This window comes from Microcaecilia unicolor, chromosome 11 (assembly GCF_901765095.1).
Source record: "Microcaecilia unicolor chromosome 11, aMicUni1.1, whole genome shotgun sequence".
NCBI classification, from domain to species: domain Eukaryota; kingdom Metazoa; phylum Chordata; class Amphibia; order Gymnophiona; family Siphonopidae; genus Microcaecilia; species Microcaecilia unicolor.
In genome coordinates, this window is record NC_044041.1 from 139,348,037 (window position 1) to 139,636,394 (window position 288,358).

A 288,358-nucleotide genomic window follows, 5' to 3' on the forward strand; every position below is an offset into this window, starting at 1 on the left:
AGCAATGTCAGACATGCAGGATAAAATTTCTGAGGATAGACCAGGATTGGGATCGATATCCCCAGCAGAGAGCAGAAGGAGCACGAGAGTACGGAGAACAGTAGGAGAGGCATGACGACAACAATGAAGGCAAGATGCACTCAGATAAAATGGAGATGGTTGAATGGAAGGAAGGAAATGTTGAAGGTTGAGAGCTGAGAAGGAGAAGACAAAAGAGATGGTGAGATGATGAAAGCAGAAGGTGGGCAATGTATTCCTGCAGTATACAGTGGTTTCAGATGGAGAAAGAGATTGGGAAGGGACAGTACCAAGAAGACAAAGTGTACTGGAGCCATAAGAAGTAACTGGGAGAAAATACAAAGTGTACAGAGAAAATGCTTCGCTCACCATCAGGTGCGTGGCGCCTGGAACGAAGGCCCTGGGAGGATCGGGGTAGCCCTGGGAGTCACCCCGAAGAAGGCTGTGAGGATATACAGATGGGCTACAAGCCCTCCAAAGCACCTGGAAGGCAGTGTGGGAGCGCTGGGCACCTGGAGCGAAGGCCCTGGAAGGATCAGGGTGGACCTGGGAGTCACCTCAGAAAAGGCTGTGAGGATATGCAGATGGGCTGCAAGTCCTCCACAGCACCTGGAAGGCTGCTGGTGGGAGCACTGGGCACCTTTACCACGCAACTTCCAGCCAAGAAAAGTCTTGCCAGGGGTTAGGCTGAAGCTAGCATTCCTCCCCATGAGGTCACCTGATCTTAGCAATGCCTTCCAGGCAATCCCACAGCGTTGCTATGATCCAAGAAACCAGTTATAGAACTGGTTGTTGTATTTGTGCAAGATAAACAAGTATCAGAAACTGTGAAACACAGCTAGAGCCACTGATGGCACATAGATGGGCAACACACCTGTGGAATTATAAAATCCTGACTGGTGCAGAATGGGAAGTGAATTGATTTTAAAAAAGTACAAAGACCAGGGGATACTCAATGAAGTTACATGGAAATACTGTTAAAACAAATAGGAATGGCTACTGTTGGAAACAGGATGCTGGGCTAGATGGATCATTGGTCTAACCCAGTATAGTTATTCTTATTTTCTTAACTACTAAAAAAGCCATGCATGTGAACTGTAGTTGAGTGCCATGTGTTAATGGAGAGCAGAGATTGCATGGGTCCTGCAAACTTTTCATGTATTCAGAATGAGAAATATCTGAAAGAGTCACTGCAAGAGAGGACACAACTTGAGATGTTGAGGAGAATACAGAGCAAGTACATTCCTCTGAAAATAAATCTATATGTCCTACCTTACAGTATAGGCTAGAAACATAACTGCAAGTTCAGCTTAGAAAACAAGTGGTCTGGCTCAGGGAAGTACCAATCACAATGGAAAACATGCTGCTTGAAAAAGGCTAGAATAGCCTTTCACTCAGCTGTGCATTTTTTTTTAAGGCGAGTCTCTAAATAGGAACAAGAGATAAAGACACCGTTGTAGCTGTCAAGTGAAGTTAGTAGCAGTAAACGATACTGTTTGGGGAAAGAAAGAAATCAAATTCAGATGCTTAAAACTCCAGGGCTGTTCTGAACCGCGTCAGAAAAATACTGCCAGATCTGTACAGCAAAGGAACTCCCTAATGTTTAATGCTGAGGTGTAAATTTAGGTGCGCTCATGGCATTGAGCAGTAGGGACTTCTGCAGGGTGATAATACCTCATGCATGCGTTCGAGTTCTGCGTTAAGCACAGCTCTTGAGCATATGCCCAGTCAAACTGAGGAGAAAGAACCTTCATGGAAGAGTGGAGGCCGGCAGGGAGGACAGCATTCCAGGCTAGGATGCAGGTGACTATTCCAGCAGGCAAGACCATGGCTGCTGAATAAGGGAGCACTTAAAGGTCCAATGGACCATTTTACTAAGGACCATAATTCTTCTGAGGATATATGGTGGCTGACTGAACCATCTGCTGTGGAATTCTCCTCCAGGAGTAGCCACAAAGGAATAGTCCAGATTGGTGCTCAGAGAAGCTTATGAAAACTCAGGCAACACTCCACTGTCCTGCTTCCAATTTCATCAGACAAAAGAGTGCTTGTCCTAAGAGAGAGAAAAGTTGGTTTCTTCAGAAGGAAAAGGAACTAGGGAGAAAGCGAGTCTCCTGCCTTTGAGTTCTACTACTACTACTACTACTTAACATTTCTAGAGCGCTACTAGGGTTACGCAGCGCTGTACAATTTAACAAAGAGAGACGGTCCCTGCTCAAAGAGCTTACAATCTAATAGACAAGTGAACGGTCGGTCCGATAGGGGCAGTCAAATTGGGGCATTCTGGATTCACTGAACGGTAAGGGTTAGGTGCCGAACGCAGCATTGAAGAGGTGGGCTTTAAGCAAAGACTTGAAGACGGGCAGGGAGGGGGCTTGGCGTAAGGGTTCAGGAAGGTTGTTCCAAGCATAGGGTGAGGCGAGGCAGAATGAGCGGAGCCTGGAGTTGGCGGTGGTGGAGAAGGGTACTGAGAGGAGGGATTTATCCTGTGAACGGAGGTTACGGGCGGGAACGTAAGGGGAGATGAGGGTAGAGAGGTAGTGAGGGGCAGCAGACTGAGTGCATTTGTAGGTAAGAAGGAGAAGCTTGAATTGAATGCGGTATCTGATCGGAAGCCAGTGAAGTGACCTGAGGAGAGGGGTGATATGAGTATATCGGTTCTGGCGGAATATGAGACGTGCAGCAGAGTTCTGAACAGACTGAAGGGGGGATAGATGGCTAAGTGGGAGGCCGGTGAGGAGTAAGTTGCAGTAGTCCAGGCGAGAGGTAATGAGAGCGTGGACGAGAGTTCGGGTGGTGTGTTCAGAGAGGAAAGGGCGAATTTTGCTGATGTTAAAGAGGAAGAAACGACAGGTCTTGGCTATCTGCTGGATATGCGCAGAGAAGGAGAGAGAGGAGTCAAAGATGACTCCGAGGTTGCGGGCAGATGAGACGGGGAGGATGAGGGTGTTATCAACTGAGATAGAAAGTGGAGGAAGAGGAGAAGTGGGTTTTGGTGGAAAGACGATAAGCTCGGTCTTGGACATGTTCAGTTTCAGGTGGCGGTTGGACATCCAGGCAGCAATGTCGGATAAGCAGGCCGATACCTTTGCCTGGGTCTCCGCGGTGATGTCTGGTGTGGAGAGATACAGTTGGGTGTCATCAGCATAGAGATGATACTGGAAACCATGAGATGAGATCAGGGAGCCCAGGGAAGAGGTGTAGATTGAGAAGAGAAGGGGTCCAAGGACCGATCCCTGGGGAACACCAACAGATAAGGGGATGGGGGTGGAGGAAGATCCATGAGAGTGAACTTTGAAGGTGCGGTGGGAGAGATAGGAGGAGAACCAGGAGAGGACAGAGCCCTGGAACCCAAATGAGGACAGTGTGGCAAGAAGTAAGTCATGATTGACAGTGTCAAAAGCGGCGGATAGATCCAGGAGGATGAGGATGGAGTAGTGGCCTCTGGATTTGGCAAGGAACAGGTCATTACAGACTTTAGAAAGTGCTGTTTCTGTCGAGTGAAGAGGGCGAAAACCGGATTGAAGTGGATCAAGGATGGCATGAGAGGAGAGAAAATCAAGGCAGCGGCTGTGGACTGCGCGCTCAAGTGTCTTGGAGAGGAAGGGTAGGAGGGAGATGGGGCGGTAGTTGGAGGGACAGGTAGGGTCTAGTGATGGTTTTTTGAGGAGGGGCGTGACTACAGCATGCTTGAAGGTGTCGGGGACAGTTGCAGTGGAGAGAGAGAGGTTGAGGATATGACAGATGGAGGGGGTGATAGTAGGAGAGATGGTGTTAAGTAAGTTGGTAGGGATGGGATCAGAGGAACAAGTGGTGCATTTTGAGGAGGAAAGAAGGCGGGCGGTTTCCTCCTCGGAGATATCAGGAAAGGAGGAGAAGGAGGTCTGGGTTGGTTGGTTGAGGGAGAGGGTTGAAGGGTGAAGTTCTTGCAATGAATGCCTGCTCCAAGCTGGTATTATTTCTGCAGTGATAAGGCAGCTTGGTTTTTGTGCACTGTTCTTCTGAGCATTGAGGAGGGAATAGGTAAATTCTTTACCTGACACTGGGCTCAGCCTGCAGTTTGTTGTACTGCTGCAAAGAGCAGTTCCTCTCCTCTCTAAACATTTAGCCCCCTGACAAAAACTGAACTAGAGAGACTAAGAATTAAGGTTACTTTAGCAAAAGGATCAAAGTGGCAGGAAATAGTGTGGAAGAGCAGAGGATGAAACCGACCGAGATCAAACTCAGCTTTAAAACGCTGGGGAGAAACGACAGGGAAAATGACCCACAATAAAAATAAATGATCCTTCTCAGTTAGGGAAATACTGAGTCTTGATAAAGAAAACATTATGGAGTGACCGGCAGCACAGATTTCCCACCCTCTGCGTAACGACTGACTTCAGTCCTATGTGCAGATTTGGTTTACAGACGGCTGCAAAAAGGCAAATGTAAAGGGATACAGCAGAAATGCTTCTCTTTTTTGTTTGCTTGTTTTGAGCCAGTGAATAAACTTTTTTTGTTGTTGTTGCCAGAGTCTGTACCAGAGAAAAGAGAGCTCAGGTTTGAGGATTGATGCTGCGCCTACTAGATGTGGGACGAGGAAGCATGCAGCGCCCTAATAGCATACTTAGGTGAGGTTAACCAGTAAAAAGTGTGCCAATATAAAGGAGCCCTTCAGCTGAAAGCTCCCTGTGGCAAGATCATGCCTGCCCTATTACAGACAGCTGCTGTCAAGTTTAAAATTTTTTAAATTAGCAAACAGCTGTGCAGACTAAGACTGAGTCCTACTAACAAACACTGAGGACTCTAAAACTTTGAAGACATTTCTCTTCAACAAAGCCTACAAACATAATCCTTGATGAATCAAACTACAAACCTTTGAAGACACTTCCCCTCAACATAGCCTACAAAACAATCCTGATGAATCATACTACTCCGTACATCACCCAAACGCTCAAACACTTCGACATGACCTTACCCATTACCTTCTAATTAATTCCTCTTTTACTACAATTCACTACCAACTGTACCCAACTCTATGTAACGATCATACCAAATTCACATCCTGTAAGCCACATTGAGCCTGCAAAAAGGTGGGATACAAATGCAATAAATAATAATAATAATAATAAATAAAAGCAAGAGAAACAAAACCAAGAGTCCCAGAAGGTTTAGCTGAATGAAAAAGGCTCAATACAGAGAAAGAAAACAAATTTAACTCTCAAAAACAAAGCACTTTCCCCTGATGTGTGACAAATGATATTGCTCTGTTTCAAAGCCTTATGCAAATAAAGGCATTGAAAGCTGTGAAGTGGCATGAAAGGGCACCAAGGCCCTGATGCACAAACTAACAAGCCAGCAACAGCGTGTTTCTGCGAGTTCTTTCCCCATCACTGTAGCAGCTAATGAAAATCATATGCAAAGGTATAATAAGCTAATTGCTACAGAAATGTGCATGCAAAGCAATGCATAGCCATTTTCCAACTGATGCACACAAGCAGCCCCTACCTTTACTGTGGAAATTTTAATGGGAGGTCTGGAGCTGTTGGTCTTGACAGTTCTTCATAGCAAGTACTCTACAGCCGCCTCCCTCTGTCACTCCTGCAAGAGAAGGACCTGCTGGAGAGCTCCTGGCTGGGCAATGTCCTCCAGCGGCAGGGCTGAGGCTCCCCTTGCCAGAAGCTCTGATAAAGTATCAGTAATATGAATTCTGGAGGGAGACTGAGATGAAGAAGAGCTGCAGTAGGAATTCTTGTGCTGCCGCTGCCCTGTCCTGCCCCCTGGCAAGGAAGCGGGGGCGGCAGAGACTAAAGAACCTCAGAGCATAAGCGAGAAGCTGGGGGTGGGGAGATGCTCTTCCTGAGGATGCAGAAGTTTCAGCTGTCCCTTCTGCCTTTTGAGCTGAAGAGAGTGCTTTTCTGAGCAGATTGCTTTCCGCGCTCCAGTCTTGAGAGAATCAAGTTTTTTCATTTGTTCTTTTTAGAGAGTTTCGGGATCAGCCACCGCCCCCTCCCCAGGCAGGAGATTAAAGGCTCCAGTGGACCGCGGTAGTTTTGAAAATAAAACAAACAAAAAAAGCTATGCTGGCTTTCATACATGCAGCTTGTCTGCATGAGAGCCGTCTGTAGCATGCACAGAGCAGCCACACTTAGTGACTGGCTGTTCTCCACATGCTCAGCTCCCTGACTAGCTTCCCCTATATCACATGCAAATGAGCTGGGTCATAAAAGCAACAAGCAACTCATTTGCATGCGATTCTCTTTGGTAATCCCTCTTTATTTCCAAATTGGTAATTTTTAACCATATTCTTAACGGGGACAGACGGAGGCACTGACACCCAGATGCACAAAACCTAATGAGCCAGCAACATTGTTTTTAAACTGGTTCTAGCCAGTTTAGCAAGCAAGTACAGCGAGACATGCACAAAAGGGTTCTCTGAGCTCTTTTCCTGTCACGTGTAGCAGCTAATGAAAACAGAACGCAAAGCTATTATAATGAACTAATTACTATACAAATGTGAATGCAAAGCGATGCATAACCTTTTACAAACAATTCATAGAAGCAGCCCTACCTTTATTGTGAAAAATTTTATGGGTTGTCAGGAGCTGTCGGTACTGCAAAAATGAAGTAGAGGAAAAAAATTCTGGGGTGGAGGACAGAATCACAGACTGTCAGAACAAGTTCCAACAATGCAAATAAATATCAAAGTTGGCACAGTCTGAAAGCAAACCCCTGGGGCCCCAACAGAAAAAAAAAGCCAGCTTTCTTAACATGCAACTTTGCTGAAAGTAGTGTACAAGCGCTGCTGAAACACAGTGGAGGAAAGAATTTCCGGGGCGGAGGGATGAATCACAGCCTTGTGGGAGAACTTTTTTTTTTTTTTTTTTTTAAAGAAGCCATCCTCTCCTGACTTCTGCCCTGGATACCTGCAGTAGGGATCACAGGCTGATCACAACAGATCTGTGTGCAGAATGAAAGAACTGCTGATAATTAGGGGAGAAGGCAAGGGAGTGTCAGATTTCATAAGAACCTATGGCAGTGGTTCCCAAACCTTGTCCTGGAGGCACCCAAGCCAGTCAGGTTTTCAGGATATCCAAAATGAACATTCATGAGAGAGATTTGCATGCACTGCCTTCACATCTCTCCCATGAATATTCATTGTGGATACCCTGAAAACCTGACTGGCGGGGGTGCCTCCAGGACCAGATTTGGGAACCACTGGCCTATGGAAACCCAAGCCAAGCTTAACACAAAATCTGCTCCTTCTTTGGTGTTGTATCCAGCCTACTCCTTCTGCTTGCAGGGGGCTGAAGGTAAGATCCAGCAGAAAACAAACAAAAAAAGGTTACAAACTTTTCTTTCATACATGCAGCTTGTCTGTGTTTATGAAAGACGTCTGAAGCATGCGACTGGCTGCTCTGCACATGCTCAGCTGACTGGCTTCCCCCTATTGCATGTAAATGAGCTCTGTTCGCAAAAGCAGCGAGCAGCTCATTTGCATGTGATTCGCTTCGGGAATCCCTCTGTATTTCCGAATCAGTAATTTTTACCAATTTGGAAATACAGATGGACTCTTAATTAAATTAATTAATTAATTATTTCATTTGTACCCCAGTTTCCCAACAATGTCAGGCTCAATGTGGCTTACAATACACCAAAGAGGCAAGTGCCAATGTAGCAAAATTAAACGAATACTGCAAATCTACAAGTGATAATGGGGAAGAATAGGAATGGATGGGGATAGAGGGCAAGCTGGTAGGGAAGGGAATATGTCCAAATGTCTTTAGTTTGGTGTGTATCCAGCAGTGTCCAGCAGTCGCTGGGAGAGCCAGCAGGGTAGGCATTTCTGAATAACATGGTCTTCAGTGATTTCTGGAATGTTGGATGATCTGCAATGGTTCTGATGGACCTTGGTAAAGAGTTCCAAAACTGAGTCCCAAGGAAAGAGAAGGAGGTAGCGTACGCAGTTTTGTATTTGACTCCAGTGCAGTTCGGATAGTGGAGGGTAAGATACAAGCGGGCAAGACGGGATGCATTCCGGAGCAGTAAGGAGATGAGATCTATCATGTAGCTAGGTACTTCGCCGTAAAGTATTTGGTGTACTAGAGAGCAAAGTTTGAAGGTGATACGTTCTGTGACAGGGAGCCAATGTAACTTTTTTCGAAGGGGCGTGGCAGGTTCGAAATTAGAAGTACCACAAACCAATCTTGCCACTGTGTTTTGGGCAGTCTGCAGCGTCTTAAGCAGTTGCCGTTTGCATCCGGCATAAACTCCGTTACAGTAGTCCAGGTGGCATAGTACGATGGATTGTATGAGGCTTCTAAAGACTTCTCGAGGGAAAAACGGTTTTATTCTTTTTAGTTTCCACAGCAAGAAAAACATCTTCTTTGTGATGGCGTGAACGTGTTGCTCGAGTGACAGTGAGCGGTCCAGGGTGACTCTTAAAATTTTAAGGCTATCTAAAATGTGGAGTCATAAGGTGGAGGTAATTAATATGGGAGGCCTATACTTGTTGTGCTGAGAAGTTAATAGTAGGCAGTGGATTTTGTCAGTATTCAGTTTGAGCTTGAAAGAGGATGCCCAAAAGTACATTGTAGTTAAACAGCGGTCCACTTCTCTTGAGATCTCCGACAAGTTGTTTTTGAAGGGAATGTAAATAGCAATGTTATCAGCATAAATATGCAGGTTAAATCTGAGGTTGCTTAAGGTCTTGGCCAGTGGAATCATCATAATATTGAAGAGAGTAGGCGACAGCAGAGAGCCTTGACGGACTCCCACAAGAAGCTTTCCATGATTTTGAGAAAACTGAGTTGGCGATTACCTGGTAGGTTCTGGAAGAAAGAAAGCCCTTGATCCAGTTATGAACATGTCCATAAATTCCTAAGCTATCGAGGAGGTTCAGCAGTATGTCATGATCAACCATGTCAAAAGCACTTGACATATCGAACTGTAATAACAGAAGACTTTTTCCGCGAGCTATCTCTTGCCGAAAGCTGTTGAGTAAAGTAATGAGCACGGTTTCGGTGCTGTGGTGTGAACGAAACCCAGACTGAGATTCATGGAAAATGGAAAACTGGACAAGGAAGTCTGTGAGTTGTTTCGTTACCATGCTTTCCATTATTTTTACAAAAAGAGGTATTGAGGCAATAGGGCGATAATTAGTAAGATCACCACTCTTTTTCTTGGGGTCCTTTGGGGACTGAAATGAGTAATATATTGCCATGCGCTACAGGGAATAGACCACGCTCCAGCAAAAAGTTAAGATAGGTTGTAAGGTCCTCAAGAAAGCATGAAGGTGCAGACTTGAGCAGGTAGTTAGGACAGGGGTGGAGCCGACAATATTTCTTTGAAAATTTGTGAAACCCTTTGGTGACATCCTCCAAGGTGAGTGGGGCAAAGGTAGACAAGAAACGGTCCGCTGGATGCTCTCCGGGGATAGGCGTGAGACACTGGAGAAAGAAATCAATGTCAGCATTTGTCTGTGGGATTGTTTTGTGTAGATTAGCAATTTTTTCTTGGAAGTATGTTGCAAGATCGTCAGCAGGTGGTATAGTTGAACAAGTGGTGGTTAATGAGTTACAATCTGTTAATTTATTGACAAAGTAAAATAGTTTCCATAAGTCTCTGAAGGCTGGACCTAGTTTAGTTTTGTAATACTGTCGTTTGGTTTGTCAGCTTGAATACTTATACTTTCGCTGTGCTAATTTCCACGTGTGAAGAGTATGCTCAGTTTTGTTTCCTCTCCAGGCCCACTCCGCATGTCGAGTAAGTATTTTGAGAGATCGGAGATCTTCATTATACCAGGGTGTCAAGTTCTGCCGGTGTGTAGTATGAGCGCGGACTGGGGCTAAAACATCTAGGACGGTACTGCACCTAGTATCCCAATCGAAGTGGAAGGAGTTTGAATCCGTATTAGCTGTCCAGTGGGTGTCATAAACCATTCTCCAAAAGTCCCTAGGGTCAATCTTGTCTCTAAAGCTGTAAGGTATACGTCCTGATGAGCGTCGGGGACCCTTTTTTCGCCCAAAGAGGGTTATGTTTAGCTTGTAATGATCGGACCATGGGGTTTCTGTCCACTTGGATTTCTTAAGGCAAAAATTTTTATCAAAGGCCAGCCGGTATGAATAAAAAGATTGAGGGAGTGCCCTTTGGTATGAGTCACCTCTAGGGGTGGTAAAGAAAAGTCCCATGAAAGAAGGAAATCGATGCAATCTTGCACACTGGACGATGCAGTATCTTCAAGGTGGAGGTTGATGTCACCTACAATAATAATGCTGGAACCTTTATGCATCTGGGCCTTAAACAGCCTGCCAAAAATATTAATGGCAGAAGAAACCGACACCTTGACTAACCTGAGACAGCGCTGTGCACAGCTGAAAACTAGAAGGGAAAGGGAAATGGGACTTGATATACCGCCTTTCTGAGGTTTTCTGCAACTACATTCAAAGCGGTTTACATATTATATTCAGGTACTATTTGTACCAGGGACAATGGAGGGTTAAGTGACTTGCCCAGAGTCACAAGGAGCTGTAGTGGGAATCGAACTCAGTTCCCCATGATCAAAGTCCACTGCACTAACCACTAGGCTACTCCTCCACTCAAGAAACCATTGTTGGCGCCTCCCCCCCTTTTTGTGGGGGAGTTGCCTGGAAACCATGAAAAGGTCAGGCAGCAAGAAAAATAAAAACAGCTTAATGTTTAATTGGTACTTGATATACCGCCTTTCCTAAGAATGTCACAAGTGATTTCCAAATTAAAATATAAAACACAGTAGGAAAAGAACTCCATTTTATGAGAAAGGCATTCAACAATAATCTCAATCATACTTTATAAAACAAAATAATACATGCCATCTAAACAAGCTAAACCTACACTGTTTCAAAGAGAATATCAAATATGCTCAATCCGAAGGATCATTAAAGGCTAAGTTGAAAAAGTGAAGGTAGAAGGAAGCAACAGATACATTCCCCACCTAAGAACACCCCGGAAGAAATCCTGTTTTATGCAACTTCCATACCACCAGGTGTCACCCTAGCTGGCAGATGAGGGACCAAGCACCACTGGGTGTCATCCTAAAGAAAACCAAAACCTGGCTACCAGCACTCCCCTTGCTCAACTCACCCAGACGAGTTAGGACAGGAGCCAGCCAGCAAGCACCAAGAGGAGTTGCACGATTCGTCCACCATCCACAGCAGTGTTGCCAGATGGCAAAATATTTTCAAACCCAAAAGTAGCCCAAAATTAATATGAATATTAATACTATAATCATCATAATCATAAGAAGCAGCATAATTGGCACAATCAGTACCATCATAATTAGCACAATCAGCACTATAATCAAAATAATCAGCACCAGTCCATCAGCAGCATAATCAGCGTCATAATTTATCCATCCACCCACAAAACAAAAGGCGCAAGTTCCCATAAACCATCTCTCTCTTTTGATCTAGGCACAGGAAAATTTTTTTTTTACATGCTCCCAGGGTTCAACCTAAATAATGATTAACGTGGGATATAAATGTTTAAAAAAGTAAATTAGTAGATAGCAAATCTGAATGTTGAGCACTTGATTCTCATAACATGATGTCTGTTTTAGTGGCCTTTTACCAGGAGAAATAAATCTCTCCATGAACATAAAGAGAAGATAATTACCTGTAGCAGGTATTCTCCGAGGACAGCAGGCTGGTTATTCTCACACGTGGGTTGACTTCCGCATCGGCCCGGGAATCGGCATTTTGCAAAAGCAAAAAAACAAAAAAGTTTTGCCAGAATCTTCTGATGCACGTGCAGTGTGCACTGCGCATGCATGGACTAACTTCCCGTCCGCAACGCGAGCGAATACCTCAGTTAAATTAAAGAGCATAACAATTACAACTCCAAAGGGGAGGTGGGAGGGATTGTGAGAATAATCAGCCTGCTGTCCTCGGAGAATACCTGCTACAGTTAAGTATCTTCGCTTTCTCCGAGGACAAGCAGGCTGCTTATTCTCACATGTGGGGTATCCCTAGCATTCAGGCTCACTCAAAACAATAAACATTGGTCAATTGGGCCTCGCATAGAATAACCTGAAACTATATACAGCCAGCTGAGAGTGCAGCCTGGAACAGAATAAAAGAGGCCTAGGGGGTGGAATTGGATTCTAAACCCCAAACAGATTCTGCAGCACTGACTGTCCAAACTGATTGTCGCGTCGGGTATCCTGCTGAAAGCAGTAGTGAGATGTGAATGCGTGGACTGATGACCACATTTCAGCCTTGCAAATCTCTTCAATGGAGGCGGACTAAGTGAGCCACCGACGCAGCCATGGCTCTAACATTATGAGCCGTGACATGACCCTCCAAAGTCAGTCCAGTTTGGGCATAAGTGAAGGATATGCAATCTGCTAGCCAATTGGAGATTGTGCATTTTCCGATGGCGACTCCCCTCCTGTTGGGATCAAAAGAAAAACAACTGGGCAAACTGTCTGAAGGGCTTTGTCCGCTCCACGTAAAAGGCCAATGTTCTCTTGCAGTCCAAGGTGTGCAAGCTGCTCTTGCCAGGGTGGGCATGAGGTCGGGGAAAAATGTTGGCAAGACAACTGGCTGGTTCAGATGAAACTCCGACACCACCTTCAGTAGGAACTTAGGGTGCATGCGGAGGACTACTCTGTTGTGATGAAACTTAGTATAAGGTGCATCCATTACTAAGGCCTGAAGCTCACTAACCCTATCAGCTGAAGCAACAGCCACCAAGAAAGTTACCTTCCAGGTCAAGTACTTCAGATGGCAGGAATTCAGTGGCTCAAAAGGAGCTTTCATCAGCTGGGTGAGAACGACGTTGAGATCCAATGACACTGGTGGAGGTTTGACAGGGGGCTTTGACAAAAGCAAACCTCTCGTGAAGCAAACAACTAAAGGCTGTCCAGAGATAGGCTTACCCTCTACACGCCATTGATAAGCGCTAATTGCACTGAGGTGAACCCTTACGGAGTTGGTCTTGAGACCAGACTCTGACAAGTGTAGAAGGTATTCAAGCAGGGTCTGTGTAGGACAAGAGAGGATCTAGGCCCTTGCTGTCACACCAGATGGCAAACTTCCTCCATTTGAAAGAGTAACACCTCTTCGTGGAATCTTTCCTGGAAGCAAGCAAGACTCGGGAGACACCCTCTGAAAGACCCAAGGAGGCAAATTCTAAGGTCTCAACACCTAGGCCGTGAGAGCCAGTGACTGCAGGTTGGGATGTAGAAGTGACCCCTCGTCCTGAGTGATGAAGTTTGGAAAACACTCCAATCTCCACGGTTCTTCGGAGGACAACTCCAGAAGAGGAGGGAACCAAATCTGACACGGCCAGAAGGGTGCAATCAGGATCATGGTTCCCTGGTCTTGCTTGAGTTTCAGCAAAATCTTCCCTACTAAAGGTATGGGAGGACACATATACAGAAGGCCTGTTCCCCAATGTAGGAGAAAGGCATCTGACACTAGTCTGTCATGGGCCTGAAGCCTGGAACAGAACTGAGGGACCTTGTGATGGATCTGAGTGGCAAAAAGATCCACCGAGGGGGTGCCCCACACTCGGAAGATCTTGCGGGCTACGCCCATGTTCAGTGACCACTTGTGAGGTTGCATTAACCTGCTCAGCCTGTCGGCCAGACTGTTGTTTACACCTGCCAGATAAGTGCCCTGGAGAAAACCACATCTGAACAGCTTCCTGACACAGAGGGCAAGATCCGGTGCCCCCCCCCCCTGCTTGTTGGTGTAATACATCGCAACCTGATTGTGTTTGAATCAAGATGGTTTGGTTGAACAGCCGATCTCGGAAAGCCTTTATAGTGTTCCAGATCGCTCGTAACTCTAGGAGGTTGATCTGAAGACCTGTTTCCCGGAAGGACCAGGCTCCTTGAGTGTGAAGCCCATCCACATGAGCTTCCCACCCTAGGAGGGGTGCATCCGTCGTCAGCACTTATTGTGGCTGGAATGGTTGTCCCATGGTCAAATTGAACCGGATTGTCCACCACTGAAGAGAATTTCGAAAATCGGTGGACAGTTGGATCACATCCTCCAGATCCCCCGCAGCTTGATACCACTGGGAAGCTAGGGTCCATTGAGCTGATCTCATATGTAGACGTGCCATGGGAGTTACATGAACTGTAGAGGCCATGTGGCCCAGAAGCCTCAACATCTGCCGAGCTGTGATCTGCTGAGAACTGTGGATACCAGGAACAGGAGGTTGTCTGCCCTTGTCTTGGGAAGATAGGTCCGATCTGTCTTCATCTTCAGCAGAGTTCCGATGAATTTCAATTTTTGGACAGGAGATGAGACTTGGAGTAATTTATTATGAACCCCAGTAGCTCTACCACCTGAATAGTCATTCGTATGGACTCCGGAGCACCTTCCTCCGAGGTGCTCTTCACCAGTCAATCGTCGAGATAAGGAAACACATGCACTCCTAGTCTGCGTAACGACGCTGTGACTACAGCTAGACACTTTGTAAACACTCTGGGCGCAGACGCCAGGCCAAAGGGCAGTACACGGTACTGAAAGTGCTGTGTTCCCAGCCGAAACCGAAGATACTTCCTATGAGCTGGAAGTATTGGGATGTGAGTGTAAGCATCCTTTAAGTCCAGAGAGCATAGAAAAATCATTCTCCAGAATCATGGGAAGAAGGGTGCCTAGGGAAACCATCCTGAACTTTTCTCGGACTAGGAATTTGTTCAGGGCCCTTAGGTCTAGGATGGGACGTATACCTCCTGTTTTCTTTTCTAAAAGGAAGTACCTGGAATAGAATCCCAGTCCTTCCCCTGGTGGAATGGGTTTGACCGCATGGGCCTTTAAAAGGGCAGAGTTCCTCTGCAAGTACCTGCTTGTGCTGGGAGCTCTAAGAATGAGCTCCCGGTGGGCAATTTGGAGTTTGGATTCCAGATTGAGTGTGTATCCTAACCGGACCTATTTGAAGAACCCACTGGTCAGAGGTTTTAAGAGGCCACCTTTGGTGAAAAAACACTAACCTCCCCCCAACCGGCAAGTCGTCTGGCACGGACACTTTTACCGCGGCTATGCACAACTGGAGCCAGTCAAAAGCCCATCCCTTGCTTTTGCTGGGGAGCCGCAGGGGCCTTAGGCGCATGCTGTTGTTGAGAACGAGCAAGCTCAGGCTGAGCCTGACTAGGCTGCCGAGAAGCCGGAGTGTACCTACTTCTAGCATAGGAATAGGGAGCACTCCTCTACCTCCCAAAAACCTCCTAGATGAGGAGGTTGTAGCAGAAGGCGCCCGGCGGGAGAGAGAATCCATACCATCATTATGCTTCTTGATCTGGTCAACAAGATCCTCTACTTTTTCACCAAAAAGGTTGCACCCCGGCAAGGTACATCCGCCATCCGCTGCTGGACCGAATGATCCAGGTCAGAGACACGCGGCCATGAGAGTCTGCGCATCACTATACCTTGAGCAGCGATTCTGGATGCCACATCAAAAGAGACGTAAGCGCCCCTGGCCAGGAATTTACGACATGCCTTCTGCTGCCTGACCACCTGGCGAAAAGGCTTGGCCTGCTCCGGAGGGAGTGCATCAACCAAGCTACACTGCTGCCTCACTGAGTTCCACAAGTGGACGCTTGTGAAGAGCTGTTAAGACTAGATTTCGGCGGCGAACATAGCAGCCTGATACGTCTTCCTCCCAAAAGAATCCAAGGTCCTAGCTTCTCTGCCTGGGGGTGCCGAGGCATAGTCTCTAGTACTCTTGGCTCTTTTGAGGGCGGAGTCCACCACCATGGAATTGTGGGGTAACTGAGACCTCATCAATCCAGGTTCACCATGCATCCTATACTAGGAATCAGCTTTCTTCGGGATCACAGGGCCAGACAGAGGGAACGACCAGATACGAATAAGGACTTCCTTGAGTAACTTATGTAGAGTAGCCGTCACAGCCTTCTTAGGTGGAGAAGGATAGTCCAAGACCTCGAGCATCTCAGCCCTGGGCTCATCCTCAACCTCCATAGGGAATGGAATAGCCGTAGCCATTTCCCAAATGAAGTAAAGGACAGGACTTTCTGGAGGAGATAGTCTCCTTTCAGGTGGAGGGGAAGGTTCAGAGGGAATCCCATATGACTCATCAGAAGAAAAGTATCTGGGATCTCCCTGACTCCCGTGAACACTCCTCCTCAGTATCAGATAATACTTCTCAGGGAACTCCGAGACTGACCCTGCCTCGACACCGAAGATTGATGTCCTTGATGGCGATGTTGAAGAGGCCGACACCCGCATGCAATGCGGCGAAACTTCTCCACTGACATCGAAGGGGAGTCGACCTGGGTGGCAGCCAACACTGGTACCGCTTGACGGGGAGCTCACCACAAGTGAAGGGCCAGACGCCGTTGCAGCAGACAGTACGGAAGGCGCAAGCACCTCCAACACTGCAGCAGACTGACGCAGCAGTCCTTCCAGAAGCTCTGGAAGCAGGGCCGGATGCGCTCATCGAGAGCTTCCATCAGAGAAGGCTGCGGGTTTGGTGGAACAGCTGGTGGCAGAATCTACTGAGGTTCAGGAGCAGGTACCGAGCTGCTAGGAGACAGATGCATCGGCACCTCCTGTATAGAGGGGGAGTGGTCCTCTTGGCGCCGACGCTTCTTGGGTGCCGAATCTCTCGATGCCACAAAGCTCCCGGCACTGCGTGTAGAAGATCGATGACAGTGCTTCTTCGCCTTCGCTTGATGCCCATCATTGAGACTCCTCACCGATGATGACGTGGAATCCTCACGTCTCCTCGGGGTCGGATCAGACGATGGTCGGTCCTGGGGGGCCTGCAAAGCAGGAGGCCTCGAGACAGGTGGAAACCCACTCGATGCCTCACTGCTCCCAGCCATTACCTCTGCTCCTGACGTCAATGCCTCCCTTGATGTTGCCGCCGACCTCGGTACCGATGTCGAAGGACCGGACTGAGCCCCAAAAAGTTTCTCTCGCTGGGCTTCTCGAGCTATTTGGGTCCACTTCTTCATACGAAGACACAGACTACAAGCAGCTGGGCTGTGGTGGGGCCCAAGGCACTGGATACACCAGAAATGGGTATCAGTACCTGAGATGGTTCGGTTGCACCGAGTACAATGTTTGAAGCTGCTGGGTGTCTTCGCGACATGGAAGGGAAAATCGCACCGGCAAAATCAAACGACTCGATTGTGCCAAAATAGGGCACAAAAAGGGGAAGAAAAAGCCGATTGCATCGAAAAAACAAAGAAAACAAATTAGGGAAAAAAATTCTAAAGGGAACTAAGGGATAAGTGTTTTTTTTTTTTAAACAAAGAGACGCTGAAAGCGAAACAAGCAAAAAAGAAGACTCCTTTTCCCAGGCCTCACAACGGAGCACAGGAGGTATCTGCCACACCTCGTTGTGGAAAAAGAAAAACTGAGTGGAGTTGAATGGGTAGATGTGAAGCGTCTGTTCATGCTTTCCAAAAATACTAGGACTACGGGGCATGCGATGAAGCTACAATGTAGTACACATTTAAAACGAATCAGAGAAAAATTTTCTTCAATCAACGTGCAATTAACTCTGGAATTCGTTGTCAGAGAATGTGGTAAAGGCGGTTAGCTTAGCGGAGTTTAAAAAAGGGTTGGACGGCTTCCTAAAGAAAAAGTCCATAGACCGTTATTAAATGGACTTGGGGAAAATCCACTATTTCTGGGATAAGCAGTATAAAATGTTTTGTACATTTTGGGGATCTTGCCAGGTATTTGTGACCTGGATTGGCCACTGTTGGAAACAGGATGCTGGGATTGATGGACCTTTGGTCTTTCCCAGTATGGCAATACTTATATACTTATGAGGTACTCGCTTGCATGCCAAGCAAAATGTCTGCGCTACATGTGCGCCATAAGACTCTGGCAAAACTTTTTTATTTTTTTTGCTTTTTGCAAAATGCCGATTCCCAGGCCAATGTGTACATCGGCCCACATGTGAGAATAAGCAGCCTACTTGTCCTTGGAGAACACGTGCTAGTGTCCCTAATACCAGCCCCTCCAAATGACACACTCATTACAATTTATAACAAACTAGTAAAAAAGCCCCGTTTCTGATGCAAATGAAACGGGGGCTAGCAAGGTTTTCTTCTGTGTGCATGTAGGAGTGTGTGTGTTCCTGCCCTCTCTCCCCTCCCCCCTCTGAGTCCTTCATTGTTACAGAGAGAGCGATTTGATTTCCTGCTTTGCTGTTTTCCTTCACTGTTTGTGTTAGAGAGAGAGCGAGGGCGGGGCAGACACTCATGGGGAAACCGGATATCTCTCCCCCTTCACACTTCCGGTTGGAGGCTTCATAGAACGTTGGTGTTGCCTTTTATATATAGAGATTACAACTCTACCTATGAAAAGTTACTCCGTTATTATACTTTCTCTGTGTGTATCCGTATGCTGCACAAGCTGCCATGTTTGAAAATGTGTGATTAAATAAAAATGCTACCAACAATAAAGCACGACAACGTGGATGCAGCAGCTCATATCCAGACTCCCTCCCCTTCTACTCTGACCCCCTCCCCCTTCTCCCAACCTCACTGCACTGTCTTCTGCCTCCTCCTCTCTGGTGGTGGCCGCGGCTCCCCTTCTCCTGATGATCTGCTGAGAGCAGGTCAGGAGGGGACTCACCACGGGAGCCAACACCGTTTGTGACCAATGTCTTGTCTCCTGCCTTGGGCCTTTGCTGTCGCCTCTGGTCGAAATGTGAGGCTGCAGTGGGCCACGTCAGAGAGTTCTGAATCTGGAGAGACAAAGAGAGAGAGGCGCTTGCGGGCAGCATTTTAAAGAGGGCCTGATCTCGCATTAGGACCAATAGGAAGGAGAGCAGTTAAGAGCAGCCAACCCGCGGCAATGAAAAATCACCCAACCCACGGAGGCTGCACGATACCTTTAAGGGGTGAATTACTTGGAACTATTTTCTCTGTCTCCTTCCGCTGGTGGATAGACACAACCCATTAGTCTGGACTGGTCTGGTATAGATAACAAGGAATATGGTATTTCTGTTACATACAATAGCAATTAGTTTCTAATTACAAAATGCACACCAGAACAGTTCTATTTTTTGGTTGCATTATTTATTGGATGTTTAGTTGTAACCCACCTAGAATTGTAGGATAGGCAGGATATACATTTTTAAAACTAACTAAATGAAAACCTCAACAAGGGCTGTATCATTTTAATCATTTTTAGTAATCATGAAATACAGAGGGGCATAATCGAAAGGGGCGCCCAAGTTTTCTTGAGGACATCCTCGCAGGACGTCCCCGCGAAGAGGCGGGGAAACCCGTATTATCGAAAAAAGATGGGCATTCATAGTGCACTGGTCCCCCTGACATGCCAGGACACCAACCGGGCACCCTAGGGGGCACTGCAGTGGACTTCATAAATTGCTCCCAGGTACACAGCTCCCTTACCTTGTGTGCTGAGCCCCCCCAAACCCACTACCCACAACTGTACACCACTACCACAGCCTTTACAGGTGATGGGGGGCACCTAGATGTGGGTACAGTGGGTTTTGAAGGGCTCACATTTACCATCACAAGTGTAACAGGTAAGGGGGAAATGGGCCTGGATTCGCCTGCCTGAAGTGCACTGCACCCACTAAAACTGCTCCAGGGACCTGCATACTGCTGTCATGGAGCTGGGTATAATATTTGAGGCTGGCAAAAAATATTAAAAACTGTTTTTTTTTTTAGGGTGGGAGGGGGTTACTGACCACTGGGGGAGTAAGGGGAGGTCATCCTCGATTCCCTCCGGTGGTCATCTGGTCAGTTCTGGTACCATGGCTTGGTCGTAAGAAAAAAAGGACCAAGTAAAGTCGTCCAAGTGCTCTTCAGGGACGCCCCACTTTTTTTCCATGTGTTAGGCACGCCCAAGACCCACCTTCGCTATGCTTCCGACATGCCCCTGGGAACTTTGGTCGTCCCCGCGATGGAAAGCAGTTGGGGACGCCCAAAATCGGCTTTCGATTATGCCAATTTGGGCGACCCTGAGAGAAGGACGGCCATCTCCCGATTTGTTGAAAGATGGGCGTCCTTCTCTTTCGAAAATAAGCCTGACAGTGTCATGACTTCTTTAATCAATCACAATTATGATCAGCTTCTCAAGAAATTTTTTTTAGCCTTATAATAAAGCAGCCAGTAGAATACTTAAGTTATGATAGGATCTGTCAGATACATGTACCCACCTCCTCTTTGGCTAAATAATTTTAATCCTCATTAATCCTAGTTTATGATATTCAGTAACAGTCCATATTTTATTCTCAACATTTTCTCAACATTTTTTCTCAGAACATTTTTCTTTTATATAAAACAAGTTCAAATAATTTCTTTCTATCTAGCATTTGTCACTTTGCATATCTCTGAAATCAAAGGAATACTTAGCTTTAGCTTAGTTTCTCCATACTCAGATCAAGAAATAGACGGTGGAGACCAGTTGTCACCGATATAATGACGGCTTCCACCCAGTGGCGTACCAAGGGGGGGGGGGGGGGGGGGTGGGGGCGGCCCCGCCCCGGGTGTCGGCGGGTGGGGGGGGTGCTCCGTCATCTCCTGCTACCATCCTGCATTTTTAAAAAAAAATCCATTCAGCGAGTGACGCAGGCAGCGCCTCGTGTCTGCCCTGCTGTGTGCTGTCAAAAAAGAAAATCGCTTTGCCGGCATCGGGCCTTCTCTCGCTATGTCCCGCCCTCGAGGAAATAGGAAGTTACCTCAAAAGTGGGCGGGACATAGCGAGAGAAGGCCCGATGCCGGCAAAGCGATTTTCTTTTTTGACAGCACACAGCAGGGCAGACACGAGGCGCTGCCTGCGCTGCTGCATGGATTAAAAAAAAAAACGCAGGATGGTGGCAGGAGAAGAGGGCTCTGTCGCTCTCCACGGAGGGGGGGGGGGCTCAGATGGGAGAAGGAGGTGGGGGAGCTCAGAGGGGAGAAGGGAATTGGGAGGGGTGAGGGGAGCTCAGAGGGGTTCGCAGAAGGGAGAAGGGAACTGGGGAGGGGTGGGGGAGCTCAGAGGGGTTCGCAGAATGGAGAAGGGAATTGGGGAGGGGTGGGGGGAACTCAGAGGGGTTTGCAGAAGGGAAAAGGGAACTGGGGAGGGGTGGGGGAGCTCAGAGGGGTTCGCAGAGGGGACAAGGGAACTGGGGAGGGGTGGGGGAGCTCAGAGGGGTTCTCAGGGGAGAAGGGAACTGGGGAAGGGTGGGGGTGCTCAGAGGGGAGAAGGGGTCTGAAGCTGGAACTGGGGTCCGACAAGGGGGCAGGAGGGAGAATGGGTCCATGCCTGGGGCAGGTGGGAGAATGGGTCTGGGGCTGAAAAGGAGGGTATTTGGGATAAGGGGGCTAGTGCTAGAACTGTGGGCTGAAACGGGGCAGGGGCTGAAACTGTGGGCTTTAAAGGGACAGGGAGAACTGGCTGGGGCTGAAGCTCAGGACTGGTGAGAGAAAAGGGCTGGGGTTGAAACTAGGGGCTGAAAAGGGGACAGGGAGAAGTGGCTGGGGGCTGAAGCTCAGGACTGATGGGAGAAAAGGGCTGGGGACTGGTGGGATAGTGGGGCTGAAAAGGGGGGCCGGTGGGAGATGTGGACTGGGGCTGGAACTAGGGGCAGGTGGAACTGGGGGCTGAAAAGGGGGGGCAGAGAGAGAGGGGACAACAGACCCTGGAAGAGTGGGGAGCATGAGGGAGGGCAGACCCTGGATGGATGGGAGAGGGAGGGCAGATGGATTGAAGGGGCAGAGAGAAAGGTCAGATGATGGGTGGAAGGGGGAGAGAGAAAGAGGGCAGACTGGGGCAAATGGTGAATGGAAGGGAGAGAGAGGGCAGACAGTGGATGGAAGGGGCAGAGAGAGAGAGGGCAGATAGTGGATGGAAGGGGCAGAGAGAGAGGGCAGACAGTGGATGGAAGGGACATTAGAGAGGGCAGACACTGGATGGCAGAGAGAGAGCAAAGACAGATCCTGGATGGAAGGAAGACAGTGAAAAGAAGATGAGGAAAGCAGAAACCAGAGACAACAAACTGTAAATATATATTTTTATTATTTTGCTTTAGGATATAGTATTGTAGCTGTGTTGTTTATAAATAGAACATGTAAATAAGGTAATCTTTTTACTGGACTAATTTTAATACATTTTGACTTAACTTTCAGAGAACAAAACTCCTTTCCTCAGGTCAGGATAAGATACTGTAACAGCACTATACTGTACTGACCTGAGGAAGGAGATTTTGGCCTCTGGAAGCTAATGTATTAGTCCAGTAAAATGGTATTATTTTATTTTCTGTATTTGTTTTATTTCTATTTGTTAATTTGTAAAGTGGTGATTGGTATTTGTTAGTTTTTTCAAATTTACATCTGCTGTCTTTATATTTAGCACAGTACTAGGGGACATTTTCTGTTTCTGTGGTGTTGCATTGTATGCAGAGTCTGGCATCGGGGGTTCAGTTTAATTTTTGTCTAAATAGAAAGTTTATGATTACTTATTCTATAGTGGATTAGGGTGTTTCTGTGTTTGTGAAAAAGACATGGCTTTCGGTTGGCATTGACTGTGCAGGATCGACGATCTGTACTAATCTGTCTGTTTTCATTTTACAATAGGTGAATTGATGTTCTAGTGCTCACTGTAGTGTTTAAGATGCTTTCCTTTTCCTTGTGTTACTCGTAGAAATGACTGCTTATGGTATGGTAGAATTGCTCTATAGGTCCTGATGTTTGTATTCTCGGTATGCCTAGTACTGGATTTGGGGGGGGGGGGGTGTTAAAAAATGACCGGCCCCGGGTGTCAACTACCCTAGGTACGCCACTGCTTCCACCGTCTATTTCTTGATCTGAGTATGGAGAAACTAAGCTAAAGCTAAGTATTTCTTTGATTTGAGAGATATGCTAAGTGACAAATTTCTTGAGAAGCTGAGCATAATTGTGATTGATGCAACTGTTAGCTTCCTCCAGTAGTTAGATATTGATGGTGCACTGTTAAGTATTGTGAGTAACTTCTTTAATGGCATGTAGGCAGAGGTTCTTCTGGACAGATGAATGTAAACTCTAGATTACAGCCCTGAAATGCAACTGTAGTAAACAGCAATCTGGAATTGTAGTAAACAGCACAGTCTATTCTTCTAAATAAATTTGTTCCAAAAACCATCTTATTTACCAGTAGTTTATAACCTGAACCACCACTAAATAAAATGGCTGTCATCTTGGACCAGGCCACATATGGATTCTGACTTACCAGCTATTGGTAATTATAGCATCCAGGGAGCCATCCTCTGAGAACTCCTAGGGGACAATATTCAGCCTGCGGAAGGCAGCTCACAAGTGTTGTGATTGGCGCTGACCCTGGATATTCCATGCTGGACCGTTTCTGGTAACTGGCATTGAATATACGGGTTTATTTTGGCCGCTAAAATATTAACCGACTATGCAGCTAGTCAGCTGTAACTGGTTAGCTTTTTAGCGGACTATTTTAACTGCTCAACATAGCCGGTTCGGCGCTGAATATCCGCACTTAACTGGCTATTTCGCGTGGCTAGCTGCTAATCGGGATATTCAGCGGGACATAACTGGTTATTTCCCGTTGAATATCTCTGGTTAGGCGCTCAAACTCTAACTGTCCAGGAGCCAGGCCTGGATGGTTAGTTTTGAATATCAGGGGGCTACAATATTTTCATACTGGTCAGGGATGCCTGTAGAGTGAAATAAATTATAATTTATTTTCATGAGCACAAATTAACACTATCCCTTCTGAAAGCAGTTTTAAATGTACTAAAATCTAACAGAACAAATGAAGGCTAAATGATACCCCTTTGAGGAACAAAAAGTATTTTGACAAGTAACAGCTTAGTCAGATTGTTGACAGTATACATTAACAGGACATTTTGCTTACCTAAAATGGGATACAGGTGCTCAGGCCAGGCCCCATATAAATACTTGTTTACAAGAGCTATATATTAATTTTATGCATTAAACCCACATCACCAATCTCAACAATTTTAGACAAGCAGCTTTAAGAATACCTTCCTTTTATACACTACAAAATCAGTCACTTCATATATATATATATATATATATATATATATATATATATATATATATATATATATATATATATATATATATATATATATATACACACACACACACACTGCTGTACAAATGAGCATGGCAAATAGGAACGTCATCTTTCACAGGAAACAGACAGTCAAAAAATGTAGTAGTAGCTTCCTGGTTTTCTCCCTCAAATTTGTTTGGGTGATCCTCAATATTTCGCTGGAAATGAGACAGATTGGCAACACATTTTCAGATTCTTCAGCGCATTCATGGCCATAGGAAATACCATTTTGTTCCTTGGTAGATAAATCCTCACATCACATTTCATCATCCAGTCCATAGTTTTCTTCAGGGAAAATGCCAAGTGTGACAAACTGTGGCTTAACAAAAAGCCCCATATTTAGGCAGACACTGAAAATAACGCTTTCCATTCACACTGGGAGAGGAAAACAGATTAGGAAAAGTTAATACAGTCCTAACCAGATAATCAAAACATTTTTGAGCAGCCAAATCACAACTTTAAAGATGGTGAATCTCAGAAACTTCACTGTCCTGTTCTAAGAGTAGCTGTGTTGTGGCTTAACAAAAGGTGATCAAGTAAATCACGCTACGCTAAAAAAAATAAAATCACACAGAAAATAAACCACGCTGCTTATGTATGACTTCCTCTCCCTATGCACCTAAGCCTCCTTCTGGCTTTTTGCCACTGTCTTTTCTACCTGTTTGACCAGCCTTAAAGTCAATTAGAATAGAACATTTTAAACTTCCAGGACCCTCTGGCCTTAAGGTTTCCATAAGGAACTTTAAAGGGACACACTAGGGTGAAACTGCTGAATTAGAACTAATCAAAAGGTTTGATACCATAGGTCTGAATAGAGACAATGGATTCATGGCACACTACAGATGTGAATGGATTTCACCAGTCTGGGATCATCCTGTCTTTGTTCTCTGTCATTCACCACAGTTGTCAGTTAACTCAACTAGCCACACTCTTTGTATCCCTCTCTTTCTTTCCAATGCATCTTCCTGTGTATGCACCCATGACTTCAACTCCACTTTTTCAGATGCATGAAGTGAACTCTGTTCCTTGAAAGCTCATGCCTCAATAAATTGGTTAGTCTGTAAGGTGCCATCTGCCTCTGTCAATTTATGCAACTATCACACTTGTGCATCTGAAAAAAAATGTACACTTGCCCTTAAAAATTTATGTATCTTTGACAAATTGGTTAGTCTATAAAGGTGTCATCTGCTTCTTGTGTAGTTTATTTAAAATATGATATACTGCTATTAGACAAAGGCCAAAATAGTGGTTTACATAATATATATTCAAATGAAATAAAAATAGAATAGAAAGAAAATAAACTTATAACTAAGACAAAGGAAAATTACAGACATTTAAAAAGCTAAATTGTGTAACTCATGCCATTGCTCCCTGTGAGCTCTCACCTTACTCCATCTTCTCAGAATTTAAGTCAAAGGCACCTTGGAATAGGAATGCCTTTAATTTCTTTTGAAATAGTGTATATGAAGTTTCTAAATGCAAAACGTGTAAGTGGTTCGTAAGTGGTTCCAAAGAAAGAGCGTCACGGATAGTTTGTAAATGTATTTATGTAAATGATGATATATCCAATAGGTTTTGATCTGAAGAACGTGATGATCTTGTGCTGAATAAGATATCAAGAAAGAGAATCAGGTAGTTTGTAATGATAGATTTTTATAAACTAGGGTCACAATTTAAATGAGATTTGATTTGCAACTGGAAATCAATGTTCTTCTGTTAATAATGTTATATGATCTAATTTTCTTGATCTTTAGAAGTCTCAAGGCAGTATGTGCAATAGTTGTAAACTGTGCATTTCTGTATGTAGAATTCCTTTCATAAGGAATTACATAATCACCATTGATACAATTATCACTCTTAAAGCTTCTTGAGAGAAAAGTGATCTCACTAAGTGAATCATGTGCATTTTGAAAAATCTTTGGGAATATAAGACATATATTTTTAAATGACAGTTTATCTATGATGACATCTAGAATATTTGTAGACGTGACCCAGTGTATTGGGGCACCCGACATTCAAACAGCAGATGATAATGTATCTGATCCTTTTTTGTTAAACCAAGAAAAAACAAAGGGTAAGTTATTTAACTTCATCTTATGTTCCATTTGCAGTTGTGCAATCTTATCAATAGATTAATTTCAGTAGTATAAGAACAGTCAAGGGCTGTCAATATCTGAAAGTCATCGGTTGAAAAAAATGATGTCAAATCAAATGACTGGATGAGGCCAAGCAACAGGTCATGATTACCCCCTCAAGTTCTATAAAAATTGTGCACGCAAATTTGGGCTTTTGCGCATGCAATTTAGTGACATAATGAGCCAATTAGTGCAATCCCACCCCGTCTCCAACAAACTTGCCACCTCATGACAGACAGATGGGACACTTTAACCCAATGACAAAGGAGAGTCTTGACAAAATTCCTAAGAGACCTTCAACCAACTACCTGCTCTCCTCAACCCTGACCATCAAAGATAGTGCAGCAGGCAAGCATGGGCCTCACATGAAGGAGCCACAAAAATTGTGAACGCCTCTCTTTCTAATGAGCAACTACCAACAGCATTAAAAAGAGCAATGGTTCACCATTTGCTAAAGAAAAACAATCTTGACCAGGACAAACTTGAAAGTTACTGGCCAGTATCCAACATCTCACTTCTAGGATAACTTATAGAACAGTCTGTGTTCAAGCGTATGATTGACTAGAAAAAACTGGCTAGATCCAAGTCAATCTGGATTCAGACCCAGTTATGGAACAGAACGGTTCTTGTATCCCTACTAGATGATCTTCACAGAAACCGAGACAGCGGATTCGCCTCAGTGTTAGTACTGCTAGGTTTCTCAGCAGCTTTTGACACTGTGGATCATGATATCTTGCTAGAATGACTGACAGAAACAGGTATCAATGGAACAGTACTTGCCTAGTTCAGATCCTATCAGCAGGCAACAATCCATAATGTTTAGAAGCAACTCATCGCCATCATGGGCACTACCTGTGGGGGTACCACAAGGATCAATACTGTCACCTATTCTGTGCAGTATCTATCTCAAGCCTCTAGATGTGCTGATTCAGTCAATGGACATTCAGTTCTACATCTACGCGGATGATGTGTAGCTGCTCATACCCATTGAACCTACCTACAGCCATGAATAAACTTATTAACTGTCTAACATCAATTCAAGAATGGGCTTAACACAACCAACTTTGCATTAACCCAAGTAAACCGAGCTTCTCTGTGTCCCTAACACAAGTGGATACATACCTGACATCAAAATCTCTTTTGGGAAGTACAAACTCCCCCTCAAATCACAAGTCAGGAACCTTGGAATACAGTTAGATTCAACACTTTACTCTGATTTCCCAAATTCAAGCAACCTTGAAGAGCTGCTTCTACTATTTGCAACAGCTATGCTTCCTCTCTCCTTATATCGAAAACGTAAATCTTATCCCAGATGTGCATGCCATGGTAACATCAAGACTGGGTTACTGCAATGCACTATATAACGATCTAACTACAAAGGGCCTGCACCAATTCCAATTGATTCAGAATGCTGCAGCAAGACTCATAGAAGGTTGCAAGTGACGTGACCACATTACACCATTTTTGCAAAAACTTCATTGGCTACCAGTACAATACAGGGTTAAATTTAGAACTCTATGTCTGATCTTCAAGGCCCTTAAAGGAAATGGCCCCAAGTACTTGACGAACAGGATGACCCTCTAAACACCTCCAAGAAAACTAAGGTCCTCCCCAAGGGGTATCTCTAACCACACCCTCTCCAAAAGACATTACACGATGTGATGCCCGCAAGCGAGCCTTCTCTGGAGTAGCCCTCACACTCTGGAATGCACTCCACAAAAGGCTCCGCTTCACACCAGAATCTACTTCAGGAAGTAGGTGAAAGCTTGGCTCTTCAACCAGGACTTTAATGGAAGAAGTAACTAACTTTAGTCTCACAAACACAAGGAGTGACACAGACTGCACATACAGCAGCAGGATATGTTTATCCACTCCTACCCTAGCTAACCTTTAATCATCTCTCTGACCTCATGTGCAACTTTCTTTAAATGAGTTATCTTATTTTCTAACTCTCTTGCCTATCCATTTGTTCCATCTTTGCTTATAACCTATGCTGTCTATTAAAATTTTCTATTATGTATTGTGTTGACACTGTAAATAGTATACTATGCCATACTTTATATTATTTGAATATTTTTCCTGCTGTAATTGACTATTGCTTATGTTTGATTTATTCTTACTGTATACCACCTTGAGTGAATTCTTTCAAAAAGGTGGTAAATAAATCCTAAAATATAAAAAAAAATAAAGCTAATAAGGCCAGAAAAACAGGACAAATAAGGGATAAGGTAAAATTATGTATCATACCTGATAATTTTCTTTCCATTAATCATAGCTGATCAATCCATAGACTGGTGAGTTGTGTCCATCTACCAGCAGGTGGAGATAGAGAGCAATCCTTTTGCCTCCCTATATGTGGTCATGTGCTGCCGGAAACTCAAAGCTCCATCCGCAGGACTCAGCACTTAGAGAATTACACCCACAAAGGGACACTCTGCCCAGCTCACCACCGCCGAAACGGGGGAGGGGAATTAACCCAGCTCATCCCCACACAAGTGGGGGAGGGGAATCCGTCCAGCTCATCCCCGCGGAGGGGGATCTGGTTTATCCTGCAACCGCAACCGCGGGAGGAGCTGACTGATCCTAACACCACCGAAGCGGGAGGGGTACAAAGCTGCCCTACAGCCGCACGAAGCGGGAGGGAGCGCCGGCAGAAATTAGGTCTCAATCCAGCCCCGTAAAACGGAGGGGAGAGGAATGCAGCAGCTCACTGTAACACAAAATCGTCTCAACTCCTGAAGAATCCAATGAAAAAACTTGAACACAAGTCCTCCTGAACAGGAACTGAAGACTAACTTGAACCTGAAATGCAACCAGAATAAAAACAGTACAGATATCTGGGAGGGGCTATGGATTGATCAGCTATGATTAATGGAAAGAAAATTATCAGGTATGATACATAATTTTACCTTCCGTATCATCATGCCGATCAATCCATAGACTGGTGGGATGTACCGAAGCAGTACTCACCCAGGGCGGGACATAGAAATCCCTGACTGCAACACTGAAGCTCCAAACCGGGCCTCCGCCCGAGCAGCCACAGTCAAGCGGTAATGCCTGGAGAAGGTATGAGCCGATGCCCAAGTTGCCGCCTTGCAAATCTCTTCCAAGGAGACGGACCCGGCCTCCGCCATCGAGGCCGCCTGAGCTCTAGTGGAGTGAGCCTTCAGCTGGATAGGCGGCATCTTCCCCGCGGCCACATAAGCCGCTGCAATGGCTTCCTTGACCCATCTTGCCACTGTAGGCTTAGCAGCCTGCAGACCCTTACGAGGACCTGCAAACAGGACAAACAGATGATCCGACTTCCGGAAATCATTGGTCACTTCCAAGTATCTGATGATGACTCGTCTCACATCTAGATATTTGAGAGCAGAGTACTCCTCTGGGTAGTCCTCCCTACGAAAGGATGGGAGACAGAGCTGCTGATTCACTTGGAAGCGAGAAACAATCTTGGGCAGGAAGGAAGGCACTGTGCGAATAGACACTCCTGCCTCAGTGAACTGTAGAAAGGGCTCTCGACATGATAGCGCCTGGAGCTCTGAAAGTCTTCTGGCTGAAGTGATAGCCACCAAAAAGACTGCTTTCAACGTCAGGTCTTTCAGAGATGCCCTCGACAAGGGTTCAAAAGGCGGCTTCTGCAAGGCTCTTAGCACTAGATTGAGATTCCACACAGGTACCACTGAGTGCAGAGGAGGGCGCAGGTGATTAACTCCCTTGAGAAAGCGCACCACATCTGGCTGCGAAGCCAGGGAAGCACCCTTCAGGCGGCCCCTGAAGGAAGCCAGAGCCGCTACCTGGACTTTAAGGGAACTGAGTGACAGGCCTTTCTCCAGACCTTCTTGCAGGAACGCCAACACTGAAGAAATTGGAGCAGTGAAGGGAGAAAGGGAGCCTGCCTCATACCACAATGCAAATGTACACCAAACTCTGGCGTAAGCAGTAGAAGTAAAGCGCTTCCTCGCTCTCAGCATAGTGGCGATGACCTTGTCTGAGAAGCCTTTCTTCCTCAGACGCTGCCGCTCAATAGCCAGGCTGTAAGACCAAAGGGGGAGGGATCCTCCATCACCACGGGACCCTGATGCAACAGGCCCTGCTCCGCTGGCAGTCGCAGAGGTCCGTCCACTGAGAGCCTGATCAAGTCCGCATACCAGGGACGTCTAGGCCAGTCCGGACCCACCAGGATTAACCCAGCCGGATTGCTTTGCCACCCGGTCTAGTACCCTGCCCAACATGGGCCAGGGCGGGAACACATAGAGAAGCTCCTGTGTCGGCCACTGTTTGGAGAAGAGCATCTACTCCCAGAGATCGAGGTCCCTCCTCTGCTGAAAAAGCGCGGCACTTGGCAATTGGCCGATGACGCCATCAGGTCTAGGCTCGGCTGGCCCCAGCGCTTCGTGAGTCCAAGAACGCCTGAGCCGATAGCTGCCACTCTCCGGGATCCAAGGTATGGCGACTGAGAAAGTTCGCCCTTGACATTCATGACTCCAGCAATGTGGGCCGCCGACAGCTGTTCCAGGTTCGCTTCCGCCCACTGGCATAGATTCATGGCCTCCGGGCTAGAGGGGCGCTCTTGGTACCCCCCTGGCGATTGACATGGGCCACAGCCGTGGCATTGTCCGACAGGACCCGTACTGGCTTCACCGCCAGTACCGGGAGAAACTCCAAAAGCGCCAACCGAATGGCTCTGAGTTCCAGGAGGTTGATAGACCACTTTGCCTCTGCAGGAGACCAGAGCCCCTGTGCTGTCTTCCCAAGCAATGGGCTCCCCAGCCCATCAAAGAGGCATCCGTCGTGATGACAACCCACTCCGGGGTCAAAAGAGGCATCCCTGCGGACAACTTGTCTGTCCTCAGCCACCAGCTCAGCGCCTTGCGCACCGCTAGGTCCAAGGGAAGGCGTACAGCGTAATCCTCCGACACTGGAGTCCAGCGCTGCAGCAGAGAGAGTTGTAGTGGTCTCATATGAGCCCTGGCCCAGGGCACTACTTCCATCGTGGCTGTCATAGAGCCCAACAGCTGCACATAGTCCCAAGCCCGAAGAGGAGAGGCTACTAGGAACTGGTCCACCTGAGCCTGAAGCTTGACAATTCGATTGTCCGGCAGGAACACTCTGCCCACTTGGGTGTCGAAACGAACTCCCAGATACTCCAGGGACTGAGTCGGGTGCAGCTGGCTTTTCTCCCAGTTGATGATCCACCCCAGGGAGCTCAGAAGAGCAATCACCCGGTCTACAGCTCTGCCACACTCTGCATAAGAGGGGGCTCGGATCAACCAGTCGTCCAGATAAGGATGGACTTGTACTCCTTCCTTTCGTAGGAAGGCCGCGATGACCACCATTACTTTGGAGAAGGTCCGCGGAGCAGTAGCCAACCCAAACGGGAGGGCTCTGAACTGGAAGTGTCGGCCCCAGGACTGCAAAACGCAGAAAGCATTGATGAGGAGGCCAGATGGGAATATGCAGGTAAGCTTCCTTGATGTCCAAGGATGCCAGGAACTCCCCTGCCTTCACTGCCGCTATAACAGAGCGGAGAGTCTCCATTCGGAAGTGCCGAACTTTCAAGGCCCGATTGACCCCTTTGAGGTCGAGGACAGCCCGTACAGAACCTCCTTTCTTTGGTACCACAAAGTAAATGGAGTAACGTCCCCTTGCCAAGCTGATCTTCTGGCACCGGAACGACCGCACCCAGGCGGATCAGATAGTCCAAAGTCTGCTGCACTGCCACAGCTTTGACCGGAGACTTGCAGGGAGAGTGTACAAACCCGTCTCTTAAGGGTCGGCAGAACTCTAGCTTGTAGCCGTCTCTGATGACTTCCAGCACCCAAGCGTCTGAAGTTACCCTAGTCCACTCGCCCAGAAACGAGGACAGGCGTCCTCCAATCTGCACTGGGCCATGGACCAGGGCCCCGTCATTGGGTACGAGACCCTGGGGGAGGACCGGAGGAAGCACCTTCGGGACGGCGGTCTCTGCGAAAGGAATGCTGCTTGGGGGAGAAGTTCCTCTTGAAGAAAGAGGGGGCAGAGGAGCCCGACGGGCTTCCTGAAACCGTCCTTTGGAGTTACCGGGGCGAGCACCACTGGCCCGAGCCCTGACCTCTGGTAACCTCTTGCCCTAGACGTGCCGAGATCGGTCACAATTTTGTCCAGCTCGACCCCAAAAGCAGCTGCCTTTAAAAGGCAACTTAGCCAGGCGAGACTTAGAGGCGTGGTCCGGAGACCAATGCTTCAGCCAAAGCCACCGCCTCGCAGAGACTGTCTGAGCCATACCTTTAGCTGAGGCTCTCAAGACACCATACAGCAAGTCTGCCAAATAAGCCAAGCCCAATTCCAGGGCCGGCCAATCAGCCCTCAAGGAAGGATCCAAGGGGGAAGCCCGCTGCACAATCGTCAGGCACGCCCTGGCCACATAGGAGCCGAAAACTGAGGCCTGCAAACAAGGCAGCCGCCTCGAAGGACGACCTTAAGGCTGCCTCCAATCTTCTGTCTTGGGCGTCCTTTAGGGCCGTGCCACCTTCCACCGGCAACGCCGTTTTCTTAGTCACCGCAGTGATTAAAGAATCCACGGTAGGCCACAGAAAGGCCTCACGTTCACTTTCAGTCAAAGGATAGAGGCGGGACATAGCCCTAGCCACTTTGAGGCTCGCTTCTGAGCCGAAATCAAGGTGCGCATGGCCTCATGCACGTGGAAGGTTCTAGGCGGGCGCTTCATCCCCAGCATAATGGCGGAGCCAACAGAGGCTGAGGGAGAGACGTCCTCCGGAGAGGAAATCTTGAAAATGCTCATGGCCTCCACTAACAGGTTGGGCTAATCCTCCGAGCGAAAGATCCGCGCTGCAGAGGGGTCATCCGCTCCATCCGAGCGGGAATCCGTCTCCTCCAAGAATCCCCAAAGGAACCGTTGGGAGAACTCAGATACGCTGCCCTCATCTACATCAGAGGAGACAGTCCTCTAGGGCCTGGAAATCCACCCGAGGGCGTTTGGTTCCGGAGGCCTCAACCCCTTTATCAGACAGGGGGGCAGGGCAGCGTTTTTGCATAAGAAAGCCTGATGCAGCAGCAAAATGAACTCAGGGGAGAATCTCCCCGAACAGTGCACTTCTGCAGCTTGGGCCACGGCCCTAGCCGCACCCTCAAACCGGCGCTCGCAAGAGCGGGGGAGAAACATGCTGCGCATCCAAAATGGCGTCCGGCGCGAAACTCCGAGGAGCCGCGCGGGAAGAACGGCGCTTAACTTTGGCCGCTTTCTTACCGTCGCCCGAATCAAGGGCGACCATAGTATTAACGTCTCCCAGCTCGAGGGCGGCCCAAGCAGAAGCCGTCCGAGTAGAGTGGCCGGCCAACATGGAGTGGGCGAGCAGCGGGGGATGGGCGCTTATGGCGTGAAATACCGCCGCACCGGAGGAAGAACCGGGACACTGACCGGCCTCCAAACTGATGCTTAACAAAGGCAATTCAGGTTTTGAAATCCCGCATCCCCACTAGACGCACCCACGCGGTCCGGGGAGCGAATCCTCGCGCCCTCGCCCTCCAACGCCATAAGCCACGTGGAGACCGAACGGGGAACCCCCTGCCCGCTATAAAAAGGTAAAATTACCTGCTTCTCGCTCTGAGCTGTAATGAACTGGTGTCCCAGTGAGCAGCTGCAATAAACTTTGAAATAAATGTTGAAATAAACGCCCTTAAAGACGTCCAAAAATTTTTTTTTTTAACGGAGCCAGCGGGAGGGGGGAGAAAAGGAGGGACCTGGCACCACCAGGTTTGCACTTGCTCAAGAAGAGCCCTCAACCCAAGGTACTCAACAAAACCTAAAAATTAGGCTTGGAGACCTAGCCAGAGCTGCTGCTGTGTGTGACCACCACCTGCTGAGATAGAGAACATACTGGGGAGTTTCCGGCAGCACATGACCACATATAGGGAGGCAAAAGGATTGCTCTCTATCTCCACCTGCTGGTAGATGGACACAACCCACCAGTCTATGGATTGATCAGCATGATGATATGGAAGGGAATTACTAAGGTGGGAATGATAAAACATACATGGGTACTGTACAAGTGAATGGGGGTTAGGAGTTAAAAACAGAATCAAAAAGTGGGCTTTTAGTCTAGATTTGAAGACGGCCAGAGATGGAGTTGACGTACTGGCTCAGAAGTCTATTCCAGGCATATGGTGCAACAAGATAAAAGAACAAGAGTCTGGAGTTGGCAGTGGAGGAGAAGGGTACAAATAAGGGAGATTAGGAGGAGTATAGGGAGAGATAAGACTGGAGAGAGGTACTAAGCAACTGCAGAGAGAAACCCCGCCCCCCCCCCCCCCCCATCTAGAATCTCCCCTTTTTCTCTCAACACCTCTCATATACCTTCGTTGGCCTTCTAAATGTCTCCAGCAGTGGTGGTGATTCACAATCACTGCCATACCGCCAGCACTAATCTTTTCTATACTGCATCCCGCTCCTAAGGAAACAGGAAGTTACATCAGAGAAGGGAGGGCGCAGTACAGAGAAAACTCCAGGGCTGGCAGTAAGGCAGTGTATGAGAATTGTCACTGCCTCTGGGATCTCTAGAAGGCAAATGAAGATATACCGGTGAGGCGGGGGGGTGGAGGGGGGGGGGGGAATGGAAGGAGAGAAGCTGGGAGGTGGGAAAATGGAAGGAGAGCTGGTAGACTAGGGGTAGCAGAGAGATTGAAGGAGAGCTGGCAGCTGCGGGTGGGGGCAGAGAGATGGGCATGCTCCAAGGCAGTCAGGGAAATAAGCAATCAGAGGACAGCAGGCAGGCAAAGAGAGAGCTAGAAGCAACAAGGGAAACAAAGTGATGCATGTTCAACAAGTGTTGCTTCTAGCTTCTGCTCTCCGCTCATTCATATAGCTCTTATATAAATACATAAGTATTGCCATAATGGACAGACTGAAAATCCATCAAGCCCAGCATCCTGTTTCCAACAGCAGCCAATCCAGGTCACAAGTACCTGGCAAGATCACAAACAGTACCAATACATTTATGCTGTTTATTCTAGATATAAGCAGTGGATTTTCCCCAGGGTCCATTTAAAAATGGTCTATGGACTTTTTCCTTTAGGAAGCCACCCAAACTTTTTTTAAAACTCCCTAGCTAACCGCTTTACTACATTCTCTGGAAAGAATTCAGGAATTTAAGTATTTTATTTTTATACACACCTTTTTTCTCCAATTCGTTTTAAATTTACTATCTTGTTACTCATTGTGTGCCCCCTAGTCTTAGTATTTTTGGAAAGAGTAAACAAGCGATTCACATGTACCCGTTCCCACTCCACTCATTATTATACAGACCTCTATCATATCTCCCCTCATCCCATCTTTTCTCCAAGATGAAAAGCCCTAGCCACTTCAGCCTTTCCTCATAGGGAAGTCGTCCCATTCCCCTTTATTATTTTCATCACCCTTCTCTGTACCTTTTCTAATTCCACAATATCTTTTTTGCGATGCAGTGACCAGAATTGAATTCCACTATATCTTTTTGCGATGCAGTGACCAGAATTGAAACACAATATTCGAGGTTCGGTCGCACCATGGAGTATACAAAAGCATTATAACATACTCATTTTTATTTTCCATTCCTTTGCTAATAATGCATAACATTCTACTTGCTTTCTTAGCCACCACCGCACACTGAGCAGAGGGTTTCAAAGTATCATCAACAACGACGACGCCTAGATCTGTTTCCTGGTGGGTGACTCTCAATGTGGAACCTTGCATTACGTAACTATAATTCGGGTTTCTCTTTCCCACATGCATCACTTTGCACTTGCTCACATTAAATGTCATCTACCATTTAGATGCCCAGTCTCCCAAGGTCCTCTTGTAATTTTTCACAATCCTCTTGCGATTTAACAACTTGCAAATGTAATTACCTCACTAGTTACTCTCATCTCTAGATCATTTATAAATATGTTAAAAAACAGCGGTCCCAGCACAGACCCCTGGGGAACCTCAATATTTACCCTTCTCTATTGAGAATACTTACTGACCATTTAATCCTACTCTGTTTTCTATCCTTTAACCAGTTTTTAATCCACAACAGGATACTACCTCCTATCCCATGACTTTCACATTTCCTCTGGAGTCTTTCATGAGGTACTTTGTCAAACGCGATATGGATCACCTTAAAAAGAGAGAACCTCTGTCCACATGGGTGTTGTCTACAGACCTCCGACACAATTGGAGGAACTAGATAATGATCTGATCACAGATATTCAAAAGTTGGGAAAAAAAAAGAGAGAGGTGCTGTTGCTGGAGATTTCAATCTGCCGGATGTAGATTGGAAGGTTCCATCTACGGAATCGGAAAGAAGTAGAGAGATCGTGGATGCTTTTCAAAGTGCTCTGCTCAGACAAATGGTGACGGAACCCACGAGGGAGGGAGGGAGCGACGCTGGCAGGGCAGCCGAGGGGGGGGGGGGGGGTAGGGGGGACAAAATTCCCCAGGCCTGAGCCTCCAAGGGGGGCCCGGCGCCGCAGTCCCCTCCACCCGCCCCCCTCCGTCCACCACCGGGCCGGGCCCCCCTGAATTCAAATCATAGCGCCTTACCTCGACCTTGCTCCGTGTGAAAGAAGCGCAGCAGTGGCAGTCTGCAGATCGCCTCCCTTCGGGCCTTCCCTCCCTGTGTCCTGCCCTCGTCTGACGTAACTTGCGCGAGGGCGGGACACAGGGAGGGACGGCTCGAAGGGAGGCAATCTGCAGACTGTCACTGCTGAGCTTCTTTCACACACAGTGAGGTTGAGGTGAGGTGCTATGATTTGAATTCAGGGGGGGGCCCTGCCCGGTGGTGGATGGAGGGGGGCGGCGGTGGCGGGGCCCTGGGGGCACCTTTGCCCCGGCCCAGTCTCTCTGCGGCCCTGGACGCTGGATCTGGTGCTCAAAAATGGGGATAGTGTGTGAAATGTCCGAGTGGATGCCCACCTGGGCAACAGTGACCATCAAACAGTTTGGTTTGATATGACAGCTGAAGTGGAGGGCGGCCACTCAAAACTCAAAGTGCGGGATTTCAAGCATGCTGACTTTAGTAAAATGGGGGAATACCTGAGGAAGGTGCAGATGGGCTGGGAGGACGAACGAGAAGTGAAAGGACAATGGTTTACACTGAAGGAAGCTATAAATATGGCCACAACCTTTATGTAAGGAGAGTAAATAAAAGCAAGAAAAAAGGAAACCAATATGGTTCTCCAAGCAAGTGGCTGCTAAAGAGTTGACATTCCTGAAATACAGAAAAACTCAAGAAAGGGAAAGGGAAGTGGGACTTGATATACCGCCTTTCTGAGGTTTTTGCAACTACATTCAAAGCAGTTTACATATATTCAGGTACTTATTTTGTACCAGGGGCAATGGAGGGTTAAGTAACTTGCCCAGAGTCACAAGGAGCTGCAGTGGGAATCTAACTCACTTCCCCAGGATCAAAGTCCACTACACTAACCACTAGGCTACTCCTCTGGATGAAACTGAAAGAAGCCAAAAGAGAGATACATCTGGCAAAAGCGCAAGTGGAAGAACAAATGGCTAGAAGGTAAGGATGGATGACAAAACTTTCTTCAGGTATATTAGTGAAAGGAGGAAGCCTAAAAAGGGAATTGTGAGACTGAAAGAGTGGCCTAGTGGTTAGGATGGTGGACTTTGGTCCTGGGGAACTGGGTTCAATTCCCACTTCAGGCACAGGCAGCTCCTTGTGACTCTGGGCAAGTCACTTAACCCTCCATTGCCCCATGTAAGCCGCATTGAGCCTGCCATGAGCGGGAAAGCGTGGGGTACAAATGTAACAAAAAAAAAAAAAAGATGCTGCGAACCGCTATGTAGATAATGATGAAGAAAAAGCAAATTTGCTAAATAGATACTATTGTTCTGTTTTCACAGAAGAAAATCCTGGAGAAGGACCGCGATTGACTGGCAAAAGTACATATGAGAATGGAGTGGATATAGCACCGTTCACGGAAGAGAGTGTGTATGAACAACTTGAAAATCTAAAGGTGGAGAAAGCCAAGGGACCCGGACGGGATCCACCCCAGGATATTGAGGGAGCTCAAAGAGGTTCTGGCGGGTCCTCTTAAAGATTTGTTTAATAAATCCTTGGAGACGGGAGAGGTTCTGTAGGATTGGAGAACAGCGGATGTGGCCCCTCTTCACAAAAGTGGTGATAGGAAGAAGCTGGAAACTACAGGCCGGTAAGCTTCACTTCGGTTATTGGAAAAGTAATGGAAGTGATGCTGAAGGAAAGGATAGTGAATTTCCTGGAAGCCAATAAGTTACAAGATCCGAGAACATGGTTTTACCAAAGGTAAATCGTGCCAAATGAATCTCATTGAATTCTTTGACTGGGTGACAGGAGAGTTGAATCATGGATGTGCTATAGACGTAATCTACTTAGATTTCAGCAAAGCTTTTGACACGGTCATAGGCGCCTGGTATAAGAGGCTTGGGGAGGCTAAGCCTCCCCAGCTGCAAACCCCAAGCGTCTCTCTCTCTCTCTCATCCCCCCACCCCCCGATGCAGCGTCTATCCCTCTTACTCCCTCCCTGAGTCTAATTTGATTTAGATCGCTGCCGGTGGCGGCACGCCAACATTGTACTAAAACAGCTCGCTTCGGGGCTTCGGCCTGACGGCATTACTTGTGACGTGTCTCGCCTCCTCTGACCAAACTTCCTGCTTCCACGAGGGCAGGACTCATCATAAGGAAGGCTGTGAGTATGAAGCCCCGAAGCGAACTGTTAGTTAGTATGCTGCCGTCCGTGCTACCAGCGGCAATCTAATCAAATTAGAGGGACTGCAGGGAGGGAGCAAGAGGGATAAATGCTGCATTCGGGGAGGGGGGGGAACGAGGGAGAGGGATAGACACTGCATTCGGGAGGGAAACAGGGAGAGGGATAGATACTGGAATTGGGTTGAGAAACAAGGGAGAGGGATGCTGTAATGGGGGGAGGGGAAGAAAAAAGGAAAGGGATAGATGCTGCAATGGAGAGGAGAAAAACAAGGGAGAAGGATAGATGCTGCAACGGGGGGGGGGGGGGGGGGGGGAGAAGAGGGAATGAGGGAGCAGGATAGGCGCTGCAATGGACCTGGGGGTGGGAGCAGACAGAAAGAGGTGCTGGATACAGGAGGCGGAGAGAGAGATACTGGGCCAGAAAGAGGCAAGAGAGACTGCTGGACTGGAGGAGGGGAAGACACTGGAATGGGGAGGGGGTAAGAAAAGAGGAGACACACTGGATCTGCAGGCATGGGCGTAGTTTGGGGGGCAAGGGGGCATTGGCCCCCCCCCCCAAACGCAGGATCGGCGCAACACAGCAGGCAGCTCTCAGACGGTCCCTCCTTCCTGCCCTCAGCTCCCTGACTGACAGCCCTCCTCTCTGTTCCTTCCCCCCCCCCCCCACACGTTTAACCCTTTTACTTTCAGTCGCAGCAACGCAGAGGACAACACAGCGGGCTCGCATCCAGCTTTGGTAGATTTGGATTTATTTTATAGGAGTTACATTTCAACAATTTGGTGTGCGCGTACGGGAAAGGCTCTCTCTGCTATCCATGGGCGTAGTGCCCCCCTAAACGAGCTGCCACCCCATACTCCAATTCCTGCCGCTGGCAGCCTCTGCGAGAAAGCAGCACACATGCTGCTTTAGACCTGCCCCTGGAAGCATTTCTTTCTCCTTCAAATTCCTGTTCCCGTGCAGGCGGGAAGCTGTAGGAGAGAGAAAGGCCTCCAGGGCAGGTCTAAAGCAGTGTGCGTGCTGTTTTTTGCCGAGGCTGCCGGCGGCTTGGAGGATTGAAAGATGGGGAGGGTGTACCGGGGCACCACTGGAAGACTCCAGTGCTGTGGTGGTGGCGGGGGGGAGAGACACACCCCACCCTTTGGCCCCCCGAAATGAAACTGTCAAACTACGCCCATGCTGCCAACGGAAAGACCAGATTAACTAGAAGTGAGACTGCTTTTTATCTTAATCCTGTTACATACAAAAGGTTTATCCCCTCAGTGCTCTCTTTCTGATTTGTAGACATGCATTTCAAAAAACTAAAGTTAATTATCACTGCAAATGGTCAGGGAATTGCTTTTAGACTTGCATAATGTCATGAGATCCACAGTGTGTCTTGTTAATTTCTGTTGTCTTGTCTTTGTTTTTGCTGGCTTATAGCTATGTCTCTGAGTTCTGTTTCATCTTTAATGGTGAACTGTTACCAACTGAATTACGCTAATGAACTGCCAATGGTATTGAACGGCTGCATTATTTAAAAGACTGAAATGTACATTTAAAAGACTGAAATGTACCAGGTTATGGTTCTTATACAGAGGCTAATTTACTGTCATGGGAAACAGACATATGAGGAAAAAAAAATTTGTTAATTGATAGGGCATATATTTAAATCTGCAAAGTGGCTAATTGAGATTGCTTAGGGCCTGAGATGTCCAGGAAGGGACATTCGAGTAGCCTGCGGGGTTAGGCGAATCTGGCTAAGAGCCAGATTTCAGATTTTAAGAGAAGATCTGACGAACAAAACAGGGTTTTGTCTGACCGAATCTCCATAGATTTGAGGTGCTGGAAGGTTTCCTAGAAGGGGGAAACCATTTGGCCAGGATTCTTGAGGCTCCACTTAGAGTATGTCAGACTTGTGAGTTCTTGTACCAAGTAGAGTGCTGCTGAGCCCAGTACTCGGACCAGGTTCCGCTTGGCGGTCGGACAACCCCGGGTTTCACTTGCGCTGACCGCCGTTCCCCAGAGGTTGAGCCCCTAGGTGCGGGCGGCCTGCAGGACTTACGAGATGGAGCAGGGAACGGGGTGGTGAACGTAACGGCCAGACAGGCAGCAGGCAAGAGAGTGATCCAGGTACAGGCAAAGTCAGCAACGAGGGACAAAGTAGAGAAGAAGCACACTACTGAGCAAGTAACCAAAGTAGAAGCCGAAGCATGGAGTCCAGGAAGAGCTCAGCTGATAAAGTGCTGGCATCTGACATCAGCAGGGGCCAGCAGGGAGAAGGAGCACAGCCATAGGACAAGAGCAGGGGAAGGAGGAACCAGAAGACCAATAGGAGAGAAGCAAGGGAAGCCAGGCAGAGAGAGAGCAAACTCAGGTGCGTGGAAGCAAAGCAATCAAGGAGCCTGGAAGCCAGGCAGAGAGAGAGCAGACCCAGGTGCATGGAAGCAAAGCAATCAAGGAGCCTGCAGCCAGAGAAGAACTACACACACATGGCTCAGGGCTGTGCCAGTCAAGTGTGCGTGTCAACGGGACCCCGCGCAGCCAGAGGATGCCGCTTGCGTTGAGGGAGGGGACATGACAATGTATAATCTTATTTTGTGCTTCGCATATGACAGAAAATTTAAAAATTTGGCAATGCCGTTTTACTTTACTAAATACAGTGCACTCCATTTAAGTGCACATCGGATAGCACATGCTCTGTTTAACTGCATGCCGTAACTTCGGTCCCGTTTTGGTGCCATCAATTCTATAGGGACAAACTTCGGTTTAGCGCACCACTGATAAGTGCAAGATTCGCTTACATGCATGGTTTAAGACCGCTCCTCTGCAGGGAAGACTCCGCATAAGTGCGCGCATGGAATATGGAAGCTGATTGGCGTGTGACAACCAACAATATTTCAAATTTACCGCCCCTTTAGCTGCCACAGGCAGAATAAGCGAAAGAATGTTGTTAGAGTGTACACTGGGGTCGTCGTCGCAGTGGAATTGTAAGACTTTAACACTGGCTGAACCAATAGAGTGGGGAGTTTGACTGCAGCGGTACACCTGTCAAACTGTAACGCAGGTGTCCTAAGGTGAGCTCAGGGAGGACAGAAACCTCCCGTGGAGCAGAAGGGCAAAAGCTCGCTTGATCTTGATTTTCAATATGAATACAGACCATGAAAGCAGGGCCTCATGATCCTTCTGACTTTTTGGGTTTTAAGCAGGTGTCAGAAAAGTTATCACAGGGATAACTGGCTTGTGGCAGCCAAGCGTTCATAGCGACGTTGCTTTTTCATCCTTCGACGTCGGCTCTTCCTATCATTGTCAAGCAGAATTCACCAAGCTTTGGATTGTTCACCCACTAATAGGGAACGTGTGAGCTGGGTTTAGACCGTCGTGAGAGAGGTTAGTTTTACCCTACTGATGAGGCGTTGTTGCGATAGTAATCCTACTCAGTACGAGAGGAACCGCAGGTTCAGACATTTGGTGTATGTGCTTGGCTGAGGAGCAAATGGGGCAAAGCTACCATCTGTGGGATTATGACTGAACACCTCTAAGTCAGAATCCCCCCTAAACGGAACAATACTGCAGCACCAAGGAGCCTCGGTTAGCCAGGGATAGCTGGCCACTCGGCTGGCGAGGAGAGCCGCATGCCTTGGCACCGGAGCGCAGAGAGAAGGGGGCCTCCTCTCTTCCATAGCGCACCGCACGTTCGTACGTAGCAGAGCAGCTACCTCGCTGTGATCTATTGAAAGTCATCCCTTGAGCCAAGCTTGCCCGGGCTCAAGGGATGGCCCGAGCGGTGACCGGATATGGGCCCAAGAGCCCAGGTGGCCGAAGGAGAAGTAGCCTAGTGGTTAGTGCAGTGGACTTTGATCCTGGGGAACTGAGTTCGATTCCCACTGCAGCTCCTTGTGCCTCTGGGCAAGTCACTTAACCCCCTGGCACAAAATAAGTACCTGAATATATGTAAACCGCTTTGAATGTAGTTGCAAAAAAACCTCAGAAAGGCGGTATATCAAGTCCCACTTCCCTTACCTTCTGAGGCCAGGGGACCAGACGGCCCTTCAGAGGCCCGGAGGACCAGATAGCCGAAGACCCCGCAGGGCTGAGCTGGCTGAATTCAGCGGTGACGGGGTGGCTTAATAGTCGGACCGATGCAGGCCCATTGGCTAGAGCTTAATAATAGGGGCTGTGGAGCTCACTCACTCAGCCCTTCTCATGGAAGCGTGAGATGGGCAGGATAGGGTGGGAGATAGGGCCCAGAGTCACCCACTCCACGGTGCACTGCACTGACCGTTATACTACTCCAGGGAGGGAACCTGCATGCTGCTCTAACATCTAAAGCTTGTCATAGAGGTTGCTAAATTATATTTGTACAGTGCACTCCATTTAAGTGTACATCGGATAAGTGCATGCTCTGTTTAACTGCATGCCATACTTTGGTCCCCTTTTTGTGCCATCAGTTTCTATGGGGACAAACTTTGGTTTAGCGCACCACTGATAAGTGCAAGATTCGCTTACATGCATGGTTTAAGACTGCTCCTCTGCAGGGAAGACTCCGCCTAAGTGCACGCATGGAATATGGAAGCTGATTGGCACGTGACAACCAACGAGATTTCAAATTTACCGCCCCTTTAGCTTCCACAGGCAGAATAAGCAAAATAATGTTGTTAGAGTGTACACTGGGGTCGTCGTTGTCACAGCGGAACTGTAAGACTTTAACACTGGCTGAACGAATAGAAGTTCTTAAAAGTTCTTTAAAAATTAGAAAACAAAGTCAAGCATCTAATGCTAAAGAATATGGTGTCAATCCCAATCAAATTTCACGTGTCTTGAAGCAGAAAGACCGACTGGCAAAACAATACAAATCCACAACAGAAACGAAAACGGGCAGGAAAAGCTGAGGAGGTAGAAGATGCTCTTCTTCGGTGGTTTTCTCAAGTCAGGAGTACACAGTTTCCTGTCAGTGGTCCACTGCTTATGGAGAAAGCTAACCAACTAGTTGAATGTCTTGGATTAACTGAATTCAAAGCCACTATTGGATGGTTGGAAAGATGGAAGGAGAGGAACAACAAAAAATTCAAGAAACAGCATGGTGTGAAACAAGAAGACGCTGATGACTTTGGTGCTGAAAATTGGGTTGTTTCAGTTCTTCCTACCATCTTGAACGAGTTTGCACCTCGTGACATTTTCAACGCTGACGAAAACGGTCTCTTACTGACGAGCGATTCCTGATGGAACACTTGCATTCAAGCATGCCGAAATTACAGGAGGTAAAACGTCGAAGGACCGACTGACGATCCTCCTTGGCTGCAATATGGATGGGAGTGAGAAGTTGGAACCCTTCGTCATTGGAAAGAACAAACAGCCCCGTTGCTTCAAGAAAGTTAAACGACTTCCTGTGTCACATGAGGCTAACGCAAATTCATGGATGACTGGGAAAATTTGGAAGCAGTGGCTAAAGAAGTTACACACTAGAATGCGGGCACAAAAGCGTCAGATTTTGTTGCTTTGTGATAATTGTGCTGCACACAGGGATGATGTCAGGCTAACGTCAGGGTAGGCTTCTTGTCACCAAACACTACCTCTCTGATCCAACCTATGGATCAGGGCATAATAGCCAATTTCAAACAACATTATCGGGCTCTTGTGCTACGTCGTATGATGAGCGTTATGGATGACCAGACTGGCAAGGATAAATTTGCTGGCTTGTAATCTATCACTGTTGGATTCCCTACATATGCAGAAAGAAGCCTGGAATCATGTTACACAGGCAAGCATTGTGAACTGCTACAAGCGGGCAAGCTTTGTTAAGGATGTGGAGAGGGACAAAACAGATGCAGCTGTTGCAAATGCGTCAGATGAACAGGTTACTGAAATCCCAGCCGGTGCAAAGTGAAGCACTTAGGGAGTAGAAATCCAAGAGAGGCGTATGTGTTAGGCGGTGAGAGTCTGCTAGGTACGGATGGGGAGAGGGATCTTAGGGTGATATGATACAGACGTTCAAATATTTGAACGGTATTAATCCACAAACAAACCTTTTCCGGAGATGGGAAGGCGGTAGAACGAGAGGGCATGAAATGAGATTGAAGGGGGGGCAGACTCAAGAAGAATGTCAGGAAGTATTTTTTCACGGAGAGGGTGGTGGATGCTTGGAATGCCCTCCCGTGGAAGGTGGTGGAGATGAAAACGGTAACGGAATTCAAACATGTGTGGGATAAACATAAAGGAATCCTGTGCAGAAGGAAGGGATCCTCAGGAGCTTAGCCTAGAATGGGTGGCAGACCTGGTGGTTGGGAGGCGGGGCTAGTGCTGGGCAGACTTATACGGTCTGTGCCGGGGCTGGTGGTTGGGAGGCTGGACTAGTGCTGGGCAGATTTATACGGTCTGTGCCGGGGCTGGTGGTTGGGCGGCGGGGATAGTGCTGGGCAGATTTATACGGTCTGTGCCAGAGCCAGTGGTGGGAGGCAGGGATAGTGCTGAGCAGACTTATACGGTCTGTGCCAGAGCTGGTGGTGGGAGGCGGGATTGGTAGTTGGGAGGCAGGGATAGTGCTGGGCAGACTTATACGGTCTGTGCCAGAGCTGGTGGTGGGAGGCAGGGATAGTGCTGGGCAGACATACGGTCTGTGCCAGAGCTGGGGGTGGGAGGCGGGACTGGTAGTTGGGAGGCGGGGATAGTGCTGGGCAGACTTATACGGTCTGTGCCCTGAAGAGGACAGTACAAATAAAAAAGTAGCACATAGGAATTTATCTTCTTGGGCAGACTGGATGGACCGTGCAGGTCTTTTTCTGCTGTCATCTACTATGTTACTATGTTACATAAGTAATGCCACACTGGGAAAAGACCAAGGGTCCATCAAGCCCAGCATCCTGTCCACGACAGCAGCCAATCCAGGCAAGGGCACCTGGCAACCTTCCCAAACGTACAAACATTCTATACATGTTATTCCTGGAATTGTGGATTTTTCCCAAGTCCATTTAGTAGCGGTTTATGGACTAGTCCTTTAGGAAACCATCTAACCCCTTTTTAACTCTGCTAAGCTAACCGCCTTCACCACGTTCTCTGGCAACGAATTTCAGAGTTTAATTACTCGTTGGGTGAAGAAAAATGTTCTCCGATTTGTTTTAAATTTACTACACTGTAGTTTCATCACATGTCCCCTAGTCCTAGTATTTTTGGAAAGCGTGAACAGATGCTTCACATCCACCTGTTCCACTCCACTCATTATTTTATATACCTCTATCATGTCTCCCCTCAGCAGTCTCTTCTCCAAGCTGAAAAGCTCTAGCCTCCTTAGTCTTTCTTCATAGGGAAGTCGTCCCATCCACGCTATCATTTTAGACCCCTTCGCTGCACCTTTTTCAATTCTACTATATCTTTCTTGAGATGCCGGTGTTACTGAAGAGGAGTTTCATCGCTATGTAGCTGTTGATTACGATCTACAAACAGCTGAAGACAGCACTGATGTTGAAATATGTGCCTACACGCAGGCAACAACGGCTGATGATGGAACAGATGATGAAATGGGCAGCAAGGCACATGCTGACGAAATTCAACAACCTCCTCCTGTCACTTTTGCAAGAGCGCTGGAGAGACTCAACACCGTGCGGGCCCTATCTGGAGGCCACTGGATGTCAGTGCTATGACAGTTTTTACCGTCTGGCAGACGTAGTGTAAGGAACTCACAGACCCAATAGTGTACAGAGGACTATAACTGATTACTTCAAGTAAACCTAACGCCAGTTAATGGAGACTATATACTGTACGTATAATAATAAACAGTACTGTACATATGTTTATCAGATGTCAAGCTTCTTTGGGTCACAACGGTTAAGTGCACACTCCAGTTACTGCATGCATTTCTTTGGTCCCAGACCCTTGCACTTAAGCGGATTGCACTGTATTCCTTTGCACTAATATGTTGAAAAGATATATTTGTATTAGTTTTTTAGATGCAGGTAGTTTCTGTGTAAATTAGGTATGAGTATTTTATATTGAGATCAATCAATTAGCACTATTTCGTAAATGACCTCATTGCATAGCTATTTTAATCACAGAGGAAAACACTTGCAATGGTAAAAGCGAATGCTACATACCTGTAGAAGGTATTCTCCGAGGACAGCAGGCTGATTGTTCTCACAAATGGGTGATGTCCACGGCAGGCCCTCCGATCGGAGATCTTCCTAGCAACAAAGTTTGCTAGTTCTCGCGCGCGCCCCCGCGATATGCGGCCGTCTTCCCGCCCGAAATCGCTCGTGTTTGCTAGTCCCGTACCAAGCAAAAACAAGACAAGGGAAGACACAACTCCAAAGGAGAGGTGGGCGGGTAGGTGAGAACAATCAGCCTGCTGTCCTCGGAGAATATCTTCTACAGGTATGTAGCATTTGCTTTCTCTGAGGACAAGCAGGCTGCTTGTTCTCACAAATGGGGTATCCCTAGCCCCCAGGCTCACTCAAAACAACAAACATGGTCAATTGGGCCTCGCAACGGCGAGGACATAACTGAGATTGACCTAAACTTTTCCAACTAACTGAGAGTGCAGCCTGGAACAGAATAAAAATGGGCCTAGGGGGGTGGAGTTGGATTCTAAACCCCAAACAGATTCTGCAGCACCGACTGCCCGAACCGACTGTCGCGTCGGGAATCCTGCTGAAGGCAGTAGTGAGATGTGAATGTGTGGACAGATGACCACATCGCAGCCTTGCAAATCTCATCAATAGTGGCTGACTTTAAGTGGGCCACTGACGCCGCCATGGCTCAAACACTATGAGCCGTGACATGACCCTCAAGAGTCAGCCCAGCCTGGGCGTAAGTGAAGGAAATGCAATCTGCTAGCCAATTGGATATGGTGCGTTTCCCCACAGCCACTCCCCTCCTGTTGGGATCAAAAGAAACAAAAAGTTGGGCGGACTGTCTGTGTGGGCTTGTCCGCTCCAGGTAGAAGGCCAATGCTCGCTTGCAGTCCAATGTGTGCAGTTGACGTTCAGCAGGGCGGGTATGAGGACGGGGGAAGAATGTTGGCAAGACAATTGACTGGTTCAGATGGAACTCCGACACCACCTTCGGCAAGAACTTAGGGTGAGTGCGGAGGACTACTCTGTTATGATGAAATTTGGTATAAGGAGCATGAGCTACCAAGGCTTGCAGCTCACTGACTCTGCGAGCTGAAGTAACTGCCACCAAGAAAATGACCTTCCAGGTCAAGTACTTCAGATGACAGGAATCCAGTGGCTCAAAAGGAGGTTTCATCAGCTGGGTGAGAACGACATTGAGATCCCATGACACTGTAGGAGGTTTGACTGGGGGCTTCGACAAAAGCAAACCTCTCATGAAGCGAACAACTAAAGTCTGTCCCGAGATCGGCTTACCTTCCACATGGTAATGGTATGCACTAATCGCACTAAGATGAACCCTTACAGAGTTGGTTTTAAGACCAGACTCCGATAAATGTAGAAGGTATTCAAGCAGGGTCTGTATAGGACAAGAACGAGGATCTAAGGCCTTGCCATCACACCACACAGCAAACCGTCGCCAGAGGAAAAAATAACTCCTCTTGGTAGAATCTTTCCTGGAAGCAAGACTCGGGAGACACCCTCTGACAGACCCAAGGAGGCGAAGTCTACGCTCTCAACATCCAGGCTGTGAGGGCCAGAGACCGAAGGTTGTGATGGAGGAGCGCCCCCTCGTTCTGCGTGATGAGGGTTGGAAAGCAGTCCAATCTCCATGGTTCTTCGGAAGACAACTCCAGAAGAAGAGGGAACCAGATCTGACGAGGCCAAAAAGGAGCAATCAAAATCATGGTTCCCCTGTCTTGCTTGAGTTTCAGCAAAGTCCTCCCTATCAAAGGAATGGGAGGATATGCGTACAGGAGACCTTCCCCCCAAAACAGAAGGAAAGCATCCGACGCTAGTCTGCCGTGGGCCTGCAGCCTGGAACAGAACTGAGGGACCTTGTGATTGGTCTGAGTGGCAAAGAGGTCCACCAAGGGGGTGCCCCACACTTGGAAGATCTCGCGAACCACTCTGGAACCGAGCGACCACTCGTGCGGTTGCATGATCCTGCTCAATCTGTCGGCCAGACTGTTTACGCCTGCCAGATACGTGGCCTGGAGCCACATGCCGAACCGGTGTGCCCAGTGCCACAAGCTGACGGCTTCCCGACACAGGGGGCGAGATCCGGTGCCCCCTGCTTGTTGATGTAATACATAGCAACCTGGTTGTCTGTCTGAATTTGGATAATTTGATGGGACAGCCGATCTCTGAAAGCCTTCAGAGCGTTCCATACCGCTCGCAACTCCAGGAGGTTGATCTGTAGACCTTGTTCCTGGACGGACCAAGTCCCCTGGGTGTGGAGCCCATCGACATGCGCTCCCCACCCCAGGAGTGACGCGTCCGTGGTCAGCACCTTTTGTGGCTGAGGAATCTGGAAGGGACGTCCCAGGGTCAAATTGGATCGAATTGTCCACCAATGAAGGGAGAGGAGAAACCTCGTGGACAGACGGACCACATCCTCCGGGCTCCCAGCAGCTTGGCACCACTGGGAGGCTAGGGTCCATTGAGCAGATCTCATAAAAAGGCGGGCCACGGGAGTCACGTGAACCGTGGAGGCCATGTGGCCGAGCAATCTCAACATCTGCCGAGCTGTGATCTGCTGCGACGCCCGCACCGAGGAGACAAGGGTCAGCAGATTGTCGGCCCTGGTCTCTGGGAGGTAGGCACGGGCCGTCTGGGAATCCAGCAGAGCTCCTATGAATTCGAGTTTCTGAACTGGAAGAAGGTGGGACTTTGGATAATTTATCACAAACCCTAGCAGCTCCAGGAGTCGAATAGTCACCTGCATGGACTGCTGAGCTCCTGCCTCGGAGGTGTTCTTTACCAGACAATCATCGAGGTAAGGGAACACATGCACTCCCAGCCTGCGCAGAGAAGCCGCTACTACGGCTAGGCATTTGGTGAATACCCTGGGCGCAGAGGCGAGCCCAAAGGGTAGCACACAGTACTGAAAATGCCGTGTTCCCAGACGAAATCGAAGATTGTAAGCTCTTTGAGCAGGGACTGTCTTTCTTCTATGTTTGTGCAGCGCTGCGTATGCCTTGTAGCGCTATAGAAATGCTAAATAGTAGTAGTAGTAGTAATACTGCCTGTGAGCTGGCAGAATCAGGATGTGCGTATAGGCATCCTTTAAGTCCAGAGAGCATAGCCAATCGCCCTGTTGAATCATGGGAAGAAGGGTGCCCAGGGAAAGCATCCTGACCTTTTCCTTGACCAGATATTTGTTCAGGGCCCTTAGGTCTAGGATGGGACGCATCCCCCCTGTTTTCTTTTCCACAAGGAAGTACCTGGAATAGAATCCCAGCCCCTCTTGCCCCGGTGGCACGAGCTCGACCGCATTGGCGCTGAGAAGGGCGGAGAGTTCCTCTGCAAGTACCTGCCTGTGCTGGAAGCTGAAGGATTGAGCTCCCGGTGGGCAATTTGGGGGCATTGAGGTCAAATTCAGAGAGTATCCTAGCCGGACTATTTTGAGAACCCACTGATCGGAGGTTACAAGAGGCCACCTTTGGTGAAAAAATGTTAACCTCCCCCCGACCGGTAGGCCGTCCGGCACAGACACTGGAATGTCGGCTAGGCTCTGCAGGAGCCAATCAAAAGCCCGCCCCTGACTTTTGCTGGGGAGCCGCAGGGGCCTGAGGCGCGCGCTGCTGACAAGAGTGAGCGCGCTGGGGTTTAGCCTGAGCAGCAGGCTGGCGGGAAGGAGGATTGAACCTACGCTTACTGGAAGAATAGGGAACCGTCCTCCTTCCCCCATAAAAATGTCTACCCGATGAGGTAGAGGCTGAAGGCGGCCGGTGGGAGAGCTTGTCGAAAGCGGTATCCCGCTGGTGGAGCTGTTCAACCACCTGTTCGACCTTGTCCCCAAAAACATTGTCCCCCCCGGCAAGGGGCATCCACAATCCGCTGCTGGATTCGATTTTCCAGGTTGGAGGCGCGCAGCCATGAGAGCCTGCGCATCACCACATCCTGCGCAGTGGCCCTGGATGCAACATCAAAAGAGTCAAAGACCCCCCTGGAATTTCCTACACACCTTCAGCTGCCTGACCACCTGCTGAAAAGGCTTGGCCTGCTCAGAAGGGAGCTTGTCGACCAAGTCCGCCAACTGTCGCACATTGTTCCGCATATGTATGCTCGTGTAGAGCTGGTAGGACTGGATCTTGGCGATGAGCATTGCAGAATGGTAGGCCTTCCGCCCAAAAGAGTCCAAGGTTCTAGAGTCTTTGCCCGGGGGCGCCGAAGCATACTCTCTAGAGCTCTTGGCCTTCTTGAGGGCCAGATCCACCACACCAGTCGTGTGGCAACTGAGTCCGCATCAACTCCGGGTCCCCATGGATCCGATATTGAGATTCGATCTTCTTGGGGATGTGGGGCGTAGTTAGTTTCGCCCAGTTCGCCAGCAACGTCTTTTTGAAGACATGATGCATGGGTACTGTGGACGATTCTTTAGGTGGCGAAGGATAGTCCAAGAGCTCCAGCATCTCAGCTCTCGGCTCATCCTCCGTGACCATGGGAAAGGGAATTGCCGTAGACATTTCCCGGACAAAGGCCGCGAAAGAGAGACTCTCCGGAGGAGAAAGCTGTCTTTCAGGCGAGGGAGTAGGATCAGAAGAAAGACCGTCAGACTCCTCGTCAGAGAAATATCTGACGTCTTCCTCTGCTTCCCACGAGGCCTCCTCATCAGTGTCAGACACCAGCTGGTGGACTTCGGTCCGAAGCTGCGCTCGCCTCGACTCCGTGGAAACACAGCCACGGTGGGAGTGTCGAGAAGAGGACTCCCGTGGCGGGGGCGATGGAGCTCCTCCATCGACGTCGTCGGGGAGCCCTCCTGGAAGGCGGCCGGCACCGGCACCGCAAGCGGTACTGGGGCGGGCGTCCTCACCGCAGACGAGGTCCCAGCCGTCGCCTCACTCGACGGCACCGGCGGCGCAAGCACCCCCGGTACAGGAGGAGAAGGGCGAAACAGCTCCTCCAGGATCCTCGGAAGGACGGCCCTGTGGCTCTCGTTCAGAGAGGCTGTGGAGAAAGGTGGTGGGGCCGGTACTGGCGTCGAGCTGCGAACCTGTTCCGGGGATGGAGGCGGTACCGGGCTGTCCACAGGGGAACACATCAACACCTCCTGAATGGAGGGTGAGCGGTCCTCCCGATGTCGACGCTTGGGTGCCGGTGGTACCGGCGACACAGAGCTCTCGGTACCACGCTTGGAGGGTGACCAATGCCGGTGCTTCTTTGCCTTCGCACGACATTGGTACCTCCCGGTACCGAAGAGGAAGACGTTGAATCCAAACGCTTCCTCGGGTCCGGGTCCGAAGAGGGTCGATCCCGGGGGGGGGGGGGGGGGGGGGGCTGTACCGCGGGAGCCCTCGAGGCAGGCGGAGACCTGCTCATGGGCTCACCGCCACCAGCAGGGGAATGGACAGCCCTCACCTGCACTCCAGACATCGAAGCACCCTCCGACGACATCCTCAGGAGGAACGATCCCGGTCTCGCAGCTGCACCAGACGATGACCTCGATACCGAAGGCCTCGATGTCGATACCGATGAACGCGGTACCGAAGTCGATGATGGGCGCGGTACCGAAGGCTCCGATGCCGAGGACCGCGGGACTGAGGATGTCGACGCGCCGGATGAAGCCCCGAACAAACTGTCCACTGGGCTAATCTCGCCGCCTGAGTTCTCCTCTTCAGAAGAAGACAGAGATTACAGGCCTGAGGACGGTGCCCAGCCCCCAGACACTGAAGGCAAGAAGCGTGCCTATCAGTGAGAGAGATTATCCGGCCGCACTGGGTGCACGGTTTGAAGCCAAGGGGTGCGGAGCGACCTAAAAAAACCAGCCGTCCCGAGCCCTGGGGAAAAAAAGGAGACTAGCGAACACGAGCGATTTCGGGCGGTAAGACGGCCGCGCATGCGCGCATTGCGGGCGCGTGCGAGAACTAGCAAACTTTGTTGCTAGGAAGATCTCCGATCGGAGGGGCTGCCGTGGACGTAACCCATTTGTGAGAACAAGCAGCCTGCTTGTCCTCGGATAATGAACTTTATATAAAAAGGTTGTGGTTGTTGAAGAACCCAAGCCTTTTGCAAGTGAAAACAAGAGAGTACCCTTTTGTGCACTAAAAGTTTATTTTTTTTTTTTAAGTTAATCTGGGGAGAGAAAAGCCATTTCTTTTTTTAACTTTTTTTTTTTTTTTTTTTTAAACAGCTGCTTCACAGCAAGGTTTCTGTGTGAACAGAAAACGAGACACATCACCTCTAATTACAAAGTGAAAACAGAAACATTTTCTTCTGAATTGCTTGCTTATTAGTGCCGTAAGAGGATCCCGGGCTCAAGAAAGTGTTATACCGAATGCAAAGAACATTTGCTATAGCTTGTCGTTCTCCTTTTTACTAGCTGCCGTTCGAGAACAACTGTCTATTGTCGACTTTTGTTATAACAGCTGAAAATACTGTAGCTGTCATTTCGGTTATACCAAACACTTTCCTTTTGTGCTGTGAAAATTCATTTGGCTCTAAAATGTCCAGCAGTGAACTTCCTATAAGAGTGCCCTAATACATGCTCAGACTTCCCCCACACTTGTTTTATGGAGTTATCATGATTGCTGCTGTGGCAGCTCAGTTTTAAACCCTAGCCTGATTTTTTAGAGCTGTCCCTACTAATGATGATTTAACTAAATTTCAATTAAATAAAAACAAAGCTTTTCATTAAAGAATTTTTTTTATTTTTATTTTATTGCATTTGTATCCCACATTTTCCCACCTATTTGCGGGCTCAGTGTGGCTTACAATACATTGTAAATAATGGAAATACAATTTGTTACAAATCAGTTATGGATTACATTGTGAGAAGTTAAGCGAAGAGAAAGTCAAAGTATCGTTAGGGAATAGGACAAGGAAAAGAACAATGGAGCAGTGGAAAGAAACAACGGGAAATTGATAGGGTAATAGAACATTAGCAAAAGAACATTCGGTATAACATTTTCTGTGAGTAAAGGTATAAATGTGATAAAATTACGGGGATGAGAGTTCAGAAGAGAATGTATTGGTGTATTTCTTTAACAGTGAGTGTGGGCTTCATGTGTATTGATCCTTACAATAAATTTTATCAAAGAGATGAGTCTTCAGTAGTTTGCGGAAGTTGGTTAGTTCGTGGATCGTTTTCAAGTTGCGTGGTAGTATATTCCAGAATTGCGTGCTTATGTAAGAAAAGGTTGATGCGTGCAGTGCCTTGTATTTTATGCCTTTGCAATTAGGGAAGTGGAGGTTAAGGAAAGTTCGAGATGATCTTTTAGCGTTTCTGGGTGGTAGGTCTATTAAGTCCGACATGTAGGCTGGAGCTTCACCGTGAATAATTTTGTGAACTAATGTGTATACTTTAAAAGTAATACGTTCCTTAAGTGGGAGCCAGTGTAGCTTCTCTCGTAAGGGTTTTGCACTTTCGTATTTTGGTTTTCCGAAGATGAGTCTGGCTGCTGTGTTCTGGGCTGTTTGACGTTTCCTCAGTATTTGCTCTTTACAACCTGCGTATAGTGAATTGCAGTAATCCAGATGGCTGAGTACGAGGGATTGCACTAGGTTGTGAAAGACGGATCTTGGGAAGAATGGTCTTATTCTTTTCAGTTTCCACATGCAGTAGAACATCTTTTTGGTTGTGTTGTTTGCATGGGTTTCGAGTGTTAGATGGCAATCAATAGTGACTCCGAGGATTTTTAAAGTTTCTGAGATTGGAAGGTTTAGTTTTGGTGTGTTTAAGGCGGTAAATTCATTCGTGTTGTATTGGAAGGTGAGTATTAGGCATTGAGTTTTTTCGGCGTTTAGTTTCAATCGAAATGCATCTGCCCAGGTGTTCATGATGTGTAGACTTTGGTTGATTTCATTGGATATTTCTTTGATGTATATTGTTAAATCGTCTGCGTATATGTATGGGTTGAGGTTATGATTTGATAGGAGTTTTGCCAATGGGATCATCATTATGTTGAAAATGGTTGGTGAGAGGGGTGATCCTTGCGGTACTCCACATTCAGGTGTCCATGAAGCGGACGTAGTTGAGTTTGAAGTGACTTGATATGAACGCAGGGTTAGGAACCCTTTAACCAGTTTAGGACATTTCCTCCGATGCTGAAATATTCAAGTATGTGCAACAGAATTCTGTGATCAACCATATCAAAGGCACTTGACATGTCGAATTGTAGGAGTATATTGTTGCCGGTTGCGATCATTTGTTTGAATTTAGTCATTAGGGTGATTAGTAATGTTTCTGTGCTGTGGTTCGATCGGAATCCTGATTGGGCATCATGCAGTATTGAGAACTTGTTTAAATAGTTTGTGAGTTGTTTTGTTACCATCCCTTCGGTTATTTTGGTTATTAGTGGTATGGATGCTACTGGTCTGTAATTGGTTATTTCGCTTGCGCTTTTCTTTGTATCTTTGGGTATTGGGGTAAGTAAGATTTTTCCTTTGGGAAGAGTCCGTTTTGTAGCATTAAGTTTACATGGTTCGTTAGGTCTATTACAAATTGTTGGGCTGATTTCATGAGGTTGTTTGGGCATATGTCTAGTTTGCAGTAGGATTTAGCAAATCTTTTGAGTGTTTCAGAGATAAGGTCTTCTGATAGTAATTCGAATTCGGTCCAGGTTCTGTCTGCTGGGTATATTCTGTCTTCTGGGTCTAGACAGTCTAGAAGTGTGGCGTATTCAATAGTGCTGGCGGGTATTTTGAGTCGTAGTTGTATAATTTTCTCCTTAAAGTATTTCGTAAGGTTGTCGACATCTGGTATGTCTTTGCTGTTTGTAACTGGTGAGGTGTCTAGCAATTTATTCTCAAGGTAGAAGAGTTTGTGTATGTCTTTGTAGTTGGGTCCTATCATTGTTTTGTAATGTAGTCTTTTAGTCTGTTTTATGGTATATTTGTATTTCCTCCGAAGTAGTTTCCAGGCACTTAGTGTTTGTTCATCTTTCTTTTTGTTCCATGCACGTTCTAATTTCCTGACTTGTGTTTTAAGTTTTTTCAGCTCTTCGGTGAACCATGGATTTGATTTTTTCCTATGTGATGTTCTGGTTTGGATTGGGGCGATCCTGTCTAATATTATTGTGCATATATCGTCCCATTCTTGGAGGAATTGGATGGTGTCAGCATTTGTTGACCATTCGTTCTGGTAGATCTGTTGCCAGAATGTTGTGGGGTCTATTTTTCCTCTCGTGGTGTATGTTGTTCGTTCATGTTTGTTGATTGCGTTTATGTGTTTTTCGCCAGTTGAGGGAAACATATGCTTTATGGTGGTCTGACCATAGTGTAGGTGTCCATCTTGTGTCAGTAAGTAGGATATTTGAGTCTGGGTCAAATTTGTGTGTAATGATGTCTAGTGTATGTCCTTTTGTGTGTGTTGGTTGCGTGTTAGGTGCGTGCAGATCCCAAAGTTTTAGGAATTCTTTGCATTCTCGTGTGCCTGTAGAGGTGTCGTCTTCGAGGTGTAGGTTGATGTCTCCTATTATAAGGATGTTTGAGGCAGAGACACATGTGTTCGAGATGAAGTCCATAAGTTACATTTGGGAGTCTTGCCATTTTCCTGGTGGCCTGTAAAATAGGATTGCGTTCAGGTGTCCTAGTAGGTTTGGGTGAGTGATTCTTGTCGAGGCAATTTCAAGTTGTGGAGAGGTGGATTCACCCGTGGTTGTGATGGTGAATTCGGGTTTGTAAATTATGGCTATTCCGCCCCCTCTTTTTCCATTTCTTGTCCAGTGGGTGATTTTGTATTCTGGTGGGCATGTCTCTAATATGGCGGGGTCTGTATGGCTGTGGAACCAGGTTTCTGTGATGAAAAGAAGGTCTAGATTATCTGTGGTAATCCAGTCTAGTATATCTACTGAGTTGCTTACTGCTGATCTTGCGTTGATGTATCCTAGTTGGATTAAGCGGTGTGGTTCTGGGGGAGGGTTCGATGTGTTTATTTTTATTAGTTGTCTGTTTCTTCGGTGGTTGGATTTGTTATTGTTGTTGTTTTTCTCTTTTTGTTGGTGGTGTTCGTATGCGTAGATTTTTTTTTTTTTGGTTGGTTATTAAGTCTTTGGTCTGGTAAGTTGTTCATAGGTTGTGCGTGAAGTTGGTGTATTGCGGTTGGGTTGTTATGGATGTTCTTCAGGGTGGGCATTGTGTGAGTGTGAGTGCTGTCCAATTTGTGAGTTATGGGGTTATTGTTGTCTGGGTCGTGGGTAGTGTTTGCTTGAAAGAATAGGGTGATGCAGTAGATGGTTAGGAGTGTTTTACTGGTATTCATCTCAGTGTTTAAGGCGCTGTAACAATCAATCAGCTAGTTTATATTCAAAGCGAAGCAAAGCCTGCAGTTGCATTTAAGCTTAGCAACATTTCATGCTGATAATGCTTGGTTAATAATCAGAGCAAAGCAAAGCCTGCATTTACAATTAAAGCATGACAGTGAGCGTTATATGTTGATCCAATTATCTCACTGTGCAAGGTGGCTCATTTGTCTGGAGGTCAAAGCAAGCAGAGTGAGATAATTACATCTAGGTTAAAGCTGTAGTGGTGCAAATTGCAATTTTCTTTGTTTTGCAATTGAACAAAGCTGTTCACTTACCTTGTATTTAAAGCAAGGCAAGGCAATTGCATTTAAATCATTACAGAGAATAGTGTTATTTGGCTAAGCAGCTTATTTGCCTTCTGTGTATAATATTTAAGATATTTAAAGCATCTGCATTAAATCATTACAGAAAATGGTGCTATTTTGGCATAGCAGCTCTTTTACCTTCTATTTAATGCTAGCAAAGCAAAGTATAAAGCTGTAAATCCTAGCTGAAAGCGGTGCATGCAGTTAAGGCAAAGCAAGCAGTTATTTTTAGTAGTTTTTTGGCCTTCACCACGTGGTCCTGGATTCACATGTGGTTCGTTTACGGTGAGAAGCAGTTCGCGAGCAATGCGGTTTCATGTTTATATGCTGGGGAGATTCAGTGCTTGCTTTCGTTGAAAAGCCACATACCAGTCAGCATTCCGGGTTACAGTTGCGTGGTTAATTCTGGATTGTAGATCGTGCTGCAATCGGTTCGCTCGGTTTCTGTTTTCACCTGAGTCTCCGTAAATGTCTCCGATCAGGCAATCATCCGCTGTAGCATTCCCCAGCCGGTTCTACAGGATCTGCAGCGTGAGCCAGCAGCGCTCGGCGTGCGAGGGGGCAGGCGCACCTCACGCCGCTTCAGAAATCCGCGAGTACCCCGGTCGGGGCGATCGTCCACGGCAGCGTTCCCCGGTCCACCCAGGCGCCAGCAGTGTGCACCTACTGCGCGCAAGGGGCAGGCGCACGGCCGTGCCGCCTCAGGAATCTGCGCCACCGCCCTCCCTCGGGCTCGACACCCGGGTCACTCTCAGTCAGCCCAGACCCAATCGGATGGGGCACTCTCCTGCACTCGACAGCTCCTCGACAGGCCCACGACCTTTCCGCAACCCAGGCCTCCGAGGTAGGTTCCGGCCTTGGTTTCGTGCGTTTCTCTTTGACTCAAAGAATGGCTCTTTGACTCAGCCAGGAGGGAGGGGTACATTAGTAGGGGCACATTTATTGTGCAATACAATGTAATGTAATGTAATTATGTTATATGTTTCTGTATATTAGTAGGTTTTAACTACCGTATTTTTCGGACTATAAGACGCACCGGACCATAAGACGCACCTAGGTTTTAGAGGAGGGAAATAGGAAAAAAAAATTTTCCTCTTTCCCTCCTCTAAAACCTAGGTGCTCCGGTGCGTCTTGTCCGGGTTTTGGACCTCCGTCCCGTACTTACAGGATTCCATGTTCCCTGGTGGTCTAGTGACGTCGGGGCAGGAAAGAGCCCCCTCTTTCCTGCCCATCGCGCTGCTCTCCGTGCTTCTCAATGCTTTCTGATGGTCTCGGCGAGATTCAAAATGGCCGCCGAGAATCTCGGCGGCCATTTTGAATATCGCCGAGACCATCAGAAAGCATTGAGAAGCACGGAGAGCAGCGCGATGGGCAGGAAAGAGGGGGCTCTTTCCTGCCCCGACGTCACTAGACCACCAGGGAACATGGAATCCTGTAAGTACGGAACGGAGGTCCAAAAACGCTACCTTCGGACTATAAGACGCACCCCCCATTTTCCTCCCAAATTTTGGGGGAAAAAAGTGCGTCTTATAGTCCGAAAAATACGGTACTTAGTTTTACTGGCCAAGGGGGAGAGTATTTAATTTGTGAGTAGCTGTATGCTAACTCTGAGTTGTGCATAATGTTATTACTGTCTCATTAGCTGGTATTCTTGGGCTTTTATTCATATATGAATTTGTGTTATTTGAAACAATGGGCAATGGTGGTAAATTCAAATAAAAACAAATAACTGTTTTCTGAGCTTAACACCATTACAAATGTTGAATTGTAAATGGGTTAAGTACTATTGTTTTAAAGGCAGAACTTCTTTATGTTGTTTAAGAAATATATACCAAAACTCACCCCACTTGCTAGACTCTTTTGCATAATCCACACTGAATTCCTGGTGGATGGCTCTTGTCTTAGAGACAGCCGGGGTAACTACGGGCTGGATATGCTGTTTGTACCCTTTCAGATTTAGTTGACAGTGTTTGTTGCCAGATGCTCATAGTATCTAAATTGCTGAACTTGTCTTAATTTATATTTGTGAAATTGTTATTGATAGGCCTGTTATCAAATATACTGATAGTTATGCATATGGAGTTCTCAGGACTTTGTGGAAAATTGGATAAATAGGGTTTTTTAAAAAACATTTTCAGGGACATTGTTAGAGCGGTTGCTTTAAGGGGGAACGCCATACTCTACTTTCTCTGTACCTAGTGATGCCATCTCCTTTGCCTCCCTTACAGATTATTATCTTAAGCTCAAGCGGAGGTGTCACAATTGGAATTTGATTCTTGGAAACAGGCTGGATGCATTTTGTATTCTCATGGGTTTTAAATGACCCACACTGGCCATATGGCTCTTTCTGATGCCCTGCTCCCATATTTTGCCTTTCAGGCATATTGTCAAAGCAGTTAGCCTTCCAAAGTTCCATAGAAACCTATGGAACTTTGGAAGGCTAACTGCTTTGAAAATATGCCTACTAGTGTACCATGACCAGGTACAAGGCGTCAGAGGTGGGATGGTTCATGGATTTTATTCAGCTGTCCATATGACGGGGATTTATTTGTGTTTTGATTAATCAAACATATAAACGGCGAGTGACCGACTCACTCGCAAATGCGCAGTAGAGACTTCCCTCTCTGTCCCGCCCCAGCGTTAATACGTGATGACGAGGGCGGGACAGAGAGGAAAACTGCGCCCCCGAGGTTGATACCGCTCCCCCCGCCTGAGATCGCCGCTACCGTTCCTCCCCCCCACCCGGCCCGGGCCCTCTCTCCGCTACTAAACTTACACATCCATTCGCCGGAACGCAGCATGCACATCAGCTGAGCTGCCGTCGGCCTTCCTTCCCTGCCTGTGTCCCGCCCTCGCTGACGTTACGTCACAGGAGGGCGGGACACAGGCAGAGAAGGAAGGGCTGATGGCAGCTCAGCTGATGTGCGTGCTGCGTTCCGGCGAATGAATGTGTAAGTTTAGTAGCGGAGAGAAGGCCCAGGCTGGGTGGAGGGATGGCGGCAACTCCGGGGGTGGTGGGGGGGGGGGGGGGGGACGGTAGTGGTGGCGACCTCGCGGGGAGGGAGGGGGAAGGAAAACCCCAATACCAGCCCGTTTTTACGGGCTCAACGGCTAGTAAGTTATATATTTTCAGGATGAGTAGTGAAAAAGAAAAGTTAATGTAACACTTTATCCTTTCTCAAGGAGTCATGATATAACTTCAGATTTAAGGGCTTTTTTTTTTTAACAGTTCAACAGGAAGTCAAAGTTTTGTACAATGCCAGTTTCACACTTTTTATTACAACTCAGAGAAACAGAAGGAACGTTGAAGACTTAAGACAAAGATTACAGGAGTACAGGAAACTGGAATAGATTGGGTTCAAAGCCTGCAATTAGCTCTCCTGAGTCTAAGAAGTATGTCTTTCCTTTCCTGCCTAGCTCTGATAGAAGAGAGGCTTTTCAAACTGCATTGTGGTTATAGAATTGCTTTTGTTATTGGGAATATTTAGATTTATTTACAAAAGGAAAGTTATATTCCAGGGGAATTTGAAAGTTTAATCTTGAACTGAAAATTCCTTGATCAGACTTGCTAGAGAACTTTCATTGAGGCCCTCATGATCAAAAGCAAACTCTGGCGCTAGAGGCTGTTAAAGCCATACTAGCGCCAGAGTTTGCAGCCGACCCATGATCAGAGCCCTCGAGCGCCTGAAACAGCGCACTTGAGGGCTCTCAGCGCAAGTAGCATGCAAATGCATGCTAAACAGGGCTTCTAGCGCAATTAGCTTGCAAATGCATGCTAATTGGCGCTTAACGCATTCATCCCCAATGATCAGCGACCAGCGCGCCAAAGATTGGGTCGCTGGCTGCAGCAAAATCAACGCCAGCTCCGAGCTGGCGTTAGATTTTGCGGATCATTGGGGAGGAATGGTGAGCCCTGTCCAGCATGCAGTTGCATGCTGGCAGGCCCCCCTTCCCCCCCAAGGCAAACGCGAACGGGGGGGCTGGAGGTCCGGTGGACCTCCGGTCCCCCCGACGATCCCCCCCCATGTTTACGGAGGGCTGGAGATCCGGTGGGTCTCCAGCTCCCCCGAACCCACGCCGCCTCCCGAAAAACGCTATCCTACCCTCCCACCCACCGACGGGGGGAGGGGGGCTGGAGGATCGGTGGGTTTCCAGCCCCCGAAACCCCCAGAAATCGTTGATTGGCCGCCTCCGGCCAAAGGATAAGTACATAAGTACATAAGTAGTGCCATACTGGGAAAGACCAAAGGTCCATCTAGCCCAGCATCCTGTCACCGACAGTGGCCAATCCAGGTCAAGGGCACCTGGCACGCTCCCCAAACGTAAAAACATTCCAGACAAGTTATACCTAAAAATGCGGAATTTTTCCAAGTCCATTTAATAGCGGTCTATGGACTTGTCCTTTAGGAATCTATCTAACCCCTTTTTAAACTCCGTCAAGCTAACCGCCCGTACCACGTTCTCCGGCAACGAATTCCAGAGTCTAATTCTTCACGTTGGGTGAAGAAAAATTTTCTCTGATTCGTTTTAAATTTACCACACTGTAGCTTCAACTCATGCCCTCTAGTCCTAGTATTTTTGGATAGCGTGAACAGTCGCTTCACATCCACCCGATCCATTCCACTCATTATTTTATACACTTCTATCATATCTCCCCTCAGCCGTCTCTTCTCCAAGCTCAAAAGCCCTAGCCTTCTCAGCCTCTCTTCATAGGAAAGTCGTCCCATCCCCACTATCATTTTCGTCGCCCTTCGCTGTACCTTTTCCAATTCTACTATATCTTTTTTGAGATACGGAGACCAGTACTGAACACAATACTCCAGGTGCGGTCGCACCATGGAGCGATACAACGGCATTATAACATCCGCACACCTGGACTCCATACCCTTCCTAATAACACCCAACATTCTATTCGCTTTCCTAGCCGCAGCAGCACACTGAGCAGAAGGTTTCAGCGTATCAGACGACGACACCCAGATCCCTTTCTTGATCCGTAACTCCTAACGCGGAACCTTGCAAGACGTAGCTATAATTCGGGTTCCTCTTACCCACATGCATCACTTTGCACTTGTCAACATTGAACTTCATCTGCCACTTGCACGCCCATTCTCCCAGTCTCGCAAGGTCCTCCTGTAATCGTTCACATTCCTCCTGCGACTTGACGACCCTGAATAATTTTGTGTCATCGGCGAATTTAATTACCTCACTAGTTATTCCCATCTCTAGGTCATTTATAAATACATTAAAAAGCAACGGACCCAGCACAGACCCCTGCGGGACCCCACTAACTACCCTCCTCCACTGAGAATACTGGCCACGCAATCCTACTCTCTGCTTCCTATCTTTCAACCAGTTCTTAATCCATAATAATACCCTACCTCCGATTCCATGACTCTGCAATTTCTTCAGGAGTCTTTCGTGCGGCACTTTGTCAAACGCCTTCTGAAAATCCAGATATACAATATCAACCGGCTCCCCATTGTCCACATGTTTGCTTACCCCCTCAAAAAAATGCATTAGATTGGTGAGGCAAGACTTCCCTTCACTAAATCCGTGCTGACTTTGTCTCATCAGTCCATGTTTTTGTATATGCTCTGCAATTTTATTCTTAATAATAGCCTCCACCATCTTGCCCGGCACCGACGTCAGACTCACCGGTCTATAATTTCCCGGATCTCCTCTGGAACCCTTCTTAAAAATCGGAGTAACATTGGCTACCCTCCAGTCTTCCGGTACTACACTCGATTTTAGGGACAGATTGCATATTTCTAACAGTAGCTCCGCAAGTTCATTTTTTAGTTCTATTAATACTCTGGGATGAATACCATCAGGTCCCGGTGATTTACTACTCTTCAGCTTGCTGAACTGACCCATTACATCCTCCAAGGTTACAGAGAATTTGTTTAGTTTCTCCGACTCCCCCGCTTCAAATATTCTTTCCGGCACCGGTGTCCCCCCCAAATCCTCCTCGGTGAAGACCGAAGCAAAGAATTCATTTAATTTCTCCGCTACGGCTTTGTCCTCCTTGATCGCCCCTTTAACACCATTTTCGTCCAGCGGCCCAACCGACTCTTTGGCCGGTTTCCTGCTTTTAATGTATCTAAAAAAATTTTTACTATGTATTTTTGCTTCCAATGCTAATTTCTTCTCAAAGTCCTTTTTTGCCCTCCTTATCTCCGCTTTGCATTTGGCTTGGCATTCCTTATGATCTATCCTGTTACTTTCAGTTGGTTCTCTTCTCCACTTTCTGAAGGATTGTTTTTTGGCTCTAATGATTTCCTTTATCTTACTGTTTAGCCACGCCGGCTGACGTTTAGTCTTTTTTCCCTTTTTTCTAATACGTGGAATATATTTGTCCTGAACCTCCAGGATGGTGTTTTTAAACAGCATCCACGCCTGATGCAAGTTTTTTACTCTGCGAGCTGCTCCTTTCAGTCTTTTTTTCACCATTTTTCTCATTTTGTCGTAATCACCTTTTCTATAGTTAAACGCTAGCGTACTTGATTTCCTAGTTTCACTTCCTTCAATGCCAATATCAAAACCGATCATATTATGATCACTGTTATCAAGCGGCCCTCGTATCGTTACCCCCTGCACTAGATCATGAGCACCACTAAGGACTAAGTCTAGTATTTTTCCTTCTCTTGTCGGCTCCTGAACTAGCTGTTCCATGAAGCTGTCCTTGATTTCATCAAGAAATCTTATGTCCCTTGCGTGTACAGATGTTACATTAACCCAGTCTATATGCGGGTAATTGAAATCCCCCATTATTATTGTGTTGCCCAGTTTGTTTGCGTCCCTGATTTCCTTTAACATTTCCGCATCCGTCTGTTCGTCCTGGCCAGGCGGACGGTAGTACACTCCTATCACTATCCTTTTCCCCTTTGCACATGGAATTTCAATCCACAGTGATTCCAAGGAGTGTTTTGTTTCCTGCAGAATTTTCAATCTATTTGATTCAAGGCTCTCGTTAATATACAATGCTACCCCTCCACCAATCCGATTCACCCTATCACTACGATATAATTTGTACCCCGGTATGACAGTGTCCCACTGGTTATCCTCCTTCCACCAGGTCTCAGAGATGCCTATTATATCTAATTTTTCATTTAGTGCAATATATTCCAACTCCCCCATCTTATTTCTTAGGCTCCTGGCATTCGCATATAGACATTTCAAACTATGTTTGTTGTTCCCAAGTACATCATGCTTAGTACTTGACAGTATTAATTGGCAATCTTTTGTCTGATTTTTATTGTTATTTAAAGATACCCGATCTACTACAATCTCTTTTGCAACCTCACTATCAGGATACTCTATCTTCCCTGTTATGGTGATATCTTTGAAAGATACCTTATCCCGAACCATGCTCTTTTGAGCGACTGTCGGCCTTCCCCCCATTTCTAGTTTAAAAGCTGCTCTATCTCCTTCTTAAACGCCGATGCCAGCAGCCTGGTCCCACTCTGGTTAAGATGGAGCCCATCCTTTCGGAATAGGCTCCCCCTTCCCCAGAATGTTGCCCAGTTCCTAACAAATCTCCCACTGTGATCCATCGACAAGGGGGGGGGGGGGGATCCTGTAGCCCCGCCCAGCGCATCCCAGGATGCAATGGGCAGGGCTGGGCGCCGCCATTTTGGGCGTCGACTGACTGGAAGAGGAGGGAGGCAGGCAGGCTGGGTCCCTCCTCCAACAAAAGGTAGGGGGGGCCGGGAGGGGGGGTGTCACAACACCACAGCACACCACGGACCACCAGGGAATCTAAGGACAACGCTGGGGGGAGGATTTGGGTGGACCTCCAGCCTCCAGCCCCCACCCCCCCCCCCCATCGATGGATCACAGTGGGAGATCCTTTGGCCGGAGGCGGCCAATCAACAATTTCTGGGGGTTTCGGGGGCTGGAGAACCACCGATCCCCCAGCCCCCCCCCCCCCCGTCAGTGGGAGGGAGGGAGGGTAAGACAGCGTTTTTCGGGAGGCGGCCACTTAAGGATTGGGTTTGGGGGGGGGGGATGCTGGAGACCCACCGGACCTCCAGCCCCCCCCCCCCCCGTCGCTAGGCGGGAGGGTGGGAGACGGTTTGCGCGGCGGCGGCGGCCTCGTTGTTCGGCATGCTGTTTGACAGGTTTGGGCGTTTCACAGCCCAGACCTGTCAAACAAGTGCGGGAGGATTGTGCTGAGCGCATGCGCGGCACAATTCTCCTGCACTTTAAACATGATAATCAAAGATAATAGCGCTGCTTAGATTTGCATGCATTATCTTTGATCATCGATGCAGAAAAGCCCTGCGCTGTCCCGGTGCTATTTTTAGGGCGCTGTTTCAAACAGTGCAGGGCTTTTGATCATCTGGGCCTGATACAGCAACTAGCTGACTCAAGGGCAGGAAATCACTGCACAGCAGGAGGTGGGCTGGGCTCTGAAAGAGAGACAGAAACCATTTGCTTTTAGCATTCCATGTGCTGGACCTGAACTAAATTACTGCTAAGTAAATTCTGATTTTTTTTTTTAGTCTAAATTGTCAACTTTTGGCTAGAGGTTTTGATACCTGATATTTTCAACTTTTGGCTAGAGGTTTAGATACCTGACATTTACTTTAATTTTATGCTTATTTAATTTATTGCTTACTGCTTAATTAATTTGTTTTGTGAACCCTCTTTCCTTTCCTGCCTAGCTCTGATAGAAGACAGGCTTTTCAAACTGCATTGTGGTTATAAAATTGCTTTTGTTATTGGGAATATTTAGATTTATTTACAAAAGGAAAGTTATATTCCAGGGGAATTTGAAAGTTTAATCTTGAACTGAAAATTCCTTGATCAGACTTGCTAGAGAACTTTCATTGATACAGCAACTAGCTGACTCACTGGCACTTACACTCTCACCCACCCTCCCCACATCCCACCCACTCCAGGGTTTTCCATTCATTTATAGACAAGCCAAAACTCATTAACTTTACTCATCAGTCATACACAAGCAATCTTACAGACTGTTCACCCCAACATAGTACACCTATTCATACCCATTTTAACCAACCAGGATGACTTTTATTCTCTGTAATAATTGTGGTGCTTTTGTTTCAAGGCCAATCATCTGGAGACTTAAGGCTTGTCCTATCTGTCTTCAGCTATCTAGTTTAAAACAGGAGCTCAGTAAAGTAAAGCAGGAACTGAATGCACTTAAAGCAACTTCTAAGACTGCACAGAATCATACCATCTTCTCACCACTGCCTCAAAGAATAAAACTACCTAAGAATAGATGGTTCACAGTAGGATCAGGCAGACTTCGTTATGTGACATAAAAACATCCGCCCTCACAAGTGTTGCCCCTACAGAATTCTTTTGCTCCATTACAGCATGGTGATGATCCTGAAAATAGAACTGAGGCAGAAGAGAAAGAAATGAAGTTGGAACAAAAGGATATGAAGGGACCCAAAGAGAAAAGACAACCCCAAATCACTAATGTTGAAGCACATACCAGGAAATGTACAAGGAAAGCGATGGCCACAAATGCTCGCAGTCTAAGCAATAAAGTTCATGACCTTCAAGCCCTGATGTTGGAAACAGACTTAGACGTTGTTGCAATCACGGAGACGTGGCTTAATGATTCTCATGAATGGGATGCAAACATACCAGGCTATAATCTATTTAGGAAGGATAGAGAGGGTCGTAAAGGTGGAGGAATAGCTCTATATGTGAGAAATGATATCACGGTGACCGAAGTGACAGGGACCTGGGGAAAGGAAGAAGCGATATGGATCACCTTAAAAAGAGATGATAGAACCTCTGTACACGTAGGTGTTGTCTACAGACCTCCGACACAATTGGAGGAATTAGATAAAGACCTGATTACAGATATTCAAAGGTTGGGAAACAAGAGAGAGGTGCTGTTGCTGGGAGATTTCAATCTGCCGGATGTAGATTGGAAGGTTCCGTCTGCGGAATCGGAAAGAAGTAGAGAGATCGTGGATGCTTTCCAAAGTGTTTTGCTCAGACAAATGGTGACGGAACCCACGAGGGAGGGACCGACGCTGGATCTAGTGCTCACAAATGGGGATAGCGTGTCAAATATCCGAGTGGGAGCCCACCTGGGCGGCAGTGACCAAACAGTTTGGTTTGATATAACAGCTAAAGTGGAGAGCGGACACTCAAAACTCAAAGTCCTGGACTTCAAGCGTGCTGACTTTAGTAAAATGGGGAAATACCTGAGGAAGGAGCTGATGGGCTGGGAGGAAATACGAGAAGTGGAAGGACAGTGGTCCAGGCTGAAAGAAGCTATAAATAGGGCCACAAACCTTTATGTAAGGAAAGTAAATAAAAGCAAGAGAAAAAGGAAACCGATATGGTTCTCCAAGCAAGTGGCTGAGAAAATAAAGGCTAAAGAGTTGGCGTTCCAGAAACACAAAAAAACTCAAGAAAAGGCACACAAGGAGGAATACCGGATGAAACAAAGAAGCCAAGACAGAGATATGTCTGGCGAAAGCGCAAGAACAAATGGCTAGAAAGGTAAGGAGGGGTGACAAAAATTTCTTCAGGTATATTAGTGAAAGGAGGAAGGGAATTGTGAGACTGAAAGATGCTGCAAACTGCTATGTAGATAATGATGAAGAAAAAGCAAATTTGCTAAATAGATACTTCTGTTCTGTTTTCACAGAAGAAAATCCTGGAGAAGGACCGCGATGGACTGCAAAAAGTACAAATGAGATTGAAGTGGATAGAGCACCGTTCACGGAAGAGAGTGTGTATGAACAACTTGAAAAGCTAAGGGTGGCCAAAGCCATGGGACCGGATGGGATCCACCCCAGGATATTGAGGGAGCTCAGAGAGGTTCTGGCGGGTCCTCTTAAAGATTTGTTTAATATATCCTTGCAGACGGGAGAGGTTCTGAGGGATTGGAGAATGGCGGATGTGGTCCCTCTTCACAAAAGTGGTGATAGGGAAGAAGCTGGAAACTACAGGCCGGTAAGCCTCACTTCGGTTATTGGAAAAGTAATGGAAGCGATGCTGAAGGAAAGGATAGTGAATTTCCTGGAAGCCAATAAGTTGCAAAATCCGAGACAACATGGTTTTACCAAAGGGAAATTGTGCCAAACAAATCTCATTGAATTCTTTGATTGGGTGATAGGAGAATTGAATCAGGGATGAGCTATAGACGTAATCTACTTAGATTTCAGCAAAGCTTTTGACACAGTTCCCCACAGGAGGCTCTTAAATAAACTGGATGGGCTGAAAATAGGACCCGAAGTGGTGAACTGGATTAGGAACTGGTTGACGGACAGACGCCAGAGGGTGGTGGTGAATGGAATTCGCTCTGAGGAGGGAAAGGTGAGTAGTGGAGTGCCTCAGGGATCGGTGCTGGGGCCGATTCTGTTCAATATATTTGTAAGTGACATTGCCGAAGGGTTAGAAGGTAAAGTTTGCCTATTTGCGGATGATACTAAGATCTGTAACAGAGTGGACACCCGGGAGGGAGTGGAAAACATGAAAAAGGATCTGAGGACGCTAGAAGAATGGTCTAAGGTTTGGCAATTAAAATTCAATGCGAAGAAATGCAAAGTGATGCACTTAGGGAATAGAAATCCACGGGAGACGTATGTGTTAGGTGGGGAGAGTCTGATAGGTACGGACGGGGAGAGGGATCTTGGGGTTAGTATCTGAGGATTTGAAGGCGACGAAATAGTGTGACAAGGCGGTGGCCGTAGCTAGAAGGTTGTTAGGCTGTATAGAGAGAGGTGTGACCAGCAGAATAAAGGGGGTGTTGATGCCCCTGTATAAATCGTTGGTGAGGCCCCACCTAGAGTATTGTGTTCAGTTTTGGAGGCCGTATCTTGTTAAGAATGTAAAAAGAATTGAAGCGGTGCAAAGAAAAGCTATGAGAATGGTATGGGATTTGCGTTACAAGACGTATGAGGAGAGACTTGCAGACCTGAACATGTATACTCTGGAGGAAAGGAGAATCAGGGGTGATATGATACAGATGTTCAAATATTTGAAAGGTATTAATCCACAAACGAACCTTTTCCGGAGATGGGAAGGCGGTAGAACGAGAGGACATGAAATGAGATTGAAGGGGGGCAGACTCAAGAAAACTGTCAGGAAGTATTTTTTCACGGAGAGAGTAGTGGATGCTTGGAATGCCCTCCCGCGGGAGGTGGTGGAAATGAAAACGGTAACGGAATTCAAACATGCGTGGGATAAACATAAAAGAATCCTGTTCAGAAGAAATGGATCCTAAGGAGCTTAGCTGAGATTGGGTGGCAGAGCTGGTGGTGGGAGGCGGGGATGGTGCTGGGCTGACTTATACGGTCTGTGCCAGAGCCGGTAGTGGGAGGCAGGACTGGTGGTTGGGAGGCGGGGATAGTGCTGGGCAGACTTATACGGTCTGTGCCCTGAAAAGGACAGGTACAAATCAAGGTAAGGTATACACAAAAAGTATTACATATGAGTTTATCTTGTTGGGCAGACTGGATGGATTGTGCAGGTCTTTTTCTGCCATCATCTACTATGTTACTATGTCTAGTAGAAGGACAGAATTAACATTAAATGAGATAATTACTGAAAGGCTTATGAAAGCATTTTCTTTTGTGTATGCATGCCGCAAACTAAGAGTAATGCATTTTTGTGACAAGAAGGAAATCTAATCTCTGTGATACAGTTTTATTTACAGGTGGTTGCAGCGCTTCCAGACAAAGCCGAGGGATCATATCATCATCAGCTGTAGCTTGAAATTGGGCTTCATCCAAAGTGTTCCAGAGAAATAACGGCTCAAAGCCAAAGTGGAAAGGTCCCTATCCGGTGTCAGTTATATAGCGATGAAGTGTGAAGGGATACCTTCCAGGCTCCACACTCCTTGTTGCCAGAAGACATCACTTTAACCACTACTAAAAGGTGACACTTGCTGAAACATTGAGGAAATACCATCTACCTGAAGATTATCATAAGAGATGGGTGAAATTCTGATGGACTCTTGCAATAAAAGACTGGAAGGGATTGATTCTCTTCTGCAATTTATAGTGACATTAGGAGGCACTGACTTAATTTGTTTTTGTGTTATACCTAAATATTCACTGGTTGATTGATGGTCAGATTCCCGACTGGTTGTAATTAACTTGAGTCATGAAATATTTCACTACATTTCTTAGACTTCTGTCTGTGTCAAATATAGTCGTAGAAAGAAATTTTTGTTATGAGATTCTATGGTAATCAGCTAAATGTTAAACCCTGAATGTCTCATTGCTAGTAGTAGAGTATTTTGTTTTGCTAATATTGTTAGTGAAAGGAGACTTTTGTCCAGTGAAATCAGAACCCCTGGTTTTAGGTAAAGCGAATGCTACATACCTGTAGAAGGTATTCTCCGAGGACAGCAGGCTGATTGTTCTCACTGACTGATGGGTGACGTCCTCGGCAGCCCCTCCAATCGGAATCTTCCTAGCAAAGTCCTTTGCTAGCTCTCGCGCGCCCACGCGCACCGCGCATGCGCGGCCGTCTTCCCGCCCGAAACCGGCTCGAGCCGGCCAGTCCAGTATGTAGCAAGACAATACACTTCAAGGGAAGACACAACTCCAAAGGGGAGGCGGGCGGGTTTGTGAGAACAATCAGCCTGCTGTCCTCGGAGAATACCTTCTACAGGTATGTAGCATTCGCTTTCTCCGAGGACAAGCAGGCTGCTTGTTCTCACTGATGGGGTATCCCTAGCCCCCAGGGTCACTCAAAACAACAACCATGGTCAATTGGACCTCGCAACGGCGAGGGCATAACTGAGATTGACCTAAAAAATTTACCAACTAACTGAGAGTGCAGCCTGGAACAGAACAAACAGGGCCCTCGGGGGGTGGAGTTGGATCCTAAAGCCCAAACAGGTTCTGAAGAACTGACTGCCCGAACAGACTGTCGCGTCGGGTATCCTGCTGCAGGCAGTAATGAGATGTGAATGTGTGGACAGATGACCACATCGCAGCTTTGCAAATTTCTTCAATGGAGGCTGACTTCAAGTGGGCTACCGACGCAGCCATGGCTCTAACATTATGAGCCGTGACATGACCCTCAAGAGCCAGCCCCGCCTGGGCGTAAGTGAAGGAAATGCAATCTGCTAGCCAATTGGATATGGTGCGTTTCCCTACAGCCACTCCCCTCCTATTGGGATCAAAAGAAACAAACAATTGGGCGGACTGTCTGTGGGGCTGTGTCCGCTCCAGGTAGAAGGCCAATGCTCTCTTGCAGTCCAATGTGTGCAGCTGACGTTCAGCAGGGCAGGAATGAGGACGGGGAAAGAATGTTGGCAAGACAATTGACTGGTTCAGATGGAACTCCGACACAACCTTTGGCAAGAACTTAGGGTGAGTGCGGAGGACTACTCTGTTGTGATGAAATTTGGTGTAAGGGGCCTGGGCTACCAGGGCCTGAAGCTCACTGACTCTACGAGCTGAAGTAACTGCCACCAAGAAAATGACCTTCCAGGTCAAGTACTTCAGATGGCAGGAGTTCAGTGGCTCAAAAGGAGGTTTCATCAGCTGGGTGAGAACGACATTGAGATCCCATGACACTGTAGGAGGCTTGACAGGGGGCTTTGACAAAAGCAAACCTCTCATGAAGCGAACAACTAAAGGCTGTCCTGAGATCGGCTTACCTTCCACATGGTAATGGTAAGCACTGATTGCACTAAGGTGAACCCTTACAGAGTTGGTCTTGAGACCAGACTCAGACAAGTGCAGAAGGTATTCAAGCAGGGTCTGCGTAGGACAAGAGCAAGGAGCTAGGGCCTTGCTGTCACACCAGACGGCAAACCTCCTCCACAGAAAGAAGTAACTCCTCTTAGTGGAATCTTTCCTGGAAGCAAGCAAGACGCGGGAGACACCCTCTGACAGACCCAAAGAGGCAAAGTCTACGCTCTCAACATCCAGGCCGTGAGAGCCAGGGACCGGAGGCTGGGATGCAGAAGAGCCCCTTCGTTCTGCGTGATGAGGGTCGGAAAACACTCCAATCTCCACGGTTCTTCGGAGGATAACTCCAGAAGAAGAGGGAACCAGATCTGACGCGGCCAAAAAGGAGCAATCAGAATCATGGTGCCTCGGTCTTGTTTGAGTTTCAACAAAGTCTTCCCCACCAGAGGAATGGGAGGATAAGCATACAGCAGGCCTTCCCCCCAATCCAGGAGGAAGGCATCCGATGCCAGTCTGCCGTTGGCCTGAAGCCTGGAACAGAACTGAGGGACCTTGTGGTTCACTCGAGATGCGAAGAGATCCACCAAGGGGGTGCCCCACGCTTGGAAGATCTGGCGCACCACTCGGGAGTTGAGCGACCACTCGTGAGGTTGCATAATCCTGCTCAACCTGTCGGCCAGACTGTTGTTTACGCCTGCTAGATATGTGGCTTGGAGCACCATGCCTTGACGGCGAGCCCAGAGCCACATGCTGACGGCTTCCTGACCCAGGGGGCGAGATCCGGTGCCCCCCTGCTTGTTGACATAGAACATGGCAACCTGGTTGTCTGTCTGAATTTGGATAATTTGGTGGGACAGCCGATCTCTGAAAGCCTTCAGAGCGTTCCAGATCGCTCGCAACTCCAGGAGATTGATCTGTAGACCGCGTTCCTGGAGGGACCAGCTTCCTTGGGTGTGAAGCCCATCGACATGAGCTCCCCATCCCAGGAGAGACGCATCCGTTGTCAGCACTTTTTGTGGCTGAGGAATTTGGAAAGGACGTCCCAGAGTCAAATTGGACCAGATTGTCCACCAATAGAGGGATTCGAGAAAACTCGTGGACAGGTGGATCACGTCTTCTAGACCCCCAGCAGCCTGATACCACTGGGAGGCTAGGGTCCATTGAGCAGATCTCATGTGAAGACGGGCCATGGGAGTCACATGAACTGTGGAGGCCATGTGGCCCAGCAATCTCAACATCTGCCGAGCTGTGATCTGCTGGGACGCTCGCACCCGCGAGACGAGGGACAACAAGTTGTTGGCCCTCGCCTCTGGGAGATAGGCGCGAGCCGTCCGAGAATCCAGCAGAGCTCCTATGAATTCGAGTTTCTGCACTGGGAGAAGATGGGACTTTGGATAATTTATCACAAACCCCAGTAGCTCCAGGAGGCGAATAGTCATCTGCATGGACTGCAGGGCTCCTGCCTCGGATGTGTTCTTCACCAGCCAATCGTCGAGATATGGGAACACATGCACCCCCAGCCTGCGAAGTGCCGCTGCTACTACAGCTAGGCACTTTGTGAACACCCTGGGCGCAGAGGCGAGCCCAAAGGGTAGCACACAGTACTGGAAGTGGCGTGTGCCCAACTGAAATCGCAGATACTGTCTGTGAGCTGGCAGTATCGGGATGTGTGTGTAGGCATCCTTCAAGTCCAGAGAGCATAGCCAATCGTTTTGCTGAATCATGGGGAGAAGGGTGCCCAGGGAAAGCATCCTGAACTTTTCTTTTACGAGATATTTGTTCAGGGCCCTTAGGTCTAGGATGGGACGCATCCCCCCTGTTTTCTTTTCCACAAGGAAGTACCTGGAATAGAATCCCAGCCCTTCTTGCCCGGATGGCACGGGCTCGACCGCATTGGCGCTGAGAAGGGCGGAGAGTTCCTCTGCAAGTACCTGCTTGTGCTGGAAGCTGTAAGACTGAGCTCCCGGTGGACAATTTGGAGGTTTGGAGGCCAAATTGAGGGTGTATCCTTGCCGGACTATTTGCAGAACCCACTGATCGGAGGTTATGAGAGGCCACCTTTGGTGAAAAGCTTTCAACCTCCCTCCGACTGGCAGGTCGCCCGACACTGACACTTGGATGTCGGCTATGCTCTGCTGGAGCCAGTCAAAAGCTCGCCCCTTGCTTTTGCTGGGGAGCCGCGGGGCCTTGCTGAGGCGCACGCTGCTGACGAGAGCGAGCGCGCTGGGGCTTAGCCTGGGCCGCAGGCTGTCGGGAAGGAGGATTGTACCTACGCTTACCAGAAGTATAGGGAACAGTCTTCCTTCCCCCGAAAAAACGTCTACCTGTAGAGGTAGAAGCTGAAGGCTGCCGGCGGGAGAACTTGTCGAATGCGATGTCCCGCTGGTGGAGAGACTCTACCACCTGCTCGACTTTTTCTCCAAAAATGTTGTCCGCACGGCAAGGCGAGTCCGCAATCCGCTGCTGGATTCTATTCTCCAGGTCGGCGGCACGCAGCCATGAGAGCCTGCGCATCACCACACCTTGAGCAGCGGCCCTGGACGCAACATCAAAAGTGTCATAAACTCCTCTGGCCAGGAATTTTCTGCACGCCTTCAGCTGCCTGACCACCTCCTGAAAAGGCTTGGCTTGCTCAGGGGGAAGAGCATCAACCAAGCCCGCCAACTGTCGCACATTATTCCGCATGTGTATGCTCGTGTAGAGCTGGTAAGACTGAATTTTGGCCACGAGCATAGAGGAATGGTAGGCCTTCCTCCCAAAGGAGTCTAAGGTTCTAGAGTCTTTGCCCGGGGGCGCCGAAGCATGCTCCCTAGAACTCTTAGCCTTCTTTAGGGCCAGATCCACAACTCCAGAGTCGTGAGGCAACTGAGTGCGCATCAGCTCTGGGTCCCCATGGATCCGGTACTGGGACTCGATCTTCTTGGGGATGTGGGGATTAGTTAAAGGCTTGGTCCAGTTCGCCAGCAATGTCTTTTTGAGGACATGGTGCAGGGGAACAGTGGACGCTTCCTTAGGTGGAGAAGGATAGTCCAGGAGCTCAAACATTTCAGCCCTGGGCTCGTCCTCCACAACCACCGGGAAGGGGATGGCCGTAGACATCTCCCGGACAAAGGAAGCAAAAGACAGACTCTCGGGAGGAGAAAGCTGTCTTTCAGGAGAGGGAGTGGGATCAGAAGGTAGACCCTCAGACTCCTCGTCAGAGAAATATCTGGGGTCTTCCTCTTCCTCCCACGAGGCCTCACCCTCGGTGTCAGACACAAGTTCACGGACCTGCGTCTGCAACCGTGCCCGGCTCGACTCCGCGGAGCCACGTCCACGATGGGGGCGTCGAGAGGTAGACTCCCTCGCCCGCATCGGCGAAGCTCCCTCCGCCGACGTAGTCGGGGAGCCCTCCTGGGAGGTGGCCGCAGTCGGCACCGCACGTGGTACCGACGTCGGGGACCTCACCCCGGGCGACGGGCCAGCCGACGCCACGCTCGACGGTACCGGAGGCGCAATCACCGCCGGTACCGGAGGGGTAGGGCGCAACAGCTCTCCCAGAATCTCTGGGAGAACGGCCCGGAGGCTCTCGTTCAGAGCGGCTGCAGAGAAAGGCATGGAGGTCGATGCAGGCGTCGACGTCAGAACCTGTTCCGGGCGTGGAGGCTGTTCCGGGCTGTCCAGAGTGGAGCGCATCGACACCTCCTGAACAGAGGGTGAGCGGTCCTCTCGGTGCCGATGCCTGCTGGGTGCCGACTCCCTCGGCGACCCAGAGCTCTCGGTGCCGACGCGGGGAGGGGACCGGTGTCGATGCTTCTTCGACTTCTTCCGAAGCATGTCACCGGAGCTCCCCGGCACCGACGAGGAGGACATAGAATCCAGCCGTCGCTTCCTCGGGGCCGAGGCCGAAGGAGGTCGGTCTCGGGGGGGCTGTACCGCAGGAGCCCTCAGGGTAGGAGGAGACCCACCCGAGGGCTCACCGCCACCAGCAGGGGAATGGACAGCCCTCACCTGCACTCCACTCGATGCACCACCGTCCGACGACATCAGGAGACGAGGTCCCGGTACCACCGACGTCGATGCAGCTATCCGATGTCCCGGCGCCGATGCAGAGGGCCGATGCCTCGATGCACTCGATGCACTGGCAGCCAAGGAAGAAGGTCTGGACGCTGATGACGTCGATGCACACGATGACCCCGGTGCCGATGCCGACGAAGAGCCCGAGAACAAAACGTTCCACTGGGCCAATCTCGCTACTTGAGTCCGCCTTTGTAAAAGGGAACACAGACTACAGTTCTGGGGACGGTGCTCGGCCCCCAGACACTGAAGACACGAAGAGTGCCTATCAGTGAGCGAGATTACCCGGGCGCACTGGGTGCACTTCTTGAAGCCGCTGGAAGGCTTCGATGTCATGGGCGGAAAAATCACGCCGGCGAAGTCAAAATCCGAAATGACGAATTCGGAGCACCAAAACTTTAAGGGAGAAAAATCTCGACCGAGGCCGAAAAGAGGCCTACCCCGACAACGAAAGAAAACTTACCGGGGCAAAAACTGTTGATACGGGAAGGGGCAAACGAAACCCAAGGGGGTTTCCGGAGCACTTTCCGAATGAAAAGAAACTTTTCCTAAGCAAAAACACGTCGATTAAACACCGGACGCGCGAGGTCGACTCTCTGGGGCTCAACACGGCAAAAAACACAGCCGTACCGAGTGCGGACGAAAGAAGACTGGCCGGCTCGAGCCGGTTTCGGGCGGGAAGACGGCCGCGTGGGCGCGCGAGAGCTAGCAAAGGACTTTGCTAGGAAGATTCCGATTGGAGGGGCTGCTGAGGACGTCACCCATCAGTCAGTGAGAACAAGCAGCCTGCTTGTCCTCGGAGAAAGTATTTAATGTATCCAGTAATTAGACTTACGTTAAGATGCTTTTTGATAGAAGCATGTGTGTCATGTACCCTGGATAAATGAGATTCCAGAGAAATTGCTCTCTAGGAAAAGTGTACCTTGATGAGTATTTAGATTGCGAGTTGTTAGTATCTACCATGTCGCCTTGACTGGAATGGCTTTGTGCTGCTCCAGAAAAGAAAAAAAGAGAGAAAAAGTGCCTATGCCCTAATTTGTTTACAAATGTCCTCTCTTTAATCAAATAGGAGATAGGTTATTAGATCTCCCATGCTAGGACCATTATCTGAGTGATAAGCTTCCTTGTAGAAAGAGACACTGCTGCTATTTAGCTGAATTTATTGTTATATATCAATTTAATTTGATGGCGTTTTTCTCTCCCTAACATAGGGAGAGTCGCTTGACCCTTAAGTGTTTCAGAAACAAGATGGATGCCTGTAAATAACATGCAAACCATTTAGATCATAATTGTACAAAGGTGGAATATTAAAATTCATACCCCTTTCTGCTTCCTTTATGAGACCTGTATTGCATAAATAGGGAAATTATGCATATAACCGATTACTTGGTGCCCTAATATTATTTGTTATGCAGACATCTTTTTATGAATATATTTCCTTTGTGTAAGAGTAGGTTATTGGAATAGTTCTGAGATAAGAGAGAATTTTTGCAAGATATACTCTAATAATATTTTACTGGATATTTTGTTATATTCAGATTTGGTGAACACTAATTATGACATATCTCCCTTGAATTTTAGGATTTATTTTTGAATACTCCACTACAATGGAGTGTTGAATGAATGAACTAAGTTGGAAAATGATCTTGTAGCAAATTAATTATTTTAGCTCTTTGTATATAGAAGTGAATCAGAAAATTTTATAACAGGTTATAACTCCTGCAGAATACCATGGTAACCTTGGAGAAGAGACAGCTGAGGGGAGACATGATAGAGGTCTATAAAATAATGAGTGGAATGACAACTGGTAGATGTGAATCGCTTGTTTACTCTTTCCAAAAATACCAGGACTAGGGGGCATACAATGAGGCTACAAAGTAGTAAATTTAAAACGAATTGGAGAAAATATTTCTACACTCAACATGTAATTAAACTCTGCAATTCATTGCCAGAGAATGTAGTAAAAGCAGTTAGATTAGCAGGGTTTAAAAAAAGGTTTGGATAGCTTCTTAAAAGAAAAGTCCATAAGCCATTATTAAAATGACTTGGGGAAAATCCACTGCTTATTTCTAGGATAAGCAGCATACAACGTATTGTACTGTTTTGGGATCTTGCCAGGTGCTTGTGACCTGGATTGGCCACTGTTAGAAACAGGATGCTGGGCTTGATGGACCTTCAGTCTGACCAGTATGGCAATACTTATGTAATTAAGGTATCTCCTACCAATGCGAGAAGGGTCTGTAGCTAATTTAACATGCTATCTCAGGAGTAAAAGCCGAACCATTTACCTCACCCTGAGACGGAAGTTTCTGGATTAGGGAAGGTAAAATTATGCCTTACCTACTGATAATTTTCTTTCCTTTAGTAGCAGCAGATGAATCCAAGAACTGGTGGGTTGTGTCCATCTACCAGCAGGTGGAGATAGAGATTACAAAGCTGAAGGCAGTGATACCAGATGGCCAGCTCCTCCTTCACCTACATGTTTCATCACCAAGCAGAATCAGACAAGACACCAGGAAGCCTTCCTCACCAATCATACAAAACTTGTCAGTCTGACTTAAGAGAAACCATGACTGCGATGGAGTCCTCTTCAGTGGTTTCTGTTCTCTTTCCTCTTCTTTTTTTTTTTTTTTTTTTAAAGACCAGGACAAGAACAGATAGGCAAAACAAGCGCGGCTGACAAAGGGCGGGATCCTGGATTCATCTGCTGCTACTACAGGAAAGAAAATTATCAGCAGGTAAGGCATAATTTTACCTTCCTTAGCGTATGCAGCAGACGAATCCAAGAACTGGTGCATGTACCAAAGCAATTCCTAAGTAGGGTGGGAAGTCGCCGCTCCCTAAAACAGAACCGCCACTGCAAAGGCAGCATCTGAATAGTGAAAGCACACCCATTCCACCCAAGAAGTAGATAGCAAACTCGTGAAACGAGCCTGGAATGCCACCAGCGGGACGCAACCTTTCCAAAAAATCCACAAAGTATCTGTAATCCAACGAGAAAAAAATCAGATCAGACGAGAGGCTGTTGTCCCACAGCAAGAACCAGCGACAAAGACAAAGAGAAGATCAGAACACTGAAAAACATGCAACATCTGCAAATACCGGAGAGCCCTCTGAACATCCAGAAGACAAAGTGCCTGGATTCTCGCACCTCATCACAAGAGGTGTTAATTAATCTAAGGATAAAGACACTGCGTTATTCCAAACCTGTAGCTGTTCTGGTAGTTGTGTCTCTACTTTTAGTTCTCCCCCCACTTTCTGCCAAAAAAGTTCTGCATCAATTTTTCCCCAGCTAAGACACGTATTAATCTTAGACCTGGACTGAAAGCTCTTAAATGGTCTTAGAAAAAAATTCATTAAAAAATGATCTGTCCAAGGAACTGCATCCCACTTCTGATGTCCTGTGAGTGCCTCTGAGTCATTCCTTTTGGTGAAAGCCGTAAAAAAAAAAAAAAAAATCAAACGTATGACCATCTTTGTGTGTCACTTGATCAGCATCAATCCTAAGATCCAACTCAACAAAAAAATCTAAAAGCCTGTACTGAAACAGAGAAAAACAGGAAGCAGGCAGGATGGCAGAAATAAGACAATGATATCACAAGGGGTGGAGCTTCACACCACGCTGTTGGAAAACGAGCAGGAAATGGTCTCTAGATTATGCTGTAGACCCTGCTCTTCAGAGGAGTCCAGGAAGCAGGCAGGATGGTAGAAGTGACTCAGCATGCTGATAAGGTTCCTCCGTGTGAGCATGAAGATGCTGATGATGTCACAAAGGGGCATGGCTTCACGCCATGCTGTTGGAAAATGAGCAGGATTCTAGTTGAAAGAAGACTATGCTGCAAACCTTGCTCTTCAGAGGAGCACAGGAAGCAGGCAGGATGGTAGAAGTAGGTAACATATGACTCAACAAATGTAAAGTTCACTCTGCAGATATCTAGAACTTCAGAATAAAAACGATAAAGTGATAAGACGGAAAAAAGATTGTTCAAATACTGGTGATCATAACTGGAATTATCATTTTTGTGTTTTGTGCCAATGTTCTCTAACCTTATATGTAAATGCAAGGCAATAGCAAAAGCTTTTTTTTTCTATATACCAGTCCAGTTAAGCAATATGGTGTTAGGTTAGCAACCTTGGGTTGTTCATAGTGCTCTTTATAGAGATCACATGTGTAGGAATATGTGAAAAAGACAAGTGCTGCATGCATTAACTGTCAACAATTCTATGAGCTATGATGTCATTGGATATAGTGTAATGTCTTGTGGGTGTGTCCGAGTCACTCTAGTTGCTCTGAGAGTGAATCAGTCTGTGTCAGCATAAGATGGTGTTAGCAATCTCTCTTCAAGCTGTATGATAACCAACTGACAGAATTTTTGTATTCAGTAGTTTTATCATGTCTACTGCAAGTATGATGTAAATAGTTATCTGAAGAAACTGTAAGTAAACATCATTTTTGTTTGGAAGTTAAAGAAGAGAGAGTAATTGAATCTTTTATTCAAGAGTCTGTGTGAAAGAGAGAGAGAGAGAAAAAAAAATGGGAGTTAACACTTCTAAAGCTCTGCTGCGTATGGGCTAAATCTGCTGAAGTAAAAGTCTATTTTTCATTTCTCCCCATCATATTGGGTTATGGGCCCAGACCACTAAAATAAAAAAAAAAAAAGAAAACATTAAGAAATTTTTTTTTATCTCTTCACACAAAAGACAAGATGGCAGCTGCACCATTACTATGTTCTCTCAAAGTGCCCCAACTGAATGAATATAACTATATTCAGTGGGAGATGAGATTTAAATGTATTATTGAAGCAAAGAAGCTAAATATATGTTTGGATCAAGTAAGAAATGCTGACAATTTTGAAGAATGGAATACTGCAGACTGTTATGTCAGAAGTATGATATATGAAGCTCTGACAGAGAAACAGGCAATATTGATTGATGGAACAGACACCTCAAAAGAAATATTGCAAAAATTGAAAACCATGTATGGTACTTCATATACAAAACAACAGCCTATATGGTTATCAGAAATAATTCAATTGAAGTTGAATGACAAGAAAAAATGTAATGATCATATAACACATTTAATGTCATTATTTAAGAAGCTAGAATTATCGGGTATACCTATCTGCGATGCTTTAAAGAGAGCTTTTATGTTTACATCTCTGTCTAAAAGTTTTGAAGTATTCAGGACAGTGAATGAAGCAATTGAAGGACAATCTTTTGAACAGGCTGTCTCTAAGCTTAGACAAGAATGTATTATAACAGAGGAGATCTGTTCACCAAGAGAGATTAACCAGAATGAAACATTTTTCTCAGCGATGCATAGTAGGAGGCGGAGCTATAATGAAAAAAGCCTGCCCAGAAACAAGCTGATTTGCTATTCATGTGGTAAAGAGGGACATGTATCAAAATACTGTAACAAGAAAAACCACACCCCTTCTAGCTCATTTAAGCCAATGAAGAATAAGCATGGTCAAAGAAAAAATTATGACCATGACAACAGTAAGAATAAGAGCTGTATAATGACAGAAAAATCTTTTAATATAATGAAGAACACTTCAGATAAAAATAGTTGGATATTAGATTCTGGCAGCACAAAACATATAACCAATAATAAAGAATTTTTCACAGATATGAGACCAGAAGATGGTAGTCTTCACACAGCAAATGCTGGCTCAACAATGATCAAAGGAAAAGGAAATGGACATTTAAAATGCATAGTATCAGATGGAGTAAAAAAAACTCTTGTAAAAGATGTCTTATATGTTCCACGAGCAGTTTGTAATATGCTCAGTGTATCAGCATTAGACAAGAAAGGTTTTTCAATTCATTTTGAAAATAGTAAATGTACAATTTCTGATGGTAATGAAATTTATGCTGAAGGTTATATGAATAACAATGTCTATAAGTTAAACATTACAGGTAAATCATCACATCTTATAAAAACAAAGAAGAATACAGAATGTAATCTTGAGACCTGGCATCGTCGAATGGGACACAGAGATCCAAAGGTGATCTTGGAGCTGCAAAGTAAGCAACTTGCAACAGGCATAAAAATAAGTGCCAGTAATGGTAAGATGGAAAAATGCATAGATTGTATTACTCAAAAGGGGGTAAGACCCTCATTTCCATCATATAAAGGAAAAAGAAGTAGTAAAATACTGGACTTGATACATAGTGACTTATGTGGACCATTTAATATTCCATCACTAGGGAATAACAAATATGCATTAATATTTATGGATGATTTCTCTAGATACTGTATGGCCTATCTATTAAAAGAAAAGAATCAAGTTGCTGATATGTTAAAGACGTTTGTAGCCTTGGTAAGCAATAAATTTGATAAAAAACCAAAGATTCTACAGACTGACAACGGTGGTGAGTTTACTTCACAAACCATACAAACATTTCTAGAACAAGAAGGTATTCAGCACATAAAGACAGTTGCATATACACCAGAACAAAATTCTGTAGCTGAAAGAAAGTTCAGATCGCTTGTAGAAATGACAAGATGTATGCTATCTGATAGTAATCTTCCAAAGAGATTATGGGGAGAAGCAATTCTCACAGCAGTATACCTACAGAACAGACTACCTACAAAAGGGACTGATTGCACCCCACATGAAATGTGGCATAGTAAAAAGCCAAATCTGTCACATATAAGAATATTTGGAAGTACAGCATATGCTCATGTGCCGAAACAGAAGAGACATAAGCTGGATTCCACAACAGAAAAAGGAATTCTAGTGGGCTATGATTCAGGTCACAAAGGTTATAGAATTCTAAATCTAAACACTGGATTTGTTGGTGTAAAACACATCACATATTTTGATGAAAATAAAAAAATTGATAAAGACTGGAAAATTCCAAATGAACCTTATCATCCAGAATATGAAAAGAAACCAATAATCAATATCCCGGTGATTATAAACACTAACACACCAGAATTGTCTGATAATAATTTTTCTGATTCTAATGAGGAACAGGAAAATGAAATAGATACAGAAAGTGTTTATACTGAAGACAGTACCACTGATGAAGGGGAAATGATTGGAGATAGAATCTCGATCTCAGATGACACGGAGAGGTCAGACCAACAAAATGTCAGACGCTCATCCAGAGAAAATCGAGGTAATCCACCCCAAAGACTATCTTATTTAACAACTTCTGATGATGCACAAGAACCTTTAACTTGGGATGAAATTGATCAAATGTCTGAAAAAGAAGCAGAAGAATGGAAAAAAGCTGCACAAGATGAAATCGACGCGTTGCATAAAAACAAAACATGGAACTTAACTGAATTACCCCATGGCAAAAAGGCCATAGGATGCAAGTGGGTATTTAAGTTGAAAAGAAATGCACAAGGACAAGTAGAAAGATATAAAGCCAGACTGGTAGCAAAAGGTTATCTTCAAAAATATGGTGAAGATTATGATGAAGTATTTGCACCAGTAGTGAAAACACAACAATCAGAACTCTCCTAAGCATAGCTGCATCAAAGAAAATGCAAGTGAAACACATAGATGTTAAAACAGCATTTCTTCATGGAGATATATCTGAAGACTTGTATATGAAACAACCAGAAGGTTTCATAGATACAAATAACAGTCTTTAGTGTGTAAACTGAACAAAGGTTTATATGGTTTAAAGCAAAGTGCAAAATGCTGAAATGAGAAAATGCATGAAATGTTAACTGATTTAGATTTTAAGCAAGGAGAAGCAGATAATTGCTTGTATACTAGACAAAAGGAAGGTCATTGTGTGTACATTTTAGCATTTGTAGATGATTTGCTTATAGCAAGTGAAAGTGAAAAAGAGTATAAAGACATTGTAAAGTGTTTAAATCAGAATGTTGAAATAACTGAACTTGGAAATGTGTCATACTATTTAGGTATGAATATTGAAAAACAGAAAGATGGTTCTTATTTAATAAGTCAGAAACAAAAGATTAATGATCTTATTGAAAGTATGGGTATGCAGGAAGCACACTCAGTAGGTTCACCTATGACCACAGATTTTCAGAGGGATGAAACTGAAAGGGAACCATTACCAGATAATATTCTATACAGATCTGTAATAGGAAAACTTTTGTATCTAACTACCACTTACAGAGTTGATATAGCGAATGCTGTAGGAATTTAAGTAGAAGAGTGAACAAGCCTACTAAGACTGACTGGACTGCTGTAAAAAGAGTGGTAAGATATTTGAAAGGTACAATTGACTGTAAATTGGTGATTCCGGTAAATAGTAATCAGAAATTGATTTGTTACTGTGATTCTGATTGGGCTGGAGATCATTCAGATTACAAATCCACAAGTGGGTATGTGTTTATGTATGGAAAAACATCTATTTCATGGGTAAGTCATAAACAAACCATTGTAAGTTTATCATCCACAGAAGCAGAATATGTTGCTGTGTCTGAAGCATGTCGTGAACTAATGTGGATAGAAAAACTGTGTACAGATTTTGGTATAGAACAGCAGAGACCGATACAGATTTCTGAAGACAATCAAAGCTGTATAAGGTTGTCAATAAATGACAGGGTACAGTCTAGAACAAAACATATTGCAACAAAATTCCATAATGTCAGAGAATTGTCAAGGCAAGGAGTAATAAGTTTGCAATATAAACAAACTGACCAAATGATTGCTGATATCTTGACGAAACCGCTAGCTGTAAGAAATTTTGAAAATCTACGAGAAAAGCTAGGACTGTATGTATATAAATAAATATATAAAAATTGAATTGTTGGACAATAATGCATGTGAAGGGGTATGTAGGAATATGTGAAAGACAAGTGCTGCATGCATTAACTGTCAACAATTCTATGAGCTATGATGTCATTGGATATAGTGTAATGTCTTGTGGGTGTGTCCGAGTCACTCTAGTTGCTCTGAGAGTGAGTCAGTCTGTGTCAGCATAAGATGGTGTTAGCAATCTCTCTTCAAGCTGTATGATAACCAACTGACAGAATTTTTGTATTCAGTAGTTTTACCATGTCTACTGCAAGTATGATGTAAATAGTTATCTGAAGAAACTGTAAGTAAACATCATTTTTGTTTGGAAGTTAAAGAAGAGAGAGTAATTGAATCTTTTATTCACGGGTCTGTGTGAAAGAGAGAGAGAGAGAGAAAAAAAAAAAAGGGAGCTAACACTTCTAAAGCTCTGCTGCGTATGGGCTAAATCTGCTGAAGTAAAAGTCTATTTTTCATTTCTCCCCATCAACATGAACAAGCGTAGGGAATTGTGGTAGTGGTTAACCTAAAGGTTCATTTCTTTTCTGAAAAACAGCAAAAAGTGTTGCTATATTATATGAGACCAACTTGTTCTCTCAGTCTCAGGAAGGGCCAATTTATGTGTATTGAAGATGCTAAACAAATAGCTAAAGGTAAGTTAGCTGTTGAGGAATGCTTTCTTCTTAGGCTCCAAAGTGATTTGTTTATAGTTAAGAAAACATGTTGTAGTCCTGGAATTGGACATCTGTGTATTCTGTCTAACCCCTGATCTTTCTATTTTGTTATCCATTAACAGAATGGATACATTACATCATCTGTGCATTATTAGGCTATAAAAATGTATCCATTTTGGATTTTAGTTAGGAGAACCTACCATGACAGCAACGGCCCTGTTGGGGTTTCCTCCCTGTTAACAGGCTATTTATGCAATTCTAAAATAGAAGACTGGTTTCACTGACCTTTGGTAGATTTGAATTTATTTTATAGGAGTTACATTTCAACAGTCCCTTTCACCTCCACCGGGAAACTGCTCCGTGCATCCACCACCCTTCCTGTAAAGTATATTCTTAGATTACTCCCCCTCATTCTAGAGCTTTCTTTCAGGTTTTTTTTTTTTTTTTTGCCATGGATATATTTAAATGTCTATCATATTCTCCCCACTCTTTTCCAAAGTATACTGAGCTATTTAAATCTGTCCCGTATGCTTTATAATGAAGACAAGTGACGTCTAACTTGAATACCTTTACTTCAGGAACCAGATAAAAGTCTGGCTATTTTCCCAAGCCTTTAATACTAATGCAGAACACAGCAGCTAAGTTGATTAATAGAGCAAATAACTTTGAACAGCAACATTCTTGCAGAGAGGTTTGCACTGGCTGCCAGTAGGCATCAGATCTGAATTTAAAGTGGAATGTTTTATTTTTAAAGCTTTACATGGTCTCTGTTCATTTTCCATAATTCAGCTTTTATCAGTTCTTTTATTTAGATTGTCTTCATGTTTTTGCTCAATTTTGAGTTTATGTTCTCCAACATTTAAAGGTGTTGTGCTGAAACAAACTCATTTTGTTATCAATCGAGCAAGATCTGGAATTTGTTACCTTTGTTTATTCGAAAAGTGTTATGTAGGAAATTATTAAAGGCACATTTCTTTGATAAATACTATCATAAGGAAAATAGCGCTTTTTCTTTTTATTGACTCATTTTTGTTCAAGCTAGTTTTTGGATTGTCTTGTCTCCTAATTGATGGAATTTTGAAAAGGAGCTGGGAAATCTTTTTGTTAACCTGCCTTTTTTTTGTGAGAAAATTATATTCAACTGAAATAAGTTATAACGGGTTTGTTATTATTTGTTAGATTTGTACCCCACATTTCCCTCCTATTTGCAGGCTCAATGTGGCTTATATAGTACTGTGATTGTGACTCCGAGTATTTTTAGACTGTTGATTATTGAAGGACTATCGAAGGACTAATCTTTTTCAAAAAGTGTGACTTGTATTGCTCATCAGCTTTGATTTTTTTTTGAAAGTTCTTAGTTTTGTGTATTTTTAGATTTATATCCATTTATGTATGTTTTGTAGGAGCAAGTATATTGATTAATGATTTTACTGATTTATTGAATTATGCTTTGGAAAATGTTTTGAATAAAGATTTTTGTAAGTGAAATAGTTGCTTAATATATTGGATGTATAACTTGTGACTATATTGGAATTGCTATCCAGTTGTGTTTTATTGTTAAGCAATAGAAAAGAGATATCAGGAAAGACAGAACGAAATAATGATGGGTGATTTGGGGGCAGGGACTACACCTAGCTTGGTTAGAGACTATGGCTTTTGTCACAAGAGGCAAAAATCATTCTAAGGTTCACTTTTGGAGAGGTAAATTTGGTTCTGGAGTATAGACTTCAGCTAAATGTAACAATATTCAGTCACATACTGTTTTCTTGGTATCTTTTTACTACACATGTTTATGCTATCTACATTTAGAGACTACCAATATTGTGAGTTTTGTGTTAGTAACTGTGATGTCAGAAAAAAATAAAATTAATGTGCCTTTTGAATCAGCTGCCCAATTACATGGCCCCTGAAAATATGCAGCCAAACATAATTTTTGCAAAACTTTGCTACACAGCATAATCAGCCTGCTATCATTTCTCTGTGCCTTATGTTCCTTTTGTCGCCAACATCTGTCATGCCCTATGCTCCTGAATCTTAATGTCACCTTGCTCTATAGTGGAAGCAATTTACAACCGTTACTAATCACTGGCCCTAGAGCCTTCCCTCTGCCAGGTCCCACCCCTACCAGAAACAGGATGAATACAAAGATAAGATTAAAGAGTTCAAAAGGGGTGGGGGAAGGGGTGGGGAGATGCTGGACCATGGGAGGCCGAGAAGGCAGAAGGATTGGATGTTGGAATGTGGGGGAAGGGTAGTAGTTTTGATACCAGTGAAAACGTAACGTAACGAATAACGAGGCACAGAATCTCATTACTTTTACAGCTGAAAATTAATTTGATCATTTTGTTTCATTACAGATTGCAGTTGTAACTCATTTTGTTAGGTTACCAAAATTTGTAATCAAACAAAATAAAACATGGAAAAGAAAATAAGATACCACCTTTTTTAGTGGATAGGTGAGGGGAGGGTGATCAACAGAGAAATACAGCTTTATGGTTTATAATGGGCTAGGAACCCCCGATCCTTGTTAAGTCCTTTCTGTTGGGTGTTAAAATATTCAATCATATTGAATATCCCACCCCTGTTGGTCAGCATTTTACAGGACCAGGACACTGTACCAGTGACTTCACAGTGAGAATCCTGAAAGGTAACTTTAAAACCATACAAGAACGTAAGACCTTTGAAGTCAGAATGATTGAATATTTTAACACCCAACAGAAAGAATCTGGGGTTCCTAGACCATTATAAACCATAAAGCTGTATTTCTCTGTTGATCACCCTCCCCTCACCTATCCTGTTAGAATATCAATGATATGCTTTGATGTCCCCATGCATACCTCCTACCCACCCCCATCCTCCCACCCTGTCAGACTGTCATAGTAATGCTTGAATGTTTTCACTTATATACACTGTCAGCTAGCACATGGTAAAATTATGTATCATACCTGATAATTTTCTTTCCATTAATCATAGCTGATCAATCCATAGACTGGTGGGTTGTGTCCATCTACCAGCAGGTGGAGATAGAGAGCAAACTTTTGCCTCCCTATATGTGGTCATGTGCTGCCGGAAACTCCTCAGTATGTCGATATCAAAGCTCCATCCACAGGACTCAGCACTTAGAGAATTACACCCACGAAGGGACACTCTGCCCAGCTCACCACCGCCGAAACGGGGGAGGGGAATTAACCCAGCTCATCCCCACACAAGTGGGGGAGGGGAATCCGTCCAGCTCATCCCCGCGGAGCGGGGGAGGGACACCACACCCGCCGATGCGGGGGGATCTGGCTTATCCTGCAACCGCAACCGCGGGAGGAGCTGACTGACCCTAACACCGCCGAAGCGGGAGGGGTACAAAGCTGCCCTACAGCCGCACGAAGCGGGAGGGAGTGCCGGCAGAATTTAAATCTCAATCCAGCCCCGTAAAACGGAGGGGAGAGGAATGCAGCAGCTCACTGTAACACAAACTCGTCTCAACTCTTGAAGAATCCAAGTGAAAGAAGAACTTGAACACGAAGTCCTCCTGAAGTAACTGAAGGCTAAACTTGAACCTAAAATTCAACCAGAATATAAACAGTACAGATATCTGGGAGGGGCTATGGATTGATCAGCTATGATTAATGGAAAGAAAATTATCAGGTATGATACATAATTTTACCTTCCATATCATCAAGCTGATCAATCCATAGACTGGTGGGATGTACCGAAGCAGTACTCACCCAGGGCGGGACATAGAAATCCCTGACCGCAACACTGAAGCTCCAAACCGGGCCTCCGCCCGAGCAGCCACAGTCAAGCGGTAATGCCTGGCAAAGGTATGGGCCTTCCCCGCGGCCACCTAAGCCGCTGCAATGGCTTCCTTGCCCATCTTGCCACTGTAGGCTTAGAAGCCTGCAGACCCTTACGAGGACCTGTAAACAGGACAAACAGATGATCCGATTTCCGGAAATCATTGGACACTTCCAAGTATCTCATGATGACTCGTCTCACATCCAGAAAATCGAGAGCAGAGTATTCCTCTGGGTAGTCCTCCCTACGAAAGGAAGGGAGACAGAGCTGCTGATTCACATGGAAGCGAGAAACAATCTTGGGCAGGAAGGAAGGCACTGTGCGAATAGTCACTCCTGCCTCAGTGAACTGCAGAAAAAGCTCTCGACATGAGAGTGCCTGGAGCTCGGAAACTCTTCTGGCTGAAGTGATAGCCACCAAAAAGACTGCTTTCAACGTCAGGTCTTTCAGAGATGCCCTCGACAAGGGTTCAAAAGGCGGCTTCTGCAATGCTCTTAGCACCAGGTTGAGATTCCACGCAGGCACCACTGAGTGCAGAGGAGGGCGCAGGTGATTAACTCCCTTGAGAAAGCGCACCACATCTGGCTGCGAAGCCAGGGAAGCACCCTTCAGGCGGCCTCTGAAGCAAGCCAGAGCCGCTACCTGAACTTTCAGGGAACTGAGCGACAGGCCTTTGTCCAGACCTTCTTGCAGGAACCCCAACACTGAAGAAATTGGAGCAGTGAAGGGAGAAAGTGAGCCTGCTTCACACCACGCTGCAAAGATACGCCAAAGCCTGGCGTAAGCAGTAGAAGTAGAGCGCTTCCTTGCTCTCAGCATAGTGGCGATGACCTTGTCTGAGAAGCCCTTCTTTCTCAGACGCTGCCGCTCAATAGCCAGGCCGGAAGACCAAAGGGGGAGGGATCCTCCATCACCACGGGACCCTGATGTAACAGGCCCTGCTCCACTGGCAGCCGCAGAGGATCGCCGACTGAGAGCCTGATCAAGTCCGCATACCAGGGACGTCTGGGCCAATCCGGACCCACCAGGATTACCCTGCCGGGATGCTTTGCCACCCGGTCTAGCACCCTGCCCAACATGGGCCAGGGCGGGAACACAGAGAAGCTCTTGTGTCGGCCACTGTTGGAGAAGAGCATCTACTCCCAGGGATCGAGGGTCCCGTCCTCTGCTGAAAAAGCACGGCACTTGGCAATTGGCCGATGACGCCATCAGATCTAGGCTCGGCTGGCCCCAGCGCTTCGTGATGCCCAAGAACGCCTGAGCAGATATCTGCCACTCTCCGGGCTCCAAGGTATGGCGACTGAGAAAATCCGCCTTGACATTCATGACTCCGGCAATGTGGGCCGCTGACAGCTGTACCAGGTTCGCTTCCGCCCACTGGCATAGATTCATGGCCTCCTTGGCTAGAGGGGCGCTCTTGGTACCTCCCTGGCGGTTGACATAGGCCACAGCCGTGGCATTGTCCGACAGGACCCGTACAGGCTTCAACACCAGTACCGGGATGAACTCCAACAACACCAACCGAATGGCTCTGAGTTCCAGGAGGTTGATAGACCACTTGCCTCTGCAGGAGACCAGAGCCCCTGCGCTGTCCTTCCCAAGCAGTGGGCTCCCCAGCCCATCAAAGAGGCGTCTGTCGTGACGACAATCCACTCCGGGGTCACCAGAGGCATTCCTGCAGACAACTTGTCTGTCTGCGTCCACCAGCTCAGCGCCTTGCGCACTGCTGGGTCCAAGGGAAGGCGCACAGCAGAATCCTCCGACATCGGAGTCCAGCGCAGCAGCAGAGATTGCTGTAGTGGTCTCATATGAGCCCTGGACCAGGGCACTACTTCTATCGTGGCCGTCATAGAGCCCAACAGCTGCACGTAGTCCCAAGCCCGAATAGCAGAGGCTACTAGGAACTAGTCCACCTGAGCCTGAAGCTTAACAATCCGATTGTCTGGCAGGAACACTCTGCCCACTTGGGTGTCGAATCGAACTCCCAGATACTCCAGGGACTGAGTCGGGCGCAGCTGGCTTTACTCCCAGTTGATGATCCACCCCAGGGAGCTCAAAAGAGCAACCACCTGGTTCACAGCTTTGCCGCACTCTGCATAAGAGGGGGCTTGGATCAACCAGTCGTCCAGAAAAGGATGGACTTGAACTTCTTCCTTCCTCAGGAAGGCCGCGATGACCACCATTACTTTGGAGAAGGTCCGCGGAGCAGTAGCCAACCCAAACGGGAGGGCTCTGAACTGGAAGTGTCGGCCCAGTACTGCAAAACGCAGAAAGCGTTGATGAGGAGGCCAGATGGGAATATGCAAGTACGCTTCCTTGAAGACCAAGGATGCCAGGAACTCTCCTGCCTTCACTGCCGCTATAACAGAGCGGAGGGTCTCCATGCGAAAGTACCGAACTTTCAAGGCCCAATTGACCCCTTTGAGGTCGAGGATAGGCCGTACAGAACCTCCTTTTTTTGGTATCACAAAGAAAAAGGAGTAACATCCCTTGCCCAGCTGATTTTCTGGCACCGGAACGACCGCCCCCAGGCGGATCAGATTGTTCAAGGTCTGCTGCACTACCACAGCTGGACCGGAGACTTGCAGGGAGAGAGTACAAACCCGTCTTTTAAGGGTCGGCAGAACTCTAGCTTGTAGCCGTCTCTGATGACTTCCAGCACCCAAGCGTCTGAAGTTATTGTGGTCCACTCGCCCATAAACGAGGAAAGCCGTCCTCCAATCTGCACTGGGGCGTGGACCAAGGCCCCGTCATTGGGTACGAGACCCTGGGGGAGGACCGGAGGGGACACCTCCGGGACGGCGGTCTCTGCGAAAGGAATGCTGCTTGGGGGAGAAGTTCCTCTTGAAGGAAGAGGGGGCAGAGGAGCCCGACCTGCCCGGGCGGTACCGACGGGCTTCCTGAAACCGTCCTCTGGAGGTACCAGGGCAAGTACTAGCCCGAGCCCTGACCTCTGGTAACTTCTTGCCCTTAGACATGCCGAGATCGGTCACGATTTTGTCCAGCTCGACCCCAAAGAGCAGCTTGCCTTTAAAAGGCAATCTAGTCAGACGGGATTTAGAGGCGTGGTCAGCAGACCAATGTTTCAGCCAAAGCCACCGCCGCGCAGAGATTGTCTGAGCCATGCCTTTCGCTGAGGCCCTCAAGACATCATACAGCAAGTCTGCCAAATAGGCTAAGCCCGATTCCAGGGCCGGCCAATCAGCCCTCAAGGAAAGATCCGAGGGGGAAGCCCGCTGCACCATAGTCAGGCACGCCCTGGCCACATAGGAGCCGCAAATTGAGGCCTGCAAACTTAAAGCAGCTGCCTCAAAGGACGACCTTAAGGCCGCCTCCAATCTTCTGTCTTGGGCGTCCTTTAGGGCCGTGCCACCTTCCACCGGCAACGCCGTTTTCTTAGTCACCGCAGTGATTAAAGAATCCACGGTAGGCCACAGATAGGCCTCACGTTCACTTTCAGTCAAAGGATAGAGGCGGGACATAGCCCTAGCCACTTTAAGGCTCGCTTCCGGGACATCCCATTGAGCCGCAATTAAGGTGTGCATGGCATCATGCACGTGGAAGGTTCTAGGCGGGCGCTTCGTCCCCAGCATAATGGCAGAGCCAACAGGGGCTGAGGGAGAGACGTCCTCCGGAGAGGAAATCTAAAGTGTCCATGGCCTGTACCAACAGGTTGGACAAATCCTCTGAGCTAAAAAGCCGCGCTGCAGAGGGGTCATCCGCTCCATCCGAGCGGGGATCCGTCTCCTCCAAGGAATCCGCAAAGGACCGTTGGGAGACCTCAGATACGCTGCCCTCATCTACATCGGAGGAGACAAAGTCCTCCAAGGCCTGGGAATCAACCCGAGGGCGTTTACCTCTGGGAACCTCAACCTCTTACCAGACGAGGGAGCCGGGGCAGCGTATTGCATAAGGAAGGCCTGATGCAGCAGCAAAACAAACTCGGGGGAGAAACCCCCCAGACTGTGTACTTCCGCAGCCTGGGCAACAGCCCTAGACGCACCCTCAACCGGCGCTCGCAAGAGCGGGGGAGAGACATGCTGCGCATCCAAAATGGCGTCCGGCGCGACACTCCGCGAAGGAGCCGCGCGGGAAGAACGGCGCTTAACTTTAGCCGCTTTTGTGCCGTCGCCCAAATTAAGGGCGTTCATGGCATTAATGTCTCCAACCTCAAGGGCGGCCCAAGAAGAAGCCGTCCGAGCCGCGTGGCCGGCCAAGATGGCGGAGGCGAGGAGCGGGGGATGGGCGTTTATGGCGGGAAAAATCGCCACGCCGGAGGAAGGACCGGGACATTCATCGGTCACGAAACTGTCACCCAACAAGGGCGAATCAGGCTTTAAGACCCCCGCATCCCCTCTAGAAGCGCCCAAGCGATCCGGGGAGCGACTCTTTACGCCCTCCGACGCCATATGCCACGTGGAGATAAATCGGGGAACCCCCTGCCCACTATAAAAAGGTAAAAATTACCTGCTGTCCGCTCCGAGCTGTAACGACCTGGTGTCCCAGTGAGTAGCTGCAATAAACGTTTAAATAAACGTCGAAATAAACGCCTTTAAGGACGTTCAAAATTTTTTTTTTTTTTTAACGGAGCCAGCGGGAGGGGGGGAGAAAAGGAGGGACCTGGCACCACCAGGTTTGCACTTGCTCAAAAAAGCCCTCAACCCCAGGCACTCAACAAAACCTAAAAATTAGGCTTGGAGGCCTAGCCAGAGCTGCTGCTGTGTGTGACCACCACCTGCTGAGATAGAGAACATACAGAGGAGTTTCCGGCAGCACATGACCACATATAGGGAGGCAAAAGTTTGCTCTCTATCTCCACCTGCTGGTAGATGGACACAACCCACCAGTCTATGGATTGATCAGCTTGATGATATGGAATTGCTTATTTCCGATCTGACGAAGGGCAACCGTCAAAAGCTAATCAAGAAATGTATTAAGTTATGTCCAATAAAAAAGGTATCATCTTATTTTCTTTTCCATGTTTTATTTTGTTTGATTTCTATTGATAACCTTAAGAGTGGACTAACACGGCTACCACATTCCTCTACTCAAAATTTGTAACAAATTACTTAACACTGTATTTAGCTTTATAAGCAGTATTGTACTGAAACCCATAGCAGCTCTCAAGCAACTAAAAAAGTAGCCTGTTTTCCTGCAGCTGCCCACATCTCCAGACCGACACTACATAGAAACAACAAAAAAAAACTAATTGGTAGATCTGACCAAGCGCATAACTTCAAGAGACAAATCCAACATCTTTTTACCTTCCATCATTCTTCCCCAAAGGTTCATCGTATCTGACTCCAACCCAATAGCCTGGCTTGAAGTCTGTAAGACCTGAAAACAGGAAAGCACACAAAAAAAAAATTTGTTCATTCTGGAAGTTGGTAAAAATGATTTTACCTGTTCTTTTCAATATCTAGTTGCAATCTTTTCTACATCAGTTGGCTCATCAAAATTGAGCTGCAATGTATTTTAGGGCTACAGAACATTAAAAATTTTAATTGTGATTTTTGTGCTGGGAGTACCCCTTCTTTGCAATATGGGGCCTGCGGGATACTAGACAATACCCTCTCTCATGCACTCTGGGAATGCTCGACTATACGGGATTACTGGCACCAGGTACTTTCGTATATAAAAACACTGTTCCCTTTGCCCTCAGACTTTGCCCCCCTCCCCAGTTTTTTGTTAGGGCCATTGATGTTTTCTCTATAAAGCATGTGTGGTGGGTGTGAAGTGTATCTTGCAGACACGGTGCATGAGAGATACTCCTAATCAGTGGCATTGGCATAATGTGATTCAGTTATTAACCTGGAAAGCCCGCTCTGTCTGTCTCGCAGCAAAGCAAAAGAAATGGTTTTGGATGGTCTGGGAGCCCTTTGTCCAAAACCTCTCTCCTCGAGCGCGCAGCCTACTTCTTAATACTCTACCTTTATAGATCTTACTGTGGAAGTCCACTTTTGGTTTCTCAGTCTCTGTTTTATTCTCGTTCATCTTTGGGTGGGGAAGGGGGGGATGGATTATAGGGATTTAAGGGATGAGTTAGGGGGAAATTGATTTAGAATTTTTACTTTCTTTTTCATTTGTCAAGAGGGGAGAGTCAGAACTCTCCCATGCTTGGTATACCTGATTTGCATTATTTGGAGGAGCTTTATAGGTGATTGTTATTGATTATGTTATCTTGCAAATGCACATGGGGGTGGAGAGGGTGGAGATGGGAGGGGGAAAATTGAGGAAAATCTTTGATGACGAGCTGAACGGTATTGTACCACAATTACTTGTCTATGTATTCACACATTGTATTTCTTGACAATTGTTGTTAATACCTAGTCATCAATAAAAAGTATTCAAACTAAAAATTCTAATTGTGATTAATTGTAACCGTACAAACAATATTAATCTCAATTAACATATAAGCTATTTTTGGACATTAGCTATTGAAAACCCCCACATTTTTAAAGAAAATGTCACACAAACACTTTTAAACCACTGGATTACAGTATTTAGCAGATGTGATTTCAGAAATATTTACAGAAAATCCAGTAAGATTTATATTTACCAAATTCTAGAGCTTATTACCTCCTTCTCTCGCCCCATCATCCAGTATCACCCCATACCCCCCACACACCAACATCATCCTGTATCACCCCACCTATCTGTCACTCCCACACAGCCATCATTCCATCTCCACTCCTCATCACCATCCAACATTGCCCCATCTCTCCCCCAAACCGCACCATCATCATCCAAGCATGGCCCTGTCTCTCCCCGTACCCCAACCATCCTGTATAGCACCATCTCTACACCCCTCTTCTCACCACCACGGACCCATCTCTCGCCCCCATTCCTCACCACCACTAACATCCAAGCATGTCTATGTCCGTTTCCCTTTCCTCCCCATCCCTCCTTGTTTATTTATACAGCCAGGCTGTTGCTTCTTCCGGTTTGCACAGTCACAGGACAGCAGCAACAACAGAAGGAAAACAGACTTGGGGAGACTGCATTGTATATGCTGCTGCTTACGTCCTGTTTCTGAGACTGGCAGCATTTACAAGGTAATTTCCCCGAATCTGCCTGCCTTCTGTTGTTGCTGCGGCTGTCCTGCAGCCATGCAAACAAACAAGGAGGGGTGGGGAGGAAAGGGAGACAGATGTGGCCATGCTGAGATGTTGCTGGTGACTGGGAATGACAGGGCCATGCTGAATTATCGGGGGAGGCGTGTTGGGGAAGACAAACAGGTAATGCACATTGATCACGCTATTAACACAAATCTGAAGATCTAGTTTATTTGGAAAATTACACTGTTTAGATCAGAATACAGGCACTGCAAAATCCTCAAAGTAACATATCCAATTACTCTCTCCCCCTCCACTGACTGCCCCATTCCAATCATAAACAAGTGGTGCTCTCCTCTACTATTCCCTGTCTCATTGTCATCAGTATTTGTCTTCCACCACCCACTGCCTCCCCGGCCACCTAAAACATAGCAGACAAGCCAGATCTACTGACAAGAATCTAAAGCAGTGAGGATAATCAGGCAGATATGCTGACTATTCCCAATTTGTTTCAAGAGTAGAAAGTTGTGCAGTATTTGTAAAAACAGTATTCCCTTCCACTACATGCCTAGTTGTTTCTTACCAGCAACAGTAAATTCTACAGAAATTAGACAATTTGTAACCATTTTGGTTTTATATACCACTTTATGAAATACAGTGCATATTTAAGTATATATAGTAATGGCCAATGCAAGTGCTCCAAAATCATCCAACTTAATTAGTACACAACGTGGTATGACTTACCAGCATACATGACAGTTCCTCGTTTTGTTGACTGTCCAGTTATATGGACCTCACATCGCGTACCCACTGTGATGGCTGTTATCAAATCTCTCTCCTCTGCCAACTTCTGCTCCTGGTCAGCCTCCCTACTTGCCATGTCTTCTTCGTTGAACTTCCCCATTTTATTCCGTCTCAGGAAAGCACGGACAGAATCTTAAAGCAAAGCAAAGGGGCATAAAGTGAACTTTTTCAGACTAAGCTAAATGATTGCTATTTCAATTTCAAAAGAAATTGCTAGCAAAGCTATCCTATCCCATTTGACAAAAATTTGAATTTCCTCTTTACAATAGCTAATATCTGACATCTAGACACTTTTGCACGTTTGTAATCTGCTGTTTTTTTCTTTTAATTACAGATTTATATGAACTGAATTATCAAAAGTTATTTGGAACCATTAGGGAAACCCACAACTGCTCATTCTCCAACTGCTTTCATCTATTCCTAACAGGAATATCAAATAAATGAAATGTAAGGATTAGATATAAAAACTTTATCAAGATACACCACTTTAATAAATAGAATAGGAAAGAAGAAATTATGTGTTACTGGAAATTTTTATTTTCTTTAGTCACCACACCGTTCTGCACAAATGGGTGTTATCCTTTCCTGCCAGCAGGTGGAGGTAAAGAAAACAGAATTCTACCAGTGACATCACCGATATAAGCTGTGGTGCTCCCTGGAACAATCCAGTATACATCTGCCAAAGCAGTAGAAGGCCCCTTTTGTAATGCACCCATGCCCCATCAACTACTGCAGCCGCAATGACAGTCAAGTGAGCAAAACACCACAGAGTGGCACTCGCTACCCTTCATATACCAGATCATAGGAAACATACATAGCTGCCAATCACAATAGGAAACTGGCTTTTTTTTCTTTTTTTAAGAACTGAAAAGGAAGCACAGAGAACCTGGGCTGAGGTCTTCCAAGGGTGGAACTGCAGAACTATATCACTGACTAAAGAAAATTATCTGGTAAGACAACTTCTCCTTTCTTAGTGTCTGCTCCATCGTTCTGCATAAATGGGATGTACTGAAACAGATCTATTGGGCAGGGGAAGACTAGGCCCCCCGAATGACCTGTCAATGTCCAAGCGGATTCTGGCCAACAAGTCCAATCTGTAGTTCTGAGCAAAGGAATGGAATGAGGACCAAGTCGCCACCCTATAAATCTCCTTAGGGGAAACTACCCAGGCCTCCGCTGAGGAAGCAACCTGAGCCCTTGTAGAGTGGGTCTTCAGCTGGCTGGTTCCTGCAAATGTAGGTAAGCTCAATAGCTGCTTTGCTCCACATCAGAATAGAGGCTGCTTGTCCTGATTGAGGTGCAAATCCAAGAAAGAGGAACAAAGAATTATTTTTCTCTTAAATTCGTTATCTCCACATGGTCTGAATGCTTCTTTAGAATTGATACATTTTTTATGAAAATTGGTTTTCTTTGTCTCGTTTGGCGAATAGTATCAGCATTTGCTCATTTGTCAACACTTTTATCCTGGTTTATTAATACATATAATTTTTTTGACAATTTTTTTTATAAATTCACTTAACATTTTTTTTCCTAAAATATTTTTCCTTCATATTTTTGTATTAAGAACAATTATTAATGATTATTATTATATATTTATCGATTGTTTTTACTCATTTTTTAAATGATTTTAATTATTCTGTGTGTCAACATTACTTTTAAAGATATACAACATTGCTGCTGTTTATTTTTTTTTTTGAGTGGACAATACTGGTTTCACTATTGGTGCAACGCCGTCATTCTTATTTCTGCTTGAGCCTAGGTAGATAATTTACATACTCAACGAGGAGTTCATACATATGCATGACTAGTTTAAATAACTGCCATTTCCTGGCATTCTGTTTCCTGTCATGAGGTGTTGCTTGCTGATCGGTTGGCTGTTTCTTTGTTCTCTCTGGTAAGTTTGTTTGTTCAGGATTGTTTTGTGGTTTTCATTTCTCTTATCTCTTTTGGAGTATTTTTTTCTTGCTTCATTTTTTATTGATTTAGGTTTGACTCAGAGTATGTTCTGTCTTTCAATCATTTGCTGGTCACATTTTTTGTCTTTGGTGCAATGGGTTTGTTGTAGTTTTCCTCTGTATATCTATCCATTCGGTATGTTTATATATATTTTTTCTTCAGGGAAGGCATTTTATTTATACTACACAATGATTCCTTCAGTTATTTGATTTATAATGCTATATTTTTTGGTACGGTGGGTGCAGTACAGCTCTCTCGTTCCCTTTACATCTTGATGGTAATGTGAGCTAGTGTTTAATAGGTGATATATACCCTTTATCCCTCTATTTTGGAATGTTTCATGTGAATAACACACATTCAACATTTTTAGGTATTACAGTGCACGATACATTCTATTAGTTTACTTAGGCATTTGCCTGATTAGACATAAATACATGTTTTACACTTTTGTTTTTGTACAAAGATGATGATCTATATATAGAATGGTCCATTTTAACTGATTTACATTTTTATGAAATAACAGGAATTTTATCGTTTTGTAGTATCTTAAAATTTTTTTTTATCCCTTTACAGTGGATTAACTTGTTTTTATAACCATGTGTATACATAAAGGATTTATTCAAGCCAATCAACTTCTTCTCAGAGGTTTGACTTTATTTCATTGAATTATTTTTATAATTAATACGCAAATTCGTTGCTGGAGAACGTGGTGAAGGCGGTTAGCTTGGAAGAGTTTAAAAAGGGGTTAGACGATTTCCTAAAGGACAAGTCCATAAACCACTACTAAATGGACTTGGGAAGCTTGCCAGGTGCCCTTGGCCTGGATTGGCTGCTGTCGTGGACAGGATGCTGGGCTCGATGGACCCTTGGTCTTTTCCCAGTGTGGCATTACTTATGTACTAAATATAATGTAGTTTTAAATAGTGTCGGATCATGATGTTTTAAAATATTTTATTTATTCAAGTTCTATAAATGTATTTTTTCACCATAAGATCAGAATATATATGTAGATATGTCAGTGTTTCATCAGCCTGACCTATGTCTTTCGCTTATCAGCCATTATTTGATAGTTATTACTTTTTATTTGTTTGGTGTTTCTCTGTCCATAATATCTGCCTACATATTTATAATATATTATGAATTAAAAAAAAATTTTCATATAATTTATCGTTATAAAATCTACAGATGTGCAATACTTTTTATGAATGTCCATATATGTTTGGCTATATATTTCATAAAGGCAGATATATTATTTGATATCTCTTTAATATTATGTTAAAATTTTTTTTTAATTTGTCCTGTTTTTTGTAGAAATTTGTTTGTGACCCCTGAGGCAGGCACTTTGGCGCCAAAACACGGACCGTGTCGGGTCCTTGATATGAGTATTCTGAATAAACTGTTTCTTGATATTATCTCCCTATTGGTTTGCACATTTGCCAGCCTCTACTTTTGCTGTTTTGCTTTGTCCTGATTGAAGGCCATGAAACAGTACAAAGAGGTGGTAAGAGACAAAATTCTTTTGTCTCCTGAAAATACTGGAGCAACATCCTCTGGACAACTTAAGTTTGTGGAGCCTCCAGGCTGTAGAAGTCAAACCTTGCACCCCAAAGGAGGGCAGGAAGACCTCCTGAATCACAAGATACCACTTTCAGCAGAAAGATGTGAACAATATGCAAGGACACAATCATCTGAGAAGGAAAGGTAAGGGTCCCATCATGGAAGGGCCTGCAGCTCCAAACCCTTTGAGCAGAGGTGATAGCCACCAGAAACACTATCTTGAGAGTAAGATCTTTAATGGAAGCTGATCGCAGGGTATCAAATGGAGCCCCGGACAGCACCAAATTTAGTTCCCATGGAGGAAGGGTAGGATGAAGCGGAGGCCACAGATGCGCTAGCCCTTTCCCTGGAAATTGCCACCACCTGGACCCTCAAGGAGCTCAGAGCACAAAGCACTGATCCAGGCCTTGCTGCAGGAACCCCAAGATATCAGGGACCTGAGTCCTTCAAGGGGAGAGAAATTGTTCCCTGCACCTGGCTTCAAAAACACACCAGACCAGGGATGTAGACGCCTTCCTGGAGTGGAGCAGCGTAGAGAACACCACGATGGAGACACCATAGTAACATACATAGTAGATGACGGCAGAAAAAGACCTGCACGGTCCATCTAGTCTGCCCAACAAGATAAACTCATATGTGCAACTTCTTGTGCATACCTTACCTTGATTTTGTATCTGCCATTTTCAGGACACAGATCGTAGAAGTCCTGCCCAGAACTAGCCCCATCACCCAAACACCAGCCCCGCCTCCCAATCTCGGCTAAGCTTCTGAGGATCCATTCCTTCTGCACAGGATTCCTTTATGTTTATCCCACGCATGCTTGAATTCCGTTACCGTTTTCATCTCCACCACCTCCCGCGGGAGGGCATTCCAAGTATCTACCACTCTCTCCGTGAAAAAATACTTCCTGACATTTTTCTTGAGTCTGCCCCCCTTCACTCTCATATCATGTCCTCTCGTTCTACCGCCCTCCCATCTCCGGAAAAGGTTTGTTTGCGGATTAATATCTTTCAAATATTTGAACGTCTATATCATATCACCTCTGTTTCTCCTTTCCTCCAGGGTATACATGGTCAGGTCCGCAAGTCTCTCCTCATACGTCTTGTAACGCAAATCCCATACCATTCTCGTAGCTTTTCTTTGCACCGCTTCCATTTTTTTTACATCCTTAGCAAGGTACGGCCTCCAGAACTGAACACAATACTCCAGGTGGGGCCTCACCAACGACTTATACAGGGGCATCAACACCTCTTTTCTTCTGCTGGTCACACCTCTCTCTATACAGTCTAGCAACCTTCTGGCTATGGCCACCGCCTTGTCACACTGTTTCGTCGCCTTCAGATCCTCAGATACTATCATCCCAAGATCCCTCTCCCCGTCCGTAACTATCAGACTCTCCCCGCCTAACACATACTTCTCCCGTGGATTTCTACTTCCTAAGTGCATCACTTTGCATTTCTTCGCATTGAATTTTAATTGCCAAACCTTAGAACATTCTTCTAGTTTCCGCAGATCCTCTCTCAAGTTTTCCACTCCCTCCCCGGTGTCCACTCTGTTACAAATCTTAGTATCGTCCGCAAAAAGGCAAACTTTACCTTCTAACCCTTCGGCAATGTCACTCACAAATATATTGAACAGAATCGATCCCAGCACCGATCCCTGAGGCACTCACCTTCCCCTCCGAGCGAATTCCATTTACCACCACCCTCTGGTTTCTGTCCGTCAACCAGTTCCTAATCCAGTTCACCACTTCAGGTCCTATCTTCAGCCTGTCCAGTTTATTCAAGAGCCTCCTGTGGAGAACCGTGCCAAAAGCTTTGCTGAAATCTAAGTAGATTACATCCATAGCACATCCTTGATTCAATTCTCCAGTCACCCAGTCAAAGAATTCAATGAGATTCGTTTGACACGATTTCCCTTTGGTAAAGCCATGTTGTTTCGGATCTTGCAACTTATTGGCTTCCAGAAAATTCACTATCCTGTCCTTTAGCATCGCTTCCATTACTGTCCTTTAGCACATTTCTCTAACTGCCTCCTCTCAATGACCAGACCATAAGCCAGAAGGGATCCAGATCCTCCATTTCTACTGGCTCCTGCCAGAGCAGACCTTCGCCCTTTAGCACCGGAAGAGACTCCTCCACCAGAAGGCACCAGAAATCTGCATACCAGCTGTGATGCAAGTCCAGAGCCACCTGCAAGACCAGATAAGGATGACTTGCAGTCCTTTGCAACTATCGACCTATCAAAGACTCCTCCCCCAGCCAAGGTAGAATCAGGGCAACGATTCCCTCAGAGGCCAGGTCCCTTTGATTACAGAAGCAGTGCTCCACCTTTGTACTGACTCTGGATGCCATCAGGTCAAACTGTGTGGGCCCCCACTGGTCCAAAATGAACTGAAAGGCCTGAGGCCCCAGCTCCCATTCTCCTGGATCTAGGAGAGAGCGGCTAAGGAAGTCCGCCTGCACAGTGTCCTTGCCCACAATGTGGACTACTGAGAAGGCCTGGAAGATGGGTACCCACTCCCACAGACTCGCTGCCTCCAGGGTCACCACATGACTCCTGATCCCGCCCTGTTGATGTAAGCTGACATCACTCTGACCACTTTCCCCTTGAGAAGCAGCTGAAGTTCCTGCAGAGCTATTCGAACCGCCCAAGTCTCCAAAGGATTGATGGACCAGGCCACCTCCCAGTACGACCAGGATCCTTGGGTCACCTGACTAAGGCAGTGCACTCCCCAGCCATGGAGACTCACATCCACACTGTGCACAACCCACTGAAGGGGATCCAGAAGAACTCCTCTCATCAAGTACACTAGACTGTACCACCAAGTCAGACTATCAATTTGAATGGGAGAGGCAGAAGATGGGGATGGGACTTCATTTACCACTTTTCTGTGGTTATAATTTTACATATTATATTTAAACGATTTTTATTGATATTTCAGCATGTTAAACCATAACAATACATTTCACTTAAATTTCACAAGCAAATCATGCTGTATAAATGCAACACATTACTGAACAACATCCAAAGCTTTTTAACTTTTTCTCCCTTATTCCCTAACTTCTCCTTCTACCCCCTTTGTGTCCAACAATTTTATATTTCAAAGATTTTATTGATAAACCGTCATAATTTACAAGACATGTCAATCAAAAATAAGTCACCATGCATCTACTCATGTGATTCTAACAAAACCAACGTCTTGTCATCACTTTTACTGATTTCTTCCCCCCCCCTCCCCCCATCCCGCACAGCCGAGTGGATTAGCAATTCAAAATATAACTTCTCCCCTTCGGAGGGAGAGTCATCCAAAAGGCTTCCCATCTAGCTCTAAACCTGACTCCAGGAACACTGTCCATTTGTTTAACCTCACATCTGTCCAGCCTCATCTGCTGAATTATTTGGTACCTCCACCATTGCAGAGAGGGGCCCAAAGGGGAAATCCAGAACTTCAAAACTGTGTTTATCCCATAAAACACAGCTATCCCCAAAAAAACCCTTAAAACCCACCAGGGGAGTTGATGTGAACTTATATCGGTTGAAGAGAAGCAGTGGGTCCTACACCAGTGAACAGCCCCATATATCTTCTACCCTCCTAAGTAGACCCCTCCAAAACCGCTCCGTATAAGGGTAGGACCAAAACATTATGTCCCAATGTCGCCGGCCTTCCTCCACATTTCAAACAAGATCCGCTCTCTGATATTTTCGCCAGATAGGCTCTGCGCGGAGACATATAGAACCTTAGGAGGAACCGATAAAGTTTTTCACGCTGAAAAATTGATAGTCATTGCGAATATAAATTCTTAATGCACGCTTTGCACAGTTCCACCGAGATCTTGCTCCCGAGATCATTTGACCAACTTTTTGCCAGCTTGGCATAATCCAGTTCAGCCATGGTGTCTTTCAACTGCTGCTGATGAAACCGTAACGGTACCAACTGCTGCGAGCCCAATGAATAGGCATCTGATAGTATATCAGAAATGTCTTCCGTTAAATCTGTCCACATCAAGGAGGAAATATAATACCGTAACTGGAAGTAAGCAAAGTAGTGCCCTGGGGAGATCCCATACTGGTGAATCAGCGCTGCAAATGATTTAATGTGTCGCTCCTCATCCAAACTTTGGGCAAGATAAATGATACACTTTTTGGACCAAAGACCGAACACGCCAGACCCCCAGCCCGGGGGGAACGCAAGGTTATTACAGATTGAGAGTAAGGGGGAAGACCTAGACGATAAGTGGTGTCTCCAGCATAACCACCGCCACGTAGCCCTCATTGCAGCCAGTAATGGGTGGCGAAGGAAAGCCTGCCTAGGCAAACCACCCCCCGAATGTAGCAAATGACTAAAGTGAACCTCGGGGAACAATGAAGTTTCCATGGGAGTTAGAGAGAACTCTGTAGTGCCTCTAAACCAGTCATTTATGTGTTGCATTGTGCATGCCACTGTAAGAGACCGAATACTCAACAGACCCATTCATCCGCTCTCACGTGGTTTAACCAGTACACCCAGGGGAAGTCTAGGGCATTTCCCATTCCATACATAAGGCTGAATTAGTCGGCCCAACACTCTCTCATCCTTCCGCAACAAAAATAGCGGCAGTTGCTGGAACACATATAGCCACTTGGGTAACACAATCCTATTAAACAGAGCGATCCGGCCCCATAACGACAAGGGCAGAGCCTGCCATACTGCTAGCTTCTGTTTAGTCATTTCAAGCAATGGAATTACATTGGCCTTATATAAAGAAGTCAGGTCCCTAGTGAGAAATACTCTCAAATACTTCAGGGCCCTGTTTTCCCACCGCAGAGGGAACGCACCCTTCCAGGAATGCTGCAAGTCAGCCTCAAGAGCCAGAGCACACGATTTTTGCAGGTTCAAAGAGAACCCTGACAGAGCTCCAAATTTATCTATAAGTGTCAGAGCCGAGTTGAGAGAGCTCTCCGGGACGGAAAGAAGCAGCATAATATCATCCGCATATGCCAGAGCAGCTATCTCCTCAGTTCCCACCAACACTTCCCGAATTCCCTACGCGCTGTTTAATCTGCGAATCAAAGGCTCCAGGGAAATGTCGAAGAGAAAGAGCGATAAAGGGCATCCTTGTCGAGTCCCCCTCCCCACACCAAACCGGATTGACCAGCTCCCATTAACCATTATCTGTGCTCCCATCCCATCATAAAGCACCCTTAATGCTCGAAGGAACCCCTCAGGCAATCCTACCCATTCCAGCACCTGAAAAAGGTAGTCCCAATTTACCTGGTCAAAGGCCTTCACTGCGTCTAGACTCACCAATATTGCCGGATCGCCCCTAAATCTACTCTGTGCCATCGAAAGGAGAATTCGCCGTACATGGCAAACTGAGTGTCGCTTGGGGATAAACCCCACCTGAGCAGGGCAGATCAGATCAGTTATGTAAGGTAGCAACCTGTTTGCTAAGACCTTAGCCAGTATTTTGATGTCCACGTTAATCAAGGATATTGGTCGATATGACTCAGGGTCTTCCGACGGTTTGCCTGGTTTAAGCAGGAGTGATATCAATGCAGTATTCTCATACTCGGGGAACTTACCCTCTTGAATTACTGATTGATGATAATCAAACAGGCCCCCCCCCCCCCAAAGAAGCCTGCAGAATCTTGTAGAATTCCCCACAGAACCCATCCACACCTGGTGCCGAAAAAGGCCTCAACCCTTTCATCACCTGCTGCAATTCTTTAAATTGTAAGGGAGACTCAAGTACACTCACCGCCCCTTCCGCCAGCTTTGGCATCCCTGCCCGGGTCAGAAATTCACTCACCTGCAACCGAGGAGGCGGATCTTCCCATTTATATAAGTTTTCAAAGTGATCCCGCAAAATCTGCCACACTCGATCAGGTTGATTTGTTATCTTACCCTGTCTATCTCGCAGCGCTGCTATTGTATGATTGCCACCGCTGGTCTTCACCAGCCACGCCAGAAGGCCCGCCAGACGATTCCAAAATCTATGAAAATGATATTTTTGATACACTGTCTGGCGCTGTGCCTGTTCATGCAATAATGAATTAATCGCTGCTTGTAATGTCACAAATTCCTCCCCCTTATCTTTTGTCGGAGGGTTTAAAAAAGCCTGCTTTGCCCTCTGCAGCCTCCTCTGTAAGTTCATTCGCGATCCTCTTGCGTTTGGCTACCACATAGGAAATAATTTCTCCGCGCAATACTGCTTTACCTGCGCACCAAAAAAAGCTGCAGATTGGAATGGTGTTGTTCATTGTGAAGTGCATAGGATTCCAATTTATTCCGCAAGAAGCCCTGGAAATCCTGATCCTTAGCCAAGTAATTAGGAAACCTCCAACCCCCTTCAGCGCTAAACCCACTCGGGGCCTCTAACTTTATCCATGCCGGGGCATGGTCCGACACCATGGAAAAAGATAAGTTGACACAAAAATATAATCCAGTCTCACCCAGGTCTCATGAACTCGCGACCTATGTGAATAGTCCCGTTCCCCCGGGTGCAAATTCCTCCAGGCATCAACCACCGAGAGGGAGGTAGTAAAAGAATGTAATACACCCTGCCTGGTCTTCCTCGAAACCCACTGCTTCTATTCCCTGTACAGTCCTCCCCCGGGTCCAATAGAATATTCATGTCACCTGCAATAACAAGGTTGGCACCTTCATAGGGCAGGAGTTCCCTTAGCAATTTTGCGAAAAATGTTTTATCATACGGTGTGGGAGCATATACAGAGAGAAAATAAATTTCCCGCCCCTGCAACCACATTTTAAGTAGCAGATAACGTCCTAGGCGGTCCCGCAATACCACTTCCGAGATACAAGCTAACCTTTTATGAAGCAAGATTGCCACCCCTCCCCTTCGGGCCCCCGAAGAGGCCGAGTGGACCTCACCCACCCATGACCGCTTCAATTTGCTATGTTCTAGGTCAGACAGTCTAGTTTCCTGGAGACATACTATATCTGCTTTTAACCTCCCTAAATGGGAGAGAATCTTTTTACGCTTGATAGGGGAGGAAATTCCTCCCACGTTCCAGGACACTAGCTTACAGTACGACAGTGTCCACAGAGATTTAAAAGCCACAGCAATACCAGTAACCTAGTTCCGGGGTTCCATACCTTCCCTTTGAACTTTACATTATTTCTATGATTTAGTTCCAACTCAGGAAAAACTACCCATCCAATGTTCTTCGCCCTAGCCACACTCCACTCATTCCCAGTGCCCTTAATACTTTCCTCTCCCCCTCCCCCCCACCTCCCACTCCCTCCCCTGTTCACATTCACCTTGTCCTAGCACTTCAAACTGCCCCACCCTTCCCTCCTCAAACCCTTGTGACTCTCCTGCCCACCCCCCTTGTCCCCCCCACAGAAAATCCTTAAGCCTCGAGGATACAATCATCATCGAGGTAAGATCACAGACATGCTGAGGTCCCCCCCCCCCCCCCCCCCCCGCATTAACATATTCTCTCGGAATTTCCAAGACCTCCTCTGTTCAAAGTCCCAGCAAGTAGACAGAACACCAAACATACCAAAGATCCATTCGCACCATCTCCCACTGAAAGTAAGGAGCCAGGCTTCTGAGTCAGGTTGGAGAACAGGGTCCCTTCACCTCGCGGTTAAGAAAGAGGACCACTTTCCTCCATAATGTACCTTCAGGATAGCTGGATGCAGTAGCATGAAGCGCACTTTCTTCTCTACCAATGTAGTGCAGATTGGATGAAGTTTCCGCCGCTTTTCCTGAACGCTAGCCGAGTAGTCCTGAAAAATTCTAATCTGTGCCCCTTCATAGATCAGAGAGTCACGCTTCGCCCGGTAACCTTGCAATATCTCCTCCATGTGAATATAGATGTGTACTTTAATAATTACCACTCTCGGGTGATGGTTATTTTGCTGATGCCTCCCGATTCTGTGCGCTCTCTCAATGCAGAACGGTCCTCTGCTATCCGAGAGCGCAAACTCTTTTGCTAGCCACTGCTCCAGGAGAGAGCCCAAGTTTTTATCCAGAATCGTTTCAGGGAGCCCCACAAGCCTCAGATTGCTTCGCCTGGCCCTATTCTCGAGCTCATTCAACTTCTCCTCCTGAATAAGAAGCTTTGTTTTCAGGCTAGCCATCTCCGGTTCACTTTTGTCTTCCAGATTGGACAATCTTTTCTCCACCTCCGCGGTCCGACCAGCAATCTCAGCCAGCACTCCATCTAACTTCCCAAGTTGTCCTTCTAGTGAGGTGAACCGCGGTTTATTTTTATTACATTTGTACCCCGCGCTTTCCCACTCATGGCAGGCTCAATGCGGCTTACATGGGGCAATGGCGGGTTAAGTGACTTGCCCAGAGTCACAAGGAGCTGCCTGTGCCTGAAGTGGGAATCAAACTCAGTTCCTCAGTTCCCCAGGACCAAAGTCCACCACCCTAACCACTAAGTCACTCCTCCACTCCAAGCGCGGTTCCCACTGCCGGCGCTAATTGAGACAGTTGCTTCTCTGTAAATTCGGCCATGCCTCCCGAAGTGAAGGCCGCCATCTTGGAGTCCCCGCAGAGTGAACTCCCCTTCTCCTTCTCCGTTTTTGACCCCTTCTTTGCAGCACCGGTCAGCACTGGCACCAGGAATGGGCCCATGCATTTTTCCCAGAGCAAATTTTCTCCGATGGAGGATCTGATGAGGAAGTCAGAGGGTGAAAAAGCAAGCGGGGACCTTGGAGCAGTATTGAAGCGCTGCTACTGCTCCCAACGCATCACGTGATCCCTCCAATTTTACATATTATACACAAGTACTCATTTTGTACATCGGGCAATGGAGGGTTAAGTGACTTGCCCAGAGTCACAAGGAGCTACAGTGGGAATCGAGCCCAGTTCCTGGTTTTCAGGCTACTGCACTAATCATTAGGATGAAACTCCTGCAAGGCTGGAGCCTATTGCAACAATAGGGCCTGCTGCAAACAGCCATGTCAAGCAGACCACAAGATACTCCAAGGACCGAGTTGGAACCAGGGGGCTCTTGAGCCGGTTCACCACCCAGCCCTGATTTTCCAGGAGGGAAATAACTTGAGAAATGACCAACCTGGCCTCCATGGCCAAACTGGTACAAATGAGCCAGTCATCCAGATACAGATGAACCTGGACTCCTTGGCACCGGGAAGTGCACAGTCACCACCACAATTACCTTTGAAAATGTGCGGGGCACCATAACCAGGCCAAAGGGCAAAGCCCAAAACTGAAACTGCTGCCCCAATACACAGAAGCACAGATACCTCTACTGGTGAGCTGCTATAGGGATGTGGAGATGATCTTCCTGGGCCTAACGGAAGCTTAAGAACTTTCCTGGCTGCACTGACATGATAATGGAGCAGAGAGAGTCTGCATACAAAAAGTGCTGGACCATCAGACAAGTATTCCCGCCCTTGAAGCCCAGAATGGGGCAAAAAGAACCTTCTTTGGGACTACAAAATAGATGGAATACCTTCCCAGGCCATGTTCCTCCTGCGGAACAGGCTCTACTGCCCCCAGATCACACAGATGCTGCAGCATCAGCATGACTGCCTGTCACTTTAGGTCTGAGTCACAGGGAGAGACTATGAAGGTAGCCAGACTGGACATGTGAACTCCAGGAGTACAACGTACGTACATAAGCATTGCCATGCTGGGACAGACCAAGGGTCCATCGAGCCCAGCACCCTGCCACCGACAGCGGCCAAAAGAACAAGCAATTTGTCCCACCCATCCTAGAAATACTGTATTATTCTCTCATCCATTCAATAACATTCTATGGCCTTTTCCTACAGGAAGCCATCCAACCCTTTTTTGAAGTCCGCTAAGTTAACCGCCTTAACCACTTTTTCGGGCAGCAAATTCCAGAGTTTAACTACGCGTTGAGTGAAGAAAAATTTACTCCGATTCGTTTTAAATTTACCACACTGCAGCTTCATCGCATGCCCCCGTATCCTAGTATTTTTGGAAAGCGTAAACACTCCACATCGACCCGTTCCATTCCACTCATTATCTTATAGACCTCTATCATAGGAGATCACGTGGTGCAATGAGCTGAGCAGACGTGTTTTGCTGCAGCTCGAGGGCCCTCACCCCGAAATTACAATTACATAGCTTCATTAGCGCCTACAAATCAACAGCTGGCCACAGCGAGACTATATGGACAAATATATAAATAAAACCCCAGTCGGAATGGCGCTACGCACCGGGAAAAGGAGAAAGAGAAGAACAACGTGCCTACCCCGGAGTTCAAAATGGCGGGCGAACCGCTGCAGACTGACCGGGTTTTCTCAGCATCGCAACTCGAACAACTGACAACTGCGGTAGCGAAGGCCTGGCAGCCTAAGTGGGACGCTCTAGAGAATAAGATAGACGCCTACCACACCAAACTGGAAGGATTGGAGACTCACATGGAGGATCTTGCAACAAGGGTCTCGACCCTAGAAGATGATTCACATGGTTACAGCGCAGATATTCGTGAAATAAAGCAACAACTCCGGGAACACACAGATAAACTAGAAGACCTGGAAAATCGTTCCCGGAGAAACAACATACGAATTGTGGGTATCTCGGAGAATATTCCAGATAGAAATTTAGTGACATGGCTCACGGACTGGTTAACCAAGGAACTGGCACTGTCAGACTCTCTGGGGCCTTTGGTACTTGAGCGCGCGCACCGCGTGGGACGTAAAAATGATACCCAGACGAGGCCACGATTGATAGTGGCACGGATACTCAATTATCGCCACAAATTGGAAGTTTTGAACGGATTTAAGATCCGCAGAGGGGATCTAAAACACGAGGGGCGACCAGTCCTCATGTTTCAGGATTACTCCGCCGGGGTCCAGGAGCAACGGAAAAAATTTCATCAACTATGCGCAGCATTAGCGCAGAAGCAAACTCGCTTCATATTCCAATACCCAGCATTGTTGAAAGTCTCACTGCAAGGACAATGGCGCATGTTTAAAACTCCGGAGGAGGCTAAAGTTGGATTGCGGGAACATGGCATCTCTGAGGAGGACTGAGGGCAAGTTTAGCACCTGCTGTGAGACAGCGTATTAATATAATATAATTACAGTAAGTAAGGAATTACATGTTAAATGGGGGAGAGGACTCCCTGCTAATCAGGTGATCTCCAGCCGAAACCAGGCTTTGGCCCGGCAGATGGCTAAGGGTTGGATAGAGAGGGGGGAGATTAGGGGGGGGGGGGGGGAAGACTAGAGAACGGGTTAAATAAGGAAGTTAGAGGTACCAAAAGTTTGGGCAGGAGGCAAGTCGGGGTCACAAGGGTTTACAACAGGGCCAATATTAAAGGGGATAGATGGAGTGAGCGAACCTGGAGCTGGGGGGACCATGAAAAACTTTGGAGAGGGAGTAGAACCATAAAAATGAGGGGCAAAATTGATGAGGATAGCGAAATTGGACAAAATGACCACTAGAATAATATCCTGGAATGTTGGTGGTATAAGCTCCCCGATTAAAAGATCTAAGATCCTAACCACGCTAAAAAGATATAAAGCTGACATACCGTGCTTACAAGAAACACGCCTGACAGACAAAGAACACCTTAAATTACAAAATTATGGGTTAGTGAAGTGTTTGCGGCCCCTCCTCAGGGTAGGAAAGGGGAGTCGCTGTATTATTTCGAAAATGACTGCCGTATAAAGTCACAGTACTAGATAAAGGAGTCAAAGGAGATTTTATTCTATTAAGAGTATGGTTGTCAGGGAGGGATTTGTTGTTATTGGTCCTTTATGGGCCTAATAACTTTGATGCCGCGTTCTTCAAAGCTTTAACTGAGAAATGCTTGCAGAGTGGGGGAGGAGATCTGATAGTAGCGGGAGACTTTAATGCAGTAATAGACCCCCATCAGGACTGTTCCAACAATATAGCTTCTCAGTACCGAGGGACGCGGGCTCGAGAATTCCAAACTTTTAACAGAACCCTTGATCTGGTAGATCCGTGGAGGATATTACACCCCGGAGAGAGCGATTATACGCACAGATCAAGGGCTCACGGCACGTCTGTCAGGATTGATTATATCATGTTAGCCCGCTCTCTTTTTCATCTAGTCGACACAGCAGTCATTGGCCCAGAAGTAATATCCGACCGTGCTATAGTGTGGGTAGACCTCAGACTCACGCCAGACCCAGGAGGGGGGATAGGGTGGAGATACCCAGCTCATTTACACTTTGACCCCTATTTGCGGGAGCATATACAGAAAAGCTGGGGACAGTATTTAGAGCATAATAAAATCCATGTAGATACCCAACCTGAATTGTTCTGGTCAGCTTCCAAGGCTGTTTTACGAGGTGCTATAATAGCCTACTGTAGTGTCAAAAATAAAAGGAAAGCAGCCAGCATCCTGCTACTGGAGAGGCAGTTGCAAAGGGCCAAAAGAGGACATTTGCGACACCCCACGCCTGCCACCCTAGAAAAATTGAAAGCCACCCAGATAGCATTAAATAGCTTGCTGCATCAGAGGGAAATGAAATCAGCTTTGTTTTATAAGTATAAGCTGCAGAGGTTTGGAAACCGGGCAGGTAGAATGCTGGGACGTTTAATAAAAAATGCAGGTGCACCAAGGGCGGTGACCTCACTTAAAGATCCCAAGGGTAACCTCATCACAGACAGCAAAAAGATAGGGCAAGCATTTACAGAGTACTTTACAGACCTTTATCAGGCAAATTCGCCCCCCAATGAACAAAAAATACGAGAATATTTACAGCAGATAGGCCTTCCCAAGCTGACGGAGGAACAATTAGAGATCTTAAACAAACCCCTAGCTATGTCTGAGCTACAACAAGGGATTAAAACTCTAAAATTGTGGTCAGCGCCAGGCCCGGATGGGCTATCCGGGGAATACTATAAAATCTTACCAGGGGAAGCACTGGCGGCACTCCTAGAGTACTATCAGGAGGTCATTGAGGAGGGAAGTTTCCCGAGATACGCTAACACAGCGCTGATAACATTAATCCCCAAGCCAGGGAAGCCCCTCGACAAAGTAGAATCTTATAGACCAATATCCCTGTTAAATGTTGATATAAAGATACTGGCAAAAATGATGGCGGAGCGTCTGGCGCAATGCTTGCCATCGTTGATAGGCCCAGAGCAGGTGGGGTTTGTGAGAGGCCGCCAGTCAGCTCACAATGTCAGGAAAACCTTGCTGGCTATAGCGTCTAGCCAGCAAGCTGAGGTGCCCACCTTGATCTTGAGCCCAGATGCTGAAAAGGCCTTTGATCGGGTCGGGTGGGACTTCATGTTTCAAACATTAACGGTAATGGGCCTGGAGGGATGATTTATGCAAGCTGTAAGAACACTTTATGATCAACCCCGAGCGGGAGTGCTAATGAATGGCATTAGAGAATCAGAGTTCCAGATAGGTCGGGGTACAAGACAGGGCTGTCCCCTGTCCCCATTGCTGTTCCTCCTGTCCCTAGAACCCCTGATACGGACGGTCCTCGCAGCTCCAGATCTTCAGGGGATTACTTTGGCGGGTCATACCATAAAGACTTTAGCTTATGCAGATGACCTGTTGGTGGTAGTGAGGGAGCCCTCCAGAACTTTGGGGAAATTGTTAGAGATCATTGAGCACTATGGGGGATATTCAGGCTTTCGACTAAACCTGCACAAGTCTACAGCCCTCCCAGTGTTCCCGGAGGTGCGCACAACATGGCCTGGGATCTTCCCTCTGCAGTGGGCACAGACCTCTCTGAAATACCTGGGAGTGTTTATCCCCATGGACCTGTCCAAGCTCTACGAACAGAATGTGTTGCAGTTATTATGGGACACCAGCAAGCAGTTGCTAGCTTGGGGACCACTACCGCTTTCCTTGATGGGACGGATTGCTCTGGTCAACATGGTCATAGTCCCCAGGTGGCTATACACATTTCAAACTCTCCCGCTATACCTAAAGAGGACAGACGAGCGGAAGCTGATAAAAATAATGCAGACTTTTATATGGAAAAAGAAAAAGCCTCGCCTCCCTTACTCCACGCTGTGTATACCGAAAGAATATGGCGGTCTGGGACTTCTGAACATTAAGCACATGACTGTGGCCAGTGGTATGCGCCATATACAGTGGTGGAAATAAGTATTTGATCCCTTGCTGATTTTGTAAGTTTGCCCACTGACAAAGACATGAGCAGCCCATAATTGAAGGGTAGGTTATTGGTAACAGTGAGAGATAGCACATCACAAATTAAATCCGGAAAATCACATTGTGGAAAGTATATGAATTTATTTGCATTCTGCAGAGGGAAATAAGTATTTGATCCCCCACCAACCAGTAAGAGATCTGGCCCCTACAGACCAGGTAGATGCTCCAAATCAACTCGTTACCTGCATGACAGACAGCTGTCGGCAATGGTCACCTGTATGAAAGACACCTGTCCACAGACTCAGTGAATCAGTCAGACTCTAACCTCTACAAATGGCCAAGAGCAAGGAGCTGTCTAAGGATGTCAGGGACAAGATCATCCACCTGCACAAGGCTGGAATGGGCTACAAAACCATCAGTAAGACGCTGGGCGAGAAGGAGACAACTGTTGGTGCCATAGTAAGAAAATGGAAGAAGTACAAAATGACTGTCAATCGACAAAGATCTGGGGCTCACGCAAAATCTCACCTCGTGGGGTATCCTTGATCATGAGGAAGGTTAGAAATCAGCTACAACTACAAGGGGGGAACTTGTCAATGATCTCAAGGCAGCTGGGACCACTGTCACCACGAAAACCATGGTAACACATTACGACATAACGGATTGCAATCCTGCAGTGGCCCGCAAGGTCCCCCTGCTCCGGAAGGCACATGTGACGGCCCGTCTGAAGTTTGCCAGTGAACACCTGGATGATGCCGAGAGTGATTGGGAGAGAAGGTGCTGTGGTCAGATGAGACAAAAATTGAGCTCTTTGGCATGAACTCAACTCGCCGTGTTTGGAGGAAGAGAAATGCTGCCTATGACCCAAAGAACACCGTCCCCACTGTCAAGCATGGAGGTGAACTGTATGTTTTGGGGGGTGTTTCTCTGCTAAGGGCACAGGACTACTTCACCGCATCAATGGGAGAATGGATGGGGCCATGTACCGTACAATTCTGAGTGACAACCTCCTTCCCTCCGCCAGGGCCTTAAAAATGGGTCGTGGCTGGGTCTTCCAGCACGACAATGACCCAAAACATACAGCCAAGGCAACAAAGGAGTGGCTCAGGAAGAAGCACATTAGGGTCATGGAGTGGCCTAGCCAGTCACCAGACCTTAATCCCATTGAAAACTTATGGAGGGAGCTGAAGCTGCGAGTTGCCAAGCGACAGCCCAGAACTCTTAATGATTTAGAGATGATCTGCAAAGAGGAGTGGACCAAAATTCCTCCTGACATGTGTGCAAACCTCATCATCAACTACAGAAGACGTCTGACCGCTGTGCTTGCCAACAAGGGTTTTGCCATCAAGTATTAGGTCTTGTTTGCCAGAGGGATTAAATACTTATTTCCCTCTGCAGAATGCAAATAAATTCATATACTTTCCACATGTGATTTGTGATGTGCTATCTCTCACTGTTACCAATAACCTACCCTTCAATTATGGGCTGCTCATGTCTTTGTCAGTGGGCAAACTTACAAAATCAGCAAGGGATCAAATACTTATTTCCACCACTGTAAATGATTGGTTTAGAGGCACCCAAGACTACACGAACACGTCCATGGAGCTGCAGATATATCCTGAAATTCATTTCAGCAGTTACCTGCACACAAAGGGTCCCCCGATACCTTACATATTGAAAAGAACCGGAATAATGGGATCAGCAAAAACAGTATGGAAATGGATTTGCAAGCTTCATAATTTCTCGGCAAAAACCACTCCGTACCTATCAATATGTGGAAACCCAGATTTCAAGCCTGGCCTTCTTTACCCAGCGTTTCAGCGATGGAGGCGGAAAGGGATGGTGTATTATCACATGTCATCACCTTTGAGGGAAGGCTCAGGTCGTTTCAAGATCTACAGAAGGAATTTGCATTACTTCCTACAGATAAATTCCACTACCTCCAGCTGAGACACTATGTACAGTCCCTGCCATGGGAGGACCTGGCAGAGGATGTTCAGGAGGAGCTGGCTTCGGCCTTCTCTCTGGCGGCACAACAAAGGGTCCCACTTAAATTTCACTACAGACATATCAGAGACACTGCTGAAGAACTAGATTATGCTAAACTGTTGGGTATGTGGCAGCAGGACATTTCAATAGATCTGACGGTCTCTCAGTTTAAAAAACACACATCCTAACGATATGCAAACAGTCTACTTTAACCTAGCATTGGGAAACACAATATAAAGTGGCGCTCCGTTTATACATTTCCCCGAGAGGGGCCTTCCACATGGGACTCTCCTCCTGGGGGGAGTGCCCTAAGTGTGGAGGAGCTGGAGCCACACTGGGACATATGCTCTGGACTTGTGGGGGCTTAGTTCGTTTTTGGACAAACTTGATTCATTGCATTTCAAAAACCTGGAAGGCAGAGTGGAAATATGATTCTGCGCTACTACTGGGGCGCCCGAAACTTATACATCCAGTACCGGCGGGTTTTACGGCCTTTGTCCATAAGTCTATCATAGTTGCTAAACAAGTGATATTAGCAGAATGGGTGTCCCGACAAGATCCCACTTACTCCCAGTGGCGGACACGTATGATAACACTGTTGCGGTTTGAAAGATTGGGAATAGCAGACTTCAAATCCAAGGCTGGACTACAATTCCAAAACATCTGGAGCCCGTTCCTTAATACAATGTCCCCGACTGCCAGGAGTAGACTTGTAAATTATTAATGGTACCCTAGCGGTTGAGCAAGTAGAGTGGGAGGGATATGGGGGGGGGGAGGGGGGTATAGAGATAAGATGGAGGGATAGGAAGGGAAGGGAAAGGGGAGGGCGTTGGTTGGGGGGGATGTTGATAAAATCAAGTTTGTGATAATTGCGTTATTGTAATGTCATATTTCTTTATGCAATAAAAATGATTAAACATAGACCTCTATCATATCTCCCCTCAGCCGCCTTTTCTCCAGGCTGAAGAGCCCCAGCCTCTTCAGCCTCTCCTGATAGGGAAGTCGTCCCATCCCCTGCATCATCTTTGTCACCCTTCTCTGCACCTTTTCCAATTCCATTATGTCTTTTTTGAGGTGCGGCGACCAGAATTGAACATAATACTCGATACTCGAGGTGCGGTCGCACCACGGAGCGATACAATGGCAGAATAATATCCTTATTTTTGTTTTCATTCCCTTTCCTAATGATACCCAACATTCTATTTGCTTTCCTAGCTGCAGCAGCACATTGAGCAGAAGTTGTCAACGTATCATCTACGATGACACCTAGATCCCTTTCTCGGTCAGTGCATGACGTAGTTATAGTTTGGGTTCCTCTTTCCTACGCTAATCACTTTGCACTTGTTCACATTAAACGTCATCTGCCATTTAGATGCCTAGTCTACCAGTCTTGTAAGGTTCTCTTGTAGTTTTTCACAATCTTCCCACGATTTGACTACTTTGAATAACTTTGTGTCATCAGCAAATTTGATTACCTCACTAGTTATCCCCATTTCTAGGTCATTTATGAACATGTTAAAAAGCAGAGGTCCCAGCACCGATCCCTGAGGGACCCCGCTAACTATCCTTTTCCACTGCGAATATTGACCACCTCTAGAATCCATTGGTCTGAGGTGATGCGGGCCCATATCCTAGAAAACAGTCTGCCTCCCCATTGGGATCAAGGGTCCTGCCAGAGGGACCGAAGGATCCAGCTCTCTTGAAGGAATCCTGCTTGAAAGGTCGACCCTGACCCCCTCTGGGCCAAAGGGCTTAAAATGGCCTACTCCTTTGCAGCACCCCCTAGAAGCAGAGGATCTCTGCGTATCCTTCTACCTCAACTCAGCAAGGCGGAGAGGACTTGCCTTTTTCATTTCCTTCACCATATTTTCCAGGTCCTCTCCAAATAGCAAGTGCCCCCCTAAAGGGCAACTAAATCAAAAGCTTCTTGGAGGACACATCCGTGGCCCCAATGGCACTCCCCACAGCAGAAGGCAGTGAACGGAAAGCAAGGAACCAGATAGCAGAGAATATCTGTTAAAAAAGCTGTCCCGGACTCCAGGTGAGCGACCTCCACAGACTCCAGAAGCTACTGCAACCGACGCAGCATAACTCTAACCATATAACCACAGCAAATGGCAGCCTGAATGCTGGATGCCCATACCGAGAAAGCCAGGCGGAGCTGCCGCTCCACCTTATCATGAAGTTCCTTGAGGGCCAAGTCTCCTGGACGGGGCCAGCAGTCACCTTTGTGACCACTATCACCAGTGCGTCCACCTTAGGGAACACCCAATATCTCTCAACCACGTCAGGAGAGAAAGCATTCAGGTGATCGAGAACCCTGGCTCCCCAAAGGGGACCATCTGCCATCATCATATGGAAGAGGGACTTATGAAGAGGGAAATGCTTGGGGGGTGGGTGCAAGCCCTTCTAACAGTGGAACCCCCACCTCAGCATCTCTTGCCGTAGGAGACAGCTGGCAAGGCAGTCCCTCTCTACTAGAAAGGCGGATCACATGGGACCACTCCTCCTCAGAATATCCAAAGCAAAGGGCCCTTAAAATCCAAATCTGCATGGACTAGGTGTCTGAAAGGACCGCAGAGTCCTCCTCTACTTCCTCTCTCATATCAGCTCTGTGCTGCTTGGCTCCCTGTCAGTCCCCCCAGGCCCTGCTGAAGGGGGGACCAACTGTCCACCTGCAGGGCCTGCTTGACAAACTGGGTCAAGCTCTGGCACCAGAAACTACAAGGAGCTCCCAGGGGCCCCATCGGGACCCCCCCCCCAGTCAAATCCAAAGGGGGGGGAGGGGGAAGAACCCCTTACCCCACCCAATCATCAAGGGGGATGGAGAACTCTCCTGCTACTGAAAGCTAGCAGCAGGAAAAAAAAATCTGCTACCAGTCCCAATGCTTCGGCAGAGGGGGAAGAAAGGTCAGACCTCTCCTTCACCCACTGAACCATTTTCAAAGTCAGAAAAAGCCCATTGCACTGGGGACTGACAGAGCTGGAAGCTGTACTCAACTGCTGGCTCTTGTGAAACCCACAGCATCTGCCAGTCAGCATGCCCATCTTTATAGCAGGCAAGTGGGGGCTTGCCCTCTGTCTCGGCCTGCCTCGGCCCAGGGTCCTGGCACCTCCACCATTCCCCAGTTCTCTACGAGTGCTGAAGCAGGGAAATCCCTTATATGAGAGTAAAAGAGATTTCCCTGTCTTTTTTTTTTTTTTATCTACCCTGAGTTCTTAAAGCTGCAGTAGCAGCTTAAATAGACTTATTCCATTAAACAGGGACTAAGGCTAGCCAGGCCAAATTTTTTTTTGCACCTGGGGGCTGCAGGGGAGCCCAGGGGAACTACATACAAACAGGGTATACTGGCAAAGGAGTGGAGGGATGGGTACCTACACCTCTCAGGCAAAGTCCCATGGGACCAAGCCAAAGCTTCAACTGGAGGCACTAAGAAGTATGACCAGGGGGCTGCGACGCTAAGCTCCATGCTCAACCAGGTATGGTCCGGAGACCATGACCTGGAAGTGGAGTTAGGCTCAATCTCGCTGCACTGCCCAAGGAGGATTAATTCACAGGAGCGACGGCAGGAGCACAAATGTCCCATTAAATGACCTGAAACAGTAGGCGGAGCTTGTTCACCATACAAGTAATGTATTTGAGTGTATGAAGATAGCGGCGGCTGCATAGGGAAGAAATTAAACCTTCTTGGGTACAGATGGCTTCAGCCTTGTCATGTGACGCTATCAATTAAACCTCCTTGGTGCGGCTGCAGCCAGCAGAGCTAGGCCAGGAACAGGAGCTACCACCTGCTGAAGATAGAGAAAATACCTGGAATGTTCAAGGGTTCACCACAGCTTATACCAGTGATGCCACTGGTAGAATTCAGTTTTCTCTACCTCCACTTGCTGGCAGGAAAGATAACACACATTTGGGCAGAACAGTGCAGCTGACAGTAAGAAAAATTAGTTCATTGAAAATCTCAACACAAAAAAGACCAATAGGCAACAGGTACAATATCGTTTGTTTATTTTAATTGATACACTGTTTCTCTTGTAACCAAACCAAAACAGTTTACAGCATGCAAATAAAATAATTAGAACATAAAAACAAAGGAACACCATTATTCAATAGTAAAGATCAGGCACTCAAGACCAGTCATCATCAGCACAAACATTCACCGGACTCAAACCAGAGTGGCAAAAGTGAACGTATACAGACTGCACAATGGCAAGAAAACCCAACAGAACAGTACCCAGTGAACCAACTTCCATGGTTTAAGTGTTTTACAAGAAGCCCCACCCTGTGTGTGGATGACACCAGTGCAATGTTCTATTGTGGATTAAAAACTGGTTAAAAGATAGAAAACAGAGTAGGGTTAAATGGTCAGTATTTTCAATGGAGAAGGGTAGGTAGCGGAATTCCCCAGGGGTCTGTGCTGGGACTGTTGATTTTTAACATATTTATAAATGATCTAGATATGGGAGTGACTAGTGAGGTAATTAAATTTGCTGATGACACAAACCTGCTTATTTTCGAAGGAGAAGGCTGGCCATCTTCCGACACAAATCGGGAGATGGGCGGCCTTCTCCTAATGCTGGCCAAATCGGTATAATCGAAAGCAGATTTTGGCCGTTTCAACTGCTTTCCATTGCGGAGCCAGCCAAAGTTAAAGGGGGCGTTTCGGCAGGGTACGGAAGGTGGGACGGGGGCGTGGTTACAAGATGGCCGGCTTCGGCCGATAATGGAAAAAAGAAGGCCGGCTCTGATGAGCACTTGGCCGGCTTCACTTGGTCCATATATTTTTAGGACCAAGCCTCAAAAAAGTGCCCCAACTGACCAGATGACCACCGGAGGGAATCGAGGATCACCTCCCCTTACTCCCCCAGTGATCACTAACCCTCTCCCACCGAAAAAAAATATTTTAAAATTTTGTGCCAGCTTCTATGCCAGCCTCAAATGTCATACCCAGCTCCATCACAGCAGTATGCAGGTCCCTGGAGCAGTTTTTAGTGGGTACTGCAGTGGACTTCAGGCAGGCGGACCCAGGCCCATCCCCCCCTACCTGTTACACTTGTGGTGATAAATGTGAGCCCTCCAAAACCCACCCGAAACCCACTGTACCCCATGTAGGTGCCCCCCTTCACCCATAAGGGCTATGGTAGTGTTGTACAGTTGTGGGTATTGGGTTTGGGTTTTTTTGGGGGGGGCTCAGCACACAAGGTAAGGGAGCTATGCACCTGGAAGCAATTTGTGAAGTCCACTGCAGTGCCCCCTTGGGTGCCCGGTTGGTGTCCTGGCATGTGAGGGGGACCACTGCATTATAAATGCTGGCTCCTCCCACGACCAAATGGCTTGGATTTGGCTGGGTTTTAGACGGCCGCCATTAGTTTCCATCATCGACGGGAAACCACTGATGGCGATCTCTAACGCCGGCCCAAATGTTGAGATTTGGCCGGCCCTGACCGTATTATCGAAACAAAAGATGGCCGGCCATCTTGTTTCAATAATATGGTCAGGTATGCCGCTTTATGGGGCCGGCCTTAGAGATGGCCGGCCCCGTTCGATTATGCCCCTCAAAGTTATTCAAAGTCGTTAAATCGCAGGAGGATTGTGAAAAATTACAAGAGGACCATACGAGACTGGGCATCCAAATAGCAGATGACGTTTAAGTATAGGCAAGTGCAAAGTGATGCATGTGGGAAACAGGAACCCAAACAAAACTACGTGATACAAGGTTCCACATCACTGAAGGGATCTGAAACCCTCTGCTCAGTGTGCGGTGGTGGCTAAGAAAGCAAACAGAATATTATATTAGATATTATTAGGAAAGGAATGGAAAACAAAAATGAGGACGTTATAATGCCTTTGTATTGCTCCATGGTGTGACCGCACCTTGAATACTGTATGCAATTCTGGTCACCGCATCTCAAAAAAAGGTATAGTGGAATTAGAAAAGGTACAGAAGAGGGTGACGAAAATGTTAATGGGGATGGGACAACTTCCCTATCAGGAAAGGCTGAAGCGACTACAGCACTTCAGGAGGTCTTTTACTAACAATTAGCTCGAGTTATCTCCAACAGCAGGGCCCATAGGAATAAAATGGGCCCTGCTGCAGATAACTCAAGCTAACCTTTAGTGCAAGACCCCCCTTAGTTTGTAGAAAAGATGGCAGAGGGGAGATATGATGGAGTGGAACAGGTATATGTGAATCGCTTGTTTAGTCTTTCCAAAAATATTAGGACTAGGGGGCACGCAATGAAGCTACAAAGTAGTAAATTTTAAATGAATCGGAGAACATTTTTCTTCACTCAATGTGTAAATAAAGTCTGGAATTCGTTGCCAGAGTATATAGTAAAAGCAGTTAGCTTAGCGGGGTTTAAAAAAAAAAAAAAAGTAGGTCTGTATAGCTTCCATAAGCTATTATTAAAATGGACTTGGGGAAAAATCCACTGCTATATTTCTAGGATAAGCAGCATAAAATGTATTGTACTGTTTTGGGATCTTGCTGGGTACTTGTAACCTGGATTGGCCACTGTTGGAAACAGGATGCTCGGCTTGATGGACCTTCGGTCTGTCCCAGTATGGCAACACTTATGTACTTTTGAAGTCTAGAACCTTCAATCTTGAATAAGCCCTCTCATCCTCTGCCGTAATACTGAACTACACCATTCGGTGATCACCCATTGAAATGTCCGAAACACTCTCCGCATTTTTAAGTGCCAGGTTCAGAATAGCTCCATCCCACATGGGCTCCATTACCAACTGCTGCACAGTTCTTCCTGTTTAGAATCCAAAATCCCCTTGCTTCTAGATGACCCCACAATGGGGATGTCTCTATCAAAGTCCGGCATATTAAAATCACCTATCTAGGACTTCCGGTTGGGTCATGGAGGAGTGAGGTAGTGTGGGATCACTGCTCCTGATTAACCGTTATAATCTGCTATAGAAAGCCCCCCCCCCCCCCCCAGAACTGAGAAAGAAAAGCTGCCGGGATAGAGTGGGTTCTACCAGGGCGATTATTGTGCCAGGTCAGAAATGCGGATGGCGTCCAAGGTCGCGAGGAGAGACTGAGAAAAGTTATGTGCATGAGACAAAGATGGCGGATATAGGCATGCCGCCTTCCCTGACGCCAAGCTTACAATGGACAGCTCAGATTACAGCAGAGGTGAAAGCGTCTGTGGAACAAACACTTGGCTGGAAGTTACAATTAATTTTGGATAAGCTGGACGGCATGGAAGAGTGTTACACAACTTTGACGGCAGAGCTTCAAACGGTTCAGCAGCGGGTGGGGAATATCGAAGACACCATGCAAAAGGCGGCGGCACAAAAGGCGGCGGCGCAACAGCCGCGGCTCATAGCACAAATTATGGATTTGGAATTGAAAGTAGAGGACCTAGAGAACAGGCCCCGCTGCAACAACCTCCGCTTAGATGGATTGCTAGACACGCTACCTGAGAGGGACCTTCACAAGTTCCTGGAATCATGGCTCCCACAAGTGTTAACGCTAACAGACCAGGCAGGCAACCTTTGGGTGGAGAAAGCCCATAGATTGGGGCAACGGAAAGAGGGAGCTGACAGACCCCGTGGTAATCTTTAAACTGTTAAATTATGTACATACAATGGAGATATTGCAGGCCTTGCGGGCGGGAGCGCAATTGGAGTACCAAAGTGCACGAGTATTGTGTTTTCAAGATTACTCCACCAAAGTATTGGTTGCACGCAAAGCATTTGCTCCGCTGTGTTCTAAGTTGTTTGGCATAAAAATTTGTTTAAGTCTTCTCTACCTAGCGAAGCTTAAGATAGTGGACAATGGGCAAGTTCACCTGTTTGCTACAGTAGCTAAAGCACAACCATATGCGGATGGGTTACAAGCAGCATGAGAGAAGTTTTGGATCTCAGTTGCCTAATAAGGAATCCAAGGGGCACTCCGCATAGTTCTGTATAGTTCTCTGGATATGGCTGGCTTAATTCTATGTTCTTAATAAGTGGACAGGATCATTTGGAGTATCGAGATACAACAGACGGCGGTACCAATGCTGTCTGAGTGGATGAAGCAGAATTCTGTTTTTTTTTTGGCCATGGACTACTTGTCTTCATGACCTTTATAAGTGGAGGAGTGAGTGGATGAACAGGATTGTTCAGAGTATGGAGATGCAACAGACGGTAGGGGCTTTGGAGCCTCGAAGAGATGCTGAAGATTATTTTATTTATTTTTGTATTTTCTTTCTTTCTATGTGTTCTTCCCGAAATGGCAATAGAATGGGCTGAGGGACACTTGATATTGTTTTATATGCTCCATTGCTGGGGGCCCAGGGGCCCCCGGTGGACTTGTTAGAAGAATAATCGTTCCTAGCCTGGCAGGACAGAAGCATGTGGGACCTCAGTTGGGAGGAGGTGGAGGTTAAAAGGGATTTTTTTTTTTTCTTCAACTGTATTATTTACATGAAGACTGTTGAATGAAGAGCATAAAAGAGCTCACTTAAGTGTGTTTGGAGGGGGTTACTCTGGACATCCACCACAGTACCTTAAGAGATTGAAAGCAGATGTGGCGCTACTGCAGGAGACCCACTTGAATAGGACAGAGCATATGAAATTGCGGAAGGATTGGGTGGGGGAAGTATATTACGCATCATATAGCGACCGCCAGAGGGGAGTGGTTGTGCTAATAAACAAAGCTTTAGCATTTATCTTACATGAAGTCATACAAGATCCAGAGGGCAGATGGATGATAGTTACGGGTAATATACAGGGGGTTAAAACAGCATTATGCAGTTTGTATACCCCGAACATATATTCACACAAGTTTTTCACTAACTTACACTCTAATTAACAATATTGGATGACTACCCACTAATAGTGGGAGGTGATTTTAATATTATCAGCGATCCCTTTATTGATTGCCAACTCCCAAGGCCACCATTAAAAGACCACCATGCAAAGGGAGTCAACTATTTGAGCTCGGAATTGGCATTGGTAGATATATGGCGCTTGCTCCATGAGGAGGAGCGGGACTTTACCTTTTTTTCACATCCACGTAAGACCCACGCCCGCCTAGATTATATATTAGTAACAAGCAACCTATTAAATAAGACACAAGCAGCAAAAATCGGCGAAGCTGAAATATCGGATCATGTGCCAACATGGGTAGATATTAACTGGTTAGGTAAAACTAGTCCGGTACGGTGGAGTATGAATCCAGCTCTGTACCAGAGTGCAGACTTCAAAAAATATTTACAAGCAGCCTGGCTAGACTATGTAGCTGAGAATAAGGTGTAAGATGTAGGAGCCCGAATATACTGGGAGGCAGCAAAAGCGGTCCGCAGAGGGAAAATAATAGCATACACAACAGCTATTCGGAAAAAAAGGAACCAAGCTGTAATATCAGCAGGGCAGCGGTTAGGAGAAGTTCGCCGCAGATATATATCACAACGAACAGAAGAGAATAGGCACCTGTATATGGAAAGCCGGAAAGAAATGCAGACCCTGCTCAACGAGTGAGCTCTGTATAGTATTAAATTTTATAAGTATGGGCTCCATAGATGGGGGAATAGGACGGGGAAACTGTTGGCTTCCCTAGTATGGCAAAGACCAGGGAAAAACTATATAGCAAAATTGAAAGGGGCCAGGGGGGAAAACATTATTTCACAAAAGCATATACGAGAGGAATTCTCGCAGTTCTATGCATCGCTGAATGAGTCTGGCGTATTTTGCCAGCAGAGCTGTGAAGAATTTTTCCGACATGTGCAGTTGCCGCGCTTCTCAATAGAACACATGGCACAGATTAGTGCTCCAATAACCGGGAAGGAGGTACAGACGGTGATCAAAAAGCTAAAAAATGCTAAAGCTCCTGGGCCGGATGGGCTGGGGCCGGAATTTTATAAAAATACTACAAGCACACTGTATACCTTCCTTTATAGACATGTGCACGGCGCACCCCCCCCTCCCGAAACGCACCCTACCTTTCAGCGGGGGGGGGGGGGGGGCAAGCGGGAGGGCCGATCCGCCCCAGGTGCACGCGCTGGGGAGGGTGTCTGCTCGCTGCTTCCCTGCTTTCTCTGCCCCGGAACAGGAAGTAACCTATTCCGGAGCAGAAAGAGCAGGGAACCAGCGAGCCGACACCCTCCCCAGCGCGTGCACCCGGGGCGGACCGCCCCCTCCTTCCTACGCCACTGCGCTGACAACAAGTAAACATAAAATCTACAAGGACCTTTGGGAATCATACATAAGAGTGTGTGGGCAGGGTAACGAACACCCCATTAGCCATCCTGAGAATCTCTAAACCAAGAAGAAGTGCCTGGAGAAGGGAAGGAAGGGAGGGAGGGATAGGGGGGGAGGGAGGAGAGGAGGGAAAGGGCTGGAGGGGAGAACTATACTTGGAAAAAGGGGAAAAACCAGAAAGAGCAGAATGTAATCTTTTTTCTTGTAGATCTTGTACTTGTATGCTATATGGTTTGCTGCTGTAAGAAGTTATATTTAACTCTATTTCCATATTACAAAGCCATATAGAAACATTACAGAAATCGTAGAAATATTTCAATCAAATAGAATCACAAAATAACAAAGAAATTATACTCTCATTCTCCACCCACAATATCGGATTCAAGATCAAGGAACTATAAAGTCTAATATCATAACATACATTATATAATTAAATCAAGAGCAGAAGTTCCTTCAGCGGTAACAATCAGGCAGCAGTTCTAGATTGGGAAGCTACACCAACAGGGCCTTTCATCTATTCCCTACTAACCACAAATTCTTGCAATTTCTTGGGGTCAGAGAAAATGTAATTATTAGATTCAAAGGAAATACAACATCTGCTAGAAAACTTTATGAAGAAGGTAGCCCCTAGGGCTAATACCCTTGACCGGAATGTCAAGAGCTCCTTCCTTCTCAATTAAGTCTCCTTAGCCAAGTCTGGAAAAATACTAATTTTCTCCCCCATGAAAAAGTCATTTATATGATGAAAATATAACCGCAACACATTTATCTTGTCTAATTCAAGAACAAAAGAAACCAGTAAAGTTGCACGTTCTTTCTCAATAGATGTTTCCAAAAATTCTGTGAGATTCACATCCTCTTGAGGTGGCTGATCAGTATTTCTTACTTTTCTTTTTATATAATAAGTTTTTGTCACTGGTGGGTGATTTTCTACTGCTAACCCTAAAATATCCTGGAAATATTTCTTTAATAGTTCTGATGGAGACATAAAAGGTGAAACGGGAAAATTCAAAAATCTCAAATTTTTCCTGCTGTAAGAAGTTAAATGTAAAGGAATGTTATTTTCTGGTGCCAATAAAATATTAAAAAAAAAAAAAAAAAAAGAAAAAGAGGAGATTCAGTTTCTAGTGCTTCCCCAGGCCATTCATCCTGTTATTTTGGGCCTACCCTGGTTATGACAACACGCACCAAGTATTAACTGGACTACTGGTGATATCGGCAGTTGGGGTTCTCAATGTTTCGCTACATGTCTCACGCCGGTGGTGCCATCGCCAAGGACTATTGCTGCCTCCCCGGGGGGTCTTGTGCCCATGTGATGCTTCTCTCCCCAATGAATACCGTGATTTCCAAGACGTCTTTAATGCTCAGGAGGCGGACTCCCTTCCTCCACATCGCCCTTTTGACTGCCCAATTGAGCTATTCCCAGGCAAAATGCCCCCTCGGGGCTGGCTCTATACCTTCTCTCGGGAGGAATCTAAAACCATGCGGGAATATATTCAAGAAAACCTCCGTAAGGGCTTCATCAGACCCTCTTCATCCCCGGCGGGGGCAGGGTTCTTTACCAAGAAAGATGGCTCGCTGCAACCCTGCATTGACCACCGAGGTCTGAACGAAATAACCATCAAAAATCGGTATCCGCTTCCCCGCATTCCAGAACTTTTTGACCGTCTGAAAGGGGCATCTATCTTTACCAAATTAGATCTCGAAGGCCCATACAACCTAGTCTGAATTCAACATGGGGACGAATGGAAGACCGCTTTTAACACCCATGAGAGACATTTTGAGTATTTAGTTATGCCGCTTGGCCTTTGCAATGCACCTGCAATGTTTCAGGAATTCATCAATTTTATTTTTCAAGATCTTCTGTACTCCTCGGTCATAGTTTAGTTGGATGACATCCTGGTTTTCTCTACTTCTGTTAAGGATCATGTTCATCATGTGTGTACGGTCCTTCAGCGCCTCCGGAGCCACCACCTATTCGCCAAGCTGGAGAAGTGCTCGTTTCATCAACGGTTTATCCCATTCTTGGGATATATCGTGTCCTCGAATGGCCTCCAAATGGACCCCGCTAAACTCCGAGCCATCCGAGATTGGCCAGTGCCCCAGGGTCTCTGGGCCTTGCAACGATTTTTGGGCTTTGCTAACTACTTCCAGCAGTTCATCCATCGATATTCCATCATCACTGCCCCTCTCACCGCGCTGACCAAGAAGGGGGCAGATGTGAAGAACTGGACACCAGAAGCCCAAACGCCTTCACCACCCTTAAACATGCCTTTCTGTCCGCTCCTGTACTTCGAAGTTCTGATGTCAAGAAATCGTTCGTTATGGAGGTTGATGCCTCTTCCCTCGGGGCAGGGGCTTTTCTTTCTCAAGCTTCAGAGTCTGGCAAATGTCACCCCTGTTTTTTCTTCTCGAAAACTTTTCTCCGGCCGAACGAAATTATACCATCAGAGACCGGAAATTGTTGGCCCTTAAATTGGCCTTTCAAGAATGGCGCTACCTCCTGGAAGGGGTCCTGCACCCCATCACGGTAATCACAGATCACAAGATTCTCCTATACACCTTCAGGAAGCCAAGAGCTTGAAACCGTGGCAGGCATGCTGGTCATTATTCTTTGCCCGTTTTAACTTCCGATTGGTGTTCCGACCGGCCGAGAAAAATACGCAAACTGATGCCCCATCCAGGGCCTTCAACCCTTCTGAAGAACCCTAGTGCTACCCCATGCTCAATCCTGCCTGCATTGCCTCCATGACCTTGGTCTCGCCCAAATCTACGAGAACTTCTGTGCCACCTCAATCCAGGAAAAAGGTCCTCAAATGGGGACACTCCTGCACTTTTGCTGGTCACCCCGGTTTCCGTAAGACTTTTCATTTAATATCTCAATATTATTGGTGGCCTCGCATGGCTCAAAGTATCTTACATTTTGTTTCTACTTGTCCCACTTGTGCCCAGAACAAGTTCCCGCCTGGCAAGCCGTGGGGACTCCTGCAGCCTTTACCAGTTCCACAACTCCCATGGCAGGAAATATCAATGGATTTTGTTACTGAGCTCCCTGAATCCCAAAGGCACACAGTCATCTGGGTAGTGGTGGACCGATTTTCCCGGATGGCCCATTTTATCCCCATGAAGGCCCTTCCTTATGCTGCCGCCCTTCCCACAGCCTTTATCCAACACATTTTCCGTTTACATGGTCTCCCTTTGCGGATCATTAGTGATCGGGTCTCTCAATTCACTTCAAGGTTCTGGAGAGCACTGTGCTCTACCTTTAAGATTACCACTCACTTCTTGTCTGCCTATCACCCACAGACCAATGGCCTCATGGAGCGAGTCAATCAAACTGTCAAGGCCTACCTACGGTTGTACACTAACAGCCGACAGGATGACTGGTCCGCATTGCTCCCCTGGGCAGAATTTGCCTATAACAACAGTTTTCATACCAACTCTCATACCTCGCCATTTTTTATAGTGTATGGACGCCATCCTCATCTGCCACTTCCAATCCCTCAGACACAAGCCTCGCCTCTTCTCCACCAGACTCTCACTGACATTCAGGAGGTCTGGGCCAAAGTCCAGCAACATCTCCAGCAAGCCTTGGCTAAGTACAAGCTCTACGCGGATCGGAAGAGACGAACTGCACCAATTTTCCAACCTGGGCAGAAGGTCTGGCTCAGCACCAAATACTTGAGACTTCGCTTATCCTCCTTCAAATTCGCTCCCCAATTTATAGATTGCATTTCCAGTGCTATCTCGGGTGGGGGCTGTCACTTATCGTCTCCAGTTACCGGCTAATCTCAAGGTTCACAACGCCTTCCATGTAGCCCTGCTTAAACCACTTTTAACTTCCAGATGGCATCCGGAACCCAAGAAGATCATCATAACTGATTCTGAGCCTGATCCTGAATTCGAGGTGGAGGAGATTCTAGACTCCAGGCGTCAGAGAGGACTATTTTATCTGCTGTCGTGGAAACATTTTAGCCTGGAGGACAATTCCTGGGAGCCCGCTGCTAACATCCATGCTCCTGACCTGAATCGAGATTTCCATGACCGTTTCCCACTGAAACCTGGACCTAGGCAGAGGGGGGTCCTTTAAGGAGGGGGTACTGTCATGTCACCCTACCTCAACGCAAGCGGCGTCCTCGGGCTGTGCGGGGTTCCACTGACACGCACAGGGCCGGTCTTAGCAAGTGCGGGGCCCTATGCAGACCAATTTGGTGGGGCCCCGCCCCAGCTCCGCCCCCACCCTAGCTCCACCCCATTGATAAGATTATTCCATTTTTAGAAAATTATGATTAAGGTTCATTCCTATCTTGGTACATACAAAACAAATCCATTTGGATACATTACCCCAACAAGGAATTTGAAAGTTGAGTTATTTTAAGTGTGACTGATGAAGTGACAGGGGAATCCCAAGTAAATGCTCTACCTCTACTAAGTGCTTCAAGAAGTAATTTACAGTAACATATAAAAGGCGCAAACTGTATGCCATCAAACAGAAGACTGTGAAGCATCAAAACACAGTTACAATTGCATATAATCCTTTCTAGACGCCAAGAAATGGAGCAGCACTTGTCACATTAAGCTAAAAAACCATCATGCACAAGCTTTGATCTTCTAATAGATTCCTTACAACTAATACTGGGAAAAGCACTGCACGGCAGCATTGCATAGTTCTGTTACAGAGAAAGGTGTAGAGCACATGATGCAAACTTTGTGCCCAAAAATCTGGGTATGTAGTCATTACAAGGCAATTGAGGGTGATTAGCAAGCAATTATTGGCACTAATTAGATTTAATTGGGGATTACATGCATTAATACCACGCCTAAAATTTACGCTTGGCCCAAAAAGGGGGCATGGAACTGGGAGGGTCATGGGTGTTTCGGGGCAGATCAAGGGTGGTTTTGAGTTACATGCATAATTATAGAATAACAGTGCTCTGCGTGTAAATTTAAGCATGGACATTTGCACTATGTTTTTGTTGGTGCAAATGGTGGTGCCTAAATCTATGCATGATCTGTCCGCTTAAGCATTTATTCTATAAACCGCGCCAAACTTTAGGCACGGCATATAGAAAACTGCTGAAGTGGGGGGGGGGGGGGGTTGGCGCTGATTTTTTAGGTGCTATAAATAGAATCTAGCCCTCAGTGTATACCATCACATAAATTGATTTTTTAATCTTAATTAGCACCAATAAATTATCTACCCCAATATGCCAGGGCACTAGAATTTGCAGTATTTTTATTGGAAAAAATGTTAAAATTAAAATAAAAAATTCTGATAAATTTAGGAATGAGAGGGTCTATATATTGAGAGAGAAGTACCAACCAGAATAAACACCAAGGAAAAATATTAAGCAGGGAAGAAGGAGAAGGATGGTAAAGGAGAAGAAAAGGCAATCTGTGGGGCAAAGTCCAGGGAATTGAAAGGTCCGAGGCCCACCCTAGCCAACCAGACCTTCCTAAAACTACAAAAATGGAAACAGAGGCAGCAAGAAGGAAGGGATGAGTCCTGAGGATGAGTATATTTATGTGAAGAAAGCCAGAGCATAGCCAAGACTCGGCAGCCAAGGATCTCAATATAAAAATGAGGACAAGAAGACTGAATATGTGCAATTGTGCATAGAGATACAGCATGCAGGGAATGGAAGGGAGCATGGGTTTCAACCAGAGGCATCAAGAGTGCAGTAGGGGAACTGAAGATCTGAGCCTGTAGGGTAGTGGCAAAGTTAATCGTTTGTCCTACCTGATGAAGCAAGCAAGCAGCAGCAGTCAGCAGAAATCAACTTTATTTTTTTTAAATCGCAGCGTCTGGCAGCACCGTCTTGGCTTGGCTCACCGTCCTCCGACCATGCTGCAGCTCTCCTTTTCCCTTCCCGCTCAATGACTCCCGCCTGCCCTGAAACAGGAAATACCTCTTCAGAAGGAGGCGGGACATTAAGCGGGAAGGCGGAAGGGAAAAGCTGGGGTGAGCTGCCCATCGTCGTCGTCATGCCTGCCAACTGTCTTTCGGGCCGTGCTGCAGTCGTTGTCCTGTCCTGGAGGCTGGGAGTGGGACTGGGAGGCGCCGGGAGCTGACGGGCGGGCTCAGCGGGGGGTGGGGCGAGGCGAGCGATCATGATGGCACGGTCCGGAGCGAGCGCGGCGGCGGATGATCATGATGCGACGGTCCGAGGCGCGAATGGGGTCGGTTGCCGGAGAGGCAGAGTTGAGGCGCGCCGCGCGGGGCCCTCTTAAGCGCGGGGCCCTATGTGGCCGCCTCGGTCGCCTCTGCCTAAGACCAGCCCTGGACACGCACACTTGACTGGCACAGCCCTGAGCTATGCGTGTGTAGTTCTTCTCTGGGTTGGTTCAGAGAGACTGTGGTTGCAGGCTCCTTGATTGCTTTGCTTACGTGCACCTGTGTCTGCTCTCTCTCTGCCTGGCTTCCCTTTCCCTATCAGCTATGTGGTCGGTGACTCCTAATGTGGAACCTCGCATTGTGTAGCTATAATTCGGGTTCCTCTTTCCCACATACATCACTTTGCACTTGCGCACATTAAATGTCATATGCCATTCAGATTCCCAGTCTCCCATGCGTTATCAATGAAAACCTTTACCAAACTGTTACACAATCTTAAATAATCTAGTAGAGCATTCCTAATTTGTGGACCAGCAATTGAAAAAGATGCTGCTAGCGTTCCAGCATTTACAGCGCATACCTCACCTTGTTCAATTTATCATTTGCAAGTAACAGATTTTTCTGATCGCATAGCCCTGTTTGGGCGGTATACATTGATGACCTGCTTGAAATACCATGGGATAGTCATCAAGTACAACACATAGTGAATCAATCATCTCCACCTCCAGCGGTAGGGTATTCCAGGTATCTACCACCCTCTCCGTGAAAAAGTACTTTCCTGACATTAGTCCTGACTCGGCCCCCCTGAAACCTCAATTCATATACAATTCCACCACCTTCCCTTCTCTGGAAAAGGTTTGTTTGTAAATGAATACCTTTCAAATATTTGAACATCTGTATCATATCACCCTTCTCTTTCTTCCAGGGCATACATATTCAGGTCCTCAAGTCTTCAAGTCTCTCCTCATATTTCTTCTGACGCAAACCTCATATCATTTTCGTAGCTATTCTCTGAACTGCTTTAAGTCTTTTTACATCCTTAGCAAGATAAGGCCTCCATAACTGAATATAATACCCCAAGTAGGGCCTCACCAACAACTTTCTTCTGCTGGTTATACCTCTATCTGCAGCCTAGCATCCTTCTGGCCATGGCCACCGCCTTGATCCATTGTTTCGTCACCTTGAAATCCTCAGACACCAGTACTCCAAGGTCCCTCTCTTGTGCTGTGCTTATCATTCTCTCTTCCTATCTGGTACATCTCCTTTGGATTTCTGCACCCCAAGTGCATCACTCTGCACTCCTTGGCATTACATTTAAGCTGAATACTTTATTTAAGAAACCATTGTCCTATATGTATGTTTTCTATTTTTATTATTTTTTTTTATGCTGTGACTTCTGTGTATTTCATTAATTTGTGTAGCTTATTATTTGTGAGTGCTCAGTAAAATCTGTTGCTGAGGCTGGACTCTTTGAAAGCAACATATCATGCAAACATTATTGCACTCAACGCCCTCCCTTCCTTCTTCAAAGCTATTGGGGCTAATGTGCTGTGGTTTACATCGAGTTCTTAAAAACTACTAAGCATTACCCATGCTAATACACAAAACCTCCAAACACTTAGCTTTGGGCTTGATCTTTTCTTTTTTGTTGTTCCGTTCAGCCTCAGTCAGCAGTCTGTGCTCCTGTGATCCCCCAGGTTGAAATCCCCCAGCAACAGTAAATCCCCCTTCATCCCAAACCTTTGGATATCTATGATCAAACATTTGTCCAACTTCTCTGTGCTGAAGATCTGTAGACAACACCCATGTGGATGGATGTTCCATCTTCCCTTTCTAAGACAATCCATATTGCTTCTTCCTCTCCCCAGGTCCCTTGCATTTCAGCTTAATATTGTTTTTCACATATAAAGCATGTCACGTTTGTGACCGTTTCCTTGTCTGTGCTCACCTCGCCCTCTGGTGGCCAGACCTGGTGGCTGCAATGGACTGTCTGTTTACTGTCACCTGTTCCAGACTTCAGCCCAGCCCAGTTCAGTCCAGATCTTCCGGGCTGCCAGAATTGCTTTCCCTGTTTGTACCTGAACAGCACCTGTAGTTGCCTTGTGATTGCTGCAGCTGAGCTTTAGCAGCTGATGGGCTTTATTAATCACCTAGAAACGTCTATGTTTGCCTTTGCATCGTCTAAGGTCCCTGGTATGTGGGTGTGCTCTGTGCACTTCTGCCTAGTCCAGTTTTATTCTGAGTTCTTGCCTGGTTCTTGTTTGTGTGTAGTTAGCTTTGGTGTATTGTTTAGTTCCTAGTCTTGTTTCTGGTCTGCACTTCCTTGTCTTGTGCTAAATGCTAAATAGTAGTAGTAGTTGTGTCTGTGTTCTTTATTAGTGGCTGCTTGGCAGCTTTTGGTCCTGACTCCCTCCTGTCTGTGTTTCTGTCTTAGTGGCTGCCTGGCAGCTTGTAGTCTTGACTCTGTTGTGTGTTTCCTGCTGGTATCCAGTTCCTGCCCAGTCCGGTAAGTCCTGCCAGCCGCCTGCACCCAGGGGCTCAACTCCTGGAGAAGAGTGGTCAAGTGCAGGTGAAGCCTTGCTCCAGTCCAAGTGTTCTTGTCCAGTGTGTTCCTTGCTTTGATTATCCCTGTCTGCAGTCCCTGCTTTGTGTGTGTGTTAGCCCCGTGCTGGTTGGGGTGGTTTTGCCTGCCACTGCCGCTCCTTGGCAGCGGCCCAAGGGCTCACAAACCTAGTTGCTGCTTTGAGACCTGACAAAGCCTACCCCCCCACCACCTTTCTGACCATCCCTATCTTTCCTAAATAGGGTACAGCCCGGTATGTTTGCAGAAAGGGAGTCACTAAATCATGTCACCCTGTTATGAAAATACTGTGGCATGCTTGTCCTTGGAGACATGTTACTACTTTTGCTCAGCACAAGAGAAGTGAGGCAAAAAAAGACTAAGTCAATATAGGACCTTTAATATGTGCAGCACATCCAACAGACTAAGGAACCAACACGGCCGTGTTTCAGCGTGTGAGCCTGCTTCAGGGGTCAAAGAACTTGTAATGTATGTTGGTGCAGTATGGGCCAGTATGTACATAGGATATATGAATTTACATGCAGAACGCTGCAGGTTTTTCCTGCAGTGAGAATGCTAAGTATCTTAACCTTGTTTGCTGTTGAATATTTATTTATTTATAGTACATTTCTACCCCACATTTTCCCACACATGCAGGCACAATGTGGCTTACATAGGATTAATAAAAATTACAATACAGTACAGAAGAGGTGTGGTAAGAGACAGGAAGCATGGAAAGGGCATATCATTCGGTAAGACTATGGGGGGAGTAGATCGATTTGTATCTGATGCCTTTACAACTTGGGAAGTGCAGGTTGAGATAAGAATGCGAGGTAGCTACTGCGTTTCTGGGCGGGAGGTCAATAAGACCAAGCATATACTCTGGAGCTTGCCCGTAAATGATTTTATGAGTTAAGGAGCAGATTTTAAAAGAGATTCGTTCCTTCACGGTTATTATCTTCATATATCCTATGATATATGTTGGTGCAGTATGGTCATGTATATACATATATGACCATACTGCACCAACATATGTTACAGGTTCTTTGACCCCTGAAACAGGCTCACACGCCAAAACAAGGCCGTGTCAGGTCCTTAATGTATTGGATTTGCTGTACATATTAAAGTTCCTATATTGACTTCTTTGAAATCCTCGTCTTTTTTGCCTCACTTGTCTTGTACTGTTCTACACAATCATGAAGACTGGATCTTCTTTTTTGATTTACCACTTTTGTTCAACCATTTAAATGTACATTATTTTTGATATTCTATTCTACCTAATTTCTACACTCTTAAGTGGTTCAATAAAGCGAATGCTACATACCTGTAGAAGGTATTCTCCGAGGACAGCAGGCTGATTGTTCTCACTGATGGGTGACGTCCACGGCAGCCCCTCCAATCGGAATCTTCACTAGCAAAGTCCTTTGCTAGCCCTCGCGCGCCCGCATGCGCGGCCGTCTTCCCGCCCGAAACCGGCTCGAGCCGGCCAGTCCAGTATGTAGCAAGACAATACTCTTAAGGGAAGACACAACTCCAAAGGGGAGGCGGGCGGGTTTGTGAGAACAATCAGCCTGCTGTCCTCGGAGAATACCTTCTACAGGTATGTAGCATTCGCTTTCTCCGAGGACAAGCAGGCTGCTTGTTCTCACTGATGGGGTATCCCTAGCCCCCAGGCTCACTCAAAACAACAACCATGGTCAATTGGGCCTCGCAACGGCGAGGACATAACAGAAATTGACCTAAAAAAATTTACCAACTAACTGAGAGTGTAGCCTGGAACAGAACAAACAGGGCCCTCGGGGGGTGGAGTTGGATCCTAAAGCCCAAACAGGTTCTGAAGAACTGACTGCCCGAACCGACTGTCGCGTCGGGTATCCTGCTGCAGGCAGTAATGGGATGTGAATGTGTGGACAGAAGCCCACGTCGCAGCTTTGCAAATTTCTTCAATGGAGGCTGACTTCAAGTGGGCTACCGACGCAGCCATGGCTCTAACATTATGAGCCGTGACATGACCCTCAAGAGCCAGCCCCGCCTGGGCGTAAGTGAAGGAAATGCAATCTGCTAGCCAATTGGATATGGTGCGTTTCCCTACAGCCACTCCCCTCCTATTGGGGTCAAAAGAAACAAACAATTGGGCGGACTGTCTGTGGGGCTGTGTCCGCTCCAAGTAGAAGGCCAATGCTCTCTTGCAGTCCAATGTGTGCAGCTAACGTTCAGCAGGGCAGGAATGAGGACGGGGAAAGAATGTTGGCAAGACAATTGACTGGTTCAGATGGAACTCCGACATGACCTTTGGCAGAAACCTAGGGTGAGTACGGAGGACTACTCTGTTGTGATGAAATTTGGTGTAAGGGGCCTGGGCTACCAGGGCCTGAAGCTCACTGACTCTACGAGCTGAAGTAACTGCCACCAAGAAAATGACCTTCCAGGTCAAGTACTTCGGATGGCAGGAATTCAGTGGCTCAAAAGGAGGTTTCATCAGCTGGGTGAGAACGACATTGAGATCCCATGACACTGTAGGAGGCTTGACAGGGGGCTTTGACAAAAGCAAACCTCTCATGAAGCGAACAACTAAAGGCTGTCCTGAGATCGGCTTACCTTCCACATGGTAATGGTATGCACTGATTGCACTAAGATGAACCCTTATGGAGTTGGTCTTAAGACCAGACTCAGACAAGTGCAGAAGGTATTCAAGCAGGGTCTGTGTAGGACAAGAGCGAGGATCTAGGGCCTTGCTGTCACACCAGACGGCAAACCTCCTCCAATGAAAGAAGTAACTTCTCTTAGTGGAGTCTTTCCTGGAAGCAAGCAAGATGCGGGAGACACCCTCTGGCAGACCCAAAGAGGCAAAGTCTACGCCCTCAACATCCAGGCCGTGAGAGCCAGGGACCGGAGGTTGGGATGCAGAAGAGCCCCTTCGTCCTGCATGATGAGGGTCGGAAAACACTCCAATCTCCACGGTTCTTCGGAGGATAACTCCAGAAGAAGAGGGAACCAGATCTGACGCGGCCAAAAAGGAGCAATCAGGATCATGGTGCCTCGGTCTTGCTTGAGTTTCAACAAAGTCTTCCCCACCAGAGGAATGGGAGGATAAGCATACAGCAGGCCCTCCCCCCAATCGAGGAGGAAGGCATCCGATGCCAGTCTGCCGGTGGCCTGAAGCCTGGAACAGAACTGAGGGACTTTGTGGTTTGCTCGAGATGCGAAGAGATCCACCAAGGGGGTGCCCCACGCTTGGAAGATCTGGCGCACCACTCGGGAGTTGAGCGACCACTCGTGAGGTTGCATAATCCTGCTCAACCTGTCGGCCAGACTGTTGTTTACGCCTGCTAGATATGTGGCTTGGAGCACCATGCCGTTCCGGCGAGCCCAGGTCCACATGCTGACGGCTTCCTGACACAGGGGGCGAGATCCGGTGCCCCCCTGCTTGTTTACATAGTACATGGCAACCTGGTTGTCTGTCTGAATTTGAATAATTTGGTGGGACAGCCGATCTCTGAAAGCCTTCAGAGCGTTCCAGATCGCTCGTAACTCCAGAAGATTGATCTGTAGATCGCGTTCTTGGAGGGACCAGCTTCCTTGGGTGTGAAGCCCATCGACATGAGCTCCCCATCCCAGGAGAGACGCATCCGTGGTCAGCACTTTTTGTGGCTGAGGAATTTGGAAGGGACGTCCCAGAGTCAAATTGGTCCAAATCGTCCACCAATACAGGGATTCGAGAAAACTCGTGGACAGGTGGATCACGTCCTCTAGACCCCCCGCGGCCTGATACCACTGGGAGGCTAGGGTCCATTGAGCAGATCTCATGTGAAGGCGGGCCATGGGAGTCACATGAACTGTGGAGGCCATATGGCCCAGCAATCTCAACATCTGCCGAGCTGTGATCTGCTGGGACGCCCGCACCCGGGAGACGAGGGACAACAAGGTGTTGGCTCTCGTCTCTGGGAGATAGGCGCGAGCCGTCCGAGAATCCAGCAGGGCTCCTATGAATTCGAGGTTCTGCACTGGAAGAAGATGGGACTTTGGGTAATTTATCACAAACCCCAGTAGCTCCAGAAGGCGAATAGTCATCTGCATGGACTGCAGGGCTCCTGCCTTGGACGTGTTCTTCACCAGCCAATCGTCGAGATATGGGAACACGTGTACTCCCAGCCTGCGAAGTGCCGCTGCTACCACAGCTAGACACTTTGTGAACACCCTGGGCGCAGAGGCGAGCCCAAAGGGTAGCACACAGTACTGGAAGTGGCGTGTGCCCAACTGAAATCGCAGATACTGTCTGTGAGCTGGCAGTATCGGGATATGTGTGTAGGCATCCTTCAAGTCCAGAGAGCATAGCCAATCGTTTTGCTGAATCATGGGGAGAAGGGTGCCCAGGGAAAGCATCCTGAACTTTTCTTTTACGAGATATTTGTTCAGGGCCCTTAGGTCTAGGATGGGACGCATCCCCCCTGTTTTCTTTTCCACAAGGAAGTACCTGGAATAGAATCCCAGCCCTTCTTGCCCGGATGGCACGGGCTCGACCGCATTGGCGCTGAGAAGGGCGGAGAGTTCCTCTGCAAGTACCCTCTTGTGCTGGAAGCTGTAAGACTGAGCTCCCGGTGGACAATTTGGAGGTTTTGAAGCCAAATTGAGGGTGTATCCCTGCCGGACTATTTGCAGAACCCACTGATCGGAGGTTATGAGAGGCCACCTTTGGTGAAAAGCTTTCAACCTCCCTCCGACTGGCAGGTCGCCCGGCACGGACACTTGGATGTCGGCTATGCTCTGCTGGAGCCAGTCAAAAGCTCGCCCCTTGCTTTTGCTGGGGAGCCGCGGGGCCTTGCTGAGTCGCACGCTGCTGACGAGAGCGAGCGCGCTGGGGCTTAGCCTGGGCCGCAGGCTGTCGGGAAGGAGGATTGTACCTACGCTTGCCAGAAGAGTAGGGAACAGTCTTCCTTCCCCCGAAAAATCGTCTACCTGTAGAGGTAGAAGCTGAAGGCTGCCGGCGGGTGAATTTGTCGAATGCGGTGTCCCGCTGGTGGAGAGACTCTACCACCTGTTCGACTTTTTCGCCAAAAATGTTGTCCGCACGACAAGGCGAGTCCGCAATCCGCTGCTGGATTCTATTCTCCAGGTCGGCGGCACGCAGCCATGAGAGCCTGCGCATCACCACACCTTGAGCAGCGGCCCTGGACGCAACATCAAAAGTGTCATAAACTCCTCTGGCCAGGAATTTTCTGCACGCCTTCAGCTGCCTGACCACCTCCTGAAAAGGCTTGGCTTGCTCAGGGGGAAGAGCATCAACCAAGCCCGCCAACTGCCGCACATTGTTCCGCATGTGTATGCTCGTGTAGAGCTGGTAAGACTGGATCTTGGACACGAGCATAGAGGAATGGTAGGCCTTCCTCCCAAAGGAGTCTAAGGTTCTAGCGTCCTTGCCCGGGGGCGCCGAAGCATGTTCCCTAGAACTCTTAGCCTTCTTTAGGGCCAAATCCACAACTCCAGAGTCGTGAGGCAACTGAGTGCGCATCAGCTCTGGGTCCCCATGGATCCGGTACTGGGACTCGATCTTCTTGGGAATGTGGGGATTAGTTAAGGGTTTCGTCCAGTTCGCAAGCAATGTCTTTTTTAGGACATGGTGCAAGGGAACGGTGGACGCTTCCTTAGGTGGAGAAGGATAGTCCAGGAGCTCAAACATTTCAGCCCTGGGCTCGTCCTCCACAACCACCGGGAAGGGGATGGCCGTAGACATCTCCCGGACAAAGGAAGCAAAAGACAGACTCTCGGGAGGAGAAAGCTGTCTTTCAGGAGAGGGAGTGGGATCAGAAGGAAGACCCTCAGACTCCTCGTCAGAGAAATATCTAGGATCTTCCTCTTCCTCCCACGAGGCCTCACCCTCGGTGTCAGACACAAGTTCACGAACCTGTGTCTGCAACCTCGCCCTGCTCGACTCAGTGGAGCCACGTCCACGATGGGGGCGTCGAGAGGTAGACTCCCTCGCCCGCATCGGCGAAGCTCCCTCCGCCGACGTAGTTGGGGAGCCTTCCTGGGAGGTGGCCGCGGTCGGTACCGCACGCGGTACCGACGTCGGGGACCTCAACCTGGGCGATGGGCCAGCCGGCGCCACGCTCGACGGTACCGGAGGCGCAAGCACCGCCGGTACCGGAGGGGTAGGGCGCAACAGCTCTCCCAGAATCTCTGGGAGAACGGCCTGGAGGCTCTCGTTTAGAGCGGCTGCAGAGAAAGGCTGTGAGGTCGATGCAGGCGTCGACGTCAGGACCTGTTCCGGGCGAGGAGGCTGTTCCGGGCTGTCCAGAGTGGAGCGCATCGACACCTCTTGGACAGAGGGTGAGCGGTCCTCTCGGTGCCGATGCCTGCTGGGTGCCGAATCCCTCGGCGACCCAGAGCTCTCGGTGCCGACGCGGGGAGGAGACCGGTGTCGATGCTTCTTCGACTTCTTCCGAAGCATGTCACCGGAGCTCCCCGGCACCGACGAGGAGGACGTAGAATCCATCCGTCGCTTCCTCGGGGCCGAGGCCGAAGAAGGTCGGTCTCGGGGGGGCTGTACCGCAGGAGCCCTCAGGGTGGGAGGAGACCCACTCGAAGGCTCACCGTCACCAGCAGGGGAATGGACAGCCCTCACCTGCACTCCTGACGATGCACCACCGTCCGACGACATCAGCAGACAAGGTCCCGGTACCACCGACGTCGATGCAGCTATCCGATGTCTCGGCGCCGATGCAGGGGCCCGATGCCTCGATGCACTCGATGCAAGGGCGGCCGAGGAAGATGGTCCGGACGCTGACGACGTCGATGCACTCGAAGATCCCGAGAACAAAACGTTCCACTGGGCTAGTCTCGCTACCTGAGTCCGCCTTTGAAGCAGGGAACACAGACTACAGTTCTGAGGGCGGTGCTCGGCCCCCAGACACTGAAGACACGACGAGTGTCGATCAGTGAGCGAGATAACCCGGGCGCACTGGGTGCACTTCTTGAAGCCGCTGGAAGGCTTCGATGTCATGGGCGGAAAAATCACGCTGGCGAAATCAAAGTCCGAAATGACGGAAAAAGAGCACCAAAACTGTAGAGGGAGAAAAATCTCGACCGAGGCCGAAAAGAGGCCTACCCCGACGACGAAAGAAAACTTATCGGGGCCAAAAGCTGGAAATACGGGGAGGATTGAAACGAAACCCGGTGGAGGGGTTCCGGAGCACTTCCCGAGTACAGGAAAAACTTTTCCGAAGAAAAAACACGTTCAACAATATGGACGCGGGAGGTCGACTCTCCGGGGCTCGACACGGCGAAAAATACGACCGTACCGAGTGCAGACAAAAGAAGACTGGCCGGCTCGAGCCGGTTTCGGGCGGGAAGACGGCCGCGCATGCGCGGTGCGCGCGGGCGCGCGAGGGCTAGCAAAGGACTTTGCTAGTGAAGATTCCGATTGGAGGGGCTGCCGTGGACGTCACCCATCAGTGAGAACAAGCAGCCTGCTTGTCCTCGGAGAAAGATATTTAAATAAACAACTCACTGTCGTGGATGTGGTAAAAGTACTTAATCTACCCTGTGTTTAAAAAAAAGTTTGAACAAACTCATCATCACTAAGTTCATAAACTATTATTAAGATAGATGCAAGGAAAGCTAGTGCCCATCCCTGGGGTTAAATAGCAAGGATCTTTCCATTTCTGGGATTCTGCCAATACTTGTGATCTGGATTTGCCCATTAGGAACAGGATACTAGGCTCACCCAGTATGGCAAGTCTTATTTCTAAGACCATGAACTACTAGCCACGTACACTTGGGAAAGCCACCACTTACCTTTGGATTTGAGCAACAAGGAATAATCTATTCTTTGGGATACTGCTGGGTACTTGTGACCTGGATCAGCCACACAGGAGACAGGATGCTGAACTCAATGGACCTTCCAAATCAACCAGTATGGTTTATTTTACCAGGACCTACAAAGTATATATAATTGTCCAACTTTTGCAGTGATACTAGACAATATTTAGCAGATCTGTGTTACCTGTTCTTTTATCATAAACATCATCCGATAGCTCATACTTCTCCACTCTGGACAGATCCTCAAATACTCCAGTTCTAGTTCCACTTTTGTCAATAACCTACAGATAAAAAAAACAAAAAGCAAAACATAGCTGCCATGTAGTTTTTGCAGCTTATAAATAATTGAGTATGTAACAAACCATACTGCCGAAGAAAACCTTAGATGTCCCAATGTATTAATGCAAAGATTAATTCATTTATGAATATTCAATCAAGGCAGTGTGCAACAGTATATCTTGACAAACAAGTTAATACTATGTTAACAGAGTAACAGTAAAATGGCCAAATGTAAGCATAAAATGCAATCAATAAGGTAAACCTGGAGATAAGCAAATTAAATGCTAGTTATTGTTCTGTTGTGTACACATTCAAACTGCCATACTGACCGAGGGGTAAAAGGGGCGATCAAGGAAGACAAAGACGTAGCGGAGAGACTGAATGAATTCTTTGCTTCGGTCTTCACCGAGGAAGATTTGGGTGGTATACCGGTGTCGGAAATGGTATTTCAAGCGGACGAGTCGGAGAAACTTACTGACTTCACAGTAAACCTGGAGGACGTAATGGGGCAGTTCAGCAAACTGAAGAGTAGCAAATCTCCTGGACCGGATGGTATTCATCCTAGAGTACTGATAGAACTGAAAAATGAGCTTGCGGAGCTACTGCTAGTGATATGCAACTTATCCTTAAAATCGAGCGTGGTACCGGAAGATTGGAGGGTGGCCAATGTAACGCCCATTTTTAAAAAAGGCTCCAGGGAAGATCCGGGAAATTATAGACCGGTGAGTCTGACGTCAGTGCCGGGGAAAATGGTAGATGCTATTATTAAAAACAAAATTACAGAGCACATCCGAGGACATGGATTATTGAGACCAAGTCAGCACGGCTTTTGTGTGGGGAAATCTTGCCTGACCAATTTACTTCTATTCTTTGAAGGAGTAAACAAACATGTGGACAAAGGGGAACCGGTTGATATTGTGTATCTGGATTTTCAAAAGGCATTTGACAAGGTACCTCATGAAAGGCTACAGAGGAAATTGGAGGGTCATGGGATAGGAGGAAATGTCCTATTGTGGATTAAAAACTGGTTGAAGGATAGGAAACAGAGAGTGGGGTTAAATGGGCAGTATTCACAATGGAGAAGGGTAGTTAGTGGGGTTCCTCAGGGGTCTGTGCTAGGACCGCTGCTTTTTAATATATTTATAAATGATTTAGAGATGGGAGTAACTAGCGAGGTAATTAAATTTGCTGATGACACAAAGTTATTCAAAGTTGTTAAATCGCAACAGGATTGTGAAAAATTACAAGAGGACCTTACAAGACTGGGAGACTGGGCGGCTAAATGGCAGATGACGTTTAATGTGAGCAAGTGCAAGGTGATGCATGTGGGAAAAAAGAATCCGAATTATAGCTACGTCATGCAAGGTTCCACGTTAGGAGTTACGGACCAAGAAAGGGATCTGGGTGTCATCGTCGATAATACGCTGAAACCTTCTGCTCAGTGTGCTGCTGCGACTAAGAAAGCAAATAAAATGTTGGGTATTATTAGGAAAGGTATGAAAACAGGTGTGAGGATGTTATAATGCCGTTATATCGCTCCATGGTGCGACCGTACCTTGAGTATTGTGTTCAGTTCTGGTCGCCGCATCTCAAGAAAGATATAGTGGAATTGGAAAAGGTGCAGCGAAGGGCGACTAAAATGATAGCGGGGATGGGATGACTTCCCTATGAAGAAAGATTAAGGAGGCTAGGGCTATTCAGCTTGGAGAAGAGACGGCTGAGGGGAGACATGATAGAGGTATATAAAATAATGAGTGGAGTGGAACAGGTGGATGTGAAGCATCTGTTCACGCTTTCCAAAAATACTAGGACTAGGGGGGCATGCGATGAAACTACAGTGTAGTAAATTTAAAACAAATCCGAGAAAATGTTCCTTCACCCAACGTATAATTAAACTCTGGAATTCGTTGCCGGAGAAAGTGGTGAAGGCAGTTAGCTTAGCAGAGTTTAAAAAGGGGTTGGACGGTTTCCTAAAGGACAAGTCCATAAACCGCTACTAAATGGACTTGGGAAACATCCACAATTCCAGGAATAACATGTATAGAATGTTTGTACGTTTGGGAAGCTTGCCAGGTGCCCTTGGCCTGGATTGGCCGCTGTCGTGGACAGAATGCTGGGCTCGATGGACCCTTGGTCTTTTCCCAGTATGGCATTACTTATGTACTCATGTACTGACAGCCTTAAGCTAATGCCGGCTGCTTCCTGCTTTGCTCCTGTAATCTCTGCACCTAAAGGTTAAATGTTGCATGTGACACCTCCAGTTTCCCTGAGACCTGCTTTGGCGCCATCTTAGCCAGGTACAAATTCTGACCCTAATGGTCGTCCAGAGCCCCTAAGCCTTTTAGGTATTGTTCTGTATTGCTACTCTAGGGAGAAAACGTCCATCTTGACAACTCCTTGTATGGCAAACAAGGTCACACAAAGCTAAATTACTTACTTGTAGCAGGTGTTCTCTCAGAACAGCAGGCATATATTCTCATATTTGGACGATGTCATCCAAGGAGCCTGGTGTGACACTGCCACAGTGCACTGTCACTTTAAAAGTTTGACGCAGTGCCCCCACCACACATGCATGGGTGCCTTCCTGCCTGATGCTTGAGTGCAGGACCAGCAGTACAGTACTAAAAGCTAAGAAGACAACTCCAAAGGGAGGTGGGAGGGATATGAGAATATATGCCTGCTGTCCTCAGAGAACACCTGCTACAGTACCTTAGCTTTCTCCAAGGACAAGCAGACATAATATTTTCACATGTGGGACTCCCTAGCTACCAGGCTCACAATAACCAAATTTTGCAACTAAGTAGATAGTGAGCCCTGTGGAAAAAAAAGATCTCATAGATGCCTTGCAAGTTTCTTCAATGGAGGCAGAGCAGAAATGGGCTACTGAAGCTGCTATGGCTCTTACGTTGTGAGGAGTGACCCGGCCGTGAAGGGTTAGCCCAGCCCTAGTATATGTGTAGGAGATACAGTCAGCCAGCCAAGTAGACGTGGAGGGGCATAATCAAACGCGAATGCCTATCTCCTTGGGCGTCTATGTCCGAAAACGGGTATGTGAAGAGGCGGGACAGACCGTATTTTCGAAAAAATGGACGTTTTCAGCTGGGCGTTTGTTTTTTTTTTTTTTTTTAGCTATAATGGAAACTAAAAACGCCCAGCTCAAAAACGTCCTAATCCGAGCCATTTGGTCGTGGGAGGGGCCACGATTCGTACACTCGCCTCCCTGACATGCCAGGACACCAACTGGGCACCCTAGAGGACAGTGCGGTGGACTTCAGACAACGCTCCCAAATGCATAGCTCCCTTACCACGGGTGCTGAGCACCCAACCCCCCTCCCCTAAAACCCACTAACCACAAATGTACAACACTACCATAGCTCTTAGGGGTGAAGGGGGCACCTACATGTGTGTACAGTGGGTTTTGGAGGCCTCCCATTTACCAGCACAAGTGTTACAGGTAGGGAGGGATGGGCCTGGGTCCACCTGGCTGAAGTGCACTGCGGTACCCACTAAATGTGCTCCAGGGACCTGCATACACGCAGGCCTCTAGGACTTGTTGCTGCTATATAACTTTGGCACACCAGTTGACACCTGAAGACTAATCTCTCAGAAAACGTCCTTTATTGGAATAACCACGCTTACTCACAGTTAACTGCAGATCAGAGGTTGTGCAACACTGGCAACGAATCTCCCTGGTACTGAGATTAGCAGTAGGTCAGAGCTGGCAGAATTTTTTATTTTATTTATTTTTGTTACATATGTACCCCACGCTTTCCCACTCATGGCAGGCTCAATGCGGCAGGCAATGGAGGGTCAAGTGACTTGCCCAGAGTCACAAGGAGCTGCCTGTGCCGGGAATCGAACTCAGTTCCTCAGGACCAAAGTCCACCACCCTAACCACTAGGCCACTCCTCTTTCAGCCACATTCAAGGTAAGAACTAAGTTCTATAACCTGGCTAACATGTGAAAGGGATCTAAAACTGGCTTACAAAAATGGCCACTACCTCATGGACTACCGGAAACAAAACAGGGCACACTCTGACCCAGTAAGCAGGGGGAAAAGCACCATGGGAGTAGAGCCTACCAACTACCAACATCGTGAGCATTTGCCACAAGCTAGTGGAATCACGGAGCCCAATACCCTACACCCACCACAATGCATTGCTGATGTGACTCTGCAGTGCGCATAACAGAAAGGGTGTCACACTCACCCGAGAGCCACATCAGAACCAGGGAAAGGCTGTCACAGGATAGAACACATTCTGCTGTCATGAAGGTGGGTACGGCATTTGAGGCTGGCATAGAGGCTGGAAGAAAAGTTTTTAAAGTGGGGTTTTTTTGGTGGGAGGGGGTTAGTGACCACTGGGGGAGTCCGGGGAGGTCATCCCCGATTCCCTCTGGTGGTCATCTGGTCAGTTGGGGCACTTTTTTGGGACCTGTTCGTGAAAAAAAAAAAAGGTCCAAAAAAAGTGACCCAAAATCGCGGTAAACGCCTTTTTTTTTTTTTTTTTGATTATCAGCTAAAGACGCCCATCTCTCCTCGGCTGATAACCACGCCCCAGTTCCGCCTCCAACACGCCCGTCAACTTTACCCGTTTCCGCGATGGATTGCAGTTGGAAACGGCCAAAATCGGCATTCGATTATACCGATTTGGGCGCCCACAGGAGAAAGACGCCCATCTCCCGATTTGGGTTGCAATATAGGCGTTTTTCTCTTTCGATTATAAGCAGGATAGTACGTATGGTGATGGAAATCCTTATCTGTTAGGGTTGAAGGACGCAAAAAGCTGGGGAGGACTTCCTATGAGATTTTGTACACTCCAGATAATACACTAGAGCATGCTTGAAGTCTAAAGAATGCAGTGCTGCTTCTCCAGAAAGAGTGTGGCATAAGGAAGAAGACAGGTAGTACAATGGGCTGATTCCCACTTTAGGGAAGAATTTGGGGTGGGTTCTGTGTATAATCTTGTCATGGTAGAACCTGGTATAAGGTGGGTCTGCCACAAGGACTTGAAGTTTGCTTATTCTTCTGGCAGAAGCAAGAGCTATTAAGAACACTACTTTATATGTGAGGAACTTCAGAAAACAGGAATGAAGTGATTCATAAGGAAGTTTCATGAGCACTGTAAGGATGACATTGAGATTCCACACCACAGGAGGTGGTTTGTTAGGAGATTTGGTATGAAATAAACCTTTCATGAATCTTACTATGAAGGGATAAACAGAAACTGGTTTATTATCAACTATGAAGTAAAACTCGCTAATGACACTCAACTGTACTTGAGTTTTGAGGTCAGAATACAAAAGATGGAGGAGGTAATCCGTAAGGGTGGTCAAAAGAGCTCCTAGCAGGGTCCAGTGCTCTGGCAGCACACCAGATGGAAAAATCTTTTCCACTTTAAACGGTAACATTTCTGTATAGAAGGTTTTGCAGAGGCTAGGAGTATTCTAGGGACTCCATCAGGAAGGTTTAAGGAACACAAATTCATGTCACCAGGAACCCAGCCATCAGGGCTAAAAAAGAGCAAGAGTCTTGATGGAAGAGGGACCCTCATTCTGTGTTATTAGGGTTGGAAAAGAATCTAACCTCAATAGTTCTCTTGTTGATAACTCTAGGAGAGGGAACCAGATTTGATGTGGCCAGTAGGGAGCTATTAGAATCATGAGAAGAGTTTTCCCTATGAAAGGAAGTGGAGGAAAGGCGTACAGAAGGTCCACTCCGCAGTGGAGCAAAAAGGCATCTGGGGCTGTACAGTTTGGAGCACATATCCTGGAACAAAAGCAAGGAAGCTTATGGTTCTGAGGAGATTGTGAAGAGGTCTATCACTGCTACAATATTCAATGAACTACAGAGATGATGAGGGACCATTCATGAGGTTGAAGGACTCTGCTCAATTTGTCTGACGCAGCATTCTGTTTACCGGCTACGCATATAGCTCTAATAGAAATGTTTCGAGAAACTACGTAACTCTACACCTGGATTGCTTTACGACAGAGGTTGTAGGAATCTGTTTCTCCTTGTTTGTTCAGACCCTCACATCATGTGACAAGCAAATGTCGTCTCTGCATAGGCACCCCGTATAAGAGGCTTGGGGAGGCTAAGCCTCCCCAGCCCAGCTGTGACTTTCCCCGCCTGCTTTCTCCTGCGACTTTAAAATAACAGGTTTTAAATGCAGGGCGGCTGCAAGAGGAACGGAATGTGGGCTCTCGGGGAGCTGAGGACAGGCAGGTGGGGCTGGGGGAGGGAGACGGTGCTAAAAGTTCACTGACCCGCCCTAGTCAGGTTTAGTTTCTCTTTCAGTGGCCACGGCAAGATGAGAAGAGCTGAACCAGTATTGCTGGTCTTTCTGCAGCTTTTCGTGCTGCCGGAGGCTGCCAGAATCCTCTGCCTGCCCTTTGTGGGTGAGTGAGGGGAGACCACTGTGCAGGCAGGTTCGGGGTAAGTTTTGCATGCCACGTGCAGGGAGGGAAGCAGAGTGTCAGTTACCTGCGGGGTGAGGGCTTCAATTTCGCTTGATGACTAAATTAAGCACTTTGGGGAATCTTAATGCTTGCTGGGGTAGTTCGGCCAGAGATCTGGATCTGCCCGCGGTGCCCCAGAGCTGAAATACAGGGCAAGCATTGGTTAACTTTACTTGAGAGTTCAGATTGGCACATCTCTCTCTTCCACCAATTCCTCACCAAATATTACTAACTTTATTAAACTTTTGGTTAAATGTTAAGCAAGATCTGAGAACTAGGAAGAGAAACTGCACGCTTCTATAAATCAAATGCTTTAAAAAGTTTCATCTCAGCTTGAAAACAAAATTTTCCACCTTTTTTGTTTAGCACTTCTTTCTCCTTTTATCTTACTATTCTAATTTTGTCGTCTTACCTTTTAGCTGCCTTTTTTTTTTCCATCATCTTCTTTACATTTGTCTGTCCATTTATGCAGACAAGATGCACGAAGCCTTTAGCCTTTCTGAGTCAGAACTCAAATTATTAGGGTTGGGGTTCATATGTTCTGGACAGACACATACACAGCATTGGCTATGATTTGAGAGCCTCTGTAGTTGAGCACTTTGGTGTGGTTTGGGTTTTAAATACTGGATTTGTGTAGGCACACCATACCTCCTTTGCATTTTTATTGTGCAGCAGCACCTTCAGTATGTCTTCTGTGGAGAATAGAAAAACGAAATGCTCAGACAACAAAGGTAGAAAAAAGTATTTTATTCAGAATTTATTAATTGGAATATGTCAGCTTTTGGAAATGTGCATCTGTGATATTTTGCATGTAAGTTTCAATTTCTTTAGTATTGCTGCATGCCGAGTCTGACTTCTTGAGGTAACTTTCCAGTTCAATATTTTGAGCCTTCATATCTTTTGATTTCTAGTTCCTTTTGTCATATCTGTTGTCATGTGTTTTTCATGTGTGATCAAGGTGCAGTATTCTGCTAGCGTGTACTAGCCCTTTTGGGTTTTTTTTTCACTAGGTAGTGTATTGGTGTTTTAGAGCCTGGTGTAAATACAGTGCTGCCTTTCCATGCATAAGATTGTAGCTTGTCCTGTCCTTGGAATTAGTGCTGTTATGGTTTGGTAAGGTTCTGAGTGTGTTTTTGCACAAGATTGTGTATAGTGTTTTGCAGTGGAGAGATTGTGTGTTGGCCATACTAAGGTGACATCAACACTTTAAATTAATTTTAGTTTGTCATAACATCAAACATGGTTTTATAATATTTTGGAGGATCTGATGTTGAATTGTTAAAGGTATTAATTGTGACTATTTTACTTTTATTTTAATTTTTTTCTGTGTGTTGTCAGACAATTATGGATGTAAGCCCTGCCCCTGGCACCACCCCTAACCCTGCCCCTTTAGCCTCCCCAAACAGTTGGGCCACCGACCGCCTATGCGTCTCTGGGTGCAAAAGTGACTATAAAAATCAGTTTACCAGTGGTAGTCTGCGCTGTGGCGACAAGCACCAAGGAGCGTGCTCCTTGAGGTGAACTCCGAGGAGCATATGATTCTTTCAGTAAAGCCTTTCCTTTCTCTTGTTTTCCAGGGGGCTCCCCCAACTTGTATAGTAGTTGTCTTAGTTGCTTTACTCTCAATATCTATGGCTTTCTCTAACCCCATTATACCATTGTGGGGGCATTGACCTTTGAAATACGCTGAGCTACAACAGGCTAGAACCAAAGTATTCTTGTTCCTTGCTTGGGCATTACTCCCCCTTCCCCTCAAGCAAGCTCCACACTGTCTTCTGGTCTTCTTAATTGTAGATCATTAAGGAACAAATCTGTACCATTTAGAGATCTGTTTATTGGATTATCTCTTAACATCCTCTAACAGAAACGGCTCCATCCAGGTGAGGATTAATTCCTTTTTCAATGTCTTCCTAATGGCTATTCTATTGTCTCTGTCTTGTCTTTCAAATGAGGAGATGGCTTTTAGCCATAATCTTCTCCTCCACTCTTGATATTAAAGAAAATCACTTCTCATAAATTTCCCTACCCCGAGTTACTGATGGTTGAGATGACTAAACATCTCCCTATTGCTCTGCTACTTTCACACTGCCCCCCAATCCCTTTGTTCATCAGAATGGGAACTTCTTTATCAAACAATTGCCAATATCAATATTAAGTATTCATCCTTACTGCTTCGGGTGGGGGTGGAAGGGGGGGGAAACTTCAACCTTCATGTTGATATCCCCAACCATCCTAAGTCTGTTCCTTTTCTTAAATTTCTAGATGACCTTGACCTTATTCAGTATATGAATTTTCCTACTCATTCGGGTAATCGTACTCTTGACTTGGTGATCTCATGTCCTCTTTGAAACTGTCTAAATTCTCTTCATTATTCTTAAAGTGGACAGACGATCGTATTTTCTCATTCCAGCTATCACTTCCATCCACCCGACAGATTCCCAGATCCAGACCATTGAATCAACTTGATCTTTCCACTTTCAAGCTCATTTTCAAAAGAGAAGGACATCCATCTTTCAACATAAATCGGAAGATGGACGTCCTTCTCACAGAGTCGTCCAAATCGGTATAATCGAAACTTGATTTTGGAAGTCTCCAACTGCAGTTCGTCACAAGGACGTCCAAATTTCAAGGGGGAGTGTTGGAGGCGTAGTGAAGGCGAGACTTCGGCATGCCTAACACTTGGATGTCTTTGACCCATAATCGAGAAAAATAAGGACGTCCCTGATGAACACTTGGACATTTTCACCCGGACGTGTTTTTTTTTTTATGAATAAGACACAAAAAGGTGCCTGAAATGACCAGGTGACCACCAGAGGGAATCGGGGATGACCTCCCGTTACTCCCTCAGTGGTCACTAACCCCCTCCCACCCTCAAAAAACATCTTTAAAAATATTTCGTGCCAGCCTCAGATGTCATACTCCGGTCCACAACAGCGCATGCAGGTCCCTGGAGCAGTTTTAGTGGGTACTGCAGTGCACTTCAGACAGGCGGACCCAGGCCCATACCTCCCCTACCTCTTATGGAGGAAACAGTGAGCTCTCCAAAACCCACCACAAACCCACTGTACCCACATCTAGGTGTCCCCCTTCACCTGTAAGAGCTATGGTAATGATGTACAGTTGTGGATAGTGGGTTTGGGGTTTTTTTGGGGGGCTCAGCACACAAGGTAAGGGAACTCTGTTCCTGGGAGCATTTTATGAAGTCCACTGCAGTGCCCCCTAGGGTGCGTGCTCCTAGGGTGCCCGGTTGGTGTCCTGGCATGTCAGGGGGACAGTGAACTACAAAATGCTGGCTCCTCCCACGTCCAAATGGCTTGCATTTGGACGTTTTTGACATGGACGTCTTTGGTTTCGAAAATCGCCGAAAGTCAAAGACGTCCATCTCTAGGGATGTCCAAATCCAAGGATGTCCTTGGTATTTTCGAAACGAAAGATGGACGTCCATCTTTTTTCGAAAATACGGTTTTCCCCTGGATTTGGACGTTTTACAAAGACGTCCAAATCCCAACTTGGACGTTTCTTTCAAAAATGCCCCTCTGTCTTCTGCTGACTTTTCTCTTCTGGATAATTTTGCTAAGTTGCATCTTGAGGAACAGGAGGCCTGCTGGAAGTCTTCACTTGAACAATCGATGGATCATATAGCTCCCTTGAATTTTGTGTTTCCATCTTCTCATCTCGCTAAGGTAAAACTATGCCTTACCAGATAATTTTCTTTCCTTTAGTCATAGCAGATGAATCCAAAAATTGGTGGGCTTTACTGTCTACAGCAGGTGGAGATAGAGAACACTGAACTGAAGGCAGTGATACCAGACGGCCAGTCAGTTAGCATATGTCTCATCACTGAAACCCTTCCTCACAAACCCAGAATCGCAGTCCAACAGTAAGAAACAGAACTGAAGTGATACAATGTCACAATGTGATGTTCATATGTTTTTTTCTTTCCTTTTTTTTTTTTTTTTTAAACAACTGCACCTGTAAAGAACCAAAGACTTCAAAGAACCTGGCTACACACTGAGCAGAAATAAAAAATGTGGCTGAAAAAAACAAAACAAAACAGGGAGGGATCCTGGATTAATCTGCTACGACTAAAAGAAAGAAAATTATCAGGTAAAAGGCATACCTTCCATAGCCTCTGCAGCAGATAAATCCAAAAACTTATGGAATATACCAAAGCAATCCCTAAACAAGGTGGGAAGCCGCCACTCCCTGAGACAAAAACTGCTTTTCAAAATGAGCATCCACCCTTGCAGCCACATCCACTCTATAAAGTGTAGCTGGGTCCCCCTTAGCTTCCTTCTTCACCTGACTGTTGCCTCGCTCCACACCACCTTGGCCTGTTCTGGGAACTCAGAACCAGATCCCCTGAGAGCTTGCCGGACTTCCTCCTCTCTCTATTGTTTCCACAGAGGCTCAATCAAGGCAAAACGTTTATATAAAAAAAATTTTCTTGCTTCCATTCAGCATAGACACAAAAGGAAAACACCTTACTCCCAGGTTGTTAAGGTTTGCTGCCAAAGTCTCATTCAGGGTTTAAACAGTCCATATAACTTCACTTTAGCCAAAATTACTTCTTTTAGGGAACAGTACATTATCAGAAAGAAAACACAATAGCTTGGTAGGTTGCAGGCCCAGACCTTTTCAGTATGAAACAGTTTACACAGTCTTTCTTACAGCACAGCTACACAGCTTTGGTCCCACCTGGTTCAGACTGGGGGTTTCAATTGTGCCCAGCCCTCTTTCTCTCCCAGGGGCTGCACCTGTTTCCTCTTTAGTAGAGATCTCCCCCAGCGCCTCAGTCTCTCTCCTCTGGTCTTCCACCAGTTCTCCAAGGCACAGCTAGCCACCCTCTTACAGCAGCTTTTCGGGTTTGAGCCAGAGCTCCAATCTCCATCTGTTCCTCCTCTAGTCCTTCAGTAACCTCCATTTTATCCTCCACTTCAACTTCCCCCGTCCCCAACCTCTCCAGCTGGCCCTCATCACCTTCCTCAGAGACCATGTCCCAATCTTCTCTCCTCCCCTAACTCTTGCACAGCCGGGTGGGGAAGAGAGGGATTCTGGGACTGGTAGTTCCTCCTCTTCTTCCTTAACCCAGCCAACCTCTCTGCCTCCGGTAGCGCAGCTTTCTGAATGTGGGTGTTGTGCACATGAAGTCTGCCCCGTTGGGGTTCCCCGGCTGCCTGCACCCCCCTTCTGCGTGCTTTCCCGGATCCCCTTTCACCTACCCTCTCACAAAAGCAAAAGGACAGAACCATATGCAAAGTCACTCCAGACTCTGAAAACTAAAGAGAAGGATTCCAACACGACAATGATTGGATCTCCGAGACTCGCCGAGCCATAGCCACCAAAAATACCATTTTCAGGGTAAGAGCAAGGTTCCATGTTAGGAGTCAAGGACCAAGAAAGGGATCTAGGTGTCGTCGTTGATGATACGTTGAAACCTTCTGCTCAGTGTGCTGCTGCGGCTAAAAAAGCAAATAGACTGTTAGGTATTATTAGGAAAGGAATGGAAAACAAAAATGAGGATGTTATAATGCCTTTGTATTGCTCCATGGTGCAACCGCACCTCGAATATTGTGTTCAATTCTGGTCGCCGTATCTCAAAAAAGATATAGTGGAATTAGAAAAGGTGCAGAGAAGGGTGACAAAAATGATAAAGGGGATGGGACGAATTCCCTATGAGGAAAGGCTAAAGCAGCTAGGGCTCTTCAGCGTGGAGAAAAGGCGGCTGAGGGGAGATATGATAGGGGTCTATAAAATAATGAGTGGAGTTGAACGGGTAGATGTGAAGCGTCTGTTCACGCTTTCCAAAAATACTAGGACTAGGGGGCATGCAATGAAGCTACAATGTAATAAATTTGAAACGAGCGAGCTCCTGCCTACTAACTGCTGAAACTTGATTTAATTACCTGTTTTAGAGAAATGCCGCATACTAAACGTAAGGGGACGATTCGGGGGGCTCCCCTTCACCCCGCGACGTCCACACCGGCAAGTGGAGGTTTGGAACGCTTCTTCCCCGCATTGTCCCGAAGAAGCGGATAGAGTCCTTAGCGGGAGGGACCGGTGAAGCGATCCCCCCGCAGGAAACAGAAATATCTCTCTCCCTGCCTTTCTCTACGACGCCTCCTTGCCCTGCAACTGCCTTGAGCGGGACGGGGTTTCTTTCGGAACCCGGAAAGAGTAATACCGAGGAGCCCAGAGGGGAGTCCAACTCTGTAAGGATAGCTGCAGCTGCAGGAGAGACGGAGGTGAGCCTGGGTAAGATCTGGCTGAAGTTACTGGAAATAGAAAAAACCCTGAGACAATCTTCGGACGAGGTAAAGACTCTGAGTTTGAATGTGCAGGAAGTGAAAAACTCCTTAGACATGGCAAAACAAGATTTTTCTTCTCAGATTGATGCCTTACAGAGAGAGACAAAGCAAACTGATGATTTTAAAATGGCTGTGATAAAAGATAACATGGAAATCAGAAGAAAATTGGAACAAGTAGAGAACTTTAATAGGAGATTAAATCTCCGAATATTGAATTTTCCTAGAATATTGGGAGAATCTCCAAAAGACATGTTCCAGAGATACTTAAAAGAAAACTTAAATTTTCCCCAAGAAGTATTTCCTCCTTTGAATAAGATTTATTACATACCAAGCACGATGAAAAAAGTTGGGACAGAGAATTCAATAGATTTACAAAATGTCACAGCCATTTTGGAGCAAACAATTGAAGAACCATCTGAAAGGGGGACGTTGATAATTTCCTTTGTATTTCAGCAGGATTTGAATGCAGTAATGAGTCTTTACTTTAAATCAACTAACCGTGTGTTTGCTGGCCAAAAGATCTGGCTTTATCCGGATGTGACTAAGTTTACACAAGAAAAACGTAAAAAGTTTCTCTCTATGAGGTCAAAAGTTTTGGAACTGGGAGGTTCTTTCCTCCTGGCCTATCCCTGTAAATGTGTCATCAGGTTAAATCAAGTTAAATATATATATTATATGCCTGATCAGCTTCAGACCTTCCTAGACAATAAACAACGATAGAGTTGAGATATATATGGGACTGACGGAACCATATAAAAAATTTTTTATTTATATATTATGATTGTGTTATCTTCACTAATTCCTACCCCCCTATTATTGAGGTCTAAGGAAGCCAAACTTTGTCTTTATTAGGACATTTTGCTTAATTATAATTTTCTCGTCCTATTACTTAATGGCTGTATTACACTTTTGCAGTATGGATAATTTCTGTAACAGTATATAAATTAATAAAAATTCTGAAACAAATTTAAACGAATCGGAGAAACTTTCTCTTCACTCAACGTGTAATTAAACTCTGGAATGCGTTGCCAGAGAATGTGGTAAAGGCGGTTAGCTTAGCAGAGTTTTAAAAAGGTTTGGACAGCTTCCTAAAGAAAAAGTCCATACACCATTATTAAATGGACTTGGGGAAAATCCACTACTTCTGGGATAAGCTGTATAAAATGTTTTATACTTTTTTGGGATCTTGCCAGGTATTTGTGATCTCGATTGGCCACTGTTGGAAACAGGATGCTGGGATTGATGGACCTTTGGTCTTTCCCAGTAAGGCAATACTTATGTACTTTATCAGAATTCTGGTGCAAAAGCTCGAAAGGTGCTTTCTGCATAGCCCTAAGTACCAGATTAGGATTCCAGGCCAAGCATGGATGGCGAAGCGGAGGATTTAGGTGAAGAACCCTCTGCAAAAAACGCATCACATCCAGATGAGTCGCCAGGGAAGAACCCCATATATGCCCCCTGTAACAGGCCAGAGCCACCACTTATGCCTGGAATGAGCTATAGGCCAGACCCTTCTGCAACCCATCCTGCAGAATATCTGGTACACTGATCATACACTACACCTCATAGGTACACCACACCCGAGCATTATGCCATTGTAATAAACTGCTTCCTAGTCCAAAGCAAAGAAGATATCACCATGTCCAAATAGCCATTTCCCCCCCCCCCCCCCCCAAATCTCAACCTCTCAAGAACCAAGCCGTAAGACCAAAGCGGGAAGGATCCCCCAACTGAACCGGACCCCAATACAGCAGAGAAATACTGGAAGCCGAAAAGGTGCTTCCATCAGAAGCCGGAACAAGTCCGCATACCAAGGATGGCGCAGCCTATCCGGAGCCACTAGAATGACTGACCCCCACTGACACCCGATCCTGTAGAGAACAAGCCTGATTAGGGCCACTGAGGACGTAAAGTAGTGCCATCTCCGGCCAGGGCTGCAGCAGGGCATCCAACCCTGTGGACACGAGCCCTTTTCTTCAGTTGAAGGATCTGGTAACCTTTGCATTCACCCGAGTAGCCATCAGGTCTATCTCCAGCGTTCCCCACCTCTGGCAGATCTGAAGAAACACCTCCATCGACAGCTCCCATTCTGCTGAATCCAGATGACAACTGACAAAGTCTGCCTGTACATTGCACTGGCCCAAAATGTGCACCGACAGGCGCAGAACATCTCTCCACCCACTCCAGGAGACTGCGTGCCTCCATGACCAGCATCATGCTCTGTGCACCACCCTGCCAATTGATGTATGCCACCGCCGTCATGTTGTCCGACAGAACGCATACCACTTGGCCCTCCGGCAAATCCTGAAAGGCCAGCAAGGCGTTCACCACCACCCACAGTTCCAGCCAATTGATGGGCCAAGCTACCTCCACAGTCCAACGTCCCGGGCATATTGGTGATAAGCCCCCTACCCCAACAGGCTGGCATCCATTTACCACCACGACCCATTGTAGAGAGGCCAACTGCACCCCCCACGCTACATGTTGGTCGCAAAGCCACCAGCTCATGCTGTGCTTCATCCGATGCAACCACAGAAGCTGTCGCTCCTGGAACATCAGCGAGCACCTGCTCACCAGCAAGTGTGCAGAGGATGCATGTGAGTTCTTGCCCACGGCACCACCTTCAGAGTAGCCGCAATAGAGCCCAACACCTGAAAGTAGTCCCAGGCTTGGGTGCTCGTTAATCGCAACAGACTGCGCACCTGAGAAAGGAGCTTGAACCTCCTGCCCTCCAGCAAGAATGCTTGGCTCTGCACCACATCAAATCAGACACCCAGATAGTCCAAAGTCCGAGACAGAACCAGGCGACTTTTCGGAAAGTTGATCACCCAAGACAGAGATTGTAACAGTACTAGGACCTGGTTGGTGGCCAGGTGACTTTCCTGCTCAGACACTGCATGGATCAACCAGTTGTCGAGATATCTGGGTGCACCCTACCTTCCTTCTGCAAGACTGCCGGCCACCACCATGACCTTGGAAAATGTGAGTTGTAGCAAGGCCAAAATGAAGGGCCCGATACTGAAAATGGTGCCCCCGGACTGCAAAACCAAGATACCACTGATGCACAGGCCAAATAGGGATATGCAAATAAGCTTCCTTGAGGTCTGGAGTGGTAAGTAACTCTCCCGGCTGTACTGCTGCTAGCACGGACTGCGAGGTTTCCATGCAAAAATGCTGGATCTTCAGGAACTAGTTCACCTTCCTGAGATTGAGGACAGGATGGAAGAGCCCCCTTTTCTAGGCACCACAAGATACACAGAATACCGACCCATGTGAGCCTTAAGTGGGAGCACTGGAACCACCATGTCCAACAGCTTTCAATGCCACCCATTTGGACAAAGTGGCACACTGACACAAGAGTAGAATTCTAATCTGTAACTGTTTCTGTTAATATCAAGAACCCACTGCTCCGAAGTGATCTTGGCCCACTATTCATAGGACAGTCAGTTGACCCCCTATCTAAAACACTGAAGAGAGAGAACTGGTGCCTCATCACTGGGAAATGTGGCCCGCTGTGAAGCTGCACTTGAGGTCCTTTTATCACTTCAAGAGTGCTGCTGGAATCTGGGGCGTTGAAATGCCGTAGATACCTGGAGCTCACCCTCCTCCACCTCCTCTAGTCTAGAAGGTCACAAAGACTCCCCAGAAAATGCTGCGAGGAGGGGGAAATTGGGCCCAATGACCCCCACCTCAGACATGGAGGCCATCCACCTCCGCTTCTGTGTGAGATCCTGAGCTGGCTGTGACTGTAGAAGGGCCCACTTTAACAAACAGACCTGGTACAACAGCAGCACAAAGTCTGGAGAAAAAGTCTCCAGAGAGCCCAGCTCTAGAATGGCCCCAAGGATGTAAGGGAAACCCCCACCAAAGCCACATGCTGCATATGAGTGCTCCGAATTCGCCAGCTGAAGCAAGGCTTGGCCTGCCATCTGTGGGAGCAGGCAAAATGGTGCATGAATAAAACCAACATGTTGGGGGGAGAGGGAAGTGCCACCCCTACAAAGCACTCTACACATCCCGCCCTACAAAGTCTCGCTGCCGATCGTCTCTTCCCGCAGCAGGAGGAACAGTATTCACCGTCTCTGCTGCCATACGCAACACAGCTAAAAGCCCCGACTGAGCAGAAAGCAGAAAAAGCCCACTCACCACAGGAGACAAGCAATAGTGCAAATCTCCGGCAGCAGCGGAGTCTCCCTGGAGGAAGCCCACCACTCACTGGCTCACCAGCCTAACAAGAAGAAACTCTTCTCAGGCACAGGGTTTCCATATGTCTGTCTTTTTTTTTTTTTAAGATTGAAAACTGGCAAAAACTCTTTTTTTTTTATTGGGTTTTTTTTTTTTTTGTGAGGAAGGCTACAGCACTGCTAGGCAAGCCAAGGCAGAAAACTCTGGGAGAAGGGGAATTTCGGGGTGAGGCAGTGACCCGGACCACCAAGTATGCCTGCAAGGATGGCTCCTTTGGCCACACAGCCCATGGCTCAACTGACTAGGCCTAGCCCAGGAGCACCCCCCAAAGCCACAGAATCCAGAAGCTAGAGAGAAGCCATCCACCACCTGCTGACTGAATTAGGGGCTAGCCGTCCGAGACTGCGGACCAATTTTGTAGCTGCCCTCTGACCGACTCCATCCTATTTATATCCTTCCATAGGTGCGGCCTCCTAGAGGGCCCATAACCGAACGGGGCTAGTCATCTATAAGGGCGGCCATCTCTAACGCAGGCCCCGTAAAGCGGCGTACCCGACTGTATTATCGAAACAAGATGACCAGCCATCTTTCGTTTCGACAATACGGTCGGGGCCAGCCAAATCTCTTAGAGATCGCCGGCGTTAGAGATGGCCGCCATTGGTTTTCGCCGATAATGGAAACTAATGGCGGCCATCTCAAACCCGGCCAAATCCAAGGCATTTGGTCGTGAGAGGAAACAGCATTTGTAGTGCACTGGTCCCTCTGACATGCCAGGACACCAACCGGGCACCCCAGGGGGCACTGCAGTGGACATTTGAGACTGACATAGAAGCTGGCAAAAAAATGTTTTTATTTTTTGGGTGGGAGGGGGTTGGTGACCACTGGGGGAGTAAGGGGAGGTTGTCCCCCATTTCCTCCGGTGGTCATCTGGTCTTTTGGGGCACCTTTTTAAGGCTGGTTGTGAAGAAAAGGGACCAAGTAAAGTCGGCCAAATGCTCGTCAGGGCCAGCTTTTTTTTTCCATTATCGGCCGAAGCTGGCCATCTCTAACCACGCCCCGCCCCGCCTTCACTACCCTGCCGACACGCCCCCTTGAACTTTGGCCGGCCCTGTGATGGAAGCAGATGAAGCCGCCAAAATCGGCTTTCAATTATACCGATTTGGCTGGCTTTAGGTTCTCCCAATTTGTGTCAGAAGATGGCCGGCCTTCTCGTTCGAAAATAAGCAGGATAGTAACATAGTAGATGACGGCAGATAAAGACCTATACGGTCCATCCAGTCTGCCCAACAAGATATACATATAAAGTAGCACATATAAGTTTACCTGACCTTGATTTATCCTTGCCATTTTCAGGGCATAGACCATAGAATTCTTCCCAGTACTTGCCTCGCCTCCCAACCACCGGTGCTGCCACCCATTCTCCGCTAAGCTTCTGAGGATCCATTCCTTCCGAACAGGATTCCTTTATGCTTATCCCATGCATTTTTAAAATTCCGTTACCGTTTTCATCTCCACCACTCCCCGCGGGAGGGCATTCAAAGTATCCACCACTCTCTCCGTAAAAAAATACTTCCTGACATTTTTCTTGAGTTTGCCCCCCTTCAACCTCATTTCATGTCCTCTAGTTCTACTGCCTTCCCATCTCTGGAAAAGATTTGTTTGCGGATTAATACCTTTCAAATATTTGAAAGTCTGTATCTTATCACCCTTGTTTCTCCTTTCTTCCAGGGTATACATGTTCAGGTCAGCAAGTCTCTCCTCATACGTCTTGTAATGCAAATCCCATACCATTTTTGTAGATTTCTTTGCACCACCTCAATTCTTTTTCATCCTTAGCAAGATACGGCCTCCAAAAATGAACACAATACTCCAAGTGGGGCCTCACCAACGACTTGTACAGGGGCATCAACACTTCCTTTCTTCTGCTGGTCACACCTCTCTCTATACAGCCTAGCATCCTTCTGGCTACAGCCACAGCCTTGTCACACTTTCATCACCTTCAGATCCTCAGATAATATCACCCCAAGATTCCTCTCCCTGCCTGTGCATATCAGACTCTCACCACCTAACACATACATCTCCTGTGTATTTCTAGGTGCATCACTTTGCATTTCTTCACACTGAATTTTAATTGCCAACCCTCAGACCATTCTACTAGCTTCTGCAGATCCTTTTTCATGTTTTTCATTCCCTCCTGGGTGTCCACTCTGTTACAAATCTTGGTAGCAACCAAAAAAGCGAAACTTTACCTTCTAACCCTTCGGCAATGTCACTCACAAATATATTGAACAGAATCGGCCCCAGAACCGATCCCTGAGGCACGCCACTACTCACCTTTCCCTCATCCGAGCGAATTCCATTAACCATCACCCTCTGGTTTCTGTCCGTCAACCAGTTCCTAATCCAGTTCACCACTTCAGGTCCTATCTTCAGCCTGTCACGTTTATTCAAGAGCCTCCTGTGACAAACTGTGTCAAAGGATTTGCTAAAATCTAAGTAAATTACATCTATTGCACGTCTTTGATTCAAATCCCTGGTCACCCAGTCAAAGATTCATTTTCGGTAGGCTCAGGCAGACTATGTTATGAGGCACAGAAGCTTCCGCTCTCACAAGTGTTGCCCCTACAGAATTCTTTTGCTCCATTACAGCACTGTGATGTCCCTGAAAATAGAACTGAGGCGGAAGAAAAAGCAATGAAGGTGGAACAAAAGGATATAAAGGTGCCCAGAGAGAAAAGACATCCCCCAAATCACTAATGTTGAAACTCATACCAGGAAACTGTTGCTACTAAGGGATTCCATTATCAGAGGCATTAACTTTGAAACACAGTTCAAGGAGCCATGCAAAGTGAAATGCCTTCCAGGCTCTTCAGCCACCAGGAGTACCAGGCAAATTTCTATAATCAAAGAAGAAACTAAGGAGTCAAACACTGATGTTGTTATTCACCTGGGAACAAATGACTTGTCCAGTAATACCCCACTTGCAGTGCAGAGAGTTTTTCAGGAGCTGGGAGAGGGGTTAAAACCTTTGATACAAACAATAGCTTTCTCTGAAGTACTACCTACCTTTGGAAAGGGAGAGAAAATTTTGCAAAGTACAGAGAATTTAAATAGCTTGCTCAAAGCTTGGTGTCAACCAAGAAGGATTTAGGTACATAGGATGGGGCAATACATGAAAAAACAAAAGACTATATTGTAACGATGGGGCTGCATCTCACTGTGGCAGGAAAAAAATTCCTTGGGGAGAAATTCAGACAATATATTTCTAGGCATTTAAACTAGAAGGTGGGGATGGCATATGGAGGCAGTTCACTTCAAGTGGTCACCCCCAGCTAAAGCTAAAGACAAGATGCGTCAGTAGAAAAGAAAGCAATGAAAACAACAATCTTAGCAAATCACTTCTTACCAACACAGCAGAAAGTGAGACTAAACAAGAAACAGAAGATAAAAATTCCACTGAAATGTAGATGGAAAGCAATGACCACAAATGCTCACAGTCTAAGCAATAAAGTTCATGACCTTCAAGCCCTGATGTTGGAGGCAGACTTAGACGATGTTGAAATCACGGAGACATGGTTCAATGGTTCCCATGAATGGGATGAAACATACCAGGCTATAATCTATATAGGAAAGCTAGAGATGGTCGTAAAGGTGGAGGAGTAGCTCTGTATGTGAGAAATGATATCGCAGCGACTGAAATGACAGGGGCCTGGGGAAAGGAAGAAGCGATATGGATCGCCTTAAAAAGAGATGATAGAACCTCTGTCCATGTGGGTGTTGTCTACAGACCTCCGACACAATCGGAGGAATTAGATAAAGATCTGATTACAGATATTCAAAAGTTGGGAAAGAAGAGAGAGGTGCTGTTGCTGGGAGATTTCAATCTGCCAGGTGTAGATTGGAAGGTTCCATCTGCAGAATCAGAAAGAAGTAGAGAGATCGTGGATACTTTCTAAAGTGCTCTGCTCAGACAAATGGTGACGGAACCCACGAGGGAGGGAGCGACGCTGGATCTGGTGCTCACAAATGGGTAGTGTGTCAAATGTCCGAGTGGGTGCCCACCTGGGCAGCAGTGACCATCAAATAGTTTGGTTTGATATAACGGCTGAAGTGGAGGGCAGCCACTCAAAACTCAAAGTCCTGGATTTCAAGCATGCTGACTTTAGTAAAATGGGGGAATACCTGAGGAAGGAGCTGATGGGCTGGGAGGACATACGAGAAGTGGAAGGACAGTGGTCCAGGCTGAAAGAAGCTATAAATAGGGCCAAAAACCTCTATGTAAGGAGAGTAAATAAAAAGCAAGAGAAAAAGGAAACCAATATGGTTCTCCAAGCAAGTGGCTGAGAAAATAAAGGCTAAAGAGTTGGCGTTCATGAAATACAGAAAAACTGAAGAAGAGGAACACGGAGAGGAATACCGGATGAAACTGAAAGAAGCCAAAAGAGAGATACGTCTGGCGAACGCGCAAGTGGAAGAACAAATGGCTAGAAATGTAAGGAGGGGTGACAAAATTTTTTTTATGTATATTAGTGAAAGGAGGAAGACCAAAAAGGGAGTTGTGAGACTGAAAGATGTTGCAAACCGCTATGTAGATAATGATGAAGAAAAAGCAAATTTGCTAAATAGATACTTTTGTTCTGTTTTCACAGAAGAAAATCCTGGAGAAGGACCACGATTGACTGGCAAAAGTACATATGAGAACGGAGTAGATATAGCACCGTTCACAGAAGAGAGTGTATAAACAACTTGAAAATTTAAAGGTGGACAAAGCCATGGGACCAGACGGGATCCACCCCAGGATATTGAGGGAGCTCAGAGATGTTCTGGCGAGTCCTCTTAAAGATTTGTTTAATAAATCCTTGGAGACGGGAGAGGTTCCGTGGGATTGGAGAACAGCGGATGTGGTCCCTCTTCATAAAAGTGGTGACAGGGAAGAAGCTGGAAACTACAGGCCGGTAAGCCTCACTTTCGTTATTGGAAAAGTAATGGAAGCAATGCTGAAGGAAAGGATAGTGAATTTCCTGGAAGCCAATAAGTTGCAAGATCCGAGACAACATGGTTTTACCAAAGGTAAATCGTTGCAAACGAATCTCATTAAATTCTTTGACTGGGTGACCGGAGAACTGAATTATGGACGTGCTATAGACATAGAGGAGTGGAGGAGTGGCCTAGTGGTTAGAGCACCGGTCTTGCAATCCAGAGGTGGCCAGTTCAAATCCCACTGCTGCTCCTTTTGATCTTGGGCAAGTCATTTAACCCTCCATTGCCTCAGGTACAAACTTAGATTGTGAGCCCTCCTGGGACAGAGAAATATCCAGTGTACCTGAATGTAACTCACCTTGAGCTACTATTGAAAAAGGTGTGAGCAAAAATCCAAATAAAAAAAAATAAAAATCTACTTAGATTTCAGCAAAGCTTTTGACACAGTTCCCCACAGGAGGCTCTTGAATAAACTTGACAGGCTGAAGACAGAACCCAACGTGGTGAACTGGATTAGGAACTGGTTGACGGACAGATGCCAGAGGGTGGTGGTTAATGGAATGCGCTCGGATGAGGGAAAGGTGAGTAGTGGAGTGCCTCAGGGATCGGTGCTGGGGCCGATTCTGTTCAATATATTTGTGAGTGACATTGCCGAAGGGTTAGAAGGTAAAGTTTGCCTTTTCGCGGATGATACTAAGGTTTGTAACAGAGTGGACAACGGGGAGGGAGTGGAAAACATGAAAAAGGAACTGCAGAAGAATGGTTTAAGGTTTGGCAATTAAAATTCAATGCAAAGAAATGCAAAATGATGCACTTAGGGAGTAGAAATCCACAGAGACGTATATGTTAAGCAGTGAGAGTCTGATATGTACAAATGGGGAGAGGGATCTTGGGGTGATAGTATCTGAGGATCTGAAGGCGATGAAACAGTGTGACAGGGCGGTGGCCATAGCCAGAAGATTGCTAGGCTGTATAGAGAGAGGTGTGACCAGCAGAAGAAAGGAGGTGTTGATGCCCCCGTACAAGTCGTTGGTGAGGCCCCACCTGGAGTATTGTGTTCAGTTTTGGAGGCCGTATCTTGCTAAGGATGTAAAAAGAATTGAGGTGGTGCAAAGAAAGGCTACAAAAATGGTATGGGATTTGCGTTACAAGACATATGAGGAGAGACTTGCGGACCTAAACATGTATACCCTGGAGGAAAGGAGAAACAGGGGTGATATGATACAGACGTTCAAATATTTGAAAGGTATTAATCCGCAAACAAACCTTTTCCGAGATGGGAAGGCGGTAGAAGTAGAGGACATGAAATGAGATTGAAGGGGGGCATACTCAAGAAAAATGTCAGGAAGTATTTTTTCACGGAGAGAGTGGTGGATACTTGGAATGCCCTCCCGCGGGAGGTGGTGGAGATGAAAACAGTAACAGAATTCAAAAATGCGAGGGATAAACAAAAAGGAATCCTGTTCCGAAGGAATACATCCTCAGAAGCTTAGCGGAGACTGGGTGGCAGCACCGGTGGTGTGAGGCGAGGCTAGTATTGGTTAGACTTCTACGGTTCCCTGAAAATGGCAGATACAAATCAAAGTCAGGTATACACATAAAGTAGCAAATATGAGTTTATCTTGTTGGGCAGACTGGATGGACCGTACAGGTCTTTTTCTACCATCATCTACTATGTTAGGCACGATTTACCTTTGGTAAAACCATGTTGTCTCAGATCTTGCAACTTATTGGATTTCAGGAAATTCACTATCCTTTCCTTCAGCATTGCTTTGATTACTTTTCCAATAACTGAAGTGAGGCTTACCGTCTGTAGTTTCCAGCTTCTACCCTATCACCACTTTTGTGAAGAGGGACCACATCCGCTGTTCTCCAATCCCACAGAACCTCCCCAGTCTCCAAGGATTTATTAAACAAATCTTTAAGAGGTATGCCTACCTTACATTGGACACGTTATTTTCAATTGTAATCCTTTACGCTATGATGAGGCCCATCAGGGACCCGGCGTCTCCCTTTGTACATTGTCCATTCAAGTGTAGACCTATATACGGATGCTTTTATTGTGTAATACCAGATTTAGGATTATACCGCAGACTAATATAATTTTGCCCCAATCGGGCATGTATTGATCTTATTTTGAAGATGCTCCCTTCTGTTTACGAGTCACATATCCTAGTGAGAGATTTCTTTTTCATCTGCTCTGTAACAATGTGGCAGTGCCTTAAAACATTATGTTTATCAAAGGAGTTTTCCATTTAATTTTATTTGGAGCACTGCACTTGATTATACCTTACTGGTTTACTGTTCCAAGGTATATAGTATATTATTGATCTGTGTTCAGAGCAGTGTCTTCATTTATGAGTTCCTACTGGTCTCATCTTTAGAATTTGTCGATTCAATGTTTCACAAGCATATAGCATTTTATAGTTATGAGTTCAAAGCAAGTTTTCATATACTTGCTTCTATAGGAAGGCACACTCACTTTTTAATTGTGCCAGTCAATTTGTATCTATTGCTAGACTGTTAATTTGTTCAGTTAATGATATACTGTTGCTACTTACTGGTGTTTTCCATCAGACTGTTCATTTTGGAAGCTCTTTTTTTAATTTTTGAAACTTGCATTATATTTGCAATATACTTTTTATCAGAAATATGCTTGGGACTCAATTAAGCTGTTTTCTGTAGTATGCTCTTCTTTTTAGATATGTGTTTGGATGTTATACTTTTACATAATTATGTTTTTTGGACTTTGATTTTAAACTTAAATACAAATATGTTTGTCCCTTTTATACATTTTTATACCAGTCTCATTTTTTAAATATAATATTCTCATATCAGTTTGTCTTGTAAGATTTGTATAAGTTTTTTAATATAATACTCTCATATCAGTTTATCTCATTGTAAGTACTACAAGTTTTGTATACGTTTTTGTTTTTATATGTTTTTTAAGCTCTTGAAGTAAGCCTGTTGGCCGAACCACAGTACTGTGTTGAGTCCTCTTTAATTAATAGTGTTTTTGAACTTTTGAAGTCCTCCAGGTTTGTCCTTTGGAAGCCACTGTCCATCTGCTTCTCTGGCTAGGTGAATACTCTTGGTTCCCCACTACCTGCTGACATAAGAAACTGCTGCTGTGTTGTCTGGCTCTGAGCTCTGGATAGTTGATGGGCCAAGAGGCTTCGATCAAGAGACCATTGGGCCTTGGGTTGACTGAAGGAGACAAGCTCCCAAGCACAACATGCTGTCATCTGTTATGACTAAAAACCAATCCTGAATTGTCAGAGGAAGGCCATCGCTGAAGATTTGAAGAATGAATCTACCGGTTGAGGTCGAGTATGGCTTGGAGGATCCAAGACATGAAGAAACTGTAATCCTGAGACAGAAACTAATGGCAGAGAAAGGACCGTTTAAGTGGTCAAAAATTTACATCAAGCGTGGATGCTGTTCAAAAACACCATCCTGGAAGCCCAGGCCAAATATATTCCACGTATTAAAAAAGGAGGACGGAAGACCAAACGACAGCCGACATGGTTAAAAAGTGAAATGAAGGAAGCTATAAGAGCTAAAAGAAAATCCTTCAGAAAATGGAAGAAGGAACCGACTGAAAATAATAAGAAACCGCATAAGGAATGTCAAGTCAAATGTAAAGTGCTGATAAGGAAGGCTAGAGGGACTTCGAAAAAAAGATTGCGTTGGAGGCAAAAACACATAGTAAAATTTTTTTTTAGGTATATTAAAAGCAGGAAGCCGGCAAAAGAATCGGTTGGACTGCTAGATGACCGAGGAGTAAAAGGGGCGATCAGGGAAGACAAAGCGTAGCGGAGAGATTAAATGAATTCTTTGCTTCGGTCTTCACCGAGGAAGATTTGGGTGGGATACCAGTGCAGGAAATGGTATTTGAAGCTGACGAGTCGGAGAAACTTAATGAATTCTCTGTAAACTTGGAGGATGTAATAGGGCAGTTCTACAAACGGAAGAGTAGCAAATCTCCTGGACCGGATGGTATTCATCCCAGAGTACTGATAGAACTGAAAAATGAGCTTGCAGAGCTACTGTTAGAAATATGTAATTTATCCTTAAAATTGAGCATGGTACCGGAAGATTGGAGGGTGGCCAATGTAACACCGAATTTTTAAAAAAGGATCCAGAGGAGATCCGGGAAATTATAGACCGGTGAGACTGACGTCGGTGCCGAGCAAAATGGTAGAGACTATTATTAAGAACAAAATTACAGAGCATATTCAAAAGCATGAATTAATGAGACAAAGTCAACATGGATTCAGTGAAGGGAAATCTTGCCTCACCAATCTACTACATTTCTTTGAAGGGGCCAACAAACACGTGGATAAAGGTGAGCCGGTTGATATTGTGTATCTGGATTTTCATAAGGCGTTTGACAAAGTACCTTATGAAAGACTCCAGAGGAAACTGGAGAGTCATGGGATAGGAGGTAGTGTTCTATTGTGGATTAAAAACTGGTTAAAAGATAGAAAACAGAGAGTAGGGTTAAATGGTCAGTATTCTCAATGGAGAAGGGTAGTTAGTGGGGTTCCGCAGGGCTTTGTGCTGGGACCGCTGCTTTTTAACATATTTATAAATGACCTAGACATGGGAGCAACTAGTGAGGTAATTAAATTTGCTGATGACACAAAGTTATTCAAAGTTGTTAAATCGTAAGAGGATTGTGAAAAATTACAAGAGGACCTTACAAGATTTGGAGACTGGGCGTCTAAATGGCAGATGATGTTTAATGTGAGCAAGTGCAAAGTGATGCATGTGGGAAGAGGAACCCAAATTATAGCTACATCATGCAAGGTTCCACATTAGGAGTCACAGACCAAAAAAGGGATCTAGGTGTCATCGTTGATGATACATTGAAACCTTCTGCTAAGTGTGCTGCTGCGGCTAAGAAAGCAAATAGAATATTAGGTATTATTAGGAAAGGAATGGAAAACAAAAATTAGGATGTTATAATGCCTTTGTATCGCTCCATAGTGCGACCGCACTTCGAATATGGTGTTCAATTCTGGTCGCCGAAACTCAAAAAAGATATAGTGGAATTAGAAAAGGTGCAGAGAAGGGCTATGAAAATGATAAAGGGGATGGGACGACTTCCCTATGAGGAAAGGCTAAAGCGGCTAGGGCTCTTCAGCTTGGAGAAAAGGCAGCTGAGGGGAGAAATGATAGAGGTCTATAAAATAATGAGTGGAGCTGAACGGGTAGATGACAAGCATCTGTTTACGCTTTCCAAAAATACTAGGACTAGGGGGCATGCGATGAAGCTACAATGTAGTAAATTTAAAATGAATCAGAGAAAATGTTTCTTCACTCAACGTGTAATTAAACTCTGGAATTCGTTGCCAGAGAATGTGGTAAAGGCGGTTAGCTTAGCTGAGTTTAAAAAAGGTTTGGATGGCTTCCTAAAGGAAAAGCCCATAGACTGTTATTAAATGGACTAGGGGAAAATCCACTATTTCTGAGAAAAAAAATAAAATAAATAAATATAAAATGTTTTGTACTTTTTTGGGATCTTGCCAGGTATTTGTGACCTGGATTGGCCACTGTTGGAAACAGGATGCTGGACTTGATGGACCTTTGGTCTTTCCCAGTATGGCAATACTTATGTACTTATATAGTTCATGTGAGTGTATCTACGAAGGGTTTTTTCCCCCCCCTAATAGCGTCCGGAGGCCAGAGGTGCCCTTTTTCTTTTGCAATGTTTATGTTGCAAAGAGGTTGGGGTTCATGGGACAGAGTTTCTGCGTGAACCAAGTCCTTATTGGGATAGAGTATAATGGGATGCAGGGGGGAAAGGGGAGGGGGGAAGAGAGATGTTGGGGAGGAAGTCATCAAGGGGGTTTGAGAGGAGATTACTGTTTTTGGATTTAAGGGTTGGGGTATTTTTGTCTTGTTTGGTTTTTCTTTTTCTGTATTTTCTCTTTATTTATTTCTTCTTGTGTTCTTTTTTTCTTCTTTTCTGGTGTTCCTGGGAGTTAGGGGTGGCGGCATGTGCGGTATGGAATGGCACTGCTATGTCATTTTAGTTTTTTGTGGTTGTGGGGTAGGGGACTACTGGCTGGGACAGCTCTGTGGCCCTTTCAAGTGTATGGGCTTTATCAGTATGATATATATATTTTCTATTATCCATCCGAGCAATTAACAACTATTTACCATTCAGGACAATGTTGCGAAGTCCCATTTTTTCAAGCAAGCTTACCCTAATGGACCAACTTAATTCTACCAGCCCACCTACAATACTCCTGCTCTGACGATGACACTGACACTAATTATACCTCTCACCTCATTTTCAAATCTTTTCCAATTCTACTATATCTTTCTTGAGGTGCGGCGACCAGAATTGAACACAATACTCAAGGTGCGGTCGCACCATGGAGCGATACAACGGCATTATAACATCCTCACACCTGTTTTCCATACCTTTCCTGATAATACCCAACATTCTATTCGCTTTCTTAGCCGCAGCAGCACACTGAGCAGAAGGTTTCAGTGTGTTATCGACGACGACACCCAGATCCCTTTCTTGGTCCGTAACTCCTAACGTGGAACCTTGCATGACGTAGCTATAATTCGGGTTCTTTTTTCCCACATGCATCACCTTGCACTTGCTCACATTAAACATCATCTGCCATTTAGCCGCCCCCAAGTCCTCCCAGTCTCGTAAGGTCCTCTTGTAATTTTTCACAATCCTGTCGCGATTTAACGACTTTGAATAACTTTGTGTCATCAGCAAATTTAATTACCTCGCTAGTTACTCCCATCTCTAAATCATTTATAAATATATTAAAAAGCAGCGGTCCTAGCACGGACCTCTGAGGAACCCCACTAACTACCCTTCTCCATTATGAATACTGCCCATTTAACCCCACTCTCTGTTTCCTATCCTTCAACCAGTTTTTAATCCACAATAGGACATTTCCTCCTATCCCATGACCCTCCAATTTCCTCTGTAGCCCTTTCATGAGGTACCTTGTCAAACGCCTTTTGAAAATCCAGATACACAATATCAACCGACTCCCCTTTGTCCACATGTTTGTTCACTCCTTCAAAGAATTGAAGTAAATTGGTCAGGCAAGATTTCCCCACACAAAAGCCATGCTGACTTGGTCTCAGTAATCCATGTCCTCGGATGTGCTCTGTAATTTTGTTTTTGATAATAGCCTCTACCATTTTCCCCGGCACCAACGTCAGACTCACCGGTCTATAATTTCCCGGATCTCCCCTGGAGCCTTTTTTAAAAATGGGCGTTACATTGGCCACCCTCCAATCTTCCGGTACCACGCTCGATTTTAAGGATAAGTTGCATATCACTAGCAGTAGCTCCGCAAGCTCGTTTTTCAGTTCTATCAGTACTCTAGGATGAATACCATCCGGTCCAGGAGATTTGCTACTCTTCAGTTTGCCGAACTGCCTCATTACGTCCTCCAGGTTTACCGTGAAGTCAGTAAGTTTCTCCGACTCGTCCGCTTGAAATACCATTTCCGACACCGGTATCCCACCCAAATCTTCCTTGGTGAAGACTGAAGCAAAGAATTCATTCAGTCTCTCCGCTACGTCTTTGTCTTCCTGGATCGCCCCTTTTACCCCTCGGTCATCCAGCGGCCCAACCGATTCTTTTGCCGGCTCCCTGCTTTTAATATACCGAAAAAAAATTTTACTATGTTTTTTTGCCTCTAATGCTATCTTTTTTTCATACTCCCTCTTGGCCTTCTTAATCTGCGCCTTGCATTTGCTTTGATACTCCTTATGCTGTTTCTTGTTATTTTCAGACGGTTCCTTCTTCCATTTTTCTGAAGGCGTTTCTTTTAGCCCTAATAGCTTCCTTCACCTCACTTTTCAACCAGGCCGGGTGTCTTTTGGACTTCCGTTCTTTCTTTCTAATTCGCGAAATATGTATGGCCTGGGCCTCCAGGATGGTATTTTTGAACAGCGTCCACGCCTGTTGTACAGTTTTTACTCTCTCAGTTGCCCCCCTAAGTTTTTTTTTTACCGTTCTTCTCATTTTATCATAGTCTCCTTTTTTAAAGTTAAACGCTAACGTATTTGACTTTCTGTGTACAGTTACTTCAAGGTTGATGTCAAAACTGATCATATTATGGTCACTGTTATCAAGCGGCCCCAGTACCATAACGTCCCTCACCAGATCATGCGCTCCACTAAGGACCAAGTCTAGAAGTTTTCCTTCTCTCGTCGGCTCCTGCACCAGTTGCTCCATAAAGCTGTCCTTGATTTCATCAAGGAATTGTATCTCTGTAGCGTGTCCCGATGTTACATTTACCCAGTCTATATTTGGATAATTGAAGTCACCCATTATTATCACATTGCCCATTTTGTTTGAGTCTCTGATTTCTTTTATCATTTCTGTGCCTACCTGCTCATCCTGGCGAGGTGGACAGTAGTACACTCCCTTTTATACATGGAATTTCAACCCACAGTGATTCAAAGGTGTGATTTGTGTCCTGCTGAATTTGTAATCTATCTATCTGAGTCAAGGCTCTCTTTAATATACAATGCTACCCCTCTACCAGTCCGGTCTACCCTATCATTACGATATACTTTGTACCCCGGTATGACAGTGTCCCACTGGTTATCCTCCTTCCACCAGGTCTCAGTAATGCCTATTATATCCAATTTTTCATTTAGTGCAATATATTCCAACTCTCCCATCTTATTTCTTAGACTCCTAGCATTTGCATATAGACATTTCAGAGTATGTTTGTTGTTCTTATTTGCATGATGCTTAGTACCTGACACTATTGATTTGACATCTTTTGTCTGATCTTTAGTTGTATTTAAGGGCACCTGGCCTACCACGGTCTGTTGTGCAACCTCACTATCCAGAAACCCTATCTTCCCTGTTTGTGAGGTATCTTTTCCAGAACCATGCGCTTTTGAGCGACTGTCGGCCTTCCCCCAATTTCTAGTTAAAAGCTGCTCTATCTCCTTTTTAAATGCCGACGCCAGCAGCCTGGTCCCACCCTGGTTAAGGTGGAGCCCTTTCGGAATAGGCTCCCCCTTCCCCAGAATATTGCCCAGTTCCTAACAAATCTAAAACCCTCCTCCCTGCACCATCGTCTCATCCACGCATTGAGACTCTGGAGCTCTGCCTGTCTCTTGGGCCCTGCACGTGGAACAGGTAGCATTTCAGAAAATGCTACCTAGAGGATCTGGATTTGAGCTTTCTACCTAAGAGCCTAAATTTGGCTTCCAGAACCTCTCTCCCACATTTTCCTATGTCATTGGTACCCACATGTACCAAGACAGCGGACTCCTCCCCAGCACTATCTAAAATCCTATCTAGGTGACGCGTGAGGTCCGCCACCTTCGCACCAGGCAGGCAAGTCACCAGGCGATCCTCACGTCCACCAGCCACCCAGCTATCTATATGCCTAATGATCGAATCACCAACCTAAACAGCTGTCCTAACCTTTCCCTCCCGGGCAGCACTTGGAGACATATCCTCAGTGCGAGAGGATAGTACATCCCCTGGTGGGCAGGTCCTGGCTAAAGGAGTACTTCCTACTTCACCAGGGTGATGCTCTCCTTTTAGGAGGCCTCCCTCCTCCAAGGTAGCACAAGGGCTACTAGACTGGAGGTGGGACCTCTCTACAGCATCCCTGTAGGTCTCCTCTATGCAGTGGTGTGCTGGAGCCGGCTCGCACCGGCTCGCAAGAGCTGCTTGTTAAATTTTGACAGCTCTTGCGAGCCGGTTGTTATTGGGGGCGAGCCGGCTCCATTGCGGGAGGTAAGCATGGCAGGAGGGCGCCATCACTGGCCATGCTTACCTCCCCTGCCGCTCCGAAGCATGCACAACCATGTCCTTCGCCCCCCTCTGTCTTTTTTGAATTACCTCCGTCGAAGCGCCGCCATTTAAAGCCCTGCTGCGTGCTGGCTGGCCGTCTCCAGGCTTCCCCTGCTTGATTCGGATGATGTTCGTGCCTTAGTCCTGCCTTCGCGAAAAAGGAAATGACGTCAGAATGAAGGCGGGACTAAGGCACGAACATCATCCGAATCAAGCAGGGGAAGCCTGGAGACGGCCAGCCAGCACGCAGCAGGGCTTTAAATGGCGGCGCTTCGACGGAGGAATTCAAAAAAGACGGAGGGGAGGGTGGGAGCGAAGGAGCGGCAGGGGAGGGAGGATAATCGCTGGATGGGTAGAGGGGGGCAGGGGAGAGACCTGCTGGGCATGGGTGGGTAGAGGGGGGCAGGAAAGAGACTTGCTGGGCATGGATGGGCAGAGGGGGGCAGGGGAAAGAATTGCTGGCCATGGATGGGCAGAGGGAGGCAGGGGAGAGATTTGCTGGCATGGAGAGGGGGGCAGGGGAGAGATTTGCTGGCCATGGATGGGCAGAGGGGGGCAGGGGAGAGAACTGCTGGGCATGGATGGGCAGAGGGAGGCAAGGGAGGAGAACAGCTGGCCATGGATGGGCAGAGGGAGGCAGGGGAGAGAACTGCTGGGCATGGATGGGCAGAGGGAGGCAGGGGAGAGAATTGCTGGGCATGGATGGGCAGAGGGAGGCAGGGGAGAGATTTGCTGGCCATGGATGGGCAGGGGAGAGAATTGCTGGGCATGGATGGGCAGAGGGGGGCAGGGGAGAGAATTGCTGGGCATGGATGGGCAGAGGGAGGCAGGGGAGAAAACTGCTGGGCATGGATGGGCAGAGGGAGGCAGGGGAGAGAATTGCTGGGCAGGGGAGAGAACTGCTGGGCGTGGATGGGCAGAGGGAAGCAGGGGAGAGAATTGCTGGGCGTGAATGGGCAGAGGAGAGAATTGCTGGGCAGAGGGGGCAGGGGAGAGAAGAGAATTGCTGGGTATGGATGGCTAGAGAGGGGCAGGGGAGAGAGGAGAGTTTCAGGACATGGATGGCAGGGAGAGCAAGAGAAATTCTGGACATGGATGGAGGGGAGGGAAGGGAGAGAGAAGAAATGCTGGACATGGAGGGAAGATAGAGGAAGGAGATTAGATGAGGGAAAAGGAAGTGAGGAGAGAAACTGCACATGGATGGAGAAAATAGGAGGAAGCTGGATCCACTGTACAGTCAAGTATGCGGAGGACCAGAAATGAAGAAGAAAGGAGGAAAGAAAAGAAATAAATGGAAAGGAAGCCCTGGAAACGGAGTCAAGGGAACAGATAGAGAGCAGCGGAATCAGATACTGGACCACATGATAGAGAAACAAAGTCACCAGACAACAAAGGTAGAAAAAAAATAATTTTATTTTCATTATAGTGTTTGGAATAGTCCCTTTGAGAATCCAGTGCTGAACGTTAAAGTTTTATGTTTATTTACTTATTTATGGCATTTTATCCCATATTAAACATGAATTAGATTGGAACCTGGGATCATTTAATTTTTTTTCCCTGGAGAGAGTAATGTGTTGGCCGCTGCCCCCCCCCCCCCCCCCCCCCCGGGTATAGCCAGCTCTGCAATTATTTTTTTTGGGGGGGGGCGCAGGGGTGGACAGGGGGCGCAGAGGTGGATGGGGGGGGGGGGCGCCGAGGTGGACGGGGGGGGGGGGGGGCGCCGAGGTGGACCGGGGAGAGAGCCTGTTGTTAAAAATTTACCAGCACACCACTGCCTCTATGTACCTCTCTGTCTCCCTCAGCTCCACCAAGTCTGCTACTCTAGCCTCAAGAGAACGGACATGTTCTCTAAGAGCTAGGAGCTCTTTGCATCGGGCGCAAACATATGACATCTCACCAACTGGGAGATAATCAACTCTCTGCCGATTCAATCCTTTTTTACCATATCCCTCCCAATCTCCTTCCATTTTACCTTTTCTATCCTATCCTTGCCTACCTGCCCTATTATAATTCAAATAAATAAATACATAAGCACCGCCATACTGGGAAAAGACCAAGGGTCCATCAAGCCCAGCATCCTGTCTCCGACAGAGGCCAATCCAGGCTTCAAGAACCAGGCAACCCCCCTCCCCCCCCAAAAAAATAAAAATTAATAATGTTCAATGGACTTATTCTTGGGCATTGTTGCCACTGTGCTTTTCACAGTTTATAATATTCTTATTACGTGTCCTTTGTAATGCTTTTTACTATGTAAGCAGCTATGCTTATCAGTTTATAATATTTCTTTTACATGTTCTTTATAATGCTTCTTTACTATGTAAGCCGCATTGAGCATGCTGTATGTGGGAAAGCGCGGGGTACAAATGTAATAAATAAATAAATAAATATTATGACATCGCTTAAAGTAGTGTCATGGAATTACATCTTCCATTAAGAGGCAGAAAGTGCTGCAGGCATTGAATCGGCAGAGAGTTGACCTGGCCTTTTTGCAAGAAACACACTTATCTGCAACAGAACATTCGAAGTTCAAAAGGTGATGGGTTGGAGACCTAATAGAGGTTCCCGCAGTACATCGCAAAGCTGGACTCTTGATTCTTTTTCGGAAGGGACTAGATATTAAAGTACATCAGATTTGGAAAGATCCCAAGGGTAGATTTCTCTTCGTTAAAGTTACTATTAATAGGAAACTATTGCTCCTATGAAATGTTTATGGCCCTAATGTATATGATCATAATTTCTTAAAAGCACTTACTCAACGGGTTTTGAAATTGCCAAATAACCCTGTTCTTATGGGAGGAGATTTCAATATGGTACATGAGCCAACCTTGGAGAGATCTCCTGGCTTGGTGGGAGAAAGGGGTGGGGGGCTACTGATAAAGGTATTCCAATGCTGTGCTCCAATTTGGAATTGTTAGATGTCTGGAGGGCCTTACATCCTTTGGAGTGCGATTACTCACACATGTCTAGAGCACATGGATCTCAATCTAGAATTGACTGTTGGCTTATCTCCATTACACTTTTCTCTGCAGTTCTTGCGGCAGGAATAGGCCCATATAGTGTTTCTGATCATGCTTTAGTGTGGTGTACATTTACCTTTGGAACAGGGGGAGAGGACACATTTCGTTGGCGATTTTCTCTCTCTCTTTATAGGGATCAAGAATTTCATGAATATATAATAAGTAAATGGATGGAATATCAGGTTACTAATATGGAACTCGTATGCACACCTGCACTTTTTGGGGAAGTGGCTAAGGCTGTTTTGCTAGGGGAAATTTAGCGTATACTTCCTTCAAGCGGAAAGCGTGGGATCGGGAGATTTTAAAACTGGAGAAACAGTTGCATCAGGCACGTATCCAATATAGTGCGCATCCTTTTTTATCTGGTCGTAAATTATTGCTGTCACTTCAGACTTCGTTAGGGGAGCTCCTTCATGCAAGGGCAGTGAAATCAATACAGTACTAGTTTCAATTGTATCATCATGGCAATAAATCTGGGAGACCTTTAGCACGGCTCGCCCAGCAGGCTGGGGGATCTCATACAACTGCGCAGATAGAACGGAGAGACGGGGTGACATGAGAACGGATCGTGAGATAGCGGCTGTATTTCAAGTATATTATCAACATTTGTATGCGGTCCTTTAGAAGGAGAAATGGAGGGAGATATATCTAGGAAGTTTAGATTTGCCACAGCTCTCTACAGGCTTTAAAAATAACCTTGAGGCCCCGATAACGGAGGGAGAGGTGGCCTTAGCAATTCAACAAAGTGCCTTGTGCAAGGCACCGGGGCCGGATAGCTTCCGGGCAGAATTTTATAAGATTCTCTCACCTTCTATCGTTCCTACCTTGCCAACTTGCTTTACCCAATTTGTAGAAGATGGTAGGTTGCCAAGTTCTCTCCAGATGGAACAGATCATTTTACTATTGAAGGCAGGGAAATATCCTACACTTCCGTCCTCATATAGACCCATTTCACTTTTAAATGTGAGGAGTGTGGTAGCCGTGTTAGTCCACTCTTAAGGTTATCAATAGAAATCAAACAAAATAAAACATGGAAAAGAAAATAAGATGATACCTTTTTTATTGGACATAACAATACATTTCTTGATTAGCTTTCGAAGGTTGCCCTAATCAAGCTAATCAAGAAATGTATTAAGTTATGTCCAATAAAAAAGGTATCATCTTATTTTCTTTTCCATGTTTTATTTTGTTTGATTTCTATTGATAACTTTTAAATGTGGAAACCAAATTATTTGCTAAGATACTGGCCAATCATTTAGCATAGGTGTTGCCTTCTTTGACAGCTGACCCCCAGGTGGATTTGTTCGGGAGCGTACGGCCACTCGGAATATGAGAAAGCTCATTGTTTCACTTGAGCAGGTTGAGCGGACTCGTCTTCCCTCTTTGTTGGTCATCTTTGACGCGGAAAAGGCGTTTGATTGCGTTGCTTGGAATTTTCTATTTGCCAATTTGCGGACGAATGGGGTAGGAACCTTTTTCTTGAATGCGGTACAGGCATTATATACTTCTCCACAAGCAAGAATATGGGTTAATAATGTTCTCTCTCCCTCCTTTGATATACATAGAGGCACCTGACAAGGCTGTCCCTTGTCTCCTTTGTTATATGTTATGACCTTAGATCCATGGATTAGAGATGTTGTGGGTAACCCAGATATTAAAGACTAGATCACAGGAATTCAAACTGTCCGCTTTTGCAGATGATATATTGGTACATCTGACGGATCCCCAGAGATCCCTGGAGGTTCTCTGACAGTTTTAAGGAATATGGTGACTTTTTGGGTTTTAGGTTGAATTTTGAAAAATCGCTAGCGTTGCCGACAGAAGAGAAGTTATAGCAGCAGTGGGAGGGACCTTTTCCCTTACGCTGGGCAAGTGAATCTTTCCGATATCTAGGGATTCAATTACAAGCTACGTCACAGTTATATGAGAAAAAAAAACTTACGGCTTTGCTAGACATTACCAGGTCATACCTGGATCGTTGGCTATATCTTCCTTTATTGGTGCATGTCCGCATTCAGCTTTTCATAAGCACATAAGTACCGCCATACTGGGAAAAGACTAAGGGGCCATCAAGCCCAGCATCCTATCTCTGACAGGCTTCAAGAACCTGGCAACCCCCCCCCCCCCAAAAAAAGAACAATGTTCAATGGAGTTTTCCTTCAGGAATCTGTCCAAACCCCCCTTAAACTCCGCCAGCCGCTGCCACCACATTCTCCGGCAATGAGTTCCTGAGTCCAACTACACACTGAGTAAAGAAAAACCTTCTCCTACTTGTTTTAAATCTACCATATTCTAGCTTTATCTTGTGTCCCCCTGGTTCTATTATTGTTTGAAAGTGTAAGCAAATGCTTCACATCTGTCCACTCTACTCCGCTCATTATTTTGTAGACTTCTATCATATCACCCCTCAGCTGCCTTTTCTCCAAGATGAAGAGCCCTAACCTTCTCAGCTTTTCCTCATAGTGCAGTCATTCCAACCCTTTTATCATTTTCGTCGCCCTTCTCTGCACCTTCTTCAATTCCTTTATATCTTTTTTGAGATGTGGCGACCAGACTTGGACACAATAGTCGAGGTGCGGTCGCACCATGGAGTGATACAATGGCATAACAACATCCTCGTGTTTGTTTTCCATCCCTTTCCTAATTATACTCAATATTCTGTGCGCTTTCTTGGCCGCCGCAGCACACTGAGCAGAAGTTTTCAACATCTGGTCAACGATGACTCCCAGATTCCTTTCTAGGTCTGACTCCTAACGTGGAACCTTGATTGACATAGCTGTAATTCGGGTTCCTCTTACCCACATACATCACTTTGCACTTGTCAACACTGAACTTCATCTGCCACTTGGATGCCCAATCCCCCAGTCTCGCGAGGTCCTCCTGTAATCTTTCACACTCCTCCTGCGACTTGACGACCCTGAATAACTTTGTGTCATCTGCGAATTTAATTTCCTCACTAGTTACTCCCATCTCTAGGTCATTTATAAATATGTTAAAAAGCAGCAGTCCCAGCATAGACCCCTGAGGGACACCACTAACTACCCTTCTCCATTGAGAATACTAACCAATCAATCCTACTCTCTGCTTCCTATCTTTCAACCAGCTCTTAATCCATAGTAATACCCTATCTCCAATCCTATGACTCTCCAGTTTCCTTTGGAGTCTTTCATGAGGCACTTTGTCAAACGCCTTCTGAAAATCCAGATACACAATATCCACCGGCTCACCATTGTCCACATGTTTGTTCACCCCCTCAAAAAAATGCAGTAAATTGGTGAGGCAAGACTTCCCTTCACTAAATCCGTGCTGTCTGTCTCATCAGCCCATGTGCTCTGTAACTTTATTCTTAATAATAGCCTCTACCATTTTGCCCGGTACCGACGTCAGACTCACCGGTCTATAATTTCCCGGATCTCCTCTGGAACCTTTTTTAAAAATCGGCGTAACATTGGCTACCCTCCAGTCTTCCGGTACCACACCTGATTTTAGGGATAGATTGCATATTACTAAAAGTAGCTCTACAAGCTCATTCTTCAGTTCTATTAATACTCTGGGATGAATACCATCCGGTCCTAGTGATTTACTACTCTTCAGTTTGAAGAACTGACCCATTACATCCTCCAGGTTTACAGTGAATTAGTTTAGTTTCTCCGACTCGCCTGCTTCAAATACCCTTTCCAGCACCGGTATCCCTCCCAAATCCTCCTCGGTGCAGTCTGTTTGGGCAGTCGGTGCTGCAGAATCTGTTCGGGGTTTAGAATCCAACTCCACCCTCCTAGACCCATTTTTGTTCTGTTCCAGGCTGCACTCTGTTAGTTGTTTATGGTTTCAAGTCAGTCTCTGTTATGTCCTCGCCGTTGTGAGGCCCAATTGACCAATGTTCATTGTTTTGAGTGAGCCTGGTTGCTATGGATACCCCACATGTGAGAACAAGCAGCCTGCTTGTCCTCAGAGAAAGCGAAGATACATACCTGTAGCAGGATACGGTTCCTGCAACCTTTTGTCCAACAAACACGATCCTATATAAAAGACACCACAGTTTTTTTTAAACCATCTACAAGGAACTGATATGATTGAGGACCACTGGTAATTCCTCAGGAAGAGGCGCTTAGTATCCTGAGAGACATTTTGGAGCTGAGAACCGACAGTCGAATCCCGTCAACCTTCATCATAGCCCTAGCGACTCTGGCCTTGAAAAATAATTTTTTCCAATTCAACGGTAAATTATTTAAGCAAAAGACAGGGGGTGGTCATGGGGGTCACGATAGCCTCGTCGGTGGCCAACCTGTTTATGGCACGGTTCGAGGAAGCATTTGTTTATGTTGCACCATGGTTCAACAAAATGAAAATATGGGTTAGGTTCATTGATGACATCTTCTGCATCTGGACGGGTTTGAGAAATGACCTATAAGATGTTCTTAGTTATCTGAACAATTGTCACCCTACCTTAAGTTATCTGAACAATTGTCACCCTACCTTAAGATTCACTATGCAATGTGACAATGAAAAAAATAGCTTTTTTGGATGTATTAATTACCAAAATGAGAGACAGTCTGCATACAACTATATACCGCAAAGATACCGACAGGAACACCTTCCTAGATTATAGGAGCTGTCATCCTAGAAAATTAAAAGATAGTTTACCATTTTCACAGTTCCTACGCTGTAGGCGTATTTGTTCAGATGATAATGAATTTAAATCCAAAGCTAAAGAGCTAGAGAGTAGACTGACTAACAGGGGTTATCCTCAAGGGATTGTGCATAAGGCATACCGAAGAGCAAAATTTAATAACCGTGACTATCTGTTACTACCAAGGCAGAAAGACAATGAGGGGGAGGAAAGAATAATGACGTGTCTTACAATATTCTACTTCAGCCCCACGTCTGTCAGAAATACTGAGGAACAACTGGCATGTTATACAAACCCTACCGAGATTTCAAGAGATGAGATTGAGAATGGCATTCAGTAGAGGAAGGAATCTGAAGGAGATTCTATCCCCAGCGGCATTAAGAGAACCAGAACCATGTAACACATCTATAGACATGAGTACACAAAAAGTGGGAGAGCGACCAAGGATACCAGAAACTGGAGGATGTTCGTTAATAAACAATTTTATTGAAAATTTGAAGACTTGACACAACGTCGTGTTTCGGCAGTCAGGCCTGCATCAGGAGTCTATAAAAACATACATTTATGTATAAAAAAAATAGAAAAAACTGAATATAGTACACACAAATAAGTTAAAACAATGAATTTACAAATTATATAAACTTATAAACTCTGAAAATATATGAGTAGCAAGTCTGTCAGAGGGTTTAAAAATACACACACAAAATAGACTAATAACAAAAATATATTATATATAAAACTAGTAAAAAAGCCCCGTTTCTGATGCAAATGAAACGGGGGCTAGCAAGGTTTTCTTCTGTGTGCATGTGGGAGTGTGTGTGTCCCCGCCCTCTGCCCTCTCTCCCCTCCCCCCTCTGAGTCCTTCACTGTTACAGAGAGAGCGATTTGATTTCGTGCTTTGCTGTGTTTTTTCCTTCACTGTTTGTGTTACAGAGAGAGCGAGGGCGGGGCAGACACTCATGGGGAAACCGGATATCTCTCCCCCTTCACACTTCCGGCTGGAGGCTTCATAAAACGTTGGTGGTGCCTTTTATATATAGAGATGGTGATGCAATAATATATTCCGAAAACAAAAGCACCGTACATGTACTATGTAAATAAAAACATATATGCACACATAGATTTGAGCAATAAAAGCGAAAGAATGTAAAACGCACATGTGTATCGGTTAGAAGAAACAATAACCATTTAAAACTACAAATTGTAAAAGTGCAGAGGAACACCGTGGGGCGTTTGAGTTCTCCGCTTGTTGGCGGATTTACTCTCACACATCTATAGACAGACATAAAAGTTGTGGGAGTTGTGGAATGTGCGCCATTATGTTGCACACCAAGAAATTTACGGACCCTCAGTCCTGAACCACACCACATGTATGTCAGATTGGGTAGTGTACGGAGTAGTATGCCTGTGCAACAAATATACGTTGGACAAACATCTAGAAGACTAGCTACTAGACTGACTGAACACAAAAGCAACATTCATACGAATAAGACAACAGCACCTTTGGCTGCACATTGTATTGAGACTAATCACCCTTTTACATCCTTAAGGTTGTGTTATGTTATAGCAACTCAAATGGAGGATCCAAGGAGGAGATAGGAAATTAATGTTACTACAACAAGAACAGCGATGGATCTATCGTATGAGATCATTACATCCATTAAATACCAGGATTGAATGGAATCAATTTTTCTAATTGAGATATGAATTCTTACCCGGGAACAGGTTGTTTCCAGCCTATAGCCCTATAATATGATGACTAGACGGTGAGCGTCCCTTTAAGGAGGAGGGGTCTCACAAGACAGCGTCTGACGTCAGGAGATAAAAGTTCACCACCATATTGCCATTTGCTACAGGCAGTCAGATCCAGCACTTTATGTGAGGAGAAAGCTATTATTAAGTATGAGGTCGCTACCACAGAACTACATGGTAAAATTATGCTGTTTTTTATAGATATCGATTATAAAAGGCCACGGTACCATGAAGCAGGAGTCGAAACTCGGCCGAAGTCGGGCTGTGGAAGACAGATATAGCGATCAAACAGCTAGAAGATAAGTGATCCTTGCACATTTACAAGTTTGAGTGTTTAGGTATCATGTTATTAAAGTTGGGGAGGTTTTTCAGCCTATGATGATTAGATGGAGCTCCCTTAGGTTGTGTATCAACAAAGGAGTATCTATCCGCATTTGAGTCTTTTCCTCCATTGGAATTACCACAGTAGTTAATTAATACATAGAGTATAATGATTTAGAATTGGTTGTTGAACATTAAGATACTCTATTAGCTCTAATCGTTATATTTAGTATATATGTGATGTCCGGGACAGTGTTAGCTGAGCAGTCTTTTGTTATTCAGGATGCGCGCTGCTGACTGACAACCTGCTCCAGGGAGAGAACTATTATTTGTATTTGGCTCTGTGAGATACCAATAAAGGTAATTATTGGCTGCGCCTAACAGAGTCTAAGTTCTCTTTCTTATTATTTTTTCTGTTTCCCCTCCCTGTGAGGGCTGAGGGATTGGGAAAAGTAATACACTAGAAACGGAATTTCTTTGTCATGGTGCTGCATCTTAAACCACAAATTCAGATCTCTAGTGTTCAGCCAATTGAAAAAAAATGTGAAAGTTTCTCTAAATTTCCTTTCCATAATAAGAAAATGTCATCTATATATCGCTTGTAAAAAAATCACTTCTGCTTAGTACGGGTGTTCATTCAAAAAAAATCTCTTCAAATTGTGCCACTTAAAGATTGGCAATGTCGGGAGCCATAGCTGATCCCATCGCTGTGCCTCTAATCTGTTGAAAGAACTTCCCATCGAAACCAAAATAATTCTTGGTCAAAGCTATCATTGCTAGAGTAATGCTAAAATGATTTGGGATGCGTCTCATGTCAGATCTTTTCATAAGTGTGATTTCTATAACAATGAGGGCCTCTACTACTACTATTTATTTATTTATTTTTGCTTACCCCTTTTTCAGTAGTAGCTCAAGGTGAGTCACATTCAGGTACACTGGATATTTCTCTGTCCCAGGAGGGCTCACAATCTAAGTTTGTACCTGAGGCAATAGAGGGTTAAGTGACTTGCCCAAGATCACAAAGAGCAGCAGTGGGATTTGAACCGGCCACCTCTGGATTTCAAGACCGGTGCTCTAACCACTAGGCCACTCCTGATGATTCTCCTTGCCTACTGTACACTGATGACATGCTAATTTTGTGCAGAACCCAAGGGAATCACTCGATCCATTGATAGCAGAGCTGGCTTTGTTCAGGTTCCAGGATTTGGGCAAACTCACCGGGCAGGTGAAGACCTATATAAATCAAATTAATTGTCCTTAATTGTTGCTATCCAGAAGGACTTAGAAGCATGGGGAAAATTATTCCTGTCCTGGTAGGGAAGGATTGTCAGGCTTAAAATGATACTTCCTTCCACAGCTTCTTTTTCTTTTTACTCAACTAATGATCGCAGTTCAAAAAGGTTTCTTTAAACGCTGGGAAAAAAATGGTGACAGGATATATTTGGCAGGGTAGAACAGCAAAAATTGGCAAGTGTCTTATGCAGCCTAAAGACGTGGGGGGGGGGGGGGAGGGGGAGGGTTATTCCCCATTGTGACTGCACTGAGACTGAATTGAGGCAGCAGCAATGCTTAAGGCACGAAAGAATTTTCATGATAAACATATTTTCTGCACATTGGGAGAGTGCAAGGAAGCCTAGTAGTCTCCATACTTCATTTTTGACCTTCCCAAATTTACTGGTGGTACAGTTAGGTGGGTAAATATGGGTCTAAGACATCCATTTAGTGGGCCTCTGAGAAAGGTTTGGAGAAAATGTAAGAAACAGATTACATTACATGAATTCTTATATTCCACAAATACCCAACCAGGTTTTATGCAGATTACATAATAAGAGAACCAGCAATATCTGGAGAATAAAACGGAAACCAACATGTAAAATACAACAACACGAGTCATAGTCTAACGAAAAATTATGTCTTATCTGATAATTTTCTTTCCTTTAGTCATAGCAGATGAATCCAGAGACCTATGGGTTGTGACCATCCACCAGCAGGTACAGACAGAGAGACAGAGCGTGCAGAACTGCAACTACTACTTATCATTAGGTCTAGGATGGGATGCATCCCCCCCTGTTTTCTTCTGCACAAGGAAGTACCTGGAATAGAATCCCAGCTCTTCTTCCCCTGGTGGAACGGGCTCCACCGCTTGGGCCTTTGAAGGGCGGAGAGTTTCTACGCAAGTACCTGCTTGTGCGGCGAGCTGAACGAATGAGCTCTCGGTGAGCAATTTGGAGGTTTGGATTCAAAACTGAGGGTGTATCCTAACCAGATATCTGAAGAACCCACCGGTCGGAGATTAAGAGAGGCCACCATTGGTGAAAAAACATTAACCTCCCCCCCCAATTGGCAAGTCATCCGACACGGACACTTTTATTGCGGCTATGCTCTCCTGGATGGAGTCCACCACCATGGAGTTGTGGGGTAACTGAGACATCAACCCAGGCTCCCCGTGGATCCGATACTGAAAATCTGTCTTCTTCGGGACAATGGAGACAGACAGGAGGGGATGCCCAGTTTCACTTAAGGACTTTCCTGAGTACCTTATGCAAAGGAGCTGTCATTGCCTTTCTAGGTGGAGAGGTGTAGTCCAGGACCTTGAGCATCTGAGCCCTGGGCTCATCCTCCATGTCTATGGGGAATGGAATGCAATGGCCTGAACCATTTCCCGCAGAAAAGATGAGAAGGAGAGGCTCTCAGGAGGAGCCAGTCTCCTTTCAGGTGGAGGGGAAAGTTCAGAGAGAATCCCAAACGACTCATCTGAGGAGAAGTACCTGGGATCTTCCTCTGACTCCCACGCGCATTCTTCCTCGGTGTCGGAGAGCACTTCTCTCAGTGACTTTCATGACTGAACCCGCCTGAACGCCGAAGACCCAATAGTCTCGATGGCGATGTCAAGGGGCAGACTCGCGCAAGGACTGCGGTGAGGCTTCCCCCATCAACGTTGATGGGAAGCCGACCCGGATGGCAGCCGATACCGGCGCCGTTGCACCGCTGGTGGAGGGCCAGATACAGCTGCAGCAGACGGCAAGGTAGGCAAGCACCCCCAGACATCGATGCAGTGTGGCACAGCAGTCCTTCCAGAAGCTCTGGAAGCAAGTCCCAGATCCGCTCGTAGAGAGCCGCCATCAGAAAAGGCTGTGGGGCTGGTGAAGCAGTCAGTGGCAGAGTTGCCTGGGGCTTGTGACTGCTGAGAGACCGATGCATCGGCACCTCTTTTATGGAGGGCGAGCGGTGCTCCCAGCATAGACGCTTCTTGGGTATGGATGCACTCGGTGCCTTGGAGCTCCTGGCACCATGTGTCAAGGGAGAACGGTGTCTGTGCTTCTTAGCCTTCACTCGATGCACCTCACCGAGGCTCCTCAGTGCTGATGAGGATGACGTCGAATCCCCACGTGTCCTCGGGGTTGGGTCTGACGATGGACGGTCCCGGGGGGCCTGCATACCAGGAGGCCTCGAGGCAGGTGGAGACCAACTCGATGCCTCACTGCTCTCAGTGTGTCTTTTTCTCTCAGCAGCCATGCCTACCTTCACTCCCGACATCGGTGCTTCTCTCGATGTTGACGGACCGGACCGAGCCCCAAAAGATTTCTCTCACTGGGCTTCTCGAGCCAGTTGAGTCCTTTCCTTCACACGAAGACAAAGGGCACAACGAGCTGGGCTATGGTCGTGCCCAAGGCACTGTATACACCACGAATGAGTATCTGTGCCTGAGATGGTCCAGTTGCACCGAGTACAGCGTTTGAAGCCACTGGGAGTCTTCGATGATATGGAAGGGAAGACCACCCTAGCCAAATCAAAAAACGTGATTGTGCTGACAAGAAAGCACAAAAAAAAAAGAGAAAAAACGGCCGAGCAAGCCTAAGGACGGCCGCAACTAAAAATAAAGGAAACTTTACTTGGGTCCAAAAACGAAGAAAAAATAAAGGGAGCTTAATTTTTTTTTGAAACAAGGCAATAAAATAAAAAAGAAAATAGAAGCGAAACGTCGAAAAAGCAAAGGCACTGAAGGCTTTCCCAGGTGAAAAGCAGAGCTAGGTAAGAATTGCCGTTCCTCAGTGGAAAAATAACAACTGAGGAGCGCAGCCGTGCGGTAGGCGGGGAAGGCACTATGCGCATGCGCAGTCGGACGCACGTCACACTCAGAAGGCTCTAGCAAAGATATTTGCTTTTTAGAATGCTGGTTCCTGAGCCAGCGCGGATCGCCAACCCACTTGTGAGGATTATTCAGCCTGCTTGTCCTCAGAGAAAGCGAATGCTACATACCTGTAGAAGGTATTCTCCGAGGACAGCAGGCTGATTGTTCTCACTGATGGGTGACGTCCACGGCAGCCCCTCCAATCGGAATCTTCACTAGCAAAGTCCTTTGCTAGCTCTCGCGCGCCCGCGCGCACCGCGCATGCGCGGCCGTCTTCCCGCCCAAAACCGGCTCGAGCCGGCCAGTCTCGTATGTAGCAAAAGAGAAACAAGGGAAGACTCAACTCCAAAGGGGAGGCGGGCGGGTTTGTGAGAACAATCAGCCTGCTGTCCTCGGAGAATACCTTCTACAGGTATGTAGCATTCGCTTTCTCCGAGGACAAGCAGGCTGCTTGTTCTCACTGATGGGGTATCCCTAGCCCCCAGGTTCACTCAAAACAACAACCATGGTCAACTGGGCCTCGCAACGGCGAGGACATAACTGAGATTGACCTAAAAATTTACCAACTAACTGAGAGTGTAGCCTGGAACAGAACAAACAGGGCCCTCGGGGGGTGGAGTTGGATCCTAAAGCCCAAACAGGTTCTGAAGAACTGACTGCCCGAACCGACTGTCGCGTCGGGTATCCTGCTGCAGGCAGTAATGAGATGTGAATGTGTGGACAGATGACCACGTCGCAGCTTTGCAAATTTCTTCAATTGAGGCTGACTTCAAGTGGGCTACCGACGCAGCCATGGCTCTAACATTATGAGCCGTGACATGACCCTCAAGAGTCAGCCCCGCCTGGGCGTAAGTGAAGGAAATGCAATCTGCTAGCCAATTGGATATGGTGCGTTTCCCTACAGCCACTCCCCTCCTATTGGGATCAAAAGAAACAAACAATTGGGCGGACTGTCTGTTGGGCTGTGTCCGCTCCAGATAGAAGGCCAATGCTCTTTTGCAGTCCAATGTGTGCAGCTGACGTTCAGCAGGGCAGGAATGAGGACGGGGGAAGAATGTTGGCAAGACAATTGACTGGTTCAGATGGAACTCCGACACGACCTTTGGCAAGAACTTAGGGTGAGTGCGGAGGACTACTCTGTTATGATGAAATTGGTGTAAGGGGCCTGGCTACAGGGCCCTGAAGCTCACTGACTCTACGAGCTGAGGTAAACTGCCACCAAGAAAATGACCTTCCAGGTCAAGTACTTCAGATGGCAGGAATTCAGTGGCTCAAAAGGAGGTTTCATCAGCTGGGTGAGAACGACATTGAGATCCCATGACACTGTAGGAGGCTTGACAGGGGGCTTTGACAAAAGCAAACCTCTCATGAAGCGAACAACTAAAGGCTGTCCTGAGATCGGCTTACCTTCCACACGGTAATGGTATGCACTGATTGCACTAAGGTGAACCCTTACAGAGTTGGTCTTGAGACCAGACTCAGACAAGTGCAGAAGGTATTCAAGCAGGGTCTGTGTAGGACAAGAGCGAGGATCTAGGGCCTTGCTGTCACACCAGACGGCAAACCTCCTCCATAAGAAGAAGTAACTCCTCTTAGTGGAATCTTTCCTGGAAGCAAGCAAGATACGGGAGACACCCTCTGACAGACCCAAAGAGGCAAAGTCTACGCTCTCAACATCCAGGCCGTGAGAGCCAGGGACCGGAGGTTGGGATGCAGAAGAGCCCCTTCGTCCTGCGTGATGAGGGTCGGAAAACACTCCAATCTCCAGGGTTTCTTCGGAGGATAACTCCAGAAGAAGAGGGAACCAGATCTGACGCGGCCAAAAGGGAGCAATCAGAATCATGGTTGCCTCGGTCTTGCTTGAGTTTCAACAAAGTCTTCCCCACCAGAGGAATGGGAGGATAAGCATACAGCAGGCCCTCCCCCCAATCCAGGAGGAAGGCATCCGATGCTAGTCTGCCGTGGGCCTGAAGCCTGGAACAGAACTGAGGGACTTTGTGGTTTGCTCGAGATGCGAAGAGATCCACCAAGGGGGAGCCCCACGCTTGGAAGATCTGGTGCACCACTCGGGAGTTGAGCGACCACTCGTGAGGCTGCATAATCCTGCTCAGTCTGTCGGCCAGACTGTTGTTTACGCCTGCCAGATATGTGGCTTGGAGCACCATGCCGTGACGGCGAGCCCAGAGCCACATGCTGACGGCTTCCTGACACAGGGGGCGAGATCCGGTGCCCCCCTGCTTGTTGACGTAATACATGGCAACCTGATTGTCTGTCTGAATTTGGATAATTTGGTGGGACAGCCAATCTCTGAAAGCCTTCAGAGCGTTCCAGATCACTCGCAACTCCAGGAGATTGATCTGTAGATCGCGTTCCTGGAGGGACCAGCTTCCTTGGGTGTGAAGCCCATCGACATGAGCTCCCCATCCTAGGAGAGACGCATCCGTGGTCAGCACTTTTTGTGGCTGAGGAATTTGGAAAGGACGTCCCAGAGTCAAATTGGACCAAATCGTCCACCAATACAGGGATTCGAGAAAACTCGGGACAGGTGGATCACGTCTTCTAGATCCCAGCAGCCTGAAACCACTGGAAGCTAGGGTCCATTGAGCAGATCTCATGTGAAGGCGGGCCATGGGAGTCACATGAACTGTGGAGGCCATGTGGCCCAGCAATCTCAACATCTGCCGAGCTGTGATCTGCTGGGACGCTCGCACCTGCGAGACGAGGGACAACAAGTTGTTGGCTCTTGCCTCTGGGAGATAGGCGCGAGCCGTCCGAGAATCCAGCAGAGCTCCTATGAATTAGAGTCTCTGCGCTGGGAGAAGATGGGACTTTGGGTAATTTATCACAAACCCCAGTAGCTCCAGGAGGCGAATAGTCATCTGCATGGACTGCAGGGCTCCTGCCTCGGACGTGTTCTTCACCAGCCAATCGTCGAGATATGGGAACACGTGCACCCCCAGCCTGCGAAGTGCTGCTGCTACTACAGCCAAGCACTTTGTGAACACCCTGGGCGCAGAGGCGAGCCCAAAGGGTAGCACACAGTACTGGAAGTGACGTGTGCCCAGCTGAAATCGCAGATACTGTCTGTGAGCTGGCAGTATCGGGATGTGTGTATAGGCATCCTTCAAGTCCAGAGAGCATAGCCAATCGTTTTCCTGAATCATGGGAAGGAGGGTGCCCAGGGAAAGCATCCTGAACTTTTCTTTTACGAGATATTTGTTCAGGGCCCTTAGGTCTAGGATGGGACGCATCCCCCCTGTTTTCTTTTCCACAAGGAAGTACCTGGAATAGAATCCCAGCCCTTCTTGCCCGGATGGCACGGGCTCGACCGCATTGGCGCTGAGAAGGGCGGAGAGTTCCTCTGCAAGTACCTGCTTGTGCTGGAAGCTGTAAGACTGAGCTCCCGGTGGACAATTTGGAGGTTTGGAGGCCAAATTGAGGGTGTATCCTTGCCGGACTATTTGGAGAACCCACTGATCGGAGGTTATGAGAGGCGACCTTTGGTGAAAAGCTTTCAACCTCCCCCCGACCGGCAGGTCGCCCGGCACTGACACTTGGATGTCGGCTATGCTCTGCTGGAGCCAGTCAAAAGCTCGCCCCTTGCTTTTGCTGGGGAGCCGCGGGGCCTTGCTGAGGCGCACGCTGCTGACGAGAGCGAGCGCGCTGGGGCTTAGCCTGGGCCGCAGGCTGTCGAGAAGGGGGATTGTACCTACGCTTGCCAGAAGAGTAGGGAGCAGTCCTCCTTTCCCAAAAAAATCTTCTACCTGTAGAGGTAGAGGCTGAAGGCTGCCGGCGGGAGAACTTGTCGAATGCGGTGTCCCGCTGGTGGAGATGCTCTACCACCTGCTCGACCTTCTCTCCAAAAATATTGTCCGCACGGCAAGGCGAGTCCGCAATCCGCTGCTGGAGTCTATTCTCCAGGTCGGAGGCATGCAGCCATGAGAGCCTGCGCATCACCAAACCTTGAGCAGCGGCCCTGGACGCAACATCAAAGGTGTCATACACCCCTCTGGCCAGGAATTTTCTGCACGCCTTCAGCTGCCTGACCACCTCCTGAAAAGGCTTGGCTTGCTCAGGGGGGAGCGCATCAACCAAGCCCGCCAACTGCCGCACATTGTTCCGCATGTGTATGCTCGTGTAGAGCTGGTAAGACTGGATTTTGGCCACGAGCATAGAGGAATGGTAGGCCTTCCTCCCAAAGGAGTCTAAGGTTCTAGAGTCTTTGCCCGGGGGCGCCGAAGCATGCTCCCTAGAACTCTTAGCCTTCTTTAGGGCCAGATCCACAACTCCAGAGTCATGAGGCAACTGAGTGCGCATCAGCTCTGGGTCCCCATGGATCCGGTACTGGGACTCGATCTTCTTGGGGATGTGGGGATTACTTAGTGGCTTGGTCCAGTTCGCAAGCAATGTCTTCTTTAGGACATGGTGCAAGGGAACAGTGGACGCTTCCTTAGGTGGAGAAGGATAGTCCAGGAGCTCAAACATTTCAGCCCTGGGCTCGTCCTCCACAACCACCGGGAAGGGGATGGCCGTAGACATCTTCCGGACAAAGGAAGCGAAAGACAGACTCTCAGGAGGAGAAAGCTGTCTTTCAGGAGAGGGAGTAGGATCGGAAGGAAGACCCTCAGACTCCTCGTCAGAGAAATATCTGGGGTCTTCTTCCTCTTCCCACGAGGCCTCACCCTCGGTGTCAGACAAGTTCACGGACCTGTGTCTGCAACCTCGCCCGGCTCGACTCAGTGGAGCCACGTCCACGATGGGGGCGTCGAGAGGTAGACTCCCTGGCCCACATCGGCGAAGCTCCCTCCGCCGACGTAGTCGGGGAGCCTTCCTGGGAGGTGGCCGCAGTCGGCACCGCACGCGGTACCGACGTCGGGGACCTCACCCCGGGCGATGGGCCAGCCGGCGCCACGCTCGACGGTACCGGAGGCGAAAGCACCGCCGGTACCGGAGGGGTAGGGCGCAACAGCTCTCCCAGAATCTCTGGGAGAACGGCCCGGAGGCTCTCGTTCAGAGCGGCTGCAGAGAAAGGCATGGAGGTCGATGCAGGCGTCGACGTCAGAACCTGTTCCAGGCGTGGAGACTGTTCCGGGCTGTCCAGAGTGGAGCGCATCGACACCTCTTGAACAGAGGGTGAGCGGTCCTCTCGGTGCCGATGCCTGCTGGGTGCCGACTCCCTCGGCGACCCAGAGCTCTCGGTGCCAACGCGGGGAGGAGACCGGTGTCGATGCTTCTTAGACTTCTTCCGAAGCATGTCACCGGAGCTCCCCGGCACCGATGAGGAGGACGTAGAATCCATCCGTCGCTTCCTCGGGGCCGAGGTCGAAGCAGGTCGATCCCGGGGGGGCTGTACCACAGGAGCCCTCAGGGTAGGGGGAGACCCACCCGAAGGCTCACCGCCACCAGCAGGGGAATGGACAGCCCTCACCTGCACTCCTGACGATGCACCACCGTCCGACGACATCAGGAGACGAGGTCCCGGTACCACCGACGTCGATGCAGCTATCCGATGTCTCGGCGCCGATGCAGAGGGCCGATGCCTCGATGCACTCGATGCACTGGCGGCCGAGGATGAAGGTCTGGACGCTGATGACGTCGATGCACCCGATGACCCCGGTGCCGATGAAGAGCCCGAGAACAAAACGTTCCACTGGGCCAATCTCGCTACCTGAGTCCGCCTTTGTAACAGGGAACACAGACTACAGTTCTGAGGATGGTGCTCGGCCCCCAGACACTGAAGACACGAAGAGTGCCTATCAGTGAGCGAGATTACCCGGGCACACTGGGTGCACTTCTTGAAGCCGCTGGAAGGCTTCGATGTCATGGGCGGAAAATCACGCCGGCGAAATCAAAATCCGAAATGACGAATTTTAGCACCAAAACTTTGAGGGAGAAAAATCTCGACCGAGGCCTAAAAGAGGCCTACCCCGACGACGAAAGAAAACTTACCGGGGCAAAGACTGGAAATATAGGAAGGGGCAAACGAAACCCAAGGGGGTTTTCGGAGCACTTTCCGCACGAAATTAGAACTTTTCCGAAGAAAAAACACGTCGATTAAAACAACGGACGCGAGAGGTCGACTCTCCGGGGCTCGACACGGCAAAAACACAGCCGTACCGAGTGCGGACGAAAGAAGACTGGCCGGCTCGAGCCGGTTTCGGGCGGGAAGACGGCCGCGCATGCGCGGTGCGCACGGGCGCGTGAGAGCTAGCAAAGGACTTTGCTAGTGAAGATTCCGATTGGAGGGGCTGCCGTGGACGTCACCCATCAGTGAGAACAAGCAGCCTGCTTGTCCTCGGAGAAAGATCATTACAATACAGCCTGTTATTTTTTCACATACTACCCCTTCCTCCTATGTATCTAAAACTTTCTTCTTTACACCATCTTTGATGCCAATTATTGAAGCCCTCTATTTTATGTAGTCTTTCCTCTCCCTTCCCATATATAGGAATTACTTCAGAAAAAGCTGAAGTCCAAACCATAGGCTTGAGTCCCTCCCTGAGCTGCTGGAAAGCTCTCTGTGCTCTAAACTTGCTATTGTTGGCCAGGTCATTTGTCCCCAGGTGGATTACAACATCAGTATTAGAATCCTTCCTCTCTTCTCGGATCAAGTTCAGTACTGAGCACTTCTGGTAGCTGAAAATCCTGGAAGTCATTTCATTAGGTTGGATCCTTTGAACTGTGTTCCTAAGTTAATGCCTCTGATGGAGTCTAACAGTAAGAATTTTCTGCTTTGCGTCAATCTGTCACTCTTTTGGGGATGTCTTTTGGATTGTGTTACATTTCTTGCCTCTGATTCAACATCAGTACTTCTTTTCTCAGCATCATAATGCTCCAGTGCAGCGAAGGAATTATTTAGGTGCAAAGGTTGGATGCATCTACGTCACCGGTCATAATCTACCTAAGCCTACTGACACATCTATTCCTCTTATGCTTTATTTTCTGTGGCAGTGGTGGTGGTGAATTGGCTGGGAACTGGGTAATCCTGGATGCTTCCTTAAATTGTAGACAATACCTTCTTGAGGTTGTTGATTTCATAGCTGATATTTGGAGGCAGATAGTTTTCCTTAAGACTAAAGCACAACATGTATTGCACTGAATAAGTCACGTTGATGTGATTAGAAAGTGTGAAAGAGTGAACTGTATTAAGGGATATGAATGAGCAGGATTGACCAACTTAGGGTTTATTTTGGATACATGACTCTTATTTCCCTATATAGGGAAACTTAGCCTAGGGGTGGGTGGGACAGGGAGGAACTATAAAGCCAGGATGAAGACCTCACAAGTGAGCAGTACAGAATAGTATAAAGCATAACAAGGAGACAGCTCTAAGGGGAGGTGGGAGGGTAAGTGAGAATATAAGGCTTGCTGTCCTCGGAGAATACGTTATATAAGGAGCATCTGCAACTGAGGCCTGAAGCTCACTGATCCTGCGAGCTGAAGAAACCACCAAAAATATGACCTTCCAGGTCAAGTACTTCAGAAGACAGGCATCAAGTGACTCAAAAGTGACAGACCTGAAATCAATTGTTGAAACAAATAACTTTCGCAAATCTCTGAAGACATACTTCTTTAACAAGGCCTACAACGAGAACCAATAGCTTCACTGATCCACTTTCCCAACCAGCTATGAAAATCCACTTCTACAATCACCCACCTAATCACTTCCTCTTTCTTCCCTATTTAATCTCTGCACACTACTAACTGTATCTGATATTCTGGAAGGGCAATGTCATAACAAAACAATGTAAGCCACAGTGAGCCTGCAAATAGGTGGGATAATGTGGGATACAAATGCAATAAATAATAATAATAAAAGGAGCTTTAATCAGCTGGGTGAGAATGATGTTGAGGTCCCATGACACAGGTGGAGGTTTGACAGGGGACATTATCAACAGCAAACCTCTCATTAAGTGAACAACTAGAGGCTGTCCAAAAAGCAAAGATACTTACTTGTAGCAGGTATTCTCCGCGGACAGCAGGCTTCATATCCTTACAAATGGGTGACAACAATCCGAATCGCTCGGTCCAGCATTTTGCCAAAGCTAAAAAGAGAACTTTGTGGAGCGTTGCATGGTGGTTTCTTCAGTTTAATACTATAGCAAAAAATAAAGTAAAAGTAACAATGGAGACAACTCCAAGGGGAAGTGGGAGGGACTGTGAAAATATGAAGCCTGCTGTCCTCGGAGAATACCTGCTACAGCTAAGTATCTTCGCTTTCTACGAGGAGAAGCAGGCTTCTTTCTATCTTCTCACAAGTAGAGAATCCCTAGCATACAGGCTCACCCAAAACAAAAAACATTGGTCAACTAGGCTTTGCAACGGCAAGGACACAACACAGATTATAAATCTGAATGAGGGTGCAGACAGGAAGAGAATAAAAAGGGCCTAGGTGGGGGCAGTTGGATTCTAGACCCCAGACAGGCCTGAAGCTCACTGACCCTACGAGCTGAAGTAACAGCAACCAAGAAAATGACCTTCCAGGCCAAGTACTTCAGATGGCAGGAATTCAGTGGCTCAAAAGGAGCTTTCAACAGCTGGGTGAGAACGATGTTGAGATCCCATGACACTGGTGGAGGTTTGACAGGGGGCTTTAAGAAAAGCAAACCTCTCATGAAGCGAATAACTAGAGGCTGTCCAGAGATGGGCTTACCTTCTAAACGCTGATAAGCGCTAATTGTACTAAGGTGATCCCTTACGGAGTTGGTCTTGAGACAAGACTCTGATAGGTATTCAAGCAAGGTCTGTGTAGGGCAAGTAGGGAGATCTAGGGCCTTGCTCTCACACCAGACGCCAAACCTCCTCCATTTAAAAGAGTAACACCTCTTAGTGTAGTCTTTCCTGGAAGCCAGCAAGACCTGGTAGACACCCTCTGAAAGACCCAAGGAAGCAAAGTATAGGCTCTCAACATCCAAGCTGTGAGAGCAAGAGACTGGAAATTGGGATGCAGACATGACCCTTCGTCCTGCGTGATGAGGGTCAGAAAACACTCCAATTTCCACAGCCAACATCAAAGATACTTCCTGAAGCGTCCTTCAGGTCCATAGAGCATAGCCAATCATTTTCCTGAATCATGGAGAGAAGGGTGCCCAGGGAAAGCATCCTGAACTTTTCTCGGACTAGAAATCTGTTCAGGGCCCTTAGGTCTAGGATGGGATGCATCCACCTCATCTTCTTCTGCACAAGGAAGTACCTGGAATAGAATTCCTGCCCTTCTTCCCCTGGTGGAACGGGTTTCACCGCATGGGCATTCAGAAGGGCGGAGAGTTCCTCTGCAAGTACCTGCCTGTGATGACAGCTAAATGAAGTGGGTGCCAATTCAGGGCGCCATTTTGAAGACGGAGATTTCAAGATTAAAAGTAAGTGCACCAGGAGTTGTGGTCAAAAAAAGAAATGCTAATGACAAGTGCTTGTACACTGACTCAATGTTTCTTTCAGCCAGCATAAAGCATAGTTCCTGACGAAGCCGTTTGAGAGTGAAACGGAGGCCCCGTTGAACTTCAAAGACTACATGCTGGGTCCTGATTGCTTGACCATAAAAGTTAAGAGCTTCTTCAAATGAAGTTTCATTCAAGCACATTTAGTTTAGCAGCACCTTGCCATTGCCAATCCAGTGCTTCAAAAGCACAAGTAAGAGTTTTTGCCCTATGATAGAAACTAAACACTGTATACAACGTTACAAACTTAGTAACAGTGTTTTAAACCTAAGACCGAGTGTCACAGGTTTCTGAGGGCTTTTCTCTTTATCAAAAAATATAATTGCACATGAGCTACTGTGAATGTTTTAGAGCTAGAGCTTGTATTTTCTTGTATTAGTTTACCAGTGCTCTAGCTATTACTGCAATTGTGAGTAGATTATAAGAGGCCGCCTTTGGTGAAAAACAATTTTAGCCTCCCCCCGACCAGCAAGTCATCTGGGACAGATACATTTACTGCGGCTATGCTCTGCTGGAGCCACTCAAAAGCCTGTCCCTTGCTTTGACTGGGGAGGGACGGGGTCGTAGGCACACGCTGTTGACATGAACGAGAGCGCTGGGGCTGAGCCCGAGTAGGCTAGCGAGCTGCAAGATTGTACCTACGCCTAGGATAGTAGTAGTAACCACTCCTGGGCTTGCCAAAAGTCATCCTAGCTGAGGAGGTGGATGCAGAAGGCGCCCGACAGGAGATAGAGGAGATTTATCAGTGTGTTTCTTGATTTGGCCAGTGACCTCCTCAATCTTCTCTCCCAAAAAGGTTATCCCATGAGAGTCTGCGCATTGCTATACTTTGAGCAGAGATCCTGGATGCCACATCAAAAGTGTTGTAAGTGCCCCTTGCCAAGAACTTTCGACACGCCTTCTTGCTGCTTGACCAACTGGTGAAAAGGCTTGGTGTGTTCCGGGGGGAGCACATCTACCAAGTCCAGGTGTGTCCCTGAGTTTCGCAAGTAGACGCTCATGAAGAACTGTAGGATTGTATGCGGGAGATAAGCATTGAAGCCTGGTACATCTTCCTCCCAAAAGAATCCAGGGTTCGAGCTTCTCTGCTCGGGGGCACCGAGGCATAGTCCCTAGTATTCCTGGCTCTTTTGAGAGCGTATTCCACCACCATAGAATTGAGAGGCAACTGAGGACCAACAAGACCAGGTTTACTGTGGATCCGATACTGGGTTTCAAGCTTTTTGAGCATGACAGGGACCGACAGAGGGGACTCCCAGTTCCTGACAAGGACTTCCTTGAGTACCTCGTGGATGGGGGCAGTCACAGCCTCCTTAGGAGGAGATGTGTAGCCCAGGACCTCAAGCACTTTGGTCCTGGACTCATCCTCCACTTCCAAAGTAAATGGAATGGCATCAGCCATTTCCTTAACAAAAGATGAAAATGAAAGGCTCTCCGGTGGACACAGTCTCCTTTCAGGTGGAGGGGAGGGTTCAGAGGGGTTACCATAAGACTCATCTGAGGAGAAGTTATCTGGAATCCTCCTCTGAATCCCATGAGTGCTCTTCCTCTGTGTTGGGCAGTATCTCCCTATGGGACTGCCAGGACCAAACCTGCTTCAATGCCAAGGAACCGTGCCCTTGAGAGCGGCGTCAAGAAGTTGGCTCCCATCTCGACTGGCGAAAATTCTTCCACCGACATCGAGGGAGTGCCAGCTTGGGTGGGAGTTGACACAAGGGCCACAAGCAGCGCCGTCGGAGGCCGCAATGCAAGCTGAGGGCTAGGCGGGGCAACAATGGTAGGTATGGCAGGCGCAAGGACCCCCAATACCGCTGCACACTGCTGCATGAGGCATCCAGCAGCTCTGGAAGCAAGGCCCAGATGCAGTCATCAAGGGCCAACACTGGGAAAAGCTGGGGTGCCCATTGATGCACAGGTTACAGAACCGCTGGCGTCGATGCAGAAGCGGGATCTCAGCTGCTTGGAGACAGGCGCATCGGCACCTCCTGTATGGGGGGAGAGCAATCCTCCCGACGCCTACGCTTCTCGGGCTTTGAATCCTTTGTTGCCCCAGAGCTCCCGGCACCATGCATCGAGGGTGACCGATGATGATGCTGCTTGGCCTTCAACTGAAACATGTCACCAAGGCTCCTTGGTGCCGACGAAGACGATATTGAATCCACACATCACCTCAGGTTCGGGTCCAACGATGCACGGTCCCGGGGGACCTGCACATCAGGAGGCCTCGAGACAGGTGGAGACCCACTTGATGCCTCACTGTTCCCAGTGTCTAAGGGTCTCGAAGCAGCCATGCTTACCGACACTCCCGATAATGGTGCAATGCTCAATGTTGATGTGAACACCTCCGACCTGGATGCCAATGTAGCGGACTTGGCTCCAAAAATGTTTTCTCGTTGAGCCTCTCAGGAAAGGAGGGTCCTCTCTTTCATACAAAAACAGAGAACACAATAAGCAGGGCTATGGTCGGGCCCAAGACACTGCAGACACCAAGAATGGGTGTCCTTCCCCAAGACAGTCAGATTGCACTGGGTACAGCGCTTGAAGCCACTAGAAATCTTCATGGACAGGAAAACTTCACTGGCTAAATCAAATTACTCAATGGTGCCTGAAAAAAAGGGGCAAGGCACAGAGAAAAACGCAAAGAAAGAACTCGGCTAAAGTTAGAGCCTAAAACCAGCCTGGTGATGACGAAAAATTAAGAAAAATTAAAATGGGTAAAATGTACTAAGAAAATAAAGGAAGGGTAGAAAAACGATTTCTATGAGAAGAGCCAAAAAGAAAATCAACAAAAAAAGCAGCCGGAAGGCACAAAAAAGAAAGATCTCTGACTAGATGTGTGAGGAGAAGACAAAAACAGCACCTTCTTCTCACGCGGAAAAAAGAACCAAGGAGACCGTGTTAGCTCGACGGGCAGAAAGGCACTCACGCATGCACAGTGAAGTGCAACTGGTGCTCCACAATGCTCTTTTAGCTTTGGCAAGAAGCCAGACCAAGCAACACGGATCAGCGTCACCCACTTGTGAGAATATAGAAGCCTACTTGTGCTAGAGAAATGGGCTTACCCTCTACATTTCAATGATAAACACTAATTATGCCAAGGTGAAACCTTACAGAGTTGATCTTGAGTCTAGACTCAAGAGACAGTATTCAAGCAGGGTCTATGGAGGGCAGAAAATAGGATCTAGGGCCTTGCCCTTACACCAGACAGCAAACCTCCTCTGTTTAAAAGAGTAGCACCTCTTAGGGGAACCTTTTCTGGAAGTCAGCAAGACCCTAGAGACAACCTTAGGAAAACACAAGGAAGCAAATGCTAACCTCTCAACATCCAGGCCATGAATGCCAGAGACCAGAGGTTGGAATACAGAATTCAGAACAGATCCCTCGTTCTGCATGATGAAAGTTGGAAAACACTCCAATCTCTATGGTTCTTTGGAGGATAACTGCACAAGAAGAGGAAACCAGATCTGCTGGGGCCAGAAGGAAGCTATCAAGGTCACAGTCCCATGGTCTTGCTCGAGTTTCAGCAAAGTCTTCCTCATGAGAGGAATGGGAGGTATGCATACAGAAGTCCTGTCCCTTAAAGAAGAAAGGCATCCAACATTGGTCTGTCGTGAGCCTGGAACAAAACCAAGGGCCTTTATGATTGTAATGAGTGGCAAAGAGATCCACCGAGTGGGTGCACCACACTCGGAAGATCTAACAGCAATGCGCCCATGCTGATGGAACACTCGTCCGATTGCATGACCCTGATCAGTCTGTCGGCCAGGATGTTTAATTTTCCCACCAGGTATGTGGCCTTAAGGAGCATCCCGTGGTCCAATACCAAATCCAGACGGCCTCCCCTGCTTGTTCATGTAGTACATGGCAACCTGATTGTTTGAACGAGTACAATTTGGATGTTTAGCCAATCTAAAAGCCTTTAGAGCATTCCAGATTGCCTGGAGATCCTTTTCCTGGGCTGACCAAGCACCTTCAGTGTGAAGCCCGTCTAAATGAGTTCCCCACTCTAGGCAGGATGCATCCGTTGTCTTCATCAGCCAATCATCAAGACAGTGGTACAAATGGACTCCAAATCTACATAGCAATGCTGCAACCACTGCAACACTTGGTAAAAACCATGGGAGCCAACGCAAGGCCAAAAGGCAACACACAATACTGAAAGTGACGTGTCCCCAGTTAAACTGAAGATACTTCCTATGAGCTGGAATTGGTTTTATAAGCATCTATTAAGTCCAGAGAGCATAGCCAATCTTTTCCCTGAAGCACGTGAAGCAGGGTACCAAGGGAAACCATCCTGAACTTCTCTGACCAGAAATTTGTTCAGGCCCCTCAAGTCTAGGATGGGACACATGACCCTTGTTTTCTTTTACACAAGTACCTGGCATAGAATCTCTTTCCTTCTTTCCCTGGTAGAATGGGTTTGACCGCATGGGCCTTGAGTAGGACAGAGAGTTCCTTGCAAGTATCTGCTTGTGCTGAGAGCTGAAGTGATGTGCTCTCTGTAAGCAATCTGGTGGTCTCTGAAGCCAATGCAGGGCATAACTAAGACAGACTATTTCAAGAACCCATAGAGTCGGAGGTTAGAAGGGACCAATTCTCTTTCCCCCTGAATGACAAGTCGTCCAGGAAGGTCACTTTTATAGCGGCTATGCTCTGCTGGAGCCAGTCAAACGTTCGCCCCCTGTTTTGACTAGGGAGGCGTCTGGGTCTTAGGCGCACATTGTTGACGTGAACGAGCGTCCTGGGGCTGAGCCTGATGAGGCTGGTGAGAAGAAGGGGTGTACCTATGCCTCTGTGAGTAATAAGTACTCCTCAGCTTGTCAAAAAACCTCTTAAGAGGAGGTGACAGGTGCAGAAGGCACCTGGTGGAAGAGAAAATTGATGGTAGTGTGTTTCTTGACAAGGTCAGCGACCTCCTCCACCATCTTCTCTCCAAAAAGATTATTCCTCCCAGCACGTGGCATCTGCCAATCTCTGCTGGATCTCCGGACCCAAGTCAGACGCAGCCATGAGAGTCTGCGCATCATTATACTCTTGACAGAGATCCTAGAGGCCACATCAATACTGTCATAGGTTCCCCTGGCCAAGAACTGACAACATGCCTTCTGCTGCTTGACCAGCTGATGAACACATTCAGCTTGCCCCGGTGGAAGAGAATCTGCAAAATCAGACACACTGCTCACCAAAGACTGCAAGTACAGGCTTGTGTATAGCTGGTATGTTTGGATACAGGAGATGAGCATGGAGGCCTGATACATCTTCCGCCCAATAGAATCCAGGGTTCTAGCTTCTCTGCCAGGGGGCACCGAAGACTAGTCTTTGAACTCCTAGCCCTTTTGAGCATGGATTCCACCACTAGGGAATGATGAGGCAACTGGGGCCCATCGAACCGAGGAGTAGACTGAATCCGGTACATGGTGTCAATCTTCTTGGGGAGGAGAGGGACAGAGGCGACGGGTGTCAATCTTCTTGGTGAGGAGAGGGATAGAGGGGACGCCCAGTTCCTCACTTGGATGTCCCGTAACATCTCATGAAGTGGGACCGTCACAGCCTCTCTAGGAGGAGAGTACTAGTCCAGGACCTCTAACATCTTAGCCCTGGCCTTATCCTTCACTTCCAAAGGAACTGGGATGGCAGCTGCCATCTCCATTACAAAAGTGGGGAAGGATCAGATGGGATACCATACGACTCCTCCTCCGAGAAGTACCTCATCAGTGTCAGCCAAGATTGCCTCGTGGGAAGGCCAAGACCATGACCCCGATAAGGGCATTGAGGTGTTGGCTCCGGCCTTGACTCTGGCGAAGCTTTCTCCACCAACATCGAGGGTGTGCCAACACAGGTGGCAGTTGATGCCAAGATTGCAAGTGGCAGTGGCATCAGAGACCTCGCCATGCAGGACTGTAGCAAGAGGCATGGCTAGCGAAAGCACCCCAGAAGCCAACACACTCTGCAAGAACCCGCCAAAAGCTCAGGGAGCAAGACCAAGAAGCGCTCATTGAGGGCTAACAACAGGAAAGGCTGGGGTGCCGGTGTAGAAGCAGGCTGCTGAATATATGAGGTAAAAGTAGGTGCCTGGTCCTGGCTGTGTGGAGACCCACGCATCAGTACCTCCCTGTATAGAGAGGGAGCAGTCCTACTGGTGCTGACGCTTCTCAGGGAGCAGTGAAATCCTCAGTGCCTCAGAGCTCTGGCAGCATGCGTCAAAGGGGATTGATGCCAATGCTTCAGACGCCGGGCATTGATGCTCCCCGGTGACAAAGAGGATGACGCCGTGTCCTCTCGTCATCTCAGGGTCAGGTCCAATGCCTATTGGTCCCAGGGGGCCTGCATAGCAGCCAGCGTCAAGGCAAGTGGAGACCCACATGATGCATGGTCATTCTCAGTATGCAAGAGTCTCACAGTCATATGGCCCAACACACACACTGCAACACCCGATGTCAAAAGACATCGACGCTGCAGCTTCGGACCTGGCTCTAAAAATCTTCTCTGAGCTTCTATGGTCAACTGTGTTCTCTTCTTCATATGAAGACAGAGAATACAGTTTGCAGTGGTATGATCAGGCCCCAAACACTTTAGACACCAAGAATGGGTGTCCTTGCCAGAGATGTTCCTGTTGCACTGAGTGCCACGCTTAAAGCCACTGGGAACTTTCGATGACATGAAAGGAAAAACAGTCATGGCCAAATAAAATGACTCAGTGGTGCTAAACAAAAGGAAAAGCACCAAAAAAGAGAAAAGGGGAAAAACCCGACCAGAAACTCAGGCCTAAATGCAGCCTAGCGGTAAAAACAAAGAAACTTAGAAAAAAGGCAAAAATAATAATCTAAAAAAATATACGGGAAAAGATAAAATAAAATAAAGTAAACCCCAAAAAGCTTTTAAGAAAAGGAGAAAAATAGGAAGGCACAAAAAGACCAACTAAACCAGCTGTGAGGAATGGATATGCAATATGTCCTCTCCTCACCACAGAAAAAAGAGCTGCTGATCCCACGCTCTCGCGGGAAGGCACACACACATACATGATGAACCGTGTCTCGTGCTCAAAGACCTATTTTTCTAAGAATGTTACGAGCTCTGGACCGGCAACATGGACCAGAATTAACCATTTGTGAGAATTATAGGCCTGCCTGTCCTCGGAGAATGCTACTTATTACAGGTAAGAAAAATTGGCTGGGCAATTCTTTGGTTCAGTATTGTTCTGAGCCCAGGCAATATCAGGCTAAAACAGTTTTGGAGGATACAGTCATCACCAGGTTTTTTTAATAGAAAACACAGTTGAAGCAAAGAATATATAAACAGCAGAAAAGAGGGAGAAAACCCAAAATATCAAAAGAGGTGAGAGAAAGGGTACCTACATGTATTCGACAGCCATCATCTACAGGATATGATCCCAATAAAGCCTCATCACTATCCAGCCTCAGTAACAGACGGTTCTCTGTGTCGAAGAGCTCCAAATCCATGCATGAGGCGGGTATTCCAACAACCAACTCCAGCTTGCACTGCAATAAAAATTACCCAGACATATTACCTTTACAGTCTTGGTGTTGTTCTGATCCATAAAAGTTCTGAACAGAAAATGTCACCTAAACTGCTAAATTTCAAATAGAGAACTCCAAGGAGACCACAGGTAAAATTTTTATACAAAATAGTACTGCTACATAGAAGACAGGCTTTCTTTGCTAAGAAAATGCTAGCATGTCACTGCTAGAACACAAATCCTGCTTCCTAGGCCAGAAGGAAAATGGGGATATGTGCAGCAAGGAAGTGTCCAGCCATCACTCATCAGTACCAGGTTCTTACACGAGTTATTAGTGCTCTTCGGCTTGAAGACTGCCACTATGATGGTAGCACCAGAATAGAAAGAGGGACTAAAAATGAATCAAGCACACAGGCAGCTAGGAATGAAGACCCAGAGCACATCAATTTAAGTAGGCCACTAACCACCTTCAAGTATACTATTATTTACTTCTTTAAAATCATGAATCACACACCTCCTTAAAACATAAGGCATTTGACAAAATCCAACATATGAGACTCCCAAGGAAATTAAGAATTCATGAAGTAGGAGGTGATGTCTTACTGTGGAGTGGTAACCCAGCGAGAAAGCAACAACTAAATGCTGAGTTTTAATTATTTATTTTAACTCTGCCAAGCTAGGGAAAGCATAGTTACTCACCTGTAGCAGGTGTTCTGAGGACAGCAGGACATGAATTACCACAGTTGGATGATGCCATTCGACGGAGTCCCAGCAAGGACAAAAATGGGCCCAGGAGGGTGGAGTTGGATTCCAGACTCAAAAACAAGTTCTACAGAACTGACTGAACCGACTGTCATGTCAGGAATCCTGTTCAATGGAGGATGACCTCAAGTAAGCTATCAACAAAGCCACGGCTCTGACATTGCGAGACATGACATGATCCTCAACAGCCAGCTTAGCTTGGGCATAATTGAAGTTGATGCAATCAAAAGCTACGAGGATGGTATGGGAGTTGCGTTCCAAGATGTATGAAGAGAGACTTGCTGACCTGAACATGTATACTCTGGAGGAAAGGAGGAACAGGGGTGATATGATACAGACGTTCAAATATTTGAAAGGTACTAATCCGCAAATGAATCTTTTCCAGAGATGGGAAGGCGGTAGAACGAGAGGACATGAAATGAGATTGAAGGGGGGGGGCAGACTCAGGAAAGATGTCAGGAAGTATTTCTTCACAGAGAGGGTGGTGGAGATGAAAACGGTAACGGAATTCAAACATGCGTGGGATAGGCATAAAGGAATCCTGTGCAGAAGGAATGGATCCACAGAAGCTTAGCTGAAATTGGGTGGCGGGGGGAAGAGGGGTTGGTGGTTGAGAGGCTAGGATAGGGGAGGGCAGACTTATACGGGGTCTGTGCCAGAGCCGGTGATGGGAGGCGGGACTGGTGGTTGGGCGGTGGGAAATACTGCTGGACAGACTTATATGGTCTGTGCCCTGAAAAAGACAGGTACAAATCAAGGTAAGGTATACACATATGAGTTTATCGTGGGCAGACTGGATGGACCGTGCAGGTCTTTTTCTGCCGTCATCTACTATGTTACTATGTAACTGGACAGAGTGCTTTTACTGATGGCTGCCCCCATCCTGTTTAGGTCAAAAGAAACAAAAAGCTGAGTAGAGTGTCTATGGGCTTTAGACCACTCCAGATTAGGTCAAAGTTCACTTACAGTTTGTTACACCACCTACTTGTAGGTATAAGTCGAGTATCCGTTCAATCCACCATCCACCCGTCCATGTGGGCCGAGTCTCTGATGGTCCCTCCCCGCAACTTAGAGCGAACTTAGTCCAGGTCCTGGCAGCTATTCCAAAAATCAAAATCAATCCTACTCAACCATCACTAACCACAGCACTATTGGCTCAAATCAACCACCAAATAAAGATTCTGGAATATGGGCTAGGCCTGGCTTTAGTCTGCACACCTGCCACCACTCATGTAGCCTAGTTTGTTGCTACATCTACCTTTTGGCAGAAAATACCACAGTTTGGGCTTCTTCAAAATGGGTAATGTGTGGGGAACAAAATTTCCAATAAAATAAACTTCTCTGGTAAAAAGCAAACAAGGAAGTTCTGTTCCTTCTGTCCAATACTGCACACTTTAAACTGGGCTCCAGCATCCTTCACCTTGGCCTCCTCACAGAGGGACTGAGCTCTACTCTTGATTCCCTGTTTTACAGGGTAGTAGACTCCTCCCTTATGCTCCACCCCACAACCTGATTTGAGGACACTCCTAATTCATGGCTTCTACTTGTATGCCTGCCTCTATCAGATGACCTCCCTAGTGTAGTTCTTTCCCTGGGAATTGATTTTATGGTTCACAGGGCCATTGAGCCCTATTTTCCCCTTGCAGGACTGAAGCTGGTTCTTTGGCAACAGTTCCCAACTTCACCTTTTCCTCCTGGCCCCGTGTTTTCCTATGGGATGGGACACCAAACCCAAAGGTGTGCAGTGTGTTTTTGCTAGGATGGGCCAGAGGTTTTGAGAAAAATTGCTAGAAAAATTCACTAAGGTGGAAATCCAACACTATCTTTGGAAGGAATCTACGAAGCCTGTGTAGAATCACTCTATTGTGGTGAAACTTTGTATAAAAGGTGGATCAGTTATTAGAACCTGAAGCTCGCTGACTCGACACACTGAAGAGACCGCCACCAATAACAAAACCATCCAGGTCAAGAGCTACACAGGGCAGTTATCAAGCAGCTCAAAAGGAGCTGTCATCAACTGGATGACGAAATTGAGGTCCCATGACATGGTGGGAGGTTTGATTGGAGGCTTAATCAAAAGCAAACCTCTCATAAAATAAGAACATAAGAATAGCCATACTGGGTCAGACCAATGGTCCATATTTAGCCCAGTATCCTGTTTCCAACAGTGGCCAATCCAACCCAAACAGTAGCAACAACAAAAGGCTGTACAGAAATGAGTTCACCTTCCACACAGTGATGGTAAGCACCAATTGCACTAACATTAATGATATCCTCCTTCTTTTAAACACCTCAGATTACATATCTATCATTAGTCCACTTTTGACACCGAAGGTGCCATTTATTGAACTCCTGAGTGGTGCACAACGGGTAAAAGTGAATCGATTTTTTACTCTTTCAAAAGGTACAAAGACTAGGAGATAACTCAAAATTAAATGGAAATACATTTAAAACAAACAGGAGGATATATTTTTTCACTCAAAGAACAGTTAAGCTCTTTGCCAGAGGATGTGGCAACTGCCGTTAGTGTATCTGGGTTTTAAAAAAAAATGTTTGGATAGGCTCCTGGAGGAAAAGTTCATAGTCTGTTGTCGAGATAAACATGGAGGAAGCCATTGCTTGCCCCAGTATTGATAGCATGGAATGCTGCTACTATCTGGGTTTCTACCAAGTGCTTGTGACCATTGGTCTGACCCACTATGGCTATTCTTATGTTCTTATGCCTCTTGAATTGTGATGTACTGAGTCAATGTTACAGTTCAGGAAGCATAAGTACATAAGTAATGCCACACTGGGAAAAGACCAAGGGTCCATCGAGCCCAGCATCTTGTCCAAGACAGCAGCCAATCCAGGCCAAGGGCACCTGGCAAGCTTCCCAAACATACAAACATTCTATACAAGTTATTCCTGGAATTGTGGATTTTTCCCAAGCAGCTTAAGACCTTTATATTTGCACAAGCCTTTCCTGTATGCTGAATGAAGCGAGCACAAACTGATTTGGAAACATAGTATTGAATTCACTCGTAACTGTACCTGGGTTTAAAAAAAAAAAAAAAGGTTTGGCCAAATTCCTGGAGGAAAATTCCATAGTCTGCTATTGAGACAGACATGGGAAGCAACTGCTTGTCCTAGTATTTGTAGTATGGAGTGTTGCCACAAATTAGGTTTCTGCCAGGTATTTGTGACCCGGCTTGGCTGCTGTTTAGAAAACAAGATACTGGGCTAGATGGCCCATTGGTGTGACCTAGTATGGCTACTCATGTTCAAATTTAGATTTTGGTGATTTGGAAAAACAGTATTGATTTTGAGATTAAAATAATATATCAAAATTTAAACTCAATTTTAGTTTGTCTTGTTATAATTTTGTCTATTCATCAGAATGTGTATGATTTTACTGTAACCACCCAGATTAGTAGGATAGAGTACGCTATAATTTATTTAATATGAAATTGGGGAGTTGGTTTTCAGACCAGACTCAAAGGTGTTGAAGGCATTCATGCAGTTTTTGTGTAAGGCAGGGAAAAGGATCCAAAGGCCTTGCCCTCACACCAGATGGCATACCTCTTTCATTTGAAATTATATGACCTATTAGCAGAATCTTTCCTGGAAGCAAAAAGGACCCAGGAAACACCCTTGTGCAGTTGAAGGAAGGTAAAATTATGCCTTACCTGCTGATAATTTCCTTTCCTTTAGTAGCAGCAGATGAATCCAAGAACTGGTGGGTTGTGTCCATCTACCAGCAGGTGAAGATAGAGATTACAAAGCTGAAGGCAGTGATACCAGTTGGCCAGCTCCTCCTTCACCGCAGTACATGTCTGACCACCAAGCAGAATCAGACAAGAAAGCAAAAAGCCTTCCTCACCAACCATACAAAACAGAAACTTGTCAGTCTGACTTAAGAGAAATCACGACTGCGATGGAGTCCTCTTCAGTGATTTCTGTTCTCTTTCCTCTTTTTTCTTTTTTTTTTTTTTAAACTAAAGACCAGGACAAGAACAGACAGGCAAAATAAGCACGGCTGACAAAGGGAGGGATTCTGGATTCATCTGCTGCTGCTAAAGGAAAGAAAATTATCAGCAGGCAAGGCATAATTTTACCTTCCTTAGCGTATGCAGCAGATGAATCTAAGAACTGGTGGGATGTACCAAAGCAATCCCTAAGTAGGTTGGGAAGTCGCCGCTCCCTGAGACAGAACCGCCGCTGCAAAGGCAGCATCTGAATAGTGAAAGCACACCCTCTCTGCCCAAGAGGTAGATAGCAATCTCGTGAAACGATCCTGCAATGCCACCGGCAGGATGCAACCTTTCCAAAAAAATCCACAAAATAACTGCAATCCAATGAGAAAATAATCAGATCAGACTAGAGGTTGCTGTCCTACGGCAAGAACCAGTGACAAAGAGAAGATCTGAATGCTGAAAAACAGGCAACACCTGCGAATACCGGAGAACCCTCTGAACTTCCAGAAGACGAAGCGCCGTGTACTCTTCTTGAAAATCCCCCTCCCAAACAGAGGGAAGAAAGAGAGGCTGAAAAAGAAAAGGCAAACCACAGCTGGAAAGGAAAGAAGGAACCAAAAGCAAGGTCACTCCAGACTCAGCAAATTGCAGAAAGAACAGCTCGGCATGGCTGCGCTAAAAATTCACTCTGCGTGCCAAAGAATTGGCAACCAAGAACACTGCTTGTAAGTTCCTAAGTGAAGCATTCTGCAAAGGAACAAAAGGAGCATGAAGCAATGCTTGGTAGACAAGGAGCCCCAAGCTATACTCAGAGAATACGAAAGAGGTTTCAGGGTGAACAAGGTCGCAGCAGAAGAGGAGCAAAGCACTCTGCAAGAAATGCACCACCTCCGAGTGCAAGGCCAGGCCCTTCTGCAACCCATCCTGCAGAAAGAACTCAATCGCTGAGGAACAGACGACTGCAATGAAAACCAAGCATGGGCAGCAACCAGCCTCAAAAAATCCTCAACACCTGAGAATATGCGGTTGAAGTGGACTGTGGAACACATACAAGATCACAACAGAACAGTAACCACTGCGTCCACAGAACTCTGTTCCTCAGAGTCGGCCTCTCAAAAAACCAGGCCGTAAGACCAAAGTGAGAGGGATCATCTGCTCAGGAACGGATCCAGAAGGAAGAGCCCCGAGTCAAGTGGGATCCAAAACAATGCCACCAGGAGCCACACCACATCAGCATAGCAAGGGCGCCACGATTAATCTGGAGCTACCAGAAGATGGCAGAAAAGAGAACTCACTGTAGGAAAAGCCCACAAAGTGGGCCACGTAGAAACGGAATACGAGATCCTCTGCCTACTCCATGGGGGTGACACCACCTGATGGCCACAGTCTAACTCCGAGTCCCACTCTGTCAAAGAAGCAGCCACCGCCTCAACATCTCCAACAGCAGAAGCACTGCGTCCTGAAGTGCTAGAAGACGAACAGCACCAAAAGCAGGTCTAAGCGGGAAAGATGGCACAGGCATCACCTGGCCTGCAACGTGTCCTGAAAGGCTAGAAGACGAACAGCACCAAAAGCAGGTCCAGGCGGGAGATTGGCTACACCATCCCCTGTGCCATCCATCGTCCCGGAGATGGAAGAAGGAGGCAAAGGGCTCTCTAGTCCGAGATACTCGCATCCGTGACCACCACCATCCACTGTGGAGGCATCAAGGTATCCCTTCCACAGGGAGGACTTGAGGAGCCACCAGTTCATGCGCAGCCGTACCAAGAACAGCCACGGAAGACACTGCTGACATTCCTGGACACAGGAGACCACCCGTCGAGAAGCAAGAGCTGTAGAAGTCGTCTATGAGCACCGTCCACGGCACTACCGCCAAAGTGTCTGCCACAGAGCCCAAGACATGAATGGATAGCCAGGCCCAAGGACTCAGCGCCCTGAGCAGACTGTGCGCCCAAGTTTGAACCTAGATCCTTCAGTCCTCGGTCAAGAAAAAAAATCATACCAGAGCTGTCTGGAATGGGACGAGGTGGCTCATTTGAAGGGTGACCACCCAGCCAAAGGATTCCGAGAAGACTCAAGAAGATAGACTCTCGGATCTCGTCTAGAGCAAGATGCACTCTGATGCTGTCCTTGTGGAGAATGCCGCAAAACTCCCAAATCTAGGAAAAGGTGAAAGGAGCCATAGCCATGCTGAAAGGCAAAGCCTGGAACTGAACATGAGGGCCCAGAATGGCCAAACAGAGAAACCGCAGATGAGTGGGCCAAAGAGGAAAGAGAAGAAATGCTTCCTATGGGAGAAGTGCAGGGAAGAATGCTAAATTGAAGTAGCTCTGAATATAGCTTGCTGTCCAATATAAAGAAAAAGTGCAATAAAAGCCTTAGAGACACTGCAACAAACAGCTAGCTAAAGGTGCCACAGATACAGTGGAGCTGGAGCTGTATGCAATAGTTTGATCTGTGCCAGAGAGCAAAACTAGAAGAGCAGAGCTGCTGTGGGAACCCACCACAGGTAACCTTTGGCACTGTAGCCTAGTCTAAACTGTCCCAGCTATGCAAAGAACTGCTTATCAAGGCAAGCAATATGAGAGAGGGAAGTAAAACATGCCCCACAGAAAAGGAGCCGAGGGCCACAGCTTCTAATATGATGCACAAACCAGCCTTAAACCTGTGACCTTCAGACTGAAAGCCAACCATCTTCCAGAAAAATACAACTATTTTGCTGAAACTACTGCAGCTGGAGATAAAGCCCCCATAGCAGAACTGAGGTTCTATGGTTACCACGGAGACCAGAGCACTAGCCCCAGAAAACAATAATATGTAACAGAAACTGGAGCCAAACGCACTAAGCCTAGAAACTCCCTGTAAGGTGCAGAAAAAAAAGAAAACCTACAGCACCTGGTATTCCCAGGCAGTCTCCCATCCAAGTAGAAACCAGCCAGGCCCAACCCTGCTGAGCTTCCAAGATCAGGCACACTCAGGCCTGTTGCCAAATGGGTGGATTTCCCACCCAATTGGGCTTTTTTTAAGCCAGGATGCGGGAAATTTTCGAAGGCTGCGGGCCGCGGGAAATTGGGCTTCTTTTTCACTGCAGCTCTGTGGGGTTTGGGCTCTTTTCCGGGGGTTCTATTGGTCCAATTTGGTCCAATAGAAGCTTTTCCGGGGCTTCTATTGGTCCAATTTGGTCCAATATAAGCTTTTCTGGGGCGGGGTTGACATCGGGGGCAGGGATTATGACATCAGAGGTGACGTTAGGGGCGGGGTTAACGACATCAGAGGTGACATCAGTGGGCGGGTCGATGACGTTGGAGGCGGGGTTTGACGTTGGGCTGGTTTTGGGCTGGGAAAATTTTTCCCATCTGGCAACCTTCTACTGCCAGTATAAAAAGAGTTTCACAAAGGAAGGAGGGAAACCTCCAAGCTGTTCAAGCAACTGCCCTCAGAAAAAAACTGACGGGACAGAAAAGTCTGTAATAAAAATACTAAATGCTGTTCACTGTTTCCCACACCAGGAACAGCCTTAGCCGACGCAGAAACTATAAGAAAATCTAAAATCACCACAGACAGTGATGCCTATTGCTATCAAAGTACCCAATTAGGTAAACCTGGCTTTCCAGCTCAGGTGATACTTGCTGCCTTTGTGCAGAAAGGGACTGTCCTAAAAATACTCCATCAGAAAAGAGGAGGACAGGGGAGCAATGTACCCTACTGCTGAGCTGAAGAGAAAACATCCCCTCTTCGGGGCAGAGTCCATCAGAAGAGACTGAGACAGGGAACAAGCCAGAAAACTCCAAAGGCTGAACTAAAAAGGAACTATCAGTTCCCCTACCAGACTTCTGCAACATATAGGCATACAGAGCAGCTGAATGAGCTGGGGGGGGGGGGGGGGGGGGGGGGGGTCAGAAATCCCCCTGCCTCAGAGAAGTCCCCAGTGGCTGACGTGCATCCCGAAAAAAAAGAAGGCACATCACAGGACCATCAGATTCCTTCTGGAAAACTTAGCCCTCTAGAATCCATCTGCCCGAGATAGGCATAAAAACTCCCCCAATCACGAAAAGGGCTACTGAGGCCAAGCTCTTTTAAGAAGAAAGGTTCAAATTAAGGGTCCTAGAGCAGAGGAAATCCTGCTCAGAAATAGAAACAGCTTAAAGTAGTTCTGTTCTTCCCTTGGATTCCCTTGCATAGTGGGGGCAGTTTGAGAAGAATTTGTGCCACTGCCCCAGCTACATGCAAACAGTTTCTGACTCAACAGTGATTTTGGTAAAGGAAACCAAAGGCTGGAGAAAATAAAGGGGAATCCCCTGTACCACCAGTCTCTATTGGAACACAAGGTCCTTTAGGAGAAGCCACCCCCCTCACCCACCCACTCACGCAGACATCAAGGCCGCAGGGTGGGAAAGGATCAGAGTTGATATCAGGAGAAAAGAGGGAGCCACACCGGAAAAAGGCACGCATTCCCGCCATTTTAGCACGGGAAAAGGTTACTCGGGGAAGGGGAACTTCAGTGCTTCCCTCCCCAGCGTTCAAACATGCCACCACACAGAGGCCCGCTGCGGAGCATCTGCTACCGCAGTGGGAACAGCTTTCAAATGCCAGCATCGCCCACACTACAGCACGGTACCCCCACGCCGAAAAGAGAAAGGCAGGGACTCGCCAAACAGCAGGTGTCTCCGGAGGAGAAACAGAGTCCCACAGACGCAGCAGTCTGCTGCCTAACCAGCACACAGACAAAGCACAGTACTAAGACAGGGAAACCCTGTACTGCCCGGTCCTGTCAGAAATCTTCTGTTTCTTTTGGGGTTTTTTTAACACCGAATGAAGGCTTTTTTTTTTTTGTTTGTTTTTTTTACTGGTGAGGAAGGCTAGAGCTCTGAAGACCGACCGGGAGGTAAGGGGGGAAAGGGTGAAGCAGGGACCCAAAAGACCGAGTATGCTCCCAAAGTCGACACCGCCAGCCAGACACCGCTAAACTCAACTGGCCCACAGGACCCAGGAGTATCCCCAATAGACAAATCCAGGAGCTGCTGAAGAGCCGTCCACCACCACCTGCTGGAGATAGAGATGTACTGAGGTGAAGGAGAAGCTAGCCGTCTGGTATCACTGCCTTCAGCTTTGTAATCTCTATCTCCACCTGCTGGTAGATGGACACGGCTCCACCACCTGCTGGAGATAGAGATGTACTGAGGTGAAGGAGAAGCTAGCCATCTGGTATCACTGCCTTCAGCTTTGTAATCTCTATCTCCACCTGCTGGTAGATGGACACAACCCACCAGTTCTTGGATTCATCAGCTGCATATGCTAAGGAATGAAATTTCTATTTTCTCAACATCCAAGCCATAAGGGCTAAGAATTGGAGGTCGAGATGTGGAAGAGACCTCTCGTTCTAAGCAACGAGAGTTGGAAAATAGTCTGGTCTCCAAGAATCTTCGGAGGTTAACTCCAGAAGTAGAAGGAGCCATATCTGCCTCAGCCAGAAGTGCACGATGAGGATCATGGTTCCTCAATCCTGTCAGTGTTCCAAAGCCTTCCTCACAAGAAGTATGAGGATATGCATACAGCAGACCTTTGCCCCAACTGAGGAGAAAGACATTGGACACTAGTCTGCAGTGTGATCTCAGCCCGGAACAGAACTTCACCAAGGGAGATTCCCATTCTTGGACTATCTCCCAGCCAATGTCCATGTTGTAAGACCACCTGCGGTTGCATCGCCCTGCTCAGTCTATCCACGAGGCTTGTTATGTCTTCCCGCCAGGTATGTGGCCCTGAGTACCATGTGACAGTTGGAGGCCCGCTGTCACATTCTGATTGCTTCCTTTCACAAGAGGCACAAACCCATGTCTCCCTGTTTGTTTATGCAGTACATTGCAACCTGATTGTCTGTTTGAATGCCAGAACATATTGGGCAAATTACGGAGTGACAGATGTCCGCAAGATTCCCCAAGGCCTGACACCACTGGGAAGCTTGAGTCCACTGGGCCTCTCTCAACATGCCATGTGGCTTAACAACTTCAAAATGTGCCAAGCTGTGACCTGCTGGCTCTAATCATGGCATCAGCCATGGTAGACGGAAGGTATGCTCAAGTCTGAACCATGTCTAGCAGAGTTCCAATGAACTTCAATTGTTGAACTAGAAGATGATGGAAATGGATAGTTGATAATAAACCCTAATAAATCCAGCACCCGAATGGTTCTCCACATGGATTCTTCAGCTCCCTCTTGGCATATGCTCTTGACCAGCTAATTATCCAGGTAAACACATACACTCCCAGTTGTAGACTCTACAACTACGGCAAGGCACTTCATGAAAACTCTGGGAGCATACGCGAGGCAAAAAGGCAGAACGCAATACTGGTAGTGGTGTTTCCCTATTCAAAATCTTAAGATACTTCCTGTGAGAGGGACTTATCTAAACGTGGGTGTAAGCATCCATCAAATTCAGAAAGCATAGCTAATTGTTTTCCTGAATCATGGGAATTAAGGTGGCCAGGGAAATCATCCTAACTTTTCTTTGACTAGGTATTTGTTCCAGGATCTTAGGTGTAGGATGAGGTTGGGAGTTGTCTGAGAGTATACCAAGGTGCTCAGAACTGTAATATTATTGTAACATTGTTAGTTTCCTGATTGACCTAAAGCAGTTTTCTTAAGATGCTATCCTGCTCTGTACTCCAGCTAGGGATAAAGCGGGTTATAAAAGCAAAGTAAAGTGGTGAGTAATTTAGAGCTAGCTCTTCCCAATGAAGGCCATAACCAGTCAGAGGTTACAAGAAGAAAATTCAGCCTCCCTCCTACTGGTAGGCCAGTCACTTCTACAAAGGTAATGCTCTCTTGGAGCCAGTCAAATGCTTGTCCCTTGCTTTGACTGAGGAGCTTGTGGGATTCACTGCTGCCGAGGGTGAGAGCAGGGGGCCTTGAGACTGCAGGGCAGGGCGGACAGAAGGAGTATGCCAACCCCTTTCAGAGTAGTAGGATCTACTTTTACCAGCATTCAAATACCTCCAAGACATGGAGGTCACAGAAGGAATGGTCCAAGAGACCTTCATGGTTTCAGTACACTTTTTGATGAGGTTGGTGACTTCCACCACCTTGTCCCCAAACAGACATCACCTCGGCAAGGGATGTCCACACCCTCTCCTGAACCCCTAGTTTTAGGTATGAAACACACAGCCAGGCAGAGATTCTGGACACCACATCAAAAGCATCATAAGTTGCTCAAGTTCAGTGCTTTCAACACTCCTTCTGCTTGGCTACTAGCTCAAGGAGCAACGCCCAAGTTCCACAAGTGGATGCTCATGTAGAGCTGATAGGGGTTAAGCATAGAGCCCTAAAACAACTCTCTCCCAAGATTCCAGAATCATAGCATCTTCTCCTGGGGGCACTGAGGCATGGGTTCTGGTACTCTTGGCCCTTTTGAGAGCCGATTCATCCACCACAGAATAGTGAGGAAACTGCTGCTGCTTCTTGAATCCGGAAGTCTTCTGGACTCCATACATAGAGTCCACCTTCCGAGAAATAGGCTGCACAGAGAGGGGTCTCCCAATCCTCATCTGCACTGCACCTGAAGGATGCTGTGCACAGGGACTGTCACAGCTTCCTTGGATGAGGCATCATGGTTGAGGATGTCCAATATGTCAGCCCTGAGCTTGTCCTTAACATCCAAATTAAATGGGACGGACCTAGCCATCTCCCTCAAAAAGAGAAAGCAGAGCTCCTCTGAGAGACATCTCTCCTTTTCTGAGGTTGTGAGGGGACTGCGGGTATACTAAGGGTTCCCTCCTCCAAGAGGTCTTCTAGTTCCACCTCAGATGCCCAAGAGCGGTCCATATCAGACTCGGCAAAATACTCCTTCATGGACCACTGGACTCATGTGCAGACTCTAGGCAAGAGTGCCCTCATGGACTCCAAGAGAGCATCCTCCTCCAATCAGATGGAGAAAAGCACAGCTTCTTCCGATGCAGACACCAGCGTTTGGCAGGACACTGGCATCGAACTCCGATAGGCAAGGAATGGGCCTCAAAACTCATGGTCAGCCCAATGCCCTCAATGTCCCGATGTTGTGCTGAGCCAAGATACACCCCAACTCCTCCTGTAACAGGGCCTGGAGCTGCTTTTCAGGGGCAGGCATCAGTAAAGGTGGTGTCAATGTCGGTGTGGAGATAGAATGTAAAGATGGAGCCAAATTAGAGATCTAGCCCAGCTTCGAGGAGTCTGTTGCATCAGCACCAACTCAACAGATGGGGAGTGGTCCTCTCATTGCCACACTTCTCGGGTATGGCAATGCTGCAAGCCTGGAACTCTTAGGATCATGCTTTGAAGAGGTCCAATGTGAGTGCTTCTTCTCCTCCACTCGATGCACATCAGGCTCTCTTGGTGCCAACATTGTCAAATCACATCTTTGGTGTTGGTCCGATGATGCCCAGCTCAACAGGCCATATCGATGCCCAACATCAGGGCAGGAAGAGACCTCCTCAATGCCCGCACATCCCCAGTGTCCGAATCAGCTCCACAAGGCATTGGGACTGATGCCTTGTATGACAATCAACCGGATTAGGTGCGCCAAAAAAGGTTTCTCATGTGGCACTTCTTCTTGACTCTTCAATATTTTCTGCAATTTAGGCCAGCTTACAATTTAAGGTCTGATGAGGTCTCTATATCATCACCAAAATTCATCCTTTCCTTTCTGAGAACAATACCAAAACCCTTAGGCACACTCGTAACACCTCTTGCTTACACTATTGCAACTTGCTTCTCACAGGTCTCCCCCCCCTTCAATCTGTTCAAAATTCTGCTGCACGGCTTATATTCCACCAATGTGGCTATGCTCATATTAGCCCTCTTCTCAAGTCACTTCATTGGCTCCCTATCCGTTTCCGCATACAGTTCAAATTCCTCTTAATGACTTGTGTGTGCATTCACTCTGCAGCTCCTCAGTACCTCTCCACTCTTCTCTCCCTACACTCCTCCGTGGGAACTCCACATTCACTTGGTAAATCTCTCTTACCTGCACCCTTCTCCTCCACTGCCAACTCCACACTCTGTTCCTTTTTTGCTACACCATATGCCTGGAACAGACTTCCTGAGCCACTACATCAAGCTCCATCTCTGGAAGTCTTCAAATCTAGCACCTTTTTGATGCTGCTTTTAACTCCCAACCCCTATTCACTTGTACAGTACCTATGTCTGTTTTATCATTACCACCTTAGTAATTCCTTTATTTGTCCTGATTAGACAAAGTTCTTTTGAGCAGGGACTGTCTTCATGTTCAAGTGTACAGCGCTACGTACATGTAGTAAGTAGCACTATAGAAATGATGAGTAGTAGTAGCAGTATGACTGAGTCCAAAGTACAACAAACACAGAAGAAAGCAGACCTCCCCAATGGAAAATCCAAGAGAAGGATTATGTTCCCTAATGTATCACTTATGCTGGTTTATGACAATTTATTATGTACTGTTTTAGGGACTCCTAAGGTAGGCCAGGGTGGCCGAAACACGATTCGTGTTGAGTCCATTTGTTTGAATAATAAACTCTTGCTGTGAACTTTTCTTGAGTCCAGTAGAAGTTTGATTGGCATCATCTATTTTGTCGCCTTTGCTGTGCCCTTCTCTTGAGTCCAAGGTACAGCAAGCACCAGTTGTGAGGGTCAGTCACAGATATAACTTTGCCAATGAAAACACTTCTTAGTAAAGCCCGATTAGGGAGCTCAGGCCTAAGCGAGCCATAGAGTTGCACCAAAGATAAAGGAAACTTAAAAAGACCAGCAAAAACTAAGGAAAAAAAAAACCTAATAAAGAGAAGGAAAAAAAAAAAAAAAAAAAAGGGACATAAGGTTCCACATACTCACATCACAACAGCTGAGGAGAGCTGAAAAATATGTAACTGTTCTGCTCCACAGGAAACAAAACAACAACAAAAAAACCCAGATTGCTAATCCTATGCAACTGAGGCAGGCAGGAAGGCACCTACATATGCATAGTACGACTGTCAAAGGCTTCCAGAATAATCAGAACATTGGTTATTCCAGACGCCTTTCCCTCAACTGTGGCATATGGTGCTTGTCATCGGAGAAAGAGCCCTATACTTGTCGAGTTACAGTAAAAAAACATCTAAATAGCTTAACTGAGAGAACAAATGGAGTACATTGCATTAATACAGAATGGTGTGTCAAAACTACAATTTAATCTAACAAAAATTTATAGGAAAACACGGAGAAAAGACGGCTGAGGGGAGATATGATGGAGGTCTATACAATAATGAGTGGAGTGGAACGGGTAGATGTGAATCATCTGTTTACTCTTTCCAAAAATACTAGGACTAGGGGCATGAAATGACGCTACAAAGTAATACATTTTTTTTAATTTATAAGAAGTCTTTATTGAACATTGGTAAGGAATACAAATTATATGCAGCTGAAAACCAAACAGTACACTATATCAATCTCATATTAATACAAACTTAAAATACTTTTGGCAAGAAACAAAACCTTCAAATACCGCACAATTGCTATAACAGTAACTCATTATACTTCCAACTTTTTTAAATTTTTTTATACATAAGTCCCCCCTAAATCTACTCCACCCCCACCCCACTCCCCTCATTCCCCTATCCTCCCGCTAATCCTACCCCCATGTCCTCCCAAACAATCAACATAGTTGCCTTCTCATCCAGAGCATTTTTGCAAAAAGGGTTCCAAAATTTTCTTCCATTTAGGCAAGGTTCTTCTTTTTACAGCAGTCAATCTCTCCATCTCACATATACGTCTAACTTTAGTTATCCATCGCACCCTGGACGGTACACCTTGTGATTTCCAGTGCTGGGCTAAGTTTACTCTGGCAGCAGTGAGAGAGGCTCTTACTAAGAACTACTGATCTGTCGAAAGTCCTACTGGCCTCTGCCCCAGCAGAAAAATCAAAGGATGCCACTGTACAGACCTGCCTGTCCACACCTGGATTCGCGCCTGCACATCCCTCTAGTGGGCCTGTGCCTTAGGGCAGACCACCAGATGTGTCCAACAGTTCCCACCCCCCACACTGTCTCCAGCAAAGTTTAGATATCCGGGCAAACATATGGTGTAATCTCACCGGTGTAAAGTACCATCGGTAGAAGACCTTTATAGCACTTTCCTGCATGGCCACCGCCCCAGATGAACGCAGGAGCTGTTTCTCCAAGGCCAACCAACCAGACTCTGGCATTGTGAAGTGTAGCTCCTGTTCCCATCTCGTCCTATGTAGGAGGGACAGTTTGCCACAAGTCACCTGATATTCATACAAACGGGATATCATACCTCGCATGTCGCTGGATTCAACACATATCCCCGTCTCAATGCACCTCCCGTCTCAAACAATCTACATAGGAAGGACTTTTCAAATAGTGCACCAGCTGTAAATAGGCATATCTGTCCCTAGGTCTAAGGTGGTAGTCAACCCTTAAAGTTTCAAATGGAACTATAGTATCTCCCATATGTAACTGCCCTAGCATATCGAGTCCAGAGTCCGCCCATCTACCATATGTGCTACTCCCTATCCCGGGTTCGAACAAAGGGTTATCCACTATTGGCGCTAAACCCAAGACCAGAGGCTGCCTCATTGGAAACATAAGGTCCCAGTAATGGAAGGCGGCCTGGACTGTGGGAGGGAATCTATCCACCCTCCCCCTATATTTATTTGTTATCCACATTAGGTGCCCAAGCCTCCGAGAGCCCACCAAAGTCTGTTCAAGGTCAACCCATAGTTTATGATCCTCCCTCCGGAACCAATCCACCGCTGCTCTGGACTGAGCCGCGATGTAGTACCAAAACAAATTTGGCACCCCCAGCCCTCCCATCTTCCTACTTTTATAGAGTAAAGCACGAGGCAATCGTGGCCGTTTCTGGTTCCATATAAATCGAATAAGCTTATCCTGCATGCCGGACAGAAAGGATCTAGACACCTTAATAGGGAGCACTTGAAACAAGTACAGAATCTGCAGCAAGATGTTCATTTTAATTGCGGCGATTCTTCCAAACCAGGATAATCCTGTGTCCATCCATCTGTCCAAGTCTCTCTGTATCTCCCTCCGAAGAGGCAAATAGTTAAGAGCAAACAACTCAGACAGATTTCCAGACAGCTGAACCCCTAGATATCTTAGTGACCTCCCCTCCCATTTAAAAGGGAAGGACTGCTTTAGTACTTCCAATAACCGCGGCGGGACTCCTACCGCTAGTCCGGTAGATTTGCTAGCATTAAGTTTATAACCTGAGACTCTAGCATAGTCCTCAATCACTTTCATTAAGTTAGGCAGAGAGGTTAGAGGGTTCGTTAAGGTTAAGAGGACATCATCTGCAAACAATGCTGTTTTATACTCTTGGTCTCCCACCTTTACTCCGGCAATATCGCCATTTGCCCTAATAGCGGCTGCCAATGGTTCCATCGCCAGAGCAAACAGTAAAGGAGACAAGGGACACCCCTGCCTTGTTCCCCGCCCCAATTTAAACACCTCAGAATTTCCTCCGTTCACTCTCACACAAGCCTGTGGCTCAGAGTATAATGCCCGAATCCAAGTCCTGTAGTGCTGTCCTATCCCAACCCTATGTAAAACCTTATCCAAATATCCCCAATGGACCCGGTCGAACGCCTTCTCCGCGTCCAGCCCGAGCACTACTACAGGTCTTTCCTTCTTCTGAGCTGCGTATATAAGATCTATTGTTCGCCTAACATTATCCATGGCCTGTCGTTTGGCTACAAAGCCCACTTGGTCTGGGTGGACTAGACTAGGTAAAACATTTCCCAATCTGTTCGCAAGAACCTTCGCCAATATCTTTACATCTGTGTTAAGTATTGATATGGGTCGGTATGAGGCACACTCTGTAGTGTCTTTACCCGGTTTTGGTATGACAGCCACCCAGGCTTCCATCATGGTCTTCGGAAAAGGCGCTCCCTCTCTCACCGAATTGATAATCATTGTCAAGTAAGGGGCCAGATCCACCACATATGTCTTAAAAAATTCATTAGTAAAACCGTCCAGGCCAGGCACCTTCCCAGTCGGTAAGGCTTTAATAACCTTAACAACCTCATCAACCCGCACCGGACGTTCAAGCTCCTCCTTCTGCCCATCTGTCAACACCGCCAGCCCCCTGGCCTCCAGATACCCATCTATTGCCTCGGTCTGTACAGCAGCATCTTCCTTGTATAGAGTCTCGTAATAATGGGCAAAGCGTTTCCTAATCTGTGCAGAACTCCATACCACCTGCCCTCTGGTATCCCTGACCCTCAAGATATGACGATTAGCCCTCAGTTTCCTTAATTTAGCCACCAATAGCCTACCAGACTTATTGGCACACATATAATGGATCTGACTCAGCCGCGCCTGCACAAAATGCAGACTCTCTTCATGCAAGAAGCCAATCTCCATTCTCACTGCTTGCAACCGTCGAAGGTCAGAAACAGAGCCTGAAGCCCTATATCTAGCCTCCAAGGTGCCAAGCTTGTCCATGCACTGAGTCAGACGCAGCTTATGCTCCCTGGCCCGCCTGGATGCGCACTTTATAAAGTACCCCCTGGATACTGCCTTAAAAGCATCCCATACCGTTCCCAGGGAGGGCCCTGAATCAACATTTATGTCAAAGTATTCCTTCATAAGGGGACAAAAGCCCGCCACCAGCTCTGGGTCTTGCAATAACAGATTGTTAAAGGTCCATCTTTTTTCTCTTGTCTCCTCTCTCAGAGAAGTGAGAGTGACTAGGTCGGGGCGTGATCTGATATACTAATGTGACCTATAGAAGAGTCGCCACCCGCCTCAAAGTCTTGTCCAGAAAAATATAATCCAGCCTGGAATAAGATAGATGAACTGGGGAATAGAAGGTATAATCCCTCCCCCTACGATGGGCCAGTCTCCACACATCATACAGTCCCAATTCATCCACACAGTCTTTCAAAGCACGGGAAAGTTTACAATCAAGCGGAGCTGGAGGAGTAGATCTGTCCAGAGCAGGCTGCATTGTGGCGTTAAAATCCCCTGCCATTATTACTTTGCCTTTAGCAAAATCCTGCAGCTCCCTGCGCAGACGCAGAAAAAAAATGTTCCTGCCTCTCATTAGGAGCGTACACACTGGCCAATGTGTACTCCTCCTGCTCCAGTAACACATGCAAGAACAAAAATCTGCCTTTCCTGTCCTTTTTAGGGCGCACAATCTGCACCTGGACATCTTTATGAAACATTTTCTTTACCCCCAGCACATCCTGAAGCACAAACCACCTTCGGATATTGCTTAAATGCCAGCAAGCCCTCATGTTTTTTCAAAAATGGGTTTCTTGCAAAATATTACATGTGATTTGAGCAGCTGCAATTCACGCAGCAGCGCGTGTCTTTTATATGGGGAATTTAACCCTTTTATATTGTAGGTAACAAACTTAATATCAGTCAAGTGGAGGACAACTACCCAGGTCTAAACCCAGGTCTAAACCCCCCCTCCCGTCCCACCAAATACCCATCCCTCCTTCTCCCACCCCCCTTCAGACCCTTAGCTCGCCCTATACCCACCATAAACACTTTACAACACCCACCAAGTAGTACAGTAACACACCACCTGGGTTTTGGAAAGAAGAAACTCCACTGGCCAAATGTAAACCACCAGCTAAAGTAAAAATAAAGTTAAACACAGCCTCCCAATCCCCCCGCCCCCGCAACCAATCCCACCCTCCCATTACTCATGTAGTCCCATATGTCCACACTAGCAGCTTATACCATCCATCTCTCAAAGTCTTTAATATCACCTCTCCGCTCACAATCTCACGTCTCAGTCCACTCCAGGTTCTTCTATTCTGATGTCAGTGTTCAAATCTCCCATATACAGCCCAACTGTTCAGGTCTGGGATTTCTCTTTCCGACTAACTCTTTCCACTCGCTTCCATTTCTGGAATTTTGCTTTTGTGCAGTCGCCATTCCCATCGGAACATTTGCTGTCGGAACCAGGCCCGCCTCATGTAAACTCTTCCACGCTATTCCCACATTTCTGCAGCGAAACTTCTCACCTTTTATCTTGAAGCACAATGCAAATGGAAAGGCCCATCTATAATAAATCTTCTCCTTCATCAAAACCTCTGTAGCCGGCCTCATGGCCCTCCTTAGGCTCAAAGTAGATAAAGAAAGGTCCTGATAGATGGCCACACGTTCCCCCTTAAACTCCAGGTCAGGATTTTTCCTGGCTTTCTGCCAGATTTGGTCCTTGCAAGTATAGTTTGTGAATCTCACCACAATGTCTCTCGGCTTATTGTCGCGCGGTGTTCCCAGCGCTCTGTGTGCTCTGTCAATACCCATTGCGGTGGAATCGAAGTCATCTCCCATGAGCTGGGCACATATGGCGCGCACTACAGTCTAGACATCCTCGTGGTCACGGTTTTCTGGGATTCCTCGGAATCGGAGGTTTTGTCTACGCCCCCGGTTCTCGAGATCATCTAATTTATATTGAAGTTCGTCGGTTTGATCAGTGAGCTTACTCATACGGCTTCCTAGCTCTTCAGTTTTCTCACTTTGCACATCTGCCCTCTCCTCCAGGGCTTCCACCCGGCCCCCGAGTTCTCTCAGGTCTGCACTCAGAGCATCGACGTGTTCAAGGATTTCCTCCTTAGATGATAAAATCTCAGCTCGAATCGCCTCCAAGGCTTTGACCAAATCTTCCGGAGAAGCTTGTGCAGGGGCCAGATCGGTGCTTGTACTGCTGTCTTCTCACGAAGAAGCCGAAACCGCCTCAGACTGACACCGCAATTTAGGAGACAAATGGCGGATAAGGCCTCATTCTGCTTGCCTCGTGGTCAGTCGTTCGCTTTCCCGCAGCGGTGCGTTGCTTTTTTTGCTCATCTCATCGGGTCGGAACGATCACTAAGCGATTGCAGCCCCGTCGCTTCGATGGAGAGGGATTTAATGTCGGATAGTTCTAATAAAAAGGTAGGAAGGCATGGAGCTCCGGGATTAAGCGGCCATTCAGCCTCGTGATGTCACTTCCTCCTCTTCAAAGTAATAAATTTTAAACGAATTGGAGAAAATGTTTCTTCACTCAACATATAATTAAACTCTTGAATTCGTTGCTGGAGAATGTGGTAAAGGCAGTTAGCTTAGCTGGGTTTTAAGAAGGTTTGGACGGCTTCCTAAAGGAAAAGTCCATAAACCATTATTAAAGAGGACTTGGAGAAAATCCACTGCTTATTTCTGGGATAAGCAGCATAAAAATGTTTTGTACTTTCTTGGGATCTTGCCAGGTATTTGTGACCTGGCTTGGCCACTGTTGGAAAGAGAATGCTGGGCTTGATGGACCTTGGTCTGTCCCAGTAAGGCAATACTTATGTACTTATGAAGATACTTATCTATAGCAGGTATTCTCCGAGGACAGCAGACCTTATAGTCTCACAATTGGGGCCCCATGTTGCCCGGTCTGAAGCTTATGACAAGCTTTACAAGAGTGCCTCCCGCCCACCACGAGAGTGCAGTTACCTCAGTTAAATACTACAGCATAAAAAAGGAAAAAAAAGGAGACATCTCCAAGGGGAAGCAGGAGGATTTGTGAGAATATAAGGCCTGTTGTCCTCAGAGAATACCTGCTACAGGTAAGTATCTCCGTTTTCTCCGACAACAGGCAGGATATAATTCTCACAATTGGGGTATCCCTAGCATCCAGGCTCACTGAAAACAAAAACAATGGCGACAACATAACTCAGTAACTTGAAACTACATACAAACTGAGCGAGTGCAGTCTGGAACATAAGAAAACAGGCTTGAGGAGGTGGCTTCTAAACCCCAAACAGATTCTGCAACACTGTCTGCCTTATCAGACTGTAACGTCGGGTATCCTGCTCAAGGAAGTAATATGAATGTGTGGACTGAAGACTTCATCGCAGCCTTGCAAATTTCTTCAAAGGAGGCTGACTGCAAGTGGGCTACTGACGGAGCCATGGCTCCAACATTGTGAGCTTTGACATGACCCTCAAGGGTCAGACCAGCCTGGGCATAAATGAAAGAAATACAATCTGTCAGCCAATTAGAGACTGTGCGTTTCCTTGATGGTGACCCCCATCCTGCTGGGATCAAAAGAAACAAAAAGTTGGGCGGACTGTCTGTGGGGCCTTCTCTGCTCCACATAATAGGTTAGGCCAGTGATGGCGAACCTATGGCACGCGTGCCAGAGAGGGTACGCGCGCCGTTGCTGGTCCGCCCACTCTCCCTCCTCCGAGCACCAGGGCCCCACTTCCTCCGAATTTAAAGGCGTACCTCGGGGTTAAGGTGGCGTCAGCAAACGCGTGTTCTTTGCTCAGCGCACCTTCGTCCTTCCCTTCTGTCTCTCAAGCTCTGGTCCAGAGCTTGAAAGACAGAAGGGAGGGCCAAAGGCGCACCGAGCAAAGAACACGCTTTCGCTGACGCTGCTGACGCCACCTTAACCCTGAGGTACGCCTTTTAAATTTCAAAGGAGGGGGGGCGGTCGGTCTGATGCTTGATTGGTTGGAGGGTGGGCAGGCTGGGAGGGAGGGAGGCCTGGTGCTTGGTGGAAGGGAAGGAGGTCTGATGCTGGGTGCTGCTGGGTGCTGGGTGGGAAGGAGGCCTGGTGTTAGGTGGGAGGGAGGGAGGCTGGACATGGGTGGCTGGAGGGGAGGGCAGGGGGGAGAGGAGGGTGGCTGGACATTTGTGGCTGGAGGGGAGAGGAGGGTTGCTGGACATGGATGGATGGCAAGAAATGAAGAAGAAAGGAAGAAAGTAAAGAAATAAATGGAAAGGAAGCCCTGGAAATGGAGTTAAGAGAACAGATAGAGAGCAGCAGAATCAGAGACTAGGACCAATATGGATAGAAAAACAAAATCACCAGACAACAAAGGTAGAAAAATATCATTTTATGTTCATTTTCGTGTTTGGAATATGTCCAATTTGAGAATTTACATCTGCTGTCTTATTTAGCACTGGGTATACTGGAGCTGTAACAGCTTACAGAAATGATTTATAACGAAAAAAAATCATGTTATTTTTTTCTCCTATACTAGTATAATATTTTCAATGATGTCTGTTTATATGCGCCATGGCCGGTGTAAGGGGTGTGGCTATCATAGGGGTGGAGTCCTATGTGGTGACCCCACCCACAATGAGTACCGGCACTTTGCGATAAATTATTAGATTTTGGGTTGCTGTTTGGGCACTCGGTCTCTGAAAGGTTCGCCATCACTGGGCTAGGCTAATACTCACTTGCAGTCCAAGGTGTGGAAGGTGCTCTCGCCAGGATGGGCATTAGGTCAGGGAAAGAATGTTGGCAAGATAAATTGACTGTTTCAGATGGAACTCCGACACAACCTTTGGCATGAACTTAGGGTACGTACAGAGGATTACTCTGTTGTGATGAAATTTCCTATAAGGTGCATCCAAGACTAGGGTCTGAAGCTCACTGGCCCTGCGAGCTGAAGTAACAGCCAACAAAAATATAACCTTCCAGGTTAAGAACTTCAGATGGTAGGAATTCAGTGGCTCGAAATGAGCTCTCATCAGCTGGGTGAGAACGACATTGAGGTCCCATAACCCAGGTGGAGGTTTGACAAGGGGCTTTGAGTAAATCTGCTGTCCAAAGATAGGCTCACCCTCTACACGCTGATAAGCACTAACTGCACCGAGGTGAATCTTTATGGAGTTGGTCTTGAGATTAGACTCAGGTATAGAAGGTATTCCAGAAGGGTCTGTGTAGGGCAGGAAACAGGACTTTGGGCCTTACTTTCACACCAGACGGCAAACCTCCTCCATTTAAAAGACTAACACCTATTAGTGAATTTAATTTTAATTTTTTATTTATTTTTTGTTACATTTGTACCCCGCGCTTTCCCACTCATGGCAGGCTCAAAGCGGCTTACATATTGTATACAGGTACTTATTTGTACCTGGGGTAATGGAGGGTTAAGTGACTTGCCCAGAGTCACAAAGAGCTGCCTGTGCCTGAAGTGGGAATTGAACTCAGTTCCTCAGTTCCCCAGGACCAAAGTCCACCACCCCAACCACTAGGCCACTCCTCCACTTTCCTGGAAGCAAGCAAGACCTGGGAGACACCCTCTGACCCAAGGAAGCAAATTCTGATCACCATCTTATAACTTTCACACTTAAATCTCCTCCCTCCCAGTCCTGTCCTATCTTATCTAATTTATCTAGGAATCTTCACGATATTGACCCTTCATCTCTATCCTCCCATGTTTCAAACCTCCTCTCTACTGTGGCACCATCCACGTCTGTCAACGAGGCTGTTTCTTCTTACAACAATACTCTATCCTCTGCCTTAGACACTCTTGCACCTTTGATGACCAGCCCTGTAAGGCGTACAAAACCCCAACCTTGGCTGACTTGTAATATCCGCTACCTACGTTCCTGTACCCGCTCCGCCGAACGCCTCTGGCGGAAATCTCGGGCCCTTGCTGATTTCTTACACTTTAAGTTCATGCTGACCTCCTTCCAATCTGCTCTTTTACGTGCCAAACAGGATTATTATATCCAACTGACCAACTCTCTTGGCTCTAATCCTCGACTTCTCTTCACCACATTGAACTCTCTCCTCAAGGTGCCCCCTCCCCCAACTCCCCCTTCATTATCTCCTCAGACCCTTGCTGAATTCTTTCACAACAAGGTTCAAAAGATAAACCTTGCTTTCTCTACCTCACCAGCTCTCCCTCCACTAGTCCTTTCCCCTCTCTCTCCTTCCCCTCATTCCCATTCCTCCTTTCCTGAAGTTACTATTGAGGAAACTACACTTCTCCTTTCTTCCTCAAAATGTACCACCTGTTCCTCTGATCCCATTCCCACCCACCTTCTTAATGCCATCTCTCCTGCTCTTATTCCTTTTATCTGTCACATTCTCAACCTCTCACTTTCCACTGCGACTGTCCCTGCTGCCTTTAAACATGCTGTGGTCACACCTCTCCTTAAGAAGCCTTCACTCGACCCTACTTGTCCTCTAATTACCGACCCATCTCCCCTCCTTCCTTTCTCTCCAAATTACTTGAGCGTGCTGTTCACCGCCGCTGCCTTGATTTTCTCTCCTCACATGCTATTCTTGACCCACTACAATCTGGTTTTTGCCCTCTCCACTCAACCGAAACTGCGCTTACTAAAGTCTCCAATGACGTATTACTGGCTAAATCCAGAGGTCAATATTCCATCCTCATTCTTCTGATCTTTCCGCTGCTTTTGACACTGTCGATCACAGCATACTTCTCGATACCCTGTCCTCACTTTAATTCCAGGGCTCTGTCCTTTCCTGGTTCTCTTCCTACCTCTCCCTCCGCACCTTTAGTGTTCACTCTGGTGGATCCTCTTCTACTTCTATCCCCTCTGCCTGTCGGCGTACCTCAGGGTTCTGTTCCTTGGTCCCCTCCTCTTTTTCTATCTACACTTCTTCCCTTGGTTCATTAATCTCATCCCATGGCTTTTCCTACCATCTCTATGCTGATGACTCCCAAATCTACCTTTCTACCCCTGATATCTCACCTTGCATCCAAACCAAAGTTTCAGCGTGCTTGTCTGACATTGCTGTCTGGATGTCTCAACGCCACCTGAATTAATATGCACCAAAAACCGAGCTTCTCATTTTCCCCCCCAACCCCCCTCCCCGCTCCCCCCGTTTTCTATTTCTGTTGATGGCTCTCTCATTCTCCATGTCTCCTCAGCTCAAATCCTTGGGGTCATCTTTGACTCTTCTCTGTCCTTCTCTGCTCATATCCAGCAGATCGCAAGACCTGTCGTTGTCTTCTTTACAACATCTGTAAAATCCGCCCTTTCTTTCCGAGCACTCTACCAAATCCCTCATCCACACCTTGTCACCTCTCGTTTAGACTACTGCAATCTGCTTCTTGCTGGCCTCCCACTTAGTCACCTCTCCCCTCTCCAGTCGGTTCAAAACTCTGCTGCCCGTCTCATCTTCCGCCAGGGTCGCTTTACTCATACTACCCCTCTCCTCAAGACCCTTCACTGGCTCCCTATCCGTTTTGCATCCTGTTCAAACTTCTTCTACTAACCTATAAATGTACTCACTCTGCTGCTCCCCAGTATCTCTCCACACTCGTCCTTCCCTACACCCCTTCCCGTGCACTCCGCTCTATGGATAAATCCTTCTTATCTGATCCCTTCTCCACTACTGCCAACTCCAGGACTTCGCGCCTTCTGTCTCGCTGCACCCTACGCCTGGAATAACTTCCTGAGCCCTACATCTTGCCCCCTCCTTGGCCACCTTTAAATCTAGACTGAAAGCCCACCTCTTTAACATTGCTTTTGACTCGTAACCACTTGTAACCACTCGCCTCCACCTACCCTCCTCTCTTCCTTCCTGTTCACATTAATTGATTTGATTTGCTTACTTTATTTATTTTTTGTCTATTAGATTGTAAGCTCTTTGAGCAGGGACTGTCTTTCTTCTATGTTTGTGCAGCGCTGCGTACGCCTTGTAGCGCTATAGAAATGCTAAATAGTAGTAGTAGTAGTAGGTTGTGAGGTTAGGATGCAGAAGAGATCCCTCGTTCTGCGTGATGAGGGTTGGAAAACACTCCAATCTCCAAGGTTCTTCAGATAACTTCAGAAGAAGAGGGAACCAGATCTGCCGAGGCCAGTAAGGTGCGATCAGAATCATGGCCCAACGGTCTTGCTTGACTTTCAGCAAAGTCTTCCCCACAAGAGGAATGGAAAGATATGCACACAGAAGGCATGTCCCTCCACTGAAGGAGGAAGGCATCCGACACTAGCCTGGAACAGAACTGAGGGACTTTGCGATACACGTGATTGCAAAGACTTCCTACAACTATGGGACCTTAATTTGCCTAATATGCAAGCTACACATGTCAAAGGACACACAATTGACCTCATTACATACAAACTATCCTTAGACTCAAACCTTATATTAACAGCATACAAAATAGACGGCCATACCATGGTCAGACCACCATAAATTAAAAACGCAGCCTACAATGAGCGGAAAAAAAGGACACGCAACCCAAGCAAGAATGCACAACCTACACCACTAGAGGACAGATTGATCCTGCTACATTCTGGCAACAGATCTACAAAATGAATGGTTAGCCAAGACAGACCTTCAAATACATCTCCTCTCCAAAATTTGGACGACAGATGCAGGAACATACTAGACAAAATCGCACCACTACAAACAAGAACCACATGAAGACACAGCTCAATACCTTGGTTCAACGAAGAACTGAAAAAACTAAAAACACAAGTCAGAAGATTCGAACTTGCATGGCAAAACACAAAAAAATGAACATACACTCAAAGACTGGAAACAAATGCAAAGAAAATACAAATATACAATAAGACAAACCAAAAGAGCATACTACAAACCAAAATAGGTCCAGACTACAAAGACGCACATAAACTATACCAACTCGTGAATAAACTAATAGACACCACACCGGTTACCACAGCCAGCACAGACACCCCATTGGCAGACCAACTTGCCAAATACTTCAATGAGAAAATTATAAAACTTTGGTCCACATTACCACTCAATACCAGTGATCACGAAAAATTTATGGAGTGCCTGGACCCTACTCCCGGTGAATACCCAGCAGACCGAACCTGGAATGACTTCGATCTGCTAACCGAAGAAACCATCACTCAAGCACTCAACAAATTTTCCAAAACCCACTCCAAACTGGATATTTGCCCCAGTAGTCTAATAAGGTTCGCCCCCAAACACTTCATAACAGACCTTACGTCACACCTGAACTACATGCTACAACACGGACTGTTCCCCAAGGACAAAGGAAATATATTACTTACACCCATACCCAAAGACTTAAAGAAAAAATTAAATGACACAACCAACTACCGATCAGTAGCATCCATCCCCCTGATAGTAAAACTAATGGAAAGTATGGTAACCAAACAACTCACCAATTACCTAAACAAATTCACAATACTACATGAATCACAGTCAGGATTTCGATCCAACCATAGTACTGAAACAGTGATAACCACTCTCATAACCAAATTCAAACAACTAATTGCAACTGGAAACAATGTACTACTCCTACAATTTGATATGTCCAGCGCGTTCGACATGGTCAGCCACCAAATACTCCCGAACATCCTAGACTACTTCGGGATTGGAGGAAATGTACTAAGATGGTTCAAAGGCTTCTTAAGAGCAAGATCTTATCAAGTGATCTCAAACTCAACGTCAACACCATGAAAACCTGAATGTGGAGTACCACAAGGATCACCGCTCTCACCAACCCTTTTTAACTTAATGATGACACCTTTAGCCAAATCGCTATCCAACCTAGGACTTAACCCGTACATCTATGCTGACGATGTCACCATATACAGCCCGTTCAAACAAGACATAACCGAAATCACAAATGAAATCACACACAGCCTCCAAATAATGAACTTATGGGCGGACGCATTCCAACTAAAACTAAACGCATAAAAATCACGTCGTCTCATCCTGTCCTCACAATACAACACAAACAAACCCAGTACCATAAACACCCCGGCCTACACACTTCCGGTCTCAGACAGCCTGAAAATTCTGGGAGTCACAATTGACCGAAATCTCACACTAGAAGATCACGCAAAAAATACAGCAAAGAAAATGTTCTACTCAATGTGGAAACTTAAGAGAATCAAACCTTTCTTCCCAAGGGAAATATTCCGCAGCCTAGTTCAATCAATAGTGCTAATTCATCTAGACTACTGCAATGCCATTTATGCCGGATGTAAAGAACAAATCATTAAGAAGCTTCAAACCTCCCAAAACACAGCCGCCAGACTCATATTTGGGGAAGTGAAATACGAAAGTGCCAAACCCCTAAGAGAAAAACTACACTGGCTCCCACTAAAAGAACAAATTGCATTCAAAGTTTGCACCCTGGTCCACAAAATTGTCTATGGAGAAGCCCCGACCTACATGTCAGACCTTATAGACTTGCCTACTAGAAATGCAAAGAGATCATCACACACATTCCTCAATCTCCACTATCCTAACTGTAAAGGGCTAAAATACAAATCCATATACGCGACCAGTTTCTCATACATCTGCATGCAGCTATGGAACGCACTACCGAAGGCCATAAAAACAACGCAAGACTTAACCATCTTCCGAAGGCTACTGAAAACAGATCTTTTCAAGAAGGCATACCATAAACATCCATCTTAAATACTAAATAATAACATTATACACGACCTATACAAAATCGAACTTTTACCGCATGATTGCTTAACCTTTTTGCTATTAATGATCAAGCACTACCACTTTAAACCTTATGTCGAATAGGGTCTCTCTATAGTCGATGACCTAATGTATGTTACAATCCAATTTATTACTCAGGAACCTTCATGCATTACCATAATGTATTCTTCTTTTCCATGTATGTATGCACAAGGTATATATATATATATCTAGATACTAAAGACTCCAGAACATGAAAAAAACTTATTTTATTAACAAAATGTTAATCATTCACACATGACGATCTTTCACATATTACCACTCATTCACTTTAACATGTATCAACCAATTATCAAAATTCAGAAAAAGTGTACATAGCTGTACCGATTGATCTTTACCAATAACTGTTATTCATCAATGCTTGTATATAGTCCTTTAAAGCAATCTACAACTTATACATATGATATTATAAGTTCATCTTCAATACTGGTTCTATAAAGTAGAGCCAGCACATAGTTAGTGCTGAATATCGTGCACTAGCACCATTTTAGAACCATCTTGCACCGTAGTAGTATGCTCAGTCCATGAAAGTTCATAGCTATTTTCGTGCTACTAGCAACAGTGATTAAGACACTCCAAAATTGAAATGGCTGAACACATGTAAGCGTGCTTGAAATGTTCACATTGCCGGTTCCCCGATGCTGATCGGCATTTCGTCTCCTTCTTCAGGAGGAACCACAACTGTAACAATATTACAGCATATCATCCATTGTTCACTTCATGCAAAATGTATGAATTATTTAATTACATCAACATATTGAAATGTACTTACTAATAATATAACACTTGGCTGCTCGCCAGCGTGGCAGTCGGCAGTGCTTCCGTACAGGAATCACGTCACCGGAAGTTGCTATACGCATGGCAAAAAGGCGCATGAATTAAATACCCAGCACGGCGCCCTGACAAACGTCACACCCATTCGACCTCCAAATTGAGGCCACGTGGTGTTACTGTATCCCATGTATAAATGTAACGCTGCTCCAGTGCAAGTAAGCGAGCGCTTATGTCCCCGCTTCTATCGCTAGGTAAAATCTGAATTATTACGGCACATTGAAGCTGGTCAATAGTGTGTTTGTATTGCTGCCAATGAGACACTAGTGGATTCTCCCTTTTGCCCAAACGTAGGTTGCTGATATGTTCCGCCAACGTTTTTTTATTGCCTCTTCGTATGGCCAATATAATATAATGCACAAGGGCACAAATACATACACTACCCCTTCACTAGTGCATGTTGTATGTTGTTTTAAATAAAATTGTCTTGCACTGTGGAGGGATATCAATAACATTAGTGTCTACAGAATAGCAGCAATATACACATTTACCACATGGGGAAATGCCTACCCGTAATATTATGGTGTTTAGGGCGTTAAGCAGCTCACCCACATTTGCCTGCCTTGTGTACGCTACCTTCGGGTGTTCCATGAACTCGGGATGCACAGACAGAACATGCCAAAATTTGTGAATAATAGAGGAAATGCCTCCTGCTCCATTCGAAAAAGGTATAACACATGCCACTGTATTGCTGGAGGAAACCTGACCCGACTGAAATAGCCAAGGGCGATATGCATACAATGCTCTCTTGTATGCATTCCGTATGACCTGTTTAGGATAACCCCGCTCTATAATCTGTTACTCATATCTCGAGCTTGTACTTTAAATTCACCAACTGAGGTACATAAACGGCGCAGCCTCAAAAATTGGCTTACAGGAACACCTCTCTTCAGAGCTTTATGATGAAACTCTGATAATGGAGAAGGGTGTTCCTGTCTGTCGGCTTACGATAGATGGTGGTATTAAATCCACCATCTTGTGACCTAATGATCTTAATGTCCAAAAATTCTAACTCATATGTAGCTATTCTAGAAGTAAACTTAATGTTGACATCAGCTTGATTAAGAAATGTTATAAAGGCATTAAGAGTTCTAAGTGGACCACGCCAAAACAGGATGACGTCGTCTATGTATCTCTTCCACATGACCACATGGTCGACCCAACTGGAAGTGTAGACATAAGTTTTCTCATATTGAGTCATGTATAGACATGCCAGGAAGGAGCGACGGTAGCTCCCATCGCTACTCCCCGAGTCTGACATAAAATTGGTTGTTAAATTGAAATAATTATGTCCCAATCACCAACTTTAATAATGATGTTAAAACCTCTACTTTAGATAAAGGTATCTGAGATGCTATCAACTGGTCACTAGCCAATTTATCGCCTGCTCCTGCGGAATGTTGGTGTATAAGGCAACGACATCCAGCCCCACCATATAGAAATCCTCACCCCCCACACGATTCCAACTGATCTAGTATTTGAATGAAATGAATGGAATCTCGAACATAAGATTCAGCTTGTTTGACCAAGGGATTAAGAATCTTGTCTATGTATTTAGATATAGGTTCCCAATATTGAATCACGTGTAGATACTATTGGGCGACCAGGAGGATCCACCAGTGACTTATGGATTTTAGGGACAAAGTATATGTATGGAACCTTGACTTGGATGGCACAAATATTTTTGATCCATCTTGGATAAAATTCCATCTATTACTGCTTGTCAACAAGTTGGTAATTTGTTCCTGCAGCCACTTAGTAGGATCATGGTCAATAGGAATATAATATTGCGTCTGATTTAATTGATTCATACCTTCATACATATATTTGTCTCTATCCATGATCACAGTGGATCCTCCTTTATCCGCCCTTTGAATGATGATACTCTCATTATTAGCTAAATCTACAATGCTTTGACGTTGTACTCGAGACAAGTTACTACCTTGGTCAACATTTTAGATTCCAAATTATCAACCGCCCATTAATACTAACCTCTGGTAAGCAGCAATGGAAGAATCTATTGGTCCAGGGGGCATCCATCTGGACCTAGCCCCAGGTTTAACAAGGGTTTGTTATCATCATGAGGATGGGCGGGATTACCAAATGGAGCCTTAGCCTTAAGTCGCGAAAGAATCTATATAAACCCTCTTCTAGTTTCAAAAGAGTCATACCTATTTGATGGCACAAATGATAGCCCTTTGGTCAAAATCTCCTCCTGCTTTTCAGTTAGCTTAATACTTGATATGTTAAGACCGTATTTATTTCCTGGGATTTCGTTTGGGTTTGGCCGATTTGTTGTTTTTCTTTGGGATCTTTCACATCGACTAGAGGCTGCTGCGGGATACGTAAAAAAGAATCAGATAATGTTGCCATAGGGTGTTGTGACACCCCCTTCGCACTAACTGATGCAACTACTGGCTTATTGACTTTATTTCATCACCTGATGATTCACTAGATGATAACTTAAACATCACCTTTCTACCTCGCCTTGCCTCTACGACCCCTTCTCTTCTTATCCATCCAACTATAGATGTAACCTTTAGTATAATCGTATTCATCCCGACGAAACTTGGCTACTTTTATAGTGCGTTGCTCTTTAGTGTAATTATCGATCTTCAAATTATGCTCTTCCAGATTTTTTTCGAAGATGCTTTTTTCCTGTGCTATACACATAGCATTCTGTTTAGACTCTAGCTCTTCTTTAATACCATGAATCTCTTCTTGAAGCGCGTCTATAGTAAGTAGCATCAGGTCCATCGAGCACTGTGTGATTACCGAATTCCACCTTGCCACGTATTGCTCATTACCCAAAAATCTAGGTTCTTTCGGGATTCGTAGGCCCCTAGGGACCCGTTGTACATGGCAATATTCTATAAGTGCTGCTGAGTGGAGTTCGGCTCGAACCAGTGCCTTATGGACCCTCAACACCTCATCCCAAGAACTATCAGGTTCTGTCTGTGCTCCCGAGAACAATCGAACACCACCCAGTAATTCCGTTATGCGTTCCTCCGAAAGCCCTGTCTTTGACTCCCACCCTGCGGCAGCCATACCCCTATAAATATGTAATTTATAACTAACTATCTGACCATAGGGATTACATTCAAAAACCAGAGTCTATTTAAACATCTAGATACTAAAGACTCCAGAACATGAAAAAAACTTATTTTATTAACAAAATGTCTATCGTAAGCATTTTGTTAATAAAATAAGTTTTTTTCATGTTCTGGAGTCTTTAGTATCTAGATGTTTAAATAGACTCTGGTTTTTGAATGTAATCCCTATGGTCAGATAGTTAGTTATAAATTACATATTTATAGGGGTATGGCTGCCGCAGGGTGGGAGTCAAAGACAGGGCTTTCGGAGGAACGCATAACGGAATTACTGGGTGGTGTTCGATTGTTCTCGGGAGCACAGACAGAACCTGATAGTTCTTGGGATGAGGTGTTGAGGGTCCATAAGGCACTGGTTCGAGCCGAACTCCACTCAGCAGCACTTATAGAATATTGCCATGTACAACGGGTCCCTAGGGGCCTACGAATCCCGAAAGAACCTAGATTTTTGGGTAATGAGCAATACGTGGCAAGGTGGAATTCGGTAATCACACAGTGCTCGATGGACCTGATGCTACTTACTATAGACGCGCTTCAAGAAGAGATTCATGGTATTAAAGAAGAGCTAGAGTCTAAACAGAATGCTATGTGTATAGCACAGGAAAAAAGCATCTTCGAAAAAAATCTGGAAGAGCATAATTTGAAGATCGATAATTACACTAAAGAGCAACGCACTATAAAAGTAGCCAAGTTTCGTCGGGATGAATACGATTATACTAAAGGTTACATCTATAGTTGGATGGATAAGAAGAGAAGGGGTCGTAGAGGCAAGGGCGGAGGTAGAAAGGTGATGTTTAAGTTATCATCTAGTGAATCATCAGGTGATGAAATAAAGTCAAATAAGCAAGTAGTTGCATCAGTTAGTGCGAAGGGGGTGTCACAACACCCTATGGCAACATTATCTGATTCTTTTTTACGTATCCCGCAGCAGCCTCTAGTCGATGTGAAAGATCCCAAAGAAAACAACAAATCGGCCAAACCCAAACGAAATCCCAGGAAATAAATACGGTCATTAACATATCAAGTATTAAGCTAACTGAAAAGCAGGAGGAGATTTTGACCAAAGGGCTATCATTTGTGCCATCAAATAGGTATGACTCTTTTGAAACTAGAAGAGGTTTATATAGATTCTTTCGCGACTTAAGGCTAAGGCTCCATTTTGGTAATCCCGCCCATCCTCATGATGATAACAAACCCCTTGTTAAACCTGGGGCTAGGTCCAGATGGATGCCCCCTGGACCAATAGATTCTTCCATTGCTGCTTACCAGAGGTTAGTATTAATGGCGGTTGATAATTTGGAATCTAAAATGTTTGACCAAGGTAGTAACTTGTCTCGAGTACAACGTCAAAGCATTGTAGATTTAGCTAATAATGAGAGTATCATCATTCAAAGGGCGGATAAAGGAGGATCCACTGTGATCATGGATAGAGACAAATATATGTATGAAGGTATGAATCAATTAAATCAGACGCAATATTATATTCCTATTGACCATGATCCTACTAAGTGGCTGCAGGAACAAATTACACAACTTGTTGACAAAGCAGTAATAGATGGAATTTTATCCAAGATGGATCAAAAATATTTGTGCCATCCAAGTCCAAAGGTTCCATACATATACTTTGTCCCTAAAATCCATAAGTCACTGGTGGATCCTCCTGGTCGCCCAATAGTATCTACACGTGATTCAATATTGGAACCTATATCTAAATACATAGACAAGATTCTTAATCCCTTGGTCAAACAAGCTGAATCTTATGTTCGAGATTCCATTCATTTCATTCAAATACTAGATCAGTTGGAATCGTGTGGGGGTGAGGATTTCTATATGGTGGGGCTGGATGTCGTTGCCTTATACACCAACATTCCGCAGGAGCAGGCGATAAAATTGGCTAGTGACCAGTTGATAGCATCTCAGATACCTTTATCTAAAGTAGAGGTTTTAACATCATTATTAAAGTTGGTGATTGGACATAATTATTTTCAATTTAACAACCAATTTTATGTTCAGACTCGGGGAGTAGCGATGGGAGCTACCGTCGCTCCTTCCCTGGCATGTCTATACATGACTCAATATGAGAAAACTTATGTCTACACTTCCAGTTGGGTCGACCATGTGGTCATGTGGAAGAGATACATAGACGACGTCATCCTGTTTTGGCGTGGTCCACTTAGAACTCTTAATGCCTTTATAACATTTCTTAATCAAGCTGATGTCAACATTAAGTTTACTTCTAGAATAGCTACATATGAGTTAGAATTTTTGGACATTAAGATCATTAGGTCACAAGATGGTGGATTTAATACCACCATCTATCGTAAGCCGACAGACAGGAACACCCTTCTCCATTATCAGAGTTTTCATCATAAAGCTCTGAAGAGAGGTGTTCCTGTAAGCCAATTTTTGAGGCTGCGCCGTTTATGTACCTCAGTTGGTGAATTTAAAGTACAAGCTCGAGATATGAGTAACAGATTTATAGAGCGGGGTTATCCTAAACAGGTCATACGGAATGCATACAAGAGAGCATTGTATGCATATCGCCCTTGGCTATTTCAGTCGGGTCAGGTTTCCTCCAGCAATACAGTGGCATGTGTTATACCTTTTTCGAATGGAGCAGGAGGCATTTCCTCTATTATTCACAAATTTTGGCATGTTCTGTCTGTGCATCCCGAGTTCATGGAACACCCGAAGGTAGCGTACACAAGGCAGGCAAATGTGGGTGAGCTGCTTAAACGCCCTAAACACCATAATATTACGGGTAGGCATTCCCCATGTGGTAAATGTGTATATTGCTGCTATTCTGTAGACACTAATGTTATTGATATCCCTCACAGTGCAAGACAATTTTATTTAAAACAACATACAACATGCACTAGTGAAGGGGTAGTGTATTGTATTTGGTGCCCTTGTGCATTATATTATATTGGCCATACGAAGAGGCAATTTAAAAAAACGTTTGGCGGAACATATCAGCAACCTACGTTTGGGCAAAAGGGAGAATCCACTAGTGTCTCATTGGCAGCAATACAAACACACTATTGACCAGCTTCAATGTGCCGTAATAATTCAGATTTTACCTAGCGATAGAAGCGGGGACATAAGCGCTCGCTTACTTGCACTGGAGCAGCGTTACATTTATACATGGGATACAGTAACACCACGTGGCCTCAATTTGGAGGTCGAATGGGTGTGACGTTTGTCAGGGCGCCGTGCTGGGTATTTAATTCATGCGCCTTTTTGCCATGCGTATAGCAACTTCCGGTGACGTGATTCCTGTACGGAAGCACTGCCGACTGCCACGCTGGCGAGCAGCCAAGTGTTATATTATTAGTAAGTACATTTCAATATGTTGATGTAATTAAATAATTCATACATTTTGCATGAAGTGAACAATGGATGATATGCTGTAATATTGTTACAGTTGTGGTTCCTCCTGAAGAAGGAGACGAAATGCCGATCAGCATCGGGGAACCGGCGATGTGAACATTTCAAGCACGCTTACATGTGTTCAGCCATTTCAATTTTGGAGTGTCTTAATCACTGTTGCTAGTAGCACGAAAATAGCTATGAACTTTCATGGACTGAGCATACTACTACGGTGCAAGATGGTTCTAAAATGGTGCTAGTGCACGATATTCAGCACTAACTATGTGCTGGCTCTACTTTATAGAACCAGTATTGAAGATGAACTTATAATATCATATGTATAAGTTGTAGATTGCTTTAAAGGACTATATACAAGCATTGATGAATAACAGTTATTGGTAAAGATCAATCGGTACAGCTATGTACACTTTTTCTGAATTTTGATAATTGGTTGATACATGTTAAAGTGAATGAGTGGTAATATGTGAAAGATCGTCATGTGTGAATGATTAACATTTTGTTAATAAAATAAGTTTTTTTCATGTTCTGGAGTCTTTAGTATCTAGATGTTTAAATAGACTCTGGTTTTTGAATGTAATCCCTATGGTCAGATAGTTATATATATATATATACCATGACCTGTTCCATATATATTATGTTGCATGTATGTTACCATGTATGTATGCACCTTAACGCAGTGCCATTTGTAATTCTGTTACCCAAAATGGCAACCGCCATTACGGCAAATGTAAGCCACATTGAGCCTGCAAATTGGTGGGAAAATGTGGGATACAAATGCTACAAATAAATAAATAAATGTGAGTGGCAAAGAGATCCACAAGGGGGGTTCCCCATGCTTGGAAGATCTCTCGGGCAATGCCTATATTGAGAGACCACTCGTGCGATTGAATAACCCTGCTCAACCCAATGGCCAGACTGTTTTTGCCGGCCAGATAAGTGGCTCGAAGAAACATGCCATGCTGGCAAGCCCACCACCACATCCAAACAGCCTCCTGACACATCCGGCGTGATCCGGTGTCCTGCTGCTTGTTGGTCTAACACATGGCAAACCGATTGTCCGTTTCAATGAGTACAATTTGGTGAGATAGCCATCTCTGAAAACCTTTAGAGCGTTCCACATCGCCCGAAGTTCCAGGTGATTGATTTGGAGATCCATTTCCTGGGCGGACCAAGCACATTGAGTGTGAAGCCCATCCACATGTGCTCCCCAACCCAGGAGTGATGCATCAGTCATCAGCACTTTTTGTGGCTAAGGAATTTGGAATGGAAGTCCCAGAGTCAAACTAGATCGAATGGTCCACCATAACAGAGTGAACAATCTCTGAGGACACCCTGATGGTATCTTCCAGACGTCCCATGGCTTGGCACCACAGGGAGGCCATGGTCCACTGGACTGATCTGATGTGAAGAGGTGTCATGGGTGTCACAAACTGTGTACACCTTCAGGCTTATTTTCGAAGGAGAAGGGCGCCCATCTTTCGATACAAATCAGAAGATGGGTGTCCTTTTCACAGGGTCGCCCAAATTGGCATAATCGAAAGCCGATTTTGGGCGTCCTCAACTGCTTTCCATCGCGGGGATGACCAAACTTCATGGGGGCGTATCGAAGGCGGGACTGGGGCGTGCCTAACACATGGGCGTCTTCGACCGATAATGGAAAAAAGAAGGGCATCCCCGACGAACACTTGGACGACTTTACCTGGTCCTTTTTTTCTTACAACCAAGCCACAAAAATGTGCCCTAAATGACCCGATGACCAACAGAGAGAATCGGGGATGACCTCCCCTTACTTCCCCAGCGGTCACTAACCCCCTCCCACCCTCAAAAAAATTTCAGAACCCCTCTCAAACTTACCTTTTTCCTGGTGGTCAGCTTCTTAGCTGGCTTTCCGTTCCTTCTGTCTGTCCTGTCTGAGCTAGCTCTCTCTCTCTGTGCTGGCTGCTGCCAGCATGGGGTTAATTGTTTCACTATACTGCAGCTGTGTGTATGGACTGAGTTGGCTCTACCTCTCTCTGGGTGTACTGGCTTCAAGAGTTTCACGGTGCTGCATTGGTGTGGGTTGGGCCACTCAGGGTTTCAGTGTGTGGTCTGCCTGGGTCTAGGGAGTGTGACATCATCTGGGAGGGCCTTGATAAGGAAGTGGTGTTCTTCCCTTCAGGGCCTTTGCAACGTTTGCTTTAGGTAGGGTGGTGCAGTGTGCACTTCTGACTTTGTGTCTAGTTTTTTTTTTTTTTTGTTACATTTGTACCCCGCGCTTTCCCACTCATGGCAGGCTCGATGCGGCTTACATGGGGCAATGGAGGGTTAAGTGACTTGCCCAGAGTCACAAGGAGCTGCCTGTGCCGGGAATTGAACTCAGTTCCTCAGTTCCCCAGGACCAAAGTCCACCACCCTAATCACTAGGCCACTCCTCCACTCCAGTTTCCCTGCTTGCGTTTGCTTTTGCTACAATTGCTATAGGGCCAGGTCAGTGTTAGTGCTGTGTGCACTTTTGATCTGTGTTAGCTTCCCTGCTTTTCCCCTTTGGCTCCCCTGCTTTCCCTTTTGGTGCTTTGGAAGCACTTCTGTGATTGGTGCTTTAGAAGCACTTCTGGGTTTGGGGCTTTGGAAGCTCTGTTGTGTTTAGTGCTTTGGAAGCACTGTTGTCTTCTGTGTTTAGCGTCCCTGTTTTTTTCCCTTTTGGCTCCCCTGTCTTCCCTTTTAGTGCTAGGAGCTCTGCTGGTAGTTTGGTGCTTAGGAGCACCGTAGTTAGTTTAGGGTTGTAGAGCTGTTGTGCTTGGTGCTTGGAGCACCTGTGCTAGTTTATGTGTTTAGGTTCCCTGCTCTTTCCCTGTGGCACCCCTGCTTTTCCTAGTGGTGCTATTGGTAGCACTGCTGTTAGTATAGGGCTTAGGAAGTCCTTTTGTTGGTTTATTGTTAGGAACACTTTTGTTGGTTTCTGTTTGGAGTTCTTCTGTTGGTTAGGGCTTCGGAGCACTTATGTCAGTTTAGGAGTACTGCTGTTTCCAGCTTGTTCTAGTCCTGGTCCCTGTGTCATCCAGTATCCGGTAAGTCCTGCCGGCCACTCAAATCCAGGGGCTCAACCCTTGGGGGGCAGTGGCTAAGTGCAGGTGAAGCTGTACGGACCAGTCCAGGGTGCTCCAGTCCGGTGTGTTCCAGTCCAGTTCTCCAGTCCGGGGAATTCCAGTCCTGTGTCCTCCAGTCCAGGGGATTCTAGTCCAGTGTCTTCCAGTCCGTGTGTTCTGGCTTGCTGGGCGGTGCCTGCAGTCCCTGCCGGTGCCGGTGTGCTTGCCAAGCATTGGTTGGTGGGTTCTGCCTGCTGCTGTCGCTCCTCGTCAGCAGCCCAAGGGCTCATGTTTGCTCCAGAGCCCGGCCCCGCGGGCTCTGAACCTGAGAACCTGACAATGCCCAGCTCCATGACAGCAGTATGCAGGTCCCTGGAGCAGTTTTAGTGGGTACTGAAGTGCACCAGGCAGGCGGACCCAGGCCCATCCCCCTCCCACATGTTACACTTGTGGTAGTAAATGTGAGCCCTTCAAAACCCACCAAAAACCCACTGCACCCACATGTAGGTGCCCCCCTTCACCCCTTAGGGCTATGGTAGTGGTGTACAGTTGTGGGGAGTGGATTTGGGGGGGGGGGTTGTGGGGCTCAGCACACAAGGCAAGGGAGCTATGCACCTGGGAGCAATTTCTGAAGTCCACTGCAGTGCCCCCCCCTAGGGTGCCCGGTTGGTGTCTTGGCATGTCAGGGGGACCAGTGCACTACGAATGCTGGCTCCTCCCACAACCAAAGGGCTTGCATTTGGTCGTTTCTGAGATGGGTGTCCTTAGTTTCCATTATCGCCAAAAATCAGAAACGGCTGTATTATCGAAACGAAAGATGGACATCCATCTTGTTTCGATAATACAGGTTTCCCCGTCCCTTTGCCGGGACATCCTGTGAAGACGTCCTCGGGAAAACTTGAGCACCCCTTTCGATTATGCCCCTCCATATGGCCCAACAACTTCAACATCAGCCGAACCGTGAGCTGCTAAGAGAGTCAAACCTGAGAAGCCAGTGTGACATCTGCTCTTGGCCCTGGGAGAAGGCTCGAACCTTCTGTGTATCGAGCAGGGCTTCAATGAATTCCAATTGCTGGGAAGAGATGGGACTTAGGGTAGTTTAAAATGAACCCTAGTAGCTTGAGCACCTGAAAAGTCCTCTGCATGGACTCGCAAGCACCGTCCACTAATGTGCTGTTCACCTGCCAATAGTCGAGATAAGGGAACACATGCACTCTCAGCCTGTGCAGCAACGCTGCCACTACTGCTAGGCATTTGGTAAAAATCCTGGGAGCTGACAAGGCCAAAAGGCAACATGTGGTACTGGAGCTAGTACATTCCCAGCCGAAACCAAAGATATCTGGTGGTCTGGAAATATCAGAATGTGTGTATATGCGTCCTTTAAGTCCAAAGAGCATAACCAATCATTTTCCTGATTCACAGGGAGGACTGCCCAGGGAAACCATTCTGAACTTTTCATTGACCAGGAATTTGTTTAGGGCCCTTAAGTGTAGGATGGGATGCATACCTCTTATCTTCTTTTGCATGAAGAAGTACCTGGAACAGAATCCCTGCCCTTCATCCTCTAGTGGAATGGGGTCAACCGCACAGGCCTTTAGAAGAGCTGAGAATTCCTTTGCAAGCACCTGTTTCTGCCGAGAGCTGCCATAATGAGCTCTTGGCAGGCAATGAGGTTTCTGAAGCCAATTTAGGGTGTATCCGAGGTGGACAATTTGGAGAGCCAACGGTCGAGGTTATAAGGGACCATCTTCGTGGAAAAAACTTCGGCCTGCCTCCCCCCCCCCCCCCCAACTTGTCCGGGACGGACACATTGACAGCTGCTATGCTCTGCTGGAGCCAGTCAAATGCTCATTCCTTGCTTTGAACTGGGGAGCAGCAGAGGTCTTAGGCACACGCTGTTGACGAGAACGAGCATGCTGGGGCTGAGCAGGCTGGTGAGAGGAGGTTGTGTATCTATGCCTCAGAGTAGTAGACACCTCTCCTCAACTTGCCAAAAGGCTTCCTTGGGAGGAGGCCAATGCAGAAGGCGCCCAGTGGGAGAAAGTGAAGAGAAGGTATCAGTGTGTTTCTTGATCTGATCAGCAATCTCCTCTGCCTTCTCTCTAAAAAGCTTATCCCCCCTGGCATGGGGCATCCATCAACCTCTGCTGAACCGCCTGTTCCAAGTCAGAAACATGCAGCCATGAGTCTCTGCACATTGCTATACTTTGGGCAGAGATCCTGGATACCACGTCAAAGGTGTCGTAGGCACCCCTGGCCATGAACTTACGACATGCCTTCTGCTGCTTGGCCATCTGGCATACCGACTTGGCCTGCTCCAGTGGAAGAGTGTCAGCCAAGTCCAGCAACTTGCACACCGAACATAGAGGCCTGGAACATCTTCCTCCCAAAAGAGTCTAAAGGTCCTAGCTTCTCTGCCTGGGGGCGCCAAGGCATAGTCCCTAGAACGCCTGGCTCTATTGAGGGCATATTCCATCACCACTAAATGATGAAGCAACTGGGGCTTATCAAATCCAGGTGTGCTGTAGATCCGGTACATAGTGTCGATCGTCTTGGGCAGGACAGGGACCGACAGAGGGAACTCCCAATTTTGAACTAAAACCTCCTGGAGTACCTCAGAGAGGAACAGTCACAACCTCCCTAGGAGGAGACTCTATGAGTCCACCTTGAGCATCTTGGCTCTGGGCTTGTCCCCCACCTCTAAAGGAAATGGAATGGACTCACCTATTTCTTTCACAAAAGAGGGAAAACAAAGGATCTCCAGGGGGGATTTTCTTCTTTCAACTGGAGGAGAGGGTTCAGAAGAGATACCACAAGACTCATCCTCCAAAAACTACCATGGATCCTCCTCTGATTCCCATGTGCTCCTCATCGGTGTCCATCAAAACTCCTCATGGGACGAGACTGAGCCTGCCTCAGAGGATCCATGTCCTCGAGAAGGGCGTTCAGGAGTTGGCTCCCGCCTCGACTCCGGCGAAGCTTCCTCCATCGACATTGAGGGGGTACTGGCCTGGGTGGCAGTCGACACTGGAGCCACACGTGACACTGGCATCGGAGGTCACACCACAGGCTAAGGGCCAAGTGGGGCCACAACTTGTAGCAGGTTAGGTGCAAGCACCCCCGTTGCCAACGCACAACAGGCCATCCAGCAGCTCAGGGAGCAAGGCCCAGATGTGCTCATTAAGGGCAGGCACCTGGGGTGCTGCTCTGAGAAGGCTGCAAACTGGCAGTGTTGAGACTAGATCCTGGCTGCTAGGAGACAGACATCCGAAGACAGAGGACACAGTTAGCAAGGCTATGGTCAGGCTCTAATACTGAAGGCACGAGATGGTCCGATTTAACTGGGTATGGCGCTTGAAGCCACTGGGAACCTGAGTGGATTTGACCAGAAAAAATCTCTGCAGCCAAACCAAACGAAAAAGGGGCAAGGCACCAGAAAAAAAGGGGGAAAAAACGCAGCCAAAATCAAGGCCTAAACACGGCCTAATGACGCAGGAAACAAAGGACACTTAAAACTTGGAAAAAAAGAAAGTAAAAATGTACTGGAAGAGGAAAAAGGGGACATGAACATGGGCACACAAAAAATGGGGGGGGGGGGGGGGGGGGGAGAAAAGAAGACACCAAAAGGCACAAAAAAAAGCTCTTCCAGACCGAAACGTGAAGAGACACCACAAAAGCAGCCTCTCTTCACCGCGGTAGAAAAAGAACTGTGGTAACTGCGCTCTTATGGCAAGCAGCATGGTACGCGCATGTGTGGTGGAGCTTGTCTCTCACTCCACAAAGCTCTTGTAAAGCTTGTCAAAAGCTCCAGATCGGGCAACGCATAATTTTTTCTTCTTTTTCATCCATACCAGTCTAGATGAATAACAAAGCAGTGTCCCCAGTAGAGTGGGAGTAAATATCAGAGGGAGCAGAAATCTACATGCGACCAAAGCCCAACTGTTTTGTGAAAGCAGGATCACAGAAAACGTGCCAGGCATGAATGAAGTGGCAAGAGGACCAAGCTGAAGAAACATAGGATCCCCAAAGGAAGGAAGGACAGAGCAAGGTATCCCCTAATACAGCAGGAAAGACACCTTGGACATGAAAAGGCAAAAAAAAAAAAAGGGTATAGGATAGACCTAATAATCAAGGCGACGAGTCTATGAGGCTTGAAATAAAATGAGAAGCCACTAAGCCATAGAAGTCCTGAAACTGTGATGCCCATAGCCTCTGGGTCCCAAAGGGGCCATGTCAAACAGCGAAACTGCAGGACTTATAACCAGGCGGTAACCCAGTAAGGGAGAGACTAAAGAATGAGCAAAGAATATAGAGGCAGAAGACAAGAGACTGCTGGTACCACAGAAGGGAGAGGTGGAAATGTAAAGAGACCAAACTTGCTGTAGGAGGTACCATCATGGAGAGAAGAGCTGACAGAAGATAACTGGCATCAGAGCTTGAGCGACATAGGTGTCACATCTGTGGTCGTGACCACCCTCAGACTTACCCTATTTCTGGGAATCAGTGTCTGTGCTGGTTTCTGTCTACTTCTGAGTTGGCTCTGTTTCTGGGTGCTAGCCACTTCCAGCATGGCGCTGATTGCCTCAGTATACTGCACCTGTGTGGGTTTAACCTCTCTGTGCTTCAGTATACTGTTCCTGAGTTAGCTCTATCTCTGTCTCTGTGGGCTGGCTGCTCTAATGGCTTCACTACTCTACACTTGTGTGTATTGGGCCTCTCTGTACTTCAGTGGGCTGTTCCTGAGGTAGCTCTGTCCTCAGGCTGGGTGGGCTGGCTGCTTCCAGCCTGACACTAATTACCTCAATAGACTACACCTGTGTGGGTTAGGTCTCTCTGGGCTTCTGTATGCTCCTTGCCTGTGGCCTGAAGGGGTGACCTCATCTGTCAGGGCCTTCTTAAGGAACTGGTGTTCTGGTCTTCAGTGCCTTTGCATTGCCAATGCCTACGCAGTGCCTTAGGTCCAAGGTTAGTGTGCTGTTTGCACAGTTAGCTTTCCTTGTCTTTTCTTGTGGGCTTCCAGCCCTTCTGCTTTGCTAGTTACTATCACCTGTGGGCCTTGCCTTCTGGCTCAGGGTATTATTGCTCGTAGGCTTTCTGCCTAGTCTATTACTTACCTGTGGGCTTCTTGCTTTCCTGCTCTGGGTATTATTGCTCTGTGGGCTTTCAGCCCTTCTGTGTCTATTGTTTTGTGGGCTTTCAGCCCTTCTGTGCCCATTGCTCTGAGGGCTTTCAGCCTTTCTGTGTATATTATTCTCTGTGGGCTTCTAGCCTATCTGTTATCCCTGTGCAGTGGCTCCGCTCCCTGTCTGAGGTTGGTTAGCGGCTGATGCTGCAGCCATTTCTCTCCTTTCTATCTGTTAGCTACTGTAGCTCCAGTCTAACCCTTCCTCTGGCAAGCGTATCTGTCATTCCCATTCCCTTGAGCTTAGCTTGTATGTAGCTCCTGTATCCTGCTTCTCAAGCCTGAACCCTGCTGTAGGACGTTGTTCCTGGATTCCTTGTTGCTTGCCTCTTCAGCTCCAGCTCAGCCACTCCAGTCCCGTCTACTTCAGCCTGTCTTAGGGTTGCCTGTCTCCTGTTGGGTGGTTTTGCCTGCTGCTGCCACGTCCGTGACAGCAGCCCAAGGGCTCACATTTCCCCGAGAGACCTGACAATAGTCACCTGCTGAGACCAGAGCTTTCAAGATGGCTTGCAACCATTGCTGGGAACATGGATTGACAAGACTCCCTATGCAGTCAAATTAGCAGCTGACCTGAAACATAGGACTGTGTTAGATAATAGCCAAGAGACAAGGATGACTGTCTTAAACAAAAAGCAGGCAGAGGCAGAGAACTGCACAGGTGGGCGTGAGAAGGTTCCACAGAGTAGCTACAGAGGCCCGCAAATACTAGAAGACAACCATAGTTGGCCCTATGCTGGCAGTTGCTGTTGAATGACTGTACCATCCTAGGAACTGTCGGCACACCGGCAGCTATTGATACAGGAATGAGGCTGTCACTGATGCCAAGCTTGGAACCGGAAAACCTGTGACCATGCCTGGAACTGTCTTACCTGAGACTCCTGCCCAGATATCCACGGACTAAGCCATAAATGTGACTGTTGGCCAGCAAAGAATTACAGTAATCCAATCTGTTAATGACAAGGGCATGGATTAAGGTTTTTCAAAGATACAAATAGAAATCAAACAAAATAAAACATGGAAAAGAAAATAAGATGATACCTTTTTTATTGGACATAAATTAATACATTTCTTGATTAGCTTTCGAAGGTTGCCCTTCTTCGTCAGATCGGAAATAAGCAAATGTGCTAGCTGACAGTGTATATAAGTGAAAACATTCAAGCATTACTATGACAGTCTGACAGGGTGGGAGGATAGGGGTGGGTAGGAGGTATGAATGGGGACATCAAAGCATATCATTGATATTCTAACAGGATGGGTGTGGATAGGTGAGGGGTGGGGTGATCAACAGAGACATACAGCTTTATGGTTTATAATGGGCTAGGAACCCCAGATCCTTGTTAAGTTCTTTCTGTTGGGTGTTAAAATATTCAATCATTCTGACTTCAAAGGTCTTACGTTCTTGTATGGTTTTAAAGTTACCTTTCAGGATTCTCACTGTGAAGTCACTGGTACACCCAACAGAAAGGACTTAACAAGGATCTGGGGTTCCTAGCCCATTATAAACCATAAAGCTGTATGTCTCTGTTGATCACCCCACCCCTCACCTATCCACACCCATCCTGTTAGAATATCAATGATATGCTTTGATGTCCCCATGCATACCTCCTACCCACCCCCATCCTCCCACCCTGTCAGACTGTCATAGTAATGCTTGAATGTTTTCACTTATATACACTGTCAGCTAGCACATTTGCTTATTTCCGATCTGACGAAGAAGGGCAACCTTCGAAAGCTAATCAAGAAATGTATTAAGTTATGTCCAATAAAAAAGGCATCATCTTATTTTCTTTTCCATGTTTTATTTTGTTTGATTTCTATTGATAACCTTAAGAGTGGACTAACACGGCTACCACACTCCTCTATCAAAGATATCAAGGAACTGGAAAAAGTACAAGGAAGGGCAATAAAAATAATAAAGAGGCTAAATAAATTGGGACTCTTCAGCTTGGAGGAGATAACAGAGGGGATATGAAAGATGATTCTAACATATAAGGGACTGTTATTAATGCTTCCACATTGTACTAGCACTAGGCACACTCCATAAAACTAACAGGTAGCAAATTAAAAACAAACTGGAGAATTATTATTGAGTGAAAAGAAAATTATCAAGCTGTGGAATTTGTTGTTAGACAAAGACATCTAGCACAATGTTTCCCAAGTCCAGTCCTGAAGCACCCCTTGGTAGTCAGGTTTTCAGGATGTCCACAATGAATACGCACAAACTTGATTTGCATATACTGCCTCCATTATATGCAAATCTCTTCACGTATATTCATTGTCAATATCCTGAAAACCTGTCTGCCAAGGGGTACTCCAGGACCAGACTTGGGAAGGGAAAATTAGGTTCTTACCTTGGTAAGGGAAAATTAGGTTCTTACCTTGGTAATGTTCTTTCCTTTAGTTACAGGAGATGAATCCATTAACTGATGAGTTGTATCCACCTACCAGCAGGTGGAGATAGAGAACACTGAAAAGCCATAGGGCCCTTCTTAGACAGCTAGCTCCATCTGCCTTCAGTATTTGAAACTTCCAAAGCAGAGTGAATCCGCAAAGTAGAATAACATGAACTTTCCTCACAGCGAACTAACGCCCCCGAACAGGAGCAATAACCATAAAGAAGGCGGGACGATCTCAACCTCCTGTGATATAACAGTATATAGAAATCCTGAACACTGTTTTGCAACTCCTTCCGACGAGGGAACATATCGGCATGAGAGAACTGAACAAAAAAACAGAGCCAGACAGGCAGGGATCATGGATTCATCTGCTGTGACTGAAAGAAAGAAAATTACCAAGGTAAGAACCTAATTTTCCCTTCCTTGTCATCAGCAGCAGATGAATCCATTAACTGATGGGATGTACAAAAGCACTCCCTAGTTAGGGCGGGAACATGCAACTCTGCGAGCAAGCACTTGCGCTCCAAAATGCATGTCCTGCTTCGCTGCAACATCCAGCCTGTAATGCCGGACAAAAGAGAGCTTAGAAGCCCAAGTAGCCGCACTACAGATCTCTTGAACAGAGAGTGCTCCCGTTTCAGCCCACGAGGAGAAAATCGCTCTCGTGGAATGCGCCTTGAACGCGTCAGGCGGAGGCCTCCCTGACAGCAGATACGCAGAAAAAATGACTTCCTTGAGCCAACGGGCTATAGTGGCCTTAGACGCTGGAGACCCACTTCGGGGACCTGATAACACAAAAAGGTGATCAGAAGTCCTGAAGGAATTTGACATCTTCAGATATTACAACAGAGCCCTGCGGACATCCAAAAGATGCAACTGCCCAAAAGATTCCGGAAACTCCTCTCTAGAGAAGGAGGGCAGATAAATGGGCTGGTTCAGGTGAAACGTTGAAACCACCTTAGGCAGGAAGGAAGTCACAGTACATACCATTACTCCGGACTCTGAGAATTGCAGAAAGGGGTCTCGACAGGACAGCGCCTGGAGCTTAGACACACGTCTCGCCAAGGTCATGGCCACCAAAAAGACTGCCTTTAGAGTCACATCCTTCTCCGAAGCTCGCCTCAGCGGCCCGAAGGGCGAACACTGGAGCGCCTTCAACACCAGCCCCAGGTTCCAAGCCGGACACAGCAGCCGCATTGGCGGGCAGAGCCGGAGAGCCCCTCTTAGAAATCGGGCAATGTCCGGATGAGCGGCCAGGGAACAGCCAGAGACTTTCCCTCGAAAGCATGCCAATGCTGCCACTTGCACTCGCAGGGAATTGTAGGCCAAGCCTTTTTGTAAACCATCCTGCAAAAAGTCAAGTATTGGCGAGACTGTAGCCCGCGTGGGTGTGATTGCCTTTGAAACACACCACGCCTCAAACTGGCACCAGATCCGAGCATAAGCAATGGAGGTGGACCGCTTGCGGGCCTGCAAGAGAGTGGAGATAACTTTGTTAGAATAGCCCTTGTCTCTCAATTGCGCCCTCTCAAGAGCCATGCCGTAAAACCAAAGCGGCAGGGATCCTCCATGGTCACCGGTCCCTGCATCAACAGGTTCGGCACCAGAAGCAAAGGAAGAGGGGCCTCCATCAGCATCTGTTGGAGGTCCGCGTACCACGGACGCCTGGGCCAATCCGGGGCAATGAGAATCACCACTCCTCGATGTAGCCGAATTCGCAGGACTCGCCCAAATGGCCAAGGAGGGAACACATACAGGAGGCCCGAGGGCCAGGGTTGAGCCAGAGCATCCAACCCCGCCGAGTGAGGATCTCTCCGTCTGCTGAAAAAGCGCGGGACTTTGGGATTGGCGCTTGACGACATTAGATCCGCTACAGGCATTCCCCATTTGGCACAGAGCTGAAGAAACACTTCGTGCCAGTTCCCACTCCGCTGGGTCGATTTGATGCCTGCTTAGGAAATCAGCTTGAACGTTGCTCTGACCTGCAATATGCGCTGCAGAAAGAAGCTGCAGGTGTAGCTCGGCCCACTGGCAAATCTGAGCAGCCTCCGTGGCCAGCGCTCTGCACTGCGTTCCACCTTGACGATTTATGTAGGCCACCACTGTCGTGTTGTCCGACAGAACTCTGACAGCCAGCCCCTCCAGAGTTTTCTGAAAGGCCAGAAGAGCCTGGAATATCGCTCTCAGTTCCAATCGATTGATGGACCACCCCGTTTCCGCGGGTGTCCACAGACCCTGGGCATAGCTTCCCTGGCAATGTGCTCCCCAGCCGACCAGGCTGGCATCGGTTATCACCAGGCACCAAGAGGGAAGCGCCAGCGGCATTCCTCGCCGCAGCATGCTGTCTGAAAGTCATCACTCCATACTGAGCCGGGCCGCAGGGAGCCACATTAGTCTGTGTTGATAATCCTGGGACACTGGAGGCCAACATAGTAACATAGTAGATGACGGCAGAAAAAGACCTGCACGGTCCATCCAGTCTGCCCAAGATAAACTCATGTGTATACCTTACCTTGATTTGTACCTGTCTTTCTCAGGGCACAGACCGTATAAGTCTGCCCAGCAGTTTTTCCTGCCTCCCAACCACCTGTCCCGCCTTCCATCACTGGCTCTGGCACAGACCGTATAAAAGTCTGCCCTCCCCTATCCTTGCCTCCCAACCACCAACCCCTCTTCCCCCCACCTGCTCTGCCACCCAATTGTAGCTAAGCTTCTGAGGATCCATTCCTTCTGCACAGGATTCCGTTATGCACATCCCATGCACATCCCATGCAACGTTGAAGCAGGTCAATTTGCAGTGGTCTCAAGTGCGCTCTCGCCCATGGCACTACCTCCAAAATGGCCGTCATCGACCCCAACAGCTAGACAAAGTCCCAAGCTCGCAGGCGAGGCATCCGCAGGAGCAGATGGACCTGATTCTAAGGCTTGCACCGCCTTTGGTCGGGCAGAAAGACAAACCCCGAGGCCATATCGAACCGGACCCCCAAATATTCGAGAGACTGAGAGGGGGTCAGTTGACTTTTGGGTATATTGATGGCCCAGCCTAGAGACTGCAGTACTGTGACCACTCTGGCTGTAGCCAGACGACTTTCGTCTGCCGAATCCGCTCTGATGAGCCAGTCGTCGAGGTACGGGTGAACCCGGATACCCTTTCGCCTGAGAAAGGCAGCTACTACCACCATTACCTTGGAAAAGGTGTGGGGAGCTGTGGTGAGGCCAAAAGGCAAGGCCCCAAACTGGAAATATTTTCCCAACACTGCAAACAGGAGAAACCGTTGATGCGGGGGCCAAATAGGAATGTGCAAGTAAGCTTCTTTTAGGTCCAGAGACGTGAGAAACTCTCCTGGCTGTACCACCGCAATGACGGAGCACAGGGTTTCCATGTGAAAATGCCGCACTCTTAGTGCCTCGTTGACTGACCTTAAGTCGAGGATCGGTCGGAAAGACCCGCCTTTTCGAGGTACCACAAAGTAAATGGAGTAGCGACCGCAGCCGCGTTCGGCGGGAAACACAGGGATCACCGCTCCGAGGTGCAACAAGACTTGTAAGGTCTCCTCTACCGCTGCCCGTTTGACGGCAGTACCACATCGGGACTCCACAAACACTTCTCTCACCGGGGTGCTGAATTCCAATCGGTAACCTTCTCTGATCAGGTCCAAGACCCACTGATCTGACGTAATCTTGGTCCATTCCTCGAAAAAGAGGGAAAGGCGTCCTCCTACTGCAGGAATCGAGGAATGGACCGGCGCCCCGTCATTGAGGGGGCCGCCCCTTAACTCCAGGCCTTGAATTGGCCGCTGCGGAACGCTTGTCCAAGCGAAAGGAGTTCCTCTGCTGAAAACGGGCACGTTGGGAAAACCCGGCCGAGCGCCCCAGGCGATACCTGCGAGCTTCACGGAAGCGAGGTCTGGAAGAGGAGGGCCACACAGAACCCTTGGTAGAAGGCCTATCCTCGGGTAACCGCTGGGGCTTAGGGTCCCCCAGGTCTTTAACAATTTTTTCCAGCTCCTCTCCAAATAACAGGTGGCCCCGAAAGGGTAGCTTCACCAGCCTGTGCTTAGAGGCCATGACAGCCACCCAATGCCGTAGCCATAAAAGGCGGCAGGCAGCAACCGCCAGACATCTGTTTAGCCGAAGCTCTGACCAGATCATAAAGGGCATCAGCCAAAAATGACAGGGCCGACTCCATCCGCGGTGCAACCTCAGCAAGGGACTCCGCACCATCCGCGGGCTGCTCCACTGCCTGTTGTAACCAGGATAGGCAGGCCCGGGCAGCATAGGAACTGCAAACAGACACCCTTAAGGCGAGGCCTGATATTTCAAAGGATCATTTCAGCGCGGATTCAAGCCGCCGGTCCTGCATGTCTTTCAGGGCAACCCCTCCCTCTACGGGGAGGGTGGTCCTCTTAGTCACCGCTGTGACCAAAGCGTCCACTTTAAGTATCCCCAAAGGTGCCAAGTGCTCCTCACTTAGAGGGTAAAGCTGACCCATAGCCCTGGCCACTTTCAAAGGCCCATTGGGTTCAGACCATTGAGCTGTAATAAGCTCTTGGATGTAGTCATGCACAGGAAAGGCTCGAGCAGGCTTCTTAGTACTCGCCATCCTAGGATTACCAGAGGAGGCCTTGCCCTTGGCAGGATCATCAATCGAGAGGGCCTGCAAGGCATCAGAAATGAGCACTGACAGCTAGTCGCAGTAGAAAATCCTCACCGCATTGGGATCATCCAGGTCCGGTGGCAAACTGGCACCTTCCTCTGGCTCATCAGACCATGAGGCCCTGCCAGAACCCTCAGAATCCCCACAGCCCGACCACAGGGGGGGGGGGGGGGGGGAGGGAAGTGCGCTACTCTCCGACGGGGAATTTACCCATCTATGTTTAGTGTTCTTCTAACGCTCGGGGGAAGTAGCCAGCAGCGCAGTGTCAGACACCTGCGGCAGAGCTCTTTTCAGCATGAAGGCTTTATGCATTAAAAGCACAAACTCAGGGGAGAAAAACTCACCCTGACCCTCCGTCTCTGAATTAGGAGTAACAGGAATAGGAGTTCCTCTGGTAGCCTCTAACCGAGGCGTCCCCCTGCACTCAGGCTCCTCCGCAACAGCGAGGGTCGAGATGTGCGGCGCTTCCAAAATGGTGCCTGCTGCCAGCTCCATTGAGTGGGAAGAATCATCGCTCGCCATGCTCGTGCTAGCTCTAGTGTCTAAAGAGCACGTCTTAGAGCCCCGCTGCTGATCTGCGTTTACCACAACGGGAGCAGCGTTTAACTGCCTCAGCAGCCATCGTCCGACCGGACGGAATTATATAAGTAAAATGGCGGCTTCGCACCAAAACTTACCCCATTCGGAACAGCGTCCGCGGGACCTCCCCGAAGGAGCTGGGCACCACTCTCACCTCAAAAGACCAAATCAAACGAGCTCCGGTCAAGCTGCACGCTGAAAATAGCCTCAGAATAATTACGCATACTCTTTTTTTTTTTTTTTTTTTAACGCTGTGAGGAAAGTTGGAGGCAGGCAGCAACAGAGGGACTCCGGGAGGCGGGGAAAGGGCGAACCTATATGCCTTTAAAGTGGGCACCACCAACCACAACACCCCTGCTCAACTGGCAAAGCACAGGAGCCACCCCAGGCAGTCTGAAATCCAGGAGCTGATCAAGCTACGTCCACACCTGCTGGGAGATAGAGAAATACTGAAGGCAGTTGGGGCTAGCCATCCTAGAGGCACTATGGTCTTTCAGTGTTCTCTATCTCTACCTGCTGGTAGGTGGATACAACCCATCAGTTAATGGATTCATCTGCTGATGATGACAAGGAAACACTGATTTAGCATACAGAAGCTCGCTTCAAAAAAGGTTTGCACAAATTCTTAGAGGAAAACTCCATAAATAAATTTGTGAAGTAGACCTTGGAAGGCTACAACCTATCCTCGGGCAGAAGCTGCAAAGAATAGATTTATTCTTTAGGATCTGCCACGTACTTCCCAGTAACACACACAACCAGCTTAACTACTAGGTACACTAGGCAGTTGCCTAGGATAGCAACTTCTAGGGGGTGGCAGCAAACAGCCATGCTAATCTGTGGAGATCATGTCTAAGGTAGTTTGTCCTGATGGCATTAATCTTTTACTTGCAAAAATAGTTGGGACCTTTGGATATTGCCCTCACTATTGCATTTGTATCCCACATTTTCCCAGCTATTTGCAGGCTCAATGTGGCTTACAGAGTTTGTTATGACATAGTCCTTCCATGATATCAGATACACTTAGTATTGTATAGAGATTAAATAAGAGAAAAGAAAAGGAAGGTGTTAGGCAGGATAGTATGGAAGGTGGACTTTAATAATTAGAAGGATTGGTGAGGTAGTTTTGTGAGGTTATGGCTTCTCTTTGTAGGCCTTGTTGAAGAGATGTGTCATCAAAGATTTGCGGAAGTTGGTTATTTCGTCAATAGCTTTCAGGGCTGTAGGTAGTGCATTCCACAGCTGCGTGCTCATGTAAGAGAAGGTGGTGGCGTGTATCAGCTTGTATTTTAGTCCTTTACAGCTGGGGAAGTGCAGGTTGAGAAATTTGCGGGATGATCTTATTGCGTTCCTGGGGGGCTTGTTTCCTGGCTCCCAAAGTAAAGGCTCCTTTTACTAGGGTGCACTAATGAATTCAGCACGCGCCAACAATTAGCATGCACTAAGAAGCCAGAAAGGAATAAAATGGGCTTCTTAGCATTTAATGTGTGCAAATCATTAATGCACCTTAGTAAAAGGAACCCTAAGTGTTTGTTTTCACTACATAAGTACATAAGAATAGCCATACTGGGTCAGACCAATGGTCCATCTAGCCCAATATTCTGCTTCCAACAGTGGTCAATTCAGGTCGTAAGTCCCTGACAGAATCCCAAACAGAAGCTACATTCATGCTACTGATCCCAGGGACAAGCAGTGGCTTTCCCCATGTCTATCTCAATAGCAGACTATGGACATTTCCTCCAGGAACTTGTCCAAACCTTTAACCCTGGATACACTAACCGCTGATATCACATCCTCTAGCAACGAGTTCCAGAGCTTTACTATTCCTCCTGTTCATTTTACAAGTAATACCATGTAACTTCGAGTGTCCCTAGTCTTTGTTCTTTTTTTCCCCACTCTTTCAAAATTAATTTACGTTTACTCATTCTACGCCATTCAGTATTTTGTAGACCTCTATCATATCCCCCCCCCCCCCCCCCCCACCGGCAGTATTTCCAAGCTTAAGGGTCCTATCCTCTTAAGCCTTTCCTCATATGAGAGGAGTTACATCCCCTTAATCATTTTGGTCACCCTTCCTTGAACCTTTTCTAATTCTGCTCTATCTTTTTAAAGAAACGATGATCAAAACTACACATAATTGTGGTCACACCATGGAGTGATATAGAGGCAATAAGACTGTCTTATTTTGTATCCCTTTTCTTAATCATTCCTAGTCTTCTGTTGGCTTTTTTGGCTACTACCACACACTGGGCAGAAGATTTCAGCATATTGTCCAAGATGACACCTAGATCTTTTTCTTGGGTGCTGACTGCTAAGGTGGAACCTAACATCAGGTAACTATCGTCGCCCACCACACACAAACTATAAGAGCACAGAATACACCTATAAACATATTATACTAACAGCAAAAAAGAAATACTGTAACAATTTAATTGAAAAAGTGCCAAACTCTTCTATGCTTTACAAAACATTGAAGTCATTGACTACTTATTGAACAAGGCCAACTGATGACTCTCATATTCCTACAGCACAGACTCTAGCATTTCATTTCCAGACTAAAATTCAGACTTTACAAAACTCTCTCTTTCACCCCGCCTGCAAGTCTATCTTCTCCCCCATCGCTGCATTACACCAAATCATTACCTCTATGAGAACGATCCTATTCCATCTAGCCTGCTTAAACATTCTATAGATTCATTATTTCCTTTTATTCATTCTATGACCACTGTCATTAGGCTGTTTTCCTGATTTTTGGAAACACACAACCGTTCTCTCAAAGATTAAAGACACTAAAGGTGCTGTCAATGACCCTAATAACTAGCATTTCGTAAACACCACAGCACTGAAACATCCCTACTTGGTATTACAAACTTCATCATATACTGGATCAACGCAAATCGGTTCTTCTTCTCTCGCTAGATCTATCCGCTGCCTTCGATCTAGTTGATCATTCTATTCTATTACATCACCTTCAATCTATAGGTATTTCTGATTCTGCCCTTGATTGGTTCATTTCCTATTTATTGGACTGAACTTATACAGTCACTTTTCATGATTCTATATCCATTACAGACACTATTTATTCAATATCTTCATGGCCCCTCTTTTAATGCTGGCTCAGACACTTGCAATGTGTCTATGCAGATGATATCGAAATACCCTATATCAGTGATGGCGAACCTATGGCACGCATGCCAGAGAGGGCACGCAGAGCCCTCTTCCTTGGCACGCGCGCCGTCGCCATCGCTGGTCCGCCCACTCTCCCTCCCAGTTCGGCCTTCCTCCCGCCCTCCCTCCAACGCAACGAGCAACAGCCCGCCCGTCCTCCCTCCCTCCTTCCCTCCCTCCCAGCACCAGGAACCCCCCTCCTCCTAAAATTTAAAAAGCGTACCTCCTCAGTCGGGGTTAAGGCGGCGTGCGTCGGCAGCGAAGCGCCTGTGCTTCGCTCGACGCGCCTTCGGCCTTCCCTGTCTCTCAAGCTCTGGTCCCGCCTATGGGCCTCAGAGTCAAGGCCGCCCGTAGGCGGGACCAGAGCTTGAGAGACAGGGAAGGCCGAAGGCGCGTCGAGCGAAGCACAGGCGCTTCGCTGCCGACGCACGCCGCCTTAACCCCGACTGAGGAGGTTGGGGGTACGCTTTTTAAATTTTAGGAGGAGGGGGGTTCCTGGTGCTGGGAGGGAGGGAGGGAGGACGGACGGGCGGGCGGCCTGATGCTCGTTGGGTTGGAGGGAGGGCGGGAGGCTGGCCTGGTGCTGTCTGTGTGCTGCTGGGTGGGAGGGAGGCCTGATGGTGGGTGCTGGGTGGGAGGGAAGCCTGATGGTGGGTGCTGGGTGGTAGGGAAGCCTGCTGCTGCTGCTGCGTGCTGGGTGGGAGGGAGACCTGATGGTGGGTGCTGGGTGGGAGGGAGGCCTGCTGCTGCGTGCTGGGTGGGAGGGAAGCCTGATGGTGGGTGCTGGGTGCTGCTGGGTGCTGGGAGGTAGGGCAGGGGGGAGAGGAGGGCTGCTGGACATTTGTGGCTGGAGGGGAGAGGATGGTTGCTGGACATGGATGGAGGGCAAGAAATGAAGAAGAAAGGAGGAAAGTAAAGAAATAAATGGAAAGGAAGCCCTGGAAACGGAGTTAAGAGAGCAGGTAGAGAGCAGCAGAATCAGCGACTAGAACCAATATGGATAGAAAAACAAAATCACCAGACAACAAAGGTAGGAAAAATCATTTTATTTTCATTTTAGTGTTTGGAATATGTCGAATTGGAGAATTTACATCTGCTGTCTTATTTTGCACTGGGCATACTGGAGCTGTAACAGCTTACAGAAATGATTTATAATGGAAGAAAGTCATGTTATTTTTTTCTCCTACACTAGTACAATATTTTCAATGATGTCTGTTTATATGCGCCATGGCTGGTGTAAGGGGTGTGGCTATCATAGGGGTGGAGTCATATGTGGTGACCCCGCCCATAATGAGTACCGGCACTTTGTGATAAATAATTCGGTTTTGGGTTGCTGTTTGGGCACTCGGTCTCTAAAAGGTTCGCCATCACTGCCCTATATTATTGACTCTGACATTACCATTGAAATCTGTCTTCAATCAAAAGCTCACTATGGTTATAAACTGGCTTCACAAACACAAACTGGTTTTTAACCCTTCAAAATCTAAGGCTGTCTTTTCTGCAATCCCAACTATCACCTTATCTACACCTGTAGTATTTTCAGGAACTCAAATTCCACAGGTGGGTGCAATATGCATCCTACGAGTCTTACTTGACTCAGAACTCTCATTTCACCCACAAATTTCCAAAGTAGTTTGTAACTGTTTCTATAAACTCCGCTTATGGGCTCACTTTCGAAAGAGAAGGACGTCCATCTTTCCACATACATCGGAAGATGGACGTCCTCCTCCAAGGATGTCCAAATCGGTATAATCAAAACCCAATTTAGGACGTCCTCAACTGCACTCCGTTGCAAGGACACCCAAAGTTCAAGGGGGCATATCGGAGGCGGGACTTCGGCGTGCCTAACACTTGAGACATCCTTGACCCATAATCGAAAAAAAACCAAGGACGTCCCTGATGAACACTTGGACTTTTTCACCCGGACCTGTTTTTCTTTCAACGAATGCACAAAAAGGTGCCCGAAATGACCAGATGACCACCGGAGAGAATCAGGGATGACCTCCCGTTACTCCCCCAATGGTTACTAACCCTCTCCCACCCTCAAAAAACATATTTCAAAATATGTCGTGCCAGCCTCAAATATTATACTCAGGTCCGTGACAGCAGTATGCAGGTCCCTGGAGCAGTTTTAGTGGGTGCAGCGCACTTCAGACAGGCGGACCCAGCCCCATTCCTCCCTCTACTTGTTACGTTTGTGGAGGAAACAGCGAGCCCCCCCAAAACCCACCACAAACCCACTGTACCCACATCTAGGTGCCCCCCTTCACCTGTAAGGGCTATGGTAGTGGTGTACAGTTGTGAGGAGTGAGTTTTGGGGGGCTCAGCACACAAGGTAAGGGAGCTATGTACCTAGGAGCAATTTATGAAGTCCACTGCAGTGCCCCCTAGGGTGCCCGGTTGGTGTCCTGGCATGTCAGGGGGACCAGTGCACTACAAATGCTGGCTCCTCCCATGACCAAATGGCTTGATTTTGGACGTTTCTGACATGGATGTCTTTGGTTTCGAAAATTGCCGAAAATCAGAAACGACCATGTCTAGGGACGTCTTAAATCTAGGGACGGTGAAATTTAAGGATTTGGACGTCCCTGGTGGTATTTTCGAAACAAAAGATGGACATTCATCTTGTTTTGAAAATACGAGTTTCCCCGTCCCTAGATTTTGCCGTTTTGCAAGGACATCCAAATTGCAATTTGGACGTCCCTTTCTAAAATGCCCCTCCACATCTGCTCAATACAATCATTAATCTCGCCTTCTGCACTCAATATATTAATCCATTCATTAATTATAACGCAACTGTATTATTGCAACTCTCTTTATCGAGGAAAGTAAAATTATGTCTTACCTGATAATTTTCTTCCCTTTAGTCACAGAAGATGAATCCAGGAACTGATTGTATCCGCCTACCAGCAGGTGGAGATAGAGAACACTGAAGAGAAAGCAGTGACCCTGCATGCACTGCTCCTTGCTCCTTCAGTATAGGTCACATCCCAAAGAAGAGTGAAAGGAGAAATATAATAGGAAAAAAACACACTCGCCTCACAACAAAGCAGCAACAGCCAAACATCGAATCTCAATCCCGAGTGAAACGCCACTCAAAATCCAAAAATGAAATACAAATTGAAAATCACTGTCTTTTGACTGTCAAAGTCTTCTTCTTTTGCTGCCCAAAAGTCTGTAAATCCCAGAAATCAGGTCGAGGACAAACAAGGGTAGGGATCCTGCATTCATCTGTTGTGACTAAAGGAAAGAAAATTATCAGGTAAGACATAATTTTACCTTCCTTAGAATCAGCAGCAGATGAATCCAGGAACTGGTGGGATGTACCAAAGCAATCCCTAAATAGGGTAACTGCTGCTCCCTGAGAGAGCACCACCGCCCCAAAGCAAGCATCCTCCCCTGCTGCTACATCAGACCGGTAGTGTTTAAGAAATGAATGGCAAGAGGCCCAAGTAGCTGCTCGACAAATGTCATCCAAGGAAAGCATTCCCGTTTCCGCCCAACAAGCAGCCTGTGCCCGAGTCGAATGAGCTCCCAAGGCATCCAGAGGAACAGAACCTTTAACCACGTAAGCTGAATAAATGGCCTCCTTAAGCCAACGTGTAATCGTTACCTTGAATGCCGCATAACCCCCGTCTGGGTCCAGAAAACAGCACAAACAGATGATCCGAGCAACAGAATTCATTAGTCACCTGCAGATACCGGAGCAGAGCACGGTGAACATCCAAAAAGCGCAGTAGCGTAAAGTTATCTGGAAAATCCGCTCTCCAAAAAGAAGGCAGAAAAAGAGGTTGATTCAAGTGAAAGTCTGACACTACATTGGGCAAAAAGCAAGGCACCGTTCTCAAAGAGACATCAGATTCTGAGAACTGCAGAAAAGGCTCCCAATACGACAAAGCCTGCAATTCTGAAACCCTGTGTGCTGAGGAAATAGCCACAAAAAACACAGTCTTCAAAGTGATATCTTTATGGGAAGTGGAACGCAACGGTTCAAAAGGTGGGCCCTGTAAGGAACTAAGGACCAAATTCAACTTCCAAGATGGACACGGACGCCAAAGAGGAGGACGAAGGTGAAAAGAACCCTTTAAAAACCGTGCCATGTCAGAATGAGCTGCAAGGGAAGCGCTAGGAATACGGCCACGGAAACAGGCCAGAGCTGCGACCCATACCCAGAGAGAGTTATAAGACAACCCCCGTTGAAGACCGGCCTGCAGAAAGGCTAACTTAAGTACATAAGTATTGCCATACTGGGAAAGACCAAAGGTCCATCGAGCCCAGCATCCTGTTTCCAACAGTGGCCAATCCAGGTCACAGATACCCAGCAAGATCCCAAAAATGTACAAAACATTTTATACTGCTTATCCCAGAAATAGTGGATTTTCCCCAAGTCCATTTAATAACGGTCTATGAACTTTTCCTTTAGGAAGCCGTCCAAACCTTTTTAAACTCTGCTAAGCTACTAGCCGCCTTTACCACATTCTCTGGCAACGAATTCCAGAGTTTAATTACATGTTAAATGAAGAAAATGTTTCTCCAATTCATTTTAAATTTACTACATTGTAGCTTCATCGCATGTCCCCTAGTCCTAGTATTTTTGGAAAATGTGTTCAACTCCACTCATTATTTTATAGACCTCTATCATATCTCCCCTCAGCCGCCTGAGAAACAGAAGCTTTGAAAGGAGATCAAGCCCACTTAGCACACCACGCCTCAAACGTATGCCACACCCTGGCATAAGCCATAGTTGTGGATCATTTGCAGGTGCAAAGCAAAGTGGCAATCACTGAATCCTCACAACCTTTCTTCCTCAGTCTCGCCCTCTCAAGAGCCAAGCCATAAGACCAAAGCGGGAACCCTCTTCCATCTGCACTGGGTCTTGATGAAACAGCCCGGGAATGATCGGAAGAGGAGGCTCCAAGAGAGGCTGCACTAAATCTGCATACCACTGTCGATGTGTGCAGTCTGGAGCTGCTAGCACCACCAGGCCTCGATGTAGACTGATCCGATGCAGTAGACGACCAATTAGAGACCAAGGTGGGAAGACCGAGAAGACCGGTCAGGCTCCCGCAGAATCGGCTTCCTCTCTTCTGCTGAAGAACCTCTGCACTTTTGCATTCTGCTTGGTTGCCATGAGATCCATAACCGGATTTCCTCACCGCTGACAAATTAGGCGGAAGGAGTCCGTCGCTAATTCCCAATATGCTGGATCCAGATGTCGGCTGAGAAAGTCAGCTTGCATGTTGCTCTGACCGGCGATGTGCGTCACTGAGAGGCAGAGAAGATGGGCCTCCGACTATTTCAATAGGCCGGCCGCCTCCAAAGCCAAGGCTACACTCTGAGTGCCTCCTTTGTGATTGATGTAAGCCACCGACGAAGTGTTGTCCAAGAGAACTCGAACTACTTGACCTTCCAGCAGATCCTGAAATGTCTTGAGAGCCAGCAACACTGCTCTCAATTCCAATCGGTTGATGGACCACTCCGCCTTCATCTGAGACCCCTGAGCCACCCGGTGGAGACAATGGGCCCCCCATCCCAAGAGACTGGCATCTGTGACCACAATCACCCAGTGAGGGGACACCAAAGGCATTCCCTTCTGAAGGTTGGTGGCACACAGCCACCAGGTCATGCTGTCCCTCGCGATCAGAAGCCACAGCAATCGACGACGATAATCCTGGGAAACAGGAGACCAATGACTCAATAGAGCGTGTTGTAGGGGACGCATGTGAGCCCACGCCGACGGTACCACTTCCAGAGTGGCTGTCATCGACCCCAGGACCTGCATGTAATCCCAGGCCCGAGGACAGGGGCAATGCAACATGCCGCGAACCTGGGAACAAATCTTGAGCCTTCTGCTTCCTGGTAAGAAGGCCCGGCCCTGAGCTGTATTGAACAGAACACCCAGATATTCCAAAGACTGGGAGGGAACTAAACGGCTTTTGGGGAAATGGATCACCCAACTGAGGGATGGCAGGAACTCCAGGACTCGAGAGGTGGCGGAAAGGCTGCCCTGTTCCGAATCCGCCCGAATCAACTAGTCGAGAAACAGGTGAATTCTTACCCCCTCCTTCCGGAGGAAGTCTGCCACAACTACCATTACCTTGGAAAAGGTACGAGGAGCTGTGGTCAGGCCAAAGGGAAGTGCACAGAACTGAAAGTGATGGCCCAAAATGGCAAAGCGAAGAAACATGATGAGGAGGCCAAATGATCCAAGACCGTGAGAAACTCCCCTGGCTGAACCGACGCAATCACCGAACGTATGGTTTCCATGCAGAAGTGGCGAACTTGAAGACACTCGTTCGCTTTCCTGAGATCTAGAATGTGCCTGAAGGAACCTCCTTTTCAAGGAACAACAAAGTAGATTGAATAATGGCCTGTGTGCCACTCGGCCTGTAGAACAAGAACCACCGCTCCGAGATCCAACAACGTCTGCAATGTAGACAGGACGGACAGGACGGTCTGCCTTCTGTTTGCTGTGGCACAATGGGATTCCAAAAATACGTATGTGATGGGAAATGCAAACTCTATCTCGAAGCCATCTCTTATAAGATCTAAGAACCACTGATCTGAGATGAAAGTGGTCTACACCTCGTAAAAGAGGAATTATCGACCCCCTATGGGAACAGTCGAGGAATGGACCTGCGCCCCATCATTGGACAGCCCAACCTGAAGCTTGAGGTCTGTTTGGAGCTCCTGACATCTGATTGTCACTTTGAAAGGAAGATTTCTGCTGGAATCTGGAATGCTAGAAGGAAGAACTACGGCCAGCCCTATAACGTCTGACCTCACAAAAGCGAGGTCGAGAAGATCCTGACTTAGCACTAGTTCTAGGCTTATCTTCTGGCAGACGATGGGATTTCGAATATCCTAAATCCTTAATCTTTTCAAGATCCTCGCCAAAAAGCAACTTCCACCAAAAGAGAAGCCTCGTAAGGCGCTGTTTGGAAGCCATATCGGCCGACCAATGACGCAACCAAAGCAAACGGTGATCTGAAACTGCCAAAGCCATCTGTTTGGCTGAAGCTCTGACTAAATCACAGAAGGCATCAGCCAGATAGGCAAGAGCAGACTCCATCGGAAACACAACAACAAACACCAAAGCCAAATCATGCTCCAAGCTCTGCTGAAACCAGGAAAGAGAAGCTCTGGCCGCACAGGAACTACAATTAGATGCCTGTAAAGCCAACGTTGCCACGTCAAAAGAACGCTTAAGCAAGACTTCAAGACACCTATCTTGCATATCCTTAAGCACAACCTCTCCCTTCCACAGGAAGAGTGGTCTTCTTAGTGACCGCCATCCCTAAAGCATCCACCTTAGGCAAGGAGAAGGTGTCTAAGGTAGTAGGAGCCACCAGACAAAGACAGGCCAGTACCTTCAGGGTCCGTCCACTGAGCGGAAATCCATTCCTGAATGGACTCATGCATCGGAAAGGCTTTAGATGGCTTCCGTGAACTAGCCATCTTAACATTAACAGAAGCTGCAGATTGCTCCTCAAGATCCGAGATATTCACCGCTGATAAAGCTTCAGAAATAAGTTCGGGCAGCTCCTCACGAATAAAGATCCTAACCGCAGTAGGATCATCCTGCTCCCCAAGAAGAAATTCCCCATCTTCAAAATCTTCAAGCTTAGCAGGTCTAGTAGAGTTTCCAGACCCCAGCAAAACAGAAGGAGGGGGAGAAATAGGGGCTACAGACCCTCTGTCAGGGAAAGAAGATAAGCGCCTGCACTTAACTGCAACGTCTTCAGGGCCCAGCAGTGAAACAACTTCACCTGGAACAGCAATATTCTCCTTGCTTTCCGAAGAGGTCTGAAGAGGAGGAGGAGCCACCATAAGCAAACCTTTCTTAAGTAAATAAGCTTGGTGAAGAAGAAAAATAAAATCTGGAGAGAAGCCCATGTCCATGGAAGGAGAACTACCAGCGCCTAACGAAGACCCTGAAGCTGCCCCAGCACTGCTGCCTCCCACGCCCGATGAACCCAGAAGGCAGGAAGGCTCAGGGGAAGAGGAAAGCGCGGGCTCCAAGAGTGCCTCAGGCGCCAGCACAAAAACACTCACCCGCTGGCTCCACAGGTTGTTTGACTGCAGGCACTGCGTCGGAACAGCGCACTGTGCGAGCTACCATTGCGGAACGGCGAGAGCCACAGCAGGAGCACCTTTTAACTACTTCGCAGCCATCGAGTAAAGTTCGGTCCGCCGGCACCATCCAAAAGAACAAACAACAAAAGTACTCACCGGCACTAGAGGAAGTGCAGTGAAGCAGTGGCAGCTCTTGGAGGGAACCCAAATGGCACGGCCCGCCCTCCCCACAGACCAGAAGACACCTCTTAAAGAGGCAGACAGCTCAAGAACAGCTTACAAAGCCCTGAGTTTCTCTTCTTTTTTTTTTTAAGCAGCTAGAAGGGAAGGCTACAGAGAATCAGGGGAAAACAGGGACCTGCAGAACAAGTATGTCCTCAAGGATGGCACCATTAGCCAACTGTCCCCCATGTTCAAATGGCAAAACAGCCCAGGAGCCCCCCCCCCCAAAGAATCCAGGAGCTGGAGAGATCTGTCCACCACCTGCTGGAAATAGAGATATACTGAAGGAGTAGGAGCCAGGCGTCCAGGGTCACTGCTTTCTTTTCAGTGTTCTCTATCTCCAGCTGCTGTTAGGCGGATACAACCAGTTCTTGTATTCATCTGCTGCTGATGCTACGGAATTAGAGTTAAAGACCTACATTGATTACAAATCATTCAGAACACAGCATCCAACTTATATCTGTCACGGAATCTGGGATGGTGAGCCCTTGGGCTGCAGCCAGACTGTAGTAGACAAGTCCTCTGGGGAGGCGCAGAGCAGAGGCGAACCAGGCACTGAATACAAAAAGAGATACCAGACATGGCACACTCAAGATAAGCAACGAACACCACCAGAAAAGGGAGATAGACCACTCAGGCGGGCCGCAAGGCCAAACTGGAACCCACTCATACAGAGTCCAAGCATACGGGCCTCACGGCCAAACTGGAACCGAATCATACCAGAGGGAAGGGAAAAGAAACAGAACGGAATCTCGAGCAAGTACTACTCAAGCAGTGGACACACACTGCACTAAACAGAGCCACAAACAAGGGGTCAAAAGGGGTCTATACACAGGCACAAACAAATTGATGGGGAAAGGACAACCCCACTTAGACTCGCATGGTAGAAACCACAAGTAAACGATAAGAAAACCACACAGGGAGTCAGCACAGGGCTGGGCTTAGAACCACAGCTATAAATGAATAGTCCTAACCGAGTCAGACAGACATCACACAGAGAGGTAGCTCAGGGCTCAGCTAATAGTCCCAGCTAAACGAAAGAGCTGTCCACTCGTGCCACACAGAGAGGCAGCTCAAGGCTGAGCTAGTAGTCACAGCTAAACAGAAGAACCACCCACTCAGACACAAACCGAACCAAACAGAGAGGACAGCTATAAATGAATAATCCTAACAAAGTCAAACAGAAATCACACAGAGAGGTAGCTCAAGGCTGAGCTAGTAGTCCCAGGTAAAACGGGAGAGCTGTCCACTCGTGCCACACAGAAACCAAACAGAGAGGACACTCAGGGCTGTGCTAGTAGACACAGCTAAAGGGAAGAACAGCCCTCTCGTGCCACACACAGAGACTGCTCAAGGCTGAGCTAGTAGTCACAGCTAAATGAAAGAGCAACCCACTCAAACACAAACCTCACAGAGAGGACTCAAACAGAAAGCACACAGGGAAAACTCAAGACAAGGCCACACAAAGGAACACTCACGGCTATGCCACACAGCACTCGAGGATAAGGGAAGCCACTTATGAAGGAACACTCTAAGCTATACCATACAGATCTCAGGGAAAAGGGAAGCCACTCAAAGGAATACTCAAGGGTGTGCCACCAGACACTCAAGGAAAAAAGGGAAGCCATTCATAGAAATACACTAGGCTGGCCACGCAGCACTCAAGGGTAAAGGGGAGCCACCTATAGGAATACACAAGGCTATACCACACAGCACCCAAGGATAATGGAAACCACTCAAAAATATACAAGGCTAGGTCACAGAGTCAAATAACAGACACTAGAGACAAAGGAAAAAGCAAGCAAACAGGGAAAGCTGCCTTTACATACACAAATCAGATAAGGAGCAATGCTCAGAATCAGGAGGCAAACACAGTAGACAAAGAGTTAAAGCAGGCTAAAGGGAAGGGCTGCTTCTAAAACACATCAGAAGGGGGAGGGAGGAGTCACAAGATGGCGGCACGCTAAGTTCCTCGTGAAAGCTCTCTCTATGCTAGCTGCGTTGTTTTTTTGGATTTATCCCCTTTTTTTCTTCTAAGAAAGTATGCCTCACACTAAACGGAAGGGCTCAGTGAAGGTTGCTACCCCGACGACCAGAACGTCATCACCCACGCAACAGAGCATCGAGAGGTTTACTACGAGGCACCCTACCTTGCAAGAAGTCGGAGAGGATCCCGCTGTTGCCTCGGCCCAAGGAGAGGACAAGACCTTGGGACTGGACATAACATTTTCACCTCCGACTCTCAACCCACCGCCGCATCCAGTCGGGCCGGATCCACGAGGTAGTGCCTCCACCCACGGAGTGGAGGATGGAGGCCTTCAATATCGGGGTCTCGAGGTTGAGGGCCCGGCTGAAGTTCGGAGAACTTCTGTTCAGCCGAAAGCACCAGAAACATTGAAGGATGTGCCTGCGACAGTTACGCTAGACTCCATTTGGAGCACACTCCAGCACTTGGATCAGACCGTGACAAACTCTGCAGGCCGGACAGAGACACTAGTGAGTACTATTGAAAATCTATCCACAGCATTTGTGAATATGAAAACTGAAGTTAATGTGAAAATAGATACTATAAATGCTGAAGTTAAAAAAGTGAAAAACTTCGGGACAGTTGATTAAAGACAACGCAATATTGCATCGTAAAATAGAACAATTTGAAAATTATAATCGAAGATTAAACCTTCATTTGTTGAACTTTCTTCGGGTGCCTGTCTATTCTCATCTAGGGATATTTAAAAGATATCTTATTGAGAACTTAAAATTTTCCCCAGAATCTATACCCCCAGTAAACAAAATGTATTAACTGCCTAATAAGAAAACTGAGGGGGTTCAACAGAGGCCATCAGAAGTTCCAGGAGAATTGAATATTTCTGAAATTTTGGAAACATCTTTAACTTCAGCAAATGAGAGACAAACTTTGCTTGTCTCGTTTGTATTTGATCTAGATCAAGAAGCTGTGAGAAGATTAGCCTTAAAGAATTTAAAAACACTATTTTATGGGGAGAAAATATGGGTTTTTCCCGATGTGACTAAGCAAACCCAGGAGAGAAGAAAAGCCTTTCTGGCATTAAGAACTGATACCATAGCTATAGGAGCATCATTTAATTTGAACTACCCCTGTAAATGTAATGTCAAATATTTGGGAACAAAATATGTGTTTTTTCTTCCAGAGCAATTAAAATATTTTATAGAGCAAAAAAGAATGTGAGACCTGAGGGATTAACACGGTTAAGATCCAAGATATGGGAAGAATGAAAATAATTAAGGTGGATGTTAGTGTTATGCCTTTACTTGAAAAATTTTTTCTTTAAATCTCATCTCCCGAGTTTTGTAATAGATTCCTCCCCCCACAGTATGTGGTCTAATACAAGATTTAAAATTTATTACTTTTGATGCTGATGTTTTCAGATTGTTATACTTGTCTGTTTTTCTTGTTCAAGTTGTAAATGTTTGTATCTCCCAGTTGGTGTGAAGTCATATGTGTGTGCCCGGTGCAAAGAGCTCCTAGCTCTCAGGGAACAGGTCTGTTCTCTCAAGGCTAGAGTATTAGAACAGGTAGAGCTGAGGGAGATAGAACAGTACATAGATGAGACCTACAGGGATGTTGTAGAGAGGTCCCACCTCCAGTCGGGTAGCCCCTGTGCTACTTCGGAGAAGAGAGGTCTCCTAGAAGGAAAGCATTGCCCTGGTGGAGTAGGAAGTACTCCTGTAGCCAGGACCTGCCCATCAGAGAATGTATTATCCTCTCGCACTGAGGATATGTCTCCGATTACAGCCCACAGGGGAAAAGATAGGACTGCTGTTGTAGTTGGCGACTCAATCGTTAAGCATGTAGATAGCTGGGTGGCTGGTGGACGTGAGGATCGCCTGGTGACTTGCCTGCCTGGTGCGAAGGTGGCAGACCTTACGCGGCACCTAGACAAGATTATAGATAGTGCTGGGGAGGAACCGGCCATCTTAGTACACGTGGGTACCAACGACGTAGGAAAATGTGGGAGACACGTTCTGGAAGCTAAATTTAGGCTTTTAGGAAGGAAGCTCAAAGCCAGATCCTCTAGGGTAGCATTTTCTGAAATACTACCAGTTCCACGTGCAGGGCCCAAGCGACAGGCAGAGATCCGGAGTCTCAACGTGTGGATGAGACGATGGTGTGGGGAGGAGGGTTTTGGATTTGTCAGGAACTGGTCAGCATTCTGGGGAAGGGAGAGCCTATTCCGATCTGATGGGCTTCACCTTAACCAGGGTGGGACCAGGCTGCTGGCGTCAACTTTTAAAAAGGAAATAGAGCAGCTTTTAAACTAGAAACGGGGGGGGGGGGGGGGGGGGGGGGGAGGCCGACAGTCGCTCAAAAGCGCATGGTTCGGAAGATGATATCTTTTGAGGATATCACCCAGATAGGGGAAAAAAGGGTTACTTGTGAGTAAGGACAACAAAGAAATCATAGAGGATCAGATAGACTTAAATAAAATTAATAATGACCAGACGGAAGACAACATATTAATAATGCCACGTATTACACATAATAATAATCAGAACAAGCAGCATACATTGAAATGTCTATACGCAAATGCCAGGAGCCTGAGGCATAAGATGGGAGAGCTGGAGTACATTGCGCACAATGAAAAACTGGATATCATAGGCATCTCTGAGACCTGGTGGAAGGAAGATAACCAACGGGACACAGTCATACAGGGCTACAAATTATTGGAGGAGGGGTAGCGCTGTATGTAAATTAGAACCTTGACTCAGATAGGCTGCAAATATTGCAGGAGACAAAACCCTGACTGGAATCCTTGTGGATTAAAATTCCACGTGAAAAAGGATGGTGATAGGAGTGTACTACCGTCCGCCTGGCCAAGACGAGCAGACAGACGCGGCAATGACAAGGGAAATTAGGGAAGCGAATAAAAAGGGCAATGTAATATTAATGGATGACTTCAATTATCCGGATATAGATTGGGTGAATGAAACATCGGTACACGCAAGGGAGGTGAAATTTCTTGATGAAATCAAGGACGGCTTCATGGAACAGCTGGTTCAGGAGCTGACAAGAGAAGGAAAAATACTAGACTTAATCATTAGTGGGGCTCATGATCTGGTTCGGGGGTAATGGTGCGAGGGCCGCTTGATAACAGTGATCATAATATGATCGGTTTTGATATTGGCTACGAAGTGAACTCAGGAAATCAAATACACTAGCGTTTAACTTTTAAAAAGGAGATTACGATAAAATGAGGAGAACGGTGAAAAAAAGACTGAGGGGAGCGGCTGAAAGGGTAAAAAACTTGAATCAGGCGTGAATGCTGTTCAAAAACACCATCCTAGAAGTACAGGACAAATATATTCCGCGTATTAGAAAAAGAGGAAAAAAGACCAAACGTCAGCCGGCGTGGCTAAACAGTAAGGTAAAGGAAGCTATTAGAGCCAAAAAACAATCCTTCAGAAAATGGAGAAGGGAACCGACGAAAGACAATAAGATAAAGCATAAGGAATGTCAAGCCAAATGCAAAAAGGAGATAAGGAGGGCTAAGGAGGACTTTGAAAAAAAGTTAGCGATAGAAGCGAAAACACATAGCAAAATTTTTTTTGGTATATTAAAAGCAGAAAGCCGGCTAAGAATCGGTAGGGCCGCTGGACGATGATGGTGTTAAAGGGGCGATCAGGGAAGACAAAGCTGTAGCAGAGAAATTAAATGAATTCTTTGCTTCGGTCTTCACCGAGGAGGATTTGGGAGGGATACCGGTGCTGGAAAAGGTATTTGAAGTAGACGAGTCGGAAAGACTAAATGATTTCTCTGTAAACTTGGAGGATGTAATGGGGCAGTTCTGCAAACTAAAAAGTAGTAAATTGCCGGGTACAGATGGTATTCATCCCAGAGTATTAATAGAGCTGAAAAATGAACTTGTGGAGCTGCTGTTAGTAATATGCAATTTATCCCTAAAATCAGGTGTGGTACCAGAAGATTGGAGGGTGGCCAATGTAACGCCGGTTTTTAAAAAGGGTTACAGAGGAGATCCAGGAAATTATAGACCGGTGAGTCGGACGTCGGTGCCGGGAAAAATGGTGGAGGCTATTATTAAGAATAAAATTACGGAGCACGTACAAAAGCATGAGCTGCTGAGACAAAGTCAGCATGGATTTAGTGAAGGGAAGTCTTGCCTCACAAATCTACTGCATGTTTTCGAGGGGGTGAACAAGCACGTGGACAAAGGGGAGCCGGTGGATATTGTATATCTAGATTTTCAGAAGGCATTTGACAAAGTGCCTCATGAAAGACTCCAGAGGAAACTGGAGTCATAGGATTGGAGATAGGGTATTACTATGGATTAAGAGCTGGTTGAAAGATAGGAAGCAGACAGTAGGATTGATTGGTTAGTATTCTCAATGGAGAAGGGTAGTTAGTGGTGTCCCTCAGGGGTCTATGTTGGGACTGCTGCTTTTTAACATATTTACAAATGACCTAGAGATGGGAGTAACTAGTGAGGAAATTAAATTTGCAGATGACACAAAGTTATTCAGGGTCGTCAAGTCGCAGGAGGAGTGTGAAAGATTACAGGAGGACCTCGCGAGACTGGGGGATTGGGCATCCAAGTGGCAGATGAAGCTCAACATTGACAAGTGCAAAGTGATGCACGTGGGAAGGAGGAACCCAAATTACGGCTACGTCATGCAAGGTTCCACTTTAGGAGTTACGGACCGAGAAAGGGATCTGGGAGTCATCGTGGATAGAACGTTGAAATCTTCCGCTCAATGTGCTGTGGCGGCTAAGAAGGCGAACAGAATGTTGAGTATTATTAGAAAAGGGATGGAAAACAAGCATGAGGATGTTATAATGCCGTTATATCGCTCCATGGTGCGACCGCACCTGGAGTATTGTGTTCAGTTCTGGTCGCCTCATCTCAAAAAAGATATAAAGGAATTGGAGAAGGTGCAGAGAAGGGCGACGAAAATGATAAAAGGGATGGGATGACTACCTTATGAGGAGAGGTTAAGACGGCTAGGACTCTTTAGCCTGGAGAAAAGGCGGCTGAGGGGTGATATGATAGAGGTCTACAAAATAATGAGTGGGGTAGAGCGGACGGATGTGAAGCGTTTGTTTACGCTTTCTAAAAATAATAAAACTAGGGGACACAAGATGAAATTTGAATGTGGTAGATTTAAAACAAAATGGAGAAAGTTTTTCTTTACTCAGCGTGTGGTTAGACTCTGGAACTCATTGCCGGAGAAGGTAGTGACAGCAGCTGGCCTTGCTGAGTTTAAAGGGGGTCTGGACAGATTCCTGAAGGAAAAGTCCATTGATCGTTATTAAATTCTGGGTTTTTGCCAGGTTCTTGGAGACAGAGTGCTGGGCTTGATGGACCTTTGGTCTTTTCCCAGCGTGGCAGTGCTTATGTACTAGAATATAAATTTATAAATAAATAATTAAAAATAAAACACACATCAGAAAGAAGCAGGGCTTACACTGCAGTCAAAGGTTTAAAGCAAACAAAGGGGAAAACAATGTTCATACCAGAACTCAGCCAGCACCCACAGCCAGGTAGGGAAAGGGAAAGCAGGCAGAGACAGAGCACACACAGCTGCACTGAAGCAAAGCAATCAAGGAAAGCAGCTGGGCTGGCAACAACCAGTTCTCTGAATAGTGAAAGGTAACAAGGGAAACCACACAGGGAAACAGAACTGGCTATGCTGGACAGCCTAGTTCAGTGATGGCGAACCTTTCAGAGACCGAGTGCCCAAACAGCAACCCAAAATCGAATTATTTATCTCAAAGTGCCGGTACTCATTACGGGCGGGGTCACCACATATGACTCCACCCCTATGATAGCCACACCCCTTACACCAGCCATGGCGCATATAAACAGACATCATTGAAAATATTGTATAGGAGAAAAAAATAACATGATTTTCTTCCATTATAAATCATTTCTGTAAGCTGTTACAGCTCCAGTATACCCAGTGCAAAATAAGACAGCAGATGTAAATTCTCAAATTCAACATATTCCAAACACTAAAATGAAAATAAAATGATTTTTCCTACCTTTGTTGTCTGGTGATTTTGTTTTTCTATCCATATTGGTTCTAGTCGCTGATTCTGCTGCTCTCTACCTGCTCTCTTAACTCCGTTTCCAGGGCTTCCTTTCCATTTATTTCTTTACTTTCCTCCTTTCTTCTTTATTTCTTGCCCTCCATCCATGTCCAGCAACCCTCCTCTCCCCTCCAGCCACAACTGTCCAGCCACCCTCCTCTCCCCCCTGCCCTCCCTTCCCAGCACCCGGCAGCACCCAGCACTAGGCCTCCCACCCACCCAGCATCAGGCCTTCCTCCCACCCACCACCCACCATCAGGTCTCCCTCCCTCCCACCCAGCACCAGGCCTCCCTCCCACCCAGCACCCACCATCAGGCTTCCCTCCCACCCAGCAGGCAGCAGCAGGCCTCCCTCCCACCCAGCAGCACACAGACAGCACCAGGCCGGCATCCCGCCCTCCCTCCAACCCAACAAGCATCGGGCCGCTCGCCTGTCCTCCTCCCCTCCCTCCCTCCCAGCACCAGGAACCCCCCCCTCCTCCTAAAATTTAAAAAGCGTACCGTCCTCGGAGTCAAGGCCGCCCGTAGGCGGGACCAGAGCTTGAGAGACAGGAAAGGCCGAAGATGCATCGAGCGAAGAACACGCGCTTCGCTGCCGACGCATGCCACCTTAACCCCGACTCCGAGGACGGTACGCTTTTTAAATTTTAGGAGGAGGGGGGTTCCTGGTGCTGGGAGGGAGGGAGGGAGAACGGGCGGCCCGATGCTTGTTGGATTGGAGGGAGGGCGGGAGACCGAAGGGAGGGAGAGTGGGCGGACCAGCGATGGCGACGGCACGCATGCCAAGGGAGAGGGCTCTGCGTGCCCTCTCTGGCACACATGCCATAGGTTCGCCATCACTGGCCTAGTTAACAAAGAAGTAATCCATTCAGGTTCAAACCAGAACCACACACACACACAGAAAAACAGGACAGGGCTTTGCTTGGGAGCAAAGTTAACAAGAAAGTAATCCATACAGGTTTAAACCAGAACCACATATACATAGGGAAACAGAAGAGGGTTTTGCTTGAGAACAAACCTAACAGGAAAGTAATCCATACAGATTCAAACCAAACCCACACACGCAGGGCTCGAGGCTGTACCCAGAGACACAGCTTAACAAGACCAGTTCCCTCAGAATCAAGCATCAGTACAACAAGAAAAGGGAAAATAGACCTGTTGCAAAGGCAACACAGGAAAGCTCCCTGGGTCCATATAAAGGAGTAGGCTGTTGATGTCATAAGTAGGAAATGAAGCAAAAAAGGGAGATCAAAGCGAGGCTTGGCTAACAGGAAGAAGAACAACAAGAAAAAAGGCAGAGTGGAGAGGTCACAGAGCTAGATACAGAGAAACAGAAGGTCTGGACATAAGGGCATGGCCACAACCACAACAACAGCCAAGATTAGGAAATACAATGGTGATACTTCTTATTTAAAGGATGCACACTGGCTGCCTCTGACAGCTACTTATTTTTAAGACTCTGACATCACATGAACCACCTTACCTTTCCCAATTCACTACTATTCTAATAGAAAAGTCCACTCAACAAAACCAATTTATTGTCCCTAGCTACCGCATTATTGTCCATGAACATATCAGAGAAGCTATATTATCGGTACAATATCCTCGATTATGGAATGCCCTTCCCAGTTTGTTAAGATTGCAATCTTCAGCGACAACATTTAAAACCTCTCTCTTTACAGATAGGTATCGATAACTCATTCCTCCTTTAATGGCTGCAGCTCTGGTATGCCAGCAATATAATAGCTTCACTGCCTTTTTACCCTACCCTCTTTACTATCAAAATTGTAGTTCTAACCCTCTTCCCTGGTGTATCCAGTCTCGAGTTATGTTATCTACCCCACTTTTTTTTTTTTTAATTGGGAACCACCCTGAAGGTTTCCGCAGAGCAAGGTAGCAAATTTAAATATACTTGAAACTTCCCAAAATGTATCACTTTGCACTTATCCGCATTAAATCTTATCGCCATTTGGATGCCCAGTCTTTCAACTTTCCAATGTCTTCATGCAATTTTTCACAACCCACATGGCGTTTTAACAACTTTGAATAGTTTTGTGTCATCTGCAAATTTAATCACCACACTCATCATTCCCATTTCCACATCATTAATAAATATGTTGAACAGTACTGGTCCCAGTACAGATCCCTGTGACACTCCGCTATTCACCCCTCCTCCACTGAGAGAATTGGCCATTTAACCCTACCTTCTGTTTTCTATCCATTTTAATTCCTAATCCACAAAAGAACATGGTCCCCTATCACATGGGTTTTTAATTTTCACAGGAGTCTCTCATGAGGGACTTTATCAAACATTTGCTGAAAATCTAGATATATTACATCAACTGGCTCACCTTTATCCACATGTTTATTCACGCTTTCAAAGAAATGAAGCAAACTGGAGAGGCAAGACTTCCTTTGGCTGAATTAATGCTGATTCTCTCCCATTTTACCATGTTTGTCTATGTGTTCAGTGATTTTATTCTTTATAATAGTTCCCACTATTTTGCCCGGCACTAACATCAGGCTTACCAGTCTGTAATTTCCCAGATCATCCCCCGAACCCCTTTTTAAAAATAGGCGATATGTTGGTCAGCCTCCAATCTTCATGTACTACAGATGACTAACAACAGATCTGCAAATTTATATTTGAATTCTTTCAGCATCCTGGGGTGCATACCATCCAGTCCAAGTGATTTACTGCTTTTTAATTTGTCGATTTCGATTCTAGATTCTTTCAGTTCCTCTGCATCACCATCCATGAAAAACCATTTCTGGTACATGTAGATCTCTTACAAGGTATTCAGCCGCTCTACTATGACCCCTGTCCTCCTTGAATGACCCTTTTATTCCTTAATGATCTAACGGTCCCACGGATTCCCTCACAGGCTTTGTGCTTCTGATATATCTGAAAAAGTTATTACTATGAGCTTTTACTTCTGTGACAAGTTTCTCTTCATATTCTTTTAGCTTTCTTTATGAAAGTTTGCATCTAACTTGCCAGTGCTTAGGTTTCTTCATTTGAGTCCTCTCTTCCATATTCTGAAAGATGTTTTTTTTTTTTTTTTTTGGCTCTAATAACCTCTTTCACTTCTCCCTTTAACCATGCTGGCTGTCCTTTGCTCTTCTTTCACCTTGTACTAAACCTTTGCAGCTGAGTCTCATTTTTTTTAACCATTTTCCTCATCTTATTTTTAATTTCAAAAATTAAAAGCTGCCACAGATTTCCTTAGTGACTGCACTCCAGTTAAATAGTCAAATTTGATTACGTTATGATCACTATTTCCCAGCAGACCCAATATCATTACGTCTTGTACTAAGTCCTGCATATCTAGATCTAAAATAGCTCCCCCTCTTGTTGGTTCCTGGACCAGTTGCTACAAGAAGCTGTCATTTATTATGTCTAGGAATTTTACCTTCTTCCCTGATGTGCCATTTAACTAGAGGTCAACAAACTGCTTTTTTCAGTGTTTTAGCTGACACCAAAATTGCTACCAAAACTGTCTGAACATTTTAAGCCGAAAACTGCAGCCAAAACTTAACGCCTGGTTTCGATCAAAGCCGAAAAGTAAAGTTTGTTTGTGTGAATGTGAACTAATAAAGGTCAAAGCTGCACTCTGCAGCCCTCTGCTAAACCCACAGGAGATTACACTTCAGTTCCAGGAACTGCAAGCACAGACTAACAACTGGAAGAGCCATTTTAACAAGGACTTGTCAACAAGTCTTGGCACGGTTAGGTTCCCAAGTCAATGAAGATGTAGTTAAATAGCTTCGGACACAGGAACTTTGTGAGAACCTATGGGGAAATAAACCCACCACCACCGGCTTTTTATGTTTACCCAAACTATGCACAAAAGTAACAAGATAAAGTAGCATTGAGATGTTCCCGTTTTGTATTTATTTATAAAACTAAGTACAAGCATGATAAAGCAAAGATACATACCTGTAGCAGGTATTCTCCAAAGACAGCAGGCTGATTGTTCTCACGCGTGGGTCGGCGTCCACAGCAGCCCAGGAACGGCAATTTTGCAAGCAAAATAAAAAGTTTTGCCAGAGCCTTTGGCGCGCAAAGCACACACACAGCACATGCGTGGCCATCTTCTCGCCTGTTGCGTGAGCGTTCCCGCTCAGTTTAATCAAAAAGCAAATAAACAACAAACAACTCCAAAGGGGAGGTGGGCAGGTTTGTGAGAACAATCAGCCTGCTAGCCGAGAACAAGCAGGCTGCTTGTTCTCACACGTGGGGTATCCCGAGCACCCAGGCTCACTCAAAACAACAAAAAGGTCAACTGGGCCTCGCAACGGCAAGGACATAACAAGAATTGACCTACGAACTAGAACGTCTAACAGAGTGCAGCCTGGAACAGAATAAAAATGGGCCTAGGGGGGTGGAGTTGGATTCTAAACCCTGAATAGATTCTGCAGCACAGACTGCCCAAATCGACTGTTGCTGAAGGCAGTAGAGAGATGTGAATGTGTAGATTGATGACCACGTCGCAGCCTTGCAAATCTCTTCTATACAGGCTGACTTCAAGTGAGCCACCGACGCCGCTATGGCTCTAACATTATGAGCCGTGACATGACCCTCAAGAGTCAGTCCAGCTTGGGCATAAGTGAAGAAAATGCAATCCGCTAGCCAACTGGAAATGGTGCGTTTCCCGACTGCGACTCCCCTTCTGTTGGGATCAAAAGAAACAAACATTTTGTCCGCTCCACGTAAAAGGCCAATGCTCTCTTGCAGTCCAAGGTGTGCAACTGACGTTCAGCAGGGTGGGTAAGAGAATGGGGAAAAAATGTGGGCAAGACAATTGACTGGTTCAGATGGAACTCCGACACCACCTTCGGCAAGAACTTAGGGTGCGTGCGGAGGACTACTCTGTTGCGATGAAACTTTAGATAAGGAGCATGCACTAGCAAGGCTTGAAGCTCACTGACTCTACAAGCTGAAGTAACAGCCACCTAGAAAATGCCCTTCCAGGTCAGGTTACTTCAGATGGCAGGAATTCAGTGGCTCAAAAGAAGGCTTCATCAGCTGGGTGAGAATGACGTTGAGATCCCATGACACTGGTGGAGGTTTGACAGGGGGCTTTGACAAAAGCAAACCTCTCATAAAGCGAACAACTAAAGGCTGTCCAGAGATTGGCTTACCTTCTACACGACAATGAAAAGCACTAATTGCACTAAGATGAACCCTTACAGAGTTAGTCTTGAGACCAGACTCTGACAAATGTAGAAGGTATTCAAGCAGGGTCTGTGTAGGACAAGAGCGAGGATCTAGGACCTTGCTATCACACCAGACGGCAAACTTCTTCCATTTGAAAAAATAATACTGCTTCGTGGAATCTTTCCTGGAAGCAAGCAAAACCCAGGAGACAACCTCAGAAAGACCCAAGGAGGCGAATTCTATGCTCTCAACATCCAGGCCGTGAGAGCCAGAGACTGGAGGTTGGGATGCAGAAGCGCCCCTTCGTTCTGAGGGTTGGAAAACACTCCAATCTCCACGGTTCTTCAGAGGATAACTCCAGAAGAAGAGGGAACCAAATCTGACATGGCCAGAAGGGAGCAATCAGAATCATGGTTCCGCGGTCTTGCTTGAGTTTCAGAAAAGTCTTCCCCACCAGAGGTATGGGAGGATATGAATACAGAAGGCCCGTCCCCCAGTGAAGGAGAAAGGCATCTGACGCTAGTCTGTCATGGGCCTGAAGTCTGGAACAGAACTGAGGGACCTTGTGATGGATCTGAGTGGCAAAAAGATCCACTGAGCGGGTGCCCCACTCTCGGAAGATCTTGCGTACAACGCCCATGTTGAGCGACCACTCGTGAGGTTGCATTACCCTGTTCAACCTGTCGGCCAGACTGTTGTTTACGCCTGCCAGATACGTGGCTTGGAGAAACATGCCGTGACGGCGAGCCCACCTGGACAGCTTCACGACACAGGGGGCGAGATCCGGTGCCCCACTTGTTGATGTAGTACATCGCAACCTGATTGTCTGTCTGAATTAGGATGATTAAATTGGCCAGCCAATCTCTGAAAGCCTTTACAGCGTTCCAGACCGCTTGCAACTCCAGGAGATTGATCTGAAGACCTGTGTCCTGGAGGGACCAAACTCCCTGAGTGTGAAGCCCATCAACATGAGCTCCCACCCCAGGAGGGATGCATCCGTTGTCAGTACTTTTTGTGGCTGAGGAATTTGAAAGGGACGTCCCAAAACCAAATTGGGTCGAATTGTCCACCACTGAAGGGAATTGTGAAAATGGGAAAATTAGGTTCTTACCTTGGTAATTTTCTTTCCTTTAGTCATAGCAGATGAAGCCATTACGTATGGGTTATGTCCATCAACCAGCAGGGGAGATAGAGAGCACTCAAACTTTCACAGTGTCCTCTTGGCCAGCTAGCTCCACTGCCTCTTCAGTATTTGAAGCTTCCAAAGCAGTATGGCAAACCGCAATGGGAATCACAAGAGCTTTCCTCACAGCGAACGATGGCCCATCACAAGGGCATGAACTCATAAAGGAGGGAATGCACATCCTCCTGGAGGGAATAAACTCATCCTCCTTATTGTATAAGTGGAGGGGAACACACGCGCCTCCTGGAGGGAATCACACATCCTCCCAACACACTGGAGGGAATGAACTCATCCTCCTATTTATAGAACTGGAGGGGAACACACGCGCCTCCTGGAGAGAATCAACACATCCTCCAAAAAAAACATGCTGGAGGGAATGAACACATCCTCCTAAATTTAAACTGAACATGCAAAGGAAAGGCTCGAGCAGGCTTCTTAGTACTTGCCATCCTCGGATTATTAGAGGAGGCCTCGCCAAGCGCAGGATCTTCAATAGAGAGGGCCTGCAAGGCGTCAGAAATAAGCGCTAGCAGCTCCTCACGGTGGAAAATCCTAACCGCAGTGGGATCATCTGGATCCTGTGGCAATCCGGCACCTTTCTCTGGCTCCACAGACCACGAAGGCCTGCCAGACCCCTCAGAATCCCCACAGCCCGACCACGGGGGGGGAAAGGGAGGTGCGCCACTCTGAAGGGGAATGTACCCTTCTACGCTTGTCCTGCGGCCAACTGTCTGGAGAAAAAACGCCTGACGGCAACCCCGGGCCAACCTCCACCAAAGGGGAACCAGGTAGCAACGCAGAGTCAGACACCTGCAGCAGAGCCCTCTTTAACATGAACGCTTTATGTAAAAGCAACACAAACTCAGGGGAAAAAGGCTCACCCTGGTCTCCCGGTTCCAATCCGGGGCAAGCAGCTCCTCTGGTAGCCTCCATCCAAGAATCCCCTCCAGCCTCAGACCCCTCCGCATCCAAGATTGTGCCCGCTACCAGCTCCACCGAGCGGGAAGAGACATCACTCGCCAAGCTCGTGCCGGCCCTGACATCTGAGGAGCACGATTTACAGAGCCCCGCTGCTGATCTGCGCTTGCCACAACGTGAACAGCGCTTAACAACCTCTGCAGCCATCGCCAAAAACGGCTGAAAATTTCAAAATGGCGGATTCACGCCAAAAACGCCCCGATCGCGGGCCCTCCCCGGAGGAGCTACAAGACGCTCTTACCTCAACAGACCGAGTCCCAGAGCTCCGGTCATGCTGCACAGACAGAAGATAGCCTCAGACTCGCAGCACTAACAAGCACGTCGCATTTTTATTTTTTTTTTTAACGCTGTGAGGGAAGTTAGAGACAACAGCTACAGAGGCACTCCGGAAGTCCAGAAGAGTGGGAAAGGCAGGGAAAGGACGAACCAATGTTCTGCATCCACATAGAAGAGAGTGGGAAAGGCAGAGACAAGGCAAACCTATATGCCTGCATCCACATAGGGGGAAGGGTAAGTCAGGGAAAGGGCTAACCTATGTGCCTTTAAAGTGGAGCTGCAATAGCCACAACACCCCTGCTACAACTGGCAAAAGCACAGGAGCCACCCCAGGCAGATTCTTGACGGAGCTGAATAAGCTGCGTCCAACCCTGCTGGGAGATAGAGAATACCGAGAGGCAGATGGAGCTAGCCGTCCAGGAGGCACTATGGTTTTCAGTGTTCTCTATCTCCCCCTGCTGGTAGGTGGACACAACCCATCTGCTGCTGAGGACAAGGAAGACATGGGTTTTTTTTTTCTTTTTTTTTTAATTGTAATTCATATGTTGCCCTGTCATACCCCCATATGCAGCAACCTCCTCCCCATCTCCACCAACCGTCCTCTTGTTCCTGCTGTTTTTTTTTTTTTAAACTGTAATTCACCCAATGGGTTTGTCTGTGTGTTTGTGCCCTCACCCCATGTTAACCAACCGTCCTGTTTCCCTTAAGCTTCATGTTTTGTTTTTTGGCATGTTGACGTTGTGCAGACCCCCCCCCCCTTCCGTCCGAGGTGCAGGCCACCTACAGTGTGTGTGACAGAGAGAGAGTGTGTGTGTGTCTGACACAGAGAGTATGACTGTCAGAATGTGTGTGTCACAGAGTGTATGACAGAGACATTGTGTATGTTTCTCCTCGGATTGTGTACATTTGAGACAGTGTGTGTATGTGAGAGAGTGTGTGTGTGTTTATGTCAGATAAAGAGAGTGTGTGAGAGACAGTGTATGTGTGTGTGACAGTGTCTGTGTGAGAGAGACACAAAGAGTGAAATACTGTGTTGTGAGAGAGAGAGAGAGAGAGAGAGAGAGAGAGAGAGAGAGAGAGAGAGAGAATATGACAGTGTGTGTGGGGCTCCAAGTTCCATGACCCCCTCCTTCCCTCTGAGGTGCAGGCCACCCCCCTTCCATCCGAAGTGCAGAGCCCCACCCCTTCCGTCCGTCGCATTTAACCTAGCGAGCGTCCCCTCAAGAGATAATAGTCAGCAGTAAACTTACCCAGAAGAGTTAGACCCTTCGGAGTAGGATGGAAAAGCTTTTCAGTCTGGAGCTCTAACTTACTATCCTAGTGGGAAGAGAAACAGTGCCCCAATACTTGACTTTTGCTGGGCTGCCTGACAGGCGCCTGTGTCATGGGAGCAAGTGTTAACAATTGCTCAGATGTGAGACAACGTACACAGTGCATTCTGGGGCCTGTAGTCCACACCCAGCTCCAATCTGCCTTTTCTTAGCTTCTATCGCTCTCTTTCATGATCTTCGTTTTTCCCTTAGCTGGTCTGTTGTTAAAGCACATTATAAGCAATGCATTATAAGCAATGCAATTAATGCCTGCCCTGCATCACCTGTTGTTATTTCATCAGTACTATCTGCGGAGGTATACTGGCAGAGGTGTCTGTGTGTAGAGAGCCTCTCTATCCCGGAATAACAAACACTATTGTGGGCTGAAAGATCTTCTACACACACACCTATGCCAACGCACCTCCACTCCTGTTAGGCCTGTAGCGATCTCATCCCAAACACGCTGTTCTATCAATGCACCTCACTAACTCCCGCTTATAGCCCACTCCCGCTCTTATAGTTTTTGGGGTGAGTTGTAGGGCCCCTCCTTCCATCTGAGGTGCAGCCCCCCCCCCCCCCCCGTGTTCGTAGTTCCAGACTCCCGTGCGGTTTCCACAGAGGTGGGCAGTGCCTCGGGGGTGGGTGAAGGAAGCTGTGGAAAGACAGGGAACAGGTATTTAACCTAGCGAGCGTCCCCTCCCTCCTTACCGTTACTCCGTACTTGAGCGCGATGCCCTGCACAGCAGTAATTCTGGAAAGAGGCTGTTGTCCAACTCAGTGGTGTTTCGAGAGAGCGGCTGGTGAGCGTGTCAGGCAGTCTCGAGCCTTTTCGGGTTTTTTGGCTGTCAAATATGCGCGTGCCAGTTGCGGGGGGGTTGGATCAGCTGTGAGGTCCCCCCCCCCCCCAGATTCTCATCATAATGGGTCCAGTGACATCAGCCTGATCTATGGAGCCTAGCAGACCAACTCCAAAGAAAGCCACGGACACAGGCAGCAAGACGCATAGAGCGATTGGAGGTAAGAATTATTATATAGGATAATCAGTTTGTCTGGTAGCAATGAAATATATAAAGGGACAAAGAATTGATTGCAGTGTTGAGAAAGACCCAAACGTGATGCCAAAACGCCAGGTGAGCGAATGAAAGATACACAAAGGAGCAGTGCTGTCTTTCATTCGTTCACTTGGCCATTTAGGCATCACTTATTTGCATCTTTCTCAAGACTGCAACACAAAGGAGAAGTGCTGCCTTTACGTATCTTTCACTCACTCGCTTGGCCAATTTGGCATCACAAATCTGCATCTTTCTCAAGACTGCAATCATTCCTGTGTCCCTTTATACACTGCATTGCTATCGGACCAACCGAGTGTATATATCATAAGACTTCTGAAGAAAG

General features: G+C 46.7%; 1 protein-coding gene across 1 annotated transcript; it reads right to left on the reverse strand.

The window, feature by feature from the left end:
- Nucleotides 1–23,654: 23,654 nt before the first annotated feature.
- On the reverse strand, nt 23,655–206,387 carry TBCB (tubulin folding cofactor B). Its single transcript, XM_030219339.1, is given in 6 exon segments — nt 23,655–24,399; nt 24,401–24,446; nt 94,720–94,792; nt 97,255–97,446; nt 143,756–143,852; nt 206,244–206,387. Coding segments are annotated over 6 exon segments (585 nt in total). The 5' UTR covers nt 206,349–206,387; the 3' UTR covers nt 23,655–24,327.
- Between the last annotated feature and the right edge of the window lie 81,971 nt (nt 206,388–288,358).